This window comes from Nerophis ophidion, linkage group LG06, assembly GCF_033978795.1.
Source record: "Nerophis ophidion isolate RoL-2023_Sa linkage group LG06, RoL_Noph_v1.0, whole genome shotgun sequence".
NCBI lineage: Eukaryota > Metazoa > Chordata > Actinopteri > Syngnathiformes > Syngnathidae > Nerophis > Nerophis ophidion.
In genome coordinates, this window is record NC_084616.1 from 67,780,937 (window position 1) to 68,069,294 (window position 288,358).

Sequence of the window (288,358 nt, forward strand, 5' to 3'; positions counted from 1 at the left end):
GTAGTTGCCAGGCAGTAGGCTTGGCGTCATTGTACTCTGTACTCTCTTTCATACCCGTTTCATGTCATAGTTCATGCTGCCCTGCTCACGTCACCACAAGTAAGTTTTTGTTACTGTAATGTCTAAAAAAATATATAATTGAGTATATTTTTACCTCAAACTGGTAATAATAGTTTTAGCAAACTCTACACAACAAGCACTTGAATGCACAAATGTCAAAAAAAGGAAACTGTGATGTCTTTTGTGATCATGTTTTGTTTGGTTATGTTCTGTTGGGTTTTGGACTCTTTGTGCTCCCTTGTTTGGTTGCCATGACAACCAATTAGATCACCTGATTCACTTGGACTCACGCACCTGATTTGTTGGGACTCACGCACCTGTCAATAATCATGTCACTATTATTTAAGCTCGTAGTTGCCAGGCAGTCGGCTTGGCGTCATTGTACTCTGTACTCTCTTTCATACCTGTTTCATGTCATAGTTCATGCTGCCCTGCTCACATTACCACAAGTAAGTTTTTGTTACTGTAATGTCTAAAAAATATATAATTGACTATATTTTTACCTTAAACTGGTAATAATAGTTTTAGCAAACTCTACACAACAAGCACTTAAATGCACAAATGTCAAAAAAAGGAAACTGTCATGTCTTTTGTGATCATGTTTTGTTTGGTTATGTTCTGTTGGGCTTTGGACTCTTTGTGCTCCCTTGTTTGGTTGCCATGACAACCAATTAGATCCACTGATTCACTTGGACTCACGCACCTGATTTGTTGGGACTCACGCACCTGTCAATAATCATGTCACTATTATTTAAGCTCGTAGTTGCCAGGCAGTCGGCTTGGCGTCATTGTACTCTGTACTCTCTTTCATACCTGTTTCATGTCATAGTTCATGCTGCCCTGCTCACGTCACCACAAGTAAGTTTTTGTTACTGTAATGTCTAAAAAAATATATAATTGAGTATATTTTTACCTTAAACTGGTAATAATAGTTTTAGCAAACTCTACACAACAAGCACTTAAATGCACAAATGTCAAAAAAAGGAAACTATCATCGTCTTTTGTGATCATTTTTTGTTTGGTTATGTTCTGTTGAGTTTTGGACTCTTTGTGTTCCCTTGTTTGGTTGCCATGACAACCAATTAGATCACCTGATTCACTTGGACTCAAGCACCTGTCAATAATCATGTCACTATTATTTAAGCTCGTAGATGCCAGGCAGTCGGCTTGGCGTCATTGTACTCTGTACTCTCTTTCATACCTGTTTCATGTCATAGTTCATGCTGCCCTGCTCACGTCACCACAAGAAAGTTTTTGTTTATTAATGCCACAGTTAGTGTCTTTTGTTTTTATGTCCACAGTTCTGCCTTTGTGCTAGTTTTTGTTTTCTTCAGTGATGGGTTGATGAGGCGTCATGTTTCGCTTTGACACATTGCGAAACTTTATTGATACTGTGTCACTAAATACTGACATCTGCTGGACATTAAAAATCCCGACAGGCAACCTATGGACCGACTCAACTGACATTGATTTTATGACCAAGTATATACAATAATATAAACCAAGTCATTGGAATTCATTTACGATTATTTCATATCTTCATTTAAATAAAAATATATTTTTATCTTTTTTTAGATACAGTCAATAAATATTGTGAACATGTATCATAACATGGAAATCTAAGAGAACGTGTTGTGAATGACGATGCTTGTGGATTTGGATTTTTTTAATTTTATTTTTTAATACATGCGCCCTGAATACGCACGATTGATTGATTGAAACCTTTATTAGTAGATTGCACAGTACAGTACATTTTCCGTACAATTGACCACTAAATGGTAACACCCCAATAAGTTTTTCACTCTCACTGATGGAAGGAGGTTTTGGCTCAAAATCTCACGATACATGGCCCCATTCATTCTTTCCTTAACACGGATCAATCGTCCTGTCCCCTTAGCAGAAAAACAGCCCCATGCATCACAGTAGGTCTGGTGTTCTTGGGATGCAACTCAGTATTCTTCTTCCTCCAAACACGACCAGTTGAGTTTATACCAAAAAAATATATTTTGGTCTCATCTGACCACATGACATTCTCCCAATCCTCTGCTGTATCATCCATGTATCCATTTTGGTATAAACTCAACTCGTCGTGTTTGGAGGAAGAATAATACTGAGTTGCATCCCAAGAACACCATACCTACTGTGACGCATGGGGGTGGAAACATCATGCTTTGGGGCTGTTTTTCTGTTAAGGGGACAGGACGATTGATCCGTGTTAAGGAAAGAATGAATGGGGCCATGTATCGTCAGATTTTGAGCCAAAACCTCCTTCCATCAGTGAGAGCTTTGAATGGTTGACCAAATACTTATTTTCCACCATAATTTACAAATTATTTAAAATTCCTGCAATGTGAATTCCTGTTTTTTTTTTCACATTCTGTCTCTCACAGTTGAAGTGTACCTATGATGAAAATTCCAGACCTCTGTCATCATTTTAAGTGGGACAACTTGCACAATCGGTGGCTGACTAAATACTTTTTTGCCCCACTAGAAGTACTGCAAATGCACAATGGGAAAAAAAAAACTTTATTTTTTGTTTTCTATACCTGAGTTTTTTTCTTGGTGTTTTATTCATTTTAAAATGCTTTCTTCTTTTACACACCAGACAATAATTTAAATGTAAACAAAACAAAAAATGGAAGAGTTTGCATTTTTTTTGTATGGCTTCCTGTTCCTCGTGTTTGTGTTCTTGCACGGTCATGAACGTCTCCTCAATGATCCACTTGTGTCCTCGTTGGTCCACTTGTCTCCTCGCTAGTCCACTTGTCTCCTCTTCCTGCAACACACACAACATTTTTATGAATAATGCCATCTTTTTCTTTGTAGATGCAGTATTTGTGCTCCTTATTTTGGATTGTATCGAAGCGTTTACCTCTCCCCTGAAGGCTTGGAGGTCATGACCCACAGTAAATACTCCTTGGCCGCCATAGAGTCCAGGACTTTGTTCACGTCGCTGGTGAAGCTTCCGTCCACGTGTCTTCTCCGGCTTAATCCCGGATCCTGCCTCTGGACGTCATATCTGGGTACATGCACACCAAGGAAACCATTATGGCTCCATTACGACCCTTCGGGCGTCCAGATTTGCTCCCGTGAGCAAATCTCATGTTTATTTTTATTTTAAGCTTCGGGCTTGGGTCTAGTTTCGGGTTAGGGGGCTTGGGTTGCAGCCACTATCTCGATGACTAGTAATTATTTTTATTTTTTATTTTATTTGATGCTTGCTGAAGTAATAATCAACACATTTTTAACATTAAGACTTTTAAGTTTCTTTCCTTATTGACAAACCAATACACCAAAATAAAACATGGCATTTCAATGAAAATATTTCACTCATATATTGTAGGGATGGGAATCTTATATTTAATTCCGATTCTTAGGGTGATGTTTCGACTCAGAACCGTTTGCGATTCAACACCATTGTGGATTCAAACTAATTCTCACAATATATTATTTATCAAAAAAAAAAAATCACCATAAAACCTTTTCAAAACAGGTTACAAGTTTGGCTGATAAGTAAACGCAGAGATGGCCTAAAAATGTCTGATATTAATTCATTTATTTGTCTAATCCAGGGGTCGGGAACCTTTTTGGCTGAGAGAGCCATGAAAGCCAAATATTTTAAAATGTATTTACTTAAGAGCCATATAATATATTTTTAACACTGAAAACAACTAAAAATGTGCATTTTTAATTAAGACCAACATTTTTAGAGTATAATACGTCTCTTATTCTTTCTAATAATGTTGTTATTCTGAAGCTAACTTAGGAGGGGGCGTGGCCTGCGGGTATGCAGCGAAGCGGGGTGTTGCCAGGACCGGCCTCGAAATCAGCGACAGGTGTGTAAATTTCACCTGGGCCTTGTTGAAGAACCCCCAAGAGGGCTAGCCCTACACTAACTAATAATAAATCAATTATTTCTTACCCTTGAGGCAACTTCTTGAACAGGTGCGGTAGAAAAAAGGATGGATGGATTCAAATGTATGAGCATTTTTATATTTTTAACATTATTTTTAACACTGTGATACTAGTGTGTGAATGTGAGTGTGAATGTTGTCTGTCTATCTGTGTTGGCCCTGCGATGAGGTGGCGACTTGTCCAGGGTGTACGCCGCCTTCCGCCCGATTGTAGCTGAGATAGGCGCCAGCGCCCCCCGCGACCCCGAAAGGGAATAAGCGGTAGAAAATGGATGGATGGATGGATTACAAGTGGAATTATTCATTACTTATTGTGTTTAGTGTCAGCTCAGATTTATCCGAGAGCCAGATGCAGTCATCAAAAGAGCCACATCTGGCTCTAGAGCCGTAGGTTCCCTACCCCTGATCTAATCTATTCTTAAATTATGAATTGATTAAGAATATGAAAAAATAAGAATCGCATTTTGGAAATAAGAATACTTTTTTTTTTTTTTTGGAGCATTCCTGTTACTTAGTCACTTAAAACTGGTGCTGATGCAGCGGCTCTGCTTCGTATGTTTGAGCTTCCCTTAGATTGAAAAGTAAGTGTGCTCGCCACCAGGCCAGAAACCCAATGCAAACGTTCTAAAGTGCACTTTAACATCCGGGTGACTTTGGAGCTTCTATTTTTTTTTCATGTTAGTACAGTAGATGGCCTGTGCTCTTAAACAAGTCTCAATTGATGCGTACATACAGTGGGGCAAAAAAGGTGAAGATGAAAGCATTTTAAAAAGAATAAAACACCAAGAAAAAACTCAGGTATAGAAAACAATCACAGTGTTGAAAAGTAAAATAAAGTTTTTTTCCCCCCCATTGTGCATTTGCAGTACTTCTAGTGGGGCAAAAACGTATTTAGTCAGCCACCGATTGTGCAAGTTCTCCCACTTAAAATGATGACAGAGGTCTGTAATTTTCATCATAGGTACACTTCAACTGTGAGAGACAGAATGTGAAAAAAAAAATATCCAGGAATTCACATTGTAGGAATTTTAAAGAATTTATTTGTAAATTATGGTGGGAAATAAGTATTTGGTCAACCATTCAAAGCTCTCACTGATGGAAGGAGGTTTTGGCTCAAAATCTCACGATTCATGGCTCCATTCATTCTTTCCCTAACACGGATCAATCGTCCTGTCCCCTTAGCAGAAAAACAGCCCCAAAGCATGATGTTTCCACCCCTATGCTTCACAGTAGGTGTGGTGTTCTTGGGATGCAAGTCAGTATTCTTCCTCCTCCAAACATGACAATTGAGTTTATACTAAAATGGATACATGGATGATACAGCAGAGGATTGGGAGAATGTCATGTGGTCAGATGAAACCAAAATAAAACTTTTTGGTAAAAACTCAACTCGTTGTGTTTGGAGGAAGAAGAATACTGAGTTGCATCCCAAGAACACCATACCTACTGTGAAGCATGGGGGTGCAAACATCATGCTTTGGGGATGTTTTTCTGCTAAATGGACAGGACGATTGATCCGTGTTAAGGAAAGAATGAATGGGGCCATGTGTCGTGATATTTTGAGCCAAAACCTCCTTCCATCAGTGAGAGCTTTGAATGGTTGACCAAACACTTATTTTCCACCATAATTTACAAATAAATTCTTTAAAATTCCTACAATGTGAATTCCTGGATTCTTTTTTTCACATTCTGTCTCTCACAGTTGAAGTGTACCTATGATGAAAATTACGGACCTCTGTCATCATTTTAAGTGGGAGAACTTGCACAATCGGTGGCTGACTAAATAGTTTTTTGCCCCACTGTACTTACGTTTACTCTTTTGAGTGCATTCAAACTAGGAAGTACAGAAAAATGCCTGGATGTTGCCCTCAAAAAGCTTACAATGTTGGTTGCAATTTGTCGTTATAAGGAGAGACCATGGGGGTAAAAATATTTGATTGCCATTTGCGGTAAGTGCGCATGGACCAGGGGTCACCAACCTTTTTGAAACCAAGAGCTACTTCTTGGGTACTGATTAATGCGAAGGGCTACCAGTTTGATACACACTTAAATAAATTGCCAGAAATAGCCAATTTGCTCAAATTACCTTTTTTATAAATAAATCTATATATATATAAAAAAAGTGGGTATTTCTGTCTGTCATTCCGTCGTATATATTTTTTCCTTTTACGGAAGGTTTTTTGTAGGGAATAGATGATGAAAAAAACACTTAAGTGAATGGTTTAAAAGAGGAGAAAACACAAAAAAAATTAAAATTAATATTTGAAACATTGTTTCTCTTCAATTTCGACTCTTTAAAATTCAAAATTCAACCGAAAAAAATTCAGAGAAAAACTAGTTAATTCGAATATTTTTGAAAAAAAATAAAATTTATGGAACATCGTTAGGAATTTTTCCTGATTAAGATTAATTTTACAATTTTGATGACATGTTTTAAATAGGTTAAAATCCAATCTGCACTTTGTTATAATATATAACAAATTAGACCAAGCTATATTTCTAACAAGGACAAATCATTTCTTCTAGATTTTCCGGAACAACATTTTTTAAAAGAAATTCAAAAGAATTTGAAATAAGATTTAAATTTGATTCTACAGATTTTCTAGATTTGCCGGAATAATTTTTTTGAATTTTAATCATAAGTTTGAAGAAGCTAAAATGAGGAATTATATTAAAATGTACTTATTGTTTACAATAAAAAAAAAAAATACTTGAACATTGATTTAAATTGTCAGGAAAGAAGAGGAAGGAATTTAAAAGGTAAAAAGGTATATGTGTTTTAAAATCCTAAAATCATTTTTAAAGTTGTATTTTTCTCTAAAAGTGTCTTTCTGAAAGTTATCAGAAGCAAAGTAAAAACATTTATTTATTTATACAAGTGAAGACCAAGTCTTTAAAATATTTTCTTGGATTTTCAAATTCTAATTGAGTTTTGTCTCTCTTAGAATTAAAAATGTCGAGCAAAGTGAGACCAGCTTGCTAGTAAATAAATAAATCCAAATTCAAAAAATAAAGGCAGCTCACTGGTAAGTGCTGCTATTTGAGCTATTTTTAGAACAGGCCAGCGGGCGACTCATCTGGTCCTTACGGGCTACCTGGTGCCCGCGGGCACCGTGTTGGACAGTTTTGACTTCAGGACAGCACTACATGGTCTATTTATACTCTGTAAGTACTACACGGCAGGAGTGTGTCATCAGGAGCAGCAAGACCTTCTCTGCTGGCCTAACATAACCAGAAATCATGATCATAATTAAAAATAAAAGTAATTTTATATTCACTTTCCCTAAATACCTAAAATTATTCATATTCATATGCTCCTTCCAATGCTGGTGATTTTAGGTTAGAGCAGTGGTTCTAAACCTTGTTGGAGGTACCGAACCCCATAAGTTTCATAAGCACATTCACCGAACCTTTCTTTAGTGAAAAATAAAATGTTTCTTTTCAAATTCAAGACAAAATTATATGTTTTTGGTAACACTTTAGTATGGAGAACATATTCTAAATATCAAAGACTTAATTTAAAATGGTTAGCGTCAGGGTTATAATAAGGCCATGCTGAATAAGGCATTCATAAGTACTTGATAATGACTAGTTAAGAGACAATATGTTACTAATTTGCATGTTAACAAGCAACTAATTAATGGTGAATATGTTCCCCATACTTAAGTGTTACCATGTTTTTTTTTACTGTTGCAAAAAATGAACCGTGCATGAACATCACCTTGTTCAAACAACAAAACCAACACAGTGCATAAACCCACAACAAATGACACACCTGCAAATCAGTGTGACTTCTGCTGTATCCGTAATACGCCGTCGGGTGTGTTTTGACCTCCGCCGAACCCTTGAGGCCGACTCACCGAGCCCCTAGGGTTCGATTGAACCCAGGTTAAGAACCACTGGGTTAGAGTTTGTATCCAATCGGAATTCAGCGAGCTTATGTTGCCGTGCTGTACCAAATCTGCCCGGGGCTTTCAGAATCAACCATGCAGACGTATGTGCACTGAAAGTGAACAGACATAGGGTTGATAGACAACTGCCATAGCCAATGAGATCACGAGTTGTAGCCTGATGTTGTGATTCACAATTTGCGGGAAGATTAAGTGGCGGACGAGCCATAGGAAGCCACCGAAAACTCAACCGGTACTCTCAAAGAACTAGAGCAGGGGTAGAGAACCTATGGCTCTAGAGCCAGATGTGGTTCTTTTGATGTCTGCATCTGGCTCTCAGATCAATCTTAGCTGACATTGCTTAACACGATAATGAATAATTCCACTGGTAATCACAACTCACATGCATTTTAATCGAACCATCCATTTTCTACCGCACCTGTTCACAAATTTGCATTAATGGTAAAAAGTATTTTATTTATAATTGGTTAGCTTTAGAATAACGTTATTAAAAAGAATAAGAGACTTATTATACTCTAAAAATGTTGGTCTTACTTAAAAATGCACACATTTAGTTGTACTCAGTGTTGAAAAATATTGTATGGCTTTTAGGGAAATACATTTTGAAATATCTGGCTTTCATGGCTCTCTCAGCCAAAAAGTTTCCTGACCCCTGAAGTAGGGCAACATGTTGATTAGGTGGCAGGTATATATTTGCAAGGCCATTTTCAAGAAGTGAAGTATATTTATATAGCGCTTTTTCTCTAGTGACTCAAAGCGCTTTACATAGCGAAACCCAATATCTAATTTTTCTATTTAAACCAGTGTGGGTGGCACTGAGAGCAGGTGGGTCAAGTGTCTTGCCCAAGGACACAACGGCAGATTAGATTGGATTAGATTAGATATTACTTTATTTCAGTGGTCCCCAACCTTTTTGTATCCGCGGGTGTTTGGGGGGGGGGGGGGGGGGGGTGCACTAATTGCACTAGTTGGTGCACTAATTGTAAGCGTATATTGTGTTTTTTATGTTGATTTAATAAAATAAAATATATATATATATATATATATATACATTTTTTTTAAATAAAAATGTATCAATTCTTCTGCGGCCCGGTACCAATCAGGCCACGGCCCGGTGGTTGGGGACCACTGCTTTATTTATTCCGTCAGGAGAGTTCCTTCGGGAAATTTACAATTCAGTGACTAGGATGGCGGAAGCGGGGATCGAACCTGCAATCCTAAAGTTTCTGGCACGGCCGCTCTACCAACCGAGCTATACCGCCGGTTGGTAGAGCGGCGGTATAGCTCTACCAAAATATAGAAGGTTATTTAAGAGACTGCGATGAGGTGGCGACTTGTCCACGGTGTACACCACCTTCCGCCTGAATGCAGCTGAGATAGGATGGATATTTACGCTTCAGTCAGTCTACCCCAGGGCAGCTGTGGCTACTGAAGTAGCTTACCACCACCAGGTGTGAATGAATGTTGAGTCCTACTTCTCTGTGAGCGCTTTGAGTATTTAGAAAAGCGCGATATAAATCTAAGTTATTATTATTATTATTATATTTAAGAGAAACTACATCTTGTGAGACGAAGCTATACCGGTGGTCAAATGGTTTCACACGAATCAACCGACTACAACCAACTACGAGCGGTCCCACTGGCTTATACGGCGTCGAATGGGTCCTACAAACTGTGAGTTTAAGTACCGTATTTTTCGGACTATAAGTCGCAGTTTTTTTTTTATAGTTTGGCCGGGGGTGCGACTTATACTCAGGAGCGACTTATGTGTGAAATTATTAACACATTACCGTAAAATATCCAATAATATTATTTAGCTCATTCACCTAAGAGACTAGACGTATAAGATTTCATGGAATTTAGCGATTAGGAGTGACAGATTGTTTGGTAAACGTATAGCATGTTCTATATGTTATAGTTATTTGAATGACTCTTACCATAATATGTTACGTTCTCAGTTGGTTATTTATGGGTCATATAACGTAGACTTTTTCAGCCTGTTGTTCACTATTCTTTATTTTAAATTGCCTTTCAAATGTCTATTCTTGGTGTTGGGTTTTATCAAATACATTTTCCTAAAAAGTGCGACTCATATGTTTTTTTTTCCTTCTTTATTATGCATTTTCGGCAGGTGCGACTTATACTCCGAAAAATGCAGTTTTTTGTTTCTTGATTTGTTCATGTTTAATTAGTTTTATACAATTATTTTAATTTTGACAGTCCCACGTCAGATATGTTTTATTGGCCGAAGCGGGTTTATTGAATGTTAAATACGCCGAAAAATAGAGTTTTGTACACTGTTGAGGAGAATCAATTCACAGTGTTTCTGTATATTATCATGTGGTGACATCATCCATCCATCCATTTCTACCGCTTGTCCCTTTCGGTGTCGCGGGGGGCGCTGGAGCCTATCTCAGCTGTATTCGGGCGGAAGGCAATGTACACCCTGGACAAGTCGCCACCTCATCGCAGGGCCAACACAGATAGACAGACAACATTCACACTCACATTCACACACTAGGGCCAATTTAGTGTTACCATGTTACAATCAACCTGTCCCCAGGTGCATGTCTTTGGAGGAAGTCAAAGTACTCAGAGGGAACCCACGCAGTCACGGGGAGGACATGCAAACTCCACACAGAAAGATCCCGAGCCTGGATTTGAACCCAAGACGACTCAGGACCTTCGTATTGGGAAACAGACGCACTAACCCCTGTGGTGACATCAATTACGGTATTTTGAGAGGTGAAGTTGGACTAAGTGGGATATCACTGAAGGCATAGGTGAGAAACGCACCGCCCGCCACCGGTACACAGTATACTTATTAAAGAGTACTGAGGGAAGTATTCTACAGTGGGGCAAAAAAGTATTTAGTCAGCCACCGATTGTGCAAGTTCTCCCATTTAAAATGATGACAGAGGTCTGTAATTTTCATCATAGGTACACTTCAACTGTGAGAGACAGAATGTGAAAAAGAAAATCCAGGAATTCACATTGTAGGAATTTTAAAGAATTTATTTGTAAATTATGGTGGAAAATAAGTATTTGGTCAACCATTCAAAGCTCTCACTGATGGAAGGAGGTTTTGGCTCAAAATCTCACGATACATGGCCCCATTCATTCTTTTCTTAACACGGATCAATCGTCCTGTCCCCTTGGCAGAAAAACAGCCCCAAAGCATGATGTTTCCACCCCCATGCTTCACAGTAGGTGTGGTGTTCTTGGGATGCAACTCAGTATTCTTTTTCCTCCAAACACAACGACTTGAGTTTATACCAAAAAGTTTTATTTTGGTTTCATCTGACCACATGACATTCTCCCAATCCTCTGCTGTATCATCCATGTATCCATTTTGGTATAAACTCAACTTGTCGTGTTTGGAGAAAGAAGAATACTGAGTTGTATCCCAAGAACACCACACCTACTGTGAAGCATGGGGGTGGAAACATCATGCTTTGGGGCTGTTTTTCTGCTAAGGGGACAGGACGATTGATCCGTGTTAAGGAAAGAATGAATGGGGCCATGTATCGTGAGATTTTGAGCCAAAACCTCCTTCCATCAGTGAGAGCTTTGAATGGTTGACCAAATACTTATTTTCCACCGTAATTTACAAATAATTTAAAATTCCTAGAATGTGAATTCCTGGATATTTTTTTCACATTCTCTCTCACAGTTGAAGTGTACCTATGATGAAAATTACAGACTTCTGTCATCATTTTAAGTGACAGAAATTGCACAATCGGTGGCTGACTAAATACTTCTGTGCCCCACTGTATTTGAAACACAGCTAGTTAAACTTATTTAACGCTAAGATGTAGATCCAACCCTCGTTTAGTTAGTGCTGTGAAATACAACTCGTCGGCTTGCTCTCACTCCACTCAGCACGTTCATGTGGTTTATTGTTGCACCAGGGAGTAAAGGCTACATCAAGTTCAAAGGTCAAAGAGGGAAAAGGGGGGGCAGGACAAAGCAGCTGAGGCGTTGAGGAGCGCTAAGAAGAAGCAGGAAGTTCCCCTACTCTCTTCGGATCTGTCCCGACATGAGCCCGGCCACAAAGTCTTTGACGGCCTGCTCCCTCTGGTATGCGCTCACGTCGCTGGTGTAGGTGCCCTCGGCGTGGCGCTTGTCCGCGGCGCTGGAAATAAGACGAAAATAACCGTCAGGACAAGATGGAGGGTTAGTTGACAGCTGTTGTGTATGAAGCGTTTACCACCGGAGAGAATTCGAATCAACAAACAATATAATCGTTGGCATACAACCGCCAAACACTGACCCTGACATTTGAGTCCTGATGGTTTAGTTTAGGTTTGTTTATTAAAGATCCCCGTTAGTCTACACCGCGATGGAGACTATACTTCCTGGGGTCCAGGCAAAAAAATAACACAATCACAAAAACAAAAAGATAACAATGCAGTACAACATGATCAAACAATAAAATCTCCATCCATCCATCATCTTCCGCTTATCTGAGGTCGGGTCGCGGGGGAAGCAGCCTAAGCAGGGAAACCCAGACTTCCCTCTCCCCAGCCACTTCGTCCAGCTCTTCCCGGGGGATCCCGAGGCGTTCCCAGGCCAGCCGGGAGACATAGTCTTCCCAACGTGTCCTGGGTCTTCCCCGTGGCCTCCTACCGGTTGGACGTGCCCTAAACACCTCCCTAGGGAGGCGTTCGGGTGGCATCCTGACCAGATGCCCGAACCACCTCATCTGGCTCCTCTCGATATGGAGGAGCAGCGGCTTTACTTTGAGTTCCTCCCGGATGGCAGAGCTTCTCACCCTATCTCTAAGGGAGAGCCCCGCCACCCGGCGGAGGAAAATCATTTCGGCCGCTTGTACCCGTGATCTTATCTTTTCGGTCATGACCCAAAGCTCATGACCATAGGTGAGGATGGGAACATAGATCGACCGGTAAATTGAGAGCTTTGCCTTCCGGCTCAGCTCCTTCTTCACCACGACGGATCAGTACAACGTCCGCATTACTGAAGACGCCGCACCGATCCGCCTGTCGATCTCACGATCCACTCTTCCCCCACTCGTGAACAAGACTCCTAGGTACTTGAACTCCTCCACTTGGGGCAGGGTCTCCTCCCTAACCCGGAGATGGCACTCCACCCTTTTTCGGGCGAGAACCATGGACTCGGACTTGGAGGTGCTGATTCTCATTCCGGTCGCTTCACACTCGGCTGCGAACCGATCCAGTGAGAGCTGAAGATCCCGGCCAGATGAAGTCATCAGGACCCCATCATCTGCAAAAAGCAGAGACCTAATCCCGCGGCTACTAAACCGGAACCCCTCAACGCCTTGACTGCGCCTAGAAATGTTGTCCATAAAAGATATGAACAGAATTGGTGATAAAGGACAGCCTTGGCGGAGTCCAACCCTCACTGGAATCGTGTCCGACTTACTGCCAGCAATGCGGACCAAGCTCTGACACTGATCATACAGGGAGCGGACCGCCACAATAAGACAGTCCGGTACCCCGTACTCTCTGAGCACTCCCCACAAGACCTCCCGAGGGACACGGTTGAATGCCTTCTCCAAGTCCACAAAGCACATGTAGACTGGTTGGGCAAACTCCCATGCACCCTCAAAAACCCTGCCGAGAGTATAGAGCTGGTCCACAGCTCCACGACCAGGACGAAAACCATACTGTTCCTCCTGAATCCGAAGTTCGACTATCCGGCGTAGCCTCCTCTCCAGTACACCTGAATAAACCTAACCAGGAAGGCTGAGGAGTGTGATCCCACGATAGTTGGAACACACCCTCCGTTCCCCCTTTTTAAAGAGAGGGACCACCAACCCGGTCTGCCAATCCAGAGGTACCGCCCCCGATTTCCACGCGATGCTGCAGAGTCTTGTCAACCAAGACAGCCCCACAGCATCCAGAGCCTTAAGGAACTCTGGGCTGATCTCATCTACCCCCGGGGTCTTGCCGCAGAGGAGCTTTTTAACTACCTCAGCAACCTCAGCCCCAGAAATAGGAGAGTCCACCACAGATTCCCCAGGCACTGCTTCCTCATAGGAAGACGCGTTGGTGGGATTGAGGAGGACTTCGAAGTATTCCCTCCGCCGATCCACAACATCCGCAGTGGAAGTCAGCAGAACACCATCCGCACCATACACGGTGTTGATAGTGAACTGCTTCCCCTTCCTGAGGTGGCGTATGGTGGTCCAGAATCGCTTCGAAGCCGTCCGGAAGTAGTTTTCCATGGCTTCCCCGAACTCTTCCCATGTCCGAGTTTTTGCCTCCGCTACCGCTAAAGCTGCACACCGCTTGGCCTGTCGGTACCCGTCCACTGCCTCTGGAGTCCTATGAGCCAAAAGAACCCGATAGGAGTCTTTCTTCAGCTTGACGGCATCCCTCACTGCTGGTGTCCACCAACAGGTTCTGGGATTACTGCCACGACAGGCACCAACAACCTTGCGGCCACAGCTCCAATCAGCCGCCTCGACAATAGAGGTTCGGAACATGGTCCACTCGGACTCAATGTCCCGCACCTCCCTCGTCACATGTTCAAAGTTCTCCCGGAGGTGTGAATTGAAACTCTCTCTGACAGGAGACTCTGCCAGACGTTCCCAGCAGACCCTCACAATGCGCTTGGGCCTGCCAGGTCTGTCCGGCATCCTCCCCCACCATCGCAGCCAACTCACCACCAGGTGGTGATCGGTAGAAAGCTCCGCCCCTCTCTTCACCCGAGTGTCCAAAACATAAGGCCGCAAATCCGATGACACAACTACAAAGTCCATCATGGAACTGCGGCCTAGGGTGTCCTGGTGCCAAGTGCACATATGGACACCCTTATGTTTGAACATGGTATTTGTTATGGACAATCCGTGACGAGCACAAAAGTTCAATAACATAACACCACTCGGGTTCAGATCCGGGCGGCCATTCTTCCCAATCACGCCTCTCCAAGTTTCACTGTCGTTGCCAACATGAGCGTTGAAGTCCCCCAGTAGGACAAGGGAATCACCCGGGGGAGCACTTTCCAGTACTCCCTCGAGTGTACCCAAAAAGGGTGGGTACTCTGAACTGCTGTTTGGTGCGTAAGCACAAACAAAAGTCAGGACCCGTCCCCCCACCTGAAGGCGGGGGGAAGCTACCCTCTCGTCCACTGGGTTGAACTCCAACGTACAGGCTTTGAGCCGGGGGGCAACGAGAATTGCCACCCCAGCCCGTCGCCTCACTGCCGGCAACGCCACAGTGGAAGAGAGTCCAGTCCCTGTCAAGAGAACTGGTTCCGTAGCCCTTGCTGTGCGTCGAGGTGAGTCCGACTATATCCAGCCGGAACTTCTCTACCTCGCGCACTAGCTCAGGCTCCTTCCCCCCCAGGGAGTTGACGTTCCACGTCCCAAGAGCTAGCTTCTGTAGCCGAGGATTGGACCGCCAAGTGCTCACAATGCACCCGACCTCTATGGCCCCTCCTATGAGTGGTGAGCCCATTGGAGGGGTGACCCACGTTGCCTCTTCGGGACAGGCCCGGCCACCAGGCGCTCGCCATCGTGCCCCAACTCCGGGCCTAGCTCCAGAGCGGGGCCCTGGTGACCCGTGACCGGGCAAGGGAAATCTGAATCCATTTTGTTGTAATTCCATAGAAGTCTTTGAGCTGCTCTTTGTCTGATCACTCACCTAGGACCTGTTTGTCTTGGGAGACCCTACCAGGGGGCATGAAAGCCCCCAGACAACATAGCTCCTAGGATCATCGGGACACGCAAACTCCTCTACCACGGTAAGGTAGCAGCTCAGAGAGGAGTAATAAAATCTCGTTAAAATCTCGTTGTACAAAAATAGCAACAACAAAGACCCAAACAAAAATAATAATAACTTCGAGTTTATATAATAATGTTCATACCAAAGATAAAAAGATCAATATAAAAACACAAACCCCGTTTCCATATGAGTTGGGAAATTGTGTTAGATGTAAATATAAACGGAATACAATGATTTGCAAATCCTTTTCAACCCATATTCAGTTGAATATGCTACAAAGACAACATATTTGATGTTCAAACTCAAACTTTTTTTTTTTTTTTCAAATAATAATTAACTTAGAATTTCATTGCTGCACCACGTGCCAAAGTAGTTGGGAAAGGGCATGTTCACCACTGTGTTACATCACCTTTTCTTTTAACAACACTCAATAAAGTTTGGGAACTGAGGAAACTAATTGTTGAAGCTTTGAAAGTGGAATTCTTTCCCATTCTTGTTTTATGTAGAGCTTCAATCGTTCAACAGTCCGGGGTCGCCGTTGTCGTATTTTACGCTTCATAATGCGCCACACATTTTCGATGGGACACTGGTCTGGACTGCAGGAGGGCCAGGAAAGTACCCGCACTCTTTTACAATGAAGCCACGCTGTTGTAACACTTGTCTTGCTGAAATAAGCAGGGGCGTCCATGATAACATTGCTTGGATGACAACATATGTTGCTCCAAAACCTGTATGGACCATTCAGCATTAATGGTGCCTTCACAGATGTGTAAATTACCCATGCCTTGGGCACTAATACACCCCCATACCATCACAGATGCTGGCTTTTGAACTTTGCGCCTATAACAATCCGAGTGGTTATTTTCCTCTTTGTTCCGGCGGACACCACGTCATCTGTTTCCAAATATAATTTGAAATGTGGACTCGTCAGACCACAGAACACCTTTCCACTTTGCATCAGTCCATCTTAGATGAGCTTGGTCCCAGCCAAGCCGGCGGCGTTACAGGATATTGTTGATAAATGGGTTTGGCTTTGCATAGTAGAGTTTTAACTTGCACAATGGTTTTATGAAGTGTTCCTGAGCCCATGTGGTGATATCATTTACACACTGATGTCGGTTTTTGATGTAGTACTGCCCGAGGGATCAAAAGTCCGTAATATCATCGCTTACGTGCAGTGATTTCTCCAGATTCTCGGAACTTTTTGATGATTTCACGGACCGTAGATGGTAAAATCCCTAAATTCCTTGCAATAGCTCGTTGAGAAATGTTGTTCTAAAACTGTCCGGCAATTTGCCTACAAAGTGGTGACCCTCACCCCATCCTTGTTTGTGAATTACTTAGCATTTCATGGAAGCTGCTTTTATACCCAATCATGGCACCCACCTGTTCCTAATTAGCCTGCAAACCTGTGGGATGTTCCAAATAAGTGTTTGATGAGCATTCCTCAACATTATCAGTATTTATTGCCACCTTTCCCAATTTCTTTGTCACGTGTTGCTGGCATCAATTTCTAAAGTAAATGATTATTTGCAAAACAAAAAATGTTTATCAGTTTGAACATCAAATATGTTGTCTTTGTAGCATATTCAACTGAATATGGGTTGAAAATGATTTGCAAATCGTTGTATTCCGTTTATATTTACATCTAAAACAATTTCCCAACTCATATGGAAACAGGGTTTGTATATATATATATATATATATATATATATATATATATATATATAAAAAAAGGGATTTTTTGGGGGGGGCAAAAATAAAACAAAGAACCAATGGCCTAAAACAAGGTTAGAGAACATATGGCTCACGAGCCAGATGTGACTCTTTTGATGACTGGATCTGGCTCTCAGATAAATCTTAGCTGACATTGCTTAACACGGTAAGTAATGAATAATTCCGTTGGTAATTACAGTGTTAAAAATAACGTTCAATATATAAATTTTCATGCATTTTAATCCAACCATTCGTTTTTCTATCGCACCTGATCAAGAAGTGGCATTAGTGGTAAGAAGTATTGTATTTATTATTGGTAAACTTTAGAATAACAATGTTATTAAAAAAGAATAAGAAACTTGTTATACTCTAAAAATGTTGGTCTTACTTAAAAATCCACATTTAGTTGTATTCAGTGGTAAAAAATATTATATGGCTCTCATAGAAATACTTTTTGAAATATCTGGCTTACATGGCTCTCTCATCCAAAAGGTTCCTGACCCCTGGAATAAAATATACACATGCACGTGGTTGTTATTCAACAATTTGGTGTCCGGGTCTGAGAACGGTGAAGTCATCTAATGGGATTTGCTAAATTTGCACATAATTATCGGGACCTGATTAAGACCACGACCAACCTGCTCCAGGTCAGGGATGTTTGGTGATTTTTACTGTCGAAAATCCTGTTAAAATAAGCGTGTAGTCCGGGTTTAACTCTAAGGCACGTTTAACTTAAGTTGTGTAAATCCATAAAAGATTGCTAATTATGAATGTTTTTTGTAGTAGTTGTGACATACATGAAGGTAAAGTCAGAGTGTTAAAGGCCTACTGAAACCCACTATTACCGACCACACAGTCTGATAGTTTATATATCAATGATGAAATATTAACATTGCAACACATGCTAATACGGCCTTTTTAGTTTACTAAATTACAATTTTAAATTTCCCGCAGAGTTTCCTGTTGAAAACGTCGCGGAATGATGACTTGTGTTTGTGACGTATATGGTTGCAGGGGACATATTAGCCCAGCACCACTTGCGGCTAAAAGTCGTCTCTTTTCATCGCGCAATTACACAGTATTTTGGACGTCTGTGTTGCTGAATCTTTTGCAATTTGTTCAATTAATAATGGAGAAGTCAAAGTAGAAAGATGGAGGTGGGAAGCTTTAGCCTTTAGCCACACAAACACACAGTGTTTCCTTGTTTAAAATTCCCAGAGGTGAAGCTTTACTATGGATCAAAGCGGCCAAGCGAACATGGTTCCCGACCACTTGTCAACCGGCAGGTTTCGGTGAGAAAATTGTGGTAAAAAGTCGCCTCTTACCGGAGATCAGCGGAGCTTGCGTTGTCCATACAGCTGCTGTGACTTCCCTCAGACACTGGCCTCAAGACACACCCTTCCGACCATCAGGTACTATTTAATCTCACTAAAACACTAGCAACACAATAGAAAGGTAAGGGATTTCCCAAAATTATCCTAGTAAATCTGTCTAAAAACATCTGAATCGCTCCCAATGCAATCGCCTTTTTTTTTCTTTTTTTCCCCTAGTCCTTAACTATCAATATCCTCATCCACGAATCGTTCATCCACGCTCAAATCAATGGGGAAATTGTCGCTTTCTCGGTCCGAATAGCTCTTGATGTTGGAGGCTCCCATTATAAACAATGTGAGGATGTGAGGAGCCCTCACACCGGTGACGTCATCGTCTGCGACTTCCGGTACAGGCAAGGCTTTTTTATTAGCGACCAAAAGTTGCGAGCTTTATCGTGGATGTTCTCTACTAAATCCTTTCAGCAAAAATATGGCAATATCGCGAAATGATGAAGTATGACACATAGAATGGACCTGCTATCCCCGTTTAAATAAGAACATCTCATTTCAGTAGGCCTTTAAGTGAGCAGAATAATGCGTGCAATCCATGTTGCGCCTCTGTTTTAATTGACATGCAAATTATATGCTGATAGTCGAAACGAACAATACAAGGACCAACAATACAACGATTAACGTGGACCCCCGACTTAAAAACTCGGGTGTTACCATTTAGTGGTCAATTGTACGGAATATGTACTGTACTGTGCAATCTACTAATAAAAGTATCAATCAGTCAATCAAAATGGAGGAGATAATGCAAATAATTTACCACACGCAGCCTGATTTACAAATTTAGAAAAGTAATGGTGGAACCAAGGTGGCATTTTTATTTAGCACGTCTGAAAAGTATTTGCAAACTGACATTTCCACACACGGCTGCAGGATCAGTGCACAGAGTCCTCTGTTCTATGTGTATGTGTTAACAGTTTGGAATGTTGAATTGATTAACGTGGACCCCGACTTAAACAAGTTGAAAAACTTATTTGGGTGTTACCATTTAGTGGTCAATTGTACGGAATATGTACTGTACTGTGCAATCTACTAATAAAAGTATCAATCAATCAATATATCAGACATATCTTCTATTTAGCCACATAATTTTATAATTTTACAGCCGCCTTTTTTTTTTCCAATGTTGTTTGTCTTTTTTGTTTAACAAATCCATTACTATCTCCTACGTGAAAAGACGTCTTTCATTTGCGCAGGTGAGTCAGTCCACAGCACTCGTGCACAGAATCAGGTGTCAGTGTGCGTAATGTTTCTGTTGTCTTGATTGCGATTCAGAAAAAGTGTTACCGATAATAGATTATAGAGCTGCTGGTTCAACACATGGCACACAGGTAGGAGAAAGATAACATGAATGTACAGAAAATGATCGACTCCGTGGTAAAATCCTCATGTATGATAATGTAAATGAGGTGTGGTTGTATTGTATATTACGTATGTGTCCATGAAAGGGCATTTTATGACTTTTCTTAATTTGATTACACGATATGGCATGATTTTATTGTTATAATTTTATTGCATGATTTTTTGTATCCCTTTAATCTAGGTCAGGGGTCACCAACCTTTTTGAAACCAGGAGCTACTTCTTGGGTACTGATTAATGTGAAGGGCTACCAGTTTGATACACACTTAAATAAATTGCCAGAAATAGCCAATTTGCTCAATTTACCAATAATAAATAAATCTATATATATATAAAAAAAAGTGGGTATTTCTGTCTGTCATTCCGTCGTACATTTTTTTTCCTTTTATGGAAGGTTTTTTGTAGAGAATAAATGATGAAACAAACTGAACGGTTTAAAAGAGCAGAAAACACGAAAAAAATGAAAATTAAATTTTGAAACATAGTTTGTCTTCAATTTCAACTCTTTAAAATTCAAAATTGAACCGAAAAAATGAAGAAAAAAACTACCTAATTCGAATCTTTTTGAAAAAATTCAAACATTTTTTTTTTTTATGGAACATCATTATTAATTTTTCCTGATTCAGATTCATTTTAGAATTTTGAGGACATGTTTTAAATAGATTAAAATCCAATCTGCATTTTGTTAGAATATATATAACAAATTGGACGAAGCTATATTTCTAACAAAGACAAATCATTATTTCTTCTAGATTTTCCAGAACAAAGATTTTAAAAGAAATTCAAGATTTAAATTTGATCCTACAGATTTTCCAGAATATTTTTTTTTAATTTTAATCACAATAAGTTTGAAAAAATATTTCACAAATATTCTTCGTCGAAAAAACAGAAGCTAAAATGAAGAATTGAATCAAAATTAATTTATTATTCTTTACAATGATACAAAAAAATTACTTGAACATAGATTTAAATTGTCAGGACAGAAGAGGAAGGATTTTAAAAGATAAAAAGGTGTATGTGTTTAAAAATCCTAAAATAATTTTTAAGGTTGTATTTTTTTCTCTAAAATTGTCTTTCTGAAAGTTATAAGAAGCAAAGTACAAAAATAAATGAATTTATTTAAACAAGTGAAGACCAAGTCTTTAAAATATTTTCTTGGATTTTCAAATTCTATTTGAGTTTTGTCTCTCCTAGAATTAAAAATGTCGAGCAAAGCGAGACCAGCTTGCTAGTAAATAAATAAAATTAAAAAAAATAGAGGCAGCTCACTGGTAAGTGCTGCTATTAGAGCTATTTTTAGAACAGGCCAGCGGGCGACTCATCTGGTCCTTACGGGCTACCTGGTGCCCGCGGGCACCGCGTTGGTGACCCCTGATCTAGGTAATCAGGGACTGCAGATGGAAATTAGCTATTTAGTTAAAATCTAGGACAGAACATATCTGTCTTTGAGCTTGATGTTTCCGTGCATTGTCCCTTCAAATAAAGACTAAACTAAATAATGCGGCCTGCACCACTTGTCACTTGCACACAATGTCAGTGGAGCACACACAACATGCCCACTAATAGTACCGTATTTTTCAGACTATAAATCGCAGTTTTTTTCATAATTTGGCCGCGGGTGCGACTTATACTCAGGAGCGACTTATGTGTGAAATTATTAACACATTACCGTAAAATATCAAATAATATTATTTAGCTCATTCACGTAAGAGACTAGACGTATAAGATTTCATGGGATTTAGCGATTAGGAGTGACAGATTGTTTGGTAAACATATAGCACGTTCTATATGTTATAGTTATTTGAATGACTCTTACCATAATATGTTACGTTAACATACCAGGCACCTTCTCAGTTGGTTATTTATGCCTCATATAACGTACACTTATTCAGCCTGTTGTTCACTATTCTTTATTTATTTGAAATTGCCTTTCAAAAGGTGTTGGGTTTTATCAAAAAAATGTCCCCCAAAAATGCGACTTATACTCCAGTGCGACGTACAGTGGGGCAAAAAAGTATTTAGTCAGCCACCGATTGTGCAAGTTCTCCCACTTAAAATGATGACAGAGGTCTGTAATTTTCATCATAGGTACACTTCAACTGTGAGAGACAGAATGTGAAAAAAAAAATCCGGGAATTCACATTGTAGGAATTTTAAAGAACATATTTGTAAATATGGTGGAAAATCAGTATTTGGTCAACCATTCAAAGCTCTCACTGATGGAAGGAGGTTTTGGCTCAAAATCTCACGATACATGGCCCCATTCATTCTTTCCTTAACACGGATCAATCGTCCTGTCCCCTTAGCAGAAAAACATGTCCAAAGCATGATGTTTCCACCCCAATGCTTGACAGTAGGTATGGTGTTCTTGGGATGCAACTCAGTATTCTTCTTCCTCCAAACACGACGAGTTGAGTTTATAACAAAAAGTTCTATTTTGGTTTCATCTGACCACATGACATTCTCCCAATCCTCTGCTGTATCTTCCATGTATTCATTTTGGTATAAACTCAACTCATCGTGTTTGGAGGAAGAAGAATACTGAGTTGCATCCCAAGAACACCACACCAACTGTGAAGCATGGGGGTGGAAACATCATGCTTTGGGGCTGTTTTTCTGCTAAGGGGACAGGACGATTGATCCGTGTTAAAGAAAGAATGAATGGGGCCATGTATCGTGAGATTTTGAGCCAAAACATCCTTCCATCAGTGAGAGCTTTGAATGGTTGACCAAATACTTATTTTCCACCATAATTTACAAATAAATTATTTTAAATTCCTACAATGTGAATTCCTGGATTTTAAAATGTCAACAATATACATTTCTGGACTTTTTTTTCACATTCTGTCTCTCACAGTTGAAGTGTACCTATGATGAAAATTACAGACCTCTGTCATCATTTTAAGTGGGAGAACTTGCACAATCGGTGGCTGACTAAATACTTTTTTGCCCCACTGTATATATGTTTTCCCCCTTCTTTATTAAGCATTTTCAGCAAGTGCGACTTATACCCCGAAAAATACGGTACACGCTATTTAAATGTTTTGCACACGCTGTTTAGCACGCGGTATTTAGATCTTAGTAAATCAGACCCTTCGTCAACTGATGTATTGGCACATCAGAAACAGCCATCAGCTGTTCAAACGACCACTAACCCGCTCCGCTTGTTGTTCATCAGCCACCGAACAAAGTCCTGAGCTTTCCGGTCCTGGAGATATTTGCTGTAGTCGTTTGAGAATGTTCCCTCCGAGTGTCTTCTCACTAAAGCATCGTCCATATCTGAGCTTGAAGAGGAAGAACATTTTCTTGACATTAGAACCCAACCAGGAAATCACAGAATGTCCACTTGAGAGTTTTACCTTGAGGTGTCCTGCAGAGGAACCTGCCAGCCGCTGTGGATGCAGCTGAGGACAACTAGGAGGCCGGCCATGGAGCGAATAGTAATCATTGCTGGAACCTGAACCAGAGAACCACACTGTTACTGCAGAATGCAACTGAAATATGTTGGTAAACACCAGATGACATGATGGTAATGTTCATGTTGATATTTAGTCTATTGATACACATCCTTCATAATCTTTTTACTAATATGAAAGTCACTATTCCAGGGTGTACCCTGCCTTCCGCCTGATTGTAGCTGAGATAGGCGCCAGCGCCCGCCGCGACCTCGAAAGGGAATAAGCGGTAGAAAATGGATGGATGGATGGATATTCTACCGATACACATCCTTCATAATCTTAGTATGTTGCTGAGCAATTAATGGAACAATTATTGAAACTGACATTTAGAGCTTTTAACCAACATAAAACCGTCTATCATTTCCCTTTTCTCTCCCAACTCTCACAGAGTTGAAAGTACGACACGATCAGCCTGCACCCAAAAGGAATTATTCGGCTACAATAAAGGGTGTTGTTGACCCGATTGGGCTGTGGTAGCTAAAAGTGGAACTTGAGGTAAAAGTGAATTATATTGTACAGTGGGGCACTAAAGTATTTAGTCAGCCACCGATTGTGCAAGTTCTCCCACTTAAAATGATGACAAAAGTCTGTAATTTTCATCATAGGTACACTTCAACTGGGAGAGACAGAATGTGAAAAAAAAATCCAGGAATTCACATTGTAGGAATTTTAAAGAATTTATTTGTAAATTATAATGGAAAATAAGTATTTGGTCAACCATTCAAAGCTCTCACTGATGGAAGGAGGTTTTGGCTCAAAATCTGACGATACATGGCCCCATTCATTCTTTCTTTAACACGGATCAATCGTCCTGTCCCCTTAGCGGAAAAACAGCCCCAAAGCATGATGTTTCCACCCCCATGCATCACAGTAGGTATGGTGTTCTTGGGATGCAACTCAGTATTCTTCTTTCTCCAAACACAACGAGTTGAGTTTATACCAACATGGATACATGGATGATACAGCAGAGGGTTGGGAGAATGTCATGTGGTCAAATGAAACCAAAATATAACTTTTTGGTATAAACTCAACTTGTCGTGTTTGGAGGAAGAAGAATACTGAGTTGCATCCCAAGAACACCATACCTCCTGTGAAGCATGGGGGTGGAAACATCATGCTTTGGGGCTGTTTTTCTGCTAAACGGACAGGACGATTGATCCGTGTTAAGGAAATAATGAATGGGGCCATGTATCGTGAGATTTTGAGCCAAAACCTCCTTCCATCAGTGAGAGCTTTGAATGGTTGACCAAATACTTATTTTCCACCATAATTTACAAATACATTTTTTTTAATTCCTACAATGTGAATTCCTGTATTTTTTTTCACATTCTGTCTTTCACAGTTGAAGTGTACCTATGATGAAAAATTACAGACCTCTGTCATCATTTTAAGTGGGAGAACTTGCACAATCGGTGGCTGACTAAATACTTTTTTGCCCCACTGTATATAGCATTTTTTCTGTAGAGCAGGGGTAGGGAACCTGTGGCTCTTTATATGACTGCATCTGGCTCTCAGATAAATCTTAGCTGACATTGCTTAACATGATAAGTAATGAATAATTCCGCTGGTAATCACGATGTTAAAAATAACGTTATAAAACATTCTCATGCATTTTAATCGATCCATCCGTTTTTCTACCGCACCTGTTCAAGAAATAACAATGTTATTAAAAATAATTAGACTTGTTATACTCTAAAAATGTTGGTCTGACTTAAAAAATGCACGCATTTAGTTGTAGTCAGTGTTAAAAAATATTATATGGCTCTCATGGAAATACATTTTAAAATATTTGGCTTTCATGGCTCTCTCAGCCAAAAAGGTTCCTGACCCCTGCTCTAGAGGCTCTAGAGCAGCATTTTATGCATTTTTAAGTCACATTTATACCAGTGTTGATGACACTGGGAGCAAGGTGGGTGAAGTGTCTTGCCCAAGGACACAACGGCAGTGACTAGGATGGTAGAAGCTGGATTCGAACCCGGAACCCTCACATTTCTAGCAGGCTGTTTTACCATCTGAGCCTTGATACGGTTTGATACCAACAGTATGTGACTTGAGAAAGTAATTATACATTTAGTAGACCAGAATTTTTCAACCTTTTTTTTCCATTTAAAAATCCAGAGGCACACCACCAGCAGAAAACGTTAAAAAGTGAAACTCCACCAGGTCCTCCGCGTGCCTTATTTTGAGTTTGTTGGTGTTTTCCTGTGTGTAGTGCTTTAGTTCTTGTCTTGTGCTGTTATTTTGGTGTTTTCCTGTAGCAGTTTCATGTCTCCCTTTTGAGCGTTATTCCCCCGTACCTGCTTTGTGTCAACAAGCCAGGCTATTGAAGTTGTTGCTATTCTTCTTTGTGTGGACATCGTTGTTTGCCATGTCATGCACGGGATGTGCTTTGTGGACGCTGTTTTAGCGCCACACGTTGTAAGTTTTTGCTGTCGTCCAGCATTCTGTTTCTGTTTACTTTGTAATCAATTCAGTTATACTGTCGTTTTACCTATGCTTCATGGCCTTTTCCCTTCCCTTTTGATCATTTTTGGCTTAAGCGTTACATACCTTTTATTACCTGAAAGCTGTGGTCTGCATATTGGGATCACAGTTATATAATCATTGATTGGCAAAGAAATAAAATCATTTTTTTGGACCAATTACATGTAAGTGAAGTCGCATCATTTCCCACGGCACACCAAACATTGTAGTAGACTACAATGATTGAACTCTTGTTGGTTGTAAGACTTACTGTTTAATGATTGTTTTTGCGTATTCAATCACCCTGCTAATTGATTATTTACCTTTTTGGTTTAAAGCAGGAGTGTCAAACTCAAATACAGAGTGGGCCAAAATTTTAAACGGAACAAAGGTTGAAAAAATTTACCTTTTAATAGGGACCCAAACAAGTTTTGCATTAAATATTGAACAGGCAAGGCTTATATAACTTTAGTGACATGCAAAATCCAGTTTCAAATAATAATAATTTAAAAAATATCAATGGCATATCAAATAAAATTTAAATAAAAATGTTACGCCTTTTTTTTCTGTTGTAATCTTCTGAGGTAAATATCAATTTTTTTTCCACAGGCTAATAATACATTTGAAAATAAAATAACAATAATGAATGAACCAAACATTCAAGCCTTGAAGTAGCAAGAGAAAATGCATGAATAAAACGTTAATTATTGGTCAGTTTGCTGGAAGTTTCCCGGAAGACTTAGTGCTGCAAGGGATTCTGCGTATTTGTCCTGTTGTGTTACGGTGCGGATGTTCACCCGAAATGGGTTTGTCATTCTTGTTTGGTGTGGGTTCACAGTGTGACGCATATTTGTAACAGTGCTAAAGTTGTTTATACGGCCACCCTCACTAATAATAATATTAATAATAATGGATTAGATTTATATCGCGCTTTTCTATTGTTATATACTCAAAGCGCTCACAGAGAAGTGGGAACCCATCATTCATTCACACCTGGTGGTGGTAAGCTACATCAGTAGCCACAGCTGCCCTGGGGTAGACTGACGGAATCGTGGCTGCCAGTTTGCGCCTACGGCCCCTCCGACCACCACCAATCATTCATTCATCATTCATTCGCCGGTGTGAGCGGCACCGGGGGCAAAGGGTGAAGCGACCTGCCCGAGGACACAACGGCAGCGACTTTGATGTCCATAGGTGGGAAGCGAACCTGCAACCCTCAGGTTTCTGGCACGGCCGCTCTACCCACTACGCCATACCGCCCCGACCTGTATGGCTGTAGACCAAGTATGCCTTGCATTCACTTGTGCGTGTGTGTGTGTGTGTAAAAGTCACAAATATTATGTGACACGCTGATAGTATGGAGGAAAAGCGGACGTGACAACAGGTTGTAGAGAATGCTAAAGGCAGTGCCTTAAATGCACGCGCCCAATATAGTTGTCCAGGTGGAAATCGGTAGAAATTCGGGAGAATGGTTTCCCCGGGAGATTTTCGGCAGGGGTACTGAACTTCTGGAGTCTACCGGGAAAATTAAATGGGTTGGCAAGTATGAGTATTAGCGGTGAATGCGGTGTTACTGCGGCGCCGACGCTGTATAACACCGGCGGGCCAGCTCTAATGCTAAATTGATATTGCCTCAAGGGCCAAATTAAATTACACGGCGGGCCAGAGTTTGACACCCATGGTTTAAAGTTATCAACCTAACCTGACAAGCTCCACCTGTAAGTAGCTTAGCTGTGAAATAAATCGAAGAAAATCTACTCGGGTTGAGATGATAAAGCGTTCCTCTACTATCGCATCTTTTTCAAGTTCAGGCATGAAAAAGCAGAGAAGAAGTTGACCCAAACACAGTAAGTACGATAGTTCAAGGTAAGTCGAGAAAAATGCCACCTCACCTTTTTCCTTATTGCTTTCAGAAGAATGTTCTAGTTCCTGGACTACTAACCCTGTTTTTGCCGTCCACACTTAAATACCGGAGGATGCATTTGCTCAGGTAGTCCGGTTCGCCTCCTCTATCCGCCCCTACCGATTATTTTCGAGCCATTAGTCAAGTCACTCGGCCACAATCATTGGACAACAAGAGCAATTGGTGCGTGACACCAGCTGCCGCGCCGGTGCGAAGTTCAAACAAACTTAACACTCATCCTGGCAAACAGCAGGAAGCGATGCTTTAATGGGCTACTGTGACATCACTGTGTCTGGATTTTAGTTTCCCTTACAATTCTTTTTTTTTTAAAAACACAGGAAACATGACAGGTTATTTTGCTTCAGTGAGCAGCATTAAACCGCCTGCTGTCACGCCTATGGTTCATGTTTTGTTTTGGTCATGCTATGTTTAGTTTTTGGGACATTTAGTTCTGTTTTGCATTTCCTTGTTTGTCTTGTTACCATGCCAACTGATTTAGTTTTCATCTGTCATGTCTACAATGAGCATCCCCAATCTCACCTGTTCTCAAAGCTAAGCAGTGTCTGGCCTGGTTAGTCCTTGGATGGGAGACTGCCTAGGAATACCAGGTACCTTAGGACTCTAAGTTCCTTTTTTTTCTTCACTCCCTGTTTTGTTACCATGACGACCAATCAGTTCACCTGTCTTGTCTCACACCTGTTTTCACTTATCATGTTCATTATTTAAGCCACAGTTACCAAGTAGTCAGTCTGGCAACATGACCTCGATTATCTGCTTCATGCCTTGCTATGCTGTTCATTTTGTCCACGTACATTTTTGTCCTTCATGCCATAGTACAAGTGTTTTGTTTCATGTTTATAGTTTATAGCCTTTGTGCCAGTCTTTTGTTTCATAGCCCAAGTTTTGTACCTCCATTGTGAGCGCTTTTTGTTTGTTCCTGCTTTTAGTTTATGAGTAAATAAATTAAATATGTCCCTACCTTCACGTCATTTGAACTCCATTCGCTTCGCACTTCGGGAAAACAACCAAAGACCAAGTCCAAGCCTGCAAAATTATTGGGCACTGTAAGGACAGTTTTAGTTACACTGTAGGATGTCTCAAAGTGGTATTAGTGTTTTGGAGCCAAACCAGGTCGGCTTCCGACGTGAATAAAAAAGTCATTTTAACAAGTTTTTGTATATGTTAGCCATATAATTAGCAAGGAAAAATTATACAAACCCAGGTTCCATATGAGTTGGGAAATTGTGTTAGATGTAAATATAAACGGAATACAATGATTTGCAAATCCTTTTCAACCCATATTCAGTTGAATGCACTACAAAGACAACATATTTGATGTTTAAACCGATAAATATATATATATATATATTTGCAAATAATCATTAACTTTAGAATTTGATGACAGCAACCTGTGACAGAGAAGTTGGGAAAGGTGGCAATAGATACTGATAAAGTTGATGAATGCTTATCAAACACTTATTTGGAACATCCCACAGGTGTGCAGGCTATTTGGGAACAGGTGGGTGCCATGATTGGGTATAAAAGCAGCTTCCATGAAATGCTAAGTCATTCACAAACAAGGATGGGGCGAGGGTCACCACTTTGTAAGCAAATTGTCGAACAGTTTTAGAACAACATTTTTCAACGAGCTATTGCAAGGAATTTAGGGATTTTACCATATAAAGTCTGTAAAATCATCAAAAAGTTCAGAGAATCTGGAGAAATCACTGCACGTAAGCGATGATATTACAGACGTTTGATCCCTCAGGTGGTACTGCACCGAAAACAGACATCACTGTGTAAAGGATATCACCACATGGGCTCAGGAACACTTCATAAAACCACTGTCAGTAACTACAGTTGGTCGCTACATCTGTAAGTGCAAGTTAAAACTCTACTATGCAAAGCCAAACCCATTTATCAACAATATCCTGAAACGGCGCCGGCTTGGCTGGGCCCGAGCTCACCTAAGATGGACTGATGAAACAGAGGATGTGGTGTCCTCCGGAACAAAGAGGAAGCTAACCATCCGGATTGTTATAGGCGCAAAGTTCAAAAGCCAGCATCTGTGATGGTATGGGGATGAATTAGTGCCCAAGGCATGGGTAACTTACGCATCTGTGAAGGCACCATTAATGCTAAGAGGTCCATACAGGTTTTGGAACAACATATGTGGTCATCCAAGCAACGTTATCATGGACGCCCCTGCTTATTTCAGCAAGACAAGTGTTACAACAGCGTGGCTTCGTAAAAAAAAGAGTGCCGGTACTTTCCTGGCCCTCCTGCAGTCCAGACCTGTCTCCCATCGAAATTATGAAGCGCATTATGAAGAGTAAAATACGACAGCAGAGACCCTGGACTGTTGAACGACTGAAGCTCTACATAAAAAAAAAAGGGAAATAATTCCGCTTTCAAAGCTTCAACAATTAGTTTCCTCAGTTCCCAAACGTTTGAGTGTTGTTAAAAGAAAAGGTGATGTAACACAGTGGTGAACATGCCCTTTCCCAACTACTTTGGAACGTGTTGCAGCCATGAAATTCCAAGTTAATTATTATTTGGCGCCTATCTCAGCTACAATCGGGCGGAAGGCGGCGTACACCCTGGACAAATCGCCTCCTCATCGCAGGGCCAACACAGATAGACAGACAACATTCACACTCACATTCACACACTAGGGCCAATTTAGTGTTGCCAATCAACCTATCCCCAGGTGCATGTCTTTGGAAGTGGGAGGAAGCCGGAGTACCCGGAGGGAACCCACGCATTCACGGGGAGAACATGCAAACTCCACACAGAAAGATACTCAGCCTGGAATTGAACCCAGGACTGCAGGACCTTCGTATCGTGAGGCAGACGCACTAACCCCTCTTCCACCGTGAAGCCTGATTGCGTGTCACATATTCAAATATTAGCTTTAAAATTGTCATGGAAAGTTTGACATGACTTATTTGTCACAAAGGCAAAATGATAATTTGACACTCAATAAATGTATGATGTAAATGATCAAACATTTGTTCTACACTAAAAAGTGTCAACTTGTTTTCAAGTACTGAATACATTCATCCATCCATTTTCTTGCACTTTGCCGGGGTCGAGTCGCGGGGGCAGCAGCCTAAGCAGAGAAGCCCAGACATCCCTCTCCCCAACCACTTTGTCCAGCTCCTTCCGGGGGACCCGAGGCGTTCCCATGCCAGCCGGAAGACATAGTTCTCCAAGCTTGTCCTGGGTTTACCCTGTTGCCTTCTACCTGTCGGAAGTGCCCTTAACACCTCCCCAGGGAAGCATCCGGGTGGCATCCTAACCAGACGCCCGAACCACGTCATCTGGCTCTTCTCGATGTGGAGCAGCAGCGACTTTACTTGAGTTCCTCCCGGATGACAGAACTTCTCACCCAACGGAGGAAATTCGGTTTGACCGCTTTTACCCGTGATCTTGTCCTTTTGGTCATAACCCAAAGCTCATTACCATAGGCAAATATCGGAATTTGGATTCATCGGTAAATTGAGAGCTCAGCACCTTCTTTTCCTCAACAGATCGATACTGAAGACGCCGCACCGATCCGCTTGATGATCTCACGATCCACGCTTCCCTCACTCATGAACAAAACTCAGAGGTACTTGAAATCCTTCACTTGGGGCAAGATCTCTTCCCCAACACAGAGATGCCACTCCACCCTATTTCGGGCGAGAAACATTGACTCGGACTCGGAGGTGCGGATTTTCATCCCAGTCGCGTCACACTGTAAGCCGATCCAGTGAGCGCTAAAGATCCTGGCCAGATGAAGCCATCAGGACCACATCACAAGAAAAAAGCAGAGACCTAATCCTGCAGCCACCCAACCTAATCCCCTCAACACCCAGGCTGCGCCTCAGAATTCTGTCCATAAAAGTTATGAACAGAATCGGTGACAAAGGGGCAGTCCTGGCAAAGTCCAGCCCTCACTGAAAACGGGTCCGACTTTACTGCCAATGCGGACCAATGTCTGACATTGATCATACAGGGAGTGGAACGCCACAATCAGACAATCGGATACCCCTTACTCTCTGAGCACTCCCCACAGAACTTCCCGAGGGACACATTCGAAGGCCTTCTCCAAGTCTGCAAACCTCATGTAGACTGGTTGGGCAAACTCTCATGCACCTTCAAGGGCCCTGCCAACAGTCAAGAGTTGGTCCACAGTTCCACAACCAGGACAAAAAAAAACTGCTCCTCCTGAATGTAAAGTTCGACTATCCGGCAAAGCCTCCTCTCCAGTACACCTAAAAAGACCTTACCGGGAAGGCTGAGAGGAGTGTGATCCCACGAAAGTTGGCACACACCCTCCGGTGCCCCTTCTTAAAGAGAGGAACTACTACCCCAGTCTGCCAATCCAGAAGTACTGCCCCTAATGTCTATGGAATGTTGCAGAGTCTTGTCAAGCAAAACAACTCCACGGCATCCGGAGCCTCAAGAAACTCTGGGCGGATCTCACCGAGCAGCTTTTTAACTACATCGGCAACCTCAGCCCCAGAAATAGGAGAGCCCACCACAGACTTCCCAGGCACTGCTTCTTAATAGGACTAAGTGTTGGTGGGATTGAGGAGGTCTTCGAAGTACTTGTATTACTTCCACCGATCCACAACGTCCGCAGTCGATGTCAGCAGCACACCATCCTCACCATACACCCTGTTGACAGTGCACTGCTTCCCCTTCCTGAGGCGGCGGATGGTGGTCCAGAATCGCTTCGAAGCCGTTCGGAAGTTGTTTTCCATGGCTTCCCCAAACTCCTCCCATGTCTGAGTTTTTACTCCGCAACCACCAAACCCCCACACTGTTTGGCTTGCATGACAGGCACCAACCACCTTGCGGCCACAGCTCCAATTGGCCCCCTTGACAATAGAAGTACGTAAACATGGCCCACTTGGACTCAATGTGCTGCGCTTCCTTCGTGTCATGTTCCTAAAGAGGTGGGAATTGAAACTCTCTCTTACAGCTCCCAGGGGACCCTCACATTGCGTTTGGGCCTGACATGTCTGTCCGGCATCCTTCCACACCATCAGAGCCAACTCACCACCAGGTGGTTTTTGGTAGATATTTATGTCCCAGGCTACACCCGAGTGTATGAGACCACATATTTGATGACACAACTACAAAGTTGATCATGGAACTGCGGCCTAGGGCGTCCCGGTGCCAGGTGCACATATGGACACTCTTAGGTTCGAACATTGTGTTCGTTACGGACAATACGTGATGAGCACAAAAGTCAAATAACAAAACACCACTCGGGTTCAGATCCGGGCGGCCATTCCTCTAAAATCAAACTCCTCTACCACGATAAGGTGACAGCACAGAAATTAGTTAACAAATACAAGTATCATAATGATAAATAGGTTATACTCATATAGCGTTTTTCTACTTTCAAGGTACTCAAAGCGCTTTGACACTACTTCCACATTTACCCATTCACACACACATTCACACACCGATGGAGGGAGCTGCCATGCAAGGCGCTAACCAGCACCCATCAGGAGCAAGGGTGAAGTGTCTTGCTCAGGACACAACGGACGTGACGAGGTTGGTACTAGGTGGGGATTGAACCAGGGACGCTCGGGTTGCGCACGGCCACTCTCCCTCTGCGCCACGCCGTCCCTAATCATCAATAATGTAAAACAGACGCTACCGATCAAAGGTTTTAAAGCACCTCAAATATCGAAAAGTATGTCCAAAAATGTTTCTGGTACTTAAAAATGATTACATCGAGTTTAATACTGGGTCCCGACTCTGGACGAGCAGTCCATCCTGGGTCCGGACTCTGGACAGCCAGTACTTCATCCATGGCCACCGGACATAGGAGAAAAAGAAAAGAAACGGCAGATCAACTGGTCTAAAAAGGGAGTCTATTTAAAGGCTAGAGTATACAAATGAGTTTTAAGGTGAGACTTAAATGCTTCTACTGAGGTAGCATCTCGAACTGTTGCCGGGAGGGCATTCCAGAGTACATTTACTGTCAATATTGTTGTTTTGTAAACCCATTAACTGAAAGTTCCACAAATATTTGTCTAGCAACAGTTTGTTAATGCTTTCTATTTATACTTCAAGAGCTTCAAGAAGTTGTTACCTGAAACGGTTTCCACTAAAGACGCTGAGATCATTATCCATGCGTTGTAACGTCTCGTCTCGATTACTGTAACGTATTATTTTCGGGTCTCCCCATGTCTAGCATTAAAAGATTACAGTTGGTACAAAATGCGGCTGCTAGACTTTTGACAAGAACAAGAAAGTTTGATCATATTACGCCTGTACTGGCTCACCTGCACTGGCTTCCTGTGCACTTAAGATGTGACTTTAAGGTTTTACTACTTACGTATAAAATACTACACGGTTTAGTTCCAGCCTATCTTGTCGAATGTATTGTACCATATGTCCCGGCAAGAAATCTGCGTTCAAAGGACTCCGGCTTATTAGTGATTCCCAGAGCCCCAAAAAAGTCTGCGGGCTATAGAGCGTTTTCCATTCGGGCTCCAGTACTCTGGAATGCCCTCCCGGCAACAGTTCGAGATGCCACCTCAGTAGAAGCATTTAAGTCTCACCTAAAACTAATTTGTATACTCTAGCCTTTGAATTGACCCCCTTTTTAGACCAGTTGGTCTGCAGTTTCTTTTCTTTTTCTCCTATGTCCGGTGGCCATGGATGAAGTACTGGCTGTCCAGAGTCCGGACCCAGGATGGACCGCTCGCCTGTGTATCGGTTAGGGATATCTCTGCGCTGCTGAGCCGCCTCCGCTTGGGATGGTTTCCTGTTGGCTCCACTATGGACGGGACTCTCGCTACTATATTGGATCCACTTTGGACTTGACTCTCACGGTTACGATAGATCCACTATGGATTGGACTTTCACAATATCATGTTAGATCCGCTCGACATCCATTGCTTTCGGTCCCCTCTCCAAGGTTTTTCATAGTCATCATTGTCGACGTCCCACTGGGGTGAGTTTTTCCTTGCCCTTATGTGGGCCCTACCGAGGATGTCGTTGTGGTTCGTGCAGCCCTTTGAGGCCCTTGTGATTTAGGGCTATATAAATAAACATTGATTGATTGATTGATTGATTGATTGACTTCACAGGTGTGCTTGAAGCTTATCGAGAGAATGCCAAGAGTTTGCAAATCAGTAATCAGAGCAAAGGGTGGCTATTTTGAAGACACTGGAATATAAAACACGTTTTCAGTTATTTAACTTTTTTTTTTGCTAAGTACATAACTCCACATGTGTTCATTCATAGTTGTCATTCCTTCAGGGAAAATCTACAATGTAAATAGTCATGAAAGTCAAAACGTTTGGCCTGTACGGTACGCGACAATCCTTTGCAGTAAATGAAGCCTATGGATATCATTAAAATTGAAAATTAATATTTTTACAGTTATGTCAGTTGAATTATTAAAAATTAAATGGATGTCATTTACATAAAATACACATTATACCTATAGTTGTAATTCCTAAATGGCAAATGCCATATTTTTGGTCACACCTCTTATCTAAAGGTGAAGCGCTACTCTCAAATCACACTCTGATTTATTTTATTGATGTATTCAAATGTGTTTAACAAACAAATTATGTATAGCTACAGTATATCCATCCATTTTGTACCTCTTGTCCTTTTCGATGTCAATGGAACACACACACACACATCTGCCGGCCCACCGTAGATGGTGGTGGCGTCTGTTGCAGACCCACTTGTGTGAGGAGTAGCGGTGCCTCAGCTACTCTTAACCCCCTCCTCAAGGGACGGATCCCAGACGTCCCCAGATAGGTCCACAGACAACAGGGGTGGGTGGGAGAGGGCTTGAAAAGCGGCCAAACTTTTCTTCAATTTAGCCATTAGCGCTACAATCCCGTCAAGCCTCTCCGCCATCGAAATCTCTGCGGGGTTCGATCTTCGCTGGATCATTCTGTCGGCTTGAGTTTGTAACGAACCCCAAGATGCAGGCATTGAGCAGGAAAACATAAATTAATGTTAAAAAAATTAAGGCAAAAAACAAACCAGGAACTCTGAGACAAGAAACAGGATACCAGGAACAGGAACTAGAAGACAAGGAACAAAAAAAGACAGCAGGCTGCAAACAGCTACAGGTTCAGGTACAAACGGTCGGAGCTACAAGTCGTAATGATAATAATCCAGCCCAGAGTGGAGGAACAAGCATGTTTAAATAGCACCTGGCTGATTGACACCAGGTGTGGCCCCGTGCCAATCATCCACGACTGAGGGGAAAAAACACTCAGGGATAACAGCAGGAAATACAAACAAAACTAGTTAGTTTATGTGTCCGGGGATTAACAGGTGGACAGTCCAGGGTGTATCCAACCCCTCACCTAAAGTCACCTGTGACCATAACCTGGAGAAGCAATAGGAAATGGAAGGATGGCTTATATAATGTTCTAGAGCATGTTTATTCAGGTTTTTATGAATGACAGAAAAAAACATTTATGAAAAAGACACAAAACTCCACATTTATATTAGGGCATGGGCCTAAAATACTCAGGTAAAGGTCTCTATGTCTCAAAGTCCTCTATCCTCCCTCTGGTAACAAAAGTCAGTTTTTCCGGTAGGACATAAATTGTCATGTACTTAATTCCTGACTAGTTAAAGCTTCAAAGTTTTGGAGTGTGTTTGGTTATTGATATAATATTGAGCACCATTTAAATATGTTTTATTATTCAACCTCAGACCTAGAACAAGTTTCTCAAAAAAATGTATTCACATATGGTAAATGTTTACCTAGACGTTGTTGATCTGAAAATAAATATACAAACAAAATAAAAATGTGTGTGTATATTTTTAAGACTAGGTAAAAACTGTGGAATTTAAATGTTGAAATGTGAATTTAGATTCAAAATGCCCTTTGGATGGACCTGTGCATCGGTTGGGGATATCTCCGTGCTGCTGATCCGTCTCCGCTTGGGATGGTCTCCTGCTGGCTCCACTATGGACGGGACTCTCGCTACTACAAACCCCGTTTCCATAAATGAGTTGGGAAATTGTGTTAAATGTAAATATAAACGGAATACAATGATTTGCAAATCCTTTTCAACCAATATCCAGTTGAATATGCTACAAAGACAACATATTTGATGTTCAAACTCATTAACTTTATTTTTTTTTGCAAATAATAATTAACTTAGAATTTCATGGCTGCAACACGTGCCAAAGTAGTTGGGAAAGGGCATGTTCACCACTGTGTTACATCACCTTTTCTTTTAACAACACTCAATAAAAGTTTGGGAACTGAGGAAACTAATAGTTAAAGCTTTGAAGGTGGAATTCTGTCCCATTTTTGTTTTATGTAGAGCTTCAGTCATTCAACAGTCCGTCGTATTTTACGCTTCATAATGCGCCACACATTTTCGATGGAAGACAGGTCTGGACTGCAGACGGGCCAGTATAGTACCCGCACTCTTTTTTTTTACCAAGCCACGCTGTTGTAACACATGCTGAATGTGGCTCGGCCTTGTCTTGCTGAAATAAGCAGGGGCGCCCATGAAAATGACGGCGCTTAGACGGCAGCATGTGTTGTTCCAAAACCTGTATGAACCTTTCAGCAATAGTGTTGCCTTCACAGATGTGTAAGGGGAGGGGAGCTGCCCAAATATGTGGTCCTCTCCAAGGTTTCTGTCAGTCACCGACGTCCCACTGGGGTGAGTTTTTCCTTGCACATATGTGAGCTCTGTACCGCGATGTCGTTGTGGCTTGTGCAGCCATTTGAGACACTTGTGATTAAGGGCTGATTAATAGAAATATGTGGTTACAGTGTAAAGTCAATGATAAAAACATGATTACCCAGACAAAGGATGCAGTTATTAAAATATATCATAAAACTTAAGACCATTGACATTTTTACACACCCCAGGAAAAAAACATTTTATGTCAGAGTTAAAAAAAATAAGATATTTGTACCCCGAAAGGGATAAGCGGTAGAAAATGTACATGTTTGACACTAAATAAGAGTTTGTCACACATGATGCATGATGAATATTAATATTGTTTGCTCTCAATGATAGACATGTCTTTGGAAAGACTCGAGCCAATACATACCAGAACTTGCCTCCGCGTTTCAAATTTTCCAATAGTATTGTCTTAAAATATAACAAGAAGTGACAAGAAGTTCAACTTTAAGGGAAAGCGTCATTGTGGTAGGAATCACGTCAGTGTAATATCCTTTAAAACTGACTTTGAAGCAACGTTGCAAAAAAGTTGTATTTGTAAATTGAGACAACGTTGATTTCCATCATTGGTGCCACGTTGTTGGTTGGGAACTTTAATGATCAAATCAACATCAGAACCCAAAATTGATTGAATTCAGCAAAAAGCATGTTCCAGAGGTAAAGGCCTACAGAAATGAGATTTTCTTATTCAAACGGGGATAGCAGGTTCATTCTGTGTCATATTTGATCATTTCGCGATATTGCCGTATTTTTGCTGAAAGGACTTAATGGAGTTTGCAACTTTTGGTCGCTAATAAAAAAGCCTTGCCTTTACCGGAAGTAGCAGACGATGACGTCACCTGTGTGAGGGCTCCTCACATCGTTTATAATGGGAGCCAACAACAAAAAGAGCCATTCGGACTGAGAAAACGACAATTTCCCCATTAATTTGAGTGAGGATGAAAGATTTGTGGCTCAGGATATTGATAGCGAAGGACTAGAAAAAATAAAAAATAAAGTAAAAAATTAAAAAAGGCGATTGCATTGTGAGCGATTCAGATGTTTTTAGACACATTTACTAGGATAATTCTGGGAAATCCCTTATATACTTCTATTGTATTGCTAGTGTTTTAGTGAGTTATAGTACCTGATAGTCGGAGGGGTGTGTCCAAGATTGTCTTGACGCCAGTCTCTGAGGGAATTAGTCACGGCACCAGCAGCACGACAGAAGTTCCACTGATCTCCGGTAAGAGGCAACTTTTTACCACAATTTTCTCACCAAAACCTGCCAGTTGACATGTAATTGGGATCCATGTTCGCTTGACCGCTCTGATCCATAGTAAAGCTTCACCTCCGGGAATTTTAAACAAGGAAACACCGTGTGTTTGTATGGCTAAAGGCTTTAGCTTCCCAACTCCATCTTTCTACTTTGACTTCATTATTAATTGAACAAATTGCAAAAAATTCAGCAACACAGATGTCCAAAATACTGTCTAATTGCGCGATGAGAAGAGACGACTTTTATCCGCTATTGGTGCTGCGCTAATATGTCCCCTCCAACTCGAGACGTCATCATACGCATCATCATTCCGCGACGTTTTCAACAAGAAACTCTGCGGGAAATTAAAAATTGTAATTTAGTAAACTAAACCGGCCGTATTGGCATGTGTTGCAATGTTAATATTTCATCATTGATATATAAACTATCAGACTACGTCAGGGGTGCCCATTACGTCGATCGCGAGCTACCAGTCGACTGCGGGGGGTGTGTCAGTCGATCTCCAGCCAGGCTTTTAAAAAAAATAGACCTAAAAATTAGTGATCATCAATCTTCACCAAGACGTCACTTAAATGACATTCACGGTACCGGAGGGTCTTGTGAGATGACGCTGGCTGCTGCAAGATCATTATTATTAAAATATGACCGAGAGGAAGGCGAGAAACACTTTATATTTCAACAGACTCTCGCGCCGTACCTTCCGTCAAAACTCTAAAGGCCGACTGCACATTTCCTATCTTCACAATAAAAGCCCTGCTTCATGCTGCATGCGCTAACTAAATACAGAGTCTCGGAAAACTGGCGTGCACAAGCGATCCCTCAGAAAGCTGGCGTGCACATCACTTGTGCACTCCATCTTTCTTATTTTGTTAGCGCAGGCAGCATGAAGCAGGGCTTTTATTGTGAAGATAGGAAATGTGCAGTCGGCCTTTAGAGTTTTGACGGAAGGGACGGCGCGAAAGTCTGTTGAAATAAAAAGTGTTTCTCGCCTTCCTCTCTGTCATTTTTTCATAATAATGAACTGGCAGCAGCCAGCGTCATCTCACAAGACCCTCGGGTGCCGTGAATGTCAATCAAGCAAGCTACGGAATTTGCCGCCAATGTTTTTCTTGTAAAGTGTATGGAAGCTGGATGAATTAGATGCCAAAAACCAACCACTTTCATGTGGTATTGTACAGAAAGAACAACTTTTTTTCTCCTCCATTTGAAAATGTGGGCGTTATCATCATTACTGTCTGATTCCAATCAATGCAAGTCATCAGAATCAGGTAATACACCAACTTATATTCTTGTCTTCATGAAAGAAAGACATCTATATGTGTTACACATGCTTGTATTATCATTAAACACATTTAACTTTTTTACAAAAATGTCTCTTTCATAAATAAATAAATATAAAGGATATATATAAATGAGGTAGATCCCCTCGAGTTGGTCAATTGAAAAGTAGCTCGCCTGCAGAAAAAGTGTGGGCACCCCTGGACTACGTGGTCGGTAGTAGTGGGTTTCAGTAGGCCTTTAAGGTTGAGTTGCTCAACGCCTGAATCTAATTCAACAAGTTCAACGTTGTTTCAAAGTCTTGTGCTTGCTGGGATGTGAAGTTTGTGGTATAAATCTTATAGAATAATTAATGACATATTTGCTTGTTGTGCATTTAAGTGTGTTGCTAAAATTGGTTTTGTTGAGCGGCACGTAAATGTAAAACATGACTATAGTGATGGTGATTCATCATAATCATGACAATATAGACAGAGTCTTGTTGCACATACAGCATACAATCAGCTTTATGCGTGAGGTACAGGAGTTGTGTTGATCCGAGGACTTCATGCAAAGCACCTTTGTAGGAAGTGACTCATGTGGGTGTAGACATGCTGATTAGCAGAACCACCCAGCCCGTGGTCCTTGTCTGTGTACCACTGCAGGACCACAATAATCGAATCATTTAACATACTGCTTTTATTGTGGATCACGTCTACTCACCATGGCTTCAAAGTCCACCTGCTCTTCCACCAAAGCTTCTGATATCTCAGCTGCTTGCTGGAAATGAACGTTGTCTAAAAAACAAAACAAAAAAAAAACATGTTCATCACTCATTTACTAAACTGCTTCCTATTACGGTCATGAGGAAGTTTGCGCCAATCCCAGCTGACTTCGAGGAAGAGAGTACTCCCTAAACTGGTCACCAGGCAATCGCAGGACAACCACCATCCAAAGTCCAATTCATACCCAAAATCGTATATAAAGAGATTGTGGAGAACTAAAAAACAGGCACCATGACTGATGCCAAGGCATACTTGCAAAGCCTCCCGGATTTTCCGGGAGACTCCCGAAATTCAGCGCCTCACCCGAAAACCACCCGGGACAAATTTTCTCCCGAAAATCTCCCGAAATTCAGGCGGAGCTGGAGACTCGCCCCCTCCAGCTCCATGCGAACCTGAGTGAGGACAGCCTTTTTTCACGTCCGCTTTCCCACAATATAAACAGCGTGTCTGCCCAATGACGTTATAACTGTAGAATGATCGAGGGCGAGTTCTTGGTTTCTTATGTGGGTTTATTGTTAAGCAGTTTCATTAACGTCTTCCCAGCTTGGTAACAACACACAACAGCAGTCACGTTTTCGTCTACCGTAAAGCACTTCGTCTGCCGTAAACAGCAATGTTGTGACACTCTTAAACAGGACAATACTGCCATCTGCTGTACATACATATGTGACAATAAAATCTGCAGATTTTAGAGAGTGCACACAACATGGAGACGAAGACGGAAGATTCCAGACTCTAGTGCATTTGATGCAGTCACTTTTGTGCGTGTCACATAGCAATGCATCATCAGAGAGGGTGTTCAGCATGGTTAGAAAAATAGTGACAGAAAATAGAACAAGGATGGACAATTCAACCCTTAACTCAACAATAAGTAGATGAGTGTTATGTGTGTAAATGTAAATAAATGAACACTGAAATTCATTTTATATAATATATAAATATATAAATAAATTCTAGCTGTAAATATACTCCTCCCCTCTTAACCACGCCCCCAACCACACCCCCCACCGCTTGAAATCGTAGGTCTCAAGATTGGCAAGCACGTGTGATGGCATGCTTTGTGACAACAAAATTGTACGTCTAAATAGTTGGAACCATACTCCAGCTCATAAACTTACAATAAAACATGCTTTTATTTTGTGACAGTATAATTTTGCGGCCGTATTTGACGCACTCTGCTGCTACATTGCTGCTGTGTTTGAACAGCAGGCACTCGAACAAGCACCCAACGACGCAAGAAATGTAAAAGAAAAAAATTTACAGAGAATTACTTATAGAATAGAACAGAAAGTACTTAATTGATCCCTGGGGTATATTCAACACCAAAGTTCGTTCACAATAGACAATAATAAAAATAAATAATATGTAACATACTATATATATGTATATATATATAATTTTGGTGCTAAAAAAGAAAGGTTTAAAGTCATCCAACACCTTCAATCACTGTCCCTGAAAACCTCAAAGCCAGAAATCCTGGGATTCTTTTATATTTCGACAGTCACATCAAATCAGTAACAAAATCGGGGGAGGGGGGGGGGGGGGGGTTTGCCCACATATGTGGTCCTCTCCAAGGTTTCTCATAGTCATCATGGTCGACGTCCCACTGGGGTGAGTTTTTCCTTGCCCTCATGTGGGCTCTACCGAAGATGTCGTTGTGTTTTGTGCAGCCCTTTGAGGCCCTTGTGATTTAGGGCTATATAAATAAACATTGACTGATTGATTGATGTTCACCTGAGCTTTCAGCTAAATCTTAATTTTTAACGTCCGCACTGTTCTTATTTTTACTGTCTGCAGTTAAATTTTGCTTTTATTTTCTTTCATTTCACTTTGTTGTCTGTGAAGCACTTTGAGTCTGCCTTGTGTATGAAAAGTGCTATACAAATGAAGTTGCCTTGCCTTGCCCATCCATTCATTTCATATCGCTAATTCCCTTTGGGTTGCGGGGGGCGCTGGTGCCTATCTCAGCTACAACCGGGCGGAAGGCGGTGTACACTCTGGACAAGTCGCCACCTCATCGCAGGGCCAACACAGACAGACAACATTCACACTCACACACTAGGACCAATTTAGTGTTGCCAATCAACTTATCCCCAGGTGCATGTTTTTGGAGGTGGGAGGAAGCCGGAGTACCCGGAGGGAACCCACACAGTCACGGGGAGGACATGCAAATTCCACACAGAAAGATCCCGAGGGGCTTCACGGTGGCAGAGGGGTTAGTGCGTCTGCCTCACAATACGAAGTTCCTGCAGTCCTGGGTTCAAATCCAGGCTCGGGATCTTCCTGTGTGGAGTTTGCATGTTCTCCCCGTGAATGCGTGGGTTCCCTCCGGGTACTCCGGCTTCCTCCCACTTCCAAAGACATGCACCTGGGGATAGGTTGATTGGCAACACTAAATTGGCCCTAGTGTGTGAATGTGAGTGTGAATGTTGTCTGTCTATCTGTGTTGGCCCTGCGATGAGGTGGCGACTTGTCCAGGGTGTACCCCGCCTTCCGCCCGATTGTAGCTGAGATAGGCGCCAGCGCCCCCCGCGACCCCAAAAGGGAATAAGCGGTAGAAAATGGATGGATGGATGGAAGATCCCGAGCCCGGGATTGAACCCTGACTACTCAGGACCTTCGTAATGTGAGGCAGACGCACTAACCCCTCTGCCACCGTGAAGCCCCTTGCTTTGCCTGTATAATATATGAATAGTATAAATATTTACTACATATATTCTACATTTAAGTGCAGTCAAGGAAATATGCATTATACAGTCTGATGGCTGTCGGTATCACCCTCATTTTGCTAAAATCTTTATCAACTTTAGTATTTGTAATAACATTATGTCAGTGTAGAATATGGAATGATTGTTGGTCCAGAACAGTCTGTATTTTGTCTTGTTCATTCTTGATGTATACATTTCCACCTTTTTTCAGTTCTTTTCCTCATCTATTACACCCAAAATGGTTTCTTTTACTCTTTCAACGTCCCTCTCTTCTACTGTTGCCGAATTGCAATATTTTAGTTTTACTGAGATTCAAAGAGTCTTTTTTGTGTCAAACCGTCCTTTTAAATGTGTTCATTTCTTCTGTAATTTGTAATAGCCTCTGTGTGTTCTCTCCTGAACAAAGGGCAGAGTGTTATGTTTACCTTGCACAAGACTAACAGTAATCGGTGGCAAACCATACTTGCCTTCTTTCCAGGTTGGTGGAAAAGCGATGGAAAAGCTTTTTACAATTCTGGCGGATGGAGCAGCCCCACGCTGCACGAGAGGGCATTTATACACGTCGACAAATGTAAGGAAAAACCGCAAACATGGCATTAGCTCAAGGTTAGTAGCAGTCAAGGCGTCCTGTAGTCACCCCAGATTGCCGGAAACCGAGTTGGGTGTACTCTCTTTATACATGACTCTGTTCATACCAATGGAAAATTTGAGTTTTCGCACGAATCTATGTTTGCTTACTTTTGGAAGAGCTAAGCATTAGCTTTCTCGTCGTTTGTTTTACACATTTGACTGCTTGCGGTTTAAATGTTCTTCATTTCTGTAAACCAGTGAATTTGGCACATTGTGTAAATCGTAAATAAAAACAAAATACAATGATTTGCAAATCCTTTTCAACCCAAATTCGACAAGACACCGTATTTCCTTGAATTAGTGCCGGGGCGCTAATTAATTTAAAACCTTTTTTCACTCCGACACTTACCTAAGGCATGCGGTAAATTTAGGCCTGCGCTTATAAATTTGAGTGCGATGTAAGGATACCATCATGAAAAGCACATTTAATTAAAAAAACGTTATGTAGCATAAAAAAATGCAGATGGCCTTAAAACGTCACAACACTCAGTCACCGTATGTAAGAACCCAAAATAAAGACTCTACATAAATATCAATTCAATCGGATCAGAAACATTGGAGGAAACTGAATTAAAACCCGATACTAACTACCCATCGAAAATACATGGGTACGGCTAGTAACTACTATTAGCAAACAAATTCACTTACCAACTCTGCTTAATATCTTAACAGCGCCACACATCGCAACTCGGCCCTGATGGTCAGCACCTATAAGTTTACAATTAGTTGTAAAATGGACGGTTGTTTTTACGACATGCAGACAAACGACAACTTTAAAACATACCTGCTTCAGATGTCCCCAGGCTTAGCCATCGCACCTGGCAGCCATCTTGGAACGCTGGATAATATAGAGCGCGATAGGCTGCAGTGGGTCACGTGAGCGCCTGTGTTAAATTCGCGAGATTAAATGTGGAAACGGCGCAGGTAATATGAGGGGATGCCATGAGAGGAAATATGGTTTATTTCCCACCTGTGTTACACACTCGTGACGTGACGAGTTTGACCCGGCGGTAAAACGAGGCATATGCTAATTATTCTGCGAAACGAGTTTGACCCGGCGGTAAACCGAGGCATGCGCTAATTATTTTGCTAAACAAGTTTGACCCGGCAGTAATTCTAAGCATGCGCTAATTAGTTTTGCAAAACGAGTTTGACCCGGCGGTAAACTTCAAGGAAATACGGTACTCAACATTCAAACTGAAAAACTTTATTTTTTGCAAATATTAGCTCATTTGGAACTTTATGCCTGCAACATGTTTCGAAAAAGCTGGCAAAAGTGGCAAAAAAGACTGAGAAAGTTGAGGAATGCTCATCAAACTTATTTGGAACATGCCACAGGTGAGCAGGCTAATTGGGAACAGGTGGGTGCCATGATTGGGTATAAAAGCAGCTTCCATGAAATGCTCAGTCATTTACAAACAAGGATTGAGCGGGGGTCACCACTTTGTGAAAAATGCGGGAGCACATTGTCGAACAGTTTAAGAACAGTATTCTCAACGAGCTATTGCAAGGAATTTAAGGATTTCACCATCTACGGTCCGTAAAATCAAAAGGTTCAGAGGATCTGGAGAAATCACTGCACGTAAGCAATGATATTACAGACCTATCCCTTAGGCGGTACTCCATCAAAAAACAACATCGGTGTGGAAAGGTCACTACATGGACTCAGGAACACTTCAGAAAACCGCTGTCAGTAACTACAGTTTGTCGCTACATCTGTAAGTGCAAGTTAAAACTACTATGCAAAGCGAAAGCCATTTATCAACAACACCCAGAAACGCTGCCGGCTTTGCATCTAAGATGGTCTGATGCAAAGTGGAAATGTGTTCTGTCGTCTGACAAGTCCACATTTCACATTGTTTTTTGGAAATTGTGTACGCCGTGTCCTCCGGACCAAATAGGAAAAGAACCATCCGGATTGTTATCGGCTCAAAGTTCAAAAGCCAGCATCTGTGATAGTATGGGGGTGTATTAGGGCCCAAGGCATGGGTAACTTGCACATCTGTGAAGGCACCATTAATGATGAAAGGTATAATGTATCCAGGTTTTGGAGCAACATATGTTGACATCCAAGCAACGTTATCATGGACGCCCCTGCTTATTTCAGCAAAACAATGCCGAGCCACGTGTTACAACAGCGTGACTTCATAGTATTAGTGTGGGTACTAGACTGGCCTGCCTGTAGTCCAGAACTGTCTCCCATTGAAAATGTGTGGCGCATTATGAAGCCTAAAATACCACAACGGAGACCCCGGACTGTTGAACACCTTAAGCTGTACATCAAGCAAGAATGGGTAAGAATTCCACCTGAAAAACTTAAAAAATTGGTCTCGTCAGTTTACTAAGTGTTGTTAAAAGGAAAGGCCATGTAACACAGAGGTAAAAATGCCCCTGTGCCAAATTTTTTGCAATGTGTTGCTGCCATTAAATTCTAAGTTAATGATTATTTGCAAAAAAAAAAATGTTTCCCAGTTCGAACATAACTATTATTTACGAATTACAAAAAGTGCCAACTTCACTGCTTTTGCAATTTGTTTGCTTGTGCTTTTAGCGGCCGTTCTTCCACTTCCGTGGATGAAAAACATGTACACCATATTGATCCAAGCCTTGGGTAGCAGTTGCCAGTTACCATAGCAACACAAATATAATCACGTTGCCCCCAGTCCTGGAGGTACTAGCGGTTTTACAGGTTAAACAACCTTGACTTACCATCAGCTGTCCCATGGACTAGAAGATACTGCACTGAATGGAAGTTCTTGGCCCGTGCAGTTACTGTTGAATTCTGCACAGACGACATCAAACTTCAACACAAAGCTGGACCATGTTTGAGTGTCTCTGTAAGGGACAACTTACTGAGTAGGCCACAGGATTGTCAGCTGGCGTCAACATGTACCTCTCGGTGTAGATGGAATCTGGCGGGGAAAAAGTGGACATTTGCTGTTGGAAGTACTGTGAGAGTGGAAAGGTGGTGAACAAAAAGTAGATCTAAACATACCATAATATTCCCATTTGGAGACTGGAGCAACTGCCATCCCACATTTAAAGACACCGCTTCCAGATCCCAAAGCCATGGATGCCACATAGCCGCCATAAGACTAAAGAGAAGAATACTTTAGAGGACTTCAGTTTTAATGCATTCAGCATAAAAAAGATTAAAAACAATTAGGCAGATAAGTATCGGATGCAAATACAAAACAAATCTTGTTTTGGGTTAGGGCTCTGTGTGGTTGGGGCTGTACTTTGGCTTTTGCGCATACTGGGAGACAAATATATTGTACAGTGGGGCAAAAAAGTATTTAGTCAGCCACCGAGTGTGCAAGTTCTTCTACTTAAAATGATGACAGAGGTCTGTAATTTTCATCATAGGTACACTTCAACTGTGAGAGACAGAATGTGGGGGGAAAAATCCAGGAATTCACATTGTAGGAATTTAAAATTTGTAAATTATGGTGGAAAATAAGTATTTGGTCAACCATTCAAAGCTCTCACTGATGGAAGGAGGTTTTGGCTCAAAATCTCACGATACATGGCCCCATTCATTCTTTCCTTAACACGGATCAATCGTCCTGTCCCCTTAGCAGAAAAACTGCCCCAAAGCATGATGTTTCCACCCCCATGCTTCACAGTAGGTGTGGTGTTCTTGGGATCCGACTCAGTATTCTTCTTACTCCAAACACGACGAGTTGAGTTTTTACCAAAATGGATACATGGATGATACAGCAGAGGATTAGAATAATTTCATGTGGTCAAATAAACTCAACTCGTCGTGTTTGGAGGAAGAAGAATACTGAGTTGCATCCCAAGAACACCATACCTACTGTGAAGCATGGGGGTGGAAACATCATGCTTTGGTGCTGTTTTTCTGCTACGGGGACAGGACGATTGATCCGTGTTAAGGAAAGAATGAATGGGGCCATGTATCGTGAGATTTTGAGCCAATCAGTGAGAACTTTGAATGGTTGCCCAAATACTTATTTTCCACCATAATTTACAAATAAATTATTTAAAATTCCTACAATGTGAATTCCTATATATTTTTTTCACATTCGGTCTCTCACAGTTGAAGTGTACCTATGATGAAAATTAAAGACCTCTGTCATCATTTTAAGTGGGAGAACTTGCACAATCGGTGGCTGACTAAATATTTTATTGCCCCACTGTATATGACAGTTTTAAAAAAGGCCATTCATTGAAGGTGCACTTTATAATCCGGTATGCCTTATAGTGTGGAAAATACGGTACTCAAAAAGGTTCATTATGATTTCTTATTAATATGCTTTGCACATTTTCTTATAGTCAGATATTTTCGATATGGAATTTTTGCCTGACATGTTTTGACTGTCATCTGCAGTCTTCTTCACAAGGGTCACCTGACCACTGAAGCCTTGCCTCCCTGCTTCTCTTATAGGCGTGGCCAACCGAGCAGACCTGTCAAGTCGGTTGGGGAGCTAAAAATATACCTTACCAAAAATATTTGAACATTTGAAACGTTTTTTCATAGATTTGTTAGTAATTCATCTCTTGTATGAAAAAGAGTGTTAATTTTTCCACAGGATTTAACAAAATGTCAGCCATGTCCCCAAGTCATTAAGTCAATAATAAAATAAAATATGGAATTGCTGGATGGACAATATATCTAATATTTTAATTTCCGACAGAAATGTGCAAATTGTAAACGAGCTGAACTAAAGAAAGAAAAGAAGAAAGAGCAGGGAATATTGCAGCCACTGGAGCGATTGCCACCTGCTGACTGCGTCTCAGTTATTTGTGCGTAACTGTGCCAGTTTGCAGGTACCATTCAAACATGCTAAATATAGACCCAAAATCACACTGCGAGCGCTAAATGATTACATTTGCATCTCCTCCTACTTTTGTAGGGGTTCTAATGATTAGCATATATTCTGCATGTACAGTATGAAAACATATACGCTAAATAGATTGCACTCGCTATTTTGCTAATTTAAGAAACAATTATTTGCGCACAAGCTCAGCTTTAGACTTAGACAAATTGTTAATGATCCATAAGGGAAATTGTTCCACACAGTAGCTCAGTTACAAATGATTGTGTTAAAGTGTGCGCTATGAAGTTTGCACATGTTTATTAATGCCTGCAAACCTTTGGTAGATCAGGCCTAAAATGTCCAAACAAAGCTTTCCCTTTCTGCAAAACTAATGGAAAGTTAACTTGTCCCATGAACAAAAGAGAAGAGCTTAAAACATGGACAATTCTCGAGTTCTTACCCATCCCCAAATGGCAATTCTTTTTCTGTCAATAAATCCCATTTTGATGAATTCCCTAAAATAGAAATGGAGATCACAGCATGGGATTTTTCTTTTTCTTTCTGACTCGAGTAGAAATGTGTTTGTTGAGACCGACAATCTTCCTACCTGGCTGCAGTTATCTGATCTTCCACCTCATAGGTTCCCAGACGTTTATAGATTTCGTGCATTAGCTTGTCACCTTGGTAACCACTGCCTCTACCATCGAAGCTGGCCACGATGACTTTCTCCTCGCTGGCCAGGTAGGTGGACCAGCTCACCCTGTAGATAAAGTCAACCTTTTGGCTGCAGGGACCAGCATACCTGTAAAGTCCATCGGTGGTTTATGACAGGTTGAGCAAAGCCATGTTTCTAGACCACTACAGTCTGGGCACACTTGCAATTAACATAGTATACACAAGTTCGATTTGAGTCATGATTAATACAATTAAAAAAACAATACAATTTTACAAAAATAAAAAATGAATGACTTATCTATTACTAAATACAATTAAAACATGTATCTATCATATGTATTCATGTATATGTAGTTAACATTTTGAATATAAATAATTGTGTTTATAATTATGTGTATTTTGCTGTGTGTCCAGACTTTAGGGGCATACTATATTTTTGTGGGGTATGATCTTACACATCCAGCAATAAAGGGTACTTCTTAGACTCATCAAAGCCTGGTGGCAATAACATTTGGTACCAGAGATCTGTTTAAAGAAGAAAATGAGATTAATAAGATTTATTGCAATAATCATTAAACAGTTCTAGCACAAACAAACAAGAATATCATGACTCAAAAAAGTAGATCAGTGGTTCTCAAATGGGGGTACGCGTACCCCTGGGGGTACTTGAAGGTATGCCAAGGGGTATGTGTGATTTTTTATGAATAGTCTAAAAATAGCAATAATTCAAAAATCCTTTATCAATATATTTATTGAATAATACTTCCAACAAAATATGAATGTAAGTTCATAAACCGTGAAAAGAAATGTAACAATGCATTATTCAGTGTTGACAGCTAGATTTTATGTGGACATGATTGTAGCTGAGATAGGCGCCAGCGCCCCCCCCGCAACCCCAAAAGGGAATAAGCAGTAGAAAATGGATGGATGTTCCATAAGTATTGATATTAAAGATTTTTTTTTTTTGTGAAGAAATGTTTAGAATTAAGTTCATGAATCCAGATGGATCTCTATTACAATCCCCAAAGAGGGCACTTTAAGTTGATGATTACTTCTATGTGTAGAAATCTTTATAATTGAATCACTTGTTTATTTTTTAAAATGTTTTTAGTTATTTTCATATCTTTTTTTCCCAAATAGTTCAAAAAAAGCCCCACTACAAATGAGCAATATTTTGCACTGTTATGCAATTTAATAAATCAGAAACTGATGACATAGTGCTGTATTTTACTACTTTATCTCTTTTTTTTCAACCAAAAATGCTTTTCTCTGATTAGGGGGTACGTGAATTAAAAAAAATGATCACTGAAAAAAAGGTTGTGAACCACTGAAATAGATGATTCTCCACTATCAGAACTTTTTCTAATTCTGGGATTTGTGTGTGTGACACAAACATTCTTTTTTAAAAACGTCATACGTAAGTAAAAGTAAAGCGGCCATTGAAAATTAAAAACATTTTAAAAGGTTGAAAATTGACAGACCGATTGGTGCGGCGTCTGCGGTGATGCAGTCACTACCACGGTCTGCTGTGGTGTAGAAGGAGCTGAGCCAGAAGGCGAAGCTCTCGATTTACAGATCAGTCTATGTTCCTACCCTAACCTATGGTCACAATTTTTTGGGTAATGACCAAAAGGACAAGGCCGCGAATAAAAGCAGCAGAAATTCGTTTTCTCTGCAGGATGTCTGGGATCAACTTCAGAGCTAGGGTGAGGAGCTCGGTCATCTGAGAAAGACTGACTAAAGCCGCTGTTCCTTCACGTCAAGAGGAGCCACCCAAGAGGGCTCGGTCATCTACAAACTTTGTACTTTTGTTCTACGGATGCCCCCTGGACGCTTCCCTGGTGAGGTGTTTCGGGCATGTCCAGCCAGGAGGAGACATCAGGACTATGGGTGTGTCTCAATTCGGCGGCTGCATCCTTTGCAGTGCGCATTCAAAAAAGTTCTAAGTGTCCTTCGAATCTGGCCAACAAATGTGTAATTTTATCCGATTAGCAGAAAGGTTGCATCCGTGCACACCAGGGGTGCCCACACTTTTTCTGCAGGCGAGCTACTTTTCAATTGACCAACTCGAGGGGATCTACCTCATTTATATATATCATCTATATTTATTTATTTATGTAAGAGACATTTTTGTAAACAAGTTAAATGTGTTTAATGATAATACAAGCATGTGTAACATATAGATGTCTTTCTTTCACAAAGACAAGAATATAAGTTGGTGTATTACCTGATTCTGATGACTTGCATTGATTGGAATCAGACAGTAATGATGATAACGCCCACATTTACAAATGGAGGAGAAAAAAAGTTGTCCTTTCTGTACAATACCACATGAAAGTGGTTGGTTTTTGGCATCTAATTCATCCAGCTTCCATACACTTTACAAGAAAAACATTGGCGTCAAATTCCGTAGCTTGCTTGATTGACATTCACGGCACCCGAGGGTCTTGTGAGATGACGCTGGCTGCTGCCAGTTCATTATTATGAAAAAATGACAGAGAGGAAGGCGAGAAACACTTTATTTCAACAGACTTTCGCGCCGTCCCTTCCGTCAATACTCTAAAGGCCGACTACACATTTCCTATCTTCATAATAAAAGCCCTGCTTCATGCTGCCTGCGCTAACAAAATAAGAGTCTCGGAAAGCTGGCGTGCACAAGTGATGTGCACGCCAGCTTTCCGAGACTCTGTATTTAGTTAGCGCATGCAGCATGAAGCAGGGCTTTTATTGTGAAGATAGGAAATGTGCAGTCGGCCTTTAGAGTTTTGACGGAAGGTATGGCGCGAGAGTGTTGAAATAAAAAGTGTTTTTCGCCTTCCTCTCTGTCATATTTTAATAATAATGATCTTGCAGCAGCCAGCGTCATCTCACAAGACCCTCCGGTACCGTGAATGTCATTTAAGTGACGTCTTGGTGAAGATTGATGATCACTAATTTTTAGGTCTATTTCTTTTAAAAGCCTGGCTGGAGATCGACTGACACACCCCCCGCGGTCGACTGGTAGCTCGCGATCGACGTAATGGGCACCCCTGGTGTACACTTTGCGTCCTTTTTACCATGAATTGATTAACGTGGACCCCGACTTAAACAACTTGAAAAACTTATTTGGGTGTTAACATTTAGTGGTTAACTGTACGGAATATGTACTGAACTGTGCAATCTACTAATAAAAGTATCAATCAATCAAAACCTTTCATGTCCTGAGATACCATGCGGAGCGGAAAAGAGCCACCTTAAAATGTAAGTATAGTTTTAATTATTCATTTACAACAGCTAAAAGCAGACACGTCAAGTGATATACATTTGTGTCAAAATACGAGAGACTATCGTAATGTTGCGCACTTTAATAACTCGAATAACAACTTTAGAACGCTTGTCAACACATTTCCATGACAATCATTTCCCATAATCAAGGAAATCAGACGCCGGCGGTGCCGGGAGCTCTTAGCCACTTCCTCTGGAATAAGGTAAAAGACCAAGAGAACACAAAAAATATTCAAGATTGTTCTCTTAAATTGGTTAAACGTAAACCTCAGGCGACTGAGCAGCAGATACGTGACATAAATGTAAGGGTGGGGACAATGGACGTAACCGGAAAGTGTAGGCTAGACTGTCCCAATTAATACCACTCCAGCCGCTGCTGAAAGACTCTCGCCGCTGCTGAAAGACTCTCGCCAGGACCCACACTTTGTCGACTCCATGGGCTGGGTCCTTGGAAGGATGCAGCCCCCGAATTGGGACACAGCTTATGTCTCACAGCCGGCCTGGGAACACCTCAGTATCCCCCCTGTAGAACTAGAGGAGGTGGCCAGGGACAGGGAAGTCTGGGCATCTCTGCTTGGACTCCTGCCCCCGAGACCCAAACTCGAATAGTGCACCAATGGTCACATACCTATCAACCCAGATTCCCATATATTGGGGGTGTTCCTGATATAATTTTGTGTGAAAACAATATTTTCCCTGTATTTTCCCTTAAGTTTCTTTGTTTTTACTGGAAAGATTCCTTTTTTCGGGGCTTCACGGTGGGACAGGGGTTAGTGCATCTGCCTTACAAGACGAAAGTCCTGAGGAGTCATGGGTTCAATCCCGGACTCGGGATCTTTCTGTGTGGAGTTTTCACGTTCTCCCCGTGAATGCGTGGGCTCCCTCCAGGTACTCCGGCTTCCTCCCACTTCCAAAGACATGCACCTGGGGATAGGTTGATTGGCAACACTAAATTGGCCCTAGTGTGTGAATGTGAGTATGAATGATGTCTGTCTGTGTTGGCCCTGCGATCAGGTGGCTACTTGTCCGGGGTGTACACCGCCTTCCGCACGATTGTAGCTGAGATCGGCTCCAGCGCCCCCCGCGACCCAAAGGGAATAAGCGGCAGAAAATGGACGGATTCCTTTTTTCATACATGCAAATGTTGACACAAGTGGTTTGTGTGTTTTTATGGACGTAAGGTTCGGTGTGGATTACCAATCTACATTAATTAGATTTTACTAACATAACAAGACCTTATTAGTCGGACTTCTATTGTGTTAAAATTAAAGATGTCCGATAATAATCGGCCTGCCGATATTGGCCAATAAATGCTTTAAAATGTAATATCGGAAATTATCGGTGTCTGTTTCAAAATTATCGGTATCAGTTTTTTAAAAAGAGTAAAACTTATGACTTTTTAAAACGCCGCTGTGTACACGTAGGGAGAAGAACAGCGCGCCAATAAACCAAGGGCATTGCCTTTACGTGCCATCCCAGTCACATAATACCCGCGGCTTTTCACACACAAGTGAATGCAAGGCATACTTGATCAACAGCCATACAGGTCACACTGAGGGTGGCCGTATAAACAACTTTAACACCATTACAAGCATGCGCCACACTGTGATTGATTTTGATTGATTGAACCCACACTAAACAAGAATGACAAACATTTTGAGAGAACATCTGCACCCTAACACCACAAACACAACAGACCAAATACCCAGAACCCCTTGCAGCACTAACTCTTTCGGGATGCTACAATACACACCCCTGATACCCCCTCGAGAAAGCATTTCCCAAATTCCAAGCTACTGTTTTGAGGCATGTTAAAAAAAAAACACACTTTGTGACTTCAATAATAAATATGGCAGTGCCATGTTGGCACTTTTTTTCCATACCTGGAATTAATTTATTTTGGAAAACCTTGTTACATTGTTTAATGCATTCAGCGGGGCATCACAACAAAATTAGGCATAATAATGTGTTCATTCCACGACTGTATATATCGGTATCGGTTGATATCGGTATCTGTAATTAAGAGTTTGACAATATCGGAATATCTGATATCGGCAAAAAAGCCACTATCGGACATCTCTAATTAGAATATTTAATTATTTTTTTTGTGCCCACACTAGCATTTACTGACCTTACAATTATAACTATATCCTGCAATGGCTAACATCGATCTTATTTCAGCAAACTAAGCTTTCCAATGATACAAAAACAAATGCATGTTGCATGGAATAGGTCGGCAGTACACTCACTGTATCCAGCAACCTTGATGGTGCCGCGACGCATGGTTGGCATAAGGATGTGAGATATCAGCTGGATGAAATCCTTGTTATCCTCCAAACGCTTCAGCTCTAAATACGGAAAGATGGTTGGCAAGAATAAAGGATGAACAAAAACCAGCCGATCTCACCAGTGCCATCCCGGTTATCCACAAGTGAACTGTAAGGGACACCAGGACCTTTGAGCGAAAAGAAACAATTTTCACTCACAATGAAGACATTTTGCAAAAAGACAAGAACTAACCTCTGCAGTTCATTTGGTAAAATGATGCATTGTGACTGAAATAAGCAGAGTTATACTGGCAGTGGTCCCTGCTTAAATTGCACGTCAGACACTGGACTTTTTCCTTGGTCCACCTGAAACAAGCCCATATTAAGAGCTCAAAAGCAGAAATTAAACAATTATTGACATTTGTATTCACCTGTAAACGTTCCTTCCTCCAGGGTTTCCACCCTCTTGGTTGCTGGAGTAATAACTGTAGGATATTGTCAGCGTTTAAGTACCAGTATGTAAACATTTGATCAAAACTCCACTTTTTCTCAGGAAAGTGTAGTGTAGATAAGTACATAAATGAGTCTAACTGCCATATTTCCTTGAATTGCCGCCGATGCGCGAATTTAAAACCTCTTCTCACTCCTGCGCTTACCAAAGGCATGCGGTAAAAGTAAGCATGCGCCAATTATTTTAAAACCTCTTCTCACGCCGGCACTTACCAAAGGTATGCAGTAAAAATTTGAGTGTGATGTAAGCTTGGACCTTAAATCCTACTGAATAGCTCTTAATCGTCTTCCCTTTATGCAAATTACCGGTATTGAAATCAGCCTCCTTTTTGAAAATGATGACAGGGGAAGTATCACTCGTGACATCACGAGTTTGACCAGGCGGTAATACTAAGCATGCGCCAATTATTTTGGGAATAGAGTTTGACCCGGCAGTAATTAAAGGCAGGCGCATACTATATACCCTGCGGCAATTCAAGGAAATACGGTAAGTGCAAGTACTTTACAAAGATAAGCGCAGTACATCATTTTTAACGGTATCTTAATTTCGGCTTGAAATTCAGTGTCGAAAAATGTGCTGCTTTAAAATTCAAGACTCCATCCACGCAAATTAAGACAGAAGCAATCCATCCGTCCTCAGAACCAGCCAATGGGAGTGGGCAGGGCTTGTTTTCAGAGCCAAAAAGTCTGATAGAGATTGTCAGACAAAGGCAGAATTCTACAACAAAGTTCTGCAGAAGAGTGATATTATGTAGAATATGTGGATGTTTTTTTTTTTTACCCTTTGCGTTTATGTTTTGCTGTGTATGTTGCATCTTTGTTACTCTTGCTCGATTATAAAAGATGTCGATCAAGGAGGTGGTTGCAATATTCAGTGTTTTATTAATTTATATTGTAAATCCCACAATTTTTATCGCTATGTACAGTGGGGCAAAAAAGTATTTAGTCAGCCACCGATTGTGCAAGTTCTCCCACTTAAAATGATGACAGAGGTCTGTAATTTTCATCATAGGTACACTTCAACCGTGAGAGACAATGTGAAAAAAAATCCAGCAATTTACATTGTAGAAATTTTAAATAATTTATTTGTAAATTATAGTGGAAAATAAGTATTTGGTCAACCATTCAAAGCTCTCACTGATGGAAGGAGGTTTTGGCTGAAAAATCTCACGATACATGGCCACATTCATTCTTTCGTTAACACGGATCAATCGTCCTGTCCCCTTAGCAGAAAAACAGCCCCAAAGCATGATGTTTCCACCCCCATGCTTCACAGTAGGTATGGTGTTCTTGGGATGCAACTCGGTATTCTTCTTACCCCAAACACGACGAGTTGAGTTTATTCCAAAATGGATACATGGATGATACAGCAGAGGATTGGGAGAATGTCATGTGGTCAGATGAAACCAAAATAGAATTTTGGTATAAACTCAACTCGTCGTGTTTGGAGGAAGAAGAGTACTGAGTTGCATCCCAAGAGCACCATACCTACTGTGAAGCATGGGGGTGGAAACATCATGCTTTGGGGCTGTTTTTCTGCTAAGGGAACAGGACGATTGATCCATGTTAAGGAAAGAATGAATGGGGCCATGTATCGTGAGATTTTGAGCCAAAACCTCCTTCCATCAGTGAGAGCTTTGAATGGTTGACCAAATACTTATTTTCCACCATAATTTACAATTCTTTAAAATTCCTACAATGTGAATTCCTGGATTTTTTTTTTCACATTCTGTCTCTCACAGTTGAAGTGTACCTATGATGAAAATTACAGACCTCTGTCATCATTTTAAGTGGGAGAACTTGCACAATCGGTGGCTGACTAAATACTTTTTTGCCCCCACTGTACATTCTGAAGTTCATTCCATTTTGGAGATGGTCTGTTCAATTTTTTACTGAGAAAGACACTTGAATGTACATGAAAACACAGAATGTAAGATTTACAATATTAACTATGAACAATAAAACAGAGAATATTTAAAATACATAAAAGTTGCTCCTCTACTGCAGACCACCTCCTTGATCGACATGTTTTATATTCAGGCAAGAGCAACAAATTTGCTTTAAACACGGCAAACAAAGGAAAAAGGATTGAAAAAATTTCAATGTTCCTAAGGTCATCTATTAATGACCAGAAAGGCTTACACTCAAACATGTATTCGTCCCTCCTATGAATGAATCCAAACATGTCTTCTTCCTTACATTTACCTAAACATCATTATCCAGCACCTTCTGCTGCTCACATTGTGTATCAGTCAGTTTAGCTGCATACTTCAATGTAGAAACTGTATGTCACTCCAAAGTGCAGATTCTAACCATTGGAATCATTTCTATAGTGTGAAAATATCAGCGGCCCCATTGAAATGTTAATTTTGTATTATGCCAAGATAGCCCAGATAATTGCTATAATGCCGTTTTGCAAGACCCGTATCACTTGACTTCTAACCTCATTGGCCGGTTCTAAGACAGGATCGATTGCTTCTGTCTCAATTTACCGAAATAGTCTTGATTTTTAAAGCAGCAAATTTTCACAATCTTTTTGCACTTACACTGATTTTTTTTCCACTGAATTTTAATACACTGAATTTATTTTCAATGACATATTTAGCATCATTTTACGCACAAAAATGTAGTTTACGAAATTAGAAACGCAAAAAAATTCAGTAAAATAAATTTAATGTACATAAAAAGCTTTCACGATAAAGACAAATTAACCGCCATATTTTAAACACAAGATCGGATCAATAATGTCCCTTTACAATTATTACCATAGAAATGGCTAAGTGTCATTTGTCAGACTTGACAAAGGCTTAAATCATTTCAAACACATATCCTTATGATAACCACGAACATAAGAGTTTGTCTAACATGTAGTAATTAGTTGTGGACAGAAAGCCCGAAAGCAGTATACGCACGGCGGCGGGAACCCGTTTTTGGCAACAAATAGTAGATTTGACTTACGGTTGTGTAAATGTCACGATTGATGACTTGCCTGCTGATGGCACCATAGCAGTAAAATGTAAAACAAGTCATGTTCACTTTCTTTCGGGTGTACACCAGGTGGCTTAACCATGAGATGTTCCAAAATTAAGTAATAAAATAAAATAAATTGTAATTTTCTCTTTTGGTTTATGCTTTCTATGTGATTTTGGTGTGGTTCCTGTATATTTTGATAAATTTCATGGTCAAAATCGCAGAAATTCCATCATTCCTGATCAAAACAATGCAGCAGATGAGAAGTGAGGCAGACACAGGCGGTGCCTCCACGTATTGGCCATGCGTATGAGTGGCCGCATGCTTGTTACCACGTGGAAAAGGCAGGTCTTGAGGCAGCAAGTACCTCTGCCTCAAGGTAGGGGGCGATATATTGTCAACTTGCAGTAGTTTAATGCCTCAGCAGTACTCTGACTCGCCACACTGGGAGAAGTGGGGGCGCTCAAGCTAGCAGACAGGTCTCTCCGGTGGAAGCCAGAATTATTATTTTTTTTCTAACTATAACAAACATATCATTTTTATTAGAGTAAGGCAGCGTTTGTGGGTGTTTGTCAGATGCAAAAATATTGTTTAATTTCTTGGAATGAAATTGAATTAAATGAAGGTTTTTGCCAATATGGAGGATTATATACCGTATCCAAGATTAAATACTTCTCTAATCTGGACTTCAAGACAAAATGAATCCGATCATACAAAGTACGCTTTCATGGAAGATAGCTATTGCTGCTTCAGATTCAAATTCAGAAAGTAAGATACACTCACAATACTTGATTTATTTTGTTAAAAGTAAATGGGATCAAAAAGTATTTGATAACTTTATCAAATAGTTTTTGGACCCATATATCATATCATAACGTTTTTGTGAAAGCGAATAACTCCCTTTTTTCCCTGTAACTCTAATGTGCAAACTAAATCAACAATGACTAGAACTGCACATATGAATTTAAGTGTAAAAAAAAAAAAGAAAGATAAAACAAGTAGGTATTCCTCACCTGGTGTTTAGTTCACCGCACGTCACTGGTGTGCACATACCATGTGGAAAAAGGCAAAGTCATACATTTTGGTTTCCGCGGTGATCTTATCTTGCAAGTAAAAGGATCTGATTGGCTCTCCTTCATAGCTAACCCCCTCCCCTTTTTCAATGTATGCCATTAAAGAGACGGAATTGGATATATTAAGTAAAATTTCCAATGATTGTCTCACACACACACCCACCCTCACCGGTGAAATTTGTCCTCTGCATTTGACCCTTCCCCTTGTTCACCACCTGGGAGGTGAGGGGAGCAGTGAGCAGCAGCGGTGGTCGCGCTCGGGAATCATTTATGGTGATTTAACCCCCAATTCCAACCCTTGATGCTGAGTGCCAAGCAGGGAGGTAATGGGTCCCATTTTTTGTAGTCTTTGGTATGACTGGGCCGGGGTTTCAACTCACAACTTCCCGATCTCAGGGCAAACAGTAATCACAAGGCCACTGATATTCTGAACTTGTCCCATCCTTTGACAAAAAAAACTTAATTTGATTTAGTTTCTGTCAACATTTTCTTCTCCTACGTATACTTTAACACAGGGGTCGGGAACCTTTTTGGCTAAAAGAGCCAAAAACCCAAATATTTTAAAATGTATTTCCGTAAGAGCCATATAATATTTTTTTTAACACTGAACACAACTAAACGCCTGCATTTTCAAGTAAGACCAAAATTTCTAGAGTATAATAGGTGTCTTATTCTTTGTAATAACATTGTTATTCCGAAGCTAACTGTGGAGGGGGCGTGGCCTGTGGGCCTGCAGTGAACTGGGGTGTGCCAGGACCGGCCTCTAAATCAGCAACACGTGCGTAGACTGCCCACCTGGGCCTTGTTATCTAATCACCTGTCACTCTGTTATAAGCAGCACCCAGGAGGAGAGACGGGGTTGGGGCTGGGGCTGGAGCCAGAGCGCGAGCGAAAGAGAAATATACAATTGCTGGAAAGCAACTGAGGGACTTATTGAAAAAAACAAAACAATATTGTAACCCTAAAACAGGCTCTCATGTCGGTGCTTGGTGGTCTGAAGAACCCCCAGAAGGGCAAACCCCACACTAACCAATAATAAATAAATAACTTCTTACCATTAACGCAACTTATTGAACAGGTGTGGTAGAAAGGGATGGATGGCTTAAAAATGCATGAGAATGTTTTATATTTTGAACATTATTTTTAACAGTGATTACAAGTGGAATTATTCATTATTTATCGTGTTAAGCAATGTTAGCTCAGAGTTATCCGAGAGCCAGATGCAGTCATCAAAAGAGCCACATCTGGCCCCCGAGCCATATGTTCCCTAACCCTGCTTTAACATGTCAATTTGTTTCGTCATAGTTAACATGCCCATTTTTTACTTATCTTTTTTTACCTGCTCCGATGTAAAAAATAAACAAATAAAATAAACAGCTTGCAGCACAGGGCGGGCTCGGACGCCAGGGCAGCTACAATAAAGTATAAATGATAAAACATTGAATATTAAGGAAATGTGGACCATTTCTACCTTGTGTACTTCCCTGACCTCCTTAAAGTTCAGTAATCAAACAGAAATATCTAGCCATTCATTTTTTTTCAACGGATGTCCCTCAAACTAAATTGCATCAAACATGTCAAAGTGTGGAGAGTGTTTTACATATTACCCATCAGGCCTATAATAAATTGGTACATTTTTACTTGTGTAAAAACTGTTACACATTTTTCATGTTGACATAGTTCAGTGGGCATCCATCCATTTATTTTCTACCGCTTATTCCCTTTGGGGGTCGCTGGTTCTTATCTCAGCTACAATTGGGCAGAAGGTGGTGTACACCCTGGACAAGTCGCCACCTCATCACAGGGCCTACACAGACAACATTCATACTCACATTCACACACTAGGGCCAATTTAGTGTTTCCAATCAACCTATCCCCAGGTGCATGTATTTGGAGGTGGGAGGTAGCCGGAGGGAACCCACACAGTCACGGGGAGGACATGCAAATTCCACACAGAAAGGTCCCGAGCCCGGGATTGAACCCAGAACTATTCAGGACCTTCGTATTGTGAGGCAGACGCACTAACCCCTGTTTCACCGTTCAGTGGGCATGCTGTGGGTTTTGTATCACATTTTAACATTCCTTGTTGGATTTTGATCATACCATGAGTTTCAAAGGTTGTCCAATTTACTACCTATATGCTGAGTTTGTGCAAATCATTTTTGGATTATACATGATTAATAAAATCAGTGGAACACACCCATTGCAAGACACTCATAAAAATGATGTACTGTTTAAAATATCTCTAAGGGTAAACTTACTAAATCAGCAGGGATCAAATACTTCCTCACTGCAGCTGGGCAAACATTTAAACTTACACAGTATCTGCAGTTACTTTATGAATGTCGATAACTTCCCATTCTCCTGCGGTGATCGCTGTGGCGTTGCCCTGCAAGGTAAAATTGCCGTAAGGTTTGACAAAAATGTTCTGCTTCTCGATGGTTAGCTTTGTCTGCCGGCTCCGCTTACCTCAACTACATGATGGATGTGTTTGTAGCCTTTAGTGTCACTCATCAGCAAATAAAAGCCCTTCCTATCTGCAGCAAAAACTGGATCTGGTGGAGAAAACTAACAAAAACATTTACAGGCACCTCAGAAATGCTTACTATGAGATCTTTAAGTGTTTTTATTTTACCCGTCCAATCCAGCCAGAGGGGCTTTGCACGTCCAGATGCTACAAAAATCAACACAGATGTGTTAGAATGTTTCAATAAGATATCCTTCATATTCAATATCAAATATTGTCATTGTCATCCTATTAAGCTCTTTTTATGGTCAGTTCTTGTTCTGTCTGGTGACCTTTTGCATACCGCGAAAGAGGTCGCCAGAATCTTTACTGTCCAAGGAAATTGTCATACCTTCCTGTTGACAAAACCCTCAAGATTTTATTTTAACAGGCTTTTATTGTATCGGTTTTATCTTTTTGTCTGGTCATGGTTTGGAGAGCTGCCTCTGAAGGAGAGAAACTTAATCAAGCCAAATTATCAAGTGGTCAAATTGACTTATTGGTGAGCCTCAGCTGAGTTTGGAGTCCCTGTACACTCAGCAGTTACAGCGGATTGCCAAGTCAATTAGAGCAGAAATCTCCCACACTTTATGGTGAGTTCCAGCTCTTCCCGTCTGGTCGGAGGCTTAGGTTCCCAAGATACAGAACATCCGTAACATGGTCGTCTTTGTCGGATAAAGCACTTTGCTTTGCTGCACAACAACTAAGCTTTTAGTTTGTACTAAGAAAATCAGCGAAAACCACAGTAGATTGGACCAACAATCACAATATAAGACTTATTAACTTGATGTGAGTTTGTCCAGAATCAGGTCTTTGTAGTTATATTAACAAACAAAACAAAAAAATGCAATCTCTTGTCTTTTAAGATTAGTTCTGCTCTAAAACTCAACCTATGAGAATAAACTGTATGCATCACCAAAAGTTTCTCAAGCAAATCTAATTTTCACACAAACCTGTGACTAAGTTATTACTACAGACATGAGCAGGGCTCGATTGACATATCCCTTGACACACTTTTGTAATTCCCTTGACGATTGTATTGTACCATATGTCCCGGCAAGAAATCTGCGTTCAAAGGACTCCGGCTTATTAGTGATTCCCAAAGCCCAAAAAAAGTCTGCGGGCTATAGAGCGTTTTCCGTTCGGGCTCCAGTACTCTGGAATGCCCTCCCGGTAAAAGTCCGAGATGCTACCTCAGTAGAAGCCTTTAGGTCTCACCTTAAAATTCATTTGTATACTCTAGCCTGGGCTTCACGGTGGCAGAGGGGTTAGTGCGTCTGCCTCACAATACGAAGTTCCTGCAGTCCTGGGTTCAAATCCAGGCTCGGGATCTTTCTGTGTGGAGTTTGCATGTTCTCCCCGTGAATGCGTGGGTTCCCTCCGGGTACTCCGGCTTCCTCCCACTTCCAAAGACATGCACCTGGGGATAGGTTGATTGGCAACACTAAATTGGCCCTAGTGTGTGAATGTGAGTGTGAATGTTGTCTATCTGTGTTGGCCCTGCGATGAGGTGGCGACTTGTCCAGGGTGTACCCTGCCTTCCGCCCGATTGTAGCTGAGATAGGCGCCAGCGCCCCCCGCGACCCCGAAAGGGAATAAGCGGTAGAAAATGGATGGATGGATGGATGGGATACTCTAGCCTTTAAATAGACTCCCTTTTTAGACCAGTTGATCTGCCGTTTCTTTTTCTCCCATGTCCCACTCTCCCTTGTGGAGGGGGTCTGGTCCGATCCGGTGGCCATGTACTGCTTGCCTGTGTATCGGCTGGGGACATCTCTGCGCTGCTGATCCGCCTCCGCTTGGGATGGTTTCCTTCCTGCTGGCTCCGTTGTGAACGGGACTCTCGCTGCTGTGTTGGATCCGCTTTGGACTGGACTCTCGCGGCTGTGTTGGATCCATTATGGATTGAACTTTCACAGTATCATGTTAGACCCGCTCGACATCCATTGCTTTCGTCCTGTCCAAGGTTCTCATAGTCATCATTGTCACAGACGTCCCACTGGGTGTGAGTTTTCCTTGCCCTTATGTGGGCCTACCGAGGATGTCGTAGTGGTTTGTGCAGCCCTTTGAGACACTAGTGATTTAGGGCTATATAAGTAAACATCGATTGATTGACTATTCCTTTTATGAACAACTTCTGTCAGGACTCCATTAAAAGGTATTTCCTATCTCTCAATTTGAACACTTTGAACAGCATCGCAAAGAGGTATTTTCAGGTAAAACTCTTCATTTACCAACACGTCTCAAATTATTAAACAATTTGCCTAGGTTTATTGACCATTACAACGCGATGAAGCAAAGCGGACGTGACGTCATATGCAACCCAGCAATACTTGCAAGAAACTGTTTTTGTGCGTCGTGTGAAAAAAATACTTTGTACCTCAACAGGGAGCCAAGTGGAGCCATTGAAGTCGTAGATCTGAAGGATAAGGTGATTCTGGACCCTTTTTAGCCACTGGACAGCAAGGCGCTGGTCTGTTCCCCAGGTCACGGTGGCTAAGTAATGTTCGCTTGAAGGCCAGAGATGGTCATATGTGCTCAACTGACAGTCGAGTTTAAGAGCTGGAAAGGTTCCCTTACCTTGAGCGGAAGAGTTCTGGAACGTGAACTTCGCTAATATGGGTTGTGTTGTCTGTGTCTACAACAAATAGTCTCACGACTGGGTTGGTGGAACCTGCCTGAAGAGGACATAAAAAACATGACAAAAATATATGAATTAGAACCATAAGTATGTACCCATCTTAAACGTATGGGTTTCAAGATTTAGAATCGTGGGTGGGTACAATATAATGATTACTCTGAAGGGATACCCACCTTTGGATATGGGATGGAAACCGTACTGGGGTACTGACTATCCCCATACCAGGGGTACTCTACAAAAGGGACCTCCGTATCGTTGAATTCCACGTAGGACACATATTTCCCTCCCGGGGACCACCAGAGTCCCTGGTTCGATGAGAACATCTCCTCTGGTAGGGGGTACAAACTATCGTTACGGCAGTGGTGGTCTAGTGGTTAGAACAGTTGCATCATGCTCAGAAGATGTGTTAAAATCTGATTTGTTCAATGGGTGTGAGTTTTTATATGATAGCATGTTGTCATATGTATGTTGGCAAGAGCACAACCAATGGGAATCACCATAAATAAAAATTGCAATGTACAGTTTAATGTCCGATGATATGGTTTAAAACTCCAAATCGAATCGACTATTCTAAGACACCCTTTGTGTGGAGTTTGAGGCAAAATTGGACCAACCCATGGTCAGTGAGGTCAGAATATGGCCACAAGAAGCAACAGCAACACTACGGTGAGGCGGCAACACACTAACAACCATTGTGAGACGGGCTAATCAGAAGCAATGGCTGACAGGGGAAGCGTGCTCAGCGCAAAAGACGAGGCATTCAGAGTTGGAGACTCCATAGCATATGCACTCGCAAGTAGCAATCTGGCCCGGGGGAAGAAACAAAAGGGCAGTATGCACAAACACTGAACAGACATTTCACTGGAGCTAAAGATTCACGTTGCTTGTCGCAAGGACTCCATTCAATCGACTATACACCCTGCCCCCCACGAATGTGTCACGCTGACCTCCTGTTTCCGGATAAACTGAACACTTATGCGCGTTTTGAGGCAGACAACACCACACATTTACATACACTGCTGCCAGCACTGAACAAGCAGGCGCTACAACTCATCACAACTGGAGTACAGAAAGGCCTGGCTATCATCAACCCATGCAAGGCTGGTGGGCCAGATGACATCCCTGGACACGTACTTGCCAACCCTCCCGGATTTTCCGGGAGACTCCCGGAATTCAGCGCCTCTCCCGAAAACCTCCCGGGACAAATTTTCTCCCGAAAATCTCCCGAAATGCAGGCAGAGCTGGAGGCCACGCCCCCTCCAGCTCCATGAGAACCTGACTCAGCAATGTTGTGACCCTCTTAAACAGGAAAATACTGCCATCTACTGTACATAGAATAGAATGTAAATATATTTTACATATATTCTACATTTAAGTGCAGTCAAGGAACATGCATGAGGGAGTCTGTTCTGAAGCTCACAGTAAAGAGACGTAACTTCATCACGTCGTCTGGTTATCGACTCCAACCCAATATATTACACAGTCGACGAGCAAAATTAAGAAATATGCTTGCAAGTTCCTGAACGATTGGAAACAAGAATTTCAGTTTTTCCAGGAGAGTTTGAAGGGGAAGGGGTATGTTGCCTGTAAATTTTTTAGAACAGACTGCTCCTTTGAACACAGGCGGCCGAACGGATATACTCAACCATGAACGGTCAGCGAAGCACAAAGCGTCCGCAGCGCAGCATCGTTCACAACCCAGTATTAAAGCCCACCTCGCAAAATGGAGACCTGATGGTGTAACTTATACTGAGACAAAGATGGCTATGCTGATAACTGGAAGAAACATCCCGTTCTCATTTACGGATGTCTGCAACAAATCCGTGATATATGTTCCCGGATTCGGAGATCGCTCGCCAATGTGCAAATGGCAGAATAAAGGTTACTCAAATAGTGAAAGGTAAGTGGTGTTTTTTTTAGTAACCAGCAAGCACAGTAGAGTTAGTAGAACAACTGTGTTTTTATTACTGTGTATTTGACAGGTGCCGTCGGAGATTAAACTATGTATTTTATTTATATATATAATAAAATATATGATATAGCTAGAATTCACTTAAAGTCAAGTATTTCATACACACACACACACACACACACACACACACACACACATATACACATATATATATATATATACACATATATATACATATATACATACATATATATATACATACATATATATACATACATACATATATATACATACATATATATATACATACATATATATACATACATATATATACACATACACATATATATATACATATATATATACATATATACACATATATATACACATATATATACACATATATATACACACATATATATACATATATATGTATATACATATATATATACATATATATACATATACATACATACATACATATATACATATATGTATATACATATATACATATATATATATATACATATATATATATACATATATATATATATACATATATATCTCTATATCTCTATATCTCTATATATATATATTTCTATCTCTATATCTCTATATATATATATTTCTATCTCTATATCTATATATATATATATTTCTATCTCTATATCTATATCTATATCTATATCTATATCTATATCTATATATATATATATCTCTATATCTATATATATCTCTATATCTATAACCCCCTTCCACCCCCACCGTCCCAAACACACCACCGAAACCTGCCGGTTGACATGTGGTCGGGAAACATGTTTGCTTGACCGCTCTGTTCCATATTAAAGCTTTACAACAAACAAAGAAACACCGGCTGTGTTTTGATTGCTGAAGGCAGCTGCAATCCACCGCTTTCCACCAACAGCATTCTTATTTGAAGTCTCCATCATTAATTGAACAAATTGCTTAAGATTCAGCAACACAGATGTCCTAAATACTGTGTAATTATGCGATTAAAGCAGACGACTTTTAGCCGTGAGTGGTGCTGTGATAAAATGTCTGCTCCGACCAATAACGTCACAAAAACGCGTCAACATAAGCGTCAAAATAAGCGTCATTTCGCGACGTTTAACTGGAAATGTTGCGGGAAATTTAAAATTGCAATTTAGTAACCTAAACCGGCCGTGTTTACATGTTTTGCAATGTTAAGATATAAAAGCCTACTGAAACCCACTACGCAGTCTGATAGTTTATATATCAATGATGAAATATTATTGCAACACATGCCAATACGGCCTTTTTAGTTTACTAAATTGCAATTTTAAATTTCCCTGGACTTTTTTCTTGAAAACGTCGCGTAATGATGACGTGTACGCGCGTCGTCACGGGCTGTTATGAATATTAGCGCTGCACACACACACAGCTAAAAGTTGTCTGCTTTAACGGCATAATTACACAGTATTTTGGACATCTGTGTTGCTGAATCTTTTGCAATTTGTTCAATTAATATTGGAGAAGTCACAGTAGAAAGATGGAGGTGGGAAGCTTTAGCCTTTAGCCACACAAACACACGGTGATTCCTTGTTTACAATTCACGGAGGGGAAACTTTACTATGGATCACAGCGAACATGGATCCTGACTACATGTCAATCAGCAGGTTTCGGTGAGAAAATTGTGGTTAAAAAGTCGCCCTTTAGCGGATATCAGCTGAGCTCGTGCCGTCCATATAGCTGCCGTCGACTTCCCCGAGACACTGCGCGTCAACACCCGGCCGTGGACGTACACTACCGACTATCAGGTACTGTTAAACTCACTAAAACACTAGCAACAATAGAAAGATAAGGGATTTCCCAGAATTATCATAGTAAATGTCTCTAAAAACATATGAATCCGTCTCAATGCAACGCGATTGCAATCGCGTTTTGTTTTTTTTGTACTTTTTTTTCTAGTCCGTTGCTATCTATATCCTCAAATACGAATCTTTCATCCTCGCTCAAATTAATGGGGAAATTGTCGTTTTCTCGGTCTGAATAGCTGTTTTTGTTGGAGGCTCCCATTAAAATCAACGTGAATATTTTTCCTTTCAGCAAAAATATGGCAATATCGCGAAATGATCAAGTATGACACATAGAATGGACCTGCTATCTTCGTTTAAATAAGTAAATCTCATTTCAGTAGGCCTTTCATCATTGATATATAAACTATCAGACTGCGTGGTCAGTAGTAGTGGGTTTCAGTAGGCCTTTAAAAACGGCCTCCAAGTTGATCCTGACCCCCCACAATTGGCTTGCAGAAAAAAAATCATAAACAGAAGATACCTTTTCCACCATGCTCCACCCCACGCAGTCTCACTTTGAGCAAAAAACACATCCACGCCAGTGCCTTAAATACCATTACACTTGGTTGAAGAGCTCCAGCTGTTACAGGTGAACAATGGCATCTGTAACTGGGTTTGCAACTTTTTGACTCAGCGACAGACACTTAGGGTGGGCAGTCATACATCACAGACCAATAGTGAGCACAGGCTCTCCACAGGAATGCTTCATGAGCCCTTTGCTCTTAAGCCTGCTCACCTTTGACTGCCCTGCCAAATTCAGCAACTACGTCTTGAAATTCACAGAAGACAACGGTGGTGGCCCTCAATAAGAACAACAGCGAGTTTACATACAGGGAGGAGGGGGAAACAGCTGTGTTCATGGTGTAGTTCTAACAACCTCATCCTCAATGTGGACAAAGATTTAGTTTGTTATTGATTTCAGGAAGGCTGGGCAAACAGGATTATGAACCACTATCAACGAAACTGCCATTAGGAGGGTAAGCAGTGTGGAGTACCTGGGGGTTCACATTGTTATGATCTCACTTCAATCACTGATACTTTGGTGGTAACTCAAAAAAGCACAGAATCGGCGCCACTCTCCCAGAAACTCAGGAAAACAAGTCTCCTGATCACACACCTCACAATCTTCTCGAGGGACACAGTTTAATGAATCCTGACCTATGGCTTCACTACCACTTCGATGTCTGATGGAGTTATCCGCATATCGTTGCATCAACTTCTTTCTCCAGGCTGTAAGACTAATTAATGGATTGTCCCCCATCGCCACATACACACCCACACTCACCCCAACAGCTGTCTAGTTAAGAGTTTAAATGCACTGAACACTGGATTGTTTTAATCCAATTGTATTGCCAAGCATTAGTTTACTATGATGTTTATTTTATATGATGTATACTATTTTATGAATATTTTTATTTGCTCTGTAGTCACTGATCGAGAAAAGGAATTTTGTTGTCTTGGGTGTGTAAATGCTCAGTGAAAAGGGCGAACAAATAGGTTTGACTTTTGGTATAGTCCATAGGTGTGACTGTGAATGCTTGTTTTAGTTTGAGATTGACTGGTAACTGGTCCAGGGAGAATGTACCCCACCTCTCACGCAAAATCAGCTGGGAAAGGCTCCAGGTCACAGATGACCCTATAAGGAGAAATGGTGGGGCGAAAAGATTTGCAATTTATTTACTTACCTTCATACACCCAATCTGGAATTCCATTTAAAATGTGGTTCTCCTTGCCATTAAATGTAACTTGCTGGACCCGTGAATCTGGGCTGGTCTTTATGTACACATTATTTTCCCAAACAAAAGCCTAGGGATCCAAAAGAGAAAATCCATGTGAACACTCCATAATCCAACAACAGTTGGGAGTTGACAAGTGTTTGGGAAAGCCGGATCAAGGTTTGACTCATTGATCACCTTGAAGCTGACAGTGCAAAAGCCATTGATCACACTTACCAGTTTGTTGCCTTCAGGAGCCCATGCCAAATACTGGACTTCTTCAGCAAGGTCAGAATCTTCCAAGAATTTGCTGAGATAAATTATGATAGTATCAAATCATGTATAAAGAAATACAAATCCTGCATACTTACTTTAAAGTCCGATCGTAGATTGAATATGAAGCTGTGAATGAATGCCTCCAAAGCTAGCAGAACAGAAACACTTCAGTTATTCTGATGCATTTGCTAAATAATTTATATTAAATGAAAGTACAAAGACAAACTGTCTTACCTTGGTGCGGTTGCTCATAAATGCCACATATCTGTGGTCAGCGGAAAGCTGGTAGTCAGTAGCGCCTTTTTCATCCTGTTTGAATAAAGGGAATTCATTTTCTCATATCAAACCAATTTGAACCGAATTAAATTGTTTTAATGAGTGCTTATAGAAATTGTTTGTTTGGGACATGCTCAGAGGTGGGTAGAGTAGCCAGATATTGTACTCAAGAGTACTGTTACTTCAGAGATGTATTACTTAAGTAAAAGTAAGGAGTAGTCACCCAAATATTTACTTGAGTAAAAGTAAAAAACTACAAATACTGAGTAACTGATGAGTAACCTGTCCGTTTAATGACGGCAACAAGTAATGCACAAAAACATAAAAATAGCAATGAACTATTTCAGAGCCAGGAATATCTCTTAAGCAACTGAAACAATAATATATAATATATATTTGGTTTTAAACTGTATTGAAAACAAATGTGAAAATTAATTTTACCTTTGCAACCTCATTATACTATTGGCTATATCTAATATTCATATATGTAAGTTTCTCAATACCCGACTTGTTTTTTGTGCCTTTAAAAAAGATTTAGAACTCTACATTAAAACACTGAACCAAAAAGCTGTGAAAACAATGATGCTGTGTTCCAAATTTAAGGTATTTACTGAGATTGCGTGAGCCTATGGCTTTGCACTTTGTTTATATATATATATATATATATATATATATATATATATATATATATATATATATATATATATATATATATATATTTATATATATATATATATACATATAGCAGTCTATTTTAGTTACTTTGAATTTATAACCCCCAGGCGCTGTTTTGTACGTTTTTTATACTGTTTTGGTACTTTGATTATCATTTTCAACTGTTTGTAAATGTTGAAATTTAGAAATAAAGGTTTATTAAAAAAAAAGTGTGCAGTTAATGTGACCTTCTGGCTCTGTTTGATTGGTGAAACGGAGTCAAACGTCACAAGTGACTGCATTTGATTGGTGAAATGAAGTCAAACGTCACCAGTGATTGCATTTGATTGGTGAAACGCAGGCATGTGATAGATCGTACTTTGAAGATCTGTCTGACAAAACAAAACAAAGCGTGCATTAACAGATCGATAAAAATCGGTAGCGAGTAGCGAGCTGATTGTAAATAAATGGAGCGGAGTAAAAGTAGCGTTTCTTCTCTATAAATATACTCAAGTAAAAGTATGTTGCATTAAAACTACTCTTAGAAGTACAATTTATCCCAAAAGTTACTCAAGTAGATGTGACAGAGTAAATGTAGCGCGTTACTACCCACTTCTGGACATGCTTAAAGTTACTTTTAAGGAACATCACATATAGTATTTGGAGTAAGAAGATGCCAATCATTTTTTAATCCCACCTTCCTCCATGGCTCACAATGTGTTTTAACAAATTGGTCTAACAAAGAGCTGGGTAACAAAAAATATTTCTCTCAAAATAAGTATTTAAGATTTAATATTGTATCTTTAATAAAATCTGATTTTATCTTTAGTATACTCTTACTTTTTTGCAGTGTGAAACATTCAGGGATGGATTCCACTGAATCAGTGTCACTTGATTGTTGTAACTCAAAATAAATGTTTTCAACCCTAAATGCGATAAAAAGTTTTTCATTTTTGGGCAAGGTTCCCTAAACTGAAGAGGATTTATTTGAGTAACAAGACAGAACGTAAATTTAAGTGATTTTTTTTTTCATTTGTAACATTTACATCAGCATGTTTATTCTTAAATGTCAGTGATAAATAAAATGTAACAATTAAAAAAATATATTTTAATTAACAGGACTACACTGCAATTATAATCTTCAGTCAAAGTAATTGTATATACAGAAAACAAATGAGTCAACTTTTGCTCTTCCCATGGACCATGTTATTTGTGGAATATTACATAGTTTTCGGAGAGGGTAGCGGGACTGATTAAAAACCCACCAATATAGGAGTTTTAACTTATTTTAAAAAAAAAAAGAAAAAAATATCTATTCCAGGTACAACATAAGCTAACATTTACAAAAGATGTACATGATTATATTTTATGGTAGAGTCTAATTTTAGAAATCAAGGACAGGCAACAAGTGCATTTTTTCTGGTGTTCAAGGTAGGCTAAATTTATTTTTGGACTGTATTTATCAAATATGTAATCAGATAAATGTGCAGGATACTTTACATAAAGGAGCCCTAGTGTCCAACACTAACATTTCTAACCTATTTGTACAGTAACTGCTTATATGTATATGCATAAGTCCTGGGAATGTGAAATCAAACCATGGATTGCACAGATATCTACAAAACGATCTTGCCTTCCTCTCTACTTCCTCCAAACGATACGTCTGGAATTTGTCAATCCTGTGACGTTTTTCTGGCCGGTGAAGTCTTCGGTTATCTCTTTACATGGTAAAGGTCTTTGTGTGAATCCGCCATTTTATTTATCGTTAGAGAATTTGTAGTCCAAACGAGGTATGACCAAAGTACGACAAGAAAACCAAAAGTGAGGTCTTTGCTTATTTTCACCGGCACAAGTTACGACACAAACTGATAGCCTCATTTGAAGTAAAAAGTGCCTAACTTTTTTGATTCGTGGCTTTGTGCCTTCAACTTTGAAGAAATCGCTTTGAGTGCTTGCAAAGAAGAGTTCTGCTACCCACCAAATTTCCGAAAAAACTACTTTTCCTGGCATGCTCGGTGCCTACTATTCATGGCAAAGGAGGAGACAATGAAACCGTAAGTAATAACGTTAGGTTAGAAATGTGTAAATGATACGTTAGCATTGTTAGCTTGAGTTGTTGTGTAGCTAACAACCTAATGTAAGACAATACTCACATTCTTTGGCAAAATAAAAACAATTCCCAAAGATTACTTCTAATGGGATAAGTGCCTTCTGTGTATGGCAATGGACACGTTAGAATCATAATCCGTTATTACATTTGCGATGTCGCTGGTGGCGTGGCTTACTGCAGCCAGCTTGGGCCTCCATTCTTTACGAGTGTTCAAAGCAACAGCAGTGAAAGTTAAAGGGGAACATTATCACCAGACCTATGTAAGCGTCAATATATACCTTGATGTTGCAGAAAAAAGACCATATGTTTTTTTAACCGATTCCCGAACTCTAAAAGGGTGAATTTGGCGATTTAAACGCCTTTCAATTGTTCGCCGTCGGAGCGATGACCTTTCACCCGTGACGTCACAATGGGAAGCAATCCACCATTTTCTCAAACATTACACACACAAGTCAAATCGGCTCTGTTATTTTCCGTTTTTTTAGACTGTTTTCCATACTTTGGAGACATCATGCCTCGTCAGTGTGAGGTCGGAGGGTGTAACAACACGAACAGAGACGGATTAAAGTTGTCTTACGTGGAGTGTGCATCGATTAGCACGGCATGCTAATCGATGCTAACATGGCAGAAATGGCAAGATATCCTGCGACACTCGAAGCAGATGCATTTCCAACGATAAAGTCAACGAAATCACAAAGGTGAGTTTTGTTGATGTTGACTTATGTGCTAATCAGACATATTTGGTCACGGCATGACTGCCAGCTAATCGATGCTAACATGCTATTTAGGCTAGCTGTATGTACATTTGTTGCCATATTTGCATCCAGCCTTTCCCTCCACCCACATTTAATGCCAAACAAACACTTACAAATCGACGGATTTAAGTTGCTCCAGTGGTCAAAAGATCAATCGGTTAGAAGGCGATCGCCAGTAGCTTCAGTTTCTTCTTCAATTTCGTTTTCGCTATCTGCCTCCACACTCTAACCATCCGTTTCAATACATGCGTAATCTCTTGAATCGCCTAAGCCACTGAAATCAGAGTCTGAATCCGAGCTAATGTCGCTATATCTTGCTGTGCTATCCGCCATGTTTGTTTGTATTGGCGTCACTATGTGACGTCACAGGAAAATAGACGGGTGGATTTACAGATAGCGAAAATCAGGCACTTTAAAGCCTTTTTTCAGGATATTCCATGATGGGTAAAATTTTGAAAAAAACTTTGAAAAATAAAATAAGCCCCTGGGAACTGATTTTTATTGGTTTTAAGCCTTCTGAAATTGTGATAATGTTCCCCTTTAACAAAACAGAAAAGCATTATGTTTTAAATATACAGATGGATATGTTCGGGACATAGCATTGGCGAGACACGGACTCTGTAGAAGTTTAACCTTGGTGTGTAGTTAAGACCGGACCAGACTTCCTTTCGCTCGTCCGCCCGCATAGTCTCCTTATCGGCAAGACAATAAAACACGGTGAGCCCATTGGTCTCGCTACATTATCTGGGATGTTGCGTTGGGGTGAAAGTCACTCAAAACAGATGGCTGGTGCTGGTAATTGATGTCCAAAGTGCACAATAAAATCAAGAAAGCTAAAAATAAACCACAAAACATTTCTGCCCGGCGGGGACAAATGCTGACTCATGTGTGAGGCGGTGTGGTGAGAAGGGGTTCATTTGCATCTGACAACTCCGCATTTCAAAATGCGCTGCTTTAAAATGGAGCAAAAATATCATCCCTCCGGGTACTCCGGCTTCCTCCCACTTCCAAAAACATGGACCTGGGGTTATGTTGATTGGCAATACTGATGGGATAGGCACTGCCGTTGTGTCCTTGGGCGAGATACTTTACCCACCTGCTCCCAGTGCCACCCACACTGGTTTAAATGTAACTCAGATATTGGGTGTCACTATTTAAAGCGCTTTGAGTCACTTGAGAAAAGCGCTATATAAATATAATTCACTTCACAAAGTTATTTTGACTGTACTGAATCACTAGATTCAGTTCCTTAAATTGAGTCGTTCAAAAAATTTGTTCAAATGCCAACATAAAAACTAAATGTTCTGTAGCAAAGAAAATGTAAACTTAAATATGCAAACAAAAAGAAAATGTATACCTTTAAAATAAAACAAACAAATTAAGAGCCAGAAATGCCAACATAAAAACTAAATGTTCTGTAGCCTACGTTTAAAAATATAAGAAAATATCAACTTAAATGTGCAAACAAAAATAAAATAAATAGGCTACCTTAAATAAAACAAAAATATTAAACCAAGTTCAAGGAGCGGTGTAGCTCGGTTGGTAGAGTGGCCGTGCCAGCAACTTGAGGGTTGCAGGTTCGATCCCCGCTTCCGCCATCCTAGATACTGCCGTTGTGTCCTTGGGCAAGACACTTTACCCACCTGCTCCCAGTGCCACCCACACTGGTTTAAATGTAACTTAGATATTGGGTTTCACTATGTAATGCGCTTTGAGTCACTAGAGAAAAAGCGCTATATAAATATATAATTCAAATACCAACATTAAAACTAAAATTCCTGTAGCTTACATTTAAAAATATCCATCCATCCATCCACTACCGCTTATTCCCTTTTGGGGTCGCGGGGGACGCTGGAGCCTATCTCAGCTACAATCGGGCAGAAGGCAGCGTACACCCTGGACAAGTCGCCACCTAATCGCAGGGCCAACACAGATAGACAGACAACATTCACACTCACATTCAAACACTAGGACCAATTTAGTGTTGCCAATCAACCTATCCCCAGGTGCATGTCTTTGGAAGTGGGAGGAAGCCGGAGTACCCGCAGGGAACCCACGCATTCACGGGGACGACATGCAAACTCCATACAGAAAGATCCCGAGCCCGGGATTGAACCCAGGACCTTCGTATTGTGAGGGACCTGCACTAACCGCTGTCCCACTGTGCTAAAAATATAAAAATGGAAATATCAACTTAAGTTAGCTTGGAGAATGAATGGAGAACGGATGCCAACGGCATGAAACATATCCCCGCACCGGGAGGAGAATCACTCGAGGCATTGGGTCAAGCAGAGCAGAGAGCGAGAGCGTTGTCGTTCACTGAGTGATTCATGTCGTTAATCCGAGGTGAACGAATCGATCGCTCAGTCCCTCCCCCCGCCCCCATGATGAGTAGCTGGCTGCGTAGTTCGCCGACGTCGAGGGTTCAGTGAGTCACAGAATGCGCCAGTTCCACTCATACCGGCATGGTCACGGCGGAGCTCAACTGAACTGAGAAACGAACGAATCAGTTCATGAAGTTATTCGGTTCAGTACGCTCACTTAAAAGATTTGTTCATTTGAACGAATCGTTCGCGAACTGCACAACACTAATTGGCAACACTAAATAGGCTCTAGTGTAAATGTGAGTGGGAATGTTGTCTATCTGTGTTGGCCCTGGGATGAGGTAGCGACTTGTCCAGGATGTACGACGCCTTCCGCCCGATTGTAACTGAGATAGGCACTAGCGCCCCCCGCGACCCCAAAGGGAATAAGCGGTAGAAAAATGGATGGATGATCTGTAAAAAAAAAAAAAAAAAAAAAAATCTATGCAAAATGTTCACCCGAGAACCACCATTACATCCTATGTAGACCATAATGTGAAGTGAAATGAAGTTAAGTGAATTATATTTATATAGCGCTTTTCTCTAGTGACTCAAAGCGCTTTACATAGTGAAACCCAATATCGAAGTTACATTTTTTTAAACCAGTGTGGGTGGCACTGGGAGCAGGTGGGTAAAGTGTCTTGCCGAAGGACACAACGGCAGTGACTAGGATGGCAGAAGCGGGAATCGAACCTGCAACCCTCAAGCTATGCCGCTATGCCGTATAATGAACGGTTTTAAAAATTTAAAAAAAATCATAATATGACCCCTTTATTAAAAATGTATCCATCCATTCATCTTCTTCCGCTTATCCGAGGTCAGGTCGCGGAGGCAGCAGCCTAAGCAGGGAAGCCCAGACTTCCCTCTCCCCAGCCACTTCGTCTAGCTCTTCCCGGGGGATCCCGAGGCGTTCCCAGGCCAGCCGGGAGACATAGTCTTCCCAACGTGTCCTGGGTCTTCCCCGTGGCCTCCTACCGGTTGGACGTGCCCTAAACACCTCCCGAGGAAGGCATTCGGGTGGCATCCTGACCAGATGCCCAAACCACCTCATCTGGCTCCTCTCACCCTATCTCTAAGGGAGAGCCCCGCCACACGGCGTAGGAAACTCATTTCGGCCGCTTGTAAAAAAATATATATATTTTACAGTTAATTCTATCCTTCATTTATACATTTTATTTCCCGGAGATGCGAAAGACAGACTGTGTGAAATGGTCCTGGTGCAGATTCATCACTACATCAACACAACGTGGACGACTTACAAATTGGTCTTTGCTGATGAACATGGAGGACTCTCCTGTGGCCACATTATAGTGATAGACGGAGCCTTGTCGTTTCTGCAGATACTCATCGTCTACGAAGAAAATAATGTTATTTGTGCTACAGTCTAGCTAACGGATGGAAAGCCAGAAAAGCTTCAGCAATACCAAAGTGATTAAATAGGACTCCGTGTAAAAGTTGTGTACACATTGATGGCCTCACCTGAGATCCACCTCATGCTGTAAGTCCTGGGTTTTAGGGAACTGTTGAAGACATCCATCAATGTAAAGGATACCCTGTCTTCGGCTCCATCCTGCTCCTCTGAAACATGAGAAAAGTAGATTTTGAAAACCAGTAAAGCGCATTGGAAAAATGATTGGCACATTGAGGCAGCTCTGTGTTAAAATCTCAGCTTAAGCCGTTTGAGTTTCGTTCATCTACCAACAGAACAATTCACAGCTTCTTCTATGGTATTTTGCTCACTTTATGTGCCGTTAATGTTGGAAACCCATCCAGGTGGACAAACTCATTAAGTTCTGGTCTGTTTTATTTTTTAAAACGACAATATCGACATACTTGGTCAACATTAAACATGAACACCTAAATGGTCAATTGTATAAAAAATGGGGCGGTGTATGTTGACATGTGTTTGTAGTGTAGGTGTTCAAAAATGCAGAAAGCTGAGATGGTATGAAGGTAAAAAGGTGTTTAATGTAGTGACAAAAAAAAAAAAGACACTGAAGCATAGGATAGGCCAGTGGTTCTCAACCTTTTTTCCGTGATGTACCCCTTCTGAACATTATACAATATTTATATAATTTATGTTTGTATTATTATTATTTAGTATGAGTCTTGGATTTTCTCAGTATGGTTTATTTTGCACCCAAATATTCACGGGACATGTTTACTATAGAGCAGTGGTTCTTAACCTTTTTTCAGTGATGTGCCCCCCCTGTGAACATTTTTTTATTCAAGCACCCCCTAATCAGAGCAAAGCATTTTTGGTTGAAAAAAAGAGATGATTAAGTAAAACTGTCACCAGTTTCTGATTTATTAAATTGTATAACAGTGCAAAAATATTGCTCATTTGTAGTGGTTTTTCTTGAACTATTTGGAAAGAAACATATAAAAATAAGTAAAAACGTTGAAAAATAAGTGATTCAATTATAAATAAAGATTTCTACACATAGAAGTAATCAACTTAAAGTGCCCTCTTTGGGGATTGTAATAGAGATCCATCTGGATTCATGAACTTAATTCTAAACATTTCTTCACAAAAAAAGAAATTTTTAACATCAATATTTATGGAAAATGTCCACAAAAAATCTAGCTGTCAACACTAAATATTGCATTGTTGCATTTCTTTTTCACAGTTTATGAACTTATGTTCATATTTTGTTGAAGTATTAGTCAATAAATATATTTATAAAGAATTTTTGAATTGTTGCTATTTTTAGAATATTTTTAAAAAATCTCACGTACCCCTTGGCATACCTTCAAGTACCCCATCTGAGAACCACTGGGATAGACTATGCAAAACTAAACTAAACAGGCTACAAAACAACAAAATCAGAATGGTGGATCACAGCAAAAACTTACTGGTGAAAACGCAAGGCAGGAGAAGCACCCACAATGTATAAACATACATGACATGTCAATCAATGTTCCGAAACCGAAACATTACGGCCGCACAACTTAAATAGTCTTGATTGTTAACAGAGAGCAGGTGTGTAGGGCAGTGCTCAAAGGGCAGGAGTAAAGTTGCTGCAGGGAAACACACACAAAACAAGAAGTGCAACCAAACTAAGAGCGCAAGACAGGAAGTGAGATACTAAACCCAGGGAAACGTCAACAAACTCCTGCAGATCATGAGAATGCCCACAAAAACTAGGAGGAGGCGATGCAAATATTATCATTTAATCAATCAATCAATCAATGATTATTTATTTAGCCCTAAATCACTAGTGTCTCAAAGGGCTGCACAAACCACAACACAAACCACAACGACATCCTCGGTAGAGCCCACATAAGGGCAAGGAAAACTCACACCCAGTGGGACGTCGATGACAATGACTATGAGAAACCTTGGAGAGGACCGCATATGTGGGCAACACCCCCCCCCCCCTCCTCCCACACACACACTTTTAAATAATTAACTGCCAATCTCTTAAGAAGAATGTGTCATTTCATGGAGTTTACAGCTTCACTAAAATGAACAAATTAATCAATCAATCAATGATTATTTACATAGTCCTAAATCACTAGTGTCTCAAAGGGCTGCACAAACCACTACGACATCCTCGGTAGAGCCCACATAAGGGCAAGGAAAACTAACACCCAGTGGGACGTCGGTGACAATGATGACTATGAGAAACCTTGGAGAGGACCGCATATGTGGGCAACATCCTCGGTAGAGCCCACATGAGGCCAAGGAAAACTCACACCCAGTGGGACGTCCGTGACAATGATGGCTATGAGAAACCTTGGAGAGGACCGCATATGTGGGCAACCTCCCCCCCTCCAGTCCATTTAGCACTTGCAAAGTGATTGATCATGTTTGGAACTGCTTTGCGGATGCTGTTTTGTGCCTGTTTTAGCACATTTGGAAGGTACGTGCAAAGTGACACAGTTATGCAAAAAAAAGCCGTGAGAGCCCTGGCTGGGTCACCTGGAGGAAACAGCCAATGATTGCAGCAACATCACTGAAGATGTGACCGGAAGCGTCGTCAGAATGCCTTTTACAGTGAGAAATGAGGAGATTTACGCTGCAATCACATGCGATGGAGAGAGAATATTCCATATGTCTGTGTCAATATATTTGAAATTCAAAAACAATTACTAATACAATTACCACCTCAATTTATGAGCTTAATTGGTTCTGTAACCAAGCTCTTAACTTAAAACTCATGTCCATCAAATGACTGTCTCCCATGGAAATAAATTGAAATCAATTTCATCCAGGATTGACACCCCCAAAAAAGCATAATTTTAACATGTAAACAAGACTTTAAACAAACTTTGAGATATAATATTGTATATAAAAATACAAGATAATATACTTCTATGGCAGTGGGTCTCAAATGGGGGCACGCGTACCCCTGGGGGTACTTGAAGGTATGCCAGGGGGTACGTGAGATTTTTTCTAAATGTTCTAAAAATAACAACAATTCAAAAATCCTTTATAAATATATTTATTGTGTATATGTGTATGTATTTATGTGTATATATATATATATATATATATATATATATATATATATATATATATATATATATATATATAAATATATATATATATATATATATATATATATATATGACTGCAGCTAGGTTTGGCTCCAGCCACAACTCCGAGAGGGACAAGCGGTAAAAAATGGATAGATGGATGTATATATAACTAACCTGCTTCAAAGTATCACTTGTAGCTGCTACATGGAGAAATGGTTAGGATTTATATAAACTCTTGCTACTCCTTATTGGACATGTGAAATTGTATGAACAGGATGTTCTTTAATATTCAGCATGTTCCTATTCTACTTAACTATTACCATGGTTTTACTATAAGAACTACTGCACAGTGTGTTGGCTTTTCAGAGGTGACTTTTTTCACAACTATTTCTTATGTTTTTTGTTCATTGAAATAACTTTGGTGAACTGGATGTAACGTTTAAAGTTCACGGTAACATCACGCAGATAAGAGGTCAATTTCCCATGTGATTTTGGTATCATGATAATACCCATAAAGAAGGGGAGGGGCAGGGCAGCATGATGTTAAAGGTTGCCAATAACTGATAATGACAGGAAGGGATAGCACTAAAATCTCAACTTTTATCACACAGCCTTAAAAAAAAAAACAACTATCAGGAAGAATGTAATCAAACAAAAATAAGACTTACCCTTCAAATAAATGACAGTGGGCACCGTGATGAGAACAACAACGATGGCCAGTCCAGCGACACCAAGGACCACCGTGGCAATGGAGACCTGAGTGGACGTAAACTCAATGAGCACTCGTAGAAAAACCTGAAAAAGTGTGTTCTTCAATGAACTAACCATGACTTAAAGAACAATCAGGATATGTTTTGTAAAGAAATGTCAACAGGATCCATGCAGCGGCAGAAAGGTGTGCGGCAAGCTTGTTGTTGTGCGTCTGTCACACGTCGCTGTTAAATATTACCTGAGGTTTCATAGTCAGGACAATAAATAGGCAAGCAGCAGAGCAAAGTTTGTCAAGTTCAATCAACTTTGGAGGAAGTGAGTTTTGTTTCTTTGGAGTCATTGAAATTAAACATATTTCATTATTCTTACCAAAGCAACACAAAATAACTGATGAACTACAATATTTGTATAATTTATGTTTGTATTATTATTATTTAGTACGAGTCTTGGATTTTCTCAGTATGGTTTATTTTGCACCCAAATATTCACGGGACATGTTTACTATAGAACAGTGGTTCTTAACCTTTTTTCAGTGATGTACCCCCTGTGAACATTTTTTTAATTCAAGTACACTCTAATCAGAGCAAAGCATTTTTGGTTGAAAAAAAGAGATAAAGAAGTAAAATACAGCACTATGTCATCAGTTTCTGATTTATTAAAGTGTATAAAAGTGCAAAATTTTGCTCATTTGTAGTGGTCGTTCTTGAACTATTTGGAAAAAAATATATAAAAATAACTAAAAACTTGTTGAAAAATAAACAAGTGATTCAATTATAAATAAAGATTTCTACACATAGAAGTAATCAACAAACTTAAAGTGCCCTCTTTGGGGATTGTAATAGAGATTCAACTGGATTCATGAACTTAATACTAAAAATTTCTTCACAAAAAAAGAAATCTTTGACATCAATATTTATGGAACATGTCCTGTGGAGAGTGCTCAGAGAGTATGGGGTATCGGACTGTGTTATTGTGGCGGTCCGCTCCCTGTACGATCAGTGTCAGAGCTTGGTCCGCGTTGCCGGCAGTAAGTCGAACACATTTCCAGTGAGCGTTGGACTCCGCCAAGGCTGTCCTTTGTCACCGATTCTGTTCATAACTTTTATGGACGGAATTTCTAGGCGCAGTCAAGGCGTTGAGGGGTTCCGGTTTGGTAACCGCAGGATTAGGTCTCTGCTTTTTGCAGATGATGTGGTCCTGATGGCTTCATCTGACCGGGATCTTCAGCTCTCACTGGATCGGTTTGCAGCCGAGTGTGAAGCGACCGGAATGAGAATCAGCACCTCCAAGTCCAAGTCCATGGTTCTCGCCCGGAAAAGGGTGGAGTGCCATCTCCGGGTTGGGGAGGAGCCCCTGCCCCAAGTGGAGGAGTTCAAGTACCTACGAGTCTTGTTCACGAGTTGGGGAAGAGTGGATCGTGAGATCGACAGGCGGATCGGTGAGGCGTCTTCAGTAATGCGGACGTTGTACCGATCCGTTGTGGTGAAGAAGGAGCTGAGCTGGAAGGCAAACCTCTCAATTTACCGGTCGATCTACGTTCCCATCCTCACCTATGGTCATGAGCTTTGGGTCATGACCGAAAGGATAAGATCACGGGTACAAGCGGCCGAAATGAGTTTCCTCTGCCGTGTGGCGGGGCTCTCCCTTAGAGATAGGGTGAGAAGCTCTGACATCCGGGAGGGACTCAAAGTAAAGCCGGTGCTCTTCCACATCGAGAGGAGCCAGATGAGGTGGTTCGGGCATCTGGTCAGGATGCCACCCGAACGCCTCCCTAGGAGGAGGCCACGGGGAAGACCCAGGACACGTTGGGAAGACTATGTCTCTCGGCTGGCCTGGGAACGCCTCGGGATCCCCCGGGAAGAGCTAGACGAAGTGGCTGGGGAGAGGGAAGTCTGGGTTTCCCTGCTTAGGCTGCTGCCCCCGCGACCCGACCTCGGATAAGCGGAAGAAGATGGATGGATGGATGTCAACAAAAAATGTATCTGTCAACACTGAATATTGCAATGTTGTATTTTTTTTCACAGTTTATGAACTTACATTTGTATTTTGTTGAAGTATTATTCAATAAATATATTTATAAAGGATTTTTGAATAGAATATTTTATCTTATTATTTTAATTTTAGAATATTTAAAAAAAAAATCTCACGAACCCCTTGGCATACCCCCATTTGAGAACCACTGCTGTAGAGTATACACCATAGGTGTCAAATGTACGGCCTGCAGCCCGCAAAATGAGTTTTCTCAGTATAAAACGTGAGCTGCAATCTTTTTAATGAATGAAACTGCTGTTCAAAATGTGTCCACTGGATGTCACAATAGCAATTCAAGTGTAACCCACATCACCGTGACACTGTTTAAAGATGACGTGTCAGCTGACTTTATCAGGGTAAGATGCAAAGACTTAAGTCAACATGACCATCATCTTTATAGTTAGAATTCCATGCAGCGTTTGCAAATTGTTGATGAGCACTTTGAACTCCACTGTAAAAATGTTTTTCTACATTTGTTGTTTGTTCTATGTTATTTTATGCGTAAATCTACCGCAGACATATTGGTTAGCTTCGTAGTTATTTTACCTTACATTTGACTATTATGGTGTCATTTTGACAGTTATTTTGATTATGCTATACAAACCCCGTTTCCATGTGAGTTGGGAAATTGTGTTAGATGTAAATATAAATTGAATACAATGATTTGCAAATCCTTTTCAACCCATATTCAATTGAATGCACTACAAAGACAAGATATTTGACGTTCAAACACATAAACTTTTTTTTTTGTGCAAATAATTAACTTAGAATTTCATGCCTGAAACACGTGCCAAAGTAGTTGGGAAAGGGCATGTTCACCACTGTGTTACATCACCTTTTCTTTTAACAACACTCAATACATGTTTGGGAACTGCGGAAACTAATTATTGAAGCTTTGAAAGTGGAATTCTTTCTCTTTCTTGTTTTATGTAGAGCTAAAGCCGGTCAACATTCCGGGGTCTTCGCTGTCGTATTTTACGCTTAATGCGCCACACATTTTCGATGGGAGACATGTCTGGACTGCAGGTGGGCAAGGGAAGTACCCGCACTCTTTTCTTATGAAATTACGCTGTTGTAACAAGTGGCTTGGCATTGTCTTGCTGAAATAAGCAGGGGCGTCCATGATAATGTTGCTTGGATGACAACATATGTTGCTCCAAAACCTGTATGGACCATTCAGCATTAATGGTGCCTTCACAAATGTGTAAGTTACCCATGCCTTGGGCACTAATACTCCCCATACCATCACAGATGCTGGCTTTCGAACTTTGCGCCTATAACAATCCGGATGGTTATTTTCCTTTTTGTTCCGGAGGACACCACGTCCACAATTTCCGAATATAATTTTAAATATGGACTCGTCACACCACAGAACACTTTTCCACTTTGCATCAGTCCATTTTAGATGAGCTCGGGCCCAGCGAAGCTGGCGGCGTTTCAGGGTGTTGTTGATAAATGGGTTTTGCTTTGCATAGTAGAGTTTTAACTTGCACTTACAGATGTAGCAACCAACTGTACTTACTGACAGTGGTTTTATGAAGTGTTCCTGAGCCCATGTGGTGATATCCTTTACACACTGATGTCGTTTTTTGATGCAGTACAGCCTGAGGGGTCAAAGGTCCATAATATCATCGCTTACGTGCAGTGATTTCTCCAGATTCTATGAATCTTTTGATTATTTTACGGACCGTAGATGGTAATATCCCTAAATTCCCTGCAATAGGTCGTTGAGAAATGTTGTTCTAAAACTGTTCGACAATTTGCTTACAAATTGGTGACCCTCACTCCATCCTTGTTTGTGAATTACTTAGCATTTGACGGAAGCTGCTTTTATACCCAATAATGGCACCCACCTGTTCCCAAATAGCCTCCACACCTGTGGGATGCTCCAAATAAGTGTTTGATGAGCATTCTTCAAGTTTATCAGTATTTATTGCCGCCTTTCCCAACTTCTTTGTCACATGTTGCTGGCATCAAATTCTAAAGTTAATGATTATCTGCAACAAAAAAAAATGTTTCTCAGTTTGAACATCAAATATGTTGTCTTTGTAGCATATTCAACAGAATATGGGTTGAAAATGATTTGCAAATCATTGTATTCCGTTTATATTTACATCAAACACAATTTCCCAACTCATATGGAAACAGGGTTTGTAATCATAATATTTGAATGATGATAAATGAATGTGTTGTGGCAGTTGTGGATGTCACCAATGCTGCGATTTGAGGAAACATTTCATTGCTTTTCCAAACTGTCTTTACTGAACTGCCAACATGAAAATACTAAATAGTTAGTGCTTAAAGTTTCGTGGATTTGTAAATACACTGAGACAAAGTCCAAGTTCATTGTGTTTATCATGGTGTTTTTAAAAATGCATCAATTTGGAATATTCAACTAACTTGTAATGTTTTGCCAAGATAATTTTTTGTATTGTGTACATTTTTTTTACTGTCTCAGTAATCACTATAGAAAACTACAATTATACCACGACAAGTACTACTAATACAATAAACTACAGGTACACGACTACAAGTACACTACTACTACAAGTACATTACTAGAAGTACTGCAACTACAAAAAACTATAAGTACACCACGACTACAAGTATTACTACTACAAGAAATTGGCGTGTGGTTGCTTAACTACACTTCCCAGTAGCTTGGCAGCAGCTTTGCTACTTTTTAAACGCATAGCTTAGCTATTTTTAGACCCATCACTCTAAAAATAGTTATCCCTATAAAGCTACAAGCTATAAAAGAAGAGAGAGGAAGAAGAGAAAGAGAAAAGAAAGAGATAAATTGATTAGTGCAACTCTGAAGGCAAGGGACAAAAATATACGGGAAAAATCCATGATGATTGGTCGGGTTACTATGATGAGTCGAGATTAGTTAAGATTAGAGGAAAACATTACGGACAGGCCAATCAGAGGCAAGCTAGGGCGGGTCATCGAACCAGGAAGAAAAATCACAACAGACACGCACGACCCAAATGACGACGAGGAAGTTGGATAAGAGGAGAGGATATATTCAAGTAGGCAATTAAAAAAAATTCTCTTCCTTAAATTTTTATTTTACTGCGATGAGGTGGCGACTTGTCCAGGGTTTACAGCGCCTTCCACCCGATTGCAGCTGATATAAGCTCCAGCATTCCCCGCGACCCAAAATGGACAAACGGTAGAAAATGGATGGATAGATTTTTCTTTTAGTGATGAAGATGGAAACCCACAGTGCATCTACTTGGCCACATTTGGAAAAAATGTATAAGCGTTTGGAGAAAACAACGCCCAAAAGTGAATTGTGAAGTGAATTATATTTATATAGCGCTTTTTCTCTAGTGACTCAAAGCGCTTTACATAGCAAAACCCAATATCTAAGTTACATTCAAACCAGTGTGGGTGGCACTGGGAGCAGGTGGGTAAAGTGTCTTGCCCAAGGACACAACGGCAGTGACTAGGATGGCGGAAGCGGGAATCGAACCTGCAACCCTCCAGTTGCTGGCACGGCCGCTCTACCAACCGAGCTAAACCGCCCAAACATTATTTTGAGTTGTTTACCTTGTAAGCCCAAATCAAAACTATTCTCGACATGGAAGAGGTGGAACACACATTTAAGAAAACACATTAAGGTGAGTTGAGTTCCAAGTTTTACTGCACATAACTATTATCAACAGTTCACAAACAACACACAAGTCATTGTTTCTATGTCAAGATATATATAGAGGTTGTTTTTAATTACTGTAGGCAGAAAAAATAAAAAAGACATACTAAAATAAATACGTACAGTGGGGTGTGGGGACCCCCAGAGGACGTTGTAGGGTGTCCCCTGCTAAATGATAGCTAATAGTAATGGACCCTTATTGGGGCCATTTACTTCCACAAGGACACTCTTAATTACATTAACATAGTTACTTGTATCCATCCATCCATTTTCTACTGCTTGTCCCGTTCGGGAGAACTTAAAAATGTTGGGGAAGAAATTCATTTTGTTAGACTCTGTTTTGGAAAATATGTTTACTTTAAATGTGTTCAGTTTTATTGATTTCATATAAAACTAGAGTTTGTTAAAGGAAAAATGCACTTTTTGGGGGAATTTTACCAATAATTCACAAAATATTATAAAAGACATGACAATGGATGTATTTTTTATTGTATTCTAAATGTATTCTAAATATTAAAAGTCAGTTTACAATGAATCCTATGGGAGCCGCTCTATTCTGCCTATAAACCCCTTAAAAACATGTAAACACCTCCATTAGTGTTTTATGTACATGATGTAAATATATATGTAATATAGTAACAGTCACATGTATAATATGATGTAATATTCACATATTTTGCAAATTTTTCGCATATTCTGGCATTAATTTCAGGAAGGCATTACAACATTTGCTTTGTTCCCCCAACATCACTGATTATTATTCACTGCAGACTCCATGAGAACCAACAAACATAATAAAACATCACTTACTGTGCAAGGTCTGCTGTCATTAAGATGTCAACTGATAGAATCTTGTTATATTTCTTTTTAGATAAAGAATAACACATAATCTTCATGGAAAAAAAGGGAGGTGGAGCCAAGCCTCTTTTTGTGTCGTTCTTGGCATTGCTGGGTCTAAATTGGCTGTCAAAATGTACCAACTTGTTGGAATTTGCCTCAGCCTTCTTCTATCCAGGTGAGAAGCATTAATTATGAACTACAATGACCTTCCAAGGAGCAGGGAAGCGAGGAAACAGCATAAACTAGTGATCACGTTGCAGCTAAAAATAGTGTGTCTGTGTTAGTGCTTATAATAACAATATCACTAATACTTGGTTAATATTCAAGTCGCAAAATGTAAATGGGGTGTTGTTGCCGCTTTTTGGATGATTATTTATTGGGTTTGGTGGGCAGAATAGGGGACCTCCCGTTGGCTCTGCTGTAAACTGACATTTATTTACAGTTATTTACAAGTTAAAATGCTTTTTTTTTTTAAAATCCATTCCTCCTCATGACTTTCATAAGGATTGTGAAAAAAATTCAGTTCCCTTTCCCTTTCCCAGTTTTCTTTTGTTAGACAATTAGTTTGTTCCTTTGGAGACTGTGGCAAAATGAAAATAACCTCATTTTCATTTTGCCATTGTGGTTTCTTTTCAAACTTGTTGGAATTCATCCTGTGCTGAAAAGTGTCCATTAGAGTGTATGTTATGGTGTTTATTTAGCATTGTTATTGTTTCACTGCCTTTTATTTAATTTGGTTCCTGTGTTGTTTCCCTAGTTTTGTACATGGTGCCCAATTTAAAAGAAATGTTAAAAAGCCAGACAAAGCACATGTTTCCATCCATCCATTTTCTACCGCTTATTCCCCTTTGGGGTCGCGGGGGGCGCTGGCGCCTATCTCAGCTACAATCGGGCGGAAGGCAGGGTACACCCTGGACAAGTCGCCACCTCATCGCAGGGCAAACACAGATAGACGGACAACATTCCCACTCACTTTCACACACTAGGGCCAATTTAGTGTTGCCAATCAACCTATCCCCAGGTGCATGTATTTGGAAGTGGGAGGAAGCCGGAGTACCCGGAGGGAACCCACGCATTCACGGGGAGAACATGCAAACTCCACACAGAAAGATCCCGAGCCTGGATTTGAACCCAGGACTGCAGGACCTTCGTATTGTGAGGCAGACGCACTAACCCCTCTGCCACCGTGAAGCCCGCACATGTTTCCAGCCAGAGTTTATTTTAACAAACAATCAAACTGAGCATGTTTTCTTTTGTTTGTTGGAAAGTTGTACATTAACCATCTCCCTGGCTTTGTGGTTAGAGTGTCCGCCCTGAGACCGAAAGGTCGTGAGTTCAAACCCCTGTCGAGTCATACCAAAGACTATAAAAATGGGACCCATCGCCTTCCTGCTTAGCACTCAGCATTAAGGGTTGGAATTGGAGGTTAAATCACCAAATGATTCCCGAGCGCGGCCCACGCTGCTGCTCACTGCTCCCCTCACCTTCCAGGGTGTGAACATGGGGATGGGTCAAATTCAGAGGACAAATTTCACCACACCCAGTGTGTGCGTGACGATCGTTGGGACTTTAACTTAATATTTATATAATGTAGCTTTAATGTAACAAGCTGCTTTTGCCGTGAAGCTTGCTAAAATTCTCTGGGGATACCTTCACCTGTAACTTAGCTACAATTAATCAAGAGTAACTTGTAGCTTAATATACTACATTTTCCGAGTAGCTTTCCCATCACTTTGTGTATGATATGATATGTGTGTACATGTACTAGAGATGCATGGTTTGCGGTCTCATCCGTGGAGTCCGCGGATAAACCACGGGTCGGGCGGGTGACATGACGTAAAAATAGATTTTAATTAGATTCGGGCGGGTGGCGGTTGAATCATCCGGAAATATTTGATATACATGGTTCTGGGATCGGTATCCTTTGCCATTCAAAGAGCCATTTAAGACCCGTGTCATAAAGCGAAGAAGTCAAGAGGAGATGCTAATACTCTCTAGAATGACTGCCGGCAGTCACCCGGATAATAAGTATTAGGGCGTGCTATGACATCATTGACTTTGTCACCCTTTACAGCATGTAAGACCTGCTTGTTAGTCCAGCATCATGTTGTGTGTGGCTTCCGCAGCAACACGCACACGACTGCAAGGCATACTGGGTGACACAGAGTACACTAATGGTTGTTGGTAATGTGTTTGTCAATCTTGTTTGGTGTGGCTTCAGAGCGTGGCGCATATTAGTAAGTGTTAAAGTTGTTTATATCACAACCATCAGTGTACTCTGTATCACCCAGTATGCCTTTCAATCTTGTACGTTTGATTGCGGAAGCTGCACACAACATGTTGCCAGACCAACAGTCGGTGTGTACATGTTGTTGAAGGTGTCAAAGGCAATGGCTTAACAGCACGCCCATATCCTTGTCATCAGGATGAACGGCAATTGGATAATCGCGAGAACTTTAGCGGCACCAATTGTCTTCGTTACACTGTGAAACGGGTTTAGACAGCTCTGTGAGTGGTAAAGGTGGACAACCTCTGATGTATTTCAGCGGGCGGGCGGTGGACGAATGCATTTCTGAGAAAATGTTGGTTCGGGTGGACGGCGGGTGGATGACGACTTTGGTGACGCGGTTGTGGATGATATAATTGCCTATAAGCGCATCTCTAACGTGTACTGTATATGTGCATTTACAGTATGTGTGTGGATGTATATATCATCCATCCATCCATCCATTTTCTACTGCTTGTCCCTTTTGGGGTCGCGGGAGTTCTGGAGCCTAACTCAGTTGCATTCAGGCGGAAGGAGGGGTACACCCTGGACAAGTCACCACCTCATCCAAGGGGCCAACACAGATAGACAGACAACATTCATACACTAGGGCCAATTAAGTGTTGCCAATCAGCCTATCCCCAGGTCCATGTCTTTAGAGTATATCCATCCATTTTCTACCGCTTATTCCCTTCTGAGGTCGCGGGGGGCGCTGTCGCCTATCTCAGCTACAGTCGGGCGGAAGGCGGGGTACACCCTGGACAAGTCGCCACCTCATCGCAGGGCCAACACAGATAGACAGACAACATTCACACTCACATTCACACACTAAGGCCAATTTTTAGTGTTGCCAATCAACCTATCCCCAGGTGCATGTCTTTGGAAGTGGGAGGAAGCCGGAGTACCCGGAGGGAACTCACGCATTCACGGGGAGAACATGCAAACTCCACACAGAAAGATCCCGAGCCTGGATTTGAACCCAGGACTGCAGGACCTTCGAATTGTGAGGCAGACGCACTAACCCCTCTGCCACCGTGAAGCCCGCACATGTTTCCAGCCAGAGTTTATTTTAACAAACAATCAAACTGAGCATGTTTTCTTTTGTTTGTTGGAAAGTTGTACATTAACCATCTCCCTGGCTTTGTGGTTAGAGTGTCCGCCCTGAGACTGAAAGGCCGTGAGTTCAAACCCCTGTCGAGTCATACCAAAGACTATAAAAATGGGACCCATCGCCTTCCTGCTTAGCACTCAGCATTAAAGGTTGGAATTGGAGGTTAAATCACCAAATGATTCCAGAGCGCGGCCCACGCTGCTGCTCACTGCTCCCCTCACCTTCCAGGGTGTGAACATGGGGATGGGTCAAATTCAGAGGACAAATTTCACCACACCCAGTGTGTGCGTGACGATCGTCGGGACTTTAACTTAATATTTGTATAATGTAGCTTTAATGTAATAGCTGCTTTTGCCGTGAAGCTTGCTAAAATTCTCTGGGGATACCTTCACCTGTAACTTAACAGGTCTGCAGGACCTTCGTATTGTGAGGCAGACGCACTAACCCCTCTTCCACCGTGAAGCCCCTTTAGAGTATATATAAATATATATTTTTTTGGGGGGGCGCTCCTGGGCTCTGCTTGTCCGGCGGTGGTCGGTGCCTCAGGCTACTGCAGCCAGGCTGCGTGTCTGGGGCCCCTTAGTCCTGCCGTCCACCCGTTCCGGATGCCCGTCTTGTTTGTGGCCTGCAGGGTCTTGTCCCCGCATCTATCAGGGTGTCTGTGATCTCTTTTTTTTTGGAGTGGACAAACATGTCACTGCTTCTCACAGTGTTCCAGCTGGACTGAGTGACTTCCGTGAACCAACCCACACTACAGGAACCCTCCCAAGTACCAGAGATGGTAAATGGTACATTGATTATACTTGTGTGGAGAGACAGAGCCGACGGCAGGGTAGGGCAAGCCGTGGTCCTACTCAAGATGGTGGAACGGAGAGGCGGGGCGTGCCTGGAGCGACGCTGCAGCAATCAGAACCAGGTGCGTGACACACACACCGGTTCTCAATCTGTGCATCTCCTCCTGCTGTATAAAAGGGGAGAAGGAGGAGCGATCGAGGCAGAAGGAGTAGGAGAACCAGCCGCTGAAGCAGACGAGCGCAAAGCACTGAGAGCGAGCCGAAGACAACGACGAAGGCGCGGCAGACTGAAGGCGAGAGAATAGCGTGCATGAGCGGAGCCGCTGAAAAGCGATCCGATCAAAACAAAAACACTTTATTGAAAAATAAACAAGAGTCAAACCTGCTCAGCAAGATGTCTTTCCTCAATGGTCCATGCAACCCGCACGACGGCGGCAGGCAGTCGTTCACAACGTGTATAGAGCTTTTCTACCTTTTTAAGGAACTCAAAGCGCTTTGACACTATTTCCACATTCACACACACATTCACACACCGATGGCGGGAGCTGCCATGCAAGGCGCTAACCAGGCCCATGATTGAAATAGATCCAGATGCCAAGGGTGTGGTCCATCCTGTCCGCCGACAGACAGCTGCACTAAAAGAGAAGATAATTGACAAGTTAAAAGAAATGGAGAAGGATGGGTTCATCCCAAAAGTAGAGCGTCGAACAGAATGGGTTAGTTTCATTGTTGCAGTGCGTAATGGCAAGAGAAGAATCTGCAGTGGCCCCACCTGAATAAAGGCATAAAGAGGGAACATCACCACATGCGCACCATGGAAGAAGTCATCTCTAGGATTCTTGTAGCCAAAATATTCACAGTTTTGGATGCCAAGTCCGGCAAATCGAGCTGGATGAACCGTCGTCATTTCTCACAAGATTCAACATGCCCAACAGGCGGTACAGATGGCTGAGGCTGCCTTTGAGATTAAAGTGTGAACCAGAAATATTTCAGCACATCATGGATGAAATGCTTCAGGGCATAACAGGAGCCATAAGTGTGATTGACGACATTGTAATTGCTCCCCCCACCGACAATGAACATGATGCAATCTTGCGTCAAGGGGTTGAACGAGCAACAAACTACAATCTCTAACTCAATTTCAACAAGTGCCATGTTAGGCAGACGCCAGTGCCATACAGTTGTGATCAAAATGATTCAACCCCCATACAATTTTGGTGTTTTAGGAAGTTGGACATTTATTCCGTATTTTGTTTATAGTCATATCAAACAAAGATACATTAAATAGACAAATGCAACTTGAATTAGGACATTATATTTTGTAACATACCAAACAGTGTCATTTCTCTTGATATCTCATTGACAAAATGATTCAACCCTTTGAAGATCATAACTCTTAAAAACAGAATTTGAATAACGTCTTTTCAATCAGGTGTTGAAAACACCTGTAGATGTGATTAAAACCATAACGAGCAACAATTAAACTGATTGAAAAAGACTGTGACGCTCAGCTTCTTATAGATGGTCAATGGTGTATTTGCAACATGGTGAAGTCCAGGGAGTGGTCAAAGAAGTTAAGAGAGGAGGTCATTTCTCTTCATAAGAAAGGATATGGATATAAGAAAATAGCAAAGACATTACACATTCCAAGAGACACAGTTGGGAGCATAATTCGCAAGTTTAAAGCTAAAGGCACAGTGGAAACACTACCTGGGCGTGGTAGAAAGAGGATGCTGTGTGTGTCCAGTGGTGAAAAACCCCCGGGTAACAGCTGAGGAACTACAACAGGATATTGCAGAGGGGGGAACGCAGGTTTCGTCCCAGACAACAAGCCGCGCACTACGAGATGAAGGCCTCCATGCCAGAACTCCCAGGCGCACCCCACTTTTGACTACCAGGCACAAGAAATAGACTCCAGTATGCCAAAAATCAGTCTGGAGGAGAAAAAATGAAGCTTACAAAGAGAAGAACACCTTTCCTACTGTTAAGCATGGTGGGATCATGCTCTGGGGCTGTTTCTCTGCCTCAGGTACCGGGAATCTCCAGCGCGTTCAAGGCATTATGAATTCTATTTCCTACCAGGATACATTAGCTGCAAATGTCATGAAGTCAGTGACAAAGCTGAGGCTTGGGAGACGTTGGACCTTCCAACAGGACAACGATCCCAATCGTACCTCCAAATCAACATCAAAGTGGTTGCAAAAGAAGGGCTGGAAGACTCTGGAGTGGCCTTCACAGTCGCCAGACCTAAATCCTATAGAAAACCTGTGGTGGGACTTGAAGAAGGCAGTTGCAAGAAGCTTGTGTCCGGTTATGTATCACGTTTGAAGGATGTAATTACTGCCAAAGGGTGTTCTACTAAGTACTAAAGATGCATGTAACTAGGGGGTTGAATATTTTTTGTCAATGAGATGTTAAGAAAAATGTCCTTTTTTGGTATTTTGTAAAATAGAGTGTCTTTATTTGATATGACTATAAACAAAATACGGAATAAATGTCCAACTTGCTAAAACACCAAAATTGTGTGGGGGTTGAATAATTTTGATCACAACTGTAGGTTGCCTCATAACGACAGATGGTATACAATTCCTGTGCACTTAAGATGTGACTTTAAGGTTTTACTACTTACGTATAAAATACTACACGGTCTAGCTCCATCCTATCTCGCCGATTGTATTGTACCATATGTCCCGGCAAGAAATCTGCATTCAAAGGACTCTGGCTTGTTAGTGATTCCCAAAGCCCCAAAAAAGTCTGCGGGCTATAGAGCGTTTTCCGTTCGGGCTCCAGTACTCTGGAATGCCCTCCCGGTAACAGTTCAAGATGCCACCTCAGTAGAAGCATTTAAGTCTCACCTTAAAACTCATTTGTATACTCTTGCCTTTAAATAGACTCCCTTTTTAGACCAGTTGATCTGCCGTTTCTTTTCTTTTTCTCCTATGTCCCACTCTCCCTTGTGGAGGGGGTCCGGTCCGATCCGGTGGCCATGTACTGCTTGCCTGTGTATCGGCTGAGGACATCTCTGCGCTGCTGATCCGCCTCTGCTTGGGATGGTTTCCTGCTGGCTCCGCTGTGAACGGGACTCTCGCTGCTGTGTTGGATCCACTTTGGACTGGACTCTCGCGACTGTGTTGGATCCATTGTGGATTGAACTTTCACAGTATCATGGTAGACCCGCTCGACATCCATTGCTTTCCTCCTCTCTAAGGTTCTCATAGTCATCATTGTCACCGACGTCCCACTGGGTGTGAGTTTTCCTTGCCCTTATGTGGGCCTACCCAGGATGTCGTGGTGGTTTGTGCAGCCCTTTGAGACACCAATGATTTAGAGCTATATAAGTAAACATTGATTGATTGAATTAGCCCCAGCCAAAGTGAAGGTACTACTGCAAGTATTGTACTCCAACTACAATAAACTGCAAGTGCACTACTACAAAGCACATCTGTTACTGAACAAGATCTGAAATCTATGTTTGACCAAAATACTTTATTCATTACATTTGAACCTTTTGTTATTTACCTCAATATAATAACAATTACTTTACATACTTTTCTTGAATGCTATTTTCTTTACATGATGTGTTTCTATGTTACAGTAAATCAACCATGTTTTTTTCAACTAAATCAGAAGGTTAAATATTTTGCACACTGTGTAAGTGAATAGCATTTGGTCACCGTAAATGCTGGTTAAAAAAAAAAAAACCCTGTTAAAAGCTTAACAAATAGAAAAGCTCTACCTTTATGTGGAATAAAACACCATTTTGGTCACTTGTTGGCCTCGGAGTGGACATCCTGGGCAAACAAACGTTTCCCCATGCAGCGTGCTTTGTTTGAAGAGATGAAATGTACCATTTGCCTGCCAGTAAACCACAGCATTTATAGGTGACACTGTCAACGCATTTGGTCCCAATGGAAGAGTAAAATGTTTATATAAGGCTTTTTACTGGGACTACCAGCACTTAATGATATTGCTTCTGTCATGATGAACACACAATGCGACAAAAGGAAGTTTGGACAGGCGGAACAAAACTGGAGAGGTCAGAACATTCAAAAAATATTTGTCTGCAGTTGAAGTTTATAACTGGAACAAACATACTTGGTAATGGGTGTTGCTTTAATGTCCTGTTGCAGTTTGATTGTTTTATGGTTATTTAATCCAGAAAATAAAACACTTTAGAAGTGTTCAAATGTGTCCGTTAGAGTTTTGTGCTTCACTTGAACTCCTAAGTCAGGGGTTCTTAACCTTTTTGACCTCGAGGCCAACGTTCCCTCTGAGGTGCGCTCCTGGACAATTGCCCACTGTGCACAGCAAATCCATGCCGGGCACAAAATCAAATCCAACCGGAACTCTAAACAAAATAAACACATAAAACCATATTTTGTATGATTTTGCAATGCCACTGTGAGTGACAGGTGACAACAAGCGGCCCTAACAGATAAAACAATATTCGATAACACTGTTCAATTATCTGTCAAGATGCTTTAGAGGAGGACAGGAATTCCATTAATCATTTTATTGAACAAAATTGTTTCTTGTCGGCCAAAAAGAGGAGTGGGGAGTGCGACTCTTGCCGCCAGTGACAGGGGAGGCGCAGCGAGCGGCGGTAGGCCTCCCGCATGCACTTCCCGGACCTGAGGAAGCCGGTGGTGGATTGGACTGGTTGCACCGCCGAGGACCCCTGACACCAGTTCCGGGCGCTGCTCGGGCAGCAGCAAGGGGACGCGTTGACACGTTTGCTGCAGCCAAGCGAGGGCGAAGACCAGGTGATGGAGCGGCTGGTCAGTTCCTCGAGGCAATCCCAGGGCGGACGGCGGCCTGGGTCTGCTACCACCGTTCCCCAAGACCTGGCCGCAGCAGTGACCCTTGCCGAAGACCTCCTGGCAGTGCACCGAAGGGAGAAGACCATGGAGGCAGCCGAGCGCCCAGCACCAGCACCGAGCAGACCGAGCACAACCTGACCCAACTGACTCTGTTTCCTTTTTGTCTTCACAGAACCCAACGCTGCCAGCACCGGCGCCCCACAGGTCGCACGTGGCGAGAGGAGGCGGCGCCGCCGGCCCCGTGGTGCCGCACAACTGACTTTTTTCCTTGTGCTCCCTTACAGGTCCCGGCTGCTGCGGATACAGTGCTTCCCGTGCAGACTCTCCCTCAGGCGTGGGCGGCCTGGTCGCGTGCGTATGGGAGGTGAGGCAGGTGATCCGGGATGTCGGCCCAGCCCAGCCCCGGCCCGGGTTTGACAAGGGAGTACACACCGGGCGATGGTGGATTCGGGCTGCGAGCAGTCCATGATCCACCAGAACCTGGTTCGAACCGGGGCTTTGAGGCAGGCAGCTTGGGTAATAATTAGATGTGTTCGTGGGGATGTGCACAAATACCCTGTGGTGCCGGTGGAAATTCAATACGGCGAACAAAAACATAGTGTCAAGGTTGCTGTAAGTGCGCACCTTACGCACCCTTTAATCCTGGGTACCAATTGAGCGGGGTTTAACAATTTAGTAACGCAGTGTGTATGGGGTGCTTTTACAACCAGTGGGAAAAAGGAATATGTGCGCGGTTCTCAGCGGCGACGCAGGTTCATCCGACACTGCTGAGGGGGAACCGGCAGGAGCTTCGCCCCCCCATCCCCCCACCCCCACTGGCACCCCATGGAGGAGTCTCGGGATGACACTCTGCACGCGGCCTGGGACCAAGTGATTTCCATCGATGGTCAGCTTGTGCGACCGGGAAGAGCGCATGTATTCCCTCACTTTTCAGTCATTATGGAGATAGATTATTCAGAGTGAGTCGTGACGCCCAAACAGGAGAAGCGATCACCCAGTTGTTGGTGCTGAAACGCCGTCGGGAAATGGTTTTCCAAGCTTGGCATGTTCACCCCATGGGTATGATAAGACACTCCACCGAGTAATGGTCCGTTTCTATTGGCCAGGCATCCGGCCACACGTGCGCCATTGGTGCGCAGCCTACCTGGACTGGCAGCTGGTCAATCCAGCGAAGTGTGCGGTTGGCCGGGGGGAAGTACAGTATTTGGGGTACCACTTGGGAAGAGGGCAGGTGCGCCCGCAAGTAGATAACACAGCCGCAAGTGCGGCCTGCCCAATCCCCAAGACAAAAAAAGAGGTGAGGCAGTTTTTGGTACTGGCAGGTTACTACCGGAGGTTTACCCCCCGGTTCCCGGACCTGACCAGCCCAATAACTGACCTCACCCAAAAGGGTGCTCCAGATCTGGTCCAGTGGATAGAGCAGTGTCAGCAGGCGTTTGAGAGGGTGAAGAAGGCCCTCTGCGAGGAGTCGGTCCTGCACATGCCTGATTTTTCTCTCCCATTCTGTCTGCAGGCTGACGCGTCGGGTAGAGGGCTGGGAGCTGTTTTTTCCGCCCCATTCTGTAAATCAGCCAGAAGCTCTTTGATCCGGAGGCGAGGTACAGCACCGTGGGGAGGGTGTGCCACGCCATCCGGTGGACGGTTGGTGCTCTCCGGTACTACCTCCTGTGGCCCTCATTCAGCCTCTGCTCGGACCACAAACACATCCAGTGGCTCCACCGCATGAAGGTTTCCAAAGCGCGGACCACCCGTTGGTATCTAACTTTAGAACCCTCCAATTTCACAGACTGGGTTCACAGAAGGCCGTGGCTGACTTCCTCTCCTGCGCCCACACGGGTTGGGTTGGCTTCCCGGTCTAAGTCTGGCGATGGAGGGATGTGGAGTTGGGTGTGGACTGCGGACCTGCCGTGGAACGGGATGTGCAAGGACCGCCCTCGAAGACACCGACAGGTGAGTAGATGGCCCAAGTGGGCCTTGTTATCTAATCACCTGTCGCATATTAGCAGCAGCTGTAACAAGACGCGGCAGTTGGAGTTGGAGTGGGAGCCAGAGAGAGAGAGACACACAGACTCAGAAAGCAAAAGCCTTGCACTATTTATGAAAATTAAACGGTGTTGTACCCTAAAATCCGGGCTCTCATGGCAGTGTGTGGTGGTCCAAGGAACCCACTGGAGGGCAACCTCTACAAACACATATACAAACTTTAAAAAGATTTTACATGCAGTATGCAGCTTGTAATGTCTCCAAGAGTTTGTATGGATCAAAATTTTATCAGGTTTTTAACTTTTTTAAGTTGCAATTAAAATATCTACAATATGTGATTGTAAACCAGTTCCCTCTTGCATGTATACACTCCCATTCATTGATCATCGTATTCATTCTCAGCACGTTCCAGTCTTTCCAACGTCATGACTCGGAAGCACAGTATAGGTGGCGCACGCCATGATCGGAAAACCCACAATATCCCAAAAATATCCTTAACTCCCCAAAAATATTTGGTGTTGTCTTTATTTAACTTGTTTTTTGTTGTTGTTATTTTAATAGTGCTCACAAACTAGCCAGAATTTAAGTTGTAAAAATCATCCATCCATCCATTTCCTACCGTTTGTCTCTTTTTTGAGATAGTGGGGGGTGCTGTAGCCTCTCTCAGCTGCATTCGGGCGGAAGCATACTTGCCAACCCTCCCAGATTTTCCGGGAGATTCCCGAAATTCCGCGCCTCTCCCGAAAACCTCCCGGGACAAATTTTCTCCCGAAAATCTCCTGAAATTCAGGCGGAGCTGGAGGCCACGCCCCTCCAGCTCCAGTTTTCACGTCCGCTTTCCCACAATATAAACAGAGTGCCTGCCCAATGACGTTATAACTGTAGAATGATCGAGGGCGACTTCTTGGTATGTTATGTGGGTTTATTGTTAGGCAGTCTCATTAACGCCCTCCCAGCGTGGCAACAACACACAACAACAGCAGTCACGTTTTTGTCTACTGTAAAGCAGTTCATCTGCCGTAAGCAGCAATGTTGTGACACTCTTAAACAGGACAATACTGCCATCTACTGTACATGCATATGTGACAATAACATCTATGACTTTTAGAGCAGTGGTTCTCAACCTTTTTTCAGTGTGAACATTTTTTTAATTCAAGTACCCCCTAATCAGAGCAGAGCATTTTTGGATGAAAAAAAAAGATAAAGAAGTAAAATACAGCACTATGTCATCAGTTTCTGATTTATTAAATTGTATAACAGTGCAAAATATTGCTCATTTGTAGTGTTTTTTCTTGAACTATTTAAAATTAAAAAAAAATAAAAATAACTAAAAACTTGTTGAAAAATAAATAAGTGATTCAATTATAAATAAAGATTACTACACATAATGCGATGAGGTGGCGACTTGTCCAGGGTGTACACCGCCTTCCGCCCGATTGTAGCTTAGACAGGCACCAGCGCCCCCCCCGCGACCCCAAAAGGAATAGGCGTTACGAAATGGATGGATGGATAGCTGAAAATATACTCCTCCCCTCTTAATCACGCCCCGCCCACAACCAAGTATGGGCGGAAGACGGTGCACACCCTGGACAAGTCGCCACCTCATCGAACAACCTGTCATTATTCTTTCTTTTAATATGATTTAGAAATTGTTAAGTTTCCCTTTACTGTATAGTGCAAGGTCATGTAGAATTATCAATAGTTGATCATAATACTTATAATAAAACATAGTAATTATAATAATTATCATTATTTGTGCATCTACTGGAGGTTAAGCCTCCCCTGTCTTTAAAAAAAGAAAAATATGTATTTTTATTTTTACCTTTGAAGACGTTGTGACGTCTGTGTTGTTGAGTCAACAGGGAAGTGTTTCATGATGGGTTTGTCGCCACCAAGCGGAATATACCAGCAACTACACATTCCTAATTTGATTCAACCAACACTATTTTTTTTTTACTTTCATGACACCTCATTTTTGTAACAAATCTTCAAAAAAGCCCTAAAAAAATCGGCAAGGTAAAAACTTCTAAGTTGTAAAGTCTATTGGTGTATTTATTTTATGCATTTATTTGGATTATGTATTATGTTTCCATTCCGTTTAGTTATAGTTTTAATCATTCTAGTCGTTTTTATTGTTTATTATATTTTGATTTTCGAATGTTTCCACTTTATGTCCTTGTCATTAAAAGTTCGTATTTTAAATAAAGTTAGGAGAAAAAAAACCTGACACCCCCCCCCTCCTCCAAAAAAACCGAAGCTGCTTTCCCGGAAGTGAAGAAGCAGTGGTAGAACCGGTGCTTCAACAACCTTTTGGGTTTTGCTATTTTTCTTTTTATAACTTCACATGGCTTACCCAGGATACGGCGGGGTGAGTACATTTAAACAATTAAGGTCGACTAAAGTAACTGTTTTATATTTGAAATAATACGCCTGCGTTTCCAGTTATGTGACACAACTTTCTTAACTTCTTTGTTTTTTCCGAGCTCTTTGTGTAATATTCAGTAAAAACCAAGATAACAAACGTCACAGTGCGTTGGAAAAGCAAATATTTCATAAAAAGACGTTCAGGTTGAAAAATACCACCATAAGTTTACGTTGTCAGTGTTCCACTAAAGTGTCGTCTTGGAGTTGACTTTGAAGACTCTTTCTAATCCACTTCCGCACTTACCGTATTTCTTTGAATTGCCGCCTGGGCGCTAATTAATTTCAAACCTCTTCTCACTCCTGCGCTTACCAAAGGCATGCTGTAAAAGTAAGCATGCGATAATTATTTAAAACCTCTTCTCACTCCGGCACTTACCAAAGGTATGCAGTAAAAATTTGAGTGAGATGTAAGCTTGGACCTTAAAGGCCTACTGAAATGAGATTTTCTTATTTAAACAGGAATAGCAGGTCCATTCTATGTGTCATACTTGATCATTTCGCAATATTGCCATATTTTTTGCTGAAAGGATTTAGTAGTGAACATCGACGATAAAGTTCGCAACTTTTGGGGCTGATAAAAAAGCCTCACCTTTACCGGAAGTCGCAGACGATGATGTCACAAGGGTGAGGGCTCCTCACGTCCTCACAGTGTTTTCAATGGGAGCCTCCAGCAGCAAGAGCTATTCGGACCGAGAAAATGACAATTTCCCCATTAATTTGAGCGAGGATGAAAGATTTGTGGATGATGATATTGAAATCGAAGGACTAGAAAATAAATAAAATAAAAAGCGACGGCTCCGGGCGGCAGCAATGTAAGCGTTTCAGATGTGATTAGACACGTTTACTATGATAATTGTGGAAGATCCCTGATCTGCTTATTGTTTTAATAGTGTTTTAGTGAGATTGTAAAGACATACCTCGAGGTCGGATGGCTGCAGTGAACACGCAGTGTCTCAGAGAGAACTCGAGGAGCCAAGCTCACAGCTGCCTTTTAAACAGCTACTGCAGGAGGACGAATAATCCAATGATGTCTCCGGTAAGACATACATCACAATTTTCCCATCCAAAAACATGCTGGTTGACGTAGAGAAACATGTTCGCTTGACCGCTCTGTGTTAAAAACGAAACACCGGCTGTGTCTCAGTGCTAAAGACAGCTGCAATCCACCGCTTTCCACCAACAGCATTGTTCTTTATAGTCTCCATTATTAATTGAACAAATTGCAAAAGATTCAGCAACACAGACGTCCAGAATACTGTGTAATTATGCGATGAAAAGAGGCGACTTTTAGCCCTAACTGGTGCTGAGCTAATATTTCCTGACAGTCCGTGACGTCACGTGCACACGTCATCATTCCGCGACGTTTTCAACAAGAAACTCCGCGGGAAATTTAAAATTGCAATCTAGTAAACTAAAAAGGACGTATTGGCATGTGTTGCAATGTTAATATTTCATCATTGATGTATAAACTATCAGACTGTGTGGTCGGTAGTAGTGGGTTTCAGTAGACCTTTAAATTCTACTGAATAGCTCTTAATCTTCTTCCCTTTATGCGATTTCAAATTACCGGTATTGAAATCAGCCTCCTCCATTTTGAAAATGACGACAGGGGAAGTGTCTTTCGTGACGTCACGAGTTTGACCAGGCGGTAATACTAAGCATGCGCTAATTATTTTGGGAAGCGAGTTTGACCCGGCAGTAATTTAAGGCAGGCGCATACTATATGCCCTGCGGCAATTCAAGGAAATACGGTATACTGATATAAAAAAAAAAAGTGCGTCCACGGCCAATACCCAGATGTTGCTCTCAAAACGGTCAAAATGATCGGTGCGCAGGGACATTCTTCCAGTTACCACCCTTAAAGGCCTACTGAAATGAGATTTTCTTATTCAAACGGGGATAGCAGGTCCATTTCTATGTGTCATACTTGATCACTCTGCGATATTGCCATATTTTTGTTGAAAGGATTTAGTAGAGAACATCAAAGATAAAGTACTCAACTTTTGGTCGCTATTAAAACAGCCTTGCCTGTACCGGAAGTGGTGGACGATGTGCGTGTGACATCACAGGTTGTGGAGCTCCTCACATTGTTTACAATCATAGCCACCAGCAGCGAGAGCGATTCGGACCGAGAAAGCGATGATTTCCCCATTAATTTGAGCGAGAATGAAAGATTGGTGGATGAGGATAGTGAGAGTGAAGGACTATTAAAAAAAAAAAAGGCAAGGGCAGTGGGAGCGATTCAGATGTTATTAGACACATTTACTAGGATAATTCTGGAAAATCCCTTATCTGTTTATTGTGTTACTAGTGTTTTAGTGAGATTATATGGTACTTAAAAGTCAGAAGGGTGTGGCCACGTGTGTGGTGACCGCCAGTCGCTCCGGTGGGAGGAGGTAAGAGCCGACTTATTACCACAATTTTCTGACCGAAACCTGCCGGTTGACATGTGGTCAGGAACCATGTTCGCTTGACCGCTCTGTTCCATAGTAAAGCTTCACCTTCGGGAATGTAAACAAGGAAACACCGGTTGTGTTTGTGTTGCTAAAGGCCGCTGCAATACACCGCTTCCCACCGACATCTTTCTTCTTTGACCTCTCCATTATTAATTGAACAAATTGCAAAAGATTCAGCAACACAGAGGTCCAGAATACTGTGTAATTATGCGATTGAAGCATAATTACACATAATTAGTGTGCAATATACCCATGTTAGCATTCTATTCAGTTGTAAACAAATGGCATTCTGGTCACAGAAGTCATATGGAAAACACACACAAGGATGCATCACTTATTATTTCAACACTGGTGTTCCAACTATTTCAAGCTGTAAAGTTAACATGAACTTACAGATAAAGATGTTTAATTGGTGGTCGCTTCCACAACTGGCTGCAGTGGTAGCAGGTGTTTTTCCACACAGCTTTATGGCCACAAATAGTCATCATATTTGCCAACGAAATATCACCTGACACATAGAAGTCATATGGAGTTATAAAACCCAAAACCAGTGAAGTTGGCACGTTGTGTAAATGGTAAATAAAAACAGAATACAATGATTTACAAATCCTTTTTAACTTATATTCCATTGAATAGACTGCAAAGACAAGATATTTAACGTTCTAACCGGAAAACGTTATTTTTTCCAAATATTAACTCATTTGGAATTTGATGCCTGCAACATGTTTTTAAAAAAAGCTGGCACAAGTGGCAAAAAAGACTGAGAAAGATGAGGAATGCTCATCACTCATTTAGAACATCCCACAGGTGAACAGGCTAATTGGGGCGGCATAGCTCGGTTGGTAGAGTGGCCGTGCCAGCAACTTGAGGGTTGCAGGTTCGATTCCCGCTTGTGCCATCCTAGTTACTGCCGTTGTGTCCTTGGGCAAGACACTTTACCCACCTGCTCCCAGTGCCACCCACACTGGTTTAAATGTAACTTAGATATTGGGTGTCACCATGTAAAGCGCTTTGAGTCACTTGAGAAAAGCGCTATATAAATATAATTCACTTAATTCACTAATTGAGAACAGGTGGGTGCCATGCTTGGGTGTAAAAGCAGCTTCCATGAAATGTTCAGTCATTCACAAACAAGGATGGGGCGAGGGTCACCCCTTTGTGAACACATGCATGTGCAAATTGTCGAACAGTTTAAGAACAACATTTCTCAACGAGCTATTGCAAGGAATTTAGGAATTTCACCAACTACGGTATAATCATAACAATGTTCAGAGAATCTGGAGAAATCACTGCACGTAAGCGGAAATGCCCTTGACCTTGGATCCTTGACTCTAAAACCAACATTAGTGTGTAAAGGATATCACCACATGAGCTCAGGAACACGCCAGAAAACCACTGTCAGTTAATACAGTTTGTTGCTACATCTTTAAGAGCAAGTTAAAACTGAGTGCTTGTGTTGGCATGAGTCAGCATATGGGATACTTTACAATGTGTGTTCCATTTCTTACCATTGCCACGCATACAATTTTTTTTTAAATTGTATAATGTAAAATCCATCTTTAGTTTTCATTATTGTTTGGTTGTACATGGTCTTGGCCCAAGTGGCATATGTCCTATCTTTCAGAATGCATGGAGCTTTTCAAAATAATTTCTATTTCTAAATAATAATGTTCCCCTTTAAACATGCACCATTTCTTGCTTTAGTATGGCAGCCCAATGCTACCCTATGGAGCGCCTGGAGGACCAGTGGGGGGCCACATGTCCAGTCAAATGGGTGGACCAATGGGAGGTATGCCACCCCGGGTTGGTGGATATGCCCCTTACGGGGGAGGCTATTCCAACACATATGGTGCGCCATCCCCAGCTGCCAATGACCCAATGTGGGGTTATTTTACAGCCATTGCTGGTCAGGTATGTCCCATTGTAGAAGAAAAATGCATCTACAGTGCTCTCTAACGGGCACTGTTACAATTCGGACTTACTACCTTTCTGCAGGATGGTGAGGTGGATGCAGAGGAGCTCCAAAGATGTCTAACTCAAGCTGGCTTCACTGGAACCTACAGCCGTAAGTGGCCATCCCTATGCAATGTCAGGGCTGCCAATTTCAGAAAAAAGTGAGATTTTAGTGTCACGATGCGTTCAAATATTTTTGGGCCTTTTTTTTAAGCATCGATTTGGCCTGTTTTTATGTCGATGTATACCTTTTAAGATTGATGTGTCCTCACCTTCAGCGGCTCTCCCTGCACTGTGGCCTCCTAATGCTAGTCTTAATTGACCAGAAATTTGAAATGGAAATTGTAACAAGAATTTTGACAAAATACATTTTTCAATGTTTCATTTTAACCAGGAGGAAAAGACAGCAGAAGTGTCTGATGTCACTTCCTCTCACCAAACATATTTCAAAAAATCGAAATTTTGAATTTGAATTTCGATTATGGCTTTCCACGATTATGAAGATTTAATAATCAAAAAAATAAACAATCGACCGCGCAATGTGCAAGCAAATTCCGTAGCTTGTGACGGTGAAACCGATGAGGAGCGAATGAGTGAAAGCAGAGCATGTCTACGAGAGGTTTGGAATGTCCCCATGGTTGCTACTTTTTACTTGACACAGCGCTTTGTAGCTTACCACCACCAAGTGTGAATGTAGAGTGAATGAATGATGGGTTCTCACTTCTCTGTGAGCGCTTTGAGTATCTAGTTGATAGAAAAGCACTATATAAATCAAATTCATTACTATTATTATTATAGTATGCCGAATCAATAATCACCAAACTTAACAAAAAAGAAAGGCACAACATTCAAGTAACCGCGGACGAGGTGACATAGTTGGCTAATAAAACTGAGAAATGCAAAATAATATCAGGGAAATCAACATAAATGTAAGTGAAACGTTGTCATTGTGAGGAGAAGAAACATTTGTCCGATAATGTGTCCGATAGCGCTCATTTATCCCCGACAGAGTCAACTTCCCCGTCCAAAACTAAACAATAGCTGTGTCCCAATTCAGGGGATGCATCCTTCGGAGGACCTGGCCTACGCAGCCTCAGAAGACTGGACCTTTGGAGGCACCTCCGAAGGATGCGTCACCTGTTGTTAAATGAGACAGTCTAGCCTGCGGAGGTAACTTACATTTGAAAGTGTATTCGCTGCCCCTGCCGGCGCCGCTGCTTGTATTTGCCGCCATCGTCAAAAAGATCCGCGTTGAACAAAGGCGCGCAAAGGGAAAAGGAGGGCACATTCGTTGGCTGCATTTGGAGGAGCCTTCGAATTTCAATAAATTGGGAAAGCTTTTGCGCAGCGTTGTGACATAAGGGACTTTCAAATTCGCCCTTCTAAGAATGCCGAACCTGAATTGGGACACAGCTAATGTATAGACTGCCACTTGAAACATTGATTAAACCACAAAGCTAAAGCTGACAAGAACAATCCATACACTTGCAACACATCTCATTTGCTTGTGTTTTTCTGAACGACATCATCCATGTAACATCAATATACAAACAGTGGTCGCAACTTGAGAGACGATGTCTTATTTTATTTTTTTAACAGCCTCAAGTGAGTCGCCAAAGCACAGCACACTTTCCCCCCTTCACAATAATAGCGCAGTACGCCACAGCCAGTCTGACTGTTTTAACAAAAAAAAGTTTTTCCATCAGTTCTTCCATCCCTTTCCATCTCGAGCCAATCACAAATCAGATTAAGCCTCACCATCAAAAGATTCAAGTTGATACGCTGACGGATCATAGCAATGACATGACAGTGTCTTTTTTTTAACAACGTGTTGTGGTTTGTGCAGCCCTTTGAGACACTAGTGATTTAGGGCTATATAAGTAAACATTGATTGATTGCTTGAACAAAGGACTAGCCAAAACACAGCCATTGCTTCTGATTGGTTTACATTGGTTAGATTTAGGCTCAAAGGCCAAAGTTTATGATCATGAAAACATACATAGGTAGTATTGCATAGGGAAATTTGTATGTGAGAAATGTCAAATGTCGCGTGAGAAAGGGTTAAATTGCGTAACTGTCTCGCTCAAAGCGTGAGGCTTTGCAGCTCTGACAATGTTATGCTGTGCTGCACTAACTTGTCAAAACTGTTCTCTTCATGTTCTTTATGATGCAGCATTCAGCCTGGAGACATGCAGAATAATGATTGCAATGCTTGATGTATCCTTTTCTGTATTGCTGTGTGCGGCATCATTTGTGATCACGCAAAATGTCCCAGTTGCTGTTGTCCATCATCAGCAATTGAACCTTCACCACACCATAACAGAGGGACTTCACAGGAAAGATGGGCTTCAATGAGTTCAAGGAGTTGTTTATGGCTCTGAATGGCTGGAAACAGAACTTCATGATGTTCGACCGAAACAGGAGTGGGACTGTGGAGCCTCATGAGATGAACCAGGCAATCAGCTCAATGGGTGAGGAACTGCTAATGACTTAGACTTTGACAATACAGTTGAACCTCGAAGGTAGGGATACAAGAAAAAAAGCATATTTTAGATATGTCACTGTTAAAATTCAGCGTTAAAAGGGGGGGCGCTGGGGTTCAGGAGTCTCCCGCGAGGATCGGAAGGGTTGGCAAGTATGCACTAAACTGTACATTTGTTTTTTTTTACTTTTTTATATATTTTTAATATTTGCTTGTAACAGTAAACTATTCTGTGTACTTCAAATACATATTAATATAGAAAAACATAATTATAACATCTGCGATGAGGTGGCAACTTGTCCAGTGTGTACCCCGCCCGATTGTTGCTGAGATAGGCTCCAGCGCCCCCTCAACCCAGAAGGGAATAAGCGGTAGAAAATGGATGGATGGAAAAGCACAACATAATCATCAGGGTTTCCCCTACAAGGCCCCCCATGGCAAAATAAAACCCGCCACACCTTAAAAAATATATTGTTTTTATGTGAAAACAAATTAAAATAATATAAAGTATGAATGGATCTATAAAGGCTATTATTTTCGCACGATTGACTAAAAATGCACCGGAAATTAATTTGCGTGTTTGAGACACCTGATTTAGACCATGAGATGGAGAGAAACACCAAAAAAGTTGATCATTTGCGTATTTTTTAAAATTGTGTACCTGTGTGAGGATTATGAATAATTCTTTATCTAATCGGGAACCTCTGAACATCCCATCAGTCGCCAGCAAGTGAGAGCAAAGACTATAAAGTAAGTGATCGGTTTATTATGTCTTTGATTGATTGATTGAAACTTTTATTGGAAGATTGCACAGTACAGTACATATTCCGTACAATTGACCACTAAATGGTAACACAAAGTTTTTCAACTTGTTTAAGTCCACATTAATCAATTCATGTCCATAGTTAAAATTTCCTGTTTAGCACTTAACAATAGTGCTACTTGCTGAATCTGCCGATCACTTAGCTGGTAAACTTGTAGCTCATTCTTCTTGTATTTAGGCTTAAAATTATTAGGTTCTGGATCATTATTTGTCCCAAAGTAGTCGTTTTCTAATAATTCTGCCATGGTTAGTCGTAGTTATTATTTTTGAAGGAAATTGCCAACATCTGCTTCTGCATTTTGAGTGACTGAGTTTGTGGAAGAATTCTCACAAAAAACTGTAATAAATGCCACTTATAAGTATTTTTTAAGATTAATAATTGATAACAAAAATTGGGCTGCAACAGAAAGGGCACTTTTTTCACACAGAGTAAAAGAGCAGGTGATTGAGCATCTGTACACATGCCTGGATGATATTGACTCTAGCCTTTGTTTATGCTTACCCAGGATACCGCATCAGTCCTCAGGCTCTGAACGCCATCCTCAAGCGCTACAACAAAGGTGGACGCATCTTCTTCGACGACTACGTGGCCTGCTGTGTCAAACTTCGAGCACTGACAGGTACAGTACTTACAAATGAAACCCTTTCTATGCACATTATGTTGCAGAAAGGTCGATACCGTTTTTATGACGTATTCAGACAGCCCCACAAAAATAACCATATGGAGGCATACTCAAAAAGAGGGTTCAAAATGTGACTATGGGGCAAAATATAAGCACCATTCACACAAAAGCATATCCAATACAGTGACGTGATATCTTCAATATACAGTGTAGTACTCCACATTGGCAGCCACATTCATTCATTCATTTAGCAGACAATAAAAATGTTGTTTTTGCATCTGACAGAAACCCCCCAACAAGAAACATAACACAGGCTTCCTCGCTGATAAAACACTGTAGCGATGGGCATCTGCTAGCTCATGATTGCCCCCATTTCTCAGAAAATGGCCAGTCAGAGCGGTTACAAGACACACTCTAATAGTGTTTTTCAACCACTGTTCCGCACACTGGTGTGCCGTGAGATACAGTCTGGAGTACTGTGGGAGATTATATATTTTCACCTAATTGGGTTAAAAATATTTATTTTTGCAAACCAGTAATTATAGTCTGCAAATTATGTGTTGTTGAATGTCCGTGCTGTCTAGAGCTCGGCAGAGTAACCTTGTAATACTCTTCCATATCAGTAAGTGGCAGCCGGTAGTTAATTGCCTTGTAGATGTTGGAAACAGCGGGAGGCAGTGTGCAGGTAAAAAGGTGTCTAATGCTTAAACCAAAAATAAACAAAAGGTGAATGCCCCTAAGAAGAGGCATTGAAGCTTAGGGAAGACTATGCAGAACGAAACTAAAACTGAACTGGCTACACAGTAAACAAAATCAGAATGCTGGACGACAGCAAATACTTACTGTGGAGCAAAGACGGCGTCCACAATGTACATCCGAACATGACATGACAATCAACAATGGCCCCACAAAGAAAGATAGAAACAACTGAAATATTCTTGATTGCTAAAACAAAGTAAATTTCGCTCAAAGGAAGACATGAAACTGCTACAGGAAAATACCAAAAAAAGAGAAAAAGTCACCTAATTAGGAGCGCAAGAGAAGAACTAAAACACTACACACAGGAAATCAGCAAAAAATGTGACAGGTTGTAACAGTACACCTACTTTGAGACAAGAGCTATATTGATTGCGAGATTGGTTGGTTGTGGTTTAAAGTCATATCCAACAATTGTGACAACAACTTTTTACTGTCAACTGAATTTCGTTTAATGATTTCTGCTGGTGGTGTGCCTCTGGATTTTTTCAACGCAAACAATATGCCTTGGCTCAAAAAAGGTTGAAAAACACTCTAATACTCTACACAGGTAGGACCAAATAAGCTTTGCTATCCTTTTATTCCTTTTTGGATTTGTTCTATTATCTAAAGCAAGTGTGGTTGTTTGTTGTGCTGTAATTTGTTTCAACATGATCCAAGTAAATTGTATACAGTATACAACTCTCTGTCGTCGGTTGTCAATCACTGAATTCACCCGTTACGTCATCGGTGGGAGAAGGAAAAGACGTACGCGAACAATTAAATGCGCAGCGGTTATGAGTATTTGTTAAAGGGGAACATTATCACAATTTCAGAAGGGTTAAAACCAATAAAAATCCGTTCCCAGTGGCTTATTTTATTTTTCGAAGTTTTTTTCAAAATTTTACCCATCATGGAATATCCCGAAAAAATGCTTTAAAGTGCCTGATTTTCGCTATCTTTAAATCCATCGTCCATTTTCCTGTGATGTCATTTAGTGAGGCCAACATTGCGGATAGCACAGCAAGATATAGCGACATTAGCTTGGATTCAGACTCGGATTTCAGCGGCTTAAGCGATTCAACAGATTACGCATGTATTGAAACAGATGGTTGGAGGATGGAGGCAGATAGCGAAAACGAAATTGAAGAAGAAACTGAAGCTATTGATCAAATAGCTATTGAAGCTATTCGGAGATCGCCTTCCAACCAACGATTGAGTGTCGTAGGGTATCCATACATATCTGTGCCATGTCTGTTGTAGCATCGCCGGTAAAATGTGCAGGAGCAACTTAAATCTGTCGATTGGTAAGTGTTTGTTTGGCATTAAATGTGGGTGGAGTGAAAGGCTGGATGCAAATATAGCTACAAATGTACATACAGCTAGCCTAAATAGGATGTTAACATCGATTACCTGGCATTCATGCTGCGACCAAATATGTCTGATTAACACATAAGTCAATAACATCAACAAAACTCACCTTTGTGATTTCGTTGACTTTATCGTTGGAAATGCATCTGCTTTGAGTGTCGCAGGGTATCATACATCTCTGTGCCATGTCTGTCGTAGCATCGCCGGTAAAATGTGCAGACGAGGGACTTTCGGATCTTTTGACACTGGTGTTTGTTTGGCATTAAATGTGGGTGGAGGTAAAGGCTGGATTCAAATATAGCTACAAATGAGGCATAACGATCCAATATGTATATACAGCAAGCCTAAAAAACATGTTAGTATCGATTAGCATGCCGTGCTAATCAATGCACACTCCACGTAAATCAACTTGAATCCGTCCCTGATCGTGTTGTTACACCTTCTGACAACACACCGACGAGGCATGTCTCCAAGGTACGGAAAACAGTCGAAAAAACGGAAAATGACAGAGCTGATTCGACTCGATGTTTGTAATGTGTTTGAGAAAATGGCGGATTGACTACCTAGGTGACGTCACAACGGGACGTCATCGCCCCGAGAGCGAATAATAGAAAGGCGTTTAATCCGCCAAAATTAACCGGAAATCGGTTAAAAAAAATATGGTCCTTTTTCTGCAACATCAAGGTATATATTGACGCTTACATAGGTCTGGTGATAATGTTCCCCTTTAAAGACTCGCTTGAATAATATTTCCAAGGTCTACAACCTGCTCCTCCTTCTGTGAAGTAACCTCAGGTGCCAGTACCCGAATCCATAACTGGACAGCTTCTACCGTACACCTCTCGTAGTACCAGTGTAAGATGGTCTGGGAAGCCAGATACCCATTTTTATCATGGTGATGCAAGGTAGAGCAGCAGCACAATTGCCATTGGTGGATCATCCTCCACCCTGGCAACAGCCACCCGTGACACAGCAGTCACTATCACAGCAGATGACAGCAGGTGTTGAGTCATGTACCCAAATGCCTAATATATTTTACTTATCAGTCAGTGTAGAAGTAAACACTCGACACGGTCATCAGTTGAAGGAAACAGTCTCTTCAGTCTTTGTTCGTAGACACTTCAATACCCTCTTCTAACGTCATATCGGATGTGTTGCCAAGAACACACCAGATGTCATGATGTTAGGTCAATCTGCTCATACAAGGCCTTGTTGAGAAAATATTGCTTGCATAAAAGCTTGTCAACAGTCTAAGTCATACAAGTCGAAAGTGTAGGTTGTACCACCAGATGAGAACCAAATGTGTCTAATCATAATTCAGACAGTTCAATCCACAACATCTAGTCAGCAAGATGCTTTTCCTCAGCATATGTCTCGCCCTGTGACTTCCCTTCCTAAATCCCAGCTTCCAGTCCAAGTACCTGGTATCATGGATATGGTGAGAGCATACTCTTACGGAATCTCAAAACCAAATCTGCCAGTGTTCTCATGTAAATAATACATTTATATGTGAGTCTGGCAAATATATATTAAATTAATCGATTCTCACACTGATTTTTTTTTAAGACTCTCCCAAGTGCCTGTTTGTTTGTTTTGGGATTCACAAGTCGAGTTGTTTGTCGACAGCTGATGAGGATTTTTTGCAAAATGAGGATAATACATTTAATTTTGGTCGTTGTATATTTTCTTAGCTACATTGTGTCTGCGGGAGCATATTAAAGAACCAGCTGTTGACTTAAAGAGTAGGTGCATTTTTTTTTTTAAATTGCCTATTGTTCACAATCATATTGAAAGACAAGAAGACAAAAGTTTTTTTGTTTTTTTTTGCATTCTAAAATGTAAAAATTGTCTTGTTGTAGGTAGCTAGCAATGCAGCTAATTGGAGCAATCAATTCTACTTCTAGAAATGTATTAAAAAACCGTAACCAATACTTTACATTTTTACATTCCGTAAAAACGAACATTGAGGAAGGCTTTTTCTAGCGTAGTAACACATCGTGGGTTTCAGTATTAGCCATAAAAGTTAGCTACGGCAAGAGATGAGCTAGCTTCAACCTCAGCACAAAACGCGTTTGAGTTTGTAATGCACAACACAATGGGATAGAACACCAATATGTACTGACCTAAAAACATGAACCATCATATTATAGTATCTGAAAAGTATTAGCACACATTTCATGTTTTGTTTGTACACAGCTAGCCAGAAAGTATATGCACTGTAGTTGTGATGACATGGAGTGATTGGAGCACATACTTATTGGTAAAAGAAAAAAAAAAAACATTTATGAAGTTGACCACGCCACGACTGTGTGTGTGTTAACGTGTGTGTGTGTGTATATACATACATCCATCCATCCGCTTATCCGGGGTCGGGTCGCGGGGGCAGCAGCCTAAGCAGGGAAGCCCAGACTTCCCTCTCCCCAGCCACTTTATCCAGCTCCTCCCGGGGGATCCCGAGGCGTTCCCAGGCCATCCGGTAGAGATAGTCTTCCCAACGTGTCCTGAGTCTTCCCCGTGGCCTCCTACAAGTCGGACGTGCCTGAAACACCTCCCTAGGGAGGCATTCGGGTGGCATCCTGACCAGATGCCCGAACCACTTCATCTGGCTACTCTCGATGTGGAGGAGCAGCGGCTTTACTTTGAGCTCCTCCCGAATGGCAGAGCTTCATACCTCTCGTCCACTGGGTTGAACTCCAACGTGCAGTCTTTGAGCCGGGGGGAAACACGAATTGGCGCCCCAGCCTGTCGCCTCTCACACCACCAGAGTGGAAGAGCGTCCAGCCCTTGATGTGCGTCGAAGTGAGTTCGACTATATCAAGTCGGAACTTCTCCACCTCGCGCACTAACTCAGGCTCCTTCCCCCCTAGCGAGGTGACGTTCCACGTCCCAAGAGCTAACTTATGTAGCCGAGAATCGGACCGCCAAGTTCCCTGCCTTCGGCTTCCGCCCAGCTCACATCGCACCCGACCTCTATGGCCCCTGCTATGGGCGGTGAGCCCATTGGAGGGGGGACCCACGTTGCCTCTTCAGGCTGTGCCCGGCCAAGCCCCAGGGGAACAGGCCCGGCCACCAGGCGCTCGCCATCATGCCCCACCTCCGGGCCTGGCTCCAGAGGGGGGCCCCGGTAACCCAGATCCGGGCGAGGTAAATCTGGGTCCTTTGTGTGTGTTCTTCATAGAGGTCTTCGAGCTGCTCTTTGTCTGATCCCTCACCTAGGACCTGTTTGTCTTGGGGGACCATACCAGGGGGCATAGAAGCCCCCGGACAACATAGCGCCTAGGATCATTGGTACATGCAAACTCCTCTACCACGTTAAGGTGGCAGCTCAGAGAGGAGTGTGTGTGTGTATATATATATATATATATATATATATATATCCATCCATCCATCCATCATCTTCCGCTTATCTGAGGTCGGGTCGCGGGGGCAACAGCCTAAGCAGGGAAACCCAGACTTCCCTCTCCCCAGCCACTTCGTCTAGCTCTTCCCGGGGGATCCCGAGGCGTTCCCAGGCCAGCCGGGAGACATAGTCTTCCCAACGTGTCCTGGGTCTTCCCCGTGGCCTCCTACCGGTTGGACGTGCCCTAAACACCTCCCTAGGGAGGCGTTCGGGTGGCATCCTGACCAGATGCCCGAACCACCTCATCTGGCTCCTCTCGATGTGAAGGAGCAGCGGCTTTACTTTGAGTCCCTCCCGGTAAAGGAGGGATATATATATATATATATATATATATATATATATATATATATATATACACATACATATATATATATATATATATATATATATGTGTGTATATATATATATATATATATATATATACACATACATATATATATATATATATATATATATATATATATACACATACATATATATATATATATATATATATATATATATATATGTGTGTGTATATATATATATATATATATATACACATACATATATATATATATATATATATATATATATATGTGTGTATATATATATATATATATATATATGTATGTGTGTGTGTGTCTTGATTGGATTATCCAGAGAATAGTGGTCGGTACCGTGGTAGAGCGAAATATGTATGTCTGGGAAAAATCACAAGACTACTTCATCTCTATAGAACTGTTTCATGAGGGGTTCCTTCAATCATCAGGAGATCGTCAGGCAAATCTCCTGATGATTGAGGGAACCCCTCATGAAACAGTTCTGTAGAGATGAAGTAGTCTTGTGATTTTTCCCATACATACATATATATATATATATACATATATATATATATATATATATATATATATATATATATAAAAAAAAATATATATATATATATATATATATATATATATATATATATATATATATATATATGCAATGAGGTGGTGACTTGTCCAGGGTGTACCCTGAATGCAGCTGAGATAGGCTCAGCACCCCCGCGACCCCAAAAAGGGGTAGAAAATATATATATATATATATATATATATATATATATATATATATATATATATGTGTATGTGTGTTATTCCTGAACGAATGAGAGGACAGGTATCAACACAGTGGTTCTAACACCACCCAAAAACTATCATTTGAGTAGGAAAACAGAAATGTTCTGTAATGCTATGATTGGTTGATATGTAGCTTTTTACTACTAATTGGAAGGTGATGTCATGTTACATTGTAGATAGATTGGGTTAGCAAGTGCTTTCCTTTCATTTGGCAATGAAAACACAACAAAATCCAAACACGTAATTCTTGGATTCCTAAAATCTAATTTTCTCTTATTGTACTTAATAGAATAATATTGCTGCATTGAAAGGGAATACATCGCTGACTTTCATGTGTAATTGTGTTTCAGAGAATTTTAAGAGGAGAGACACAATGCAGCGAGGTTCCGTCAACTTCCTTTATGATGATGTAAGTCACGCTCACACCTGCTTTTCCATCATCTAGCCATCCCATTTCTGCTTATTGGGGTGTTGGGGTGGGGGCAGCAGTCAGTATCTACTGCCGTCTCTTCCTATGGAGCTTCATTTGTGTCTTTATCAGCAAAGCTTTTTTTGGACACTTAATTCATTTAATTGTTTGAATTTTGTGAACATTTTTTTTTTTTTACATCAAATTATGCTGACAATTTCACTGAAAAAAAGTCAGTGTTTTAAAATCCAGTGTAAAAAAAAATGTACTGTGAAAAATGTAGTGTTGAAAAATTTACTCCTTTGTAAAAAGGACTGACTAGCACATAGTATGTCACAAATCTCCCACTGCAAGGGACATGCCTTTTCTAAGTCCTCAAAGCCCATGTGGAACGGACAGGCAAACTCCCTCCAGTACCTTTGCAAGGGTGTAGACCTGGTCCAGTGTTCCACAACCAGGACGAAAAACACATTGCACCTCCTGTAGCTGAGGTTCAACTAACAGTTCTAGCCTTTTCCCCAGCACTCTGGAGTGTACTTTCCTAGGGAAACTGAAGATTGTGATGCTGCAACCTACTCAGTGGCCTTGTGGTTTGAGCAGGGGTGTCCAAACTTTTTCCACTGAGAGCCACACACGGAAAAATTAACACATGCGGTGGCCGTTTTGATATTTTTCATTTTCAAACCATAACAAAATATATGGATTCTTTTTTTTTTTTTTTTACCTTAAGAACTCCCAGGGACCACAGAGGGTCTCTGTCACTAACATGTTAAAAATAAGTCAAATTAATATTTTCATTTTTTATGTAACGCTTACAGTAAATCTCTGTATCTACTTCAGGTTGATATAAAGCAGGGATGTCAAACATACGGCCCGTGAACAGGTTTTACCCGGCCTGCGGGATGAGTTTGCTAAGTATAAAAATAAGCCAACATTTTTTAATGAAAGAAACAGCTGTTCTAAATGTGCCCACTAGATGTCACAATAGCAATTATTTGTATCTGTGTAGATCAGGGGTAGGGAACCTATGGCTTTAGAGCCAGATGTGGCTCTTTTGATGGATACATTTGGCTCTCAGATTAATCTTAGATGACATTGCTTAACACGATAAGAAATGAATACTTCCGGAGTTAAAAATAATGTTCAAAATACAAAACATTCTCCAGCATTTTAATCCATCCATTCGTTTTCTGACGCATCTGTTCAAGAAGGCGCATTAATGGTAAGAAATATTCTATTTATTATTGGTTGGCTTCAAAATAAAAATGTTATCAAAAAGAATATGAGGGTTATTATACTCAAAAAATGTTGACGTTACTTAAAAATGCATGCGTTTGGTTGTATTCAGTGTTAAAAAAAATAATATAAGGCTCTCATGGAATTACATTTTCAAATATTTGGCTTTCATGGCTCTCTCAGCCAAAAAGGTTCCCGACCCCTGTTGTAGATGATGCTACATATGTTAAAAAAATGAAATAAAATAAACCACATGATGTTAGTGCACCAGTCAAGGAAAATGAGCAAACTATATAAATAACATCCTATAATTTGATTTTGATATTTTTTTATCTTGATAGATTGAATATTGACACCAATGAGTTGACTGATGAAAATGTTCACATCTTTTATTCAGAAAGAATAAATAACGGAAAAAAAAAAGGTAGAATAGTATTAACCACAATATGCAAGTGTAAAAAAATGAACAACAGCATTTATTTTTAATCGAATAAAACAATCTGAAGTTTTCTTTATTTTTAAGTTATCGTCCCGTGACTTCACCAGTCCGGCCCACTTGGGAGTAGATCTTACTCCATGTGGCCCCCCATCTAAAATGAGTTTGACACCCCTGATATAAATAAAATAAAATAAAAAGGTTTGATGCCTTTTCAGTCAAAGACAACTTTGTTTTTTTTTATAGTAAAACTGAAATATGCAGTATTTCCCCCATTGGCCAAAACAGTCAGAAAGCAATGTTTGATCTAAAGTAACTAGAGCCATAAAAAGATCAATAATGCAGGACACCATTATTATTATTTCTGAGTAATCACAGTGAAAAAATAAATAAAATCCCACTAAATATCTTTGGGATCCAAAGATATTTGGATCCCAAATGTATTTGTTTTACTTTCAACACTTGAGTATCGAGATCAACTTCAGATATGTGTGTCGATTTTAGGTTTGAACTATTATTTTGTTGGTTTTATGCTCTTTTGTCAAAGAAAACACAGTTTTTATATTGCAACCACATAGTATATGCACATATTTTCCACATAAAACATTTTAAAGTGAAATATTTGAAGTAATTATCCATCCATCCATTTTCTACCGCTTATTCCCTTTTGGGGTGGCAGGGGGCGCTGGTACCTATCTCAGCTACAATCGGGCGGAAGGCGGGGTACACCCTGGACAAGTCCCCACCTCATCGCAGGGCCAACACAGATAGACAGACAACATTCACACTCACATTCACACACTGGGGCCAATTTAGTGTTGCCAATCGGTGCATGTTTTAATTATATTTGAAGTCATTCATTATAAAAAACAAAAAACATTAACTTTTTTTTTTTTTTTTAGCATTGGCAATAAGAGCAAAATAAAGAAAAACAAAAAGCCTGCATGGCAGCTTTGTGTCAACATTGCAACTTTTCCCAGTTAGATTTCACCTCATTCTAATTTTTTTAAATTTATTTTTGCAATAGCATTTCCAGAATGTGTGGCGGGCCACTAAACAATTAGTTGCGGGCCGCAAATGGCCCCCGGGCCGCACTTTGGACACCCCTGAGTTAGAGTGTCCGCCCTGAGATTGGTAGGTCATGAGTTCAAATCCCGGCCGAGTCATACCAAAAACTATAAAAATGGGACCCATTACCTCCCTGCTTGGCACTCAGCATTAAGGTTTGGAATTGGGGGTTAGATCACCAAAAATGATTCCCGGGCGCGGCCCCCCCTGCTCCCCTCACCTCCCAGGGGGTGATCAAGGGTGATGGGTCAAATGCAGAGAATAAATTTGCCACACCTAGTGTGTGTGTGACAATCATTGGTACTTTAACTTTTGGGAGCACATCCTTCTTAAAAAAGGCCCTATTTGTCGTTGTTTTTATATAATTTGACCTTGAGCCCTGCAACATGGTTTTGGTCCTTGCTGCTGCTTCTTGACTGGTCAGGATGTGTCTTGTACGCCTCCCTGCAGAGGTGTTCAGAAGACATACGACTGGTAGGTAGACCCACTATACTTTGTAGAGACCATGTCTCTCAGCCGGCTTGAAATGCCTCAGAATCCCCTGGGAGGAGACGGAAGTCTGGGCTTTTTTGCTTGGGCTGCTGCCCCCGTGACCCGACCACAGATATGCAAAACATGGTGGATGGATGGATGAATTATTACAGTAAACGTATTTTTATTACTGATATTATCTATGTGTTTTATCAATGAATGTAACCTTTCCTATTCATTGGTATATATATTTATATCATATGTTGAAACTCTTAGAATTCTAAATTAAAATGTAATAAGTATAAACAAATCATTGGATTGATCAATTTTAAATGTTTTTTATGTATACTACATTTAATTTTTCTTTATTTGTATTTATTAGCTTTTTGTTTTTCATTCAAAGAGGTGAACTTGTTTTTGTATATTTGATGTATTTTATATGGTATATATGGTAAGGACACCTCTAATGTAATGATAAGGGAAACACTAAGCAGCTTGTTGTGTAAATAGAAGTCCTTGCTCGTCTTAAAAGCAGCTTAAGTTTTTCCACCTTCTCCTTGGACAGTTCATCATGTGCACTATGGCCCTTTAAGTGCTGCCAGTGGAAACGCCCATGGGACCACACATGCTGACCAGCCAATCCTTGATGGATCACGACCTGGTTCTACCTTGGCCAGTCTTATTTGACAAGGGAACTAAGTGCCTGTAAAGTCTGTCAAATATTAACACCATTGCTTATGAATAAATGAACACATGCTATACATATTTAGAAATTGTATGCAGCCAAAAATAGTTGGAATATTAACTTTTGTTTGAAAATAACACTTTTGTGCCAGTTTATACATACATAAACCTATAGCTCGGTTGGTAGAGCGGCCGTGCCAGCAACTTGAGGGTTGCAGGTTCGATTCCCGCTTCCGCCATCCTAGTCCCTGCCGTTGTGTCCTTGGGCAAGACACTTTACCCACCTGCTCCCAGTGCCACCCACACTGGTTTAAATGTAACTTAGATATTGGGTTTCACTTTGTAAAGCGCTTTGAGTCACTAGAAAAAAAGCGCTATATAAATATAATTCACTTCACTTATATATATATATACATACATGCATACATGTATATATATATATACATACATACATATGACATTTTTATGTATGTTTATATATATATATACATATATATATAGACACACACACATGTATATATGTACGCACATATACATACATACATATATATATATATATATAAACACACATTATATATATGTACACACACACACACACACATATATATATGTACACACACATACATACATATATATATATACATATAGACACACACACATATATATATATATACATACATATACTTTTTAATCACCATACAAGTAAATCTACACAGTAGTAAACTGTATTATATACTGTATGGATAATGTGAAGTTGTATTTTTACATAACCAATGCTGTAGGAAAGATCATCACAATAAAAAAACAAAACACTTTTCTACATTTATGTTTTGTATTTATTCAGCTTGTACAATTGTGTATTTACACATTTTCATTTGATAAAAAGCAATGAACACAAATATTCAGATAAGCTGTGATGCATTGTGTAGAATCAAGGGGGGGGGGACCCGTTTTTTTCAACAAAAGATTGCAAAAGTGCCAGCAAAGCAATTTTTAGACCATAGTGTGAAAATCCCGTCAACTGCGACGTGAAACACGAATGAAGCTTGATGTTTAGTTGATAGCATTCCAAGGATTTGGACGAGAGAAACTTTACTTGAAAGATGTCATTAATATTTCAAGTTAGCAGACTTATTACCATAAGACATGCGATGCAACACATGTCAACAAACTCATTGACAAAATATACATTCGCATCTTCCCACAAGTTAAAAACTTTGAAAAATAATAAAGTCAATATTAGTCGTAGAAAAATATTGTTTTTTCACCCGCCGAAAGACATTCAGGTAGGATTCTTTTTTTTTTTTTACAAACATTACCTTTGAGTGCAGCATCCATGCAAGGCATGAACTCATGTCATGTTTGGCCATAGAAATGTCCACAAAGTATTTGTCATGCGAGAGAGAACAGGCCAATAAATAAAATATTATTGATCCAACTTCTACTGCTTATCCTATGAGGTTTGTGTGGGGCTGGAGATACCCCAGGTCACTACACCCTGGACAGGTCACCAGTCCTAAAGATTGTATTAAAGGGCTTTAATACCAAAGCTGTCGTCTGACAACAAGATTTGCAATTCTATTTTAAACTACCATAAGCACAATTGAAATAATTTAAATTGTTTGCAAAATTCGAGATAATCCCATGAATTGATTTACATGGACCCCGATTTAAACAAGTTGAAAAACTTTTTCGGGTGTTACCATTTAGTGGTCAATTGTACGGAATATGTACTGAACTGTGCAATCTACTAATAAAAGTTTTAATCAATCAATCCCACAGTATTTCAAGGGACTGCAACACAGCAGCTCACAGGCTTTGATTCAATGTGACAAAACTGTTGAAGGCATAGCTCGGATTTTTGAACAGAAACTGATGGCTTCTTGATTTTGTCCACTTGAGTTTTGTTAAACCTCCAACAATCAGACATGTTTTCACCTGCTAAAAACTCTGGTTGGTTTGGACCAGATCCACGCTTTGGCTCTCAATAACTTTGAGACAAGGTTCTCTCTTTCTGGGGGAAAAGATGGTCTACAATGTAGGATGGTTCTTACTTTCTAGCAGTTAGAAATGCACAGTAAGTCATTTCTACCATAATTGTTCTCAAAGAATTTTATGACTGACACTAAAGGTGTAGATGCACACAATTGATACAGGAATCTACTTGACTAGATAGATCACTGATGTCCAGGAAGAGGTTGACTCACATGACTTCCGTAAAGGAAGCCAAGTCTTACGATATCTCTGCTGAGTAACTGTCGACAGGCCCCACAACCTGATTGAGGTAAGCAGTAGAGAAAGATGTGTATGGCTGTCATAAATACCATACGGTGATATCACGCTGATATCATAAAACACTGAACATATTATACCCATGAGAATGAAAGGATTTCAAGTCAAATGTTGGTGGGAGAGACTTTCAATTGTTTTTGGAAAAGACTGCAAGTTCATGTCAGATGTGTGGGATGTTACAAATACTCTAAGAGTAACTCTGACTTATGGTATTTGGGGTTGTGGAGAGGCGGGGCAGGGCACACCAGAGCCCGGCCCAAGATGGAGGCGTGGACGGCGAGTGCCGGGAGCGAGGCCGCAATCGAGATCAGGTGCGGGGGTCGCGCACCTTTACACTATTAGTGAATCTCCTCTCGCTGTATAAAAGGGCATCAGCAGCAGGAGAGGGAGCAGAGGAGCGAGAGATACGAGAGCCAGAAGACGGAGCGCATGCAACGCGGAAGAGAGCGAGAGGCAGACGACGCGGGCGACTGAAGAGTTACCAGAAAAATATCTTCTTTATTGAAAAATAAAGAAGTCTACACTTGCTCAAGCAATGTCCTTTCTTGATGGTCCTGGGAACCCGCACGACGATGTGAGACCGTTACATTTGGCGCCCAACCCGGAAGGACCATCGGAGGAGAGGGATGACGATTACCTGTGGGCTCTTGTGGGCGTGTTCACGGAGCTGGCGGCAGGCAGCCGGCAGCGGCTTGAGGAGTCCTGCCAACAGCTGCGGCTCCTGCAGGTTCTGGTGGCGAGTGGCCCCCCCAAAGAAGGGGTGGAAGAAGAAGCGGTGAAAGAGGAAGTGGTGGTGGAAGAAGAAGAAGTGGCGGTGGAAGAAGAAAAAGTGGTGGTGGATGAAGAAGAAGAAGAAGTGGTGGTGGAAGAAGTGGAGGAAAAAGAAAAAGACAAGGAGGAAGACAAAGAAGAAGAAGAAGGGAAAAATGGAGAAGACCGGGGGCACAGGTGGCAGTCTTCATTTCCCGCCCCTTTAAAAAGGGGAGGGGGAGTTCCGGATTGCGTCTGAGGATGGAGGTGTGTGGAGAGGCGGGGCTGGCGGTCCGACGGCAGGGCAAGGCACACCGGAGCCCGGCCCAAGATGGAGGCGTGGACGACGAGCGGTGAGGCAAGGCGTGCAGGGAGCGACGCTGCAATCGAGATCAGGTGCGGGGGTCGCGCACCTTTACACTATTAATGAATCTCCTCTCGCTGTATAAAAGGGCATCAGCAGCACGAGAGGGAGGAGAGGAGCGAGAGATACGAAAGCCAGAAGACGGAGCGCATGCAACGCGGAAGAGAGCGAGAGGCAGACGACGCGGGCAACTGAAGAGTTACCAGAAAAATATCTTCTTTATTGAAAAATAAAGAAGTCTACACCTGCTAAAGCACTGTCCTTTCTTGATGGTCCAGGGAACCCGCACGACGAGGTGACACCGTTACATTTGGCGCCCAACCCGGAAGGACCATCGGAGGAGAGGTATGACGATCCCCTGTGGGCTTTCGTGGGCGTGTTCACGGCAGCCGGCAGCGACTTGAGGAGTCCCGCCAACAATTCCAGAGGCATGCAAAGGGTGTTTACAAACAGATGACCACAGCTGAAGTGGATTGTGAGCTTAGAGAGGTCCTGAAACTGGCCGTTTTTTGAAAGGGGGGGTTCAAAGTTTGAGGTACGGAGAAGATAAGATATTGTATCCCAATTTGGAATTCCATTTCATTGAATTTCCACTGTATGTCTTTTGAATTTGCGATGAGGAAGAGGGAGGGCAATAAAGGAAAAAGAAACAATCAAAAGAACAGATAGTGACAGTGGGATGAGTGACCAGGTAAATGATAAAGTAATTAAGCCAATTTTTAAAATTCAATTCATGAAGAACCCAGTTCTTTGTTGAATTTGCAACTATAAATACTTTCAGGAAGCGACGGCGAAGAGCAAGGATAAAGCCAAGAAAACGGACAGTGAGAGTGACAGTGAGATGAGTGACCAGGTAAATGAGAAGTAATTATGCCAATTATTCATTTGAATTCATTAAGATCCCAGTTCTTTGTTGAATTTGCGATTATAACTACTTGCAGGAAGCGAAGAAGAAGAAAACAGGGAAAGGGAGAAGGAAAAAGAACCAAGCAAACGGGACAGTGAGACCAGTGAGCAGGTAAACAAGGAGTAAATGATGCCATGTTTTAATTGAATTCAATTCATCTACATTCCAGTGCTGTCTTTGTTGTATTTGTGAATATCTATAATTATTTACTTCAAAGAAGAGAACCAGCAAGAAGGGGCAGGAGTACACTGACGCACACGACCAAGACCACTGCATTCCATTTCCATTGTATAATAATCATCACTAATAAAGAATTAGAGTTGAATTTTCTGTTTGAGTATTAGTCCTGACCATATAGCCCAACAACAGATGTAAATAGCATGCTCCTAAACAGTTCCCTAAACGTTCTAGCCAAACGATCATGGCTAACGTTCTGTTAACCAAGCAAGAACTCCACAAACCAACGTTCCCAGAACAATGCCACAACGTTCTCCTAACGTTCACTTGTTACCTGGGATGTTCTTTGCTGGCTGTACATACCCTACCCAGTCAGACCTACACTGTTTCAATGTCCATTTCTCAGTTGATGACTGAAAAGTGCTGATATCAACCAAACCTAACCCCCCTGGATTGTAAATGATGTAGATAATTCAATGTATATTCTCTGATGATTAACTTGTATTATGCTGATAGTATATATTTGTACCATAAATTGATTAACGTGGATCCCGACTTTAACAAGCTGAAAAACTTATTTGGGTCTTACCATTTAGTGGTCAATTGTACGGAAAAAGTACTGTACTGTGCAATCTACTAATAAAAGATTCAATCAATCAAATGTCAGGAGGGATTTTCGGTGGGAGAACAGAATGTTTGCACCTCCTTGTTTCACAGAAGTGATGATGTTGCATCTGCTCTTTTAATGTCTTTAATGTCCTTTGTTTTCTTTAATGTTTGATGTTTCCCTCTTACACACATGTAAGAGGGATGTGTACTATGGCTATGAGTTGTTATTTTCCCTTGGCCTCAGTCTGGACCCCCTCTCCAGGGGCCCAGGCTTAGACCGATTTTTTTTTTCTATTTCATTTTATTTTAATCTTCTATTTTTTTCTCCCATTCCCCCCCACTTGTTTACTTGTATCTCATCTTTTTTGTAAGGGGCGCTGGAAGCCGGCAGACCCGTCAGCTATCCTGTTCTGTCTCCCTGTAACGTTTGTCTGATCTTGAATGGGATTGTGCTGAAAATTTTAATTTTCCTGAAGGAACAAATAAAGTACTATCTAATGTTGTTGGATTCATATTATAATTTCTTTACAAACAGGACCGGTCCACTTGATACCAAACACCTCCATTTTGTCCTCCTTTGACCTCATCACATTTTCCTTGTCGCCTTGTGTGACTCAATCAATTTATTGTCAAACTTGTAGTCCATTCCAGTCTTGTGCAATGGTACAATTCTGTCCTTGAGGTCAGCTCTTTGGTCTTGCCCATGATGGTGTAGAGCAGGGGTAGGGAACCTATGGCTCTTGAGCCAGATGTGGCTCTTTTGATGACCGCACCTGGCTCCCAGATAAATCTTAGCTGACGTTGCTTACCAGGGTAAGTATTTATTAATTCCGCTGGTAATCACAGTGTTAAAAATATTCTTCAAAATATAAAACATTCTCATGCATTTTAATCCATCTATCTGTTTCTAACACACTTGTTCAAGAAGTCGCATTAATGGTCAAAAGTATAGCTAACTTCAGAATAACAATGTCATTAAAAAGAATTGCAGATGCACACATTTAGTTGTTGTCCAAATGAACGAGGAGGCGTAGAATTGTACAAGGGTACAGGTCTACGGGTTTCTCTCCTCATTGAGCTAAATTGATTCCTGTCTCTGTTTAATTCCTTGCTTCTTGTCTGTTTAATAAATGTCATCAGTGTTTGAACCTGACAGTTGTATTCGGTGTTAATAATATTACATGGCTCTTACGGAAATACATTTTAAAATATTTGGCTTTCATGGCTCTCTCAGCCAAAAAGGTTCCTGACCCCTGGTGTAGAGGTTTGAATAGAAGATAATGTTTGTCTGACAGGTGTATTTTATGCCCGTAATTTATTATTAGAAGTACTCCCTTAAAGGCAAAGGACTCATTTGTGTGTTTCAAGTGGGGTCACAATGACTGCTGCTCAGTAGGACATCATATACTTACTAATCTCAATCTAATTCTAAATGCCCCTCATTGCAAGTCTCCAGTTGTATGTCGTAATATGTTTATGTGCTTTGTTATTGAGTTTTTTTCCTGGTCTCTTACTAAACACCCCCGCCTCCAGAAGTTTAGTTTGGGACTTGTTTTTTTTTCTCCTCCTCTTTTCCTCATGTTTACTATTTTCCAAACCTTTTACGGGGCGCCGCCAAAGCTGCTCCTGTCCTGCTTTTCAAAGGCTCTCTGCTGAAAATGCAATTTTGTTGTACTTTTGAAGTGCAATGACGGGGGGCGGCATAGCTCGGTTGGTAGAGTGGCCGTGCCAGCAACTTGAGTGTTCCAGGTTCGATTCCCGCTTCTGCCGTCCTAGTTACTGCCGTTGTGTCCTTGGGCAAGACACTTTACCCACCTGCTCCCAGTGCCACCCACACTGGTTTAAATGTAACTTAGATATTGGGTGTCACTATGTAAAGCGCTTTGAGTCACTTGAGAAAAGCGCTATATAAATATAATTCACAATTCACAATAACAAAAAAAGTGCTATCCAATCCCATGTGAAGTGTAAATTATATTTTGGCAGCGATTGTCTCTAGTGACTCAAAGCACTTTACTTAGTGAAACTCATGATCTTAGTTACATTTAAACCAGTGTGGGTGGCACTGGGAGCAGGTGGGTGAAGTGCCTTGCCCAAGGACACAAGGACTGTGACCAAGATGGTGGAAGCGGGAATCGAACCTGGTACCCTCAAGTTGCTGTCATATCCTATGCCATTCTATCCTAATAACCTTACTTTCGTGTTTCTTTTATTTTGAAAAAATCTACCACGAGGACAATCTTTGATGTGCGCCTAAACCAGAGACTTATTCCTGGTGTATTTTTCAGCGTGTTCTTGTTTTTTCCAACTTATCTTCATCCCACAAACCACTTAGCAAGGCTCTCGGGCGTTTTTGTGTGTTCAAGATACTTTTCTTTTTTGGAGGGCCTAGTTATGTTTGGCTGCACTCTGTTTACGCGATCAAACTGCTTGCGCTGTCCAAACCTCTAGCGTTGTTTGGAGCGCGGTCGCATATTCCCGTGGAATTGCAGAAAAAGGGCATGCAATGCAGTGCCAGTGTCAATCAATCAATCAATCAATGTTTACTTATATAGCCCTAAATCACTAGTGTCTCAAAGGGCTGCACAAACCACTACGACATCCTCGGTAGGCCCACATAAGGGCAAGGAAAACTCACACCCAGTGGGACGTCGGTGACAATGATGACTATGAGAACCTTGGAGAGGATGAAAGCAATGGATGTCGAGCGGGTCTAACATGATACTGTGAAAGTTCAATCCATAATGAATCCAACACAGTCGCGAGAGTCCAGTCCAAAGCGGATCCAACACAGCAGCGAGAGTCCCGTTCACAGCGGAGCCAGCAGGAAACCATCCCAAGCGGAGGTGGATCAGCAGCGCAGAGATGTCCCCAGCCGATACACAGGCAAGCAGTACATGGCCACCAGATCGGATCGGAGCGGACCCCCTCCACAAGGGAGAGTGGGACATAGAAGAAAAAGAAAAGAAACGGCAGATCAACTGATCTAAAAAGGGAGTCTATTTAAAGGCTAGAGTATACAAATGAGTTTTAAGGTGAGACTTAAATGCTTCTACTGAGGTAGCATCTCGAACTGTTACCGGGAGGGCATTCCAGAGTACTGGAGCCCGAACGGAAACGCTCTATAGCCCGCAGACTTTTTTTGGGCTTTGGGAATCACTAATAAGCCGGAGTCCTTTGAACGCAGATTTCTTGCCGGGACATATGGTACAATACAATCGGCCAGATAGGATGGAGCTAGACCGTGTAGTATTTTATACGTAAGTAGTAAAACCTTAAAGTCACATCTTAAGTGCACAGGAAGCCAGTGCAGGTGAGCCAGTACAGGCGTAATGTGATCAAACTTTCTTGTTCTTGTCAAAAGTCTAGCAGTGTAAAGATGAAAGAGCAAGGAGAAAATTCCAGCCTGCGGTTCCTTATGTTCGCATGGAGAACGTGAGCTGTATTATGTGCTTTACAGAGATTGGCCACATGCAGACCACAGTGTGTCTCTACCTGGCTGTACAACCTCCTGAGCTGTAAGAGGAGAGGCGGTGGGATTTCTATCTTGGCTCTAACACCAAGGCCATGCAGCAAGAAGAGGGTTTCAGAATGTGTTTTTCAATAGATTTATCACTGCAACCCCTGCAGGTCCTCCTCCCATCACCCCTGTCTAGAAAGAGTCTACAAACGGTTACTCTTGGCTGCCCCTACTTCCATACCCACTGACAAAGCCAGTCCTGTAACTCTCGACACCTGACCAGGTCAACTGATAAGTGGCAACCAAGCTAAGTCAGCAGGTCCGGACTGCGTCAACTCCTGGTTCCTGAGGACTTCTGCTGTGAGTCTGACTCCGATCCTGCACTTGATCTTCAACCTGAGTCTGAAGTTAGAAAAGAATACCAACGCTATGGAAAACATCCTGTATCGTGCCGGTTCCACTTGAACATCAATGTGGACTGGAAGGACAACAGCAAGGCGGCATATAAGAAGAGCATGAGTAGACTATTTCCTACCAAGGCTGCCTTAATGCACGGGCTTACCTGGGCTGAGGCTTAGGGGCCCCACGCAATTAGGAGCTCCCGATTTTTGACGGATTTCTAGCGAATGTTTTCACGCTCTCCCCGTCTCTCTCTCACTTTTTCTCTGTTGCATAGTTTTTACATCGCCCATGTGAAAGACCGGCATGCTACTATTGAACTAAAATGCGGAAAGTCTCCTGGATGGCCAGCACATTACTTGAAATCGAACTGGCTCCTTTTACACTCGCAGAGACAAGCATGCGCCCTTTGCAAAGGAGATGTATTCATGAACAAAAATGTATATACCGTAATTTTCGGACTATAAGTCGCAGTTTTTTTCATATTTTGGCCGGGGGTGCGACTTATATTCAGGAGCGACTTATGTGTGAAAAAATTAACACATTATCGTAAAATATCAAAAATATTTTATATTCAGGAGCGACTTATGTGTGAAAAAATTAACAAATTATCGTAAAATATCAAAAATATTATTTAGCTCATTCACGTTAAGAGACTAGACGTATAAGATTTCATAGGATTTATCGATTAGGAGTGACAGATTGTTCTATATCAGTGGTCCTCAACCACCGTGGCCCGATTGGTACTGGGCCGCAGAATATTTTTTTAATTAATTTTTATTAAAAAAAAAATATATATATATATATATATATATATATATTTTTTTTTTTTTTAATTAAATCGACATAAAAAAACACAATATACACTTACAATTAGTGCACCAACCACAAAAACCTCCCTTTTTCATGACAAAGGAAAAAAAAAAAAAAAAATTGTTTTTAATTATTAAGCGTTGACCGGTCCGCGGATACAAAAAGGTTGGGGACCACTGTTCTATATGTTATAGTTATTTGAATGACTCTTACCATAATATGTTACGTTAACATACCAGGCACCTTCTCAGTTGGTTATTTATGCCTCATATAACGTACACTTATTCAGCCTGTTGTTCACTATTCTTTATTTATTTTAAATTGCCTTTCAAATGTCTATTCTTGGTGTTGGCTTTTATCAAATAAATTTCCCCAAAAATTGCGACTTACACTCCAGTGCGACTTTTATATGTTTTTTTCCTTCTTTATTATGCATTTTCGGCAGGTGCGACTTATACTCCGAAAAATACGGTATATTTTTCTTTAACTGTTTTTGAGCGGGGGGAAAGGTTGTTGAGGCAAAATTCCCTCGTCCCCAGGGCTCCTCTTTAGGTTGAGTCGGCCCTGAATCCTGCCCACCCGCTCCACCAGACAATTGAGGGACAGCGGAGCTTATAGTCCATCAGGCTCCTCCAGCTTTGCTCCCGCAGTAAACGCTACAAGAACTCCTTCATTCCCCACTTCATCCACCTGGACAATCACTCTCTGTACTGTAATAGTTAATACTGCGTTTATCGCTATACTGTTTAACATTACCACACCTTTCTTTGTTTTTAGTGTATTAATACGTTGTTTTTACTTATAATTACATTTTTTGTCATCCCATTGTATTGCTGCTGTCATATACTATCGCTTTGTTGTTGATGTTGTCTATTGTACTTTTATTATTTCTTCCTCCTTTTTACAGTCCTTCAAAGTGTGGGATGTCATTTTCTCTTTTAATTAAATTACTGTGTCCAACAATTTCCCTAATGATCAATATAGTTTGTCCAAGTCTTTGTAAGGGTAAACTTACTACACTATCAAATAGTGTGTAATGTATACACACACATATATATATATATATATATATATATATATATATATATATATATATATATATATATATATATATATATACATGTATATATATATCCATCCATTTTCTACCGCTTATTCCCTTTCGGGGTCGCGGGGGGCGCTGGCATATATATATATATATATATATATATATATATATATATATATATATATATATATATCTATAGTCTTTGTAAGGGTAAACTTACTACACAATCAAATAGTGTGTAATGTATACATATATATATATATATGTATACACATATATATATATATATATATATATACACATATATATATATATATACATACACACATGTATAGTAGAAGACATTAATATTGTTCATTAGGAACGGCTGGAGGAAAAGAATGGAATAAAGTTTTTTTTTGTTCAATTGCATATTCAGTCATTTTTAGACCCTGAGTCAAGCTTGAGAGAAAGTCTGTTGTTTTAGGAGGTTACAAAAAACTACTATACCTCCCAGGAAGCCCGAGTCAGAAGCAAATGATGATACCTCGCTGCTAGGCAGTGAATTGTCGATCTGAAGACAACTTTGGCATTGATGTAGTTCAATAGAACTAAGGATGGGACTATCTGCTCATCATCCTGATAGTCCAGTAATCTTCTGGAAGACTCTGTGGATCAGGAATGTGAAGGTTTCTTACAATCTGGCATTTAACACACCAGGACCCACAGAGAGTGACTAAAAGTAATTCAACTACAAATGATGGCCGTGTGCTGTCTAGTCTACCAGAGCACGACTTAGGTTGAGATCTGCCTGTGTGGCCGACGCTGGCTGCACCCTGATGGTCGGCCTCTGGTACTCGGGGCTGGAGCTAACGGTGCTGTAGGAAGGAGGACCAGCTGTGCTTTGCCTCTGGAGGATTTGGAGGATGGCCTGGATGTCTGTTGTCATCTGGGACTCCAGCCTGGAACAGCAAAGACCACAACGAAACATGGATCTTTATGATTTACTTGAGGTTTGCATGGACTGATAAAGTACCGCGGTACTAATTAATTAAAAACAAAACTATACTGCCTTTGAAAAACACTGGCACTATTTTTTTTTAACCGCATGTTGCCATGGGGCAGTGACATACAGAGCCGAGGCGCATGTTGAGTGTGTCTACTGGAGATGCGCGGTTTGCGGTTGACATAACGAAAAAATTGATTTTAATTAGGCCGGGTGGCGGTTGAACAATCCGGAAATATTTGATATGCATGGTTCTGTGATCGGTATCCTTTGCCATTCGAACTGCCATTTAAGACCCGTGTCATAAAGCGATGACGACAAAAAGAGACGCTATTATTATCCTGAATGGCTGGCGGTAGTCACCCAGATAATAAGTATTAGGGCGTGCTATGAAGCCATTGGCTTTGTCGCCTTCTACAACATGTACGATCTGCTTGCAAGTCCAGCAACATGTTGTGTGTGGCTTCCGCAGCAACACGCACACGACTGCAAGGCATACTGGGTGACACAGAGTACACTACTGGTTGTGATATAAACAATTTTAACACTCTTAGTAATATGCGCCACGCTGTGAAGCCACACCAATTAAGAACGACAAACACATTTCGGGAGAACATCCTCACAGTAACACAACATAAACGCAACACAGCAAATACCCATAATCCTTTGTATTCATGACACTTCCTGACTATTTTATACACCCAGCTAGCAGTGTGTGGCTTCACAGCGTGGCGCATATTAGTAAGTGTTAAAGTTGTTTATATCACAACCATCAGTGTACTCTGTATCACCCAGTATGCCTTTCAATCTTGAACGTGTAATTGCTGAAGCTAAACACAACATGTTGCCGGACCAACAATCGGTTCTTACATGTTGTTGAAGGCGTCTAAGGCAATGGCATCACAGCACACCCATATTGTTGTAATCAGGATGAACGCTATTGGATTGACGCAGGATAGTTAGCGGCTCTAATTGTCTTCATTACTCTGTGAAACAGGTTTAAATAGCTCTGTGAGTGGTAAAGGCGGACAACCTCTGATGTAATTTAGCGGGCGGTTGGCGGGCGGGCACGGTCCTGATAAAATTTTGGTTCGGGTGGATGACGACTTTGGTGATGCGGATGCGGATGATATAATTGCCTATCTGCGCATCTATAGTGTCCACACACACACACACACACACACACCTGCGTATACAAGCAGAAACGGGTTGGAAAGAAACAATGGCGAAAAAAAAATGCATTTTGACAAGTTAAGAAGGAGGGTGCAAGAAGTTCATTATCGAGGTATTTGGCCTTCAAAACTACCAATAAAGGTGACGCTTTAAACAATGACGCGCCGTGGAGAAAGTGCTGCTTTAAAACATGCCTCACCAAAGTTGACTTTAAAGTATTACAATCTTTGCTTCAAACTTAGGTGAACAAAGTCAATGTAGATATATTCATATCGCACATTTATAAAACAGACTACTGCCCCGAAATGCTGTATAGATTAAAATCCATCCATCCATTTTCTACAGCTTGTCCCTTTTTTTGGGGTTGCGGAGGGTGCTGGAGCCTATCTCATAAAATATTAAAATATGGAGAAAAAACAATCAAAAAAACAATAGGCACAAAACACTTTGTATATAAAATACAGTTAAAACTAATGAAAAATTTGTAAAAAAAAAAAAAAACAAGGTGTCACAAAAGTCCCAATAAATACAGAATATATATATAACACAGTTATTGGATATAAAGAAAAAGATAAAAATGTCATTACATATGTCCAGCTCATCTGGTGTCCAACGCCAGCTAAAATAAGTGAGTTTTTAAAGAAGATTTGAAAGTAAGGAGAGATGTTTTCACTCTGAGATTCAGAGTGTTTGAAAGTTTAAGGCCTGCAATTACAAAAGCTTTGTCTCCTCTAGTCTGCACTCTCCACCTTGGGCCTTCTAAGATGCACTGGTCAGATGACCTTAGAGCTCTGGCTAAGATCATCTGACCTTAGCCAGAATAAGTAGGTCAAATATACTGTATTTTCCGGACTATAAGGCGCACTTAAATTAATTTGTTGTTCCTCAAAACTCGACAAGGCACCTTTTAACCCGATGCGCTTAATGTAAGGAATAATTTTGGTTGAGCTTACCCATCTATTTTATTTGGTACACGATGTAATGATAAATGTGACAAGTAGATGGCAGTCAAACATAAGAGATAAGTGTAGGCTGCACTAAGATGGCAATGACTCAAGTAAAGTTAAAGTACCACTGATAGTGGTTAAAAAACACTGTCTGCATTTGACCCATCCCCTTGTTCCACCCCTTGGGAGGCGAGGGGAGCAGTGAGCAGCAGCGAGGCCACGCTTGGGAATCATTTTGGTGATTTAACCCCCCAATTCCAACCCTTGATATGTGCCAAGCAGGGAGGCAGTGGGTCCCTATTTTTATAGTCTACTCGGCCGGGGTTTGAACTCACGATCTACCGATCTCAGGGCGGACACTCTTACATGGCCTCTAAACAACACCAACAATTTATATGTTCCATTGAAAATATAAAACATTACACACTGTGTCTAAAAAATATATCAAAATGTTTTAGTACGACTTTGGTAAGCTATTAAGCCGCACCGCTTGATGTGCTTCAACAAACGAGTATTATTGTGGTGTGTGTATAAGGTAAGACATATCCGGCAATTAGTTTCGCAGTATTATGCAAAAGAAACTTTTCTTACCTTCTGGTACCTGCTGATCTGTATTTGCGATCTGCATAAATCCTAGAAATTTGCGCGCCTCTGGCTTTGTAGTCCGTGCCGACACCGTAGTCGATACGCTTTTTATTTTTCTCTATCTTCTTGTTATGGGACATTCATCCTCCACTGTTGACATTTCTAATAATAAGTAGGGCAAAGTTCTTACATATATCTGTCAGTAAACTTGCCATAAAAGTGCTAAAACATACCGGTGTAGTGAGTTTATATTATTCACCAAAGGAACTTAAAGTTATTAAAGAATTCTGATCGAACAGTTTTTCACGGGACACATTTCCGGTGTTGTTTACAGATGAGGAGATGCTGCTCCGTTGTAAAATCTGAATGTAAGTAAAACAGTTAGCTCCATCTTTTGACACTTCTTCCACGCCCGTCCTTGCACGCTACACAACTACAATAAAGATGACGGGGAAAAGACGCTGCTTAAAGGTAAGCCACGTAAATAAGACCGCCCACAAAACGACGCATCCGGAAGCGACAGTCACACAGCGGCTAGAAGATGATCTGTAAAACATAATCTATACAACATGTTGACAAAGAACCACCATTGCATGTTATGTAGACCACAAGGAAGTGTTTTCCATTTCGAAAAACAGAATTATAATATACCTCTTTAATGCGCCCTATAATCCGGTGCGCCTTATATATATATAAAAAAGATAAAAAATAGACCATTCAACGGCAGGTCCGGAAAATATGGTATAAGCTGAACCCATGGAGGGATATAAAAACAAATCAAATCTAAAACTGAATTCTAAAAACAACAGATAGCCAGCGGAGAGAAACCAGTACAGTAGTGATGTGGTCATGTGTCCTCGTTACTGTGAGCAGGCGTGCAGCTGCGCTTGGACAAGTAGTAAGCAGCGAGTGCAAGACTGATTAAAGCCAATGTACATAGAGTTACATTTGTAAAAACTGGATGTTATCAGTGCATGCACCACTGTTTCTAACTACTTTATGGGCAGGTAATGTTTGACCTTCTGAAGTACTCTAAGCTGCAGAAAGCAGTTTTTACCACTGAGCTTATTTGCTTGTCAAGTTTAAAAGAGTCATCAATAAAAACACCAAGACTTTTTGCATAAGAGCGACAGTAGGACTGCAGTGGACCAAGGGCACTGTTCAGGTCAGAAAAAGATCAGACTTGCCAAACACTATGAGCTCAGTTTTTTTGTAATTTAAATGAGGAAAAATTAATGGACATCCAGTCTTTACTTCTTGTAGACACTGAAGTTGAATCAATTCCTCTGCAGATCTGATAAAGTGGATCAGGAGCACCCACAGCCATCCCTGAGGATGCCTGTGGCTAAAAATATCTTTAAACTGAAGCCAAACAAGGCAACTGGCCCAGACGACCTGAAAACCAGTCTATTTAAGGACTGTGCTCTGCAGGTGAATTGAGTCTTTTCAAAGCTGTTTAATTTCCTTTCTTGTCACAGGTGTGCCCATCCATCCATCCATCCATTTTCTCCGCTTGTCCCTTTCAGGGTCGTGGGGGGGTGCTTGAGACTATCTCAGCTGCATTCGGGCGGAAGGCAGGGTTCACCCTGGACAAGTCGCCACCTCATCACAGGGCCAACACACATAGACAGACAACATTCACACTCACATTCACACACTAGGGACCATTTAATGTTGCCAATCAACCTATCCCAGGTGCATGTCTTTAAAAGTGGGAGGAAGCTGGTGTACCCTGAGGAAACCCATGCAGTCATGGGGAGAACATGCAAACAGAAAGATCCCAAGCCCAGGATCAAAACTCATGACCTTTGTATTGTTAGGCACATGCACTACCCTCTGTTTCACCATGCTGCCCCAGGTGTGCCCTAGTCTTGTAAAAGTTGCATCATAAGGCCATACCAAAAAACCCAAGCCAGAAGATTGTAAGCCTATTGCCATTACCCCCAACTTGTGTAAAAACCATGGAGAGAGTTTTAGTTGTTATTTTAACCACAACATGGCCAAGTGAAACTACACCCTCTCCAGTTTGCCTACAGGAAGGAGAGGGGTACTACTGATAATGCTGTGCTGACGTTGCAAGACGCTATCACAAAGCAGCTGTCAGTCGCTACAGCATATACTGTATTTTTTGGACTATAAGTCACAGTTTTTTTCATAGTTTGGCCAGGGGTGCAACATATACTCCGGAGCGACTTACGTGTGAAACACACCTGCCAACCTTGAGGCCTCTGATTTCAGGAGGTGGGGGGGTGGGCGTGGTCGGACTCAATGACGTCATAACTGTAGAATGATCGAGGGCGAGTTCTTGGTTTCTTTTGTGGGTTTATTGTTAGGCAGTTTCATTAACGTCCTCCCAGCGCGGTAACAACACACAACACCATCAGTCACGTTTTCGTCTACCGTGAAGCAGTTCGTCTGCCGTAAACAGCAATGCTGTGACACTCTTAAACAGAACAATACTGCCATCTACTGTACATGCATATGTCACAATAACATCTACGGCTTTTAGAGAGTGCAGAAAAACGAGGAAGATACAGCCATGGCGACGCCGACGACGAGTAAGATGAAGAAATACGCTTGTAAGTTCCAAGCCGCAGCTGCGATTGGACCTGGATAGCCTCCGGGTAGAAGTACTGGACTACAAAGTGTTTGGCAGTGAAGATCTTCCTCAGGAAGCAAAGATTGATTGGTTTTGGGCCATGCCAGGGAGAGATGGAAGATTCCAGACTCTAGTGCATTTGATGAAAGCACTTTTGTGCGTGCCACACAGCAATGCATCATCAGAGAGGGTGTTCAACATGGTTAGAAAAATAGTGACAGAGAATAGAACAAGGATGGACAATTCAACCCTTAACGCAACAATGAGTAGATGAGTGTTATATGCGTGTATATGTGTAAATAAATGAAAACTGAAATTCAAGTATTTCTCTTATATACAGTATATATATATATATATATATATATATATATATATATATATATATATATATATATATATACATGAAATACTTGACTTGGTGAATTCTAGCTGTAAATATATTCCTCCCCTCTTAACCACGCCCCCCTCGACAAAATGTATTAATTAAGCGTCCTGCACATTCATCCATCCATTTTCTGATGACATAATTAAGCAATCAATCAATAAATGTTTTTTATATAGCCCTAAATCACAAGTGTCTCAAAGGGCTGCACAAACCACAAAGACATCCTCAGTAGAGCCCACATAAGGGCAAGAAAAACTCACCCCAGTGGGACATCGGTGACAGTGACAATGATGACTATTAGAAACCTTGGAGAGGACCGTATATGTGGTTAACCCCCCCTAGGGGACCGAAAGCAAAGGATGTCGAGCGGGTCTAACATGATATTGTGAAAGTCCAATCCATAGTGGATCTAACATAATGGTGAGAGTCTAGTCCAAAGTGGATCCAATATAGTAGCGAGAGTCCCGTCCAAAGTGGAGCCAGCAGGAAATTAAGCACTGCACTTCAATCTACCTTCAACACAAAAAACTGAAATCCTAAAAGTAAACTTCACCGTGAAATCTAAGCATTTAAATCCTTCATAATGTTACATATTTGTGTCAACTATATTTTCAGTTTATTTTCCTGAAAAAAAACATCAACAATTTGTTTAAAATATACAGTTCAGTGGTGTCCTTGTAATTTCATTCAGTCACGTTATCTTAAAACAGAAGTTGCATCAACCACATCTTCTGCAGTCCGTGAGAACAAGTAAGTTTACTCCTGAAGTTTTCTGTAGTCAATGGTGTTTTAACTACAGTATGACTGGGGATTCAAATCGAATAATAATTTTGATATAAATATTTTTGGGGGATTATATTTATTGTCTGTATTGGCCCTGCGATGATGCGGCGACTCGTCCAGGGTGTACGCCGACTTCTGACCGATTGTAGCTGAGATAGGCACCAGCGACCCCAAAAAGGAATAAGCGGTAGAAAATGGATGGAGGGATATATTTATTTTAGAAATATTTTTTGTACAATCACTGTGCTGTGTTTAATGTCAACATGCTATTTATTATTAGCGAAAATATATTTCATTTGTTTGCTCATTTTTATGCTAAAACTCACTCTTCTTACTTTCAGTTCTTATTCAAATGAGTTTTTTTCAGTTGAGTAATTTTGTTCAAGAATAAAATAACGTTGCCTAAAATGTGTATGTTATCAGACTTGAATTTTACAACAAAAAAGGTGCGTACACTATTTCCGTAATTTTCATCATTTATATTCATCATCTCTGCTTGATGGTTGTGTTTTCCCACTCAGACAGACCAACAAAGAAGTACCAGTAGACCCTTGGCTTCTATGAATACCTGTTGAGGTGGCGCTGCAGCAGGTCCAGCCTTTGGTCCACCTCTATATAGTTGAGATCTGTGTCGCCGCTGCCCTTCCGAGCTGGCATGGCTTGACACGGTGACGCTACCTCCCCCTCAACACTGCAAGCTGAATATGTCCCCTCGTCTGCAGGCATCTCTGTTGGAAAAATGTGCATTAAGTTGAAGTTAAAGTACCAATGCTTGTCACACACAGACTATGTGTGGCGAAATTTGTCCTCTGCATTTGACCCATCCACTTGTTCACCCCTTGGGAGGTGAGGGGAGCAGTGGGCAGCAGCGGTGCCGCGCCCGGGAATCAGTTTGGTGATTTAACCCCCCATTCCAACCTTTGATGCTGAGTGCCAACTAGGGAAGTAATGGGTCCAATTTTTATAGTCTTTGGTATGACTTAATCTGACCTCGCTTATCTGCCTGGTAAGTTTCCTGTTGTGTTTCTTGAGTTATAGTCTCTCTCAACCATCATGAGCCCTCAACAGTAAATGTGGTATTTTACTAAAATACTACAATTTGCAAACAGGAGAAAAGTATAGCATTATCAGTGTTGGTCATCTTACATAAAAATGTAAATAAATGCAAATTATTTCTCCCAAATGTAATTGAGTTAGTAACTCAGTTACCTCACTGTAAAAGTAATTAGTTACTCAGCAAAGTAACTGTGACGTAATGTATCATTTCGTCATTGTATATGTTCAATAATATACAAATTATGTTTTTTTCACTGATTAGAGCATGGGTGTATTTTTATTTGGCCCTTGAGGCAATATGAAATTAACATTAGAGCTCGCCCGCCAGGTTTATACAGCGGCGGTGCCTCTGTAACACCACATAATACTCATACTCGCCAACCCTCCCGATTTTCCGGGACTCCCACATTTCAGTGACCCTCCCTAAAATCTCCCGGGGCAACCATTCTTCCGAATTTCTCCCGTTTTCCACCCGGACGACAATATTGGGGGCGTGCCTTAACAGCACTGCCTTTAGCGTCCTCTACAACCTGTCGTCACTTTTCCTACATAGAAATAGCGTGCCAACCCAGTCACATAATATATGTGGCTTTTACACACACACACGCACACAAGTGAATGCAACGCATACTTGTTCAACAGCCATACAGGTCACACTGAGGGTGGTCGTATAAACAACTTTAACACTGTTACAAATATGCACCACACTTTGAACCGACACCAAAGAAGAATAACAAACACATTTCGGGAGAACATCGGCACCGTAACACAACATAAACACAACAGAACAAATACCCAGAACCCCTTGCAGCACTAACTCTTCCGGGGACAATACAATATACCCCTCCGACCTCCCCAAGAAATAATTAACATGTTACTCATGCACTTTCTCTTGCTACTTCAAGGCCTGAATGTTTGATTCATTCATTATTGTTATTTATTTGCAAATGTATTATTAGCCGGTGGAACATTTTTATTTTGATATTTACCTCAGAGGGCTGCAAATAGAAAAGAGGCATTCAAATTGTATTTAAATTTTATTTGATATGCGATTGATATTTTTAAATTATTATTATTATTTAAAACTCAATTTAACATGTCACTATAAAGTTATATAAGCCTTGCTTGTTCAATATTAAATGCAAAACTTGTTTGGGTCCCTATTAAAAGGTTAATTTGTTCAACATTGGCCCGTGGGTTTGTTCAGTTTTAAATGTTGGCCCAATCTGTATTTGAGTTTGACACCCCTTGATTAGAAGAATAAAAACAGTATATTCAGTATTTTAGAACATTTGGCACATATCTGATCTCAATATATTGCAGTGTGCAATATGATATGCATAGAAATAAAAATGTACAAAAAATGTATATTCCGTAAAGTAACAATGTTAGAATATTGACAGTACAAAACCCAATACGGTAGGTAAAATGCCACAAAGGAACATTTGGCCTTTAAATAGAGCAGTTCTCTGCACCTGTATACTAAAATACAGCCCGCAATAACTTAAAAACAGTTTACCACTTTGTGCAAATTAATGATATACATTCAAGTAAAACATTTAAAAATGTTCTTGGATGACAATCTGACATAAACATTGCTTTTGTGTACAACTATTAGGGTCTTTTCTTTGCTCATTTTAATCCTGCAAGCGAGTAATCATCTGTGACTAATCATGATTAATCCAAATTCCAAAATGTAGTGAATCTTATTTAAAAAAAACATTGGCAGCATTTGGCCTTGGATTAGCAGCAGCAACAAGTGTCATGTTGGCATGTGTTGATGTGAGGCGCTGCATAAGAATTAGGGCTGCAAATCTTTGGGTGTCCCACGATTCGATTCAATATCGATTCTTGGGGTCACGATTCGATTCAAAATCGATTATTCTTTTTTTAATTCAACACGATTTTTGATTCAAAAACGATTTTTTCCTGATTTAAAAGGATTCTCTATTCATTCAATACATAGAATTTCAGGAGGCTCTACCCCAGTCTGCTGACATGCAAGCAGAGTAGTAGATTTTTGTAAAAAGCTTTTATAATTGTAAAGGACAATGTTTTATCAACTGTGAAAACATTGGACACAGTGTGTTGTCAAGCTTATGAGATGCGATGCAAGTGTAAGCCACTATTGTTCTTTTTTTTATTTGTAAAAATGTCTAATGATAATGTCAATGAAGGATTTTTAATCACTGCTATGCTGAAATTATAACTACTATTGATAGTGTTGTTGATAATATTCATTTTTGTTTCACTACTTTTGGTTTGTTCTGTGTCATGTTTGTGTCTTCTCTCAATAGCTCTGTTTATTGCAGTTCTGAGTGTTGCTGGGTCAGGTTTGGTTTTGGAATTGGATTGCATTGTGATGGTATTGCTGTGTATTGTTTTGTTGGGTTGATATAAAAAAATAAAAATAAATAAAAAAATAATAATAAAATCGAATTTTTTTTAAAAATGAGAATCGATTCCGAATCGCACATTGTGAGAATCGCAATTCAAATTTGAATACATTTTTTCCCACACCCCTAATAAGAATTGAGTAGCTTTAGGCTGACATGGATAAACACTTTCTTCATGGACATTGAGTGCATGTTACATAAAATGAGCGAAATGTAGTGCTGGTATTAACAGTTTGAGAACGCTACCTTTGAAATTCCCTGGCTGCGACTCATCTCAAATATCATGTTATTGCTGTGTTTCAGTCAGAACATGCAGCAAGCCAGCATGAGCAGGGCTTGATCTGCACATCTATACATTCTCTCTGCATGCAGCTGATGTGTGGACAAAACCTGACATCTTGTGCTTCAATAAACCGAACTGTAGTAAGGAGCCACTTCACATTCTCAGTACGGTAATTAATTAGATTACTTGTCACCAGAGGTGGGTAGTAACGCGCTACATTTACTCTGTTACATCTACTTGAGTAACTTTTGGGATAAATTGTACTTCTAAGAGTAGTTTTTATGCAACATACTTTTACTTTTACTTGAGTATATTTATAGAGAAGAAACGCTACTTTTACTCCGCTCCATTTATCTACAATCAGGTCGCTACTCTCTACTTCTACTTTTTTTTATCGATCTGTTAATGCACGCTTTGTTTGTTTTGATTTTGTCAGACACGCATTCAAAGTAGGATACGAATGCTTGCGTTTCACCAATCACATGCAGTCACTGGTGACGTTGGACCAATCAAACAGAGCCAGGCGGTCACGTGACCGTCACACGTAGAACCCGACATGTTGAAAAACTTATTGGGGTGTTACCATTTAGTGATCAACTGTACGGAATATGTACTGTACTGTGCAATCTACTAATAAAAGTTTCAATCCATCAACCAATCAATAAAAAGTGTAAAGGAAAAAAGACACTTTTTATTTCAACCGTACTTCCCGTCGAAAGCCTAAAGACTGATCGCACAGTTCCTGTCTTCACAATAAAAGTGCCGCTCCATCGCGCCTGCGCTAATAAAATAAGAGTCTCCGATAGCCAGAGCAAACAAGCTAGCAAACTACGGAGTTTGCCGCCAATGTATTTGTTGTAAAGTGTATAAAAACGAATATGGAAGCTGGACAAATAAGATGCCAAAAACCAACGACTTTAATGATGTATTAGACAGGAAGGAAGAACTTTTTTTCTCCTCCATTTGAAAACCGGGACGTTATCAGCACTACTGTCTGATTCCAATCAATGCAAGTCATCAGAATCAGGTAATACACCAACTTATATTTTTGTCTTCATTAAAGATAGTAATCTATATGTTAAACATGCATGTACATTCATTAAAACACCTTTAACATGTGAACAAAAACGGCAAAATCAATAAATATAAATTATATACTGTATACATAAAGGTATGTATATATATGATATGTGTGTGTGTATATGTATATATGAGGTAGATCACCTCGACTTGGTCATTTATTAAGTAATTGATTAACGTTGAAAAACTTATTGGGGTGTTACCATTTAGTGTTCAATTCTACGGAATATGTACTGTACTGCAATCTACTAATACAAGTTTCAATCAATCAATCAATGAATGCCTACTGAGCCTATGGTCCTGTTGAGTTATTGTGGCTTAATTTGCCTTAATTTTATTTTATTTTAATGTATTATTATTTAATATATAATATAGTTTTAGTTGCTTAAGAGATATTCCTGGCTCTGAATTTGCTCATTGCTATTTTTACTTTTTTGTGCATTATTTGTCGCCGTAATCATTAAACGAACAGGTTACTCATCAGTTACTCAGTACTTGAGTAGTTTTTTCACAACATACTTTTTACTTTTACCCAAGTAAATATTTGGGTGACTACTTCTTACTTTTACTTGAGTAATACATCTCTAAAGTAACAGTACTCTTACTTGAGTACAATTTCTGGCTACTCTACCCACCTCTGCTTGTCACTGAAAAAATAATAATAATAAAAATACTGCCGTATACTCTAAATTTGTTACTACCAACACTGAACATTATGTCAGTGGTCATAACTGTTTGTACCGTATTTTTCCGACCGTAGGGTGCACCGATTTATAAGGTGCGCTGTCGATGAGCGAGTATTTTCAGGTCTATCTTTATTAGAGATGTCCGATATTGTCCAACTCTTAATAACCGATTCCGATATCAACCGATACCGATATATACAGTTGTGGAATTAACACAATATTATGCCTTATTCTGTTTTGATGCCCCGCTGGATGCATTAAACAATGTAAGAAGGTTTTCCAAAATAAATCAACTCAAGTTGTGGAAAAAAGTGCCAACATGGCACTGCCATATTTTTTTTTTTTTTTTTTTATATGCCTCAAAACAGCAGCTTGGAATTTGGGACATGCTCTCCCAGAGATAATCCTGACACCCACTAAAACTATGAGAAATACTATACTTTGACTTTCACAAAGTGCAATATTTTTTTTAAACATGCCTCAAAAGAACATGAAGGCAAACAGCTTCAGTCCAGAGTAAACTAGAGTAATAAAGTAAACACTAACATAGTCCTCCTTTTAGTGCAAGACTGCCTGATATATTGTATAACAGGAAATCGTAAACTGGGCTCAATCTGTCCTGCGCTAACGTATTGTATGAGTAACACAAATGTGCTGCAAGCTAGTGGTGAGTGCTTGAAGTGGCTTAGCAGTCAGCCAGAGCTTCTGAAATGCTGCGTTGAGACAGGGCAGCTCCGCTCACTGCAAGCTGCAAAGTGTGCGTCATCCAAACTCCACCGTAGTTTTTACCATATTGCGTGTGTTGTCCCTGAATACAACATGGGCTTTCGCCTTGGGGATGTTTTTGTTATATTTTAGTTTTTTCTCAGCGGAGTCATTAAGTGACAACTGTATGGTACTACTTTTTTTCGGTGTTTGCTTTTCATCCATCTTCCACTTGTATTCATCGTGTATCTCCTTATGATTCTTGAAGAGGTGGGAGATCAAATTGCTCGTATTAGAGGAAGACGTCTTGGTTCCTCCTCGTATAACCAACTTTTTGCAGTCATTGCAAATTGCCAGTTTTTTATCTGTCAGACACACTTTAAAATAATCCCAAACCATAGACATGGTGTCGTTTAGTCAGTCACCGAGCAAACTCGATTGTTAGCCATGGCTACAGCACCGGCAACAACACACTCTTGTTGTTGTTATGCTGCGCTCGCGGCGGTTTGATGAGGTCATCAAGCATCGCAAGTAAACCTCTCAAGCTGCAACGTCTGTATTATGTGTGGGAGAGGGAAGAGGGGAGGAGCTGCTGACTTGGGGACGCATCTGCTCTGTACTTCTTCTTACGTCCGTGTATCGCTCCGTACAGCGGCATTTTAAAAAGTAATTAATTTTACTTTTTGAAGCTGATACAGAATATTTCCAACATTACATTTTAAAGCATTCATCGGACATCTCTAATCTTTATACAAAAGACCACCGGATTACATGTATGAGGCGCATTAAAGGGGTTGTACTATGATTTTTCATTCTACATTTAAAACACTTCCTTGTGGTCTACATAACATGTGGTGGTGGTTCTTTGGTCAAATTTTTGCAGATTATGTTTTACAGATCATCTGCAATCCTCTTTCTGACACTTGCTTAAGGATGCGCAATTTTGTGGTTGGTTTTGGCTCCACTTAAACAGCGTCTTCTCCCCCTCGTCTTTGCTAGACCGGTCAATATCCAGTCTAATGACCGTTATAAGTTGGAAGTATACACTATTTTATATTAGAAATGGGAACAGCAGAGGATGAAAGCCCACAACAAGATAGAGAAAAATAAAACGCTTATTTACTATGTGACAGACAACAATGGAAGACCAGCGCAAATTTTCCTATGCAGATCTCAGATACACATCAGCAGGTACAAATATGTAAGAAAAGTGATTTTTTGTCTCCTAATTGGTGCCATTTTGGGGTCCTTGCACACACCATAATAATATCAGTGTCTTGAAGCACGGTACGTCTGACTACAGTAGCCGTAATGCTCAGCGGTGCGGCTTCGTAGCTTACTAAAGTCGTACTAAAATATTTTGACAGACTTTTGTGAGCCGCGTGTAATGTTCTATATTCTCAATGAAACATCAAAATTTTGGGCTTGCTTGCTAAACTGTACTGCTAGCCTGCCATCATTTATTGAACAGGGACGTCAACCTGCAGCCTATACTATCTCTTATGTGTGACTGCTATCTACTGGTCACACTTTTCATTACACCTTGTACCAAATAAAATTGCTTCAAGCTTGGTAAGAACCAGAAGGAACATGTATAGTGGCGCACCGGGTTATAAGGCGCAGTGACGATTTTTGATAAAAAGGATTTCAAATGCATCTTATAGTTCGAAAAATAAACATCTGTAATCATCTGATTAATCCTTTGAATGCTTGAACGATGCCATCTTCCTTACCTTTTGGGTTGTTCTGGGTGTTGTCAAGCCCAAAGCCCGACCAGTGGTCCTGAACCACTGGGTAGCCCAGCGCACCGGAACACAATGGTTTTTGATCGTTTTCCTCCTCACCGCTGACCGGCGTCTGGTTCTCCTCTTTGTCCTGCTTGGCTGTGGGGGTGGAGGAGCCCATGACTTCCCGTTGGTTGGCGTTACAGCACGTGGCTGTAGGCTCCTCGTGCTGCCAACCTAGCAGATCAAACCACAGAATGCTAAGATACAAAGGTATTGTTATATGGTAGAATGTTATATGTTTTTTAATATAAAAACAGACAAGCGTCATGATTTGACCTCAGCTCTTGGTTAAGATATTCTTTAAAATATGCAGGTTGGATTCACAATAACACTCATCCCAGGTGTCAGCCTGATATCTATAGTAGGCTGACACATGTGATCTATACCTTAAATAGCAGTCTCTATTTCCTCTAAAACTATAAGTACGGTTGTTGCAGAATCGAACAAAAAACACTGCAGGTCTGAATGAATTACAAATGTACCGGTACATACATTGTGGCATCTCAGTATTCCTTTGTAATTTGTTTCAAAAGGTCTGAAGAAAACTGAACCATGACAACCCAAGAAAAAATTCCCATTACAAATTATGTACAGTACTCCTTCGTTTATCACTGTAATTGTTTTTGGATATGACTGTGATAAATCAATTTTTGCAAAGTAGGAGTCATTAAATATAAATCCAGTATTTACATTGCTAGACCATAAAAAAAATCCTCTTTACTCCTTTCTAAATACAATTTTCAACATTATGAGAGCCCTGTAGTCATGAACTAACACCTTTTAATGACCTCTGCAATCATTTAATCCAACATACAAACTCCAAAACCAGTGAAGTTGGCACGTTGTGTAAATCATAGAATACAACGATTTGCAAATCCTTTTCAACATATGTTCAATTGAATAGACTGCAAACACAAGATACTTAACGTTCGAACTGGAAACGTAATTTTTTTGCAAATATTAGCTCATTTGGAATTTGATGCCTATAACACGTTTCAAAAAAGCTGGCAAAAGTGGCAAAAAAGAATGATAAAGTTGAGGAATTCTCATCAAACACTTATTTGGAACATGCCACAGGTGAGCAGGCTAATTGGGACCAGGTGGGTGCCATGATTGGGTATAAAAGCAGCTTACATTAAATGCTCAGTCATTCACAAACAAGGATGGAGCAAGGGTCACCATTTTGTGAACAATTGCATGAGCAAATTGTCGAACAGTTTAAGAACAACATTTCTCTACCAACTATTGCAAGGAATTTAGGGATTTCACCATCTACGGTCCGTAATGTTATCAAAAGGTTCAGAGAATCTGGAGAAATTACTACAAGTAAGCGATGATATTACGGACCTTTGATCTCTCAGGCGGTACTGCATCAGATATCAGTGTGTAAAGGATATCACCAGATGGGCTCAGGAACACTTCAGAAAAACACTATCAGTAACTAGAGTATGTCGCTAAGTGCAAGTTAAAACTCTACTATGCAAAGTGAAATACACTTAACAACACCCAGAAACGATGCCAGCTTCGCTGGGCCCAAGCTCATCTAAAATGGACTGATGGAAAGTCGAAAAGTGTTCTGTGGTTTGACAAGTCCACATTATAAATTGTTCTTGGAAACTGTAGACGTCCTGTCCTCCGGACCAAAAAAGAAAAGAACCATCCGGATTGTTATAGGCGCAACGTTCAAAAGTCAGCATCTGTGATGGTAAGGGGGTGTATTAGTGCCCAAGGCATGGGTAACTTACACATCTGTGAAGGCACCATTAATGCTGAATGGTACATACAGGATTTGGAGCAACATGTGTTGCCCTCCAAGCAAAGTTATCATGGCTGCCTCTGCTTATTTCAACAAGACAATGCCAAGCCACGTGTTACAACAGCATGGCTTCATAGTAAAAGAGTGCTGGTACTAGACTGGCCTGCCTGTATTCCAGACCTGTCGCCCATCGAAAATGTGTGGCGCAATATGAAGCCAAAAATACCACAACGGAGACCCCAGACTGTTGAACAACTTAAGCTGTACGTCCACCAAGAACGGGAAGGAATTCCATCCGAAAAGCTTCAAAAATTGGTTTCCTCAGTTCCCAAACGTTTATTGAGTGTTGTTAAAAGGAAAGGCCATGTAACACAATGGTAAAAAATGCCCCTGTGTCAACTTTTTTGCAATGTGTTGCTGCCATTAAATTCTAGGTTAATGATTATTTGCAAAACAAAATCTAATTTCTCCGTTCGAACATTAAATATCTTGTCTTTGCAGTCTATTCAATTGAATATAAGTTGAAAATGATTTGTAAATCATTGTATTCTGTATTTATTTACAATTTACACAAGGTGTCATCTTCACTAGTTTTGGGTTTTGTAGTGATGCTGTCTTAGGCTGAGCCAATAAGTGGCCAGAACACTGTGCTCTAATTGGTTTTGTCTCACCTACTGGCCAATACTACTTTAGTATTGATATTTTCAGTTGATTTAGCCATTGTAATGCTTGACAAACTTACTTTTGGGCAAAAATGTTGTAGAATATGTTTACAAAAACAGGAAAAATCTGCAATAATGAGGCTGCAATATTTGAAGCGCGATGTGGCGAGTGACGACTGTAAATCCAATCCATCCGTTGCAGAGGCCCAAAAGGATGAACACAAAACTCATTTTACAGAGAATAATAATAGTTTTACGCGCAGAAAACAATGTGAAATACTTTTCAGAAACAAAATATATATAAATTAAGATTTAATCACGTTTGTGTTTATTGAAAACATGTTGGCAACGACGGCGATGAGCGGCAAGAGAGGAAGAAGGGAAGAGCATTGTGGGTATGAGAGGCCGTTAGGGACATTATTCAGAATGACCTCTTACATACACTACTGAAATGCTCTCACATAAACAACTGAAATGTTTTCATCTCACACACACTACTGAAACACTCTTATAAACACTACTGAAACACTCTTATACACACTACTGAAATACTCTCACAAACAACTGAAATGTTTTTCTCTCACACACACTACTGAAACACTCTTATACACACTACTGAAATGCTCTCACATAAACAACTGAAACGTTTTTCTCTCACACACTACTGAAACACTCTTATACACACTACTGAAATGCTTTCACATAAACAACTGAAAAGTTTTTCTCTCACACACTACAGAAACACTCATACACACTACTGAAATGCTCTCACATAAACAACTGAAATGTTTTTATCTCACACACACTACTGAAACACTCTTATTCACACTACTGAAATGCTCTCACAAACAACTGAAATGTTTTTCTCTCACACACTGCTGAAACATTCTTATACACACTACTGAAATGCTTTCACATAAACAACTGAAATGTTTTTCTCTCACACACAGTACTGAAACACTCTTATACACACTATTGAAACACTTAACGGCTCCCCATACGTGGACGCCACCTTCGCTCGTCGCCACATGTTCTTTCTTGAATTCAATAGTGTTTCTCTCCGTCTTTATCAAAGTGTTGGCACTCACAACTTTCTTTAGCTTATTTTGAAGTCGTACTGATGAGTCACCAAAGCGTGGAATTCTCTGTCTAGACACCCTACTTGCATAAGATACACAGGCTTAAGGGATAGTTCGTTACGTGCAATGCTTGGTCGCATGATAATCAAGATTATTACAAAAACCATAGCAACATTCTGGCAAAAAAAACTTCTCGCCGAAAACAATACAAAAAAAATCAAGCAATGTTATTAGCTATTGTATATAATATTTTAATATTATATATTATTAACTATGTATTACTGGTATTATCATATATTTGATATTATATTAGATAATACTTGACATTTGACTGAAACTTTGATGTTTGATATTATTTTATCTTTGTTGGTGATTCAAAGATCTAACGCAGTGTTTTTCAACCACTGTGCCACGGCACAATAGTGTACGGTGAGATATTGTTTGGTGTGCCGTGGGAAAGTATGCAATTTCACATAACTGGTCGGAAAAATATATTTTGCAAATCAATAATTATAATCTGCAAATAATGTGACGTTATAGAGTGTCTGTGCTGTCTGGAGATCAGCAGAGTAATCATGTAATACTCTTCCGTACCAGTAGGTGGCAGTAGGTAGCTCATTGTTTTGTAAGCCTACTTTGAGACAAGAGAATTAATAATGGTTATGGTTTAAAGTCATATCGAACAATTGCGTCAGGTATTTGATGAGAACGACATTATATTGTCAATATAGGCTATTGAGTTTTGTTTTTAACGTTCTCTGCTGGTGGAGTCCGTCATGTATGGGTTACTCGGGTCACAGGACAATAATGGAACCATTGTAAGGGGAACTTAAGTGCTGGGTACACAGGATATGATGACATGTGTTGTGTGTTGGACACCGAGAAGGGGAAAAGTAAGAGCGAGAATAAACGGAAGAAAAAGTCAGTAAGCTTTCTTTTGGTGTATTACTAAGCTTTGATTGCTAATAAGTAAAATGAGTTTCCTCCGCCGGGTGGCTCTCCCTTAGAGATAGGGTGAGAAGCTCTGCCATCCGGGGGGGTGGGGGGTGGGGGGGGGGGATCAAAGTAAAACCGCTGCTCCTCCACATCGAGAGGAGCCAGATGAGGTGGTTCGGGCATCTGGTCAGGATGCCACCCCAACGCCTCCCTAGGGAGATATTTAGGGCACGTCTGACCGGTAGAAGCCACAGGGAAGACCCAGGACACGTTTGAAAGACTATGTTTCCTGGCTGGCCTTGGAGCACCTCAGGATCCCCCGGTAAGAGCTGGACGAAGTGGCTGGGGAGAGGAAAGTCTGGGCTTCCCTGCTTAGGCTGCTGCCCCCGCGACTCGAATTTGGATAAGCGGAAGAAGATGGATGGATGGATGGATGGATGGATGCTAATAAGTGAACTAATAAATGGCGAAGAGGATGGGATAGTGTCCCCCTGGATTTTCCCAATGAAAAAAATGTGCCTTGGCTCCAAAAAGGTTGAAAAGCACTTATCTAACGTACCAGAGACTGTCTTCTTAGTGCAGGACGCTCTCCTTTGACTCATCATGGCATCCATATAGGAATCAGTCTCTTGTGGGGACGGCGTCTAATAAAATGACACAAATCAAGTGCATTATTATGATACAGAATGTAAAAAAGTCATAAAAACATCCGCTCAGCGAAGTGCATTATTCACCTTGTTTAAAACACACAAAAAACACTTTTTTAATGTATATTTTTTGTTGGTTTCTATTTTTTTGTTACTGTATTATATGTAAATTACATGTATGTGGCCAAAAAAATGTTATGATGATGCCACATATAAGTGTCTTTGCTCTCGCAATAGTTGTTTCAACGCCCGTACTTGCATGTGGGGAGCGTCTGAATTATTGCCACAATGCCTAATAATCAACCATCCACAATGACATCCCGCAGCATTCATTTTGTTCAGTGCTTGAGTTGTGGCAAGACAACTAATAGCTGCTACATCATAAGATCGCACCTGCTCACAATGTCCTGAGTAGACTATGTGGCCAAGACAAACATCTTCGTGCTGGAGAGTAACCATCCTACTCCCCAGACGTCTGATTTTTCATCTTTCCTGAATTTAAACAGGTTATATTTTGATTTTTTTTCTACATCTAAAACGCTTCCTAGTGGTCTACAGCCTAGTACCGGTCCGCAGACCGATTAGTACTGGGCCGCACAAGAAATAAAAAAATAAAAAAACATATATATTTTTTTTTTATTATTAAATCAACAGACAAAACACAATATATACATTATATATCAACATAAATCAATACAGTCTGCAGGGATACAGTCCGTAAGCACACATGATTGTATTTCTTTATAAAAAAAATAAAATAAATAACCCCTACCCCCCGTCCGTGGGACAAATTTTCAAACGTTGACTGGTAGGTAGGTGGGTAGGTAGGTCTTTATTGTCATTGCAACAAGTACCACGGAACTTTGTTTTCAGCACAAACCTGTTATGTCGTCTGTCTATCTGTGTTGGCCCTGCGATGAGGTGGCGACTTGTCCAGGGTTTACGCCACCTTCCACCCGATAGTAGCTGAAAACCCCTGCTACCCCAAAGGGAATAAGAGATAGCAAATGGATGGATGGATGGATTATCTATATATGTACATTAAGGGTACAAGCTTGTTTTGTCACCCTTTTCTCCTGTCAGTGGAGGGGCGGAGGGGCTTGGACTATTTACGGGAGACTGTTCATTCAATCGAGGTGGAAGTAGGTAAGCAGGTTGGTTGTGGAGAGTTGGAGAATAGTACAAACAGTAATTGGTGATTGTTGAGCAGCAGAGAATTTTTTTTTCATTGCTGCATTTTGTAAATTCTTATTTTTTCTTGTGTTTACTGTTCATTTTCACAGATTTTTGCACTGTATATATTTTGGTAGGGACCTAGATTTGGTCCAATAATCACCCCCAACTTGAAATCTGCGACAGACCCATCATTGGTTGCATGGTTATATCGTTTTTTTGTGCGAGCCCGCAACATTTTGCGCCAGAACACAATAATAACCCCCCCAAGAAGCGTGCCCCCAAGAAGCGTGCCCAGGACAGCAGGGGAAGGTCCTGATGTCCGAAACTGGACATCCCACTTCTGACACCAAATGTTGCGGGTTCGCTCAAAAAAACTATATAAACATTAGTATAAGCATTTTTTTAAATATTTTTTTTATTTCATTTTTTAAAAGATTTTTTTAATCAATCCAAAAAACCAATAGACAAAAATATCCTAACAATGCAATCCAATTCCAAAACCAAACCTGACCCAGCAACACTCAGAACTGCAATAAACGGAGCAATTGAGAGGAGACACAACACAGAACAAACCAAAAGTAGTGAAACAAAAATGAATATTATCAACAACAGTATCAATATTAGTTATAATTTCAGCATAGTAGTGATTAAAAATCCCTCATTGACATTATCATTACACATTCATAAAAATAAAAAAAAAAGAACAATAATGTCACAGTGGCTTACACTTGCATCGCATCTCATAAGCTTGACAACACACTGTGTCCAATGTTTTCACAAAGATAAAATAAGTCATATTTTTAGTTTGTTTAATAGTTAAAACAAATGTAAATTATTGCAATCAGTTGATAAAACATTGTATTTTACAATTATAAAAGCTTTTTAAAAAAAAATCTACTACTCTGCTAGCATGTCAGCAGACTGGGGTAGATCCTGCTGAAATCCTATGTATTGAATGAATACAGAATCGTTTTGAATCGGAAAAATATCGTTTTTGAATCATAAAAATATCGTTTTTGAATCGAGAATCACGTTGAATCGAATAAAATCGATATATAATCGAATCGCGACCCCAAGAATCGATATAGAATCGAATCGGGGGACACCCAAAGATTCGCAGCCATAATAACCATGCAACCAATGATGGCTCAGTCGCAGATTTCGAGTTGGGGGTGTTTATCGGACCACATACTCTCTTTTTAAACGATTCCGATCTATGTTGATACCTGGGTGTACTGTATCAGTAAATAGTAAGACCCTACCAAAACGGAAGCCTGTCTCAGAGTGCAGTCAATACACAAGTTCAAATAAATGTAGCATAAAAATGACCGACTTTTCATATCTTTGTAAGAATAAACTTAATTAATCTGAAAGTTACCTTGGCATTTTCATCTCGGAGGTCGAAGGTCAACTCCAGGTTAGTGACAAAATGGTCAGCAAACTCTGGATACATTTCCAGCACCTCCAAGACCTCCTCTCGCTGGATGGTGTGCAGGTCGCAGTAGCTCAGCACTCGCACATCAACACACGATTTCCCCGGTTTGGTGTAGAGATGGATCATCTCACCAAATATGTCGTTCTTGCCTTGAGAGGACACATGTGGCTGATTATAAACCCTGACACATGCCAATCAATCATCTTAGACAAGTACAATTGAATCCATAATCATTAACAAGACTGATGTGTTAATATGGAGTTTGACTGACCTAAGATGGCTACAACTACATCGTCTTTCAGGATCTCAATGGAGCCACAGTTGACAAAATACAGCGCAGTGAGTACATCTCCGCTGTGGACCAGTGTGTCTCCTGGGGGCGCATGTGTGGTCTTGAACCTCAAGGCCAGAGCCCGAAGGCAACCTTTGGTGGCACCTTGAAACACCTTACAGTCCTGCAGGAGGTTCTTGTTGAGGTGAAGGCAGACATCTGCCTGTAGGCACTCTGGGAAACCCTTCAGGAACTGAAAAACATCAGCGTGGTCTATATTGTGCCATAATCATTCTTAACAACTTCATAATTCAACCTTCAGTAGTCACAATTTAGCTGCTTCTTAAGACTTTATAGAATAATAATAACATGAAAAACATGTAACTAAAAAAGACTAGAGGGTTAAAGGAGACCATAGTACTAACAAAGCTGCATTTCAAGTGTATGTGATCAAAATTCTTTCTTGACATTATGGACACCAGGTCTATGAATGCATAATCATTTGCACCATATGTCAACTACCCCAATGACATTTTAAAGCTGGAAATTCTTCTTTCCAGATATGGTCACACAACCAGCCTTAGACAAAGCCTAACGTCTTCAGGCAGCCTGTCAAAGCTTGTCAAATATGTCAAAAATATATATATTTAATTATAAAATACTGCAATAATACAAGAAAAACTACTGTCTTGCGTTGCGTGTCTTAATCAGACTGGACCAGATAAGGGCGACTGCCGACAAAGCAATAAAAGACTGTAATTTATAGAACAGTATATGCAGTCTTTAAAAGAAACACAACAATAATGTCACCTAGTTGTATTTTATAGGTATTTCTGTGGTCTGTAATTGTTGATTTTGTTGGCAGGAATGGGTGTCAAACTCAATCACGCAGAGTTGTTACAATGTTTGTTAGGGTTTTCATGCATCTGCAATGTGTTATTTTGTAACAACAGGTTTAATAGATAGTGGTTTTTAGTCGTGTACAATTAAATTATTGGTACTGTTATTGTGTTAAGAGAGAAAGTTAAAAGGGTTTCTTATTTGGAAAAAAAATTGCCATACTCGCTTCCTGATCACCCTTGCTCATGATCACATTATAACCCACCTGGTCTTTCAGAGAATTAAGAAGTCAAAGCAGGAGGACCCCTTGTTTTTTGCAAAATTAGTGACTTTGTCCTTTATATTTAACGAGTAATCAAACGCAACAAGATAAATTCCCGCCTGGCTCATTACGATGGACAACAATTTCAGGAATCCCCACAAGAGTTTTATCAACCTTCGCAACCTTAAAATCCAAATAACCAACAGGAACATCCTTACCCTCTCCCCACTGAACCTTCCATCCCCCTATAATGGGAGCTCTCCTCCGACCATATCACCATTCCTTGGCCGAGCAGCAGAGACTACAGTATTCTACATTCAGCTCCAGTATCTCCAACGCGCGACATTATGAGAACTACGGACATTTGTCTCACCCATTGGCTGCAACATTTCCATAACCACATTCAGAGACCTCCGATAACACCCAACCGTGACCTAAGCCACACCGCAAACATCAACACTGAATATGTTGTCAAGTGCCGCGTTAATCTGATCTGCATGATCAACTGGCTGACCATCACCCACAATGACGTCTGGGTGACGGAAAAGCTTTCGGATGACTGGCGGCAAAGCATTATGCTTCTGTTCTGGAAAAATAAGTGGTATGAACTAGTGTGCAAGAACCACTGAAGAATTACTCTTCTCTTTATTCCCTAAGTTATTCACCAGGATCCTTCAGAATCAGGCCGTGTTGGCAATCAGGTCGAGATACCACACCAGCAGACAGGATCCATAATTGCCAGGTAAACCACCAAACAGTTCTCAACACTAACAGAATTTCAGGGAGTTCCACAAGGACCGCCACCTGTTCATCCCCTCCATCGACCTCAAAGCCACCTTTGACACGGTCAACTGAACTACGCTTTGAATAATCCTATGTACCCTCACTCTCCAATCGCAGCTTATATCTCTCTTCACTTCTTCTCTATTACGATACTGAGAGCTGTGTTCCGTGTCAACAATAGCGAGATCGTCTGGTTCCTCAATGCCACAGGTGCACGTCAGGTCTGTGTGGCTGCACCAGACCTGTTTACTGCATCATCGACCATCTAATGATGGCAGTGTGCACATTTCCCTGAGATTTATATCTTTGACGAGAGTCACATCGACCAGGACCGACCATACAACTTTGTTCTGCTGCTGGTACGCTGAACTAGAGGGAACCCTTTGTGTGTTCGACGAACAGGCAACAAAGAGGGTGTCAACTGGTCCAAGACCAAGCTCATGTACAGTATGTCAGTGACGGCCCTGATCGCGCCCATCGTATTTGGCTCCGAGCCCGTTGAGTTAGTTTCTTTATTGGTTTATCCGGGCTCCGAGGTCACCAGTAGGGATAGGAATCGAAAACTGGTTCTCAATGTATTCTCTTAACGATTCCTGCGGGCGGGAATGACGTCATTACACAACATCCGTGGTGACTTCAAACGCCCACGGTGGCAGGAACATGCCATAGTTTTTTTTTTTTTTTTTAACAAGATTACAACAGCGCTACTTGTAATAATTGCAAGGCTGCTATTTCATCAAAAGCAGGACATACGCGCAATATAATGTAACATTTGAACACATAGCATGCAATAAATTAATGAATGTTGCATTTTTGAACCGCTCCGATGTCATCCCAGCAGAAGACACCTGGTGTAAATACAACTTGTAATAACAAATACGGCTTCTAATGTCAGCGCCATTAAATGTTACATTATAATTGTTGCCTTCTCATTTAGAAGAAAAATGAGGAGAGACAGATTCTGACTTACTCTGAAGCAGGCAACAAAGTACGAGCTCCGGTTCACGTCTGCCGGTAGAGGAAGGTCCCCGAGCAGCACCTAAGTTTGTAGTCAAAAGCTTGGACCCATTTGCCACAGTAGATGCTCATTTTTTCTGGTGGGTGGATGTTAAATTGCAGTCAGAGAAAAGTTGCATATTTTCCTACCACTTGAATTTTTACCGTTCTTTTTATTATACAAATGAAACAAAAACAAAAATTTAAGATTGTTTAAAACTCCATTTGTGTCAGGAATTCCACTTCAAATGTGGAACTACTATGTGATATTAACTCATTACATGCAAAGTGAAATATGTCAAGCCTTTTGATATCATTTTTACGATCATTTCTCACAGTTTTTAAAACCCCACATTGTGAGATTTTCAATTCAAGGTTTTCATAAATTGTAAGCAATAATCATCGAAATTATAATACATAATTGCTTGACTCATCTCACTTTGAATGTAATCAGTAAATATAAAATGTTACTAAATGTTATTTTCTTATTTGATTTTGTTCAATTCTACAGAAAAATATATATTTCTTATATTTGTTTTTCAAAGTAGTTTTTTCTATGCTACATATTGCGCATTTTAAGACTTTAATGCTTTGTAAGGTCAAGTTACCTCCAAACTAATCCACCTTTATGTTTTCTTTTTGTCCAAATAATCGGTAAGAGAACCGATGAAGACCCGAATCAAAAGTGGAATCGGAACCGGAAAAATCTGATCAATTCCCATCCCTACCAACACACGGTACATCCTGATTCCTAAGAGGAGTAAACAGATGGCAAGAATTGCCTACCGTTGTCATTAAAAGCACCTGATTATATTTATGATGCCATGCTATGATTAGTAAACATTCCCATTTAACATTCAGTGCTGCCCAAGGGGGATGAAGTGCCTTGCCAAAGAACACAACAACAACAAAGCCAGTTTTCTGCTGTCACACTTGTTTGCAATGGTACATGACATGACAAGTAGCTGTGTTAGTACTTTGTACACATGTACCTCCTGCTCTTACCAGAGTGGTGTGATCGTTCCATTTGGCATGAGGCAGACATGGAAAAGACAAACTTATATAAGTACCTTCAACAGTATTGTGATGACAAACACTTTGGTTGGAAAAACTATGGTATTATAAAGATCGAACTGTATTTTATTGATTGAGTGATTTTGATTTGATTTATCTGAGGGCCATTCCACTGAATTGGTGCCATTTGTGTCCACAAGAACTATAATGTATAAATGCAGGATAATCCATCCATCCATTTTATACCGCTTATCCCTTTTGGGGTGGAGGGGGTGCTGGAGCTTATCTCAGCTGCATTCGGGCGGAAGGCGGCGTACACCTGGACAAGTCGCCACCTCATCGCAGGGCCATCATAGATAGACGGACAACATTCACACTCACACACTAGGGCCAATTTAGTGTTGCCAATCAACCTATCCTTATCTTTGGAGGATAAATGAACTGTTGAATATGTTTTTATAAAGAAAGCCTATCGATCTGATAAATACCATAAATACATAAATAAATCGGGCTTCACGGTGGCAGAGGGATTAGTGCGTCTGCCTCACAATACGAAGTTCCTGCAGTCCTGGGTTCAAATCCAGGCTCGGGATCTTTCTGTGTGGAGTTTGCATGTTCTCCCCGTGAATGCGTGGGTTGCCTCCGGGTACTCCGGCTTCCTGCCACTTCCAAAGACATGCACCTGGGGATAGGTTGATTGGCAACACTAAAAATTGGCCCTAGTGTTTGAATGTGAGTGTGAATGTTGTCTGTGTTGGCCATGCGATGAGGGGGCGACTTGTCCAGGGTGTACCCGCCTTCCGCCCGATTGTAGCTGAGATAGGCGCCAGCGCCCCCCGCCACCCCAAAAGGGAATAAGCGGTAGAAAATGGATGGATGGAAATAAATAAATACCATTTCAAACATTAATTTAACCTACCATAAACACTGTAAATGTTGCATTTGTTTTCTGTCCCAGCTGTTCAAAATTAAGACTTTACCATGAAATACAACAATCAAAATACTTCAGAAATGGTATACTTTGACATACTGTGTGTGTTACAGTACTATGGAATAGAATAGAATACAATAGTACTTTATTGATACCTGTGGGAAATTCAGCACCACAGTTACTACTTATTACAACGATACTTTATGTTGAATTTTTTTTTTAAACAATTTAGTTTAAAATCTACACCGATATTTAACTCAGTCCTTTTACCCTAACAGAATGTTTCTTAACAATAAGGCCGGGGGCCCATTGTTAGGCCACGTAAGCTGTTTCTTTTTTTATTTCTCAGCTGTAGTCCGTATGGGCTGCAGTGGTACTCGGTTGTAGTTTACATCACTTGTGGCTATAATGACAATTTCAAACAAACAAAATAAGTCTGGAGCCCTGTTATTGACAGTTTAGTTAAGAATATATTTATTATTAATTTAGTTTATATAAGCACAACATAAATGTATGTTATTTTTATATGTTAGGGCCAATTTAGTGTTGCCAAACAGCTTATCTCCAAGTACAGGGTTCTGGAGGAAGGGGGGAGCGTGAGTACCGGTAAAGAACCAAAGGAGAACATGCAAACTCTGCACAGAAAAACACAGAATGTGGGACCTTCTTGCTGTGAGAAGCACGACTGCTAACCCCTCTGCTACAGTGCCTCTATTTTTTTGTGATTTGAAAAACCTCATATTTTTACTAATTTTCACTGGAGATTTATCATATTTTGACATGCAAATGTTGATGCTCCCCTGACCCTCAGCATCAGACACATGAAATAAAGATGTTTGGGAAATCCCCTCATGTTTTTTGGTGCAAAATTAGAACTGCATAAAACATTATGTCGCTATTTGTTGGACAAAACAACTTAAAGCTTTGTCCAACCATCCACTGATGTATACTAGTCAGCTTTTACGGCAAATGAAAATCAGCTCCTCCTTGACTAGCAGTAATCAGTATCGACTATAACTTTATATCGGTCAACCTTTATTTAGCATAGATGCCATAAAGCTATAGTTCATGTATTTGCTAATTTCATGTGATAAACTCCCCCGTGTTACTTTCAATACCATATGTTACTCAAATGAGTAATCTTCAGCTTATGAACTTTTTTGAAAAATTAAATCAAGTGTCTTGAAATCAATCATTCAATCAATCAATGTTTACTTATATAGCCCTAAATCACAAGTGTCTCAAAGGGCTGCACAAACCACTACGACATCCTCGGTAGGCCCACATAAGGGCAAGGAAAACTCACACCCAGTGGGACGTCGGTGACAATGATGACTATGAGAACCTTGGAGCGGAGGAAAGCAATGGATGTCGAGCGGGTCTAACATGAAATGGGCCAATACACAATAATCAAAGTTTATTTAGCGCGAGTAACAACAAGCAAATGGCACCAATTTGGGGGAATAGACCCTGAATTTTATATGCCTTTTGTATGCCTCTGTTTTCATAGAACGGCAATATATATACTGTATATTCATATTCCTTATATACAGCACACTTGCACTTCAAAGTAGCCAGTCATCATATTCATATTCCTTACATACAGCACACGCACACTTGCACTCCAAAGTAATCAATCATCATTGTAAATCAAAATATTAGTTACATACCATTAGGGAAGTGCCGATCGATCAGCCACCGATCAATATCGGCCCATTTTCTTAGAAAAGTACATGATCGCCATTGCCAATAAATGCCTTTTAATGCCGATCACAAACGGCAATCTTCTCTCACTAATATTATATCTATGTATAATCCCCCTGCTCACAGCAGGGGGATTCAATCTACCATCTACCATGAATTGATTAACGTGGACCCCGGATAAGTTGCAAAACTTATCCGGATGTTACCATTTAGTGGTCAATTGTACGGAATATGTACTGAACTGTGCAACCTACTAATAAAAGTTTCAATTAATCAATCAAAAAGCAGGGGGACAGCTAGCAGCTAATCATGTCCCTACGTATAGAGCAGTGGTTCTCAACCTTTTTTCAGTGATGTGAACATTTTTTTAATTCAAGTACCCCCTAATCAGAGCAAAGCATTTTTGGTTGAAAAAAAGAGATAAAGAAGTAAAATACAGCACTATGACATCAGTTTCTGATTCATTAAATTGTATAACAGTGCAAAATATTGCTCAGTTGTAGTGGTCTTTCTTGAACTATTTGGAAAAAAATATATAAAAATGACTAAAAACTTGCTGAAAAATAAACAAGTGATTCAATTATAAATAAAGATTTCTACACATCAAGTTAAAGTGCCCTCTTTGGGGATTGTAATAGAGATTCATTTGGATTCATGAACTTAATTCTAAACATTTCTTCAAAAAAACAAAAAAAATCTTTAACATCAATATTTATGGAACATGTCAACAAAAAATCCAGCTGTCAACACTGAATATTGCATTGTTGTATTTCTTTTCACAGTTTATGAACTTACATTCATATTTTGTTGAAGTATTATTCAATAAATATATTTATAAAGGATTTTTGAATTGTTGCTATTTTTAGAATATTTTAAAAAAATCTCACGTACCCCTCGGCCTACCTTCAAGTACCCCCAGGGGTACGTGTACCCCCATTTGAGAACCACTGGTATTGAGTGCAGAGCTGCTCCCCTGTTAATAACAAGCACCTCCATTACGGAAACTAAACTGCATTTCTATATTTCTTAATAAGGAACTGCGCTTTTTGGGGGAATTTTGCCTAAAATTCACAATCTATATGACAGACAAGAATACCGTATTTCCTTGAATTGCCGCAGGGCATATAGTATGCGCCTGCTGTGAATTACTGCCGGGTCAAACTCGCTTCCCAAAATAATTAGCGCATGCTTAGTATTACCGCCTGGTCAAACTTCAATGTCACGAGTGACACTTCCCCTGTCATCATTTTCAAAACGAAGGAGGCTGATTTCAATATTGGTAATTTGAAATCACATAAAGGGAAGCTATTCAGTAAGATTTGAAGTCCAAGCTCACATCACACTCAAATTTTTACTGTATGCCTCTGGTATGTGCCATAAAACCCTATCAAAAAACATCCAAAAAGCACCAACAATATTCAATTTACATTTTGTGACCTGAATACTAACCAAGTATTAGCGATAGTGTTATAAGCTCAAATGTTAAGGACCTACTTTTAGTGGTGAATCGATCACATAGAGCAGGGGTGTCAAACTCAAATATAGAGTGGGCCAAAATTTAAAACTGAACAAAGTCGCGGGCCAAGGTTGAACAAATTAACCTTTTAATAGGGACCCAAACAAGTTTTGCATTGAACATAGAACAAGCAAGGCTTATATACAGTAACTTTTTATTGACATGCAAAATCCAGTTTCAAATAATAATAATAATAATTAAAAAATATCAATGGCATATCAAATAAAATGTAAATATACATGTAATGCCTCTTTTCTATTTGCAGCTTTCTGAGGTAAATATCAAAATATATTGTAGCGTCCCCAAAAAGTTAGCTCTGCAAGGGGTTCTGGGTATTTGTTCTGTTGTGTTTATGTTATGTTACAGTGCAGATGTTCTCCCGAAATGTGTTTGTCATTCTTGTTTGGTGTGAGTTGACAGTGTGGCGCGTATTTGTAACAGTGTTAAAGTTGTTTATGCGGCCACCCTCAGTGTGACCTGTATGGCTGTTGACCAAGTATGCCTTGCATTCACTTATGTGTGTGTAATAGCCGCATATATTATGCAAGTGGGCCTGCACCCTGTTTGTATGGAGGAAATGCGGACGTGACGACAGGTTGTAGAGAATTCCTAAGGCAGTGCCTTTAAGCCACGCCCTCAATATTGTTGTCCGGGTGGAAATCGGGAGAATGCTTGCCCCGGGAGATTTTCGGGAGGGGCACTGAACTTCGGGAGGATTGGCAAGTGTGAGAAATTGCGATGTTACAGCGGCACCGCTGCTGTGTAATAACGGCGGGCCAGCTGTAATGTTAATTTGATATTGCCTCAAGGGCCAAATTAAATTACACAGCGGGCCAAATTTGGCCCACGGGCCAGAGTTTGACACCCATGACATAGAGGTAACTACTTCATGCTGCTATATTGACATCAGCCAGTGAGCTGGTGCATCGCCTGTAAACTGGTAAAAAATGTATTCTACATTATAAATCATGTCTTTTACCTGGATAGTGGATGTGGACATAAACCGAGAAGTTAAACCTGATGAAGGCACGAAAGAAGCTTGTATGGACCCAATTTTTATTATAACACTTCGATTATGATATCTTCATCTATATGGGGATATATGAACATCCCATCAGCCGTCATCCCAAAGGAAGTGTTTGTTCTATGTTTTTTGGATTTACAGTACTTGTTGTTGAAGGAAAAAGCAAAGGTTGTGTGTGATGTGTTTTCCGCGTATGCCTAAAATGAGCAATATAGCGCTTTTCTCTAGTGACCTAAAAGCGCTTTTACATAGTGAAACCCAATATCTAAGTTACATTTAAACCAGTATGGGTGGCACCGGGAGCAGGTGGGTAAAGTGTCTTGCCCAAGGACACAGCGGCAGTGACTAATATGGCGGAAGACGGGGATTGAACCTGGAACCCTCAAGTTGCTGGCACGGCCACTCTACCAACCAAGCTATACCGCCCCATAAGACCTTGATGGAGGTGTTTGGATGTTTTTTAGAGCACCTTGTAGACAGAATAGTTAAAAGTTATAGTACCAATGATTGTCACAGACTACCATAGGCCGCCCCATTGTTAGCGGACTTTAGCTACTGTTTATTAGTTGTGGGTTCTTCCGAGGATGTTGTAGTCGTAATGATTTGTGCAATCCTTTGAGACATTTGTGATTTGGGGCTATATAAATAAACATTGATTGATTGATTGATTGAAGAGTGTATACGTGTTTGTCTCTTATAGGGATTGTGAATGATGGGCAAAATTTCATCATTATCAAGTATTAGGACGAGGCTTAACATATTACACACTGAGAGCAAGTGGGAGCAAGCATGCTAATAGCTAAGGTGGCCACTAGGCTAGCTGTAAACAATAGAAGAAATAAGTTCTTAGTAAAGTTGAAGATGTTTAGATAGAAGCATTTTACAGCAAAAAGTAGAAAGCTATTAACCGGAAATTTGCAAGTAGATTAGTAAGACTAGAGACAGGACAATATTATAACTGTTGGTGTGTCAGCATTGTCGCGTATAGCAGTGGTTCCCAACCTTTTTTCACTGATGTACCCCCTGTGAACATTTTTTTAATTCAAGTACCCCCTAATCAGAGCAAAGCATTTTTGGTTGGAAAAAAGAGATAAAGAAATAAAATACAGCACTATGTCATTAGTTTCTGATTTATTAAATTGTATAACAGTGCAAAATATTGCTCATTAGTAGTGGTCTTTCTTGAACTATTTGGAAAAAGATATACAAATAACTAAAAACTTGTTAAAAAATAACCAAGTGATTCAATTATAAATAACGATTTCTACACATAAAAGTAATCATCAACTTAAAGTGCCCTCTTTGGGGATTGTAATAGAGATCCATCTGGATTCATCAATTTAATTCTAAACATTTCTTCACAAAAAAATAAAAAATAAAAATCATCAATATTTATGGAACATGTCCACAAAAAATCTAGCTGCCAACACTGAATATTGCATTGTTGTATTTCTTTTCACAGTTTATGAACTTACATTCATATTTTGTTGAAGTATTATTCAATAAATATATTTATAAAGGATTTTTGAATTGTTGCTATTTTTACAATATTTTTAAAAAAATGTCACGTACCCCCTGGCATACCTTCAAGTACCCCCAGGGGTACACGTACCCCCATTTGAGAACCACTGGCGTATAGGACAAATAAAAGTGTGAATCGATCTATAAATTGGTGGTGTCGACATCAAGGGTAATAATCAGAATATGATTGATACTAGAATGATCGGATTAATATTTTTATTTCCTAAAAATCTTTTTTGTTTGTTTTTGTTTATGTTTACAAATTCAGCACGAAAGGCAAACAATTGTACTATTGACTTTGTTTTGCTTGTACAATTGTATTTTAATAAAAGAACATTTAAAAAAATAATTAAAACATTGTGCTGATATTGTTAAAATTTCAGCACTTGCAATAAATAAATGTAATAATTTAGAGTTAATATATGTGATCGGTATTGATCTCACTCATGGATGATCGGAATCGGCAGAATAAATCCCTGATTGGAACATCTACTATCCATATCATTGCCGTGTATTATAAATATTAGGGGTTTAACGGTACACCATAATCACAGCTTGGTACATACCTCTGTTTTAGGTTCATAGTAAATTTTTAGGTACTGTGAGTGAACAAAATGGCAAACATAAATCTGCTTAGTTTTTGTGGGAACAGCTTTGATGATTTTTAAACAATGGCAGCCCATTGCTTTCGTCTGATCTACTTGTCTTCATCCTTACACATATTTCATCGGGGGTGGCCATCCACCCATCCATCAATTTTCTACCGCTTATTCCCTCTCGGGGTCGCGGGGGGTGCTGGCGCCTATCTCAGTTACAGTCGGGCGGAAGGCGGTGTACACCCTGGACAAGTCGCCACCTCATCGCAGGGCCAACACAGATAGACAGACCACATTCACACACTAGGGCCAATTTTAGTGTTGCCAATCAACCTATCCCCAGGTGCATGTCTTTGGAGGTGGGAGGAAGCCGGAGTACCCGGAGGGAACCCACGCATTCACGGGGAGAACATGCAAACTCCACACAGAAAGATCCCAAGCCTGGATTTGAACCCAGGACTGCAGGACCTTCGTATTGTGAGGCAGACGCACTAACCCCTCTGCCACCGTGAAGCCCAATTGTTACCAAACAGGTGGCTTTAATGACGGAAGAGGGTTTTTAAGCTCTGGCTTCTCTTTGGCATTATTGCTGAATCGCTAGCCAAGGCTGGACTACAGTGTATTTGTTTACTGTGTAGACATGTGAGAAATCAGTACACGTCTGTACCGTACTGAGAGTTCCATAACAAAAACTCAGGATTTGAAATACATGTACCGTTACACCCCTAACTATACATGCAATTACTTAGAATTGTAAATGTATTCATTGCACAATGCAGATACAATACCATATTCATGTCTATGCCATTGGTGTACGTCCAGGCGTGCTCAAAGTATTCCTCGAGCCGTTGCCTGAGGGGGTTCGGGATCTGGTGGAAGCGGATGAATTCTTTGACGCGAAGCATCTGGAGGTGGTAACGGGCAGTACTGGAATACAACCTCTGGATGATGGCCGACACATTCCCGAAGATGCTTGCGTACATGAGAGCTAAGGGACAAATGAGGTCAAGTGAGGGTTCCTGGACAATCTGTAGCAGATGAAGGTCAGTATTGTATTGAAAAACTGTGAACAACACATGTTCTCACTTGGTTCCTTACTTTTTTACTAAGCACAACAGCAGCACATATCCTGGCCCTACTTTAGTAATTAGTACAAATATTCTGAACTTGGTAAATATATTAAAATATACTGTACATTATTTCAATCATCCATTACCAACATTCATTAACAAATGCATACAAATTTAAACCATTTGACGTAAAAGACTTTCGGCATACCAAAAATTTAAACCGAGATTAGCTGCTTGTACATCTACTTGTGACCTTTAAGACATTAATACTGTATCAATGCATGATAATAAAGGATTGTTCAACCTGTGGGAGTTTGTTGATATGGTTTTCCTTATGTGAAGATATTTTTGTCTAGATACTTTTGTTTTCATATATTTTCTTATACTACTAACTAGGAGTGTGAGAAAAAATCGATTCAAATACGAATCGCGATTCTCACGTTCTACGATTCAGAATCGATTCTCTTTTTTTTATTAATCGTTTTTTTTATCAATCTAACAAACCAATACACAGCAATACCATAACAATGCAATCCAATTCCAAAACCGAACCTGACCCAGCAACACTCAGAACTGCAATAAACAGAGCAATTGAGGAGACACAAACACGACACAGAACAAACCAAAAGTAAGGAAACAAAAATGAATATTATCAACAACAGTATCAATATTAGTTATAATTTTAGCATAGCAGTGATTAAAAATCCCTCATTGACATTATCATTAGACATTTATAAAAATAAAAAAAAAGAACAATAGTGTCACAGTGGCTTACACTTGCATCGCATCTCATAAACTGTGTCCAATGTTTCACAAAGATAAAATAGGTCATATTTTTGGTTTGTTTAATAGTTAAAACAAATTTACATTATTGCAATCAGTTGATAAAACATTGTCCTTTACAATTATAAAAGCTTGTTTAAAAAAATCTACTACTCTGCTAGCATGTCAGCAGACTGGGGTAGATCCTGCTGAAATCCTATGTATTGAATGAATACAGACTCATTTTGAATCGGACAAATATTGCTTTTTGAATCTAGAATCGTGTTGAATCGAAAAAAAATCGATATATAATCGAATCACGACCCCAAGAATCAATATAGAATCGAATCATGGGACACCCGAAGATTCGCAGCCCTACTACTAACAATAAAAACCTCTTAGACCTCGTGCAATTAGCATTTAAGTGGTCACGTTCCGTTTTTCCTTCCTGTCTATCATTATGTATTTACTCCTCTGAATGATTTGCTTTGGTTTTTCCTCACTTCCGGTGCAAGGTGGAACAATGAGGCAAACTTGCGGTGGTCCCAAAATAGTTTCTCTTCATCTTCCTTCATGCTACTTTGTATTACGCCAATGATGGTGACAGCAGCCTTTCGTCCTTCGCCGCCTCCAACATTTTTCATCACTAATTAAACCATTTCTATTCCTGTTTTGGTGATACACATTCTGTTGTGCTGCCATTTTTCTGTTTTCTCGTTTTTCTTGCCAGCCTCCTGCTTTGCTCTTTTGGCTATTTACATGTTTTATTCTTGACCTACTAATTTGTCTGCATTATTGAAATCCCTTGTTTCCTAGATGAGTGTTTCTCAACTGCTTTGTCAGACTGCAGCTTATCCGCGACCTTAATGAGAATAAGCGGTATAGAAAATGGATAGATGGATAGTTTACAGTTTCAGTATCCCATAAAATGTGAAAATGTGTGACCAAACAAAAGTGAAGTCTTGTAAACTACCGGTTGACACAATAATTTAAAAAATTAACTGCATAAACATCCTGAGTCTTGAATTGGTCTTTTTGTTTAATCCTGATATCAAATAACTATTGCACGTTATTCACATTTTTGAGATGCGCGACTAAGAACGTCTTGCAAACAAACAACTCCTGAATGCGAATCAGTTCTCTCTTTTACTTTTAAGAGCCAATTCATATACTCGACTCGTCCATGGATATCACTTTTCCAGCAGGCAAAATGCCCCGCTGTGACCAAAATCACCGACCAAGAGCATCCTGTTTTTACTGCACTTTGTTCCTATGGACAAACACACCTTTCATTAGAAGAGCGGGTGTAACAATAGATCGATATATTGATGGATCAATTTACATTCCCAAATTTCAACTACATTGACCTGTGCTCGGCAAGCTTGCTGTCCAGAAGATTCTGTAGGGATGGATCAATACTTGTTTCCCCACACCTGGTATGCTGTTCTTTATCAGCGACACCAGTGCAGAAAACCGATACTGTATGACCAGGTCGAGGGAATTTTTTTTCGCAGGTAAATCTCTACTGTTCAAATGTTGCTGACTGTACTTTTATTGAAAATTGCTTTCATGTAGAAAATTACAGCAGAAAAGTTCGCATCTTGCTAATTCAACCTTAAGTGTTTGGTTGCACGTTTATTCGAATAAGATGTGAACGCATTGGCCATTCATTGTTTGTTTGTTTGTATCCAAAATTTTTGCCTAATTTCTTTACAAGAAATTATGAGAATATAGGAAACTTCCTCCGCAGTGTCCAACATCCAGTATTTATTTTAGTAACACTAGTTGATTTTTTTGGGGGGGCTAAAAAGTTACTAAAGCAATTTCAACTCACTGAATTGTTTCAACTTCCTAAAAGTTATATTTTCCAAAACAAAAAATATATCAAAAAAGCTAGCTGTACATTCCAAATCAATGTGGAATGCACTCCCAACAGGTATAAAAGTAAGTGCATCTCTTTTCCCTTTCAAAACCGCTCTAAAACAACACCTCCAGGCAACGTCAACCCTTAACTAATACCCTCCTCCATTCACATCCCATCTCCCCAAATTATAAATAACCTAATGTAAATAATCAAATGTATTTCTAATGTATATTTTCTTGTTCTTATGCTATCAGAACTCACTATGTTCTCTGCTGGCTGTACTTATCCTACTAAGTAAGACCTACACTGTTTCAATGTCCATTTCTCTGTTGATACAATTGTTGATGACTGAAGTACTGATATCAACCAAAGCTCCTCATCCCACCCCCCGGATTGTAAATAATGTAAATAATTCAATGTATATACTATGATGATTAACTTGTGTGATGACTGTATTATGCTGATAGTATATATTTGTACCATGAATTGATTAACGTGGACCCCGACTTAAAAAAGTTGAAAAACTTATTCAGATGGTACCATTTAGTGGTCAATTGTACGGAATATGTACTGAACTGTGCAATCTACTAATAAAATTGTCAATCAAAAAGCTTTTTGCAATTTCACAGAACATGTTATCTTTAAGTTTCTCTTTATGTTTCACAATTTCAGCAGAGCATCTTCGGCAACGCAAAAGCGCGGAAAATTTTACAAGCAGACAGTGTGTAGACAGACAAGGGAGAATGGACACATTTTGGCTTAAAAAACTAACGATAAGGTAAATCTATAAACACTGAAGCGCCGCTCAGCAAGAGGTGTTTTAAAACATGGCTAACAAGCTAGTGCCTAATGTCCATCCGCAGTATTTTAGCTACTTCTAAATCACTAACCCTCACCTCCATGGCGACAAATAAAGTAAGTTTCTTACAAGTATCATCTCTGCAGGACGAGGGATGGATAAAGATGCTTTACTACACACCGTAGGAGTGTACAATAGCTCAACGCTAACAACAAGCTAGCACTAAACAAATGCCATGAGTGGATCTACAACTGACATTCACTGTAATGATAACAAGTACAAAACTATATATAGTCGATAACAATGATTACATCAATATGTTTAGTGTAACAATAACTTTTTTCCTTTTAAAAAAAAATATACATTACGTTTAGAAACTCAGGAATTACGTACATGGACACATGAGGACTTTTTAAAATACGATGAATGTATGACACTGTAACTAGTTGGTATCGGATTGATATTGTATCAGACAAAACTAATGTAAAGCATCTAAACAGAAGAATAAGTGTTTATTACATTTTAACATAAGGGTGGATAGAACATGTTAAAACCGAAAATAACCAGATATTAACAGCAAATGAACAAGTAGATTAACAATCCATTTTCTGCCGCTTGTCCCTCATAAATTTGACAAAATAATACAATGAGAAATGACAATATGTGACTGCATACATCAGCCTTTGTTTGCTTTATTATTACTAAAAGAAAAGTATGTTCACTATTTTATTCAGGGCCAAAATTGTTCTTCGATTCCAATATGAAACATATGTTTAAAGTACTATAAGATTTTTTTTTTTTTTTTTTATAAAATAAAGCCAATAAAGTCATTTTTTGTGGTCCCCTTCATTTAGAATAGTAACAACATGTATCAAAATAAATTTTGGTACCAGTACTAAAATATTGGTATTGGGACAACCCTAGTCCCAAGCCATTATCAGGAAATAGCGTGCAATGATGTCATAATTATTCAAAAAGGTAGGAATCAGTGTACAGTACTCCAATTTAGATAGAAGCAGTATTCCGATTGGTTTACTCACATCCAATGAGCATGACGCAGATAGAAAAGATCTTCTCCGAGTTGGTGTTAGGGGAGACGTTGCCAAACCCAACGCTGGTCAGACTGCTGAAGGTGAAGTATAATGCCGTGACGTACTTGTCTTTGATGGACGGCCCTGAGCTTGGGTCACTGTAGTTGTACACTTTCCCTAGGATGGAAAAATCACAGCATGAGAAAACACTTAAAATTAAATAATTACTTTAGTACAAGTCACCTATGGACACGCCCAAGTTGTCCAGCCAGCCAATCTTGTGCTCCAAGTAAGGTTTCTCCACATTCCCAATGGCATACCAGATGCAAGCCAGCCAATGAGCGATGAGGGCAAAAATACACATAAGCAGCATTAGCACGGCAGCGCCGTACTCTGAGTAACGGTCCAGCTTGCGTGCAACTCGTACCAGTCGCAGGAGGCGGGCCGTCTTTAGGAGACCAATCAGGGTGGTGGTCTGAGATGCAACATAAGGACAGTACAAATGAATACAAACAATGTCAAACTACCTTTATTAGCAGGGGGAAAATGTGGTACTTTGCTGATTTTTTGGAAAGATGTAATTGTACACACAGTGGTTTGGTACACAAGCACAGTCAGGATCCCTCACCGCACTAGAGCGACAAAAAGAAGACCCTGAATTAAACTCCAATGCACAGGCATTAAGAAGGGGGACCGAAGGGTGTGTTCCAACTATTGTGGGATCACACTCCTCAGCCTTCCCGGTAAGGTTTATTCAGGAGTACTGGAGAGGAGACTACGCCGGAGAGTCGAACCTCGGATTCAGGAGGAACAGTGTGGTTTTCGCCCTGGTCGTGGAACTGTGGACCAGCTCTATACTCTTGGCAGGGCTCTTGAGGGTGCATGGGAGTTTGCCCAACCAGTCTACATGTGCTTTGTGGACTTGGAGAAGGCATTCGACCGTGTCCCTCGGGAAGTCCTGTGGGGAGTGCTCAGAGAGTATGGGGTACCGGACTGTCTAATTGTGGCGGTCCGCTCCCTGTATGATCAGTGTCAGAGCTTGGGCCGCATTGCTGGCAGTAAGTCGGACATGTTTCCAGTGAGGGTTGGACTCCGCCAAGGCTGTCCTTTGTCACCGATTTGGTTCATAACTTTTATGGACAGAATTTCTAGCCGCAGTCAAGGCGTTGAGGGGTTCCGGTTTGGTGGCCGCGGGATTAGGTCTCTGCTTTTTGCAGATGATGTGGTCCTGATGGCTTCATCTGGTCGGGATCTTCAGCTCTCACTGGATCGGTTTGCAGCCGAGTGTGAAGCGACCGGAATGAGAATCAGCAACTCAAAGTCCGAGTCCATAGTTCTCGCCCCGAAAAGGGTGGAGTGCCATCTCCGGGTTGGGGTGGAGACCCTGCCCCAAGTGGAGGAGTTCAAGTACCTAGGAGTCTTGTTCAAGAGTGGGGGAAGAGTCGATTGTGAGATCTACAGGCGGATCAGTGTGGCGTCTTCAGTAATGCGGACGTTGTATCGATCCGTTGTGGTGAAGAAAGAGCTGAGCCGGAAGGCGAAGCTCTCAATTTACCGGTCGATCTACGTTCCCATCCTCACCTATGGTCATGAGCTTTGGGTCATGACCGAAAGGACAAGATCACGGGTACAAGCGGCCGAAATGAGTTTCCTCTGCCGGGTGGCGGGGCTCTCCCTTAGAGATAGGGTGAGAAGCTCTGCCATCCGGGAGGAACTCAAAGTAAAGCCGCTGCTCCTCCACATCGAGAGGAGCCAGATGAGGTGGCTCGGGGATCTGGTCAGGATGCCACCCGAACGCCTCCCTAGGGAGGTGTTTAGTGCACGTCCAACCGGTAGGAGGCCACGGGGAAGACCCAGGACACGTTGGGAAGACTGTGTCTCACGGCTGGCCTGAGAACGCCTCGGGATCCCCCGGGAAGAGCTAGACGAAGTGGCTGGGGAGAGGGAAGTCTGGGCTTCCCTGCTTAGGCTGCTGCCCCCGCGACCCGACCTCGGATAAGCGGAAGATGAAGGATGGATGCACAGGCACTGAGTCAGTGGGCAAGAAGTAATGCTATCCCAGCCTGTCACCTCTCAACGCTGGCACGAGCCCAGGTTGTTTTCCTACCAGAGATGTGGCATTCCATTTGTCTCAAACTAGCTTCTGCAGCCAGGGATCGGACGCACTAGGTCCCTGTTTTCGGCTGCCACCACCCACCTGACTCCTTTGGGTTGTGAAACCAATGAAGGTGCTGTTAGATATAGATGACAAATTAAATATTTTCAAACAATGCCTATTTTTATTTCGTGGCGCAGTTGAAGAGTGGCCGTGCGCAACCCGAGGGTCCCTGGTTCAATCCCCACCTAGTACCAACTTAGTCTAGTTTGTTGTGTCCTGAGCAAGACACTTTACCCTTGCTCCTGATGGGTGCTGGTTAGCGCCTTACATGGCAGCTCCCTCCATCAGTGTGTGAATGGGTAAATGTGGAAGGCTTTATGGTGAAATATTTTGTAATTGCGCTCAACAAAAAAACTACAGAGACAAAGTCACAAACACAGGGGATTCATTGTTTGGGCTTGCCGTTCCACAGAATGATACAGGGGCAAACAGATCTGACTGTAATGCGCAATGTTTGGCCGTACAACAACCGAAACAGTGTACGAAAAGCGGGAAGAAACATTGCTAAAATTTTTGGCGTGAACCGAATCGTAAAAAAAAAGGGGGCACACGAAAACCTAAGTAGCACTGTATTGATATTTCAGCACAATGTGCAATATTCTATACAAGTCTTGAGTGTCTCACCTCATCTGATCCGGATCCAAAGATGAGCAGGTCAAAGGGGATGGCAGCCACCATGTCTATGAGGAACCAGCCTTTAAAGTAGTGGATGGCTATTTTGCCCGGGTGGCTAACCACCTCCTCGTTGATGTTGACGTATGTGGTCCTGAAGTTTATGAGGATGTCTACGATGAACATGATGTCCACGATCAAGTCCACAACATTAAGCGGCGAGCAGGAGTAACCGCATTCCTGCCTTATCTGCTCCTCCAGGTCGTTGAGAAGGAAGGCGGCGGAGTAGGGTGTAAAGATGGCGGTGTAAATGACCAGCAGTAGGATGAGCCAGTCCCACACAGCTTTGAAGGGGCTGTAGTGAAGGATGGTAAACTTGTCCATCCTTTGTGTTTGAAGCTTGTACTCAGGCAGCACATCAGCACCCAGCGAAAGAACCTGTTGACAAACAATTACGACTCATGGGCTTAGGCCTGTCACTTTTTTTTGTTTCCCTTTGGACGTTGATCTTGTATTCGTTCTCCCACTTGTGTACTTTTTGTGCTCCCCAAGTTCAGACTCCCAGACTTGCCTCAGTGCTTCACTTCACAAAGGCTAATTGGCAATTAGTCGTGCATTTACGCAGAATGGCTCTGGCAGGAAGACACTGTATTGTACTGCCTTACAGACTTTCTGGACTGCAAGAAACGGCTCCATCTTTTGTCATTTCTTACATATTCCAAGTTTTTTCAGTTTTGTCTGGGTTTAGGACACTCAGTCTTCCTGCTTGACTCTTAACTTTCGCCTCAGTTATTTTTTCATCAATAATTTACCCATTTTATTCATACTGACTGATCTTTTGCACACTCTTATCCTTTGTTAAATATTGTTAGTGATAGTGATTAATTTGATATTTTTTCTTTTTCTAAATATTACAAAATCTTTTTTTTCTTTATTTTTGTTGTTTACAAACACAGGGAACAAATCCATTGCTGCAGGAGGGCAAAGACCCACATAATTTAAAAGGGAGCCAACAGTAGTTTTGCATTTGTTAGTATTGAATATAAGTATTTAATACCACAAATTGAATATTTCAACTGATTTAAAACAATACTTGTACATTACATTTAATAAAGCAAACTTTGTAAACATGTCTTGTTGTTGTTTACTTTAGTTATTTGCTGAAAAACATTTTCTGTTCCAAATACTTTGACACTGGGTACAACCATACTTGCCAACCTTGAGACCTCCGATTTCGGGAGGTGGGGGGTGTGGTCAGGGGTGGGGCGGGGGCAAACAAAACTGTGTTTAGATAATTGATACTTCAAACTTGCATAAATAAATCTTAAGGAATATAACATAACTTGGCTTCTGAGAGCTTCAAAATGTAACGAATAAAATGCTAAAGTTGTTGATAAACAAGCAATTATTTTGATAATTAAATGTGGTCATTTTAAATGAATTATGATCATTCAAAATTAATTACTTCATATATGTTTATTTTAATGTATAATTCTATGGCTGGATGCAATAAGGACTCAGAAAAAATACAAATAGAAATACAATTAATTTTGTTTTTAGCAAAATACCTTGTATAGTAAAAATGTATTTATTTATTTATTTTTTTAATTAATTAATATATTTATTTTGACGGCGTGTTTGAGGGACGGCGTGGCGCAGTGGCCGTGCGCAACCCGAGGGTCACTGGTTCAAATCCCACCTACAACCAACCTCGCCACGTCCGTTGTGTCCTGAGCAAGACACTTCACCCTTGCTCCTGATGGGTGCTGGTTGGCGCCGTGCATGGCAGCTCCCTCCATCAGTGTGTGAATGTGTGTGTGAATGGGTAAATGTGGAAGTAGTGTCAAAGCGCTTTGAGTACCTTGAAGGTAGAAAAGCGCTATACAAGTACAACCCATTTATCATTTATTTTCAGGTAAGATAAACATAATAATACAATTTATCTCTAGTCTGGATGATTTAGTTCTTGTCACCCTGCTGTCCTCCCGACTCTTCCCCATGGATGGCTCCATGAGCTGGGCAAACGCCTGGAGATGCCCTACGTCAGTGGTCCCCAACCTTTTTGTAACTGCGGACCGGTCAACGAATTAAATTTTGTCCGACGGAGGTTAATAAAAAAATACGTGTGCTTACGGATTATATCCCTTGCAGACTGTATTGATATATATTGTAGGAACCAGAAATAGTAATAACAGAAAGAAACAACCCTTTTGTGTGAATGAGTGTGAATGTGTGTAAATGGGGTAGGGAGGTTTGTTGGGTTTGGTGCACAAATTGTAAGTGTATCCTGTGTTTTTTATGTTGATTTAATAAAATTAAAAAAATAAATACTTTTTTTTTTTTTTTTGTGCGGTACCAATGGATCCACGGACCGGTGGTTGGAGACCACTGCCCTACGTCAACAACACGGTCGGCGGCCCGCCGGTGCGCAGCTCGTACATCGCCGCCCTGTACTTCACCCTCAGCAGCCTGACCAGCGTCAGCTTTAAATGTGTGCGCCAACACGGACGCCAGGAAGATCTTCTCCATATGCACCATGGTCATCGGCGGTATGCCGGACGCCTCGTATGGAATAACGTGATTGGGAAGGCACACTGCTTATATCGTGGGAAAGTGGACGTGAAAAAAGGCTGTCCTCACTCAGGTCCCCATGGAGCTGGAGGGGGCGTGGCTTCCATCTGCGGCTGAAAACCGGGAGATTTTGGGGATAATATTTGTCCCAGGAGGTTTTCAGGAGAGGTGCTGAATTTCGGGAGTCTCCCGGAAAATTCGGGAGGGTTGGCAAGTATGGGGACAACATTGAGAATGTATTGCTTATAATTGGATCAGATCTGACACCAAAAATACTAATCAGGAAATCCCTAGCAATTATTATTGAACATAAGTCTGATTTTACTTACATCATTTAAACTCGTAGTTTAAAGTCTGGACGTAATATCTGCAATAATGCGTCATCATGCTGTGCCACCTATATTCGAACGTCATGAAAATCAAGTGCCACTTCGTTGGCGATAAGGATGGTTCTGCCATACACTCGCATAACCTTACCTGCGTGACTTTATCCGTGACATTATGCGTGCGCTCTTTGACCTTAGCTGCAATAATGGTTTTCTCAGAAGACGAGGGGGAGGAGTACTTCTTCTCATTGTTGGCTTCCGAGAAGTTAAGTGTGATGAGTGGAATCTTGTTGATTGCACTATACTTGTTGAGGTTGGAGTCGGAGGTAGACCCGAGCAGACTTGATTTGATCCTTCTGAGAGGCCCTGGAAAAGAAATAATGAGTTGATATTAGATCCCCTGAGAAGAATGGAGTAACAGACGACATGCTGAAACATGAGCACTGCACAGTAACTGAAGCATCAGCAGTCAAAAAGTAGGACACCTTAACACTAAATGACATTTGTGGCGTCGCCTATTGATTATGCTGAAAATACTTTGGAAGACATAGAAAAAAAATCCACTCACGCACGAGAACATGCAAACTCCAAACATAAATGGCCTGCACATACTACTACTATAGTATGTTACTCTAGCAAATACAAAATATTTTGAAGGTTGCAAAAATATATAGGTTAGTTTCAATAATAACAGTATGTTAAAATATAAGTTTACTAAGTTGGAACACCTACATATTCTGTCAAATTGACAAGAAGATAAAATCATCTTGATCCCAAGTAATTTTGGTTTAATGAACAGTCAAAGCATCTTCGGAGAGTAGTAAAGGGGAGCAGAAAAGATGATTGGCTGCCAGTTGCCACCTCTAAATGACATTGCTACTAGGGCTGGGCGATATATCGATATACTCGATATATCGCGGGTTTGTCTCTTTGCGATATACAAAATGACTATATCGTGATATTAAAGTGTACGTACTCACCAAGTTGCTTTTAGCTGCGGGCATTACACTGCATGCGTTTCCTACTCTTTCTTGTCTCTCCTTCTCACTGAGACTTTAACAAGCGCACCTTCTTACATACGTCACGTTAGCAACGTCACACGCTCCCACGGAGCAGACATGTAGCGACATAGTAACGTTAGCTGTGATGCTAATGGTGTGGTACGAGTGCTAATACGGGAGAGAGAAGGTGTGAATCTGGTAACAAATGGAGGAATAATTAATTCCCAAGAAAACAGCACGGGATACATCGTTTGGCTTCAAGCGGGAATATGTTGAAAATTGATGTGGCAAAAGCGTTGCCACAACAAGTAGCACCACTGCTAATGTAGCATCATTTGGAAAGTCACCCGCTAAAGCAGGGGTCGGCATGCGGCTCTTTGATTACTCTGATGTGGCTCAGCTGCTAAATTGCCACCCACCTCAATTGACGCACGGAGGGGGGGATTTGGTGCTAATGTAGTCAGGAAGAGTGGGATGCATGGGATTCTGGGTATTTTTTCTTTTGTGTTTACGTTGTGTTACAGTGCCGATGTTCTCCCTAAATGTGTTTGTCATTCTTGTTTGGTGTGGGTTCACAGTCTGGCGCATATTAGTAAGAGTGTTAACGTTGTTTAAATCACAACCCTCAGTGTAACCTGTATGGCTGTTGAACAAGTATGTCTTGCAATCGTTTGCGTGTGTCAGCAGAAGCCTCGTATGACATGTGACTGGGCTGATTGGACGTGTTGTAGAGGGCGTCAAAGGTAGCACCTTCATAGGTTGCCCTTATTATTGTTAATCGACGGAAATTCTGCAAACATTCGCGAGAATGGTTGATCTGAAATACGGTAGTCTCTCGGAATAATCGGGATGGTTGACAAGTGTGATGCTGTCAAGCGGCATTCATAAAAAACTTGCAGGCCGCACCATCATTAAATTTTCATTTTAAGGTGCGGGCCGCGTGTCTGAGACCCCTGGTTTATACATAGCACAAAGTTAAAAAAAAACTCCGTATGCAGAGTTATTTCATTTTAAATTTCAAAAGAGTTTTGTGGCTCCCATTGATTTCTTTATTTAGCGAAACGGGTCAAAATGGCTCTTCGAGTGGTAAAGGTTGCCGACCCCTGCGCTAAAGAATGAAGACAGCTTGAAACTGTGCATGTCAACATCTCCGTTCGGTGCCACAACAAAATGCCAAAGCAGGAACCTACCACATAGCGTAAGACATATACTATTTCGTATTGGTTTGTGCAGCCCTTTGAGACACTAGTGATTTAGGGCTATATAAATGAACATTGATTGATTGATTGATATGCAGCTCATTTTTATGTGACACTTATTGAAATATCTTGTGTGACATCATGCACAAAAGTGCACTTTGTTTGTTTTTAACTATTGTAGTGGTGTTCTGTACAAAAAGTACACTTTAATTTAATTTTTTTGATAAGTCATCTTGGTGACATCATTCACAAAAGTGCACTATTAGCTTGTTTTAAAATGTCTCCGACAATCTTGCACATTCTCTTTTGTAAATTACATAAATGTTTGTGCCACAGCTTAATTGTTTAATAAATACACTTTTGGGAAATTGACTTAGTTTTGATTTCCCTTTCTGCATGAAAGTTTAAAATGAGCATATATTAATCCTGTATGAACAAGAATGTTTTAATGTAGACACATAGAATCATCATACTGCTGTGATTATATGCATCAAGTGTTAATTCAGGGCTAAGGCAAAATATCGAGATATATATCGTGTATCGTGACATGGCCTAAAAATATCGAGATATAATTATAAAAGGCCATATCGCCCAGCCCTAATTGCTACCTTACACTTTGCTTCCTCATTACTGCAAAGATGATAATATTACAACGGTACTACCCAGGTCACCAAGTCTGTGTGGCTCCCCCATTCTGTGCTTATCGCCATCTTCTCCACCAAAAGTCTTTCATAAAGGTAAAAGTGATGATAAATGTTTACTATTTTCCTTCATCATGTATTTGTATTCTGCATTTTCTGCACGTAAAACTGTAATTATTGTCTATTGTATGTGTTGATATTTTTGGGTTTTCCTGAACAGAGTATGATTAATCTCTGGTGGACCCTGCCTCTTGCCCAAAGTCAGCTGGGGTAGGCTCCATCTTAGCCACGACCCTAATGAGGATAAGCAGTATAGAACATGCATTGATGGCTGGCACAGAATAATTGGAATAAAATTATTTGTTATGGGAGAAAATGCTCCGGTTTTCGAACAATATGGTCTTCCCAGACCTTCTGGAAAGGGTTGCTAACAAAAACCAAGGTACTACTGTATTCTACACAGTCTAAGATGTGAAGCCGCAGTACAGTCCACCATACTTCTGATGCTACTCCTACTGCCATCGATTTATTTTTTTAAGTGGAGGGACAGCTGAAGTTGAAATATCGCAAACACAACACCAGGTACATGACACTGTAAGTTCACATCATCTTAAAGGAAAGGGAACTTAAGCCATACCGCCAGCAATCCAGGAGCGCGACACTACAAAGCAGGAAAGAGAAAAAGAGAACAGTAACATTATGGAGAGTATGTCTATGAATGTTCTCATTCATCCAGGTCTTTTTTATCTCGGGGCATTCTAAACGGTCGCAACTGCACTGTTTGGTTTGTCTTAAAAGACGTTTCGCCTCGCAGCCAAATAGGCTTCATCAATTGGTGCTCATAGACTAAGATAGGTCAGCTCTAGTCTAGTCTAGATTGGTCAGATATTGACTAGTCTAGCCGGCAAAACTATTGAGTGCATTTTAATTTATCAATTGATTAATTGACTTATTATTTGCCCAGGCTTAACCTAAAGTGATTTAAAAAATTGGGATTTGTAGGAACACTTTCACAAATCCAATGGATTGAAACGTTCAAGGACGCTCTAAGGGAGAGAGTTCTGCTGATTTAAAATATTTTAGGTCAGCACTGTAATCCCTGATTACCCTGTGAGGACTACAATATGTAATTTACTGGAATGCAAATGTTTTGTTATGTACTTTTTATTCTTGTGTACTCTAAAAAAAAGAGCTCTCAGACTATATAAACTGAGGCAAAAAAAAACGGACATAGTTAGGTATGTAATCAATCAAAAGATGGGCAAATTCCCACTGAATCCATGTTACTCATCTTCTACAGATTGATCCAGCATGATTCGACCTGGGGCACAAAACAAGATCCAGAAAAACTAGCTTGGATGAGGTTGGTGTGGAATTTATATTGGCTTCCATGTTCTTCCAAATATCCCACTACTTTCCAGTCCATATTACCTTGGAAACAGTCTGTGTTTTTATGGTAGCTTTGTTTTAACTGAAAGAGAAACAAAGTTAGCATAATATAAATAGTATAAAAATATGAGTATTTGATTGAGGAAAAAAAGTATTTGATCTCAACACGTAACGTGAAATCGGTAAAATGTCTCTTGTCGTTGATCAAAAGGGTTTAAACATGTTATATGGGATTTTGGTGACAGAAACATTACAAAACAGAACGTTTTCACCTCCATGTTTGACAGTAGTGATGCTGTTGGATTTACATTATATCAAATTTTTCTCCGCAGACAAACACCAAAATTTTGCTGTCATGTGACCAAATCACAATCTCCCTGTTGTTTTGTGTGACTTATTCAAGTGTTGATTTTCAAACTTTTCGTCAATTTCAGTCTTGTGCAGGTCTACAATCTTGTCTTTGAGGTTCTTCGATCTTACCTATGGTGGTGAAAAGGTATGAATATTGCATTGATTTTCAAACAATATTACTTTTCAAAAAGTTACAATTTCTTTTAAAAGGCCTGTTAAATGGTACAACAAAAAGAACCAATAGAGTTAGTAAGGTATTACTGTATTAATTTGCCTCAATCAAACAAATTATTTCATACATTTGTTGGTATTTTTCTTGGATTTTTATATTTAGTCTGTCAAAATAAAGCTACCATTAAAATGGACCATTCATATCTTTGTAAAATAAATCTTACAAAGACAACACTCCCCGCCCAGTGTAATTTCATCCTAAAGAGCAAAAAGAAGAGGAAACAGTTATCCCCCCCCCCTCAAATATCTGAAGTTGAGAGGTCCAGGCATTAAGAGGCTCGAGTCAATCAAGCAAAGCATTCCCATTCAGCATAAACCTCTAAAAACACTCATGCAGTAGCATGCTTTCATTGTTCATTCCTGCAATCAACAGCCGCCTTGAAAATGTAACACACACAAGCTCCCGTTTATTACCTTTGATGTTGCGGCCATTGTCTGTAAGATTGGAAAAAGTGTAAGACAAGTGAGAAGAAAAAAAAACCTTCTCAAAATAGAATCTCTCCCAATAAACACGTCATTATTTTGTAGTAGACTTGTGTCAGACCCTGGAGTTATGACATTGCTTTTAGATACAGAAAAAAACCCTCAACGACAAGCCTGAAATATTGATTTTTAATTAGATAATTTAAAAACTTAAAGGAGGGAAAAAATAATAAAAGGGTTGTAACAAAATCTTGTTGCAACCAGAGCCCCTCGCCACCCCAAAGGGAATGAGCGGTAGAAAATGGAGATATATATATATATATATATATATATATATATATATATATATATATATATATATATATATATATACACAAACATACATACATATATATATACATACATACATATATATACATACATATATACATTGACATACATACATATATACATATACATACACACATTGACATACATACATATATACATATATATATACATACATATATATATATATATATATATATATATATATATATATATATATATATACATATATATACACATCTTTTTCCCCAGCCTGTGTTTCGACCTAGTTTATGTCATGCTGTATGTTATGTCAATGATTCTCAACCTTTTTTCAGCGATGTACCCCCTGTGAACATTTTTTTGATTCAAGTACCACCTAATCAGAGTAAAGCATTTTTGGTTGAAAAAAATTATAAGGAAGTAAAATACCGCACTATGTCATCAGTTTCTGATTTATTAAATTGTATAACAGTGCAAACTATTGCTCATTTGTAGTGGTTTTTCTTGAACTATTTGGAAAAAAGATATAAAAATAACTAAAAACTTGTTGAAAAATAAACAAGTGATTCAATTATAAATAAAGATTTCTAGACATAGAAGTAATCATCAACTTAAAGTGTCCTCTTTGGGGATTGTAATAGACATCTGTCTGGATTCATGAACTTAATTCTTAACATATCTTCACAAAAAAAGAAATCTTTAACATCAATATTTATGGAACATGTCCACAAAAAAAATCTAGCTGTCGATGTTGTAAGCACAATATCAACAATACAAATGGGAGCTGCGCATTAATTTAAAAACAGCATTTGATTTATAGTATATGTTGGACAGCTAATGTCATTTGCATGAGACTGAAAAATAAACAAAATGTTTAAAAAAAAAAAATAGAGGAACCAATTAAGTTTGTAAATGTTCAAATGGAGTTAATTTAGATTTTAAATTGTTTCGAGGAAAACTTTACTGTTGATGCACATGTGTACGCATGCTCTGAATGGAGTAGCTCTTTTTGAAAAAACTGCTTATTTCTACAGAACTCCGACCCTGCTTTTGAAGGGGTCACAGTATGATTTTTTTCCACCTTTAAAACACTTTATTCTGGTCCAAATAACATGGAATGGTGCATTGATTTTGTTTTACAGACCTATTAAAAAGCCATTTTTTTCACCCTTTTAAAACGGTTCCGTTTGAGAGGCAGAGTTTCTAGTTGTTTTATTAGCTCTGTTTTGATGTGCACTATGAACATCGGTGACCACCACAAGCAATCTGTTTTGAGTGCCTTTGACCACAGCACAACATCTCAGATGAGATAGCGAGACCAGCGGCTCACCGTTTTTTGTTGTTGGCAACAAGGAAGGAGGTGGACAAAAGCGAGAAATGAAGCCACACTGACGTACAGGTCTGGAGCTATACGCTGACTAAGGTTAAATTTCTAACAAGTCTGTAACTTTCTAATGCTAGATTCTGGATGTATCAATGTGTATTTTGACAATAAAAGCGCTTTGTTATTGTGAATAATCCTGCTGCTCTGCTGCTTCCTCTGTGCTACATGCGACATTGCGAACGATATAACGGACTATATAACTTACTCGTATATTGCCAAACACAAAAGGCACTGATATAAATTCAAACTACTTTTTGAAAAAATCATTATTTTGCAGCAGGAGGGTGACGCAGTTGTCTTATATTATAAGGCTAAGATAGCTACACAACTAATTTAGTTAACGTGGTTAAAGTATCTTTTACACATTTCTAACCTACTGTTGTTATGACTCACCATTTCATTGTCTCCCCCATTGCCATAAATAATAGTTACTGAGCCCTCCATCAAAAGTAGTCTATTGGAAAATCTATCTTTATACTGGCGCAGCTTTCCGAAAAAGGACTCTTTAAAGTGTTTTGCACACACAAAGGACTTCTTCCGAGTGGAAGGTGCATTTTCATGAATCATAAAATATAAAAATAAGCCACTTTCTTACTTCGAATGATGTTGAAAGTTTTTGTGAGGGACTTCTGCTGGTTAAAACAAACCACATTTGCGGTCTTCTGTCGTACATCGGGCATTGTGTCATTTGGACTACAAATGCTCCAACATTAGATAAAATGGGGAACTCACGCAAACACTTTTGGGTGAGCCTTTACCATATATATATATATATATATATATATATATATGTATATATATATATATATATATATATATATATATATATTTTTTTTTTTTTTTTTTTTTTTTCTTTTTTTTTCTTCTTTGTCATGAAAAAGGGAGGTTTTTGTGGTTGGTGCACTAATTGTAAGTGTATATTGTGTTTTTTATGTTGATTTAATAAAAAAAAAAAAAAAGTTTTTTTCTTTTTTTTTTATAAAAAATTATTCTACGGCCCGGTGGTTGGGGACCACTGCACTAAACCATATAGAATTGTATTTACAATTCGCAAAGTATGTGAAAACACGGTGTAAACATCACAAAATGCCACAAATTCAGTCAGCCATTTTAAATATTCCACTCCATCCATTTTCGGAGTGCGACAACGCGGTAGTAACAGTTCTGCACTCTGACCATGTTATCAGATCATCCATCCATTTTTCTACCCCTTATTCCCTTTTGGAATCGCGGGAGGCGCTGCTGCCTATCTCAGCTACAATGGGGCGGAAGGCAAAGTACACCTTGGACAAGTCGCCACCTCATCACAGGGCCAACACAGATAGACAGACAACATTCACAATCACATTCACACACTAGGGCCAATATAGTGTTGCCAATCAACCTATCCCCAGGTGCATGTGTTTGGAAGTGGGAGGAAGCCGGAGTACCCGGGGGGGACCCACGCGTTCACGGGGAAGACGTGCAAACTCCACACAGAAAGGTCCCAAGCCCGGGATTGAACCCAGGACTACTCAGGACCTTCGTATTGTGAGGCAGACGCACTAACCCCTCTTCCACTGTGAAGCCCGTTATCAGATCAGTCACACTGAAAATACATCATTTTGTATGCATTGGAAATCGTAAATTAATAGCTAACAACTGAGTCAACAGATTGAGTATCCCCTGTTGCGCACATTATATGCTATCTGAAAACATCTAAAAATCGCCAAAAATGTTTTCATGTCATGATCTGAAAATTCACCAAATTGCGTGATATTGTTATTATAAGTGCCAACGCCAACAGACTATTTTAGTGGCGCATTGATAGCAGGGAGAAAATCCTAGCTAACGCTGCTGTTGTTGGCACACTTTAAGCCGGCAGGTGGTTCTATTTTGTATCACTCTATTTGGTAGCCACATTTCCAGAGAGGAAAGGACCAGAGGCCGAAATTCTCTCTTTACGATTATTATTATTTTGTATTTTCCTGAAAATCTGCTGTTTTTAAGGACCTACTGCAAAAAAGCTCGTCAAATATCCACTAAATAACAGCACTGTAGTATTTTTAGGAATCTTCTGCGACAATGTTTGTCTCTTACAAGATCTGAACTTGCAGGATAGTCTGGTGTCATTTCCAGGCAGGGTTTGGCCGGCGGGTCACTGGTTGAATATCCCTGGTTTAAGTTAAGCACACTCTTTCAACAGTTTTGTTTTTCCCAGTCATAACTTCTAGAATCCATGTTGTTTGGAATGACATAAATGAGAAGTCATGGTTGTACTAAAGACAAATTCCTTTACTTGCAGAGGTACACAAGAACATGAGTATCTTACCTTCACTGGCATGCCGATCCCTGAAGGTGGTCTTGGAGTTGAATCTAAACCTGTCCATGTTATGTAGGGAAGAGGCTCTACGAATCCGACAGACTTTCTCTCTGGATGCAGTTTGAGTGTTGCCTGGGATGGATGAATCAGCAACAGCCATGTCCTCCTGGTTCTTCTTGTGGGTCTGGACAGCCTGATCTGAAGATAATTTGTCCCAAGGAACTTTTGGTGATGAGTGATCCAAAGGGCCGGACAGAGGTGTAGAAAGTTGACTTTGAGCAATAAGGGAGCGAGTGTCATTGGCGTACGAGAGACTGCATCTCTTGCGAGTGTTTGGGAGTTGGTAGTCACGTGTTGCAGCTGAGCTATTGCTGTGACGTGGGGAATCCACCATCACTGCATTGGGGTCTTCTTGGGGCAGGGATTGCTTGCCAATCCCCAAAAGCGTAAAAACCGGGAAACGAAAATGGAAGAATCTCCCTTTTTCTGTAGGAGAAGCAGAGAGCATCATGGCAAATTAAACTTGACTATTTAGCCTGAAATGACCTTTGTCTCTATCCTACTAACTTCGACATTACTGCAGTTGACACTGTCAGCCATTTTTCCCCTCTTGTTAATCCTTGTGTATCTTCGTTGTTCCATAAGATAATTTTTAATGGTCTATGCCAGGGGTCGTGAACCATTTTGGCGGAGCCATGAAAGCCAAATATTTTAAAATGTATTTCCGTAAGAGCCATATCATATTTTTTAACACAGAATACAACTACATGCGTGCATTTTTTAAGTAAGACCAACATTTTTAGAGTATGATAAGTCTAATTATTTTTAATAACATTGTTATTTCTTGAACAGGTGCGGTAGAAAACGGATGAAGTTTCATTTTGAGCTTTTTCAGTGCAGGAAGGCAGCTGCTTTCAAAGTAAAAATAAAAATGAGAAAAAACATGACACCACCTTCCTATTGTCATCAATTAATCAAAGCATGAACAGCAGTTTTGTTGCAGGTAAAAAGGGGAAAAGGTGAGCCAACAGTGGTATTAACTGGCCAATTTCTTCAAAGACACACATCATGTCTTTGAAAGATCAACACAGGCCTTATCATTCTGGATTATCAATGTTTTATCGATCGTTCCTGAGGCAGTAAAAACAGGTACACATTAGCTGTTGTATACAAAGTTAGTACATTAATTTTTGAAATGATATATATTGTATTTATATTTACATTTTAACTATAATAAAGATATTTTACAAATGTATACATATACATACATAAAATATTTTTATGTGAGTATTAATATTCACATTCTAACTTATAAGGTTATTTTAATATCCTTATAAGTTAGAATGTGAATATAAATACATTCATGATCAGTATATATATATATATATATATATATATATATACATACATATATATACACATATATACATATATATATACATATATATTTATATATACATACATATATACATACATATATATATACATATGTATATATATACATACATATATACATACATATGTATATATACATACATATATATATATACATATGTATATATATACATACATATGTATATATACATACATATGTATATATACATATATATATACATATATATATATAAAATTATATATATACACATATACACACACACACATATAAATATATATATATAAATATACACATATATATATACACACACACACACACACACACACACACACATATATATATATATATATATATATATATATATATATATATATATATATATATATATATATATATATGTATATATATATATATATATATATATATATATATATATATATATATAATGTATATATATCGGGTGCCTTAACCATGCGTTCGGTTCATCCCGCAGCGCAAGTTCTGCTAACCAAAAGTGGCCCATATATAAAAAGTGTGCCGCCACACATGCAAAGCAGACAGTTTTAGATTAAAATATTAAGTAAACGCAAAAATATGTAAAAATGCTAAAACTAACCTGGACTCCAAAAATCAATCTAACATAGTAAAAGAAATGCTAAAGATTTAAAGGGGTCTTTTTCTACATTGAAAACACTTCCTTGTGGTGTACATAACATGTAAATGGGTTGTACTTGTTTAGCGCTTTTCTACCTTCAAGGTACTCAAAGCGCTTTGACACTACTTCCACATTTACCCATTCACACACACATTCACACACTGATGGAGGGAGCTGCCATGCAAGGCACCAACCAGCACCCATCAGGAGTAAGGGTGAAGTGTCTTGCTCAGGACACAACGGACGTGACGAGGTTGGTACTAGGTGGGATTTGAACCAGGGACCCTCGGGTTGCGCACGGCCACTCTCCCACTGCGCCACGCCCCAGGTGCATGTCTTTGGAAGTGGGTGGAAGCCGGTGTGGTGGTTCTTTGGTCAAAATGTCACAGACATAAAGTTTTACAGACTATCTTTAAACTGCTTTCTGACCGTCTCGTCGGGATGCGTCGTTTTGTGGGCAGCCTAATTACCTGCCTCTACTTCGACTCCGTCTTCTCCCCGTCAGCTTTGTAGTTTTTAGCGCTCCTGTATCGAGACTCCTGACAGATATAACTTAGAACAATACATTAGTTTGTATTACAAATGGAAACAGCAGAGAATGCATGTGCATGTACGAGCCACTCTGCCGCTCAACAAGACAGAAAAAAAAAAGGAATACATTGACTACAACGTCAGACAACCATGGCGGACTAACACAACACTCTTAGGATAATTCTCTACCATATATGGAGATATCGGCTAACGTCACCAATTGGAGAACCATCACAAATTGGAAAACCATCACGAATTGGGTAAATGCCAAACGGCTCCATGGTTGGATTACAATGTTTTTTAACTTATGCAGATCCGAAATGCACAAAAACAGGTACCAATAGATAAGAAAAGTTGGTCCCCTTTACATAAACTAAGAACAAGTCTGCATCTCAGCTCGGTGTATTTGTATTATGTGTGATAGCTCCTTATCTGATAATATTTCACGGTGTGAGAGGGGTTAGTGCATCTGCCTCACAATAAGAAGGTCCTGAGTAGTCCTGGGTTCAATTTCTGTTTGGAGTTTGCATGTCCTCCACGTGAATGCGTGTACTCCAGCTTCCTCCCACTTCCAAAGACATGCACCTGGGGATAGGTTGATTGGCAACACTAAAATTGGCCCTAGTGTGTGAATGTGAGTGTGAATGTTGTCAGTCTATCTGTGTTGGCCCTGTGATGAGGTGGCGACTTGTCCAGGGTGTACTCTGCCTTGCGCCCTATTGTAGCTGAGATAGGCACCAGCGCCTCCCGCGACCCCAAAAGGGAATAAGCGGTAGAAAATGGATGGGTGTGGCCTTAATCTTCTGTTAAAATGTTCTTATGTGGGACATGCCTATAGTTTTTGAAAATAAATGATGGGCAATAAAAAATTAAAAAAAAAACATGCTGCAAAAGGCCAGAGTGGGGACACCCCCGATTTAAGAAAAGCAAAGTGTAACAGAAAGTTCCCGGTAACAAAAAGTAACTTTTTGAGTCAAAAGTAATCTAGATTTCAGATATTTCATCTTGCTTAGAGTTACACTTTTTATAGAGTAGGAGGTAAAACTGAAAATAGATTGACTCTTTGAGGGCCAGCAGGGAGCTTCTGACTGCTTGATCTCCCTAAGAAAGCAATGCTGTATTTTTAAACACAATACTTATAGATGCATACATATAGACCAGGGGTGTCAAACTCAAAAACAGAGTGGGCCAAAATTTTAAACGGAACAAAGCCGCGGGCCAAAGTTGAACAAATTAACCTTTTAATAGGGACACCAACAAGTTTTGCATTAAATATTGAACAAGCAAGGCTTATATAACTTAAGTGACTTGCAAAATCCAGTTTCAAATAATAATAATAATAATAATTAAAAGAATATCAATGGCATATTTAATAAAATTTTTATAAAAATTCTATGTCTTTTTTTTCTATTTGTAATCTTCTGAGGTAAATATCAAATTTTTTCCACAGGCTAATAATACATTTGAAAATAAAATAACAATAATGAATGAACCATAAAATTCAAGCCTTGAAGTAGCAAGAGAAAATGCATGAATAAAACGTTAATTATTGGTCAGTTTGCTGGAAGTTTCCCGGAAGAGTTAGTGCTGCAAGGGTTTCTGGGTATTTGTTCTGTTGTGTTACGGTGCGGATGTTCACCCGAAATGTGTTTGTCATTCTTGTTTGGTGTGGGTTCACAGTGTGGCGCATATTTGTAACAGTGCTAAAGTTGTTTATACGGCCACCCTCAGAGTGACCTGTATGGCTGTTGACCAAGTATGCCTTGCATTCACTTGTGCGTGTGTGTGTGTGTGTGTGTGTGCCAAATCCACAAATATTATGTGACACGCTGATAGTATGGAGGGAAAGCGGACGTGACGACAGGTTGTAGAGAACGCTAAAGGCAGTGCCTTAAATCCACACCCCCAATATAGTTGTCCAGGTGGAAATCGGTAGAAATTCAGGTGGGGCACTGAACTTCGGGAGTCTATCCGGAAAATTAGGAGGGTTGGCAAGTATGAGTATTAGCGGTTAATGCGGTGTTACTGCGGCGCCGACGCTGTATAACACCAGCGGGCCAGCTCTAATGCTAAATTGATATTGCCTCAAGGGCCAAATTAAATTATACGGCGGGCCAGATTTGGCCCGCGGGCCAGAGTTTGACACCCATGATATAGACCAACAGAAAAACTTAACACGGACATCCATACAAGTAAATGTTGTATGTTCCATAAACAGACAGTATAGAATCCAAATTAAATTGACACATATCGTGGTTCGAAAGTTTAGTAGGTAAGTAACCCAGTTCAAACTTTCACTCTGTGGTATCTTTGGGAAAACCATTTAACCCACTTTGGCCCCAGTGGCGCCCACACTGTTACACTGTAAATGTGATCAATATTTTTTGATTCAGTGAGTGGGAAGTGATCCCACTCTGGCTGCACAAAATTCAATGATGCTTGTAAACTGATAGGACAACACTACTCAGTGCAATCCACACGTTGACACAAAACATGCAGTGAGGTCCTGCCTTAGATATAGTTTAGGTATCTCAGTGTCTGCAGTGGGAGGGGTGCCGATTCTTCGATGCATTGCTATGTGACGATCAATATCGATATCAAAAATCCATATTGTTTCAATATAGTGAAATCACATGATCAGAACCACAGAACCCAAAAGTTGTCCGTAATTAAAAAAGCCACTTGGATTTTTTTAAGGGCAAAATGAATGATAATGATGACAAGGAGGTGTTTGCGTAATGATTGCTTTATTGCAAAACTGGCGACTGTCGGGCATAATCAAGCCAAAGCAAAAAAACATTTGTTTTTCTCCACACTCAACTGCCCTCTCTCACTTGCACTAACACTCTCACGGATACTACACTTAAAGGCCTACTGAAATTAGATTTTCCTATTTAAACGGGGATAGCAGGTCCATTCTATGTGTCATACTTGATCATTTCGCGATATTGCCATATTTTTGCTGAAAGGATTTAGTAGAGAACATCGACGATAAAGTTTGGAACTTTTGGCGCTGATAAAAAAGCCTTGCCTTTCGCAGACGATGATGTCACAAGGGTGAGGGCTCCTCACGTCCTAGCATTGTTTTTAATGGGAGCCTCCAGCAGCAAGAGCTATTCGGACCGAGAAAACGACAATTTCTCCATTAATATGAGCGAGGATGAAAGATTCGTGGATGATGATATTTATAGCGAAGGACTAGAAAAAAAAAAATAAAAAAAATAAAGTTTAAAAAAAAAAAGGCGATTGCATTGGGAAGGATTCAGATGTTATTAGACTCTTGAGTTTCTTTTTGCGTTCCTACCCTTTCCATTGAAACAAGCTTTCAGTAGCGACCAAAAGAACAAGATTACGAATGCAACCGGCCAAAATAAAAAAAAATTTCCACTAAGTGTTTGACTCACCCGAAGAGATAGGATGAGGAGCTTTGTCAGAATAGCTGCTTTTTCACATCGAAAGGAGCTAGTGGCTCAGGCATCTACCTGTACTTCTAATGCCTCTAATATCCTTGCCTCTTGGTAACATGTTCCAGGCTTGCCAAACCTGGAGGAGACCCAAAGGTAGACCTAAAACATGCTGAGGGATTATGTTTCATAACCCCTCCAGCATAGAAATAGACGGAAACTGGGAAATTAGGGAGTGCTGCCAGATGAAACCTTTACATACTGAAAATAAGATAACCTGTCTTTTTATGAGGGAAAATTGGTCTTGTATTTGGGTCAATAATGTTTTTCTTTCTGTTAAATTTCCAAACACTACACGGGAACCAGGCCTGGGCCGTTACTCGATAAGTCAATTAACCAACAATAAATTAAAACTAAGTTGTGAGTTTTCCAGCGTCGACAAATTGGCTTCCGCCATCCTAGTCACTGCCGTTGTGTCCTTGGGCAAGAAGACACTTTACCCACCTACTCCAGTGCCACCCACACTGGTTTAAAGTAACTTAGATATTGGGTTTCACTATGTAAAAGCAATTTGAGTCATTAGAGAAAAGTGCTGTGTAAATATAATTCACTTTACTTCACACACATTGCAAAAACTTAGCCCGTGACCAACACATGTATCAGCTAAAATGGAAAAAATGATCACAAGAACAAATGCCACAGCAACAGTGTGGGAATAGTTCAGTTTAAATCTTTGGAACAAGATGAGCCTATCAACACAGAGGAGGTAGTTTTCCGAATGTGCTCGAATACAACAAACCTGCACGCCCACTTTAAACAAAACCACCCAACAGTCCACGTTCACTGAGGCATTCGGTGTACAAAGTGAGGGCAAACAAAACAGTGCAAAAAAGTGTGAGTTCATGGAAAGTGTGGTTAAATACATCACCAAAAACACGCTGCCATTTAACACTGTTGAAAAGCTGGCATTTCTAAAAGTGCTGTAAACGTTTAACAGACATTCGTCATGTTGTAATGTCTTGCTGTTACTCCTTTCTTGGAATCTAACAAACGTAATTTTGTTTTGCATCTGACCTGTTAATACATATGCTAATAGCGTAGAGTTTATATTGTTACTCTGCACTTGAGTTTAAAAAGGTCCTAGCTTGATTGTCAGTTAAGTAATGTTCAACTATACCTCTGGCAACATGTTCAATATTGAAGTGCAGCTTTGTTGTCAATACTTTATTTAACCATTTTGTTTATTGTTTTGCTTGAGTATATCTGAGGGCCCCCACTCACTCCTTATCATGTTTTATTGCTTTTGGGTTTGATTTTCATTCAAGTGCAAAATGTTGTTTGTTTTAGATAACTTGGAGATATAAAGGCCCACTGAAATGAGATGTTCTTATTTAAACGGAGATAGCAGGTCCATTTTATGTGTCATACTTGATCATTTCGCGATATTGCCATATTTTTGCTGAAAGGATTTAGTAGAGAACATCGACGAAAGAAGTCGCAACTTTTGGTGCTGATAAAAAAGCCTTGTCTGTACCGGAAGTCGCAGACGATGACGTCACAAGGGTGAGGGCTCCTCACGTCCTCACAGTGTTTATAATGGGAGCCTCCAGCGGCAAGAGCTATTCGGATCGAGAAAACGACAATTTCCCCATTAATTTGAGCGAGGATGAAAGATTTGTGGATGATGATATTGATAGCGAAGGACTAGAAAAAAATAATAAATAGATAAAGTTAAAAAAAAAAAAGGCGATTGCATTGGGACGGATTCAGATGTTTTCAGACACATTTACTAGGATAATTCTGGAAAATCCCTTATCTTTCTATTGTTTTGCTAGTGTTTTAGTGAGATTAAATAGTGCCTGATAGTCGGAGGGGTGTGTCCACGGGTGTCTTGACGCCAGTGTCTGAGGGGAGTCGGCGGCAGCTGCATGGACGGCGCAAGCTCAGCTGAGCTCCGGTAAGAGGTGACTTTTTACCACAATTTTCTCACCGAAACTTGCCAGTTGACAAGTGGTCGGGAACCATGTTCGCTTGACCGCTCTGATCCATAGTAAAGCTTCACCTCCGGAAATTTTAAAAAAGGAAACACCGTGCTTGTGTGGCTAAAGGCTAAAGCTTCCCACCTCCATCTTTCTACTTTGACTTCGCCATTATTAATTGAACAAATTGCAAAAGATTCAGCAACACAGATGTCCAGAATACTATTTAATTGCGTGATGAAAAGAGACGACTTTTAGCCGCAAATGGTGCTACGCTAATATGTGCCCTGCAACCTGGGACGACACGCGCACGCGTCATCATTCCTCGACGTTTTTGACAAGAAACTCTGCGGGAAATTTAAAATTGTAATTTAGTGAACTAAAAAGGCCGTATTGGCATGTGTTGCAATGTTAATATTTCATCATTGATATATAAACTATCAGACTGCGTGGTCGGTAGTAGTGGGTTTCAGTAGGCCTTTAAAAGTTTCATAATGAATATAAGGGAAATACCGCTTTATTCATATGAAAGGATATACATGCATTATTATTATGTATTATCATTACATCAGTGGTTAATTGCTCTAAAAAAAAAAATTGCAAAATCCTTTATCGGCAATAAGATATTGTATAATAAAATCTGGTATCGGCCCAGGTCTACCAGGAACATGACCTTGTCATACTGTTTTTTGAGATGATTTTGAGCCTACACGATATTGGACAAATTGTGATGCAAACTAATACATCAGCAGTTTTATCAACATTTCATGCTTCTTGTTACTTTTAGTCTCAGCATATTTTCTGCCTTACGTTGGTCTGCTTTGGTAGGAGAGGCATGGTCTATCTTCTCCAGCGAGTCACGACTGCCATTCTCCAGAATGTAGTCAAAGTTGAGGATGAACATCATGACCACGCCTTCCTCGTTCTTCATTGGGATGATGTGTGTTATACAGAGGAACTTGGATCCTGAGCAAAAAAAAAAGGACATCATTTTTACACACCAATAAACAAAAGGGTACAGTGGACAGTTTTGGAAAATAATATAATATTTACGAGAGAATTGCAAATCTTTTATAAAACAGACTTAGTCATTAATTCATGAATGGCATTTCTTTACCTCAGTTGGATGTCCCAGAGTTTGTTAACCTCTGGGCCCAGATAAGCAATTCAAGCCTCTAATTTCAAATTATATTTAACACTCTTGCTTTTGTGTCAACGTCACTTTTAAGCTGTGTTGATGCATATGGGATGATATTTCCCGAGGGTCTTTTTAAGATGACAAATCTACTACTACTAAAATTACTACTACTACTACGGCTATTGTACGTCTTGTGCCAGCATTGCATTGAGGACACTAAGGTTACCACGTTTTCCAGCTCCCACAATCTTGGCAATGGCAGATTGACTTTGTTTTACATCACACTTATCTCAGTCCAAAATTGTGGCTTATGTACAAAAAGACATACTGCTTCTGACATGTATATATATATATATATATATATATATATATATATATATATATTAGGGGTGCAACGGTACGTGTATTCGTATTGAAACGTTTCGGTACGTGGGGTTCGGTTTGGAGGACTACCGAACAAGTTTCCACACGAACATATGAGGTAAAGTCTTAATAAGCTCCGTTCTGCCTCTGTCTCCTGCACAGCACCCAGCATTGTCCCACCCACACAACCATCTGATCGGTTACAACCGTAGCGGTAACAGCTAATCAGCAGTGCGTATTCTGAGCGCATGTAGTCGGCGCTTGCGTCGAGCAGATAAGTGTTTAGCAGGTGAGCAGCGGACTCTCCCCAAATTATACTAAACACTTCCAAGTCAACTACTACCAACATCACTATGAGCCCGTTGACCTTGTAGAAACAAACTGCAGCTCAGCTCACTCGCAGTCCTGGTTTGAGGTGAAGGCTAGTTAGCTTTTAGTGTAACGTTAGCTCATTTTGCGGTGTGTGTGTGTGCGTGTGTGTGCGTGTGTGTGTGTGTGTGTGTGTGTGTGTGTGTGTTACGGACAGTGTTGATTGAGGTGTGTTGAAACAGCAAAAAAGGACATTATGTTAAATGAGAGTTTCTGTCTCTGATAGTGTATATAATAATGTAAGTGCATCATAAAGCCTACATGAACGCCATGGTGTTCAGGGATGAATAGTCTCTCCTATTGCTATTGTACTATATGTTCAAATATAGTTACATTAATCATTAGTAATGTAGCAGCCTAGTTTTGAATGGCAGGGTCCTGCTATCACATGTGGATACAAATATAACATTTACATAATAAAAATCAACAACAGGCTTCCCAAATAATTAAATAAATTAAGCATGATGAGTTGACTTGAAACTGTATAATGTTGCACTTTTTATATGTAGAAGAACGGTTTTGTCATTTCATTTAATCTGAGCAACACGTTGAGGCAGTTTAATGTTGATTAACGTGGGCAGAATTATCATAGTGTTCCCAATGTTAAAAGGATAAAGCCATTGTTTACAAATTTGGTAAATAAATAAGCAAAACATTTATATTTTGTTGTTTTCTTACTGTACCGAAAATGAACCAAACCGTGACCTCTAAACTGATGTAAAGGAACTGAACCAAAATTTTTGTGTACCGTTACACCCCTAATATATATATATATATATATATATATATATATGTTCAGTAAATTGAGTGGTATTATTTCTTGGAAAGGGTTAGTACATTGCTGAATCAGTTATTGAGTATCATGAACCCACAATGTATTCTTCCTTTTTATTAAAAATACAGCCGCATAAAAGGCTTGTTTTGTTAGCTTAGTTAAAAGCGATAAAAATGTTTTAAAAAATCGGTCTAAGCCTGGTCCCCTGGAGAGGGGGTCCGGACTGGGGCCAAGGGAAAAAACAACTCATAGCCATAGCACACATCCCTCTTACATGTGTGTAAGAGGAAAACATCAAAGCACATTAAAGACATTAAAAAATAGAGCCGAGCTGATGCAACCAGCCACTTCTACATACAGCTATGAATAAAAAGTAAAGAAACATATACACGGTGGTGGCGTTGCGGTGTTCCACGCCACCGTCTCCCGGGGTGGAGGGTGCATGGCCAGAGACAGGAGCAGACCCAACAAAGCAACTAAGAAAGCCAACTCCACACTCGGCCGCCAACCAACTCTCGGCCAGTGTCCAGTCCGCATGGATGAGCGAGGATACGTCCAAGGAGACCGAGGTGTCCGATTCTTGAGATGTCTACATCTCATTTACATTTACCCTTTTTTTCTTTTCAAGGATGGTGCCGCTGTAGTGGCACCATCCACACAAAAGGATGACACAAGAGCACAGAGCTCCCACCAACAGCAGCCACTACAGCGGCACCATCCTCGAAAAGAAAAAACGGGTAAATGTGAATGAGATGTAGACATCTCAAGAATTTCAAAGTAAAAATCTGATCATTAGTGGTCCCAACCGATTACAGGAACAATTGTCAAGATCTCTATACAGTAGTCACAGGAAAAACAAAGATCGTGTCCAAAAGCCTCGAGCTTGAATGAGGAAACATTCAGTTTTGCACCTGTGGGCTGTGAAGACAGCGTGATCGCATACATGATCAATTGAAGACACCAGTTGTATAAATGTTAATCATGATGGCAGAGAATAATAAAGAATAATTCAGTTGTCCATGAGATGATCTAATGCATCAGCTGGTTGTTTCAAACATCTAATAAGCAGAAACCATGTAAGCCTGTCAAAGTCATTGAAAATATCTTAAAACACTTTAACACAGAATCTGTCATTTTTAATGCATGCAATTTTCAAACTGCCGTATAGGTAATGGTTTCTACAAACCCCATTTCCATATGAGTTGGGAAATTGTGTTAGATGTAAATATAAACGGAATACAATGATTTGCAAATCCTTTTTAACCCATATTCAGTTGAATATGCTACAAAGACAACATATTTGATGTTCAAACTGATAATTTTTTGTTTTGCAAATAATCATTAACTTTAGAATGTTATGCCAGCAACACGTGACAAAGAAGTTGGGAAAGGTGGCAATTACTACCGATTAAGTTGAGGAATGCTCATCAAACACTTATTTGGAACATTCCACAGGTGTGCAGGCTAATTGGGAACAGGTGGGTGCCATGATTGGGTATAAAAACAGCGTCCCACAAAATGCTCAGTCATTCACAAGAAAGGATGGAGCCAGGTACACTCCTTTGTCCACAACTGTGTGAGCAAATAGTCAAACAGTTTAAGAACAACGTTTCACAAAGTGCAATTGCAAAAAAATTTAGGGATTTCAACATCTACGGTCCATAATATCATCAAAAGGTTCAGAGAATCTGGAGAAATCACTCCACGTAAGCGGCATGGCCGGAAACCAACATTGATTGACCGTGACTTTCGACCCCTCAGACGGCATTGTATCAAAAACAGACATCGAATTTCCAAAGGATATCACCACATGGGCTCAGGAACACTTCAGAAAATCCCTGTCACTAAATACGGTTTGTCGCTGTAAATGCAAGTTAAAGCTCTACTATGCAAAGCGAAAACCATTTATCAACAACATCCAGAAACGCCGCCGGCTTCTCTGGGCCTGAGATCATCTAAGATGCACTAATGCAAAGTGGAAAAGTGTTCTGTGGTCTGACAAGTCCACATTTCAAATTGTTTTTGGAAATATTCGACATCGTGTCATCCGGACCAAAGGGGCAGCGAACCATTCAGACTGTTATCGATGCAAAGTTCAAAAGCCAGCATCTGTGATGGTCTGGGGGTGCATTAGTGCCAAGGCATGGGTAACTTACACATCTGTGAAGGCACCATTAATGCTGAAAGGTACATACAGGTTTTGGAACAACATATGCTGCCATCTAAGCGTCGTCTTTTTCATGGACGCCCCTGCTTATTTCAGCAAGATAATGACAAGCCACATTCAGCGTGGCTTCGTAAAAAAAAAAAAGAGTGCAGGTACTTTCCTGGCCCGCCTGCAGCACAGACCTGTCTCCCATTGAAAATGTGTGGCGCATTATGAAGCGCAAAATACGACAGCGGAACGACTGGAGCTCTACATAAAACAAGAATGGGAAATAATTCCACTTTCAAAGCTTCAATAATTAGTTTCCTCAGTTCCCAAACGTTTATTGAGTGTTGGTAAAAGAAAAGGTGATGTAACACAGTGGTGAACATGCCCTTTCCAAGCTACTTTGGCACATGTTGTAGCCATGAAATTCTAAGTTAATTATTATTTGCAAAATAAAAATAAAAGTTTATGAATTTGAACATCGAATATCTTGTCTTTGTAGTGCATTCAATTAAATATGGTTTGAAAATGATTTGCAAATCATTGTATTCCGTTTATATTTACATCTAACAATTTCCCAACTCATATGGAAACGGGGTTTGTTAAACTAGATAAACTGCAATTTCCAGCGATAAATGGGTGATTACAGCTATTACTATTACTACACCGGGAAGACAACTGTTTTATCTTTGTTGCTACCTAGTAGGGCAAGGGCAGTAAACCAGTATTTAGGTTAACGATGGTATATTTTATAAAGAGATATATATTTGAGGCAATAATGGCTACATCGGTATCATTTGATGTGTCCGTTTGCTCTTCTCTGCCCTTGACGGGCGCAGCACAAGGCAATCCCTTTGGCTCAAGCCCGCTCTTTGCGTATACCTGCCAACTTTAGAAACTCAAATGGTCTAGGAGCTGCAGGTAGGTCCAGGACAAATTACTGGTGGGGGTGGGGGGCTTTGCCTCAGGGGGCGTAGTAAAATTAATTTCAGCATCCAGACAGGTTAGATTGTGGCTAAAACCTTCACATTTGTCACAATCAGAGACAACTTTTGACACACAAAGAAATTGCAAAAATCATAGAGTACAAAATTTTTTATTTTATTAGCTAACTTATTTTATCTGAAAAGTCATTTGGGATTTATAACATGAAATAACGAATATTTTGCAGTTAAGCTGTTTGTTTCAAATAAATCAACTATTCAATGTCAAAATATAAACAGTGCAAAAAATGACCAAAATGTCAGCTACTTCCTGGTTCTAAAACACCAATGAAAATTTGATTTAACATTTAGACAGGCTATACTGTAGCAAAAGTCATTACATGTCTGCCACAATCATATGGGTTCTTATATGTCTTCCATGTCGAGAGCAGTTTTCATTTGGGCTTATATGGTTAACAACTAAAAGAAAATGTGTTGGGCATTGTTTTATCTGGATGCATACATTTGTCCAAATGCGGCCAAGTAGACGCATTGTGGGTTTCCTGGACGTCGTTTACATCCTTAAAAGAAAACGAAGGAAGAAAATCCCTCTGCTATCTTCCACTAGTTATTTTTAATATATTAATCACCCTCTTGAATATTCCTTCTCTTCTCCCAACTTTCTCATCGTCATTTGGGATGAGCGCGTCTATTGTGATTTCCCTTCCTGGTTCGAAGAGACGCCCTATCTTGCCTCTGATTGGCTGGTCTGTAATGTTTTGCCCTAATCTTAACCAATCGTGACTCATCATAGTAAACCAACCAACCAATCATGGATCTTCTTATACGTAAACCAACCAATCATCATAGATTTGTCCCATTGATTTTGTCCCCTGCCTATGGAGTTGCACTAGTCCATGGGTGTCAAATTCTGGCCCGCCATGTAATTTAATTTGGCCCTTGAGGCAATATCAAATTAACATTACAGCTGGCCCGCCGTTATTACACAGCAGCGGTGCCGCTGTGACACCGCAATTTCTCACACTTGCCAATCCTCCCGAAGTTCAGTGCCACTCCTGAAAATCTCCCGGGGCAAGCATTCTCCCGATTTCCACACGGACAATATTTAGGGCGTGCCTTAAAGGCACTGCCTTTAGCATTCCCTACAACCTGTCGCCACGTCCGCATTTCCTCCATACAAACAGCGTGCAGGCCCACTCGCATAATATATGCGGCTATTACACACACATAAGTGAATGCATCGCTTTCTTGGTCAACAGCCATACAGGTCACACTGAGGGTGGCCGTATAAACAACTTTAACACTGTTACAAATATGCGCCACACTGGGAACTCACACCAAACAAGAATGACAAACACATTTCGGGAGAACATCTACACTGTAACATAACATAAACACAACAGATCAAATACCCAGAACCCTTAGCAGCACTAACTCTTTCGGGACGCTACAATATATTTTGATATTTACCTCAGAAGGCTGCAAATAGAAAAGAGGATTAAATTTGTATTTAAATTTTATTTTATATGCCATTGATATGTTTTTTGTATTATTATTATTATTATTTGAAACTCGATTAGTTACTGTTTATAAGCCTTGCTTGTTCAATGTTCAATGCAAAACTTGTTTGGGTCCATATTAAAAGGTTAATTTGTTCAACCTTGGCCCGCGGCTTTGTTCAGTTTTAAATTTTGGCCCACTCTGTATATGAGTTTGACACCCCTGCACTAGTCCATTTCTCTCTCGCTTCTCCCTCTCTCTTGTTTTGTAGCATATAGCTTAGATAACCATTACATTGGTCTAAAAATATGTAAGCTAAGGAAATCTCTACTTGTTTAAAAAGTAGCAAAGCTACTAGCAAATGTAGTTAAACTACCATAGCTTTGATTTTTAAATACATTTTTGACGGAATACCGTGGTTTTTAACCACCGGAATTATTCATCAAAAACCATACTCATTACGAGAAAACCATAATTGTTGGCAGGTATACTTGGGTGTTACCGTAGGCATTATTGACGCACAATGACACATTATAACAAACCGTTCAAAATAATATGGCAGTTCTGGTGCCAACTTCTCGACTCCCGAATGATGCAATGCTTTGTTCACTGACTACAGATTTATTTACAAATACACAAATTTGCTTGAGAACTTGTATCTGTACTTATCACTAATCTCATTTGTTTATGTTGTTCACTTCTGTTAGCGATTTAGCACAGCAGCCTTAGCGCCTCTCTGCTGCTCGCTCGGTGTGTCATATGATTAGCTATTCCTCGGCTTGAGTTCAAAGTGCCTCTCCCAATAACTCGTGCGGACTAACCTAGTATAGCGGCTGGGTGGCTGAAGAGTAGTTTCAAACTTAAGAGCCAGCGGCCTTCCAAGCAGTGAGTAAGTAAAAGCTCAATCTATCCCTGTGCACAAGCGTGAGGCTATAAACCTAACATTATTAATTTATAAAATAACGAATACTGCTTTGACATAGTAACGGCTAACTAATTACTTTATAAGAATAAGCAACATGTTACGTTACTACTTACAAAAAAAATAATCTGAGTACTCATAACACTGGTTATCTAGCCATAAAACACAGCAAACCTTAGGCACTTTGCATGTTTTGTTTAAGATAGAATAGGATAGACTTATTTATCCCACAAAGGGGAAATTACTTTGTTACAGTGCAGGTTTTTAAATACAGTAATACAGGGGTGCCCATTACGTCGATCGCGATCGACTGGTCGATCTCGGAGGGTGTGTCAGTCGATCTCAAGCCAGGCATTAAAAATATACATAAAAATGAGCAATCATCAATCATACCAAGACTTCACTTTCGTCAGTTGTTTGACATTCTCGGCACCCGAGGATCTTGTGAGATTACGCTGGCTGCTGCAAGCTCATATTTAAGAAAAAAATCACTAACAGGGCGGACGCAGAGAAACACATTTTATTTCTAGAGACTCCGTACCTACTGTCAAAACTCTAAAGACCGACAGCACAGTTCCTGTCTTCACCATAAAAGACCTGTTTCATCCTGCCTGTGCTAACAAAATAAGAGTCTCAGAAAGCTAGCGTGCGCAAGCTAGCAAGCTACGGAGTTTGATGACAATGTATTTCTCCCCCGCCCTCAGCGACCGCTTTCTCACTTGCTTGCCCACCCGCACAGTCACTGACGTCACTCACCTGCTGCCAGACATTAAAGGGCCATACACATATGCTACTCTCATAACAAAGTGTTTAAAAACGAGTATGCAAGTTGGACAAATGAGATGCCAAATCCAACCACTTTCATGTGGTATTGGACAGAAAGGAGGACTTTTTTTTTCATCCATTTGAAAATGCGGACGTTATCAGCACCACTGTCTAATTCCAATCAATGCAAGTCATCAGAATCAAATACACCAACTTATATTCTTGTCTTCATGAAAGAAAGGAATCTATGTGTGTTAAACATGCTTGTATTATCATTAAACACCATTAACTTGTTAACAAAAATGTCTCTTTCATAAATAAATAAATATAAACTATAAATAGGAATGAGGTAGATCTCCTCGACTTGGTCAATTGAAAAGTAGCTCGCCTGCAGAAAAAGTGTGAGCACCCCTGCAGTAACAGAACTAAAGCATAATGAAAAACAAAAAAACAATAATAATAAATAATACATATCGATCACTAATATGTATTGATAGAAAATAAAATACAACAAAAAAAAACACTAACATCTGTATTGCACACCAGGAGAAAAAAAACATTACAGTAATCCCATAAGTGCGTCGTAAAGTCTTATGTCTGAGGGTAGAAAGGACCTGTGGCAGTGCTCCTTCTTGCACTGTGGTTGTAACAGTCTAATGCTGAAGGATCAACTCAGGGCCTCCACAGTGTTGTGTATGGGGTGACATGGATTGGACATTATGTCAACCAGTATATATGGTATATCGCCATTCAGTCTAAAAATACCGGGATATCATTTTTGGTCCATATCACCCAGGTCTACTCCCTAGTAATGAGCATTGTGTATTTTGTGGCTTTACGCTTTGTTTGCACTTTCTAATGAGTTTTTGCATTTTCGGTTTCATCTTTTCATGGTCGTTTTTTTCCGTTGTACTTTTTAGTCTGCCTTCATTGTTACAGTGTCTGTTTTGTTAATATACTTTGTAAAAATTATTTTCTGTCTCTGCTTTGAAGTCCAACATATCGACATGCCCACCATGTAATACCAAACCTTTCCTATGAGGAGATGAAAGGAGTAACATTGATACAAAGATGAAAACATCACATTCCTGCCTGCAGATAGGGGGGGATAATTCTTAACACAACTGACTGCCAGAACCAGTTGCTTACACTTTTCAAAGACATTAACACATATATGAAATACTCAAAAGGCACCCAACAAGTGGAGAATCATTGAGTACCTACAAACATTACAGAAGTCAGAAACCATCAGCTGTGCACTTAAATAACAATTAATCAGAATCGGAAATACTTTACTAATCCCTGAGGGGAAATAAAACATTTTCAGCACAAATCCATTCAAGAGGGAGACAGAACAGGATCGCTGACGGGTCTGCCAACTTCCGGCGCCCCTTAAAAAAAAGGTGAGATACAGGTAAACAATGGGGACCCACTAAGCCTGGGCATAGGGGGTACAGACTGAGGCCAAGGGAAAAGTGTTTCCCTCTTTCCATGTGTGTAAGAGGGAAACATCAAGACATTAAAAGAGCAGAGCTGATGGAACCAGCCACTCATACATACAGCTATGAATAAAAAGTAAAAGAAACATTTACACTGTGGTGGCCTCTTCGGTGTTCCATGTCATCGTCTGCAGGGGTGGAGGGAGCATGGCCAGAGACAGGACCAAACCCAAGAAAGTAACCAAGAGCGCCAACTCTACTCTCGGCCGCCCACCAACTCTCCCCGAGTGTCCTGTCCGCATGGATGAGCGAAGATGCGTCTAAGGAGGCTGAGGTGTCTGATACCTGCTCATTCAGACAAGACACTGTGAAGCCTGTCTGTCCCGGCGCTCAGTGCTAGCTCCGCAGCACTGTCTCTTCATCTGCATCTCCTCCAGTCTGTTCGAACGGACTCTGGTGTGGCAGAGACCCAGCAACTGGCCTCCATGGCTAAAAGGCTCCCGGGAGGCAGCTCCAGAAGTCCACAAAAAAGCACCGCAGAAGTCACAAAAGTGCCACCTCTTGTCACACAGTCCCAAAGGGTCCTGAACCAAATGCCACTATGTATGTATGTATGTATATATGTATATATATATATATATATATATATATATATATATATATATATATATATATATATATATATATATATATATATGTATGTATATATATATATATATATATATATATATATATATATATATATACATACATACATATACATATATATACATACATATACATATACAGTATATATATATATATATACATATACATACATACATATATTTATATATATACATATATATATATACATACATATATATATATACTATATATATACATATATATATAAATATACATATATATACATATATGTATATATGCAATATATATATATATATATATATATATATATATATATATATATATATATATATATATTTTAGGGGTGTAACGGTACACAAAAATTTCGGTTCGGTACGTACCTCGGTTTAGAGGTCACGGTTCGGTTCATTTTCGGTACAGTAAGAAAACAACAAAATATACATTTTTTGGTTATTTATTTACCAAATTTGTAAACAATGGCTTGATCCTTTTAACATTGGGAACACTATAATAATTCTACCCACGTTAATCCACATTAAACTGCCTCAAGTTGTTGCTTTGATTAAAAAAAATGACAAAACCTTTCTTCTACATATAAAAAGTGCAACATTAAACAGTTTCAAGTCAACTCATCATGCTTAATTTAGTACAGTATTTGGGAAGCCTGTAGTTGGCTTTAATTATACAGACACACACATGCACACACACACACACGCACACAGCAAAATGAGCTAACGTAACGCTAAAAGCTAATTAGCCTTCACCTCAACCCAGAACTATGAGCGAGCTGAGCTGCAGTTTAAGTTTCTAGAAGGTCAACGGGCTCATAGTGATGTTTGTAAAAGTTGTGACTGGGAAGTGTTTTTTTTTATAATTTGGGGAGTGTACGATGTCAGCTGCTAAACACATATCTGCTCATCTCGGCTGGAGCACTGACTCCATGCTTTCTGAATACGCCCTGCTGATTGGCTTTGTATGTAACCAATCAGATGGTTGTGTGGGCGGGACAATGCTGGGTGCTTACTGCTCAGACAGAGGCAGAAAGCAGAGCAGCTTGTTAAGACTTTAGTTTACAAACTCGTTCGATACACCCTCGTACCAAACCGAAACCCCCGTACCGAAACGGTTCAATACAAATACACGTACCGTTACACCTCTAATATATATATATATATATATGAGACATGAAAACGAGGGAAACAAAAAATGATGACACAAGAGCACAGAACTCCTGCAAACAGCAGCCATTAGAGCGGTGCCATCTTGGAAAAAAAAAATATAATAATTATACACACAACAGACCATCCCTGGAATTATGGGGTTCCAAAAACACAAACTGATGGGGCTCTGCTCATACCCACTGTCATCAGTGTTAACTCTGTGACATTAACAACATTGCTAAGTATGTGGTCTACCTTATAGCACCACTGGTCTGCAAAACACCATACCATGTCCAAAACTCCATGGACTTTGTAGTGTAAGTGAAAAACCTAAAAGTGGACAAATATGAAATTACCGTTTTGTCATCTCCCTGTTCACCGGTTTTCCAATCCAGGATGCAGTCGGGACTCTGAGGCAACGTTTACTATGTAACCACACCTTAAGAGATAGATCTACAATAAACCCAGAACAGATGTGCCCTTTTGTTAGAACTTTGACTTAATAGGTATTTTCAATTAATGGGAACTTTTTACAGACAAAAGGACGGTTGAGCTATGAGTTCACCTGTAACCCCAATTGTGGGAAACCTTTACATGGAGGACGTGGAAAGAACAGCTCTGCACTCCTTTAAAGTAAAGTAACAGCATCAAGTCATTTGTACAGATATGAACATGGCACGTGGGTTAAAATTAAAAGCCAAGAAGTGCAAACCTTAACCTCAGTGGAAAAAAACAAGTTCACACGCAAGGTTGTCAGAGACAGCAAGTTGCCTTTTTTGGACTGTGAAGTCCACATTGGAGAGAACATGTCAGGGTTTACTGAAAACCCACACATACTGATCAATACCTACTTTTTGACTCAATCCACCCACTGGAGCACAAACTGGGTGTTCACAGAACCTTAAAACACAGACCTAATGACATTCCCACCAGCCCACAGAATAAGACCATAAACATTTGAGAAAAGACTTCCAAACCTGTTGTTATACTCCAGCTGGTCGTTTGTGAAAAGTACATCCAGTTCTAGCAGAAGAACTAAGGTGACAGATGCAAAAAACATTGTCATTCCATATGTATCAGGTTTATCTGAGAAATTTTTTGGGGAGGGACACAACATCCCAGTACACTTCAAACTAGGCAACACCCTGAAAAACCAAATTAATATATCAATACCCTTTATAAAACCAGTTAAAAACTAATTGAGATTAAAATGTATTTTCCAAGAGTGACCTGGCCAAGAGGGCAGAAAAAAAAGTTACTGAATTACAAATAAAAACAACAGAAAACAGCAGCAGTCACACACCACAAATAAAAAATAAATTACTTGCATGTATTGATATAAAAAATATGTGTAAAATGTTTCAGTAAAAACAACTTAAAAACAAGTACAATCCCCAATAGAAACAGTTTCTCGATCCTTTAAAATGGCCTGAAATTCCTCCAAAATGGCCAGCTAAGGTAACCTCCGATCCTTTTTTAAGTTATTCCATGACCATGGAGCAACATATCGAAAGCATTTTCTCCAAGATTTGTGTTGGCTCTCAAAACAAACATTTTAAGTATGTCCTGCGATCTTAAGCTGTAGCGACTGGAGTCTCTACACATAAAAAAATCACAAAAAGGGGAACCACACCAAGAAGTAATTTATATATAAAACACAACCATCGAGAAAAAAACGTACAGCCCCTAATAGCAATGTCTTTATCGGTGATGGATTTCTTAAGACAGGTTTCAGACAAGGCAAGTATGTCAGTTTACGTAGATTTAGCCCGGATCCTCATAAGATCCAGTTTAGGAAGTAGATTTATCAGATTAACATGAATAATGCCAAGCCCAGATCTAGTAAGGTGAAGTGAATTATATTTATATAGTGCTTTTCTCCAGTGACTCAAAGCGTTTTACATAGCGAAACTAATTATTACTCTTAGGCCCCGTTTACACTAAGCCTGATAAGGTTATCCAGGGTAAATCCCACTTAACCTTATCCATGTCCACACACAACAATGCCACAGTTTAAGACCCCCGCACCCCTTGTCAGTGCTCTAGGTCCTCTGGGTGTAAACATCCAGTCCTCCGTAAGAAATCTTGGAGTGATCTTCGATATTGCCTTCAAATTCACCAAACAGGTCAGCTCAGTGGTTAGTACCAGCTTTTACCATCTCAGAACCCTAGCAAAGACCAAGGGCTATCTCTCCCAGAGCGACCTGTGGACTGCAATCCAAGCCTTCATCACACACCGGCTAGACTACAACAATTCACTGTACGTTGGCATTGATCAGGCATCACTCCGCCGTTTGCAGCTAGTGCAAAACGCAGCTGCCCGTCTCCTCACCAGCACCAAAAAACGCGAACACATCACCCCAGTCCTGGCCTCACTCCACTGGCTCCCTGTCCGTTACCGCATTGATTTTAAATTACTTTTAATTGTTGGTTAGTGCGTCTGCCTCACAATACGAAGGTCCTGAGTAGTCAGGGTTCAATCCCGAGCTCGGGATCTTTCTGTGTGGAGTTTGCATGTTCTCCCCGTGAATTTGTTGGTTCCCTCCGGGTACTCCGGCTTCCTCCCACTTCCAAAGACATGCACCTGGGGATAGGTTGATTGGCAACACTAAATTGGCCCTAGTGTGTGAATGTGAGTGTGAATGTTGTCTGTCTATCTGTGTTGGCCCTGCGATGACGTAGCGACTTGTCCAGGGTGTACTCCGCCTTCCGCCGGATTGTAGCTGGGATAGGCACCAGCGCCCCCCGCAACCCCAAAGGGAATAAGCGGTAGAAAATAGATGGGTGGATGGATGTTTTTAAATCCCTAAATAATCTGGCCCCACAATACCTGACCGAGCTTCTGCATCATCATACCTTGCCTAGAGCCCTAAGGTCAGCTGACCAACTGCTGTTGGCGGTCCCTAGATCCAGGCTAAAGACCAGAGGGGACAGAGCCTTTTCCGTTGCCGCTCCTAAGCTCTGGAACAGCCTTCCCCTCCACATTAGGTCAGCCCAGACCCTGGGGGTTTTCAAAACCCTTCTTAAGACCTACCTCTTCTTGCTGGCCTTTGACCTGAGCCGAGTCTGCCCACTAGGCCACCATTTCTAGTCCTACGCCCCCACCCCTTCGCTTTAGTTTTATTTTTTCTATTTGTCACACTTTTTATTACTATGATTTTTATTTAGCAAATGTTTTACTTTTTATTCGACCCCTTTTACCGTATTGCTTTTTGCACTATTTTGATCAGCTTATTCTTTGTTTATGTCCTTTGTTTGATTTCTGTTTGTGTTGCTCTATGCTTTTTTAACCTGTAAAGCAGGTTGGTTCAATTTAAAAGTTGTTGTAAACGTGCTATATAAATAAAATTGACTTGACTTGACTAGTGAATCACCCCTGAGGCATCATAAACTAATCAAATATTTACAGTAACCGACATGAGAAAGTAGACAATGCGATAAAGAACATTTTACAATTACAAGTAATCTAGACAGAGAATACCCAAAGTATTGTTGTTGTGGGTTGACTCAGGTGTTGGGGGTATTCTTTCGTGAGATATGGCAAAAGGACCAGATCTTCATCTTCCAGCAGTTGTTTGGGACACAAGGTGATGGTTCCCTCTCTGGCGGAGTTAGCGAAGATGCGGGCATCCTGCAGGCTGCCTGGCCATTTCACAGTCACACCCATGAAGAAATACTTATAGTCACACACTGGCTGCATCACATCCACGGGAGGAAGGGACAACGTTTTTCGGTAAATAGACTCACAGCTGACCCAAACATTTGAAAGTTGTCTTGTCGTCTGAGAAGTGTTGCATCTGAAATAGCTGCAATCGCCCGTTGCGTTCTCTTAAGGTATTGATTTGCGATTTCCAAAAGTGCCTGTACATGTAGAAGAAGGAGAAACACGGGCATGTCTGGATGATCCGCCTCCATCTTTGTTATGAAGCGAACTTTGGCAGGTTCTTTCTAATGTCTCTTCTTGTGTGGAGCGCGGTCTATCTGGCTTCACTTCCTGTGTGGTCGGGGTCTTTCTGGCATCACTTCCTCTCCGAACTCACTTCACAAAACAATCAATGAGTCCATAAAAAGCTAAGTGCCGGGGATTCAAGAATTACACGGCCGACTTACCCGTGTAAAAATTTGTCCAAGGTGGGGCACCTTAAACTGATACTTTTAACATAACTTCTGTGACCTACTGTGCAACTTAACTGTCGTGTAATTAATGTACATCAGAGCTATTCAATTGTTGTATTTTTTGGTATTTAGTAGGGCTGTGAATCTTTGGGTGTCCCACGATTCGATTCAATATCGATTCTTGGGGTCACAATTCGATAATATATCGATTTTTTTCGATTCGATTCGATTTTCGATTCAAAAACAATTTTTTTTCCCGATTTAAAAGGATTCTGTATTCATTCAATACATAGGATTTCAGCAGGATCTACCCCAGTCTGCTGACATGCTAGCAGAGTAGTAGATTTTTGTAAAATGCTTTTATAATTGTAAAGGACAATGTTTTATCAACTGATTGCAATAATGTAAATTTGTTTTAACTATTAAACGAACCAAAAATATGACTTATTTTATCTTTGTGAAAACATCGGACACAGTGTGTTGTCAAGCTTATGAGATGCGATGCAAGTGTAAGCCACTGTGACACTATTGTTCTTTTTTTCAAATTTTTTAAATGTCTAATGATAATGTTGAGGGATTTTTAATCACTGCTATGCTGAAATTATAAATAATATTGATACTGTTGTTGATAACATTCATTTTTGTTTCACTACTTTTGGTTTGTTCTGTGTCGTGTTTGTGTCTTCTCTCAATTGCTCTGTTTATTGCAGTTCTGAGTGTTGCTGGGTCAGGTTTGGTTTTGGAATTGGATTGTATTGTTGTGGTATTGCTGATTAGTGGTTTGTTGGATTGATTTAAAAAAAATAAAGTAAAAAAAAAAATCGATTTTTTAAAAATTATAATCGATTCTGAATCGCACAACATAAACGATTCGATTCGTATTCGAATCGATTTTTTCACACACCCCTAGTATGTAGTGTATTAGATTCTGCAAGTAGTGTTTGGAACCCACTGTACGCAATATCTGAAGAGCATGGAAAAAAGCATTTCACTGTGGTGTAGTCTGCATATGACAAAACTCGAACCTTGAAACAGTGGTTTAGCGTGGCTGAAACAGGGCTTAGGCTAAATAATTATTTGTTTAAGGGGTTAAACGACTTAGTGTAGACATGGCCATAGTGATGCAGTGTAAATAGTTGGGATGTTGGCACCAACTGCTTGACTAGATCTGACCAATCTAAGTCTAAGACCAGGAATTGATTAAGCCTATTTGGATGAGAGGCGAAACATCTTCTAAGACCAACCAAACAGTCCAGTTGCGATCTGAGAATACAATAACCTGGATGTAAGAGAACAACTATAGATTTAAATGGTAAATGGGTTATACTTGTATAGTGCTTTTCTACCTTCAAGGTACTCAAAGTGCTTTGAGCCTATTTCCACATTCACCCATACATTCACACACTGACGGCGGGAGCTGCCATGCAAAGCCCTAACCACCATCAGGAGCAATGATGAAGTGTCTTGCTCAAAGACACAAAGGATGTGACTAGGATGGCTGAAGCCAGGGATCGAACCAGGAACCCTTAGGTTGCTGGCACAGCCCTTACCAACCGATCCACGCCGTGGAAACCTAATCACATAAGGTTTTGATACAAAAAATAAGACTTTGTGATTATTTGCATTGTTTTTATTTGACTTTTTTTTTATTTACTTAAGGAGTTGCATCACAATCAAACATTTTATTCATTGGTACCCCAGCCCGTCCCAAACTAGCCTACCCTGCCAACGTTCATCAGTTCACAGGAGAAAGCGATAGTCTTCATTAATTGACTTTTCCTTTGGCGTCTCTTTATTACGTAAAAGGTCTAAACTGTGTTGATGTTGCACAAGACCAGTGTGTCAAAGTTAAGCCTTCAAGGTCTTAGCATATGTGGGAAGGGATGGTTATTAAGTCAGATATTTTCCATGTTATTAGTTTGCTACTTCATTTCCTACCTGGATTAGGAAGGCTACCTGCTAATCTCTTGTTACCCAGATGGCACTGCAGGATGACAGCACACTGTACTGCGTTTGCATTGCAGAGGTGGGGCTAAGTCATTGTTTTGCAAGTCACAAGTAAGTCTCAAGTCTTTGCCTTTAAGTCCCGAGTCAAGTCCCGAGTCAAGACAGGCAAGTCCCGAGTCAAGTCCAAAGTCAAGACTGGAAAGTCTCAAGTCAAGTCCCAAGTCCTGCATTTTGAGTTTCAAGTCCTTTCAAGTCATTTTAACCACAGAGTAATATATTTACACATATTGTGTATGCTTTAAAAACGCTGTATTTAGTTATTAAAAAAAGTGCATTTGAAATTGCAGAGGAAAAAAAGTGCTGACATTGCACTTCATAATAGCACTATTAACCAGTCATTTTAAACATTTAACTCATTCCTTTACAGGATAAACAGATTTGAAAAAACAAGTGCAACTGTACTTATTTGCACAAAAGTGTTAACATTGTATTGCCATCGCATATTGCATTCTAACTACTTACACAGCAGTTTTCTATCCTGTTCTTACCTTATCTCATCTCAAACCGAATGTGTGTTTATGTGTGCGTATACATGAAAAACATAAATACATGAACATTACAATGAACAGAGTTGTACTAATTAGATGTCAGGGTCCTATGCAATATGTACACATATTCTTAATATAGTATACATTTTAACTGAGCCCACATATGCGGTCCGCTCCAAGGTTTCTCATAGTCATCATTGTCACTGTTACAGAAGTCCCACTGGGGTGAGTTTTCCTTGCCCTTATCTGGGCTCTACCGAGGATGTCGTTGTGGTTTGTGTTGTGGTTTGTGCAGACCTTTGAGACACTGGTGATTTAGGGCTATATAAATAAACATTGAGTGATTGATTGATGGAGAAAATTAGCATCACGGCTAATGGATAAATATTTTCGGTTCATTATGACACTGTGGTGGTACATAAACCTAACTAGTAAGAGCAGTGGTGTCCAAAGTGCGGCCCGCAGCCAATTGTTTACGGGACCGCCACACATTCTGGAAATGCTATTGCAAATAACATAAAAAAACATTTAAAAAAAAGTGGAATGAGGTGTAATCTAACGAGAAAAAGTTGCAATGTTGACACAAAGCTGCCATGCAGGCAGTTTTTTTCTTTTGTTTATTTTTATTTTTATTTTTTTGCCGTCGCTCAAAAAAAACATGAAAAACAATGTTATAATGAATTATTCACCTATTCAAAGCTCCAATTATTTCACTTTAAAATGTTTTCTGGAAAATATTGCATATATTGTGTGTTTGCCATACAAATACAGTACATCAACGTTTTCTTTGACAAAAGAGCATAAAACAAGCAAAATTATAGTTCAAACGTAAAATCGACAGATATATCTGAAGTTGATCTCGTCACTTAAGTACTGAAAGTTAAAAAAAATAAAAAATACCTAATAAAAATGTATCACTTTATGAGTGGGGCACCTTTTGAATCCCAAATATATTTAATGGGATTTTATTTATCTTTTCACTGTAATACCTGAAAAATAATAATAAATTAAAATATGTGGTTTCCTGCATTACTGATCTTTTCAAAGCTCTAATTCACATCGAAGATTGCTTTCTGAATGCTTTGGGTAGTGGGGGAAATACTGCATATCTCAGTTATATTATAAAAATCAATCAATCAATGTTTATTTATATAGCCCTAAAAAACTAGTGTCTCAAAGGGCTGCACAAGCCACAACGACATCCTCGGCTCAGATCAAAAACAAAGTTGTCTTTGACAGAAAAGGCATTATACTTTTTTTTTTTTTTTTGGTTTAACTCTATATCAACCTGAAGTTGATATACTGTAGAGCAGGGGTGCCCATTACGTCGATCGCGAGCTACCAGTCGACCGCGGGGGTGTGTCAGTCGATCTCCAGCCAGGCTTTTAAAAAAAAATAGACCTAAAAATTAGTGATCATCAATCTTCACCAAGACGTCACTTAAATGACATTCACGGTACCGGAGGGTCTTGTGAGATGACGCTGGCTGCTGCAAGATCATTATTATGAAAATATGACCGAGAAGAAGGCGAGAAACACTTTATTTCAACAGACTCTCGCGCCGTACCTTCCGTCAAAACTCTAAAGGCCGACTGCACATTTCCTATCTTCACAATAAAAGCCCTGCTTCATGCTGCCTGCGCTAACTAAATACAGAGTCTCGGAAAACTGGCGTGCACAAGCGATCCCTCAGAAAACTGGCGTGCACATCACTTGTGCACGCCAGCTTTCCGAGACTCTTATTTTGTTAGCGCAGGCAGCATGAAGCAGGGCTTTTATTGTGAAGATAGGAAATGTGCAGTCGGCCTTTAGAGTTTTGACGGAAGGGACGGTGCGAAAGTCTGTTGAAATAAAAAGTGTTTCTCGCCTTCTTCTCTGTCATTTTTTCCTAATAATGAACTGGCAGCAGCCAGCGTCATCTCACAAGACCCTCGGGTGCCGTGAATGTCAATCAAGCAAGCTACGGAATTTGCCGCCAATGTTTTTCTTGTACAGTGTATGGAAGCTGGATGAATTAGATGCCAAAAACCAACCACTTTCATGTGGTATTGTACAGAAAGGACAACTTTTTTTCTCCTCAATTTGAAAATGTGGGCGTTATCATCATTACTGTCTGATTCCAATCAATGCAAGTCATCAGAATCAGGTAATACACCAACTTATATTCTTGTCTTTGTGAAAGAAAGACATCTATATGTGTTACACATGCTTGTATTATCATTAAACACATTTAACTTGTTTACAAAAATGTCTCTTTCATAAATAAATAAATATAAATGATATATATAAATGAGGTAGATCCCCTCGAGTTGGTCAATTGAAAAGTAGCTCGCCTGCAGAAAAAGTGTGGGCACCCCTGCTGTAAAGATTCACCGTAAGCGTTGAATAAAAAAAGATAATAATAATTTGACTTGTTTTTAACATTTTAATGACTTAGACCATTTATGGTCCCCGGGAGCCCTAAAGGTAAAACAACAAACCAAATCCATATATTTCGTTATGGTTTGAAAAAATGAAAAATATTAAAACGCCCCCCGCATGCTTTAATTTTTCCGTATGCGGCTCTCAGTGGAAAAAGTTTGTACACCCCTGAGCTAGAGATACTGGCCCCAAAATCATTTAACAAGTACAGGAACAGCTAGCTAGCTTGAGTGGAAGTCTGCTGGGATAGTCTACAGTCATACAGTAACAAGCAATTACACCTCTATTAAACTTAAATACCATGGATCAAATATATTTACCTCAGTAATACCATCAAAACTTACCTGACTGGATGAAGTCCTTGGGCTCAAATACTAATGTGGCCTCAATAGCCCTGTTGTAGTGTGTTGCATGCTGGGAATTATCTTTGCATGTGATGGAGGAATGCACAGTGAAGGGTTGACATTCTACTGAATTTGCATCGTATCAGGTTGTTTTAGCTAATAATCATGCTGCAAGATGTAGCATATTGCATTCAATGTTTATTCCCCATTAATTACCATATATTCCCGTTAATTCCAATGGAAAGTTTCCAACTTTGAATATTCCCGGAATTTTGTGACCCTAATCACAGGTTTAGAAATTAAATGACATTACAAGTTTATTAACGTACAGTTGGTAATAATTACCGTTTTGAAAACCTGCTGTTTTGATTGTACTTGGAGCTTCTCTTTTTGATACATTACAACAACGGTATCAGCAAAGATGTATCGCGGCTTCTGCAGTAATGCCGTTGCTTCGATTGTAACGATACATGTGTATGGTGACGTCACGTTTGTAAGCCTACTCGTTCCCGCTGCTGCTGTTCTCTTCTGAAAAAACAAAGTGCTATCTTTCTATATGTGTGCTTCTAAACTAAACTAGTGTGCTGAAAACAACATTCCTTTGTACTTGTGCAATGACAGTAAAGACCTATCCATCTATCTATCTATGTAATTGTTTTGCAGCTTTCTTTATTCATCTTCCAACACATTTAAAAGTCTTATCAAACTTACAAAGCACCCACACAAGGACCAAAATTGTTCAATCTTTATATAAACAACATTTGTAAAGTTACAAAACACTTAAAGTTAGTATTATTTGCAGATGATACAGGAGAGAACACACAGAAGCTAATACAAAAAATAACAGTAGAAAAGAACAAATTAAAAAGATGGTTTGACAAAAACAGACTATCTTTGAATCTCAGTAAAACTAAAATAATGCTTACGGGAACAGTGGAAGGGAAAGTCAAACACAAATACAAATAGAGTAGACATTGAAAGGGTAAAATAAAACACATTTGTGGGTGTAATAAGAGATGATACAATGAACTGGAAACCTCATGTAAAAAATATTCAACATCCATCCCCATCCATTTTCTACCGCTTATTCCCTTTCGGGGTTGCGGGGGGCGCTGGCGCCTATCTCAGCTACAATCGGGCGGAAGGCAGGGTACACCCTGGACAAGTCGCCACCTCATCGCAGGGCCAACACAGATAGACAGACAACATTCACACTCACATTCACACACTAGGGACCATTTAGTGTTGCCAATCAACCTATCCCCAGGTGCATGTCTTTGGAAGTGGGAGGAAGCCGGAGTACCCGGAGGGAACCCACGCATTCACGGGGAGAACATGCAAACTCCACACAGAAAGATCCCGAGCCTGGATTTGAACCCAGGACTGCAGAAACTTCGTATTGTGAGGCAGACGCACTAACCCCTCTGCCACCGTGAAGCCCCAATATTCAACATAAAGTAGCAAAAAACACGCAAATAATGAGTAAAGCGCAATATGATTTAGACCAAAAATCACTCCATCTGTAAGTGGTATTAAATTATGGAATGGATTACACAAAGAAATCAAACAAAGCAATATGATTAAGTTTAAAAGACTGTTCAAACCACAAGTGTTCACAAAGTACAAAGAAGAACAATTATGATGAACATCTTGAAACTTTTTTCAAAATCAGATAATGATTACGTATTTAATATTTGTTTACTTACTTATAGTATATCCATCCATCCATTTCCTACCGCTTATTCCCTTTGGGGTCACAGAGGGCGCTTATTTAATCCTACTCCTTTTCATATCATAGCAATTTTATCCCATTTCCTTCTCTGTTTGTAACAGAAAAGTGAATAAATAAATAATAAACAAATAAATAAATATATGTATACTATATATAAGTGAATAAATAAATAATGAATAAATATTCTTATAGTATAGAAACAGTGGTTATTCATCCTCTGCTCAAAAGACCTACTCTTGATTCTGACCTCATGGTAAACTACCAGCAAGTGTCCCACCTTCCCTTTATCTCGAAAATCCTTGAAAAATGTTTTTGCACAGCAGCTAAATGAACACTTAGCGTCTAACAATCTCTACGAACCCCATCAGTCTGTTTTTTGGGCAAATCACTACTGAGACAGCCCTCGTAAAAGTGACTAATGATCTAATGCTAACTATGGATGCTGTTGCATCATTTGTGTTGCTGCGACTTGATCTCAGCGCTGGTTTTGATTCCATGGATCATAACATTCTATCAGAACGTATCAAAAAACGTAGCTTTTTCTTGTTTTAACTCTTATCTTACTGACAGGGTGCAGTGCATCTCCCATAACAATGTGACCTCAAAGTAGGGCTGGGCAATATATCGATATAGTCGATATATCGATATATCGCGGGTTTGTCTATGTGCAATATAGAAAATGACTATATTGTGATATTAGAGTACCGGTATACGTTCTCACGCAGTTGCTTTTAGCTGCTGTCATTACACTACAGGCTCTTCCCACTCTGTTGTCTCTCCTTCTTTTGGTGTTTCATTTTATGTTTTATATTGTTTTGGTTTTGTCTGTCTACCTTCGCGACACAACACAGTCGTCAAAACCTACTGGACATTGGTTTTCAACACAAGATAGCTGTTACTAGCGATTTCCACCGCTCACACAACATACCCGACGAGATAGCGAGACCGCCAGAATCTCCGTGGATTGTTATCGGATCCGGCAGGCGACGCAGGCGCGGCGGAAGAGGAAACAAAAGCGGGGCTGCCGGTCTGGTCTCCTGAAGAGAATCAAGAAACAGCCCCACAAGCCTCCGCTCCCGAGCATATACCTCACCAACGCCAGATCCATGGCTCACAAAATGGACGAGCTAAAACTTGAGCTAGCTGGAAATAGCTACATCCAGGACTGTTGTTTTTTGGTAATTTCCGAAACCTGGCTTCACCCCCTAATCCCCGACGCTGCGTTGCAGCTAGCAGACTGCACGCTGCTACGTCGGGACCGAAATGAGGACTCGGGTAAGAGCAGGGGAGGTGTTCTCTGTGTTTATGTACATAACGCACGGTCTAATAACAGCACTATCATAGACAGTCACTGTTCCCCCGACCTAGAGTTCATTTCAGTGAAATGTCGACTCTTTTTTCTGCCAAGAGAGCTAACAGTAGTAATCATCACGGCAGTTTACATACCAGCGGATGCTAATGTTAGCATGGCTCTCTCTCTACTGCTAAATACAATAAAAAAACAGCTACGTGCCACATTATTGCTGGAGATTTTAATAAAGCCAATCTGAAAACAGTACTACCAACATTTTACCAGTATGTTAAATGCCCTAGTAGAGGGGAAAAACTCTGGACTATGTTTACTGTAATATCAAAGAGGCATATAGAGCCCTCTCTCCCAACTAGGCCAGTTAGACCACCTCTCCTTGATGCTCATCCCTGCCTACACCCCCCTCAGTTCAAGGACAAAAGCAGTAATAAAGACTGTTACAACTTGGCCTGAAGATGCACTCCTCCAGCTACATGACTGCTTTGCACACACTGCATTGGATGTTTTCAAAGACCAAGACCTGCCCCCCCCCCCACACCACACACACACACACACACACACACCCACACACACACAGAGTCAGTACTATCCTACATAAAGTACTGTATTGCCAATGTCAATGTGGAAAAAAACATCCAGGTTAACCCAAACCAAAAACCCTGGATGATAAGGCAGGTCCGCATGCTCCTCAAGGCCCGCGACACCGCCTTCAGGTCAGGTGACAGTGCTCTATACAGCGCCGTGCGTGCTGACCTGAAGAGAGGACTCAAGAAAGCCCAGATGGACTATAAAGAGAGGATCGAAGACCACCTCTCAAGCAATAACCCACGGCAGATGTGGCAGGGCACACAGCACATCACCAACTACAAAGACTGTGACGCAGCAACCAAGGATTTGGATGCATCGCTAGCAGGGGAGCCTAACTGCTTCTTTGCTCGCTTTGAGACATCACATTTGTTAGACCAGTTGATCTGCCCTCTCTGTTTTCTGCTCTGTCCCCCTCTCCTACATGGAGAGGTTTTTAGGTGGCCACAGAGTAGTTTCTACGGAAGAAGCGCTCCCTGTTCCAAGTCTGGGATGGACCATTCCTATGCAAATCAGTTGGGGACGTCTCTGCACTGCTGACTTGTCTACATGCAAGAGGATCCCCTACTGGCTTCACTATTGACTGGACTCTCACATTATTGACCATATCCACTAGGCATCCATTGCACCGGTCACCTGGAAGGGCGTCCCCACATCTGCGGTCCCTTCCAAGGTTTCATATTGTTCCCATTGGGTTGAGATCTTTCTTGCCCTGATGTCGGATCAGACCAGATGATGTCATTGTGGTTTGTGCAGCCCTTTGAGACAGTTGTGATTAAGGGCTATATAAATAATCTTTGATGGATTGATTGACATTCGTAACCAGACTTTCCGGTGCAGAACTTTTGTTCGGTACAGAGGAATACCGCTTTACTACACTGATCATCAAGTAAAGGACAATACATGTTGTTGTTTTTTACTACACAGTTAAACAAATACAGTGCAGTGCGTTCTTTGGTCACTTGGACTTCCCGGCTTTTTGGCCCGCAAATGTTTTTTTTTTTATTGCCCTCAGCTTCGTGTGAAAAGAGGGTCTATAGGAATGGACTGGCCAAACATCCCCTAGGGGTCCTTTGTTCTCTGTCTTTGTCCCTTTTTTCCTAGTACCAACTCTAACGATGTGGGTTTTTCTGTGAGGAGCAACAGAACACAGCTGGCAGGACAAATCATCTTTCCAAGCTTTTCTTTTCCTTAGCATAACCAGTATGTCGTGTCATCACATCAGTTATTCACTTCAATGCGAAAGCATGTTTAAAGTAATAACACACTAGGCAGCTAATACTTTCCCACACTTGTTTGCTTATCGCTAAAGGATTATATGAAGCACGTGCTTGACATTCTTTAGATATACAGCAGCTATGTCCTGGACTGCTCGTGCTATAGTAGGCAGAAGATAGACAAATCGCTGGTAACCATAAGAAGACATCGCTTTGTACCTTAAAACACTTTTGTCTGACTGCCGTGAAAGTGGCCAGCTTGCAATTAATTTGAAAATTGTTTACACATAATTGTTATCATTAGACCACATTTTACTTGATGAAGGACAAAGTTGTTCCAAAAGTTTGCATGTTTTAAAACTATCCATCCATCCATTTTCTACCACTTATTCCCTCTGTACTATGAAATTATTAGATTATCAGATTAATCACACATTTGAATTTGGATTAATCAGGATTAATTAAAGGTTATTTATTTCTTATATAATTTCAATTAACCCAAAAAAGAACCAACAGTTGGACTAACATGCCATTAAATGTAATTTAATATTTTTTTTTTACCTAAATGCAAAGCCGCTTCTGTTAATGTTGGAATTAATACAAGCCCCTTTCAATGTGTGTACACTGGCAGCTAACAAACCTGTGCGCCTCAAAATGCAATCATATTTGTAAAAATTTAATTTGTCCACGTGGCCAAAACAACATTTCTGCTCTATAGCCCGAAATTAAGGTAAATTTATTTGCTCATAAATTGGTGACTGATTTCTGGCAGGGCTGTAGCACCGTTTGGAGGAAGAATTAATCGCAATACGCACAAAGGGTTAACAAAAGTTCCTGCAGGAAGTGTCTTTTTCGCCATCTCGCAGGGCTACGAATCTTTGGGTGTCCCACGATTCGATTCAACATCGATTCTTGGGTCGCGATTCAATTATATATCGATTTTTTCGATTAAATGTCATTCTCGATTCAAAAACGATATTTTTGCGATTCAAAACCATTCTGTATTCATTCAATACATAGGATTTCAGCAGGATCTACCCTAGTCGGCTGACATGCTAGCAGAGTAGTAGATTTTTTTAAAAGCTTTTATAAAATTGTAAAGGACAATGTTTTATTAACTGATTCCAATAGTGTAAATTTGTTTTAACTATTAAACGAATCAAAAACATGACTTATTTTATCTTTGTGAAAACATTGGACACTGTGTGTTGTCAAGCTTATGAGATGCGATGCAAGTGTAAGTCACTGTGAGACTATTTTTAATTTTTTTTATTTTTTATAAATGTCTAATGATAATGTCAATGAGGGATTTTTAATCACTGCTATGTTGAAATTATAACTAATATTGATACTGTGGTTGATAATATTAATTTTTGTTTCACTACTTTTGGTTTGTTCTGTGTCTTGTTTGTGTCTCCTCTCAATTGCTCTGTTTATTGCAGTTCTGAGTGTTGCTGGGTCAGGTTTAGTTTTGGAATTGGATTGCATTGTTATGGTATTGGTTTGTTGGATTGATAAAAGAAAAAAAAAAATTTAAATCGATTTTTTAAAAAATGAGAATCGATTCTGAATCGCACATCGTGAGAATCGCGATTCGTATTCGAATCGATTTTTTCCAACAACCCTATCAACCAGTCTGTTGGGCCATGGCTACATTTGTCTACTACCAGGTGAGCGCTGCATGAAACATATTGAGGAAACATAATCTATGCAACATTTTTACCAAATAACCACCATTACATGGTATGTAGACCACAAGAGGGTGTTTTCAATTTAGAAAAAAATAATAAAAATATGACTCCTTTATGCACCCTATAATCCGGTGCGCCTTACACATAAAAAAGATAGAAACTAGACCATTCATCGGCAGTGTGCCTTATAATCCGGTGCGCCCTTTTGTCCGGAAAATACGTAATATTGTTCTTACATCGTTGATTTTTTGTTATTTTTCAAAAGTGAATTTTTTTCTCAAACTATTGTGAGTAGTACAACAGAATAAAGGAATTATTATTTGTTATATAGTACTCTTACATTGTTTTAGATTGTAATATTTAGTTTGGTATTTAGTGACTGCCTGGGTTCATGCACCTTGGGATAGATTGATTGGCAATGCTAAATTGGCCCTAGTGCAGGGGTCGGGAACCTTTTTGGCTGAGAGAGCCAAGAAGCCAAATATTTTAAAACGTATTTCCCTAAAAGCCATATAATATTTTTTTTAACACTGAACACAACTAAACGCGTGCATTTTTAAGTAAGACCAACATTTCCAGAGTATAATAGGTCTCTTATTCTTTATAATAACATTGTTATTCTGAAGCTAACTATGGAGGGGGCCTGGCCTGCGGGCCTGCAGCAAAGCAGGATGTTGCCAGGACCGGCCTCGAAATCAGCGACAGGTGCGTAGATGGCCCACCTGGGCCTTGTTATCTAATCACCTGTCGCTCTGTTATAAGCAGCAGCCAGGAAGAGAGACAGGGTTGGGGCTGGAGCCAGAGCGCGAGTGAGGACGAAAGAGAAAAAGACAATTGCTGGAAAGCAACTGAGAGAAAAATAAAATAAAACAATATTGTAACCCTAAAACAGGCTATTGGTGGTCTGAAGAACCCCCAGTAATAAATAAATTACTTTTTACCATTAATGCAAGTTTTTGAACATAAAAAGCATGAGAATGTTTCATATTTTGAACGTTATTTTTAACACTGTGATTACAAGTGGAATTATTCATTACTTATCGTGTTAAGCAATGTCAGCTCAGATTTATCCAAGAGCCAGATGTAGTCATCAAAAGATACACATCTGGCTCTAGACCCATAAGTTCCCTACCCCTGCCCTAGTGTGTGAATGTGAGTGTAAATGTTGTCTGTCTATCTGTGTTGACCCTGCGATGAAGTGGCGACTTGTCCAGGGTGTACTCGCCTTCCACCAGAATGCAGCTGAGATAAGCTCCAGCACCCCCCGTGACCCCAAAAGGGACAAACGGTAAAAAATGCATTGATGGACTTAGTTAGTAACATTTTTATTTGTAAAACATAGTTTCCTGTGTTCTCAAAAGCCTGATCAACAAACTCACAAATTCACAAAGTTATTCAATGATCATGAAGTTTCAGGTCAGAAGTATCAGTATCAGTATCGACAATACTAGCGCTCTATTTACTTGGTATGGGCTCGATACCAAAATCCCCAGTATTGCCCATCCCCATCAAAAAGCGTGTTTTACATGTTGAAATGGTGGTGTTTACTGGGGGCCCTAAATGGATAAAAGTAATTTGAATGACTTTCAATGCAAAACATTGATTTGAAATCTGAGTATTTTGAGTTACGAGCACCACCACAGAACCAATCAAACTCTCAAACTCATAAGTTGAGGGACCACTCTACTTTGCTTACTTGCCTTAGCCAACGTAGTATAAATAAACTATCTGGTCCAAAATGCTACAGAGAGACTAAACCTGCAAGAACCAATAAAAGAGAGAACATTACCTCCACTTCAGCATCCCTGCACTGACAGCCAGTAAATTGTATAATTAATTTTAACATTTTACATTAAAAGCCCTTTCTGGTCTAACGCTCCCAATTTACCAGACCTTCTTACCCCATTGGAGCTGGGAAGTAACCTGAGGTCGTAAAACAAGGGCCCTGCTGGTCATTTCTCAGTGGAGGCTGAGGAACAAAGGTGATCAGGCTTTTAGTTTAAGAGTTTCTTGGAACTATCAAGAAGAGATTGGGCAAAGCATACTTTTACAGATCTGTTTTTACTGGGTTAATTTAAATTCCCCATGTACATACAGCATACACATTTACTCTCTCTATACTGTTTTAAATATGTACCACCTCCAAAGACATGCACCTGGGTATAGGTAAATTGGCAACACTAAATTGGCCCTAGTGTGTGAATGTTGTCTGTCTATCTGTGTTGGCCCTGTGATAAGGTAGCGACTTGTCCAGGGTCTACCCCGCCTTCGGGCCGAGTGCAGCTGGGACAAGCTCCAGCACTCCCACGACCCCGAGAGGAACAAGCGGTAGAAATGGATGGAGGGATGGATCCTTTGTTGTTTGAAATGTGTTTGTTCTTAATCTTTCGTTTCAGAGAACTTTGCAAGTCAGTTTAAAAAAGGGCTGGATATACGATTAGAATCATTATTGTTATCATTACAATTTATGTAGCACAGTGGTTCTTAATTTTTTTTTTACCAAGTGCCACCTTAGAAAAAACTTGGCTCTCAAGTACCACCAATGACCAGATTAAAAATTACAGTAACGTAGTGGGCCTAAGTATTCACTAAAAAACTGAATATTTCCTATGTTTGGCCATAGTAAATATAAGACAATAAAACACTGTACTTTAATCAAGTGATTCTTTAGTGTACCAATAGATGGAGCCTATGTACCACTAGTGGCACATGTACAACAGTTAAATAAGGGGTTAAATAAGATCTGTTCCTTCCTACTCCTTTTCAGACACGTTGAACTGCTACTTGATCTCAGCGATGCTTTTGATTCCGTTAATCATAACATTCTATTGGAACGCATCAAATCACGTGTAGGTATGTCAGACTTAGCTTTTTCTTGGTTTGACTCTTATCTCACTGAAAGGATGCGCTGAGTATGCCATAATAATGTGACTTCGAAGTGCGCCAAGGTAACGTGCAGAGTCCCACACTGTTCAGTGCTTGGCCCTGCTTTCTTTAGCATCGCTATGCTACCGCTAAGTGACATCATTTGCAAATACAGTGTTATTTTTCATTGTTATGTTGATGACACCCAACTCTACATGCCCCTAAAGGTGACCAAACCCAAGATTGTAGTCATCTGGAGGTGTGTCTTAATGATACTAAACAATGGATGTCTGGCAACTTCCTGCATCTTAACGCTAAGAAAACAGAAATGTTGATTATTAGTCGGGCTAGAGTAAGGCACTTGTTTAAGGATACCACATTGAAATTTGATAAAAAAAACAATTATACAAAGTGACTCGGTGAAGAATCTCGATAATATTTTTGATCCAACTTTGTTGTTTGACTTACACATTAAGAACATTTATAAAACAGCCTTCTTTCATCTCAGTGATATCACTAAAATCTGTCCTTTATGGTCTATCAGTGTCGTAAAGATCATTGTTCATGTGTTCATACGTCAACATATTATTTTTGGGTCTCCCCGTGTCCAGCTTTAAAATATTACAGTTGTGGCTCAAGACGTTTGAGTAGAAGAAGAGAATTTGATGATGTTAGACCTATACTGGCTCACCTGCACTGGCTCCTGGTACACTTAAGATGTGACTTAATGGTTTTATTACTTACTTACAAAATATTTAACGGTTTAGCACCATCTTATCTTGCTGATTCTATTGTACCCTACATTTCGTCCAGACACCTAGGTTCCATCAAAGCCTGCTTATTAGTGATTCCCGAAACCCAAAAAAATGTCTGCAGGCTCTATCTAAAGTGTTTTGTATTTGCGCTCTCGTACTCTGGAATGCGCTACTGGCAACAGTTATAGATGACCTCTAGTTATAAGCATTTAAGTCCCACATTAAAACTAATTTATATACTCTCGATCAGGGGCGCTCATACTTTTTCTGCAGGCGAGCTACTTTTCAATTGACCAAGTCGAGGAGATCTACCTCATTCCTATTTATAATTCATATTTATTTATTTATGAAAGAGACATTTTTCTTAACAAGTTAATGGTGTTTAATGATAATACAAGCATGTTTAACACACATAGATTCCTTTCTTTCATGAAGACAAGAATATAAGTTGGTGTATTTGATTCTGATGACTTGCATTGATTGGAATTAGACAGTGGTGCTGATAACGTCCGCATTTTCAAAAATGGAGGAAAAAAAAAAGTCCTCCTTTCTGTCCAATACCACATGAAAGTGGTTGGATTTGGCATCTCATTTGTCCAACTTGCATACTCGTTTTTAAACACTTTGTTATGAGAGTAGCATATGTGTATGGCCCTTTAATGTCTGGCAGCAGGTGAGTGACGTCAGTGACTGTGCGGGTTGGCAAGCAAGTGAGAAAGCGGTCGCTGAGGGCCGGGGAGAAATATATTGGCATCAAACTCCGTAGCTTGCTAGCTTGTGCACGCTAGCTTTCTGAGACTCTTATTTTGTTAGCACAGGCAGGATGAAACAGGTCTTTTATGGTGAAGACAGGAACTGTGCGGTTGGTCGTTAGAGTTTTGACAGTAGGTACGGAGTCTCTAGAAATAAAATGTGTTTCTCTGCGTCCGCCCTGTTAGTGATTTTTTTCTTAAATATGAGCTTGCAGCAGCCAGCGTCATCTCACAGGATCCTCGGGTGCCGAGAATGTCAAACAACTGACGAAAGTGAAGTCTTGGTATGATTGATGATTGCTCATTTTTGTCGTAGTGGTTTGTGCAGCCCTTTGAGACACTAGTGATTTAGGGCTATATAAGTAAACATTGATTGATTGATTGATTTTTATGTATATTTTTTAATACCTGGCTTGAGATGGACTGACAAACCCTCCGAGATCGACCAGTCGATCGCGATCGACGCAATGGGCACCCCTGCTCTAGATTTTAAACAGATTCTGTTTTAGACAAATTGACCTGCCAATTCTCTCTCTTTTTAGCCCCCCTCTCCTGCAAGGAAAGGTTAGCAAATGCCCACAGATAATCCCTGGAGAGATACCAGTCTGGAGGAAGTGCTAACTGTTTATAAGTCATGATCCAGTGTGGACCACTCTTCTTGGACCCTCTGCTTGCCCTCAATGGACTGGACTCTCACGTTAACCAGGAATTATGTCATTTTGTTATATACAGCCCTTCGAGGCACCTGTGATTAAGGGCAATAGAAATTAAATTTGATTGGTTGATTGATTGATTGACTTTGAACACAAAAACTTTAACTACAGCACAATTGCAAAGGCCACAACAAAAACAAATGACACAACACAATTATATAAAGTCGCAACACAACTTTAAGCGACAAAACAGGGGACTGACTTCTGACAACAATGGAGCAAGTTACGGCTATGCACAGACTTCCGGAACACAAGGAGAATTAATTTAATTAGAAACAAATAAAGAAATACAAGAGATGGATGAAGATGGCTATGGGGATGAAGAAACGAGGGGCCAACACCATCAACAAGGATGAGGGAGCATTCATGCTTCCACACACCTGGAACGGTTTGTCATCGGCGACACAAGAGCTAAGAACAGATACCGGGTCAGGAAACTTTATTTTTAGCAGGTGAATCTACTGTTAAGGTGTTTGTTACTGTAATTTTATTGAAAATGTCCTATATGTTGAAAAGGTGAGCAGAAAATGTTTCCTTTTGTTATGCAACCTAAAGTGTTGGTTGCACTTTATTTAAAAAAAGATGTGAATGCCTTGGCCATTAATTGTTGTTTACTTGTCTGTTTGTTTGTTTGTATCCATAATCAATTTATACATAATTCCCTCACAAGAAATAACAGAAATATAGGAAACTTCACCTGCAGTACTCAGTATTTATTTTTAGAGTCACACTGGTTTATTTTTATGCTTTTTTTGCTAAAAAAAACCTCACTGAATCTTTTCAGATTAAATTGTTCGAAACATTTTTGGAAAGTTTATGAGTCGTATCGACATTCACAAATATCGAATCATTGTTAAAACGAATATGTACATCCGTATTGTGTTGTTATGTTTCCTTTTCACACTGAAATTTTGCTTTATATTTATTATTCTACCTTTTTTTTGTCTGTTTTTTCTAATTGTTTTGTATCACAACGTGAGATGTATATTACTTTTTTTGTTCGGTTTGTTCTTTATGAAGTTTTGTACTTGTTTTTTTTGTGTGTGTTTTTGTTTGTTTTCATTATATTTGGAAGTATTTGTTTGGTTTGTATGCTTGTGAATCTGGGTTATCCATTAAGTAAGACTACTTGTTACCGTATTTTTCGGGCTATAAGTCGCAGTTTTTTTCATAGTTTGGCCGGGGTTGCGACTTATATACAGGAACGACTTATGTGTGAAATTATTAACACATTACCGTAAAATATCAAATAATATTATTTAATCTCATTCGCGGAAGAGACAAAGAAAATGTCAGCAATCGTCACATACACGTCAACCAATAAGAATTTGGCGGAGGAGGGTCATGGCAGAAGTGCATTGTGGGTCATGGAATGCTATATGCTATATGCTACTGCCGTAGCCATTAAAGAGGGTCATTTCATCGTTGGCGGTAACTTATAAAAACTGGGAAGGGCTGAACAAAAAATGGCACTGAAAAGGAGATCATGTACTGCAGATTACTAGCTGGACGTAGTGAAATATGCAGCAGAAAACGACAAGAGGAAGCGGCGCATACCTTTGGAGTTGGCAGAGTTGTTTAGAAGCGACATAGATGAAGAAAATTTCATCGGATTTATCGATTAGGAGTGACAGATTGTTTGGTAAACAATGTTCTATGTTATAGTTATTAGAATGACTCTTACCATGATATATTACGTTAACATACCAGGCACCTTCTCAGTTGGTTATTTATACGTTATATAACGTACACTTATTCAGCCTGTTGTTCACTATTCTTTATTTATTTTAAATTGCCTTTCAAATGTCTATTCTTGGTGTTGGATTTTATTAAATACATTTCCCTCAGAAATGCGACTTATTCTCCAGTGCGACGTATATATGTTTTTTTCCTTCTTTATTATGCATTTTCGGCCGGTGCGACGTATGTTCCTTCTCAAACATAGGTGTGTAAATATGTGTTTAGTTGCTAAAGTTTAATTGTCTGTTTATCAAAAATGCACATGAATGAAGGAGATAAATAAAAAAAATGAAATGAAATGAAAGACATTACTGCGTTTCCAATTAGTACCTTACGGCATTCAGATGAAGGACAAAAAATGTTCATAAAAGGACAAAAAAAATAACGTCACTCCTCATTGTAGCAAAATGCAACTAAATATTTTTCCAACAATGTGATCTTCTATTCTCCCGCCACACAGAAGGATTTATTTGAGGTTGTAATAACCTTGAGATGCTTTGTACAGTATGTGTTAAGGGCAGTGAGCTCAATACATTCAAAGGGGACTTTTGGAGTATGAAAACTGTATGTAAGAAAATAAAGTGCTCACCATCCTTGCGGTGGTACGTGATGTCCACCTTGCGTTCCTCCGAGCCCAGTAGGGCCTGGGCTACTTGGGCAATGGCGTGTCGGCTGGTGAATTGGCCGTGCAGGAAGTCGCACGTGCACGGTTTCTGCATGACATCCGGCCGGGAGAATCCGGTCATCTTGCAGAAACCATCGTTGCAGTAGATGATGCCGCAGTTTTTCATACGTGCATTAGCGATGATGAATTTTTTGTCTGTGAAGAAAAAGGTAAATTCTTAAACTTCATGGCTCCCAATGTGCGGCACGCAACAATGTGTGGTTAGAGTGATGATCTTTGGAGCTTCCATGGCTATCTTGGATCATGTTGTTGTCATTCACACTCACTTTGGCTCTTGTTCCGACACGGAAAGATACATCAAGAATGTTTGAGGATGTTGTAAACGTCTGATAAGTGGTGACAAAGAACCCTTTGGCACCCTCGAGCGTAATGGATAAGACATCAAAGACATTGTGTTTTGGTACATACTGTACAGAATGATCCATGAAAGGTAAAAAAAAGAAAGATAAATTGGCACAGAATTGACCTCATCTACCAAAAACTATTTTGTGTTGGACATTAATGAAAGTCAATTGCAAACTTTTCATTCATTCATCCACAGTGGGTCACGACCGTTATAACAACTACTGTTATTTTATTTATATGATATTGTACATAAGTAATTCAGGGATTCATTTAATATAAAACAGCTATGTTAACTGTTGTTATATTCAACTAAATAGTATTTTATTGATCTTATTTACATGTGAGAATGTTATTTCTGTCGCTCCACGTTTACAATTTATCACCTGTTGCCTGTGTGGCCTGTGAGGGAGCAATAGCAGTTATTAAATAACATCCTTATTTTGACCTTATGCATAATTTTGGAGTGTTTGTATTGCTTTCTATCATAAATGGTTGAGAATCGCAGAGGAGCAATCACAATACAGCCAGCACTTAGGTGGGCCCTTGTGGACATATTTGTGTCAGTGTCGTCTTTCCTATTTGCAAGTACCTTCCAAACCTGTTAAATGTTGACGCAAAAACAGCGGATGCAGGTTGAATCAATTACATTGCAGACGCTAAATAATTATATTTGCAGGAAAACACGCTATATTGATTGTGCTTGTTATTTTGCTCATTTGACAGAAGCAATCCTTCCTAAATGAGATAATTATATCAGTTTTGTGTGCGCTATCAAGTTTGCACGTGTTTTAACCTTTACTATATCAGGCACTTTTGTCTGTTGTCTTCCTTGATGTCTCTGACAAAAAGTGAGGATCGATTCTGAATCGCACAACGTGAGAATCGCGATTCGTATTCAAATCGATTTTTTCCCACACCCCTAATATATATATATATATATATATATATATATATATATATATATATATATATATATATATATATATATATACTACCACCTGATAACAGGTGGTAGTCAAGCCAAAAGTGAGGGAAGAAAGCTCCAGCAAATTTAAATGATACCGTAAAAATACGGATAACTATGACTATTTTGGTCACAATAACCGGGATATTACATTATTTATCTATCGTCTCAAGAAGATCAGGCATATTTTCTCTGTTTTTGCAGTTCTTGCTTCCTGTGACACGTGTTCAACGTGTAGGAAGTGCCACAACTGATGTAATTGCAAATATTATGTTATTATTATAAACAGAGTTCATTCAACTACTTCCATATTTTTACTGGTAATGATTTTTCCAGAAATAAATGACAAAAAAACAATTCACAAAGCTTAAAAATAGTTTTCGAAATGGTGCAATTTACATAGGATTTGAAATGCAGCTGTCCTGCACCCATGACCAAAAGTATAACAGAATGTCTTAAGTATTTTAATATTTTAATCAAATATTTATTTTCAAATGTAATCAAAAATATTTATAACAGAATGTCTTAAGTATTTTAATATTTTAATCAAATATTTATTTTCAAATGTAATCAAAAATATTTATAAATAAAATACAAAAAATTCGTAACGGTGGAAGAGGGGTTAGTGCGTCTGCCTCACAATACGAAGGTCCTGAGTAGTCTGGGGTTCAATCCCGGGCTCGGGATCTTTCTGTGTGGAGTTTGCATGTTCTCCCCGTGAATGCGTGGGTTCCCTCCGGGTACTCCGGCTTCCTCCCACTTCCAAAGACATGCACCTGGGGATAGGTTGATTGGCAACACTAAATTGGCCCTAGTGTGTGAATGTGAGTGTGAATGTTGTCTGTCTATCTGTGTTGGCCCTGTGATGAGGTGGCGACTTGTCCAGGGTATACACCGCTTTACGCCCTACTGTAGCTGATAGGCACCAGCGCCCTCCGCGACCCCAAAGAAAATAAGCGGTAGAAAATGGATGGATGGATGGATGGATGGATACCAGAGGTGTGGGAAAAAATCAATTCGAATACGAATCGCGATTCTCACGTTGTGCGATTCCGAATCGATTCTAATTTTATTTTTATTTTTTTATTCAATCCAACAAACCAATACACAGCAATCCCATATTATCCATCCATCCATTTTCTACTGCTTATTCCCTTTTCGGGTCGCGGGGGGCGCTGGCGCCTATCTCAGCTACAAACGGGCCGAAGGCGGGGTACACCCTGGACAAGTCGCCACCTCATCGCAGGGCCAACACAGATAGACAGACAACATTCACACTCACATTCACACACTAGGGCCAATTTAGTGTTGCCAATCAACCTATCCCCAGGTGCATACCATAACAATGCAATCCAATTCCAAAACCAAACCTGACCCAGCAACACTCAGAACTGCAATAAACCGAGCAATTGAGAGGAGACACAAACACGACACAGAACAAACCAAAAGTAGTGAAACAAAAATGAATATTATCAACAACAGTATCAATATTATTTATAATTTTAGCATAGCAGTAATTAAAAATCCCTCATTTACATTATCAGAAGACCCATCCATCCATCCATCATCTTCCGCTTATCCGAGGTCGGGTCGCGGGGGCAGCAGCCTAAGCAGGGAAGCCCAGACTTCCCTATCTCCAGCCATTTCGTCTAGCTCTTCCCGGGGGATCCCGAGGCGTTCCCAGGCCAGCCGGGAGACATAAGTCTTCCCAACGTGTCCTGGGTCTTCCCCGTGGCCTCCTACCAGCTGGACGTGCCCTAAACACCTCCCTAGGGAGGCGTTCGGGTGGCATCCTGACCAGATGCCCGAACCACCTCATCTGGCTCCTCTCGAAGTGAAGGAGCAGTGGCTTTACTTTGAGTTCCTCCCGGATGGCAGAGCTTCTCACCCTATCTCTAAGGGAGAGCCCCGCCACACGGCGGAGGAAACTCATTTCGGCCGCTTGTACCCGTGATCTTATCCTTTGGGTCATTATCAGAAGACATTTATAAAAATAAAAAAATAAAAACAATAGTGTCACAGTGGCTTACACTTGCATCGCATCTCACAAGCTTGACAACACACTGTCAAATATTTTCACAAAGATAAAATAAGTCATATTTTTGGTTCGTTTAATAGTTAAAACAAATTTACATTATTGCAATCAGTTGATAAAACATTGTCCTTTACAATTATAAAAGTTTTTTTTTTCCTAAATCTACTACTCTGCTTGCATGTCAGCAGACTGGGGTAGATCCTGCTGATATCCTATGTTTTGAATGAATACAGAACCGTTTTGAATAGGAAAAATATCATTTTTGAATCGAGAATCGCGTTGAATCGAAAAAAATTGATATATAATCGAATCGCGACCCCAAGAATCGATATTGAATCAAATAGTGGGACACCCAAAGATTCGCAGCCCTAATGGATACTAAAAATTCTAATATATCAGATTAAACCCAAACGTTTTATCACATTATTTACTTATATATAAACACTAACAAATGATATATGATATATGTAAACATGTTTAACATTATAATTAGATTTTATTAAAATTGAAAAATATGTTGAAAAAATATAAGTATACAGGTATGTTACATTTAAAGGCCTACTGAAACCCACTACTACCGACCACGCAGTCTGATAGTTTATATATCAATGATGAAATATTAACATTGCAACACATGCCAATACGGCCTTTTTAGTTTACTAAATTGCAATTTTAAATTTCCCGCCAGGTATCCTGTTGAAAACGTCACGGAATGATGACGCTTATGATGACGCGTGCTTCCAGCACCACTCTCGGCTAAAAGTCGTGTCTTTTCATCACATAATTACACAGTATTTTGGACATCTGTGTTGCTGAATCTTTTGCAATTTGTCCAATTAAAAAAGGAGACATCAATTAAGAATGCTGTTGGTGGAAAGCGGTGGATTGCAGCTGCCTTTAGCACCGAAACACAGCCGGTGTTTCTTTGTTTGTTGTGAAGCTTTGACACAGAGCGGTCAAGTGAACATGTTTCTCTACGTCAACCAGCAAGTTTTTGGATGGGAAAATTGTGATATTAAGTCGGCTCTTACCGGAGACATCAGTGGATTATACCTCCTACTGTAGCTCTAAAAGGCAGCTGTGATCTTGGCTCCTCGGCTTCTCTCAGAGACACTGGCGTTCACCGCAGCCATCCGACAATCAGGTATGACTTTACAATCTCATTAAAACAATAAGCAGATAAGGGATCTTCCAGAATTATCCTAGTAAATGTGTCTAATTGGCTTCACAGTGGAAGAGGGGTTAGTATGTCTGCCTCACAATACGAATGTCCTGCAGTCCTGGGTTCAATCCCAGGCTCGGGATATTTGTGTGTGGAGTTTGCATGTTCTCCCCGTGAATGTGTGGGTTCCGTCCGGATACTCGGGCTTCCTCCCACTTCCAAAGACATGCACCTGGGGATAGGTTGATTGGCAACACTAAATTGGCCCTAGTGTGTGAATGTGAGTGTGAATGTTGTCTGTCTATCTGTGTTGGCCCTGCGATGAGGTGGCGACTTGTCCAGGGTGTACCCCGCCTTACGCCCGATTGTAGCTGATATAGGCGCCAAAGACCCCAAAAGGGTATAAGCGGTTGAAAATGAATGGATGGATGTGTCTAATTACATCTGAATCGCTGACACTGCCGCCTGGAGCCGTCGCCTTTCCTTTCTTTTTTTCCTAGTCTTTCACTCTAGATTTCCTCATCCACGAATCTTTCATCGTCGCTCAAATTAATGGGGAAATTGTCGCTTTCTCGGTCCGAATAGCTCTTGCTGCTGGAGGCTATGTTTATAAACAATGCGAGGAGCCCTAGAACTCGTGACGTCACGCGCACATCGTCTGCTACTTCCGGTAAAGGCAAGTTTTTTTTATTAGCGACCAAAAGTTGCGAACTTTACCATCGATGTTCTCTACTAAATCCTTTCAGCAAAAATATATGGCAATATCGCTAAATGATCAAGTATGACACATAGACTGGACCTGCTATCCCCATTTAAATAAGAAAATCTCATTTCAGTAGGCCTTTAAAAACCTAGAATACATATTTGTAAATAAAATGTATGCGACCCCAAAAGGGACAAGCCGTAGCAAATGGGTGGATGGATATTAATATATTCAAATAAATAGCATCAATTAAAAACAAACACATGTATTCATATTAAATACATAATGTCAATGACAATTGGGTATACATATGTTTAAAACACGAATTAAACAGGACGGGGCACAGCAATCATGAACTCACTTTGTCCTTCGAATTTGCGAATGATGACTCCGAGAAAGGTGTTGTGTGGCGCCACGTGACCCCTCCGGACCGGCATGATTGCCTTGATGGTCAGCAGCCCGTCATGGCGGCAACAACATCATCGTCGTCCTGCCTCCATTCTCGCCTCCTGACGCGTCTTTTGAATTCATTGAATGAGACGAATGGTTTGGGGTCGAGCTGCCGTCTCTTTTCACAAACGATATCGTCTCGCTTACCGCCACGGTGGGTGCGCGCGGCTCTCTAGTTGCGACAAGGGGGGGGGGGGGGGGGGGGACAAAGCGGGAGACGGCAGGGGGCGGGGCTACGTGCTGACGGACTGAGGCACGCTCGATGCGCACGTCGACCAAAATATCATTACAGTGGTATCCGTATGAGTATTTACCGTTTGCCCCTTTGTTATATTGCAGGTGTGTCGAAAGTGCGGACCGGGACACATTCTGCAAAAATTGCAAAATTGATTGTATTGCAAAAATTTAAAAAATACATTTAAAAAAAAAAGTGGAATGAGGTGAAATCTAATGAGAAAAAGTGGCAATGTTGACATAAAGCTGCCATGCTGGCAGTTTTTTTTTTCCCTTTTGTCTTTATTTTCTTTGTTTTTTAATTCCCAAAGGGAATAAGCAGTAGAAAATGGATGGATGGAAAAAATGAATTAATATTGAATTATTACTTAAAAATTATATTACTTTGAAACAAGGGTGTCCAAATTGCGGCCCGGGGGCCATTTGCGGCCCGCAGCTAATTGTTAACCGGCCCGCCACACATTCTGCAAAAATTGCAAAATTGATAGTATTGCAAAAATTTTAAAAAATACATTTAAAAAAAGGGGAATGAGGTAAAATCTAATGAGAAAAAGTGGCAATGTTGACACAAAGCTGCCATGCAGGCAGTTTTTTTTTCTCCCTTTTGTCTTTATTTTCTTTCTTTTTTTCCATTCCCAAAGGGAATAAGCGGTAGAAAATGGATGGAAAAAAAAGGACAAAAAAAATCTATGCTATAATGAATTATTACTTTAAAATTATCACTTTAAAACAGGGGTGTGCAAAGTGCGGCCCGGGGGCCATTTGCGGCCCGCAGCTAATCGTTTACCGGCCCGCCACACATTATGCAAAAATTGCAAAATTGATAGTTTTGCAAAAATTTAAAAAGTACATTTAAAAAAAGTGGAATGAGGTGAAATCTAATGAGAAAAAGTGGAAATGTTGACACAAAGCTGCCATGCAGGCAGTTTTTTTTTCTTTTCCTTTTGTCTTTATTTTCTTTTTTTTCCATTCCTCAAGGGAATAAGCAGTAGAAAATAGATGGATGGGGAAAAAAAGGACAAAAAAAATCTATGTTATAATGAATTATTACTTTAAAATTATCACTTTAAAACAGGGGTGTCCAAAGTGCGGCCCGGGGGCCATTTGCGGCCCGCAGATAATCGTTTACCGGCCCGCCACACATTCTGCAAAAATTTTAAAATTGATAGTATTCATCCATCCATCCATCTTCTTCCACTTATCCGAGGTCGGGTTGCGGGGGGCAGCAGCCTAAGCAGGGAAGCCCAGACTTCCCTCTCTCCAGCCACTTCGTCTAGCTCCTCCCGGGGGATCCTGAGGCGTTCCCAGGCCAGCCAGGAGAGATAGTCTGTCCAACGTGTCCTGGGTCTTCCTCGTGGCCTCCTACCGATTGGACGTGCCCTAAACACCTCCTAGGGAGGCGTTCTGGAGGCATCCCACCAGATAGTATTGCAAAAATGTTTAAAATACATTTAAAAAAAGTGGAATGAGGTGAAATCTAATGAGAAAAAGTGGCAATGTTGACATAAAGCTGCCATGGAAGCAGTTTTTTTTTTCCCTTCTGTCTTTATTTTCTTTTTTTTCCATTCCCAAAAGGAATAAACGGTAAAAAATGGACGGAAGAAAAAAAAAAGGACAAAAAAATCTATGTTATAATGAATTATTACTTAAAAATTATCACTTTAAAATGTTTAATGTGGAAAAAATATTGCACATGTTGTGTGGTTGCCATATGAAAACATCAACGTTTTGACAAAAGAGCATAAAACAAACAAAATAATAGTTCAAACTTGAAATCGACAGAAACATCGGAAGTTGATCTTGAAATGTAAGTGTTAAAAGTTAAAAAAAAAATTATAAAAATGTGTCATTTTATGAGTGGGGAACCTTTCGGATCTCAAATATATTTAGTAGGATTTTATTTAACTTTTCACTGTGATTACTCAAAAATATTAAATAGTTAAAAGCAATGGTGTCGTGCGTTATTGATCTTTGAGGGCTTTAATTGCTAAATAAAGGAACTCTCCTGAAGGAATCAATAGAGTACTATCTATCTATCTTTCTATCTATCTATCTATCTAAATACTGCATATTTCAGTTTTACTATAAAAAACAAAGTTGTCTTTGTCAGAAAAGGAATAAAACATTTGTTTTATTTTATATCAACCTCAAGTTGATATAGAGATTTACTGTAAGCATAAAATAAAAAATAATAATAATATTTTGACTTATTTTTAACATTTTAGTGACTGAGACCCTCTATGCTCCCCAGGAGCCCTAAGGATTAAAAAAAAAAATCCATATATTTTGTTTTGCATGCTTAAATTTTTCCGTGTGCGGCCCCCTGTGGAAAAAGTTTGGACACCCCTGTTATATCGGGATAAACCACAACATGTGTACACACTTTAAGTATTCAGTACAAAACATGTCTGTCATGTTGATGCTTCGCCCCGAAGAACAATATGAAAGTCCTAAAAGAGCACAACACAACGTCATGAATGGATAATCGAAACTTCATGTAATTAGACTCCATCCATTTTTTTACCTCTTGTCCCTTTTGGGGTCGCGGGATGAAACTGGTAAATGTAAATTTTACAATTGAATAATCGTGATGCCTTTAGCACTGTAGTGTGAACATTTGACTTTTATTTTAGATACATCCGGGAAAACACATTAAAGAAAAAAAAAATAGTAGTACATTTCCACTAATGCCTTGATAAGCAAAAATATGTTGACATCATCAAACTACTTCAAAGAATTACAGGATGCAGGAGGTGTGGGGTGGTGTGTATACACACACACACACACACTCACACATGCACACACACACACCGGACACACACACACATACACGTCCATCCATTTTTCTACCGCTTATTCCTTACAGGGTCGCTCGCGGGGGGTGCTGGAGCCTATCTCAGCAGCATATTTCCATACGAGTTGGGAATTGTGTTAGATGTAAATATAAACGCAATACAATGATTTGCAAATCCTTTTCAACCCATATTCAGTTGAATATGCTACAAAGACAACATATTTGATGTTCAAACTGATAAACTTTTTTTTTTTTGTAAATAATGATTAACTTTAGAATTTGATGCCAGCAACACGTGACAAAGAAGTTGGGAAAGGTGGCAATAAATACTGATAAAGTTGAGGAATGCTCATCAAACACTTATTTGGAACATCCCACAGGTGTGCAGGCTAATTGGGAACAGGTGGGTGCCATGATTGGGTATAAAAACAGCTTCCCAAAAAATGTTCAGTCTTTCCCCAAAAAAGGTTCGGGCGACACACCCCTTTGTCCACAACTGTGTGAGCAAATAGTCAAACAGTTTAAGAACAACATTTCTCAAAGTGCAATTGCAAGAAATTTACGGATTTTAACATCTACGGTCCATAATATCATCAAAAGGTTCAGAGAATCTGGAGAAATCACTCCACGTAAGCGGCATGGCCGGAAACCAACATTGAATGACCGTGACCTTCGATCCTTCAGACGGCACTGTATCAAAAACCGACATCAATCTCTAAAGGATATCACCACATGGGCTCAGGAACACTTCAGAAAACCACTGTCACTAAATACAGTTTGTCGCTACATCTGTAAGTGCAAGTTAAAGCTCGACTATGCAAAGTGAAAGCCATTTATCAACAACATCCAGAAACGCCGCCGGCTTCTCTGGGCCCGAGATCATCTAAGATGGACTGATGCAAAGTGGAAAAGTGTTCTGTGGTCTGACGAGTGCACATTTCAAATTGTTTTTGGAAATATTCGACATCATGTCATCCGAACCAAAGGGGAAGCAAACCTTCCAGACTGTTATCAACGCAAAGTTCAAAAGCCAGCATTTGTTATGGTATGGGGGTGCATTAGTGCCCAAGGCATGGGTAACTTACACATCTGTGATGGCACCATTAATGCTGAAAGGTACATACAGGTTTTGGAACAACATATGCTGACATCTAAGCGCCGTCTTTTTCATGGACGCCCCTGCTTATTTCAGCAAGACAATGCCAAGCCACATTCAGCACGTGTTACAACAGCGGGGCTTCGTAAAAAAAAGAGTGCGGGTACTTTCCTGGCCGGCCTGCAGTTCAGACCTGTCTCCAGTCAAAAATGTGTGGCGCATTATGAAACGTAAAATACGACAGCAGAGACCCCGGAGTGCTGAACGACTGAAGCTCTACATAAAACAAGAATTGGAAATAATCACACTTTCAAAGCTTCAAAAATTACTTTCCTCAGTTCCCAAACATTTATTGAGTATTGTTAAAAGAAAAGGTGATGTAACACAGTGGTAAACATGCCCTTTCCCAACTACTTTGGCACGTGTTGCAGCCATGAAATTCTAAGTTAATTATTATTTGCAAAAAAAACAACAAAGTTTCTGAGTTTGAACATCAAATATCTTGTCTTTTTTCTACTCATATGGAAACGGGGTTTGTATATATATATATATATACATATATATAGATAAATATGTGTGTGTGTGTGTGTGTGTGTGTGTGTGTGTGTGTGTGTGTGTGTGTGTGTGTGTGTGTGTGTATATACACACACATATACACCGTCATGGTCAAAAGTTTACATACACTTGTAAAGAACATAATGTCATAGCTGTCTTGAGTTTCCAATAATTTCTACAACTCTTACTTTTTGTGATAGAGTTATTGGAGCACATACTTGTTGGTAACAGAAAACCTTCATGAAGTTTGGTTCTTTTATGAATTTATTATGGTTCTACTGAAAATGTGACCAAATCTGCTGGGTCAAAAGTATACATACAGCAATGCTAATATTTGGTTACATGTTCCTTGACAAGTTTCACTGCTATAAGGCGCTTTTGGTAGCCATTCACAAGCTTCTGGTTGAATTTTTGTCCACTCCTTTTGACAAAATTGGTAAGGTTCAGCTGAATTTGTTGGTTTTCTGACTTGGACTTGTTTCTTCAGCATTGTCCACATGTTCTTAATGGGGTTTAAGTCAGGACTTTAGGAAGGCCATTCTAAAACCTTAATTGTAGTTAGCCATTCCTTTACCACTTTTGATGTGTGTTTGGGGTCATTGTCCTGTTGGAACACTCAACTGCGTCCAAGACCCAACCTCCCAAGCTAGTGGGAACTCTCATTCAACCCTTTTTCGATTACGCTTGCACCTCCTGGTACCCCAGCACCTCCAAAACTCTCAAAACTAGACTCCAAAAAATCCCAGAACCAGCTAGTCAGGTTACTTTTAGACCTCCACACCAGATCACACCTCAATCCAACCCACTTCTCAAAAGTGGGCTGGCTCAGGGTGGAGGACAGAGTAAAACAACTTGCACTGAGCCTAGTCTATAAAATCCGCTACACCTCCCTGATAGCGAAGTACATGTCAAAGTACTTCCATAACGTAAATGACAGCCATAACCACAACACCAGGGGGAGCTCCACAAACCACGTTAAATCCATATTCCGATCCAACAAAGGTCTTAACTCATTCTTTTTCTATGCCACATCAATGTGGAATGCACTCCCAACAGGTGTAAAAGTAAGTGCATCTCTCTCTTTCTTCAAAACCGCTCTAAAACAACACCTCCAGGCAACTTCAACCCTTTACTAACACCCTCTTCCATTCACATCCCATCTCCCCGGATTGTAAATAACCTAATGTAAATAATGAAATGTACTTCTAATGTATATACTTGTTCTTATGCCATCTGAACTCACTATGTTCTCTGCTAGCTGTACATATCCTACTGTAAGACCTACACTGTGTCAATGTCCATTTCTCGGTTGATGCAATTGTTGATGACTGAAGTACTGATATCAACCAAAGCTCCTCATCCCACCCCCAGATTGTAAATAATGTAAATAATTCAATGTATATACTATGATAATTAACATGTATGTTGACTGTAAAATGCTGAGTAGTATATATTTGTACCATGAATTGATTTACGTGGACCCCGACTAAAACAATTTGAAAAACTTATTCGGGTGTTACCATTTAGTGGTCAATTGTACAAAATATGTACTGAACTATGCAATCTACTAATAACAATTTCAATCAATCTATCAATCAATCAATGATTTTAGGTTGTCCTGAAGAGTTTGGAGGTAATCCTCCGTTTTCATTGTCTCACTCTGTAAAGCACCAGTTCCATTGGCAGAAAAACAGGCCCAGAGCATAATAATACCACCACCATGCTTGACAGTAGACATGGTATTGCTCAGTATTGTTGTCAAACAGCTCAATTTTTGTTTCATCTGATCACAGAACTTTCCTCCAGAAGGTCTCATCTTTGTCCATGTGATCAACAGCAAACTTTAGACGAGCCTTAAGGTGTCGCTTCTGGAGCAATGACTTCCTTCTTGCATGATAGCCTCTCAGTCCATGGCGATCCAAACCATGCTTGACTGTGGACACTAACACCTGTGCTCCAGCAGCTTCCAATTCATTGCAGACCTGCTTTTTGGTGGTTCTCAGTTGACTATTGATCATCCAGACCAATTTTCTCTCAACAGCAGGGGATAGCTTGCGTTTTCTTCCTGATCGTGGCAGTGACAAAATTGTGCCATGCACTTTATACTTACCAACAATTGTCTGTACAGTTGTTCTTGGGACCTTAAGCTGCTTTGAAATGGCTCCAAGTGACTTTCCTGACTTGTCCAAGTCAATGATTCTTTTTTTCAGATCTGTGTTGAGTTCTTTTGACTTTCTGATGAAGTCAACAGTTGTTGTCAATCATAATCACTCACATGAAGTTAAGAGGCCATGGCATGAACCGAATTTGATTGTAACTTTTCTACATCACCAAAATTGATAATGTATGTTGCTGTATGTGGCGGTATAGCTCGGTTGGTAGAGTGGCCGTGCCAGCAACTTGAGGGTTGCAGGTTCGATTCCCGCTTCCGCCATCCTAGTCACTGCCGTTGTGTCCTTGGGCAAGACACTTTACCCACCTGCTCCCGGTGCCACCCACACTTGTTTAAATGTAACTTAGATATTGGGTATCACTGTTTAAAGCGCTTTGAGTCACTAGAGAAAAGCGCTATATAAATATAATTCACTTCACTTAGGTATACTTTTGACCCAGCAGATTTGGTCACATTTTCAGTAGACCCACAATAAGTTCATAAAAGAACCAAACTTCATGAATGTTTTTTGTGACAAAAAAGTATGTATTTGAAACTCATGACAGCCATTACAATAAGTCCTTCACAAATGTATGTAAACATTTGACCACGACAGTGTGTTTGTGTGTGTGTGTGTGTGCATGTGTGCATTGACAGTCCATACGATTAAACCTATAATTGGACTCAATTCAGTATTTTATTCATTTAATTTGGCCAGCATCGATTCATATATATTTTGTATCCAAAATAATGTTTTGTGGTGCATATTTTTAAATGTTGCTGTTTTCCCTTTATACCACTAGAGGTCAGTGTTGTTGCATAAATGTCCAAATCCATCACGACATTGAAATGCATACCTTGTAAAATACATTTTATTCAATACATCAGACATTCAGTGGATGTCTGATATGAGTTTTTGATGTTTGTGTGGATCTGTTGCATTTGTTTGAAAAAAAAAGATTGATAGAAAGTAGAAAGCTTTTGCGGTATAGGTATGAAGCATTTTCAATTCCAGCAGAAGGACTTTAGTGTAGGTAGATGTTGGTGAAGAGAAATGGGTAAATATTACGGGTGTGGGAAAAAATCGATTCGAATACCTTGTGCGATTCAGAATCGATTCTCTTTTTTTTTTTTTAATCGATTTCAATTTTTTATTTTTTTTTATCAATCCAACAAACCACTACACAGCAGTGCCATAACAATGCAATCCAATTCCAAAACCAAACCTGACCCAGCAACACTCAGAACTGCAATAAACAGAGCAATTGAGAGAAAACACAAACACGACACAGAACAAACCAAAAGTAGTGAAACAAAAAATAATATTATCAACAACAGTATCAATATTAGTTATAATTTCAGCATAGCAGTGATTAAAAATCCCTCATTGACATTATCATTAGACATTTATAAAAATTAAAAACAAAAGAACAATAGTGTCACAGTGGCTTACACTTGCATCGCATCTCATAAGCGTGACAACACACTGTGTCCAATATTTTCACAAAGATAAAATAAGTCATATTAGTTAAAACATATTTACAATATTGCAGTCAGTTGATAAAACATTGTCCTTTACAATTATAAAAGCTTTTTTAAAAAAATCTACTACTCTGCTTGCATGTCAGCAGACTGGGGTAGATCCTGCTGAAATCCTATGTATTGAATGAATACAGAATCGTTTTGAATGGGAAAAATATCGGTTTTGAATCGAATCGAATCGAAAAGATCGATATATTATCGAATCGTGACCCCAAGAATCGATATTGAATCGACTCGTGGGACACCCAAAGATTCGCAGCCCTAGTAAATATAAATACAAAAATATTAAAAATGAAATAAAATGCATATACAGCTAACTATTAGTTTCAATGTTGCTTACCATGCAGGTGTAATGATTAAGTACTGTTTGTACTGTACATGCACACAAATATATCAGTACTCATATGACAAGAAAGAAGAAAAAGGATGGTATCAATGTTGGATTATTAATATCAACAATATACAACTTTGCAGTTTTGTATCCACATGAAAAGTGGTATCAGGGCAGTAATTACAGAGAGGTAAAGTTTTAACTATTGCCACTTTTACTTTCAATCAATGTGTATTTATATAGCCCTAAATCACCAGTGTCTCAAAGGGCTGCACGAACCTCAGCACAAACCACAACGTCATCCTCGGTAGAGCCCACATAAGGGCAAGGAAAACTCACCCCGGTGGGACGTTAGTGACAATGACAATGATGACTATGAGAAACCTTGGAGAGGACCGAATATGTGGGCCACCCCCCCAGGGGACCGAAAGCAATGGATACTGTGAAAGTTCAATCCATAGTGAATCCAACACAATCGTGAGAGTCCAGTCCAAAGTGGATCCAACACAGTAGCGAGAGTCCCGTTTATAGTGGAGCCAGCAGGAAACCATACCAAGCGGAGGCGGATCAGCAGCGCAGAGACGTCCCTAACCGATACACAGGCGAGCGGTCCATCCTGGGTTAGTACTTTCTAACACAAATATATTGTAACAAAACCTAATGAACACCACAGGATCCATCACAATTTTTGGGAAAAGCTCCGTCAATATTAAGCACTTACAAGGGAACTGCACTTTTTTTTTTGTAATTTAACCTATCGTTCAAAATCATGAGAAACAAGAACACACGTCTTTTTTTTTTTTTTTTTACGATCTTTAAGATGATTAAAAAATGCTTGAAAGATGCGGCTAATGGGAGTCACCGTTGTAGCCTACAAAGCCCTTTAAAACAACTTCAAAACCCTCAATCAATCAATCAATCAATCAATCAATCAATCAATCAATCAATCAATCAATCAATTCCTTTATTGTCGTTGTCATAATAACACTTAAGTCACACATGTCTAGCGGCATAGAAACTGCATTAATGTGCAGATAGACAATAGTTTACACTTTAGCATTGTCAAGAAGATCATGATTTTGATAACTTAAAACCCCTCCATCAAATGTTTATCTACACACTGTAATGAAGTAACTGTCTCATTCATAACAATTGTGAATATGTACAAACCCCGTTTCCATATGAGTTGGGAAATTGTGTTAGATGTAAATATAAACGGAATACAATGATTTGCAAATCATTTTCAACCCATATTCAGTTGAATATGCCACAAAGACAACATATTTGATGTTCAAACTGATAAACATTTTTTTTTTTGTGTGCAGATAATCATTAACTTTAGAATTTGATGCCAGCAACACGTGACAAATAAGTTGGGAAAGGTGGCAATAAATACTGATTAATTTGAGGAATGCTCACCAAACACTTATTTTGAACATCCTACAGATGTGCAGGCTAATTGGGAACAGGTGGGTGCCATGATTGGGTATAAAAGCAGCTTCCATGAAATGCTAAGTAATTCACAAACAAGGATGGGGTGAGGGTCACCACTTTGTAAGAAAATTGTCAAATAGTTTTAGAACAACGTTTCTCAACGAGCTATTGCAAGGAATTTAGGGATTTTACCATCTACAGTCCGTAAAATCATCAAAAGGTCCAGAGGATCTGGAGAAATCACTGCACGTAATCGATGATATTACGGACATTTGATCCCTCAGGCGGTACTGCATCAAAAACAGACATCAATGTGTAAAGGATATCACCACATGGGCTCAGGAACCCTTTATAAAACCACTGTCAGTAACTACAGTTGGTCGCTACAAAGTTAAAACTCTGCTATGCAAAGCAAAACCCATTTATCAACAACACCAAGGAACGCCGCTGGCTTCTCTGGGCCCGAGCTCATCTAAGATGGACTGATGCAAAGTGCAAAAGTGTTCTTTGGTCTGACGAGTCCACATTTCAAATTATATTTGGAAACGGAGGAGGTGGTGTCCTCCGGAACAAAGAGGAAAATAACCATCCGGCGCAAAGTTCAAAAGCCAGTGTGGAGAGACACCGCCGACGGGCCGATAACGGGCGGAAAGCAGCAGCGCGGGCCCACCTGGAGGCCGGGAGGCGGGGCATGCGGCGGCAAGAGGAGGCGTGACGCACGCAGAGCGACACTGCAGCGGCAATCGAAGACACGTGCGTATACTACACACCTGCTCACAGTCTGTCTATCTGCTGCTAGAGTTCAAAAAGGGCGAGGGAGGAACGAGAAGGGGGAGCAGCACGGAGGAGGAAAGATTGGCCAGTAGACCAGAAGCACGACAATCCAAACCACGAGAGCGATGACGCACCCCCGCAGCGGACGCAAGCTCCGGACGCCGAAAGGCGTGCAGCGGCAGCAGACGAGCCGACAGAGCACACTGAAAAGTGACGCGACCCAAAGGCCAAGTGAAAATAGATTTATTGAAATAATAAATCAGTGCTGCTATGATGCGTCATGTGTCAGGTGTCTCCGCAACCCACACGAGGACGGCAGGAAGGACGTGACAGCCAGCATCTGTGGTGGTATGGGGTTGTATCAGTGCCCAGAGCACTGGTAACTTACACATCTGTGAAGGCATAATTAATTCTGAATGGTCCATACAGGTCTTGGAGCAACATATGTTGTCATCCAAGCAACGTTATCATGGACACCCCTGCTTATTTCAGCAAGACAATGCCAAGCCATGTGTTACAACAGCGTGGGTTCGTAGTAAAAGAGTGGGGGTACTTTCCTGGCCCACCTTAAGTCCAGACCTGTCTCCCATCGAAAATGTGTGGTGCATTATGAAGCGTAAAATACGACAGCGGAGACCCCGGACTGTTGAACGACTGAAGCTCTACATAAAACAAGAATGGGAAAGAATTCCACTTTCAAAGCTTCAACAATTAGTTTCCTCAGTTCCCAAACGTTTATTGAGTGTTGTTAAAAGAAAAGGTGATGTAACACAGTGGTGAACATGCCCTTTCCCAACTACTTTGGCACGTGTTGCAGCCATGAAATTCTAAGTTAATTATTATTTGCAAAAAAAAAAACAAGGTTTATGAGTTTGAACATCAAATATGTTGTCTTTGTAGTGCATTCAATTGAATATGGGTTGAAAAGGATTTGCAAATCATTGTATTCCGTTTATAGTTACATCTAACACAATTTCCCAACTCATATGGAAATGAGGTTTGTACAATATATATTGTATTTTGATCATTTTGATCATTTTCGGGACTGATTTATTTCGTGCTTTGATTTCTGCTTCAATAGCAGCGCACGTCTGACTTCAGGCAACAACTTGTGTTCCTATTTCCAGAATCAAATACAAGTGTGTTTTCTAATCATGGCAGACTTGGTAACAGACAACTAAAACGACTTTTTGGACAATGAGGATTTGCAACCTTATACTTTTAAAGCTAAATATACTGCTGCTTATAGAAGCGAGCACAAAGGAAGAGTGAGACGTTGGAGCTGACGGGGTCCGAGAGAGGGAGATGAAAGCGCTATAAATATGGAACTTGGAGCCAAGCTATTTTGACATAAATGGATTGCTCACCCAAAATCAACAGGAAACATTCCAGGCCAGCCGGACTGGACTAAAAACTGTCCATTGACTGAGTCACTTTAATATCGATCATGATACACGCAGCACTTTGTGCTACAACTCAGTACATGCTCTGTCCGGCTAGCTCCGCTGTGTACTAACAAAACATGAAATGTAGGCTAATACTTTATAGATACAGTAATATGATTGTTTGTGTTTTTCAGCACGATGTTTCCACCCCCATGCTTCACAGTAGGTGTGGTGTTCTTGGGATGCAACTCAGTATTCTTCTTTTTCCAAACACGACGAGTTGAGTTTATACCAAAATGGATACACGGATGATACAGCAGAGGATTGGGAGAATTTCATGTGGTCAGATGAAACCAAAATAGAACTTTTTGGTATAAACTCAACTCGTCGTGTTTGGAGGAAGAAGAATACTGAGTTGCATCCAAAGAACACCACACCTACTGTGAGGCATGGGGGTGGAAACATCATGCTTTGGGGCTGTTTTTTCTGCTAAGGGGACAGGACGATTGATCCGTGTTAAGGAAAGAATGAATGGGGCCATGTATCGTGAGATTTTGAGCCAAAACCTCCTTCCATCAGTGAGAGCTTTGAATGGTTGACCAAATACTTATTTTCCACCATAATTTATAAATAAATTCTTTGAAATTCCTACAATGTGAATTCCTGGATTTTTTTTCACATTCTGTCTCTCACAGTTGAAGTGTACCTATGATGAAAATTACAGACCTCTGTCATCATTTTAAGTGGGAGAACTTGCACAATCGGTGGCTGACTAAATACTTTTTTTGCCCCCACTGTGGACCCCGACTTAAACAAGTTGAACAACTTATCCGGGTGTTACCATTTAGTGGTCAATTGTACGAAATATGTACTCTACTGTGCTATCTACTAATAAAAGTTTCAATCAATCAATCAATCAATCAAAAGCTTGGTTATTATACAGGTTACAAAACGTAAATGAACGAGCCGGTTTTTATGTTAGAAAGCAATTGTGAATGATAGGAAATTTACAAAAAAAAGGTGCAGTTCCCCTTTAAGGCCGCTAGCCTGTAATAAGAAGCTAAGTGCACATTAACTCATGTGAACACTCAGTTGTTGAACCACACAATTATCTGATACACCACTTGTGTTCCTAAGTTTACGTCACATTCCTATTCTTGGATCAATGTAATCACTATTTTATCCATAAAAACTGGATAGAAATGACATAACACGATAATAGGAATACAGCAAGTTCATAAGGTCTTTCGGCAAGACATTTCCTAATTTCCAAATGGTAGCGACGATTTGGAGTATACTGGTGGTATGAGACCACTTAACGGTTGGGTTTGTCCTCTCTTTGCCTCCAGGCCAGGTTATGATCTTTGGAAAAGCGGAAGGTTAAAGCCGCAATATAGAAAAAATGTTGAAGACTCGAGAGAGAAAGGCCATGGATTTTAGCCTGTGAACCCGGAAAAAAACGAATGCAGGTTGGACGAAAGAGGCGCATTTAGTCAGTGGTCTTATTTTGAATTCATGTGAGGGTTGTGTAAGACTGATTGATAAATGACACACTCAGATTAATGACATTATGACTATAATGGGTTGTACTTGTATAGCGCATTTCTACCTTCAAGGTACTCAAAGCGCTTTGACACTACTTCCACATTTACCCGTTCACACACACATTCACACACTGATGGAGGGAGCTGCCATGTTAGGCGCCAACCAGCAACCATCAGGAGCAAGGGTGAAGTGTCTTGCTCAGGACACAACGGACGTGACGAGGTTGGTTCTAGGTGGGATTTGAACCAGCGACCCTCGGGTTGCGCACGGCCACTCTCCCACTGCGCCACGACTATGACATTATGACACTAGTTTGATGTTTTTTTTTTTCTTTGTCATGAAAAAGGGGCGTTTTTGTCACGAAAAAGGGAGGTTTTTGTGGTTGGTGCACTAATTCCATCCATCCATCCATTTTCTACCGCTTATTCCCTTTCGGAGTCGCGGGGGGCGCTGGCGCCTATCTCAGCTACAATCGGGCGGAAGGCGGGGTACACCCTGGACAAGTCGCCACCTCATCGCAGGGCCAACACAGATAGACAGACAACATTCACACTCACATTCACACACTAGGGCCAATTTAGTGTTGCCAATCAACCTATCCCCAGGTGCATGTCTTTGGAAGTGGGAGGAAGCCGGAGTACCCGGAGGGAACCCACGCATTCACGGGGAGAACATGCAAACTCCACACAGAAAGATCCCAAGCCTGGATTTGAACCCAGGACTGCAGGAACTTCTTATTGTGAGGCAGACGAACTAACCCCTCTGCCACCGTGAAGCCCTGGTGCACTAATTGTAAGTGTATATTGTGTTTTTTTATGTTGATTTAATAAAAAATAAATAAAATAAAAAACATTTTATTTATTTATTTTTTTAATAAAAATGAAAAGGGTGGAGTGCCATCTCCGGGTTGGGGAGGAGACCCTGCCCCAAGTGGAGGAGTTCAAGTACCTAGGAGTCTTGTTCACGAGTGGGGGAAGAGTGGATCGTGAGATCGACAGGCGGATCGGTGCGGCGTCTTCAGTAATGCGGACGTTGTATCGATCCGTTGTGGTGAAGAAGGAGCTGAGCCGGAAGGCAAAGCTCTCAATTTACCGGTCGATCTACGTTCCCATCCTCACCTATGGTCATGAGCTTTGGGTCATGACCGAAAGGATAAGATCTCGGGTACAAGCGGCCGAAATGAGTTTCCTCCGCCGGGTGGCGGGGCTCTCCCTTAGAGATAGGGTGAGAAGCTCTGCCATCCGGGAGGAGCTCAACGTAAAGCCGCTGCTCCTCCACATCGAGAGGAGCCAGATGAGGTGGTTCGGGCATCTGGTCAGGATGCCACCCGAACGCCTCCCTAGGGATGTGTTTAGGGCACGTCCAGCTGGTAGGAGGCCACGGGGAAGACCCAGGACACGTTGGAAAGACTATGTCTCCCGGCTGGCCTGGGAACGCCTCGGGATCCCCCGGGAAGAGCTAGACGAAGTGGCTGGAGATAGGGAAGTCTGGGCTTCCCTGCTTAGGCTGCTGCCCCCGCGACCCGACCTCGGATAAGCGGAAGATGATGGATGGATGGATGGATGGAATAAAAAATTCTTCTGTCGCCCGGTACCAATCGGGCCACGGCCCGGGTACTGGGCCACGGCCCGGTGGTTGGGGACCACTGCTTTAAACCATCTTCTTATTGGTGGGAAAAAAAATCTATGCCAACCAATCAAAGCATTGCATACAATCCTTTTGATTTCTGTGGGAGCAGGAAAAGGGAAGTAATAAACACTGCCTCCCTGTGGACAAATACAAAGAAACATGTCCATGTCTTTGTGAATATATTAAAACATTCATTTAAAACAAAAAGTCAGTAAGGATTAATTAACAAGCCAGAATTATAGAACCTCTAATACAAACAGCCAAGTGTACATTCCTGTTTTGCTGTTCATGTCTATTTCTTTCCAACAATTAAGTGATTCATGACATTAATTAAAAGATACAGTGTACATATTAGCGATGGCCGTAATCCTCAACAACATTGTTATGGTACTGTGTGAAAATTGTTGGTGATGTTGAAATAAAAAGTTACATTGCAGTGTCAAGATTTAACCAACAGGAGACACAATAAACCAGAGTTGCAACTACGATAAAATGTGAAACATGCATTAAAGGCCTACTGAAACCCACTACTACCCACCACGCAGTCTGATAGTTTATATATCAATGATGAAATATTAACATTGCAACACATGCCAATACGGCCTTTTTAGTTTACTAAATTGCAATTTTAAATTTCCCGGGACTTTTTTCTTGAAAACGTCGCGTAATGATGACGTGTACGCGTGTCGTCACGGGCTGTTAAGAATATGAGCGCTGCGGACACACACAGCTAAAAGTCGTTTGCTTTAACTGCATAATTACACAGTATTTTGGAGATCTGTGTTGTTGAATCTTTTGCAATTTGTTCATTTAAAGGGGAACATTATCACCAAACCTATGCAAGCGTCAATATATACCTTGATGTTGCAGAAAAAAGACCATGTATTTTTTTAACCGATTTCCGAACTCTAAATGGGTGAATTTTGGCAAATTAAACGCCTTTTTCTTTATCTGTCTTTTAGCGATGACCTCAGAACGTGACGTCACCGAGGTAATACACCCGCCATTTTCATTTTCACATTACAAACACGGGTCTCAGCTCTGTTATTTTCCGTTTTTTCGACTATTTTTTGGAACCTTGGAGACATCATGCCTCGTCGGTGTGTTGTCGGAGGGTGTAACAACACTAACAGGGAGGGATTCAAGTTGCACCACTGCCGCCAGACCCCAATTGAATTTGCCAGAGTGTCTGCTGGCGATGCTAAGACAGACATGGCACAGAGATGTATGGATAACCTGCAGATGCATTTGCAACGATTAAGTCAACAAAATCACAAAGGTGAGTTTTGTTGATGTTGTTGACTTATGTGCTAATCAGACATATTTGGTCGCAGCATGACTGCCAGCTAATCGATGCTAACATGCTACGCTAAGCGATGCTAACATGCTATTTACGCTAGCTGTATGTACATTTGAAACTAGATACCCACATTTAATGCGAAACAAACACTTACCAATCGACATATTTAAGTTGCTCCAGTGTCACAAGATGCGAAAGTCCTGATCGTTTGGTCTGCACATTTTACCGGCGATGTTAATAAGGCAGCCATGCTATGGGCCACTTCATTAGGTACACCCATGCTATGGCCGAATAGCGTCAATAGCTATTCGCTCAATAGCTTCAATTTCTTCTTCAATTTCGTTTTCGCTATCTGCCTCCATACTCCGACCATCTGTTTCAATACATGCGTAATCTGTTGAATCGCTTAAGCCGCTGAAATCCGAGTCTGAATCCGAGCTAATGTCGCTATATCTTGCTGTGGTAACCGCCATGTTGTTTGTATTGGCAGCCCTGTATGACGTCACAGGGAAATGGACAGTCGCATCGCAAATAGCGAAAATCAAGAACTTTAAAGCTTTTTTTAGGGATTGTGATAATGTTCCCCTTTAATATTGGAGAAGTCAAAGTAGAAAGACGGAGTTGGGAAGCTTTAGCCTTTAGCCACACAAACACACGGTGATTCCTTGTTTAAAATTCACGCAAGTGAAACTATAATACGGATCACAGCGGACATGGATCCCGACCGAATGTCAACCAACAGGTTTCGGTGAAAAAATTGTGTTTAAAAAGTCGCCTCTTACCGGATATCAGCTGAGCTTGCGCCTCCCGTACAGCTGCTGTCCACTTCCCTGAGACACTGCGCGTCAACACCCGGCCGTGGACGTACACTTCCGACTATCAGGTACTGTTAAACTCACTAAAACGCTAGCAACACAATAGAAATATAAGGGATTTCCCAGAATTATCCTAGTAAATGTCTCTGAAAACATATGAATCCATCTCAATGCAACGCGATTGCAATTGCGTTTTTGTTTTTTTTGTCTAGTCCGTCGCTATCAATATCCTCAAACACGAATCTTTCATCCTCGCTCAAATTAATGGGGAAATTGTCGTTTTCTCGGTCCGGATAGCTGTTTTTGTTGAAGGCTCCCATTAAAATCAATGTGAATATATGAGGAGCCCTCAACATGTGACGTCATCGTCTGCGACTTCCGGTAGAGGCAGGGCTTTTCTCCAGTTGCGAACTTTATCGTGGATGTTCTCAACTAAATCCATCCATCCATCCATTTTCTACCGCTTATTCCCTTTTGGGGTCACGGGGGGCGCTAGCGCCTATCTCAACTACAATCGGGCGGAAGGTGAGGTACACCCTGGACAAGTCGCCACTTTTCAGCAAAAATATGGCAATATCGTGAAATGATCAAGTATGACACATAGAACGGACCTGCTATTCCCGTTGAAATAAGAAGATCTCATTTCAGTAGGCCTTTAACTTCCATGTAAGTATTACTAATTATTATTGACATAAGCACAACATATGTGTGAATGATCTTCACACTTTTAAAAGGGTCTTTGCACTGCTATTACTCTGGCCCTAAAACCACAATTGTGCCTATTTGTGATAAAAGCTTAACTAGTGCCAGCCGGGGTCCTCAATTAGATCATCACAATCAATAAATAGTATAAGAGGCTTTAATGTACGTGGCTGACAAAAATATCTAAAAACCTATTAATGCAGACCAAAAACATAATTCAAGGTTATTATGAAGCCCCGAGGATGTTCCGGCTTTAAATCATCACTTCTTCATGGGTTTATTGTCAAACATGAGCTGAACCTCCGTCTTTTCACATGACGCCACAATGGACTCTGACTCATCCAATTAACGACCATCAATACAAGTGGGAGACTAATTAGCCGTCTGCCACACTGAATGACAATGACTTGCTGTGCCCTTAATCGTAATGTTTATATGTCTTTGATTCAGCAATTAAACACATCAATCCCGAAAAAAAAATCAATTTCAAATTATGATGGTGGCTATAACAAATCATTAGTAATGTTTTTCTTTGTAATATTGCTAACTGGTGTGAAATATATATGATGTTTCAAGTAAATTACATTTTGTTTCCTTGTTTGACGCTGAAAAAGAACATATATACACTTGTACAATCATTAAAACAGTGACATTTATGGAGTGGAATTGATTAACTTATTCGGGTGTTACCATTTAGTGGTCAATTGTACGGAATACGTACTGAACTGTGCAATCTACTAATAAAAGTATCAATCAATCAATCAATGGTTTATTTACATTTATGCTACAAACATATTTGCTGTGGATTTAAACATAAGAACCACCTCAAGCTCTCAAATTCTTTGAAAATATTTGTTAACAATCCCATAATCTGAAAGATGACTCAAGGTTTATTTTATTTTATTTTTTAAACATACTATGGCCATAATGGAACAGTCTGCCTAAGGATCATGAGGTCCGTCACAAAAACCTAATCCATCCATGCATTTTCTACCACTTATTCCCATTTGGGGTGGCGGGTAAAACCTAATCTTTTTTCAAAAATTGTATTCACTTATCTAACCCTTTTACGTTATCTGCTGTTCTTATGTGATTTAATTTTAACTAAGGGGGCACAGGGTTGTGTCAAAACGGGGGCTATGGTGTGGTTAGTTTTCCCGGAATGCAAAGGAAGGTGACATGGCGTGAAGGTAAAGACATTTTAATTCATCTATATAAAAAAAAAAGTGCAAATTAAAGGCGCACACAAGGCAGAGAACAACAAACTTGGCTAAAAAACAAAAAAACTACCACAAAGGCAAAACTATGGCTATGAAACAAAAGACTCGCTAAACATGACATGAATAAACAAAACTTGGAAGGAAATGAGCAGAGCAATACATAACCAGAGTGAACAGAGCCTGGAGCAACAACAATGACGCCAGCCAACTGCCTGGCAACTACAAGCTTAAATAATAGTGACATGATTAACACAGATGCGTCAGCCCTAAACAAATCAGGAGCAGGAGTCCAAATGAGTACAGGTGAAACCAATCAGTTGTCATGGAAACAAAACCAGGGAGTGAAAAAACAGGAACTAATAGAGTCTTGAAGTAACATAACACAACGAAACAAAACATGATCACAAAACATAACAAGTTGTGGTTACTCATGTTGGTAAATTTTATGTAAAGCACGTTGGGCCTGAGCTTGTATTCATGAAAAGTGTTCTACAAATACAATCTGATAGATTGATTGTGACAAATTAGTCCCGTCAGACTTCCGATATCAATTTTGAGGCAAACATCCAGATAAAAATATTTTCAGAGCTTGTTTTTTTATGACTTCCTCAAGGAAATATTAGAACCATTGAATTGTAATATTTGACACCTTATTAAAGCATTGCAATTGTTCAATGACTTCAAAATCAACTTTAATGATAAAGTGAGCTAGTTTACGTCATATTCTGCCTTTTTGAAGAAATCAAATAATGGGATAGTCTATGATGAACTGAGCTTTAATTGGGTTTGGTTGGCAGTCTTTATTTTTACATTCTATTTGCACTACAAAATAATATTATTATGTATAATCTATTCCTTTTAACCGATGCTACACTATATCCTATTCTATCTAAACCAGGGGTCACCAACGCGGTGCCCGCGGGCACCAGGTAGCCCGTAAGGACCAGATGAGTCGCCCGCTGGCCTGTTCTAAAAATAGCTCAAATAGCAGCACTTACCAGTGAGCTACCTCTATTTTTTTATTTTATTTTATTTACTAGCAAGCTGGTCTCGCTTTGCTCGGCATTTTTAATTCTAAGAGAGACAAAACTCAAATAGAATTTGAAAATCCAAGAAAATATTTTAAAGACTTGGTCTTTACTTGTTTAAATAAATTCATTTATTTTTTTTACTTTGCTTCTTATAACTTTAAGAAAGACAATTTAAGAGAAAAAATACAACCTTAAAAATGATTTTAGGATTTTTAAACACATATGCCTTTTTACCTTTTAAATTCCTTCCTCTTCTTTCCTGACAATTTAAATCAATGTTCAAGTAAGTGTATTTTTTTAATTGTAAAGAATGAGAAATACATTTTGATTTAATTCTTCATTTTAACTTCTGTTTTTTCGACGAAGAATATTTGTGAAATATTTATTCAAACTTATTATGATTCAAATTCAAAAAAAATATTCTGTCAAATCTAGAAAATCTGTAGAATCAAATTTAAATCTCATTTCAAAGTCTTTTGGATTTCTTTTAAAAATGTTGTTCTGGAAAATCTAGAAGAAATAACAAAATGAATGAATGACAGGGCGTTGTTAGAAATATAGCTTGGTCCAATTAGTTATATATTCTAACAAAGTGCAGATTGGATTTTAACCTATTTAAAACATGTCATCAAAATTCTAAAATTAATCTAAATCAGGAAAAATTACTAATGATGTTCCATATTTATTTATTTATTTATTTTTTTCCAGAAAGATTCAAATTATCTTGTTCTTCTCTTAATTTTTTCCGGTTGAATTTTGAATTTTAAAGAGTCGAAGTTAAAAAAAAATTATGTTTCAGAATTTAATTTTCATTTTTTACGTGTTTTTTCCTCTTTTAAACCGTTCAATTAAGTGTTTTTTTCATCATTTATTCTCAACAAAAAAACCTTCCGTAAAAGGAAACATTTTTTTACAACGGAATGACAAACAGAAATGCACATTTTTTTAAATGTATATATAGATTTATTTATTAATGGTAAATTGAGCAAATTGGCTATTTCTGGCAATTTATTTAAGTGTGTATCAAACTGGTAGCCCTTCGCATTAATCAGTACCCAAGAAGTAGCTCATTCTTTCAAAAAGGTTGGTGACCCCTGATCTAAACTATAATGTACAGATTATTATTCTTGTGGTACATCTGGGACCTTGGGTACTAAACTTCTTGCCATCTTGTGTGTGCTAATATGACAATAAAGTTCCTTGAACATTGGACATGGGTTTTCATCTGTAGGTTATCCGGACTCTCTCCAAAAGATAAGGTGCAGAGCTCGGTTATCTAGGATAAAGTACGATCTCTGCCCCTTAGCATCGATAGGAGCTAGTTGAAATGGCTCTGGCATCTAATTTGGATTCCTCCTGAACTCATCTCTTTTGAAGTGTTCCGGGCAAGCCTCTTTGGGAGAAGTCCCCAGGTTGACCCAGGTTACTACATGATGGAGGGACTATGGCTGCTTCTAGACTAAGGCGACTATGGTTATACAGGGTATATCCCACCTGACCTAATCCCTGTCCACACACACACAATGCCATCGTTTAAGACCCCCTTATCCACCGTCGGGCCGAGAAACGCGACCAAGTACGCATGAGCGGAAAATGCAGACACACATAGTCACCTTTGACCTAATTTGTAAACAATTATGTCTCACAGCTGGCCTGAGGATGCCTACGTGAGTCGCCCGGTGGAACCGGAAGACCGGAAAGGACCGAAAACCTTGGGCTCCCCACCGTGAATGGTGCTGGAAGAAGATGGATGGACTGATATGAAAACTAAATTTTTAAATACGAACGTGCACACACACAAAAAAAAGAATAAAGTTACAATACAAGCAAATGTGCAAGTTAGTCGACATTGGCTTACGTCGAATGGTTTTATTTTGGACTATTTGTTATGCAAAAGTCCATGAGAGGGGAGGGGGAGGGGCGGGTGGTGATCTGGGTTGTGGATGAGGTGATTGACATTAGGAGCTGCTTGGAAGATGGATCAGTTGGGACGTTTGAGGCTCAGGTAAGACCAAAGAAACCAGCATCTGTGCTCATTATTATGACACACACACACACACACACTCTCTCTCTCTCTTTCTCTCTTGGCGCACACGCACACACACACACACAATCGTTATTGTATTTGTTACCTTCTTGAGACCTCTAAAAAAAATGCCTCCCTCTTTAAGGTCCACCCTTTCTAGATATATAAAGATTAGTATTTACAACATTAATAATATACACATACTATGCAAATATAAAAAAAGTGAGCTTTTAGTTATTTTTGTTATTTTTTGTTTGTAGCTGAGATAGGCGCCAGCGTCCCCCGCGACCCCAAAAGGGAATAAGCGGTAGAAAATGGATGGATGTTTTGTGAATTTTGGCCAAAGAGGGCTCATTTCAATTCCTTACACATACTTGTTATTTTATATGTTGGCCAGAGGGGGAGCAATTCAAATTGTTACACACATTTGTTGTTTCATATGTTGACCAGAGGAGGAGCACTTTTTTGGGGGGGGACCACCCTAATTTTGATAGATTTCACCACCAGGGGTGCAAATGAGACATTCGCTATTAGATGCAATAGTTTTCCGTATTGGGACCATGATTTCGGTCTTAACTTGTTCACCAGTCATCATGTGGATGGGACTTTTCCTTGTTTTTGTCTCAAGAAGGGTAGAAATACAAGAACACACACACACACACACACACACACACACACACACACACACACACACACACACACACACACACACACACAAAACTCATTATTGTATTTGTTACCTTCTTGAAACTTCCGAAAAATGCCTTCCTCTTTAAGGTCCACCCTTTCTAGATGTATAACAATTTGTTTTTACAACATTAATAATATACACATAAAAAAGTAAGGTTTAAGTTAATTATTATTATAATTTTTTTGTTTGTTTGTAATTGTTTTTAATCTGCATTATTTACTTGAATTTATTACAATATGTCCCTATGTACAGGTTAATTTGATTTGTTTTATTAATTTTGGCCAAAGATGGCTCATTTCAATTCCTTACACACACTTGTTATTTCATATGTTGGCCAGAGGGGGAGCACTTCAAATGTTCACACACATTTGTTGTTTCATATGTTGACCAGAGGGGGAGCACTTTTAAAACCGACACACAGTCAATTTGCAACATCCCTTCTTTTTGGGACCACCCAATTGTGACAGATTTCACCACCAGGGGTGCAAATGAGACATTCTTTATTAGATGCAATAGTTTTCCGTATTGGGACCATGATTTCGGTCTTAACTTGTTCACTGGTCCTCATCTGGACGTACTTTTCCTTGTTTTTGTCTCAAGAAGGGTAGAAATACAAGAACACACACACACACACACACACACACACACACACACACACACACACACACACACACACACACACACTCATTATTGTATTTGTTACCTTCTTGAGACCTCTGAAAAATGCCTCTCTCTTTAAGGTCCACCCTTACTAGATGTATAACGATTTGTTTCTACAACATAATAATATACACATAAAAAAAGTCAGCTTTAAGTTAATTATTATTTTTTTGTTTTTGTTTGTAATTGTTTTTTAATCTGCATTATTTACTTCAAGTTATTACAGTATGTCTCTATATAAAGATTTATTTTATTTGTTTTATGAACTTTGGCCAAAGAGGGCTCTTTTCAATTCCTTACACCCACTTGTTATTTCATATGTTGGCCAGAGGTGGACCACTTCAAATTTTTCTACACACTTGTTGTTTCATATGTTGACCAGAAGAGGAGCACTTTTTAAAACCGACACACAGTCAATTTGAAACATCCCTTCTTTTTGGCACCACCCTAATTTTGATAGATTTCACCACCAGGGGTGCAAATGAGACATTCTCTATTAGATGCAATAGTTTTCCGTATTGGGACCATGATTTCGGTCATGTGGGCGGTACTTTTTCTTGTTCATGTCTCAAGAAGGGTAGAAATACAAGAACATACACACACCCACACACACACACACACAAAACTCATTATTGTATTTGTTACCTTCTTGAAACTTCCGAAAAATGCCTCCCTCTTTAAGGTCCACCCTTTCTAGATGTATAACAATTTGTTTTTACAACATTAATAATATACACATAAAAAAGTAAGGTTTAAGTTAATTATTATTTTTTTGTTTGTTTGTTTGTAATTGTTTTTTAATCTGCATTATTTACTTGAAGTTATTACAATATGTCCCTATGTACAGGTTTATTTTATTAGTTTTATTAATTTTGGCCAAAGATGGGTCATTTCAATTCCTTACACACACTTGTTATTTCATATGTTGGCCAGAAGGGGAGCACTTCAAATTTTTACACACACTTATTGTTTCATATGTTGACCAGAAGAGGAGCACTTTTTAAAACCGACACACAGTCAATTTGAAACATCCCTTCTTTTTGGCACCACCCTAATTTTGATAGATTTCACCACCAGGGGTGCAAATGAGACATTCTTTATTAGATGCAATAGTTTTCCGTATTGGGACCATGATTTCGGTCTTAACTTGTTCACCGGTCATCATCTGGACGGTACTTTTCCTTGTTTTTGTCTCAAGAAGGGTAGAAATACAAGAACACACACACACACACACACACACACACACACACACACACACACACACACACACACTCATTATTGTATTTGTTACCTTCTTGAGACCTCTAAAAAATGCCTCTCTCTTTAAGGTCCACCCTTTCTAGATGTATAACGATTTGTTTCTACAACATAATAATATACACATAAAAAGTCAGCTTTAAGTTAATTATTATTTTTTAGTTTTTGTTCGTAATTGTTTTTTAATCTGCATTATTTACTTCAAGTTATTACAGTATGTCTCTATATAAAGATTTATTTTATTTGTTTTATTAACTTTGGCCAAAGAGGGCTCATTTCAAGTCCTTACACACACTTGTTATTTCATATGTTGGCCAGAGGGGGACCACTTCAAATTTTTCTACACACTTGTTGTTTCATATGTTGACCAGAGGGGGAGCACTTTTAGAACCGACACACAGTCAATTTGAAACATCCCTCCTTTTTGGAACCACCCTAATTTTGATAGATTTCACCACCAGGGGTGCAAATGAGACATTCTCTATTAGATGCAATAGTTTTCCGTATTGGGACCATGATTTCGGTCTTAACTTGTTCACCGAACATCATGTGGACGGTACTTTTCCTTGTTTTTGTCTCAAGAAGGGTAGAAATACAAGAACACACACACACACACACACACACACATAAACATTAATTTATTTGTTACCTTCTTGAGATCTCTGAAAAAAATGCCTCCCTCTTTAAGGACCACCCTTTCTAGATATATAAAGATTTGTATTAACAACATTAATAATATACACATACTATGCAAATATAAAAAAAAGTAAGCTTTTAGTTATTTTATTTTATTTTTTAATGTTTTGTTTGTAATTGTTTTTTAATCTGCATTATTTACTTCAAGTTATTACAGTATGTCTCTATATACAGATTTATTTTATTTGTTTTATTGATTTTGGCCAAAGAGGGCTCATTTCAATTCCTTACACACACTTGTTATTTCATATGTTGGCCAGAGGGGGAGCACTTCAAATTCTTATACACACTTGTTATTTCATATGTTGACCAGAGGGGGAGCACTTTTAAAACCGACACACAGTCAATTTGAAACATCCCTCCTTTTTGGAAGCATACTAATTTTGATAGATTTCACCACCAGGGGTGCAAATGAGACAATTCTCTATTAGATGCAATAGTTTTCCGTATTGGGACCATGATTTCGGTCTTAACTTGTTCACTGGTCCTCATGTGGGCGGTACTTTTTCTTTGTTGATGTCTCAAGAACAAAACGGGTAGAAATAACACACACACGCACGCACACACACACACACACACACATACACACACACACACACACACACACGCACACACACACACACACACTCATTATTGTATTTGTTACCTTGTTGAGACCTCTGAAAAATGCCTCTCTCTTTAAGGTCCACCCTTTCTAGATGTATAAAGATTTGTATTTACAACATTAATAATATACACATAAAAAAGGTAAGCTTTAACTTCATTATTAATATTTTTTAAATTTTTTGTTTGTAATTGGTTTTTAATCTGCATTATTTACTCCAAGTTATTACAGTATGTCTCTATGTACTGATTTCTTTTATTTCTTTTGGCCAAACAGGGCTCATTTCAATTCCTTACACACACTTGTTATTTCATATGTTGGCCAGAGGTGGACCACTTCAAATTTTTCTACACACTTGTTGTTTCATATGTTGACCAGAAGAGGAGCACTTTTTAAAACCGACACACAGTCAATTTGAAACAGCCCTTCTTTTTGGCACCACCCTAATTTTGATAGATTTCACCACCAGGGGTGCAAATGAGACATTCTTTATTAGATGCAATAGTTTTCCGTATTGGGACCATGATTTCGGTCTTAACTTGTTCACCAGTCATCATCTGGATGGTACTTTTCCTTGTTTTTGTCTCAAGAAGGGTAGAAATACAAGAACACACACACACACACACACACACAACCAATATACTTCCATGAATGCAAAGTGAATCCAACTCATTATCATATTTGTTTTGGCTCCTTCTACAGCCCAAAAAAAAAATAAGAAGAGTCCTTGTAGAAGTTGAGTTTAAAAAGTTGCGTTTATTGACATGCTAAGAAACATACACATCAGACACGTCAAACATGGCGGCAAGAGGAGGGACCCCTGAGTCTTACTCCTTTCTGCCCCCATCAGTATGTGACACAAGAAAATAAAAATGTTTTTCAAACGTATCATAGGTGAGACGTTTGGCTGTCAGGTAAAGTGACAGGTTGCTTTTTACTGTATCGTGACTTTGAACTGTGTGACGTTAAGGAGACGGATATTTTTGTCAAGGCAGAAAACAAAAAAACCTGACCTGGAACCCGAACCTTTATAATCTAAAAATATTCAACCCCCTTTAGAAGTTACACTGGTGGAATTTACCAGGACCCAAAGTCAGTGGCAAAAAACATTAGTGTGACACTTTGTGTATTTTTGTCTTCGCCGTTCAAAGAGAGTTATCATTTAGTGAGCGCTGAAGTCTGGAGGTGAAGCGGGAATATTTGAGCACATCTCATGAAAAACAATGTATGAAAGGTGCCTCTGAAAGGTGTTGTTTGAATTACGATTCTTTTGTACTTCTGCCGATGTTACACGTTGTGCCGCTAATTATACAAGCTACGCAGTCCTCGCACTTTCCCAAAGATCCAAACCACGGTTTTGGATGCGTTCATTTAATGTTCCTAATCAGATGTAAATATGCAAAGCAGGTCTCTGTGGTATTCCTTTGACATGCAAATGAAAGTGCAAACAAAGGTAGAAGAGACATTTTAAAAAAAATGATCGTATTAGAAAAGAAATCAGGATGATGTTGTCAGACCGTTCTCTTGTAGAGAAAATGTGCAGGCTTCCGATGAGTGATATTTTACACCAGGTGTGTCTGGAGTCCGGCCCAGGTGCAACTTATTGCTCAATTGCGATGCATAAAAAAACCCAAAACATTAAAAATTGTCTACATCAGAACATTACCAATTACAGGCCTACCGAAATGAGATTTTCTTATCCAAACAGGGATCGCAGGTCCATTCTATGTGTCATACTTGATCATTTAGCGATATTGCCATATTTTTGCTGAAAGGATTTAGTAGAGAACATCGACGATCAAGTTCGCAACTTTTGGTCGCTCATAAAAAAGCCTTGCCTGTACCGGAAGTAGCAGACGATGTTCGCGTGACGTCACGGGTTGTAGGGCTCCTCACATCCTCACATTTTTTACAATCATAGCCAGCAGCAGCTAGAACTATTCGGACCGAGAAAGCGATAATTTCCCCATTAGCAGCAGCTAGAACTATTCGGACCGAGAAAGCGACAATTTCCCCATTAATTTGAGCGAGGATGAAAGATTTGTGGATGAGGAAATTTAGAGTGAAGGACTTGAACATTGCAGTGGGAGTGATTCAGATGTTATTAGACACATTTACTAGGATAATTCTGGAAAATCCCTTATCCGCCTATTGTGTTGCTAGTGTTTTAGTGAGATTAAATAGTACCTGAAAGTCGGAGGGGTGTGGCCATGGGTGTGTTGACGACAGAGTCTCTGACAGAAGTCACGGCAGCTGCAGCAGGACGGAAGCTCCGCTGATGTCTCCGGTAAGAGCCGACTTATTACCACAATTTTCTCACCGAAAACTGCCCGTCGACATGTAGTCGGGATCCATGTTCGCTTGACCGCTCTGATCCGTAGTAAAATAAGGAAACACCAGCCTTGTTTTTATGTCCAAAGGCTAAAAGCTTCCCACCTCCATCTTTCTACTTTGACTTCTCCTATATTAATTGAACAAATTGCAATACAGATGTCCAGAATACTGTGTAATTACGCGATTAAAGCAGATTACTGGAAAATAATGTACGCTACAACCGGTGACATCTAACGCACACGTCATCATGTCATGACGTTTTCAACACGACACTTTGCGGGAAATTTAAAGTTGCAATTTAGCAAACTAAAAAGGCCGTATTGGCATGTGTTGCAATGTTAATATTTCATCATTGATATGTAAACTATCAGACTGCGTGGTGGGTAGTAGTGGGTTTCAGTAGGCCTTTAATATATAGGGACACGCTGTCTTGCCTCTGGTGAGGGCGGTCACATTTATTTCTCCTCCCGTCTGTTGTGATCCGGCTACCGGATCACACATCTCTAGCATGTTTATGTCCTTTTTGTATTGTCCTATGTTTTGATCATGTTTTGGACTCTACCGATCCCGTTTGTTAGCGCACTTCCTTGTTTTGTATTGTCACCATGGCAACCTAAGTATGCCTCCTGCACGGACTCATTACGCACACCTGTTTTGAATTATTTGTGTTGTATTTAAGACCACCTGCTACCTTAGTTCCTCCTGGCTGTTTTGTTTGCTACTTGCAACACGCACGTTGGTTCTTATTTTTGTAATCACTATTGCTAAGTCTCGCCTTAGCTTTGCGTGCGCTCTGCACCTCTATTCCTGTACTCTGCTCTCGTGCTAATTATTAGCATAGCTCTCCGTGCATTCGGCACGCCTTTTCTTTGCATTTTGTACCAGTATTATTTTTGTTTTCGTATTAAATCTAATCTTACCTGCAACTCCTGCCTGTCCTGGTCCTCTTGCATCCCTGGGGTAGCAACACGCATCCATTATGCCTCGCCATCGTGTCAGAAAACAGCCAGCACAACGCCGCCTCGCAGTGGACCACCAAAAGTCTTCCCTTCGCCAAGCCGCGAAGACTTTTTCCCCGGACAGCAGCGCGCAGACAACAGCCCAGTACTCTTCCCTGAGGTTTGGAAGTTTTGTTTTTTCTCCATATTCCAACCACTCTTCCGACTGGGCTGTAAGGCCAGGGCATACCTCCGGCCCACCGGTCCATCACGGTGACGTCATTTCGTCAACGCCCCCTGGTGACTCAATACCACCCCCTGTCGATGATATTTTTTCTGAGGATTTTTATATTGTTGAGTCTTATTCTCAACCTGTTTCAAATATTGACTATGATTTTTTGGACTCTATAGACACAACTAAGTTCTATACAGATGTTATTTCTAGATGCAAACTAAGGCAACATGAGCTACCTACTTTTCTTCCTCCACCACCGGTGTTCAAGCCTAGTCCCAGTCCTGGTCCGACTTCTGGCCAACATTGTAGATCAACTCGTAGACTGAGTCGTAGTCCGAGTCCTAGCCCAAGTCCTTGCTCAAGTCATTTTCTTAATGGTAGTCCTAGTCCCGGTCCCAGTTACGTACCTTCGTGTAGTCTTGATCGTAGTCCGTGTCCTAATTCCCCTCGTGGTCTTAGTCCTCACAGTAACCCTAGTCCTTGCCCAAATTCTTGTCCGAGCCCCAGTGTCACTGTAAGTCCTAGTCTTTGTCCAAGTCCTTGCCCGAGCACCAGTATGATTGTAAGTCCCAGTCCTTGCCCTAGGTTGACCTCAAGTCCTAGTTCCTGCCCAAGCCCTGGTTCGACTGTAAGTCCTGGTCCTTGCCCAAGTCCTTATAAAAGCACTAGTTTGATTGTAAGTACTGGTCCTCACACAAGTCCTTGCCCAAGTCCTAGTGTTAGTCTAAATCCTCATAGTAGTCCTAGTCCTCCTCTCTGCCAGTCTCTTAGTGCTCCTCGGCTGACGCCGACTCCTGCTCCTCGGCTGACGCCGACTCCTGCTCCTCGGCTGAAGCCGACACCTGCTCCTCGGCTGAAGCCGACACCTGCTCCTCGGCTGAAGCCGACACCTGCTCCTCGGCTGAAGCCGACACCTGCTCCTCGGCTGAAGCCGACACCTGCTCCTCGGCTGAAGCCGACACCTGCTCCTCGGCTGAAGCCGACACCTGCTCCTCGGCTGAAGCCGACACCAGCTCCCAGTCTGGTTCTCACACCAGCTCCCAGTCTGGTTCTCACACCAGCTCCCAGTCTGGTTCTCACACCAGCTCCCAGTCTGGTTCTCACACCAGCTCCCAGTCTGGTTCTCACACCAGCTCCCAGTCTGGTTCTCACACCAGCTCCCAGTCTGGTTCTCACACCAGCTCCCAGTCTGGTTCTCACACCAGCTCCCAGTCTGGTTCTCACACCAGCACAAACTCCAAGGCTGGAGCCCACTCCGGTACCAGCACCACGACAGGTACCGGTGCCAGCTCCGTGCCGCCAAGCACCGGTGCCAGCTCCGTGCCGCCAAGCACCGCCGACGACGGGGCTGGAGCCCACACCAGCGCCGACGACGGGGCTGGAGCCCACACCAGCGTCGACGACGGGGCTGGAGCCCACACCAGCGTCGACGACGGGGCTGGAGCCCACACCAGCGTCGACGACGGGGCTGGAGCCCACACCAGCGTCGACGACGGGGCTGGAGCCCACACCAGCGTCGACGACGGGGCTGGAGCCCACACCAGCGTCGACGACGGGGCTGGAGCCCACACCAGCGTCGACGACGGGGCTGGAGCCCACACCAGCACCACCGACGACTCCTGCGGCTCCCAGGCCGCCTCCGACGACTCCTGCGGCTCCCAGGCCGCCTCCGACGACTCCTGCGGCTCCCAGGCCGCCTCCGACGACTCCTGCGGCTCCCAGGCCGCCTCCGACGACTCCTGCGGCTGCAGCACCCGCATCATCCTCGCCAGCTGCACTCGGGCCTGCTTTGGCTGCAGTCCCCGCACCCTCGTCTGCTGCTTCCAAGCCTGCTGGGATTTCGGTGCTGAGGCGTCGTCCACCACGTCGACCACGGGCGTGGCCTCTGCGAGGTCATCCTCCTCGCCAGATACTCCCTCCTCCATGTCGGCCACGGATGTGGCCGTGCCCGGGTCGTCCGCCTCGCCGGGCACCTCATCCTGCGAGGCGGCCACTAATGTGGCCTTTTCGAGGTCGCCCGCCAAAACTTTTTCGGCAGCAGCGTTCCACCCGCCGCCGCCACATGATGTGTCCTCGGTGGATTCGGGGACATGCGATCTGGCGACCCTCCACCGTGGACTCCTTCCGCCCTCCCTTCGTTTGTGAACTTTCTGGTTTTGGGAGGGGGTTCTCTTTATTGCAGTTTTTTGGGGGCATCTGGGATCTGCCCCTTAAGGGGGGGGTAATGTTGTGATCCGGCTACCGGATCACACATCTCTAGCATGTTTATGTCCTTTTTGTATTGTCCTATGTTTTGATCATGTTTTGGACTCTACCGATCCCGTTTGTTAGCGCACTTCCTTGTTTTGTATTGTCACCATGGCAACCTAAGTATGCCTCCTGCACGGACTCATTACGCACACCTGTTTTGAATTATTTGTGTTGTATTTAAGACCACCTGCTACCTTAGTTCCTCCTGGCTGTTTTGTTTGCTACTTGCAACACGCACGTTGGTTCTTATTTTTGTAATCACTATTGCTAAGTCTCGCCTTAGCTTTGCGTGCGCTCTGCACCTCTATTCCTGTACTCTGCTCTCGTGCTAATTATTAGCATAGCTCTCCGTGCATTCGGCACGCCTTTTCTTTGCATTTTGTACCAGTATTATTTTTGTTTTCGTATTAAATCTAATCTTACCTGCAACTCCTGCCTGTCCTGGTCCTCTTGCATCCCTGGGGTAGCAACACGCATCCATTATGCCTCGCCATCGTGTCACCGTCTTTTCCTTGCTTGCTCTCTTTTGTCTTGTCTTGTCTCACATGCCTGCGTTTCACCAATCAAAAGCAATCACTGGTGACGTTTGACTCTGTTTAACCAATCAAACAGAGCCAGGCGGTCACATGATTAACTGCACACTTTTTTTTCCTTATAAACCTTTATCTATAAATTTCAACATTTACAAACAGTTGAACATAATAATCAAAGTAAGTAAAAAAAAACAGTATAAAACCGCACAAAACAGCGCCAGGGGGTTGTAAATTCAAAGTAACTAAAATAGAATGCAAAAAATATATATATATATACATATATATATATATGTAAAATAAACAAAGTGCAAAGCCATAGGCTCACTCAATCTTAGTAAATAACTTAAATTTGGAACACAGCATCATCGTTTTAACAGCTTTTTGCTTGTTAGAGGTAGAGAGTGTTTTAATGTAGAGTTCTAAATCTTTTTTAAAGACACAAAAAACAGGTCAGGTATTGAGAAACTTACATTTATGAATATAAAACTTAGCCAATAGTATAATGAGGTTGCCAAGGTAAAATTCATTTTCAAATTTTTTTTCAATACAGTGTAAAACCAAATATATATTATTTAATATACATTATTGTTTTAGTTCCTTAAGAGATATTCCTGGCTCTGAATTTGTTCATCGCTATTTTTATGTTTTTTGCATTATTTGTTGCCGTCATCATTAAACAATCAGGTTACTCATCAGTTACTCAGTACTTGAGTAGTTTTTACACAACATACTTTTTACTTTTACTCAGGTAAATATTTAGGTGACTACTCCTTACTTTTACTTGAGTAATACATCTCTAAAGTAACAGTACTCTTACTTGAGTACAATTTCTGGCTACTCTACCCACCTCTGCTCCTGAGTGTCACACCCCGGTTTGGTTTCTTTTGTCTTGTGGATTGCATGTTTTACTTTGAAAAGTAACTCCTCTCATTTCAGATTACTTGCCCTTCCTTTTGTGTCATCAGTCTGACGTCATCCCCGACACCTGGTTGTTGCCACCTGTTTCCCAATACCCTCATGTGTCTTATGAGCCCACGCCTCCCCTTATTCTGTGCCAGATTGTCTCGAGTATTCGAGCCACTCTTGCGTCTCGTTCTTGCGTTGCCTCGTCTCTTGTTTATATACCTTGATCCTAAATTCCTTCGTTGCTATTTAGACTTTTTTTCTCCTCCTCAGCAGAGTGGTTTTGTGTTTTTTAGTTTTACAGCCAAACTGGTGAGTTATCAGTTTTTTGTTATGAATCTTTCTTTCCTCAAATTTTTGATGACATTTTTTGTTAACCTTTATTAGATTAGAGTAAGTGTCAAAGAGGCAGCTGCGACTTTCTTGGCTCCTCCATGGCTTCTGTCCAGAGGTGGGTAGTAACGCGCTACATTTACTCCGTTACATGTACTTGAGTAACTTTTGGGATAAATTGTACTTCTACGAGTAGTTTTTATGAAACTTTTACTTTTACTTGAGTATATTCATAGAGAAGAAATGCTACTTTTACTCCGCTCCATTTATCTACATTCAGCTCGCTACTTTTTTTTATCGATCTGTTAACGTTTGTTTTGGTTTGTCACAGACCTTCAAAGTAGGATCTACGCATGCCTGCGTTTCACCAATCACATGCAGTCACTCGTGACGTTGGACCAATCAAACAGAGCCAGGCGGTCACATGACCCGACTTAAACAAGTTGAAAAACTTATTGGGGTGTTACTATTTAGTGGTCAATTGTACGGAATATGTACTGTACTGTACAATCTACTTATAAAAGTTTCAATCAATCAATCAAAAGTGTAAAGGAAAAAAGACACTTTTTATTTCAACCGTACTTCCCGTCAAAAGCCTAAAGGCTGATCGCACAGTTCCTGTCTTCACAATAAAAGTGCCGCTCCATGGCGCCTGCGTTAACAAAATAAGAGTCTCCGAAAGCCAGCGCAAACAAGCTAGCAAGCTACGGAGTTTGCCGCCAATGTATTTCTTGTAAAGTGTATAAAAACGAATATGGAAGCTGGACAAATAAGATGCCAAAAACCAATGACTTTCATGTGGTATTAGACGGAAAAAAGGAACTTTTTTTCTCCTCCATTTGAAAACGTGGACGTTATTAGCAATACTGTCTGATTCCAATCAATGCAAGTCATCAGAATCAGGTAATACACCAACTTATATTCTTGTCTTCATGAAAGATAGGAATCTATATGTTAAACATGCATGTATATTCATTAAAACACCTTTAACATGTCAACAAAAACAGCAAAATAAATAAATATAAATTATATACTGTATATATAAATGTATGTATGTATATGTATATATATATATATATATATATATATATATATATATATATATGATATGTGTGTGTATGTATATGATATGTGTGTGTATTAGGGGTGTAACGGTACGTGTATTTGTATTGAACCGTTTCGGTACGGGGGTTCTGGTTCGGTGCGGAGGAGTACCGAAAGAGTTTCACACGAACATATGAAGTAGCCGCCTATGCTAAAGTCTTAACAAGCTGCTCCGCTCCGTTCTGCCTCTGTCTGTACACAGCACCCAGCATTGTCCGGGCCACACAACCATCTGATTGGTTACATACAAAGCCAATAAGCAGTGCATATTCAGAGCGATGTAGTCAGCGCTTTAGCAACGAGCAGATATGAGTTTAGCAGGGGAGAAACGGACTCTTCCCAAAGTATACTAAACACTTCCTAGTTAACTAATTTCTAAACATCACTATGAGCCCTTTGACCTTCTAGAAACAAACTGCAACTCAGCTCTCTCGCAGTTCTGGCTTTAGGTGAAGGCTAGTTAGCTTTTAGCGTAACGTTAACTCATTTTGCGGCATGTGCGTGTGTGTGCGTGCGTGTGTGCGCGTGTGTGTGTGTGTGTGTGTGTGTGTGTGTGTGTGTGTGTGTGTGTGTGTGTGTGTGTGTGTGTGTGTGTGTGTGTGTGTGTGTTACGGACAGTGTTGATTGAGATGTGTTGAAGCAGCAAAAAAGGACATTATATTAAATGAAGAGTTTCTGTCTGATAGTGTAGATAATAATGTAAGTCCATCATAAAGCCTACATGAACTCCATGGTGTTCAGGGATGAATAGTCTCTCCTATTGCTATTGTACTATTTTTTTCAGCTATAGTTACATTAATCATTAGTAATGTAGCAGCCTAGTTTTGAATGGCAGGGAGCCTGCTATCACATGTTGATAAAAATATAACATTTTCATAATAAAGGTCAACTACAGGCTTCCCAAATGCTGTAGTAAATTAAGCATGATGAGTTGACTTGAAACTGTTTAATGTTGCACTTTTTATATGTAGAAAAAAAGTTGTGTCATTTTATTTAATCAAAGCAACACTTTGAGGCAGTTTGATGTTGATTAACTTGGGCAGAATTATTATAGTGTTCCCAATGTTAAAAGGATAAAGCCATTGTTTACAAATTTGGTAAATAAATAACCAAAAAATTTATATTTTGTTGTTTTCTTACTGTACCGAAAATGAACCAAACAGTGACCTCTAAACCGAGGTACGTACCGAACCTAAATTTTTGTGTACCGTTACACCCCTAGTGTGTATGTATATGTATATATGAGGTAGATCACCTCGACTTGGTCAATTATTAAGTAATTGCTAAACGTTGAAAAACTTATTGGGGTGTTACCATTTAGTGGTCAATTGTACAGAATATGTACTGTACTGTGCAATCTACTAATACAAGTTTCAATCAATCAATCAATCAATGCATGCCTACTGAGCCTATGGTGCTGTTAATTTATTATGGCTCAATATGCCTTATTTTAATGTACTATTATTTAATATATATCATTGTTTTAGTTGGTCAAGAGATATTCCTGGCTCTGAATTTGCTCATTGCTATTTTTATGTTTTTTTGCATTATTTGTTGCCGTAATCATTAAACAAGCAGGGTACTCATCAGTTACTTAGTACTTGAATAGTTTTTTCACAACATACTTTTTACTTTTACTTAAGTAAATATTTGGGTGACTACTCCTTAATTTACTTGAGTAATAAATCTCTAAAGTAACAGTACTCTTACTTGAGTACAATTTCTGGCTACTCTACCCACCTCTGCTTCCGTCAGAGACACTGGCGGTCACCACACCCCTCCGACTTTCAAGTATGACTATTTAATCTCACTATAACACTAGTAACACAATAAGCAGATAAGGGATTTTCCAGAATTATCCTATTAAATGTGTCTAATAACATCTGAATCGTTCCCACTGCCGTCGCCTTTTTTTTTTTTCTAGTGCTTCACTCTAACTTTCCTCATCCACAAATCTTTCATCCGCACTCAAATTATTGGGGAAATCGTCGCTTTCTTGGTCCGAATCGCTCTTGCTGCTGGTGGCTATGATTATAAACAATGTGAGGATGTGAGGAGCTCCACAACCCGTGACGTCACGCGCACATCGTCTGCTACTTCCGGTACAGGCAAGGCTTTTTTATTAGCGACCAAACGTTGCGAACTTGATCGTCGATGTTCTCTACTAAATCGTTTCAGCAAAAATATGGCAATATCGCGAAATGATTAAGTATGACACATAGAATGGACCTGCTATCCCCGTTTAAATAAGAACATCTAATTTCAGTAGGCCTTTAAGATCCAACCCAGCAACATGTAAATTCTTGCAATTTTTCATCCATCCAGTTGCTACTGCTTGTCCCTCTCAGGGTAGCAGAAGGCTTACAATTTAGTGTTGTCTATAAGCCTCTCCACAGGTGCATGTTTTTGGAGGTGGTATGAAGCCGGAGTACCTGGAAAGACCCCACAAATTCACGGGAGAACATGCAAATTCCACAAAGAAAGACCCTGAGCCCTGAAATCAAACCCAGGACCTTCTTGCTTTGCTAATTACTGGTCCACAGTGCTGCCCTACAATTTTTCAACTAATCTTAGAATGTTCAGGATCACTATATTACTGGATAAAATTAACATGGCAGCCAGTGAATATATATCTGTGTTCCTAAATACCACCATCAACAATATTGGCAACTGTATGGCATTATTTATCGCGTTGAATATTCTGAGGACTGCATTCAAACTGTCCGGATAGATGTGTCTCACAGACAGTCCATTTACAACCCCTTGATCTACATGTTCATCTTTATTCATGCTCAGTCTCTGACCTCCTTCACCTCAAACCAGTGCTTACTTGGAATCCCAAACAGTGCATATCAACGCAGACACATGCTTAATGACTCCAAACAATTACCACCTCTACACTCTGCATTCTATTCAAATTATTCTATATAACTATGATCACCATGGCAACCACATAGATGATGTTTCTATTGTTTGTGTGAAGTTTGCTTTGATGTGGTGTCCCTTAACAAAAACTCATGGATATATATATATATATATATATATATATAGTATAGTGTATAGTATAGTCACTTGCAGAACGTTTTAATAAATCATCATGATTTCATGAAAAATGGTTGAAAATGTCAAGTAGTGATAAGGTTTAAAAGCTTGTCCCCTCCTTTGGCCCACAAAAGAAGCTTTTAAATGGCTCTCTGCCACCGAGGATCTGCCAAAACGACAGCAAGGTCACAGAGAGAAGCTAAAATATTCATAAAATATGCAAAAACCACACGGCTTGTTCATTGGAATTCAAGACCTGGCTTTGAACCTTTGACAACTGGTAAAATAATTAGCTGCAGAGTTCTCCCCTAGACACAACCTCCCATCCGCCCTCTTCACTTGATTTTTAAAAAATCGGACCTTTCTATTTGTTATTTGGAAAATTATGCAAAGCTTGTGTTCATTTCAGTAAAATACTACTTTTAAGGACATTCTCACAATTTAGATTTAGATTGTATATGATCATCTTTTGTCCAAAATACCTGACACTGGGACAATGAGCCTCTGTGTTCATTGTTATGTTAATAAACAGATAGTCACCATTACTACCGCTATGCTATAAATCACCGCAAAACAGCAGTTAAAAGCCTGATAAAAAACAATTTTAGCACATTTTGTTTAATGAAAAGCACTTAAATAGGTAAATGTCAAAAACAAGCAAACATTCATTTTTGCAAACACTCAAACGCTACTTTCATAACACATGCTAACCCATTTGAAGCGTCACCACCGCATTCAAACAGCCTCTCTTCTGCGAGTCAGGCAGGGCTAAAGCAATAGCTAATGTTTTTATAGCAGCAGATTTAAGTCCATTTTGCATTAAAAAACTAGATTTTGAACCACTTCTATGGTGGAAAAACAATGAGCCCCTGTGTTCATTGTTATGTTAATAAACAGATAGTCACCATCAATACCGCTATGCTATAAATCACCGCAAAAAAATCAGTTAAAAGCATAATAAAAAACAATTTTAGCACATTTTGTTTAATGAAAAGCACTTAAATAGGTAGATGTCAAAAACAAGCAAACATTCATTTTTGCAAACACTCAAACGCTACTCTCATAACACATGCTAACCCATTTGAAGCGTCACCACCGCATTCAAGCAGCCTCTCCTCTGCGAGTCAGGCAGGGCTAAAGCAATAGCTAATGTTTTTATAGCAGCAGATTTAAGTCCATATTGCATTAAAAAACTAGATTTTGAACCACTTCTATGGTGGAAAAACAATGAGCCCCTGTGTTTATTGTTACGTTAATAAACAGATAGTCACCATCACTACCGCTATGCTATGAATCAACAGAAAACAGCAGTTAAAAGCTTAGTAAAAAACTATTTTAGCACATTTTGTTTAATGAAAAGCACTTAAATAGGTAGATGTCAAAAACAAGCAAACATTCATTTTTGCAAACACTCAAACGCTACTCTCATAACACATGCCAACCCATTTGAAGCATCACCACCGCATTCAAGCAGCCTCTCCTCGGCGAGTCAGGTAGTGCTAAAGCATTAACAAATGTTTTTATAGCAGCAGATTTAAGTCCATATTGCATTAAAAACTAGATTTTGAACCACTTCTATGGTGGAAGAACAATGAGTCCACATATTCTCTTATTGCCAAGTTAGCCAGGCTTGGGGGGAAAAGAAAAGTTATCTGAAGCTGAGTTGACTTGAAACTGTTAATGTTGCACTTTTTATATGTAGAAGAAAATTGTTGTCATTTTATTTAATCTGAGCAACTACTTGAGGCAGTTTAATGTTGATTAACATGGACCCCGACCTAAACAAGTTGAAAAACTTATTGGGTTGTTACCATTTCGTGGTCAATTGTACGGAATATGTACTGTACTGTGCGATCTACTAATAAAAGTCTCAGTCAATCAATCAAAAAAAGCATTTTATATGTAGAAAGGTTTTGTTAAGAAACCATTCTGAGCCTTATCTTATTTAGTTTTTGTTTTATATATGTTGACCACAATAACCCTGGCAATGGACCCTGTGTGAATATGCATGTTATGCCATTGTTTAGAAATTTGGTAAATACATAACCCAAAAAAATGTTTTATTTTTTTTTCTTACTGTAGCGAAAATGAACCGAACCGTGACCTCTAAACCGAGATACGTACCGAACCGAAATTTTTGTGTACCGTTACCCCCATAGTATCTATAAATGGTTGATTTATATTGTCGAGTAAGGTAAAGTTTTGTACCTGACAAGTTTCGACTACCTTGCTTCCCGGCGCACACAAGGACACACCGCCATCCCACCACTTCAGGTGGGATGGAACAATCCATATAACACGTCAAAGACGATGTCACGCTAACATCACATGTCGGCTGCAGAAGCAAGTTAGCCAAAACTTGTCAGGTACAAAACTTTACCTTACTAGCCTATATAAATCAACCATTTATAAATACCTGTCGAACTGTCTCACGAGAGTAAGTGATGCTCACAGGTACTACACGAGAAAGAGTTCCTAAGACCTCACCCCCCCCCCCCCCCCCCCCCAAATTCAAGACTCTCATAGGAAAAAATGCACTCAACTGTTTTGCCACCACACAGTGGAATGCACTACAAACAGACCTTAAAATTCGAAATTCCCTACTAAATTTTAAAACTGCTATAAAATCATGGCTCAGCTCAACTACTACCTCATGGGTGTCAAACTCTGGCCCGCGGGCCAAATTTGGTCCACCCTGTAATTTCATTTGGCCCTTGAGGCAATGTCCAATTAACATTAGAGCTGGCCCGCCGGTGTTATACAGTGGCAGTTTCGCTGTAACACCGCATTCACTGCTAATACTCGTACATGTCAACCCTCCCAATTTTCCCAGGAGACTCCCGAAGTTCAGTGCCCCTCCCGAAAATCTCCCGGGGAAACCATTCTCCCGAATGTCTCCCAATTTCCGCCCGGACAACAATATTGGCGGCGTGCCTTAAGGCACTGCCTTTAGCGTTCTCTGCAACCTGTGGTCACGTCTGCTTTTCCTCCATACAAACAGCGTGCCGGCCCAGTCACATAATATATGCTGCTTTAGCACACACACAAGTGAATGCAATGCATACTTGATCAACAGCCATACAGGGCACACTGAGGGTGGCCGTATTAACAATGCCAATGTTACAAATATGCGCCACACTGTGAACCCACACCAAATAATAATGACAAACACATTTTGGCAGAACACCCGCACCGTAACGCAACAGAACAAATACCCAGAACCCCTTGCAGCACAACTCTTCCGGGACGCTACAATATACACCCTCCTTGTTACTACCAAACCCCGCAGGTCCCTATTAAAAGGTTAATTTGTTCAACCTTGGCCCGTGGCTTTGTTCAGTTTAAAATGTTGGCCCACTCTGTATTTGAGTTTGACACCCCTGCTCTACCTGATCTGAACCAAAATAGATCCCATCAAACAGGTTTATATGTGGTTATAGTGTATATATATATTTTCATTCTGTTTTGCACACTCTTGGAGTCAACATGTGCAAAGTCATGTACATAGTGTCATGTACATAGTGTCATGTACATAGTGTCATGTACATAGTCTCATGTACATAGTGTCATGTACATAGTGTCATGTACATAGTGTCATGTACATAGTCTCATGTACATAGTGTCATGTACATAGTGTCATGTACATAGTGTATATACCCCTGACCCCCATTTGTTGTATATATTGCTTTTCAAATCACCTCACATGTATATTGTGTACCGTATTTTTCGGACTATAAGTCACAGTTTTTTTTCATAGTTTGGCCGGGGGTGCGACTTATACTCAGGAGCGACTTATGTGTGAAATTATTAACACATTACCGTAAAATATCAAATAATATTATTTAGCTCATTCACGTAAGAGACTAGACGTATAAGATTTCATGGGATTTAGCGATTAGGAGTGACAGATTGTTTGGTAAACGTATAGCATGTTCTATATGTTATAGTTATTTGAATGACTCTTACCATAATATGTTACGTTAACATACCAGGCACCTTTTCAGTTGGTTATTTATGCCTCATATAACGTACACTACTTGTCCAGGGTGCACCCCGCCTTCCGCCCGATTGTAGCTGAGATAGGCACCGGCGCCCCCGTGACCCCGAAGGGGAATAAGCGGTGAAAAATGGATAGATAAATAACGTACACTTATTCAGCCTGTTGTTCTATATTCTTTATTTATTTTAAATTGCCTTTCAAATGTCTATTCTTTGTGTTGGGTTTTATCAAATTCATTTCCCCAAAGAATGCGACTTATACTCCAGTGGGACTTATATATGTTTTTTTCCTTCTTTATTATGCATTTTCGGCAGGTGCGATTTATAATCCGGAGCGATTTATACTATTATTTCAAACATGCATGCACACAACATGATGCATCACAACTTAATCCCACACCGTTTCCTTTAAATAACAGTTGCTAACACTTTTGTTCACTTCCTGTTCTCAATTAATTCACAATGCATTCCACAAGTTATAACATAAAAATAAATCATAATAATTGGAGTGAGTTATATTTCATAAAGTGAGATGAACAAGATTATCTAGAAAGTGAATGGATGTAATAAATTCAGATTTTTTATCATGGTTCTTCTTCTTTGTACTTTTAAACACTTTAATTTTGAAGAGTTTCTTGAATTGGATCATATTAGTACATTGTCTTATTTATTTCAATAATTTAAGTTCACATACTGATATTCTGAAGGTCTTAAGTGTTGTACGTGCATACAAATGTTTTAATTTTCCTTTTTTGCTCATTTCTTTCTCCTCTTGTGATAGTGCAGCGGGAGAAGAAGACGGCAGTGAGGTCGTTAGCTGCCAGCGTATTTATTGACAGTCTGTTATGTGCGTGAGGTGTGTGTGTAATCCAAATAAATAAGGTGTGACTATGTGGGTGAATTATATGACAGCAGTTACCAGTGGGTGTTGAGAGTGACTGTTGGGATTGAGGCGGAAGTTCAAAAATGGCAAAGCAGGCTCATAAGTCGAGGGACAGATCGGGGGGCAGGCGTGAAGTCGAAATCAGAAGAGACAAGAGGAAGTCCAGAGGGGATCCAGGAAGACGAGACACACAACTCGACGACGAGGAAGCTACGTTCTGGCAATGGATCTCAAGACGCGCTGGCTTATGAAAGCAGATTGCTCATCACGGACAGGTGTGTTGGTTGCAGATTACTTGCAGCCGCGTGGAGGTGCGGCCGCAGCCGAGTGGGAACACCTGTGGGCGTGGCCCGCGGTGCACTCAGCAGGATGAGAGGCAACAGGAGTGTGACCCATAACACCTCTTTTGTTGAGACAAATTGTTGTATATTCTTGGGCAACAGGTTATAGTTTGGTATGTGCATAATGTTAGCTGTTTGCAAATTCACTATGTCGAGGAATTTCAGTATTCTCGATTCAACGAATAAAGGGTTGATCTACAATCCGATGAATAATTATTGATCGAAAGTACAACAAAATCTTAAATAATGTTTTTTCCACAGTGTGTAAAATGGCAGTATTCTGTGCATCTTCTATCAAAATGTTTTAAACATTGCTATATTTTATTTTTTTTAATACCATTCTTTTTAGAGGTGATAATCACAAGGGAAATATATTAAATTTAGAGCTCTGTTCTAGAACCAAATAATAATTTATTCTTCCAAACTTCTCATTTGAACATTATAAACAAATCAATCAATCATCAATCAATGTTCATTTATATAGCCGTAAATCACCAGTGTCTCAAAGGGCTGCACGAGCCACAACGACATCCTTGGTTCAGATCCCATATCAGGGTAAGGAAAAACTCAACCCATTGAGATGACTATGAGAAACCTTGGAGAGGACCGCAGATGTGGGTGACCCCCTTCCCTCTAGTGGAGACCAGTGCAATGGACGTCGAGTTGGTCTACCATAATATTGTGAAAGTCCAGTTCATAGTGGATCTAACATAATAGTGAGAGTCAAGTCCATAGTGGTGCCAGCAGGAGACCATCTCGAGCGGAGATGGGTCAGCAGTGCAGAGATGTCCCCAACCGATGCACAGGCGAGCGGTCTACCCCGGGTCCCAACTCTGGACAGCCCCCCACCCCCCACCCCACCTCCACAAGGGAGAGGGGGGCAGAGCAGAAAAGAAAAGAAACAGCAGATCAACTGGTCTAAAAAGGGGGTCTATTTAAAGGCCAGAGCAGTTGTTCTCAACTTTTTTTCAGTGATGTACCCCCTGTGAAGATTTTTTTAATTCAAGTACCCCCTAATCAGAGCAAAGCATTTTTGGTTGAAAAAAAAAGAGATAAAGAAGTAAAATACAGCACTATGTCATCAGTTTCTGATTTATTAAATTGTATAGCAGTGCAAAATATTGCTCATTTGTAGTGGTCTTTCTTGAACTATTTGGAAAAAAAAGATTTAAAAATAACTAAAAACGAGTTGAAAAATAAACAAGTGATCCAATTATAAATGAATATTTTTACACATAGAAGTAATCATCAATTTAAAGTGCTCTCTTTGGGGATTGTAATAGAGATCCTTCTGGATTCATGAACTTCATTCTAAACATTTCTTCACAAAAAAAGAAATCTTTAACATCAATATTTATGGAACATGTCCAGAAAAAAATCTAGCTGTCAACACTGAATATTGCATTGTTGCATTTCTTTTCACAGTTTATGAACTTACATTCATATTTTGTTGAAGTATTATTCAATAAATATATTTATAAAGGATTTTTGAATTGTTGCTACTTTTCATAATATTTTTGATGAATCTCACGTACCCCTTGGCATACCTTCAAGTACCCCCAGGGGTACGCATACCCCCATTTGAGAACCACTGGGCCAGAGAATACAAATGAGTTTTAAGATGGGACTTAAATGCTTCTACATGCAGAAATGGAAAAAACAATGTTAACAAACTGCCCTAAGTTAAAAATCCCTTTATTATCATTTTCATTACGAACAAGTCCCAAGTAAATGTGCAAGCGACGGCTATTGTCAATATATGGAAAACCACTTATGTCGATGTGATCCAGCCAATCTCAAGAATGTCGACTGGACTTTCCTGCATCTACTGTATAACCACCATTCCTCATTATCTATGTAATTCTGCAGTAAGCAACAATATCAAGTTATTTCCCCTCAACATGATCTCAAACTCCGCAAGACTTGTTGTGAATGTTAATTCTGCTGCTGACATGTTGCACTAAACGCATCAGAAGGAACGGCAGCTGCCAGCTTCCGAGGCCGCTTGTTGAATGTCGATGGCCCTCGGGCTGCTTCTGCTTTATAGATTCACAATCATTTCCTATCCTTTGCCTCTCTCTTCCTCTCTCTTGGACTTTTCATCCAACGCTCCCCGTGCAACCTCGGCTGTGTGCATCCAAGGTCTAAGAGCACACTGTGTGCTGAGGTGGAAAAGCTTTGCAAATCCTGCTACTTACCTCCTTCAAGAGCAGTTTTTTTTCAATTCTACCTGACAGGGGGCAGAGTTCAGTTGTGGAATGGAAAGGACGCAAACAATAGGCTACTGGTGGATGGCGCATGGAAACCACAGCAGCCTTTAAAAAAAAAAAGAAAAAGATTACTCCCTATATGTGTACATGTATGTGTATATATATATATATATATATATATATATATATATATATATATATATATATATATATATGTTTATATATATATATATATATATATATTAGGGCTGTGAGTCTTTGGGTGTCCCACGATTCGATTCAATATCGATTCTTGGGGTCACGATTCGATGATATATCGATTTTTTCCGATTCAATTCGATTCTCGATTCAAAAACGATATTTTTCCGACTCAAAACGATTCTGTATTCATTCAATACATAGGATTTCAGCAGGATCTACCCCAGTCTGCTGACATGCTAGCAGAGTAGTAGATTTAAAAATAAAAATAAAAAAAGCTTTTATAATTATAAAGGACAATCAAGGAAGATCCAAGATGGCGGCGCCCGGACGGGCTGCGCTCTCGAGGAGCTCCTGCTAAAGATGGAACATTTGGCAGAAATACCGGACAATTCCACAAACTTTATGGCTGGCTCACATCGTGGTCACTCCGTGATCACGTACGACCGCCAGACACTTCTGGATGCGGACATGTCGGGCCGTTTTGGACCGATAGACGCGTGCGTGCTAAACGTGCTAACTAGCATGGGAATACATCGGCGGCTACATCCAGCGGCCTGTGAAGCAGGGGAGTCTAGTAGCAGCGGGGCCGTCTACGGAGCAGACGCCAGCGGTGTGATCGGAAACGCGGATGCCGAGCGGGGCTAAAAACAAAGCAGAAGGCTAATCCCCACAGAACACCACTTTCCTCCATCCCGAAGACGGATTTAGATGAAAGATGCGAGACTACTGGTCTGGGTAAGGAGTCTGTTAAATTAGAACAAGTTTTTTCTGCTTTGAGTGTTTCAGAGTTGGACATGTGTCTTACTGAGGTGGCTAACTATGATGCGTGCAGTTTATCAAAGCAACAAACAAACAATCGGAAAATCCCCGTTACTGAGGTGGCTAACCATGATGTATGCAGTTTATCAAAGCAACAAACAAACAATCGGAAAATCCCCGTAACTGAGGTGGCTAACCATGATGCGTGCAGTTTATCAAAGCAACAATCAAACAATCGGAAAATTCCTGTCGTATCAATTCCTAGATATGGTCGTAACTATACTAAATGCACTGGGCATAATAAACACAACATTATTAATATTGCTACTACGGATAATTTGATCAAAAATTCCCTGAAACAGCCCACTACCTATAATATAGGTTTTTTAAACATAAGATCATTGTCTCCTAAAACGTTGTTAGTTAATGATATTATCAGAGACAACAATCTTAACGTCATCGGTCTCAGCGAAACCTGGCTTAAACCAAACGACTTTTTTGCGCTAAATGAGGCATGTCCTCCTAACTTTACACATGCGCATATTGCCCGTCCGCTCAAAAGGGGTGGGGGGATCGCACTAATATACAACGAAAACTTTAACCTTAGTCCTAACATAAATAATAAATATAAATCGTTTGAGGTGCTTACTATGAGGTCTGTCACACCGCTGCCTCTACACCTGGCTGTTATCTACCGCCCCCCAGGGCCCTATTCGGACTTTATTAATGAATTCTCAGAGTTCGTTGCTGATCTAGTGACACACGCCGATAATATAATCATAATGGGGGACTTTAATATCCATATGAATACCCCATCGGACCCACCGTGCGTAGCGCTCCAGACTGTAATTGATAGCTGTGGTCTCACACAAATAATAAATGAACCCACGCATCGCAACGGTAATACGATAGACCTAGTGCTTGTCAGGGGCATCACCGTTTCCAAAGTTACGATACTCCCGTATACTAAAGTATTGTCCGATCATTACCTTATAAAATTCGAGGTTCAGACGCATGTTCGTCAAACTAATAAATATAATAACTGCTATAGCAGCCGCAACATTAATACAGCCACGACGACAACTCTTGCTGACCTACTGCCCTCGGTAATGGCACCATTCCCAAAGTATGTGGGCTCTATTGATAACCTCACTAACAACTTTAACGACGCCCTGCGCGAAACCATTGATAACATAGCACCGCTAAAGTTAAAAAAGGCTCCAAAAAAGCGCACCCCGTGGTTTACAGAAGAAACTAGAGCTCAGAAATTATTATGTAGAAAGCTGGAACGCAAATGGCGCACGACTAAACTTGAGGTGCACCATCAAGCATGGAGTGATGGTTTAATAACTTATAAACGCATGCTTACCTTAGCTAAAGCTAAATATTACTCAAATCTCATCCACCGTAATAAAAACGATCCTAAATTTTTGTTTAGTACGGTAGCATCGCTAACCCAACAAGGGACTCCTTCCAGTAGCTCAACCCACTCAGCTGATGACTTTATGCAATTCTTTAGTAAGAAAATTGAAGTCATTAGAAAGGAGATTAAAGACAATGCGTCCCAGCTGCAACGGGGTTCTATTAACACTGACACGATTGTATATACGGCGGATACTGCCCTCCAAAATAGTTTCTCTCGTTTTGAGGAAATAACATTAGAGGAATTGTTACAACGTGTAAATGGAATAAAACAGACAAAATATTTACTAGACCCTCTTCCTGGGAAACTGATCAAGGAGCTCTTTGTATTATTAGGTCCATCAGTGCTAAATATTATAAACTTATCACTCTCCTCGGGCACTGTTCCCCTAGCATTCAAAAAAGCGGTTATTCATCCTCTTCTTAAAAGACCTAACCTCGATCCTGACCTCATGGTAAACTACCGACCGGTGTCTCACCTTCCCTTTATTTCAAAAATCCTCGAAAAAATTGTTGCGGAGCAGTTAAATGAACACTTAGCGTCTAACAATCTATGTGAAACCTTTCAATCCGGTTTCAGGGCAAATCACTCCACGGAGACAGCCCTCGCAAAAATGACTAATGATCTATTGCTAACGATGGATTCTGATGCGTCATCTATGTTGCTGCTCCTCGATCTTAGCGCTGCTTTCGATACCGTCGATCATAATATTTTATTAGAACGTATCAAAACACGAATTGGTATGTCAGACTTAGCCCTGTCTTGGTTTAACTCTTATCTTACTGATAGGATGCAGTGTGTCTCCCATAACAATGTGACCTCGGACTACGTTAAGGTAACGTGTGGAGTTCACCAGGGTTCGGTCCTTGGCCCTGCACTCTTCAGCATCTACATGCTGCCGCTAGGTGACATCATACGCAAATACGGTATTAGCTTTCACTGTTATGCTGATGACACCCAACTCTACATGCCCCTAAAGCTGACCAACACGCCGGATTGTAGTCAGCTGGAGGCGTGTCTTAATGAAATTAAACAATGGATGTCCGCTAACTTTTTGCAACTCAACGCCAAAAAAAACGGAAATGCTGATTATCGGTCCTGCTAGACACCGAACTCTATTTAATAATACAACTCTAACATTTGACAACCAAACAATTAAACAAGGCGACACGGTAAAGAATCTGGGTATTATCTTCGACCCAACTCTCTCCTTTGAGGCACACATTAAAAGCGTTACTAAAACGGCCTTCTTTCATCTCCGTAACATCGCTAAAATTCGCTCCATTCTGTCCACTAAAGACGCTGAGATCATTATCCATGCGTTTGTTACGTCTCGCCTCGACTACTGTAACGTATTATTTTCGGGTCTCCCCATATCTAGCATTAAAAGATTACAGTTGGTACAAAATGCGGCTGCTAGACTTTTGACAAGAACAAGAAAATTTGATCACATTACGCCTGTACTGGCTCACCTGCACTGGCTTCCTGTGCACTTAAGATGTGACTTTAAGGTTTTACTACTTACGTATAAAATACTACACGGTCTAGCTCCATCTTATCTTGCCGATTGTATTGTACCATATGTCCCGGCAAGAAATCTGCGTTCAAAGGACTCCGGCTTGTTAGTGATTCCCAAAGCCCAAAAAAAGTCTGCGGGCTATAGAGCATTTTCCGTTCGGGCTCCAGTACTCTGGAATACCCTCCCGGTAACAGTTCGCGATGCCACCTCAGTAGAAGCATTTAAGTCTCACCTTAAAACTCATTTGTATACTCTAGCCTTTAAATAGACTCCCTTTTTAGACCAGTTGATCTGCCGTTTCTTTTCTTTTTCTTCTATGTCCCACTCTCCCGTGTGGAGGGGGTCCGGTCCGATCCGGTGGCCATGTACCGCTCGCCTGTGTATCGGCTGGGGACATCTCTGCGCTGCTGGTCCGCCTACGCTTGGGATGGTTTCCTGCTGGCTCCGCTGTGAACGGGACTCTCGCTGCTGTGTCTTGGATCCTCTTTGGACTGGACTCTCGCGACTGTGTTGTATCCATTGTGGATTGAACTTTCACAGTATCCTGTTAGACCCGCTCGACATCCATTGCTTTCCTCCTCTCTAAGGTTCTCATAGTCATCATTGTCACCGACGTCCCACTGGGTCATTATTGTCACCAATGTCCCACTGGGTGTGAGTTTTCCTTGCCCTTATGTGGGCCTACCGAGGATGTCGTGGTGGTTTGTGCAGCCCTTTGAGACACTAGTGATTTAGGGCTATATAAGTAAACATTGATTGATTGATTGATTGACAATGTTTTATCAACTGATTGCAATAATGTAAATTTGTTTTAACTATTAAACAAACCAAAAATATGACTTATTTTATCTTTGTGAAAACATTGGACACAGTGTGTTGTCAAGCTTATGAGATGTGATGCAAGTGTGACACTATTGTTCTTTTTTTATTATTTTTATAAATATCTAATGATAATGTCAGTGAGGGATTTTTAATCACTACTATGCTGAAATTATAACTAATATTGATACTGTTGTTGATAATATTCATTTTTGTTTCACTACTTCTGGTTTGTTCTGTGTCGTGTTTGTGTCTCCTCAATTGCTCTGTTTATTGCAGTTCTGAGTGTTGCTGGGTCAGGTTTGGTTTTGGCATTGGATTGCATTGCTATGGTATTTCTGTGTATTTGGATTGATTAAAAAAAAGAAAAAATATTAGTATTTTTTTTTTAAATTCAAAACAAAAAACAATCGATTTTTTAAAAATGAGAATCTATTCTGAATCGCTCAACATAAACGATTCGATTTGTATTTGAATCAATTTTTTCCCACACCCCTAATATATATACACACACACATATATATATATATACATTCACCTGGGGATAGGTTGATTGGCAACACTAAATGGGTCCTAATGTGTGAATGTGAGTGTGAATGTTGTCTGTCTATCTGTGTTGGCCCTGCGATGAGGTGGCGACTTGTCCGGGGTGAACCCCGCCTTCCGCCCGATTGTAGCTGAGATAGGCACGAGCACCCCCCGCGACCCCTGTTTATATTTATTTTATTTCTGTTTATTATTATTATCAATTTAATATTTATTTTTTGTTTAGTTATTTGATGTATTTGTGTCATGCCTGTTAATCTGGTTTTATGTTTGATCATGTTTTGTTTTCTGGACTCTGGTCACGTTTTGCACTTCCTCGTTTTGTTTGTTTCCATAGTAACTCATTAGTTCCCTCAGCTCTCACACCTGTTACGAATTACCACAGCCAGTATTTAAGGATTTTACTTTCTGTCCATCAGTCTGGGATTTTTGCATGTGCTTGCCTTCATGCCTTCACGCACCCACGATTACCTGCTACGCACCTTGCTATCCATGCCCCTTGTTTCGGTCACAGTAAGTGTGTTTGTTTTAGTTTTTCATAGTTATGCCACAGTGCAAGTTTACGTTTATAGTTCTTTGTCTTTCATGCCATCAAGCAGTTGTTTTGTTTTCCTGTTTGTATTTTTGTAGCCAAGTTTTGTACCTCCTTGTGAGCGCCCTTAGAGTGTTTATTTTTGTATTTAGTATTCAAATAAACAACCATGTACTTACACTCTCGTCTGGGTGGGTGGTATGATGGGGATATAAACAAAAATACTTTTGACATTTAGGGCAGACAACAGCTATATGATGTATGTGAATATGATGTGATGGATAGAAATGTCTGATGCTGGATGTCAATAAAAAATAAAATGAAAAAAACAAAGGAAACCACAGCAGCCAACAGTAGTGTGCTCGTGTGTGTGTGTGTGTGTGTGTGTGTGTGTGTGTGTGTGTGTGTGTGTGTGTGTGTGTGTGTGTGTGTGTGTGTGTGTGTGTGTGTGTGTGTGACCGTCAGGGTCCTCCAGGCTTTGGAATAATCAAGCAAGTGGATCTTCTTTTGTCAAGACCTCTGCAACAAAGACTCTCACATGCATATATTCATTTCAAATTTTCACTTTAATATATTTTTGATTTGAGCTTGTTTTTTTTTTTTTCAGATTTAAACTTTAGGTGTATACTTTGCATATATTCGCTTAGTTGTTTAAACTGTGATTATTGTGTGATGTATGTTGTTGTTGTTGTATGTTGGCTTTTCGTGGTGTTTGTGATTCCAAAAGATGCGGATGGGAGCAGGTAGTGTGAAGTAATA

The 288,358-nt window shown here is 40.3% G+C and overlaps 4 protein-coding genes across 9 annotated transcripts; 1 reads left to right on the plus strand and 3 right to left on the minus strand.

Annotated features, from left to right (window-relative positions):
* Positions 1-2,705: 2,705 nt before the first annotated feature.
* On the minus strand, positions 2,706-28,014 carry LOC133555156 (glucagon-1-like). Its single transcript, XM_061904682.1, has 6 exons — positions 27,866-28,014; positions 23,412-23,509; positions 23,208-23,336; positions 11,904-12,020; positions 2,933-3,079; positions 2,706-2,836 (listed from the first exon to the last, which is right to left on the minus strand). Exons 2-6 carry the CDS (start codon positions 23,498-23,500, stop codon positions 2,815-2,817), a joined length of 504 nt encoding a protein of 167 aa, XP_061760666.1. The 5' UTR covers positions 23,501-23,509; positions 27,866-28,014; the 3' UTR covers positions 2,706-2,814.
* Positions 28,015-40,585: 12,571 nt separating this feature from the next.
* On the minus strand, positions 40,586-79,760 carry LOC133555157 (dipeptidyl peptidase 4-like). The gene is made up of 25 exons (XM_061904683.1): positions 79,652-79,760; positions 78,275-78,373; positions 78,055-78,146; positions 70,872-70,946; positions 70,733-70,785; positions 70,599-70,671; positions 70,332-70,452; positions 65,070-65,224; positions 64,836-64,933; positions 64,636-64,765; positions 62,385-62,423; positions 62,219-62,317; positions 62,068-62,138; positions 55,628-55,681; positions 55,450-55,562; positions 55,337-55,384; positions 55,179-55,277; positions 50,121-50,190; positions 49,598-49,792; positions 49,451-49,505; positions 47,205-47,304; positions 47,063-47,121; positions 46,919-46,991; positions 40,810-40,883; positions 40,586-40,745 (listed from the first exon to the last, which is right to left on the minus strand). The coding sequence occupies exons 1-25, from the start codon at positions 79,698-79,700 to the stop codon at positions 40,653-40,655; spliced, it is 2,187 nt and encodes a 728-aa protein (XP_061760667.1). The 5' UTR covers positions 79,701-79,760; the 3' UTR covers positions 40,586-40,652.
* Positions 79,761-101,734: 21,974 nt separating this feature from the next.
* Positions 101,735-126,759, plus strand: LOC133555159 (grancalcin-like). Of its 4 annotated transcripts, none has more exons than XM_061904690.1 (10): positions 101,735-101,862; positions 106,079-106,285; positions 106,370-106,439; positions 108,501-108,544; positions 108,651-108,798; positions 110,139-110,252; positions 117,209-117,267; positions 125,350-125,421; positions 125,510-125,586; positions 126,634-126,759. In XM_061904690.1, exons 1-10 carry the CDS (start codon positions 101,839-101,841, stop codon positions 126,683-126,685), a joined length of 867 nt encoding a protein of 288 aa, XP_061760674.1. In that variant the 5' UTR covers positions 101,735-101,838; the 3' UTR covers positions 126,686-126,759. The 4 variants fall into 4 exon arrangements, with proteins under 4 accessions (XP_061760674.1, XP_061760672.1, XP_061760673.1 ...); XM_061904688.1 differs by lacking the exon at positions 126,634-126,759 and adding an exon at positions 125,693-126,536; XM_061904689.1 differs by lacking the exon at positions 126,634-126,759 and adding an exon at positions 125,696-126,536.
* Positions 126,760-132,288: 5,529 nt separating this feature from the next.
* On the minus strand, positions 132,289-236,381 carry kcnh7 (potassium channel, voltage gated eag related subfamily H, member 7). 3 transcript variants are annotated; one of them, XM_061904687.1, is made up of 16 exons: positions 236,134-236,381; positions 230,468-230,698; positions 195,779-195,934; positions 187,013-187,489; positions 177,925-178,139; positions 174,889-175,314; positions 172,534-172,581; positions 172,350-172,404; positions 172,116-172,283; positions 167,369-167,568; positions 155,394-155,646; positions 155,066-155,271; positions 152,424-152,508; positions 147,378-147,605; positions 140,007-140,166; positions 132,289-132,922 (listed from the first exon to the last, which is right to left on the minus strand). In XM_061904687.1, exons 1-16 carry the CDS (start codon positions 236,207-236,209, stop codon positions 132,736-132,738), a joined length of 3,171 nt encoding a protein of 1,056 aa, XP_061760671.1. In that variant the 5' UTR covers positions 236,210-236,381; the 3' UTR covers positions 132,289-132,735. The 3 variants fall into 3 exon arrangements, with proteins under 3 accessions (XP_061760671.1, XP_061760670.1, XP_061760669.1); XM_061904686.1 differs by having other exon boundaries at positions 155,394-155,637; positions 172,350-172,581; XM_061904685.1 differs by having other exon boundaries at positions 172,350-172,581.
* Positions 236,382-288,358: the final 51,977 nt, after the last annotated feature.

What these genes read in the sequence shown, in the direction of transcription:
- LOC133555156 (XM_061904682.1), bottom strand. Translation starts at nt 23,500, where the DNA reads ATGATTACTATTCGCTCCATGGCCGGCCTCCTAGTTGTCCTCAGCTGC. An exon ending in ATGAACAACAAGCGGAGCGG is followed by an intron (nt 12,021 to 23,207) that starts GTTAGTGGTCGT and finishes TCTTATTTCCAG; the next exon opens with CGCCGCGGACAAGCGCCACG. An exon ending in TCCAAGCCTTCAGGGGAGAG is followed by an intron (nt 2,837 to 2,932) that starts GTAAACGCTTCG and finishes TGTGTGTTGCAG; the next exon opens with GAAGAGGAGACAAGTGGACT.
- LOC133555157 (XM_061904683.1), bottom strand. Translation starts at nt 79,700, where the DNA reads ATGTATGTTTATACATTGTGGGTGCTTCTCCTGCCTTGCGTTTTCACC. An exon ending in TTATGAGCAACCGCACCAAG is followed by an intron (nt 70,786 to 70,871) that starts GTAAGACAGTTT and finishes CTGTTCTGCTAG; the next exon opens with CTTTGGAGGCATTCATTCAC. An exon ending in AAAGTAACTGCAGATACTGT is followed by an intron (nt 55,682 to 62,067) that starts GTAAGTTTAAAT and finishes AATATCCTACAG; the next exon opens with TTATTACTCCAGCAACCAAG.
- LOC133555159 (XM_061904688.1), top strand. Translation starts at nt 101,839, where the DNA reads ATGGCTTACCCAGGATACGGCGGG. An exon ending in CTTCACTGGAACCTACAGCC is followed by an intron (nt 106,440 to 108,500) that starts GTAAGTGGCCAT and finishes TTTATGATGCAG; the next exon opens with CATTCAGCCTGGAGACATGC. An exon ending in TCAACTTCCTTTATGATGAT is followed by an intron (nt 117,268 to 125,349) that starts GTAAGTCACGCT and finishes AAATACTTTCAG; the next exon opens with GAAGCGACGGCGAAGAGCAA.
- kcnh7 (XM_061904685.1), bottom strand. Translation starts at nt 236,209, where the DNA reads ATGCCGGTCCGGAGGGGTCACGTGGCGCCACACAACACCTTTCTCGGA. An exon ending in TCGCAAATTCGAAGGACAAA is followed by an intron (nt 230,699 to 236,133) that starts GTGAGTTCATGA and finishes TTTTCTTCACAG; the next exon opens with ACAAAAAATTCATCATCGCT. An exon ending in CTGCAGCGCCACCTCAACAG is followed by an intron (nt 132,923 to 140,006) that starts GTATTCATAGAA and finishes TTGCTGTTCCAG; the next exon opens with GCTGGAGTCCCAGATGACAA.